The sequence below is a fragment of the Strigops habroptila genome, chromosome 13, assembly GCF_004027225.2.
Source record: "Strigops habroptila isolate Jane chromosome 13, bStrHab1.2.pri, whole genome shotgun sequence".
Classification (NCBI taxonomy): domain Eukaryota; kingdom Metazoa; phylum Chordata; class Aves; order Psittaciformes; family Psittacidae; genus Strigops; species Strigops habroptila.
Genome location: NC_044289.2, coordinates 11,908,454 through 12,191,082, shown reverse-complemented (window position 1 = coordinate 12,191,082; position 282,629 = coordinate 11,908,454). Strand labels below are relative to the sequence as shown.

Sequence of the window (282,629 nt, the reverse complement as noted above, 5' to 3'; positions counted from 1 at the left end):
TGCATCTTGGCGATTAAGAGCTTGATCCTGCCCCTTTAACTCGGTGCTGCCGAGGATTCCAGAGCAGACAGGATAAAGTGACGGTGAGGACTGAAGCTCATTTTGGTCCTCACTTGCCAGGATCTGGCTCCTGCCTCCACCTGCAGGTTTGACCCTGAAGGCTTTGCCCAAGCACTGCCGGAGCCAGTCCTGGCAGAGCTGCTCCAGCTCCCGGGAAGCCTTTGCTCTCCCCACGAGGCCTGTCTGCTGGCATTGTCTGTCCCTCTGCCCAGCTCCTGCTCCGGCCAAGGCACAGTCTGGCCAAGCAGCCCTGGGCAGCTATTCCATGAGGATCACTGTGCAGCACCCTGGCTTTGCCAGCCCTGTCCACGCCGCCACCAACCCATGGTTGCTCTCACAGGTTTTACCAGCAAACTGACCTGTGTAGAATCACAGTGTCCCTTAGGCAGTGGGAGCTTATGGGGTGAGGCAGGCTTGCTTCATCCAAGGGGATGATTCTGCAAGCTCTGCCCTGCCCACCTAGCCCAGTAGAGCATAGACCCCCATGCCTACATTCCCTGGCACGGGGAGGGGGATAGCTGGTGACTTGTTTAAATTCTTTGGGGAATGATCCTTTAAAATGATCCAACTCAACTTTGGCTCTTGGGGAAGCTTTAAGCTCTTCTCTACTGTCCCTGAAGTGATCACAGCTTCCTGGGAGCCCCCTTCCCTTCATCCCAGCCCTCCTGGCACGCTGTGGGTTTGCTCTGGAGCAGGTTGGCCCCTGACAGCCCATTATCATGAGGGGAGTGTGGTTATCCCAGGACCTTTAATTAGAGAGATAAGGAAAATGAAATGAAATATGGGAGATGGGACAATTGAAACTAATAATATCTGCTGTGTCTTATGTCTTCAGGACAGTTGTCTTCAGGTTAGGGTGGGTACCTGTGGAGTCCAGACACTTCAGCTCCAGACATTCCTCTTGATGCACCCTGTGATTGTTGGGGGGACTAGTCTCTAAGCAGGTGGGTGCTGGGGGGATCAGTGCTGCTCCCAGGGGAGCAAAGGGGGAGAACAGCTTTGCTCCTGTCCAGTGAAAGCTGTGTCACATTTTAATGAAATAAAGATGAGAGGTTTTCTGCTCTCCGTTCTGACTGTGTAATTTCTCTTTTGGCTTTGAACTCACTCGAGGATGAACTCCTTGCTGGGGGGTTGCCAAGCCAAGCAGAGTGGAGGGGAGCGCTTGGGTACCATCCGGGCAGGGAGCTTCAGCAGGGCTGTGTGTGCTGAGCCAGCAGAACAGCAGCAAGCTCATTCTGGGCTGGCTTTGCTGAGGCAACAGGAGAAATCTCCACCTAGTTCAGACCTTGGCCTGTAGTAGCTGCTTGGGTGCTTCTCTGAGTGGCATTCCACTTGCAGCCAGGCTGGGGCCACAGCCTCCTCCTGTCCCCTGTGTGCCAGCACAGGGTGCCATGCTGTCCCCAGCGCCCTTCACCCTGGTGTGTCACCCTGAGGAGCTGCATGGTGACACTGGGGTCAGCTTTGGCTCTGCACTTCTGCTGGCCTGGGAATGCTGCAGGCAGAGCTGCTCCAGCTTGGAAAATGCAGGAACCCGCTCCTGGCCTTGCACTGGGACAGGGCCATGGTGGTCTCAGGGGACTGGGGCTCCCCTCTGCCTGCTGTGGGCTGCTGGGTGCTTCCTGCCCCTCTCCCTCCTGCCTGGGGATAAGCAAAGAGCAGGCAGCCCTGAGACATCACCAGCAGGTACCTGGAGCAATGGGGTTTCTGCCACAATTAGATATTTAATAAATGTATTAATATAATATTACATGACAGCTACTAAGTAGGCAACTGCTCCATGCAGATGCCAGATTTCAGACTGCAGGCAGAGAACTGGCAGGTAATGCAGCCTTCAGGGCTGCCCCGGCTGGTCTTTGCCAGCCTGGCCCTGAGGAGGATGGATGTACACATGGATCCCATGGGAGGGAAATCCCTGCTGTGTTCAGCACAGAGCACACAAGAGAGCCCAATGGGCCAGTTTCCATTTGTTGCCCAGCTGAATGTCAGCCCCTCTTCATGTTGTTTCCCTATCTTGTATTAGTACACTTTATTACTCCACGAAAGGGGAGTTCTGGATAATTTCATCCTTGAGTGTGCTGGAGGATAACAGAAAGGCCATGGCTTTGCTACAGATGTGGTGGTGATGGAGGCCAGGAGGTGAGAGCTGCCTTAGCTGAGCCTGCTGCTCCCACTGCATACAGAGGAAATGACTCTGCCACATCTCAGTGCCCACAAACCCTCCACTTGGTGCTTCCAGGGGAAGCCAGGAACCTGCATAGGACACAGAGCAGGGAACCCTCGTTGTGGTGAGGGCTCTGTGAGTTTCAGCCAAGCCCATTTTGAATACAACATCCCAGCAGGACCCAGCTTGGATCTGAGTGCAGGGTGCGAGGAGTGGAAGGATGAACCATGGCAACACGGGGCTGCCATCCCGCAGAGAGTGGGGATCCCTGAGCACTAGGATCTGGAACTGGGCACAGCTGGAGCCATGTGGTCTGCCCTGCACCTCCCTGCACTCTTCCCCTTCCATGTTGCCCAGATCAGTTGGGATTTTACCAGGATCCAGGGCCACTTGCAGGCTCTACACCGCTTTGGTTGACAGAGCCATGACAGGGGTTTTGCCCTCTAAATGCGTCCACAGGGCGTGTGCCAGGCAAGGCAGCACGCAGCTCTGCCCTCTCCCTGCATCTGGCTCTTGATGGCATTTTAATGCCCTTTAATGTGTCTGGAACAAAAAGCATTTTCTCTGCACAAATAACGCTCTGCACCCTGCGGCTGCTGCCTGTCTGCGCCTCCCTGAGAGCTCTGCAGTCACTAATAAAATTAGTGAGTGCAAACCTCCCCCTGAGCTGGGCAGGAATGTGTTTCCCCAGGGATAAACCAGTGATGAGTATAGATGGAGCAGGGCTGGGATAATGCTGTCCTCACCCTGCCCCACAGCGAGGGGTCGGCACGCTTGCTCCTGCACACTCCTGTACGCTCCCTGAGGCACAGCCCATAGCCAAGTGCTTTGTCCCATGGCTCCATCCAAGGTCCTTGTAAAGGAGCAGTGATGACACATGTGGCAGTGTCATCTTTTGGGGCTTACAGGGGGCAGTGAAACACAGATGCATTGGAAGCGCATCCCTGCAGATACACACACACGCACACAGAGCATCAATAACAGTAATGACTTTCAAAATTAAACCAACCTCAGGCAGGTATTGGCACAGACAGGGCTCAAGCAAAATGCTAGCAAAGGCTTCTTGGGACCCAGCTCAAGGAGACCATTGGGGGTTGATGGGGCAGTTTGGGACAGTTCTTGGTGCCTGTCCTCAGGTAGGACAGCAGCATCGCACCCTTTGCCCTGCCCTAACGGCAAAGCTTAGTGCCACCAGCCACACTCAATGCCAGGGGAGGCAGGTCCCAGCCTGACTGTGGGGCAGTGTTTGGCTCTGCCCCTGCCAGCTCCAGCAGATGGGTCCCCTGGGAAGGGGACATGATGTGGGGCTCAGTGTGGGGCGCAGGCACCCACCCCTTCAGCCATCCTCTCCAGCCCATCTGAGCCCACGGGATGCAGCATGGCCACACTGCCAACCACTCCAAATGCATTGTTCCTTTTCCTTTCCCTTTTACAGGCCTTTGCACTGAAGCCAAGTGAAGAACCTCAGAATTGCACTACGCACCGTTTAACTCAGCTACGATTTCAGTAGCAGCAAAGTATCTCTGCCACCACTGAGACCTCGAGTGCTTTTAACCCTCTCTGCCCATTGCTCCCATCTCCACACCTGAGCAGGAGCTCTAACTCACCGTCCATCCTACGGGACCGCTCCCCACCATGTTTCAGCGTCTCACCAGCCTCTTCTTCAGTGACAGCAGCACTCCAGAAGGCCTTGAGGAGCCCAAACCCTTTGTCGAGGAGGAGGAGGAGGAGGATGGCTGGCTCATAATTGACCTTGCAGGTAAGAAAAACAGTGGGGACTGGCTTCCATAGCCTCTGCTGCACCTTGGCTCTCTGGAGCTGGGAAAACCTTTGGAGATGACAGCAGAGGAGCTTCCACCACGTGTGCTCAGCTCTGTTTGTTCATCCCTCTTCCCATGGTCGACCAGCCCCATGGTTGCTGCAGCAGCTCCTGACCTGTTGCTGTGGGCAGCACTTTGCCATGGGGAGCTGGGCTCAGCTTCTCCTTGCAGTGCCTGTGCCAAAATCAAACTGGGACCCTGTTCCCAGAGGAAAACCCTGATCCCTGGGTGCTGGTGGGGGCCATGGGGCCCCAGCTGAGGATGTGCTGTGGCAACCTGGCCGCGTTTGGGTTATTTGAGTCCATCGGAGTAGCAAATCTCAACTCCAAAGGGCTTATCTTCCCAAATCATTCCCAGTGCCCATGCCAACAGTACTCAGACAAGGGATGTCTGGCGCAAGGTCCCGGAGGCTCCCTGTTCCCAGGGATGGCAACAACCACACTGAGTCCCCTTTGACACCAACCAAGCAGATCAAAAACCTCGTGTGCAGAGCTTTTCCAGCTCTATTAAGACCTTGGCATTTCTATTGTAGGGTTGATGACTCAACCAAGTGCAATGATGATTTTATGACCTTTTGCTTGCAAATCAAGCAGCAAATTTAGACAAAGAAGCCTGCCTCTGCAGGAGCTCCTCAATGGCCACAGTCTGCTTTTGCAGCCTCTGGTTAGTTGTGGTGCCCCAGCCCAGGGGACCGCAAATGTGTCCTGAAGGTTTAGGAGAAGGGTTTTGTCCTCCCTCTTGCAGGCATCTGTTCTCCCAGATGCTCCTGTCCCCTGCTCGCTGAGCAGAGCTGGTTTTCATGACATGAGCCATTTGTCAGGGTTTTTCCCCCATTCAGTGAGCTGGAGAGGGGACCGGAGCACGGGCAAGCGTGGGATGGGGGACAGGGACAGCCCTGAGCCTGCTGGGATGGCTGGTGGAGGTGGATGGGTGGTGTGGGCACGGGCAGCCATGGAGGATTCCCTGTCCTCTGGGCTGCCCTGGGGGGGTCACAGCGGTGACACAGGAGAAGGATGGTTGGAATGAGGTCCCTGGAACCACTCACACGCAGCTGCCACATGCCTGGGCCAGCTGGCAATGGCTGCAGCATGCCCAAAGCGTGCCAGAAGGAGCCAGGAGTTTCCCTAGACAGAGAAAGCTGGGCTGTGCCCTGATCCCCAGGGTCCGAGACTGCAGCCAGCCCAGCAGGATGGCTCTGGGACGAAAGGCTCTCTTCTCTTTCCCAACCAAGCTGCCACGCTGTCAGTGCAGAGCCTCCGTTCAGCAGTGTGACTGCCTGGGACGTGCCACCCCACTGCTAATCCCCACCGGCCCTGCCGCTGCCTTTTCCCTGTAGCATTCCCTGGCTGGTGAAGGACTGATTTATTTCAGCCCTATTTCTGAGGCTGGAGTTATGCAAAGCACTTTACAAACCAAACCCGCTGGCTCCAGCCCCCATCCTTCACCTTTGAACCACTGCAGCTGACAAGCATCTCAGCCTGGCTCCCTCCCAGCCTAAGGAGCCTCCAAACTCATTCCTCTCAGCCAGGTCTTTGAGCCACATGTTGCAAAATGCTCCTGAATTAACCAGAGATCCAAGGAGTATTTTGGATGCTCCTCTTGCCTCATCACCCAGCCTGGCTCTGCTTAGCACCCAGAGACACAGCAAAGACCATTTCCCAGTGCTTAGCAGTACGGCTGCAAGTAACCCAGGGATTTCAGGATCCCAAAATATTCCTTGTGACATTGAAACCTGCCTTGGCAAAGGATGGGGATGGGTTGCCAGGGATGGCAGGGGCAGGGTTCAGCTGTGCAGGGTCCCCTGCTCCCCTGTTGCAGGAGCACTGCGGGACCAGGAATGCTATAGCTGGGCTCAATGGCTGTCTCCAGGCTGAAAAATAATCTCCAGCCTGGCATGTCAGCAACTATTAATAGCTTGATATCCACTGACCTGAGGAAAGATGCTCTCGTGTTCGCAAGGCTAATTGTGGCCTGCCCTAAGCTCTGGGCTGGGGCATCATCGTCTGCGGGAGGAGCCGGGGACATGCGGGTGGCGAATGCCAGCCCCGTGCTTCATGTGCTGTGTTTCTCCACTGCAAGAACACATTCATTGCCCAGAGAAGCTGTGGCTGCCCCATCCCTGGCAGGTTGGACAGGACTTGGAGCAACCTGGTCTAGTGGAATGTGTCCCTGCCCATGGAACTGGATGATCTTAAGGTCCTTTCCAAACCAAACCATTCAATGATCCTATGATTGACCTCTGATTTCTCCTGCACCCTCACCTAGCTGCAGGGTCATATGTGTCCATAGATATACTACACCACATCCCCGCCCCACTCCGAGACCATGTTCCTTGAATTCCCCTGTTGAGGCTGGGAACAGGTCTGGATACCCTCATGAGCCCAACATTAGGCGCAGGCTCCCTTCCCATAACGCAACCAGTAATTCCGAGCACAGACAGCCCAGAAAAGAACCAGCTCAAGTGCTTTTGCCAGGCGGAGGTGAGGAAGGGAAGCTCCTGGATCAACCACTTCAAATTTGGCCCCTAATGGACTGAAGCTGAAGGTGTGGCGAGAACCTTTGCTGAAGAATGTATTCCCCTGTTTCCTCCCAGAAAAAAAGGTGTGAACTGTTTTTTCCTGTGTGTGTGCTTGGTTTCCATGTTTGCAAAGTGCTGGGTGGTGTTCCTGAGTGCAGGCAGGCCAGTGTTCCTCCCTGGTGGCACAGCCTGGTTCCAGTGCCATAAGAACAGGCAAAAGCAGCGTTTCTTGCTGGCTGAATTTCTTCCTTCATTTTGAGAAGGGAGAAAAAAATTGCTGCAGGAAACCCTGCTGATTTCCCCCAGTTTTTTGTTAAACTGGCTAAACAGAACCATTTCTCCAAGAAATCTGGAGAGAGAGTTTTTATAAAGGCGTATAGTGACAGGACAAGGGGTAAAGACTTGAAGGTGAAAGAGGGGAGATTTAGACTGGATATTAGTAAGAAGTTCTTCCCTGTGAGGGTGCTGAGGCGCTGGCACAGGGTGCCCAGAGAAGCTGTGGCTGCCCCATCGCTGGCAGTGTTCAAGGCCAGGTTGGACACAGGGGCTTGGAGCAACCTGCTCTAGTGGAAGGTGTCCCTGCCCGTGGCAGGGGGTTGGAACTGGATGAACGTCAAGGTCCTTTCCAACCCAAACCAGTCTGTGATTCCATGATTTCCATTGCAAAGCCGTATCCCACAGCACCAGCAGCTGCCCCGGTGCAGAGGGTGCCGGTTGGGGTGCAATGGGGGCACTACTGGTGTCTCCCTCCCCATGAGTTCCATCAACACCATGCCCGTCCGTAGCGGTGGTGATGGCGGTGGGGTGTCTCTTGCACTAACGATGCCCCTTTCTCTCCCCCCTCCCCTCCCCACTGTACATGGTATGTGTGTGTGTCCCCGCTGTGCCCCGCATGGCTCTGCACCCCCGCCACCCCCAGGCAGCCGTGCCCGCCCCGGCGCAGCCCGGCGAGTGGGTGCTGGCGGCACCGGGTGCTCGGCGCGATCCCGCCCGGCTCCCCCCGGTCCGTCACCACCACCGGCCGCTTCCCCGGCTCCAGCCGGTCCCTGCTTGATGGACGAGAGTTGGTTTGTCACCCCTCCCCCCTGTTTTACTGCAGAGGGGCCCGGCCCCGACGGCGTGGGGAGCAGCCCCATGGAGGACCTGCTCATCGAGCACCCCAGCATGTCTGTCTATGTCACCAGCACCCTCGAGGTGGATGGGGAGGGCCCTGAGGATGATGCTGCTGAGTGAGTATAGCTTGAGGGTGCTCACTGGGGGATGCTGGCCCCAGGGGTGGATGGTCAGTCCTGGCATCCCACATCACTGTGTATGATCAGGAGTGTTTTGCCCACAGATGGAATGGGGCTGTGGGCGACCTCAGTGTCCCTATGTCCCACCTTACGGAACACCCTGCATGCCTATCAGGGTGTCTCTGTGCGAGGATGGCAGCCTCTGTGCCCCGAAATACTCTAAGGGGGCCTCAGTGCCATGGGGAGATGGCTGTGGGTGGTGGATCATGAGCTTATCACTGTGCTCCAGTGGAGAGGGGCTGTGTCCCCCTCCCCTGCCCTGAGCAGGGTCTCCTGGCATGGCCGCCTGTGCTGATGCTGCGTTGGCCGTGATGCTGCCAGTGAGTGTGCGGTTCCACTGTGCTGTGGGGACCCCACTGCTCCCCAAACCTCCAGTATCTCCCCTAGAACCCCCTCACTGGGACATGGGAGGAGGGATAATTTGGGGTGAACCTCCACCAAGCTTGGGGGCACCTTTCCTCCAGGACTTCTCTCTTTGCACAGTCTCTCTGAGGGCCACAGCTTGATCTCAAGAGCTTCTGAGTAACCTCAACGCGGGAGGGTGCAGAAAGGGGGGTAGAAAAGGGCTGGGAGAACCAAATGGGTCACAAGCGGGATGGAAACGGGGACTTAGAAATTGTTTGGCTTAGGGGAATTAGCCACTGTGAGGATAGTGGGGATGGATGGTCCCATTCCTCGTGGTGTCCTGGTGATTTATCCCAAGTATCCTGCCTGGGGCGGGAGGCGGCTGTGTCCATCCTGGTGTGCAATGGGGAGGGGGTTGGAGCATCAATGCCGGGGTGAGCAAGCACCGGGTGCCATTGACCACGTCTCTCTGCACAGGGAGGTGCCGGAGCCGCGGCTGGAGCGGCACGTGCCGCACCACAGCAGGTCCCTCTCGGTGAAGGCTGCCATCCTGGAGAAGGTGGGTCAGGCGCGGCGGGTGCAGCGGGCCAAGCAGCTGGCCGAGAAGCACCGGCTGAGCCAGAAGGCGCTGCAGCGGCAGAACCGCGCCTGCCAGCGCCCGCTGCGCCGCACCAAGCAGCACGTCGGCACCTTCGTCCACCAGCCCTGCCAGCGCCACTGCAACTACTGACCTCGCCGGGACGCCCGCGCCGCCGCTGCCCGGCACCGCCACCGACACACCGCGGTGCGGCCGGGCTGCGGTTCCACTCCGTACCCTCACACACACCCCCCTGCACACCCAGGCCTCCACTCAGCATCTTCCTCATCCTCCTCCCCTCGCCCTTCACCCACAACGCCGGCCAGGCCAGCAGCTCCAGCATGGAGGGCCGGGTTGTCCTCTCCACCTCGCAGCCATGCCAGCCTTCACATGGGAATTGGGTATTCCTGGTGAGATTCCCCCTGGTTGGGAAACGTGCGTCGAAGCCTGTTTGTCCTGATGAACCTGTGACATCAGTGCCTTTCTTCCAGACGTCATGACTCCACGTATAGCCAGACTGGGATGTCACAAGCAGAGACACCATGAAAAGAGCAATGAAGCAAAAAGAATTGGGATTCTTTAGGAAAATCTCATCAATGACACTAAATAATGCTTCCTCCCTGCCAAAACCAGCAAATACCCTGCTCCCTCCTCCACTTCTTACCTATGTTTTTACAGTGATAAGACCCCGCTGCTGGTCCTTGTCGTGGGGAAGAGCTGGTGGAACCCTTGGTGGCAGGGTCATCCGGCAGCTCGTGGTGCCTCATGGTGTTTTTTTAAAGACAACCTTAAAGCAATCTCAGGAACCAAAGCACCGTCCCAGCGCCTCACCTGAGCCCGCTGCGGGGCGGGCATCCAGCCCAGGGCCAGTGGGAGCATCACCATGGCTGGTGGTCCTGCCGAGCTGCTGGGTGCCTCGTCCTAGTGAGCCCCTTCCTCCTGGAGCCGCTCATCTGCCCGAGCCACAGCTCTAAACATACATATGTATGGGTGTATTTCCCTGTATTTCTATATACTTGGAAGAGGAGCCGTTTAAGCCAAGGAGCATCGGCTGCTCAATCCCTGGGAGGGGATCGAGGCAGGGACCTGTGCAGCTTCCCCAAGGTGGCAAAAGCACGTTGAAGCTGGTGGTGAAGGGATGATGAAGAAGAGGCCAGAGGGAAGAGGCTGAAGTAAGGGTGAAGGTGGACCTGGGAGCATCTGCAAAGGGACAGGAAGGAGCAGGCCCTGGCAGTGGGGCCAGGCAAGAGGGTTGCTGCAGTGGAGCTGTGATGGGAACGTCTTTCCCCCTGACTAAAAATTGCATCCTTTCCTGCGAATGGACAAATTCCGTTGTGAGCAGCACTGGTTTGTAATGCAAATCCCTCCCCTCCCCATGATGGACTCATTCTGCCCTTCAAACAACACGGTCCAGACTTTTCACCGGCTCCAGCACCAGCTGAGATGGCTCCAAACCCAGCAGAAATTTGTTGTTTCCTCCCAACTCCCTCCCTTTAGGGACTGGTTTTGTACCCCCATGTGCTGGGGAAGCTCTGGCCATCCGTCCTGCTCACAGCCACCTCACAGCCTGGCTTCCCACCCTCTGAGACAAGAAATACCCCTCACCCCCTTACCCATCCCCAAAAAATGCTGATTTCACACGAGTTTCTTCCATTCACCATGTTATATCCCTCAATATCAGCTTTGGACCGAGGTTGAAGGGATCATGGTGAGCCCAACCTCAGACAGCTGATATTTATTCACTTTTTAATGAGATTAAAACTAAAATGAACCCTTTTAGGAGCACCAGCCCCAGCTCTGTGCCTGGGAGCTTGGGCTGCAGCCACAGCCACCAGCCCTCACCGTTGAGCCTAAGACCACGCTGGAGATCGTCCTGTTTCTGGTGTCTTCCCATCGGACTGATGACTCCTGGACTCGAGGGGAACGTTTACATCCTTTGGCTTCCTGGGCTTCACATTAAAGGCCTTTTTCCCCCCTTGAATTGATGCCTGGTATGAACTGGGGGCGTGGATGCTGGCATAGGTGCTTGTGAAGACATGCAGGGGCTGAGCCCAAGCTGTCAGGATGAGGTGCTGCCTTCCCCTGCTGCTCCTTCCTGCATCACTGGTGATACGCTCTGTGATCATCAGGCAGCAGCTTTAGAGGAAGCATCTTTTCCCTAGCCCAAACGTACATCAAGATGTGGACAAGCCAAGCAGTGACCTGCCTCCCAGCCCGCTCTCCATTGCATCTGAGATGCCACCAGTCCTTCTGAAGCGCTCTGACCCCAGAGACTGGTTGTGACACCATCACCCCCTCTGCAGCTCCAGGGCTGGGGGGCAGCAAGGCTGGCTGGATCCTGCCAGGTCTGTCCTACCAGGCCTTCCCGTGCCCACTGGTACCCCAGTAGAAGAACCCCCTCATGGAAACCCTCCCCTGCATCCTGCTCATCTGTTGTGAGCCAGAACCCCTCGGCCGTGGTCCCGGGGGATCAGCACAGTCGTGGCCCCAGCACCCATTTCAAACGGCCGATGCTGTTATTCCATCCTGGTTTTCAGAAGCAAATGCAAACTGTTTTCTTCCCTTTTCTTCTTCCTGTGCCAGTCTGAGACATCTTCCATCACGCCATGCCCAGCCAGCCCAGGACATGGAGCAGAACTGTTACCACACTTTATATCAAGAGTATGTTTATATAGGATTAATAAATTATTAATAATGTTTTCATGAAGAGGTTAATTCAGCATCCAGGAGGTCAATGGAGTGCACTTACCACAGCATGTCCTGAGACTCCCCCCTGTTGTTGGCACGCTTGCTTGTATATTAACATCTAGTAATCACCTATCAACCCCCTGCAAAGTGACTGTCGATCCACCAGTGACCAACCCTTCTTATGCTGTGGCAAAGGTGTGTTCATCCTGCGCTTTGCAGAAGTTCTGCAATGCTCCTCTCCTGCCCAACAGTGAGCACAAGGCCTGGCCTGATACCAAATCTCCTGCCCAGTGTTGCCAGAGCAAGAAACCCCCTTTACACTGAGGTTACGAGTCTCCTCAAATCTTAAAACAAATGAAAGGTGCTTAAAAACTGAGAACTTCTTCTGTGTGTGCACATGTGTGCATGTGTAGATACTTCACGACACAGTGTGGGTGTTCGGAGGGCTGCTTTGGGGTGTGGGGTTTAGTTTTTTAGGGGTTCGTTGGGGTTTTTTTGCACCCAGTATTTTCAGTTTGTGACTAGCTGTGTGATGCTCCCAACGGGAAGGTGAAGCAAACACGGTGCTGGCTGGCAGGGAAGCCCTTGGGCTGGTGTCCTGCTTGAACAGCTAGGATGAGTCTTGCTTGCTTTTCTTGACTTGCAGAGGGGGAAACTACAGCATGGACTCAGGGACAAACAAATGTGCTGGGGTCTATAACAATGTGTTCTTTATGGGTTTCTCTGTTCGGATGTGGGGTTTGTTTCTGTCTGTGAGGCCTTTGGCTGTGTGGTCCTGAAGGATGCTGCGGGGATGCAGCCGGAGCCTTTGGCAGCACGTGTTGGTGTGAAGCTGCTCAGGGTGCTGTGTGTTGGGAGAGCTGCAGGGTTTGATGTTCTGACATAGTGTCTGTGTGGAAAAGGAGCTGTGGCCACTTGTGGTGGAACTATCCCTGAGCAGCAGCCCATGTCCCAAATATTCACCTTAAAGCTGCTGGAATGTGGCTGGTCCTTCCTTGCATTTGTTTGTGAAAAATCACGTATGGATTTTAAGCAGTAAGCCCCCGAGGATTTGGGAAGCGAAGTGAAGCCGTGCTTTCTGCATCAGCCACAGCTGGCCTGGCTCCACCGTGACCCTGGGATCAGAAGGCAGCTGAGATGGGAGAAGCCGTCTGAGCCATCATGTGGAGAAATGCTGGTGCAGGTCAGAGGCAGATTTGTGGGAGGAAATGTCTGTATTTCTTGCAATGAAAGCATAAAGAAAAAAGGAAGAATTCCCCCCTGGAGAGACCTGGGTGAATCTGTCCTGGGCCTGGCAGCAGCTTCCCAGCCACATGCTGGTATCACAGCGAGCAGCAGCATGGATGGGCAGGCTTTGGGACATGGGGAAACTGCAGGCAGGCTGCGGCAGCACTGCCTGGAGCTTGTGAGGCAGCAGACCCCTATGATGAAAAGATCCTTTCCAGCACTCAAAGTCCCCATGGGGATCTTCTTCAAGCAGGGCACGAGGAATCTGGGTCTCAGTGGTCTTCACTCAGTAGAGGGCAGGGCAGTTTGCCTACATCCCAGTCCAATGGATGAACCCCTCGAAGTGAGTGTTGAGGCTGCCCCAGCCATCAGGACAGGACCAGGAGGAGCAGCTCTCCTGGAGAAGTTCCACCTCTCGAGATGAACACCAGACCACGCCAGGACACATCTGAACACCCGTACCTTATGTGACCCAGCTCCTGGCAGCTCCCTGCGTGGTGCTGATGGGGACACCTCATGGGCAGCCACATCAGCCACAGCAAAGTCCTTCCACCAACCTTTGGCTCTGCAAGGCCGGGGAGAGCTGCCAGGGGCAGTGGGGCAAAAGTCCTGGTCACCTCTGAAACTTGCACCCACAAATGCGCTTTCCAAAAGGCTCTGCTGTAAAAGCTCCATCTGAAGGAAGCAAAGTCTTTCCATGGGAGTCAGCGTTTCTTCTGCATCATGGATAACATAAACATGTGGCCCATCCCAGAGATCACTGCCGTGGGAATCTTCACTCTTCCTTTAGCATGTTTCTAATCAAGAGATTATTTAAATTTACATCTTGCTGATATCTTTTCCTCTTCCATCCAGCCCCACTGGGGAAAAAAACCCTCATTAGTTCTATTATCATACCAGTCAGAATGAAAAAATAGATGAAAAAATACTCCAGTGAGGTTCTAGACTTGAATGACACAGCTTCAAGTCTTCCTGTGTAGGATAAACATCACTTCCAGTGCCCCGCATAAAGCAGAAATTAAATTCCAGGTGAATTTATTGAAAAACAAGCAAGTCCTCAAAGACTAAACCATGTAATAATTAGAAAACGAGCTGTAAAAAGCAATGGGACACGTCAAGCCAAGAAAAATGGTTCTCAGCATCTGCCTGTTGCTGCCTGCCAGAGGCAGCGCCGAGCCCTGCTCCCCTGAGCTGGGGAAGGGGTGATCCATGAGTCTTCCCTCAGTGTCTGGGCTTAAAAGATGCTGGTGCCATGGTGACTCTCTGGCCACTGGGGATTGTCGATACCCAACACACCTGCAGCATCTCCATACCAGGAGACCAGCCAGGAACATTAAAGGGCATTGAGTAGGGTTGGTCACCTCAGGGCTTGTCTTCTTCAAGGAGCTTCCATCTCCTCCCATTTCTCTCAGATCTGCTCAATACAATGTTGATGTCATGAATAATTTCCCGGCATCCTGAAGGGCTCAGTTCTCACCCCCCCAAGATGAGCAGCTCCGATGATTGATAACAGAGATGGCTCTTAGGTGTAGTCTGTTTTAAAGTTCTTGTTTAGAGAGAGGTGACACAGAAGTGTCCCCCCATTACACTCGCTCGGAGCTAATACCTCCAGGGCTGGTTTAGGGGGGTGCTTTTCCAGCCCCAAACCCACAGCAAGTGCAAAGCTCTGTTGGAGGGATGCTACGACATGCCCTGGTGTACGAAAACACTGCACGAAGCGTTGGCTCTGTCACAGCTAACCACAAAAATCCCTCTGCCTTCCACCCCTGTATGTTCTAGCACTTTTGTGAGAAGAAGGTTTCATTCCTTGCAAATAGAGGTGGGAAAGTGGCACAGTGAATTTTAAGTGTAGCTTAAAAATGGGTTGCACAGGGGAGCCCAGAGTTTCTCCACTCTTTCACATTCACCTCACGTATCCACATCAGGGAAGCTGGGAGCAGCTTGTGCCCAAGTCTCATTGAAATCTTATCCTCAGCTTCGTATCAACACAATTATGCTTTGGGAAATGTAGGGATGAGGGAATAGCACAAGGTGTAACAATGAAATAGTCATATTTTCTCTTGTCTCATAAATATACCTGTACAGAGCCACTGAGCACTGCAATATTTTAGTTGTATGTATAAACCCGAGGTATTCTGCTTGTAAAACTCCTCCACGCGCCTCATCCATCCCCATGCTGGACTGACTGTACATGTGCCTTTCACCCTTTGTCATGGTTTCTCATCCTTTTTTTTAACACAACTGCAGAACTTGAATAAACCAGTGAACTATAGTTAAAAGTCCTATGCAAGAGATGACTGGGGAGTCAGTTTTCAGTATTTCTGTGTTTCTACGTTGTTTTAAAGGTAGACACTGGGCTTTTCAGAGAAGCCTGGCAAAATTAATGCCCTAAAAAGCACTGAGCTTCTTTTGTTGTTTTAGCTAAAAAGCATTTCAGATGCTAAATCTCTTAGGCAGCTTTGGAAAGCTCAGCCTAAACCCCAGTCCCCCACTGGTTTGTGCGTGGAGAGTGAGCAGTACGAGCACCAGCACTTGGCCAGGAGAGAGCGTGTTCAACAGCCAGTGTTTCCTTTCAAGAGAAAGAAGAAGAAAGTGCTATTTGGTCAGAAAAGGTGCTATTTGGTTGGAAGAGGTTGCCTTAAGCCCTCCCTAACATGCATTGGAGAATGTGATCGCCCCCGGCCGCAGCCCTGTGCCCCACCGGGCAGAGCAGCCACGCAGCTGACCCTGTTGGGGTGCTGCAGAGGACCCACGCCATCAAGCAGATGCCCACGCAGCAGTTCTGTATCAGCCGTGCTCTGCTGAATGCCTTACAACAGTGGGACAACTTCCACACCGGGATGTTGAAAGAGGAAACAGAAGCCCCACGTTTTTCTACATCACCTCTGCTGCAGGACTGAAACCTCGTCCGAAACTCGAAGCTAACAAAATCTGTCCTTTTTTTTGTGTGTTACGTGTTCAATCGGTGTAAGCAAGGTTAGTAGAGAAAGGGTGTCTACTTCTCGTAGGACGTTGTTTAAACATTTGCTGTGTGTCAACAGACTGAAGGACACGACTGCCTGGAATACGTTATGTAGTGTGCCTGTGTGTATGTAACCTGGTTTTGGTTGTTAGGTTGTAATGCTGTCTTTTGACTGAAAAAAAAAAATCTAATATAAAGAAAAAACCACGAGAAATAAAAAAAATATATATACTTAAACAATTTTGTGTGAATTCCTCTAAAGACCTGTTTGCAAAAAGCTTTGGTTTTTAAAACAAGCTTTTGAAGCTGTAATTATCAGAAACAAGCCAGTAGGAAAAGAGCCTTTTGACATCAAGGGGAGGGGATCATGCGGACTGAGTTGTTTGAGGGGATTTGTTTCCCCTCCTCTTCATTACCAAACCCTGAAGCTCAGCAGATGATTGCAAGAGCTAAAGCAGGTGCTGATGGCCCTGAGCAAGGTGAGTGCCGCATCAGCCAATCTCTACAGCATCAGCATGCCAACAGCGTGGAGCTGTTTCTCTAAGCACACAAACAACAGCCTGATACCACCCACCTTATAACTGAGAGGCAGAGACGCCTCTAAGATGATTAAGGGCTTGGAGTGTCCGACAGACGAGGAGAGGGCTGGAGAAGGCTCAGGGGGAATCCCATCCACATGTGCTGATACCTGATGGGGGGAGTACAAAGACTCTTCTCAGCCCAGGGGCAGGATGAGAGGCACAAAATGAAGTAAAAAAGAAGTTCTGCTTAAACATAAGAAAACACTTTTTCACTGCAAGGGTGTTTGACCAGAGGAGCAGGTTGCCCAATGCGTTTGAGGAGTCTCCACCCTTGCAGATACCCAAACTGAGAGCAGACACAGCCATGAGCAACCTTCTCTCTGGCCAGCCAGCCCCTGGCCACCTTGGTGACCCTCTACTGTGTCCCCTCTATGTTACCAACACCTTTATTGTGTGTGTAGGGGGTGGTGGTGAGAACCAGGTGATAATGTTCCAGATGTGATCTAACCAGTGCCAAGGAAAGGGGAACCATCACCTCCCTCACCCACTGACTACACTTCAGTGCAGCAGCCCCATCCCTGCACCAAGCCAGAGGTAGCTCACTCACCTCGAGGGCTGCAGAGCTGCTCCCCGCCAGTCACTGCCAGTGGGCACAAGAGGCTGCAGCTCCTTCCAAGACTCCTTCCCAGGTGTAGGATCTTGCATTTGTCCTTTCCCAAGGTCCATGTGTCCCTGTAGTGACCCTGCCCTCAAGCCCATCTGCTTCCTCCAATGTGGTGTTTTCCTCAAACAGGAGTACATCCCCTCTCCTCCCCAGTTTATTGGTACATGGACCTTGCCTATGAAAATGACTTTCCAGGTTTGTGGACTTTGTCCCAGCCCCACACTTTCCCCGCTGGCCTGACCGGCAATAGCACAGCACAGGGTGATCACTACGTTACCTGCACACCGGCTCCTCACGTTCCAGACAGCCTTGGTGGGGAGGACATCAAAAAGCAACACCACAACAGGGCCTCTTCTGTCCCACCAAAGCCTTCTGACAGACACAGAGCAATCCTGCCTTGTCCTTAGCACAGACACATGGAATAAAACCAATTCTGTGAGCTGGCCATCTAAAGATGAGGGTTAGCAAATGCAACGTGGAGGATGGAAGTAGTAAAATGGGCCATTTCATTGTCTTCCTGTTGACTGTACTTACGTGTGTGTAAGCACATACAGAATATATACACGGATACAGAAATGTGTGTGCATGGATCCATAATCCTACATGCACATATAAATGTGTATGTATGGATCCATAATCCTAAAGGAGTAGATGCTTTTTGTGGAAACCAACTTCATACTACCCGCTGTAAAGCAGGAGAGGTGTGAACAGCTGAGGGAGAGCTGGGGATTCGGAGCATGGGGGGAGGCAGCATCTCAACAGCATCCGACTTTCCCTTGCAAAAGACACAGCATCTGCACTCTGACAGGGATGACCAGAGATGGGAGCCTCAGTGTCTATTACCTTGTGCACAAATGGGTAATTTCTTCCATTATAAAAGGTGATAATTTACATTTATATCTATCAATATGCTTTTATAATTCCGTAAGAGAAGAAAACAGCTCCAAGTGTCTGTGCACAAAGCAATGAGCAATCTGAAAGGACCAGCGAGAGCTCCCTGGAACAAGGGGCCTGACCTACTTTCCGCAGCCCTGCACACAAACCAGGCACCGCTGGTTATCCGTGGAACAGACTGCAGGCTCCTGCATTTCACAAAGTCTTCAAACCGTTCCATACAGCGTTTCTCTCTGCTGCATTTTCCTGCTGAGCAGCTTTACTCGCGGGGAGCGCTGTCTCCTGGGCCTCCTCACCCTGTATGTGTTCCCTGCGCAGAGCCCAAGGGCAGGAGCGTGGCCTGTGCCGTGTTTTCTTGCTTTGCAAGAACAGCTGCAACAGTTAATTCGTTTGTGGTTAAACAAATTCCTCTCTAAAGCTCCATATAAGGAGCTTGTAGGCCTCGAGCTCTAAATAATCCCTTCAATCTTCCTGTTTGGAATGATGCGGTTGTTGTTGCTAATAATAATTCAACCCAACTTATAGGACAATAACATTTATTTAGAGCATGAGGGATTCCACATTATACAAACCCTTACATTTATTTTGTTTTTGTTTTGTTTCACTGGTCCATTTCTACAACAAATACATCAGATCTACTATATAATAAAATTATTTACATTTCCAAACATGATTGGGTTTGTTTCTAAACCCTCTTACTGCTATTCACATACAGTACTTAAACAACAGCACAATACATTATTTTTAATACCTAAAAATGACAACCCTGTATTCTAATTTATGAAAAGTGGAAACAAATAAATTTACAATTGTCTTCCCCTCCCCTTCCATTTCATACAAACACATTAACCTAATGTGCTAACCCTGGGCTTCGCTTTGTAAGTCCAGGGGGTTTTAGAAGAACCCAGTTTTTATATCTATTTATCTGTTTTTTAGAAAAAAAAAAAAAAAATCATTTCTTGGGAACAGGATAATATTAAAAGGACTTTACTGTACAGAATTTTATTTAAAAAAAGAAAAATCACAGCTCAAAATTGCTATTGGTAAATTCACACTCATTTACAAGTTTCATGTTTCCATGCAGTAATTTACTTGGATTTTCTTCTTTTTGACTGCATTGCACTGGCACTCGTTTCTGAAATTAAGAGAAGAAAAGAAGCATGGATACGAAGTCGATAAGCCATTCACCAGAGGTGCACAGATTGCCCTTCCACAATCACACCAGAGTGGAAACCTCGGAGGACTGGGATTCCCACAGACCCGGGACTGACTCTTCACCAAGTCACAACACAAACACCAACGCTGTGACACAGCTCAGCGTTCCCCAGCTCTGGTAGGGCACGACTTCCAAGCGTTAGGGCTTCAGCAATGCTGAACTCGCAATGTATCAGCCTTAAGATCTGTGTGGTTTTGTATGTTTAAGTGTTTAATGTTAGTTCCCCACACGCACAACGTGCTCAGATGTACCACAGGAGAAAGACTCCGTGAAACGGGCACTAGGCACAAACTGTGGCAATGGGAGTCAGCGTCATGGAGATGGTGCTATAAAAAACACTTAGGAAGGTCATTTGGAGCCTGCCACATGAATTACAAATGTAGTTGTTCGAGTCCTTGGCAAATCAGGTCATTAGAAAACGAGTCTCTTGAGTGTACATTATGATGCACAGAAAAGCAGCTATGCAGAAAGATACAAAACACTGTGAGAAGCAGCGCTCGTGGAAGCTGCAGTGAAAGCAGATGACATGTTCAGTGCACTTACCAAGGCACTAACGTTTCCATTTCAAAACAAAACGAAGAGAGTAAGGACCAAGGGTATTTGCATCTTTAGATCTTTCAAAAATGGGATTTTAAACGTTGGCAATGTATCTTTGGCTCTTGACAGTATTTTCCAAAAGCTATTAGAGCTGTGTGTATTTTAAGAGTCAATAGGGAAAAGATTTCCAAGACACCCAAGACATCTAAAGCTAGAGGAGCAACACTACAACTCCATGGCTGTTATATGTTGTGTTTAAAAACCAAAATAAAGCAACATTACAAAATTTAACAAACTCAAAACTACAGCAAACGCTGCAACAGCCCTTGCTGGAAAAGTACTCCAAGGAGTGACAATACCAACACAGCACCAGGTTTCAGAAGTGGAACACCTCACAACTCCCACTTACCACAGTGCCCTCCAAGCAGCAGCACTACGGAAGCAGCTCAAGCAGCAGCTGCTGCAGCCAGCCCTGCTGCTGTGGTCCTTCTCTTACAGTTACCCTTCTGCCTTCTCCTTCCTGATGCTTAGCAAGGGGATTCCTACACCGACTGGTCAAAGTTTACTTCTCTCTCCCTGCCACATTTCAGTTTTTTCCTAATTGCCATTTCTATAGTGACCTTAATCCACCCTTATCTAAAGGGAGCTTCTCCCAGCCCCAATCCTCGTTAACACAGACTAGAGTTTCTCAGGACGTAGACAAGGTAACTGCAGATGTCTAGGAGGCCAGGAGCATATAAACTAAGCTTTCTTAAGCTATGATTCACTAACAAAAACACAGACCAGAGTAGGCACAAGCCGCAAACCCCCTTATACCAGCTCCCTCACCAACCCTCCAGCCTGTCCTTATCCACAAGAGAGCCTTGCTTGGCTCATTTTCTCTACCACCTGGAAGCAGGCATTGCTCGCATGGAGAGAAGGTAACCACAGTCTAAGGTACCACCTGGTAAGCTGGATCAGTGTTTTCAAGCAAACCCCTTAGATACTGCAGCAGTTTCAGGTGCATGTTTTTAAAGCAATGATTTTACTTACAGAGGTAAACAAATCATACAGTCAGTACAAAACCTCTGAGTTCTGGCATTATTTCAACTTGATGTACTTTCATGTTCCCACATTCTCAGAATTTGACATGCCACTGGTTGTCATCTTTAGGTTTACTCGTTACAGTATGGGGGCAGGCCCATACATTTCAGGTCCCTTCACACTCAGGACAGTATCACCAAATCTAAAGATTTTACATTGGCTTCACATTTTTCAAGCTTATCTTCACAATCATGAAAGAGAATTGATTTTTACAATACAGACTCAGATTCTTCTGCACAATCCAGCCACAAGTAGATTTAATGAAATTCAGCAGCCACAAAAGTGCAGAACATACAGGTCCCTCCATGTCATCTTTGAGATTCATCACACAATTATGTACAGCTGGAAGTCTTCTCTGAAACTCTTAAAATGAAAATATTCTTACCATCCAATTTTAGTATCTTCAGTATGGAAAATGGTTGCTGAATTCAACTTGACTTCCTTTTATAAGAATTTTATACCAATACCTCTTTGTTCTGTATGTTATCTTTAAAATATTGGTTGAATGTTGCCTCTTGACGGGTTCTCTCTACCCTTCTGCACAACTTTTGTCCATCAGAATTTTTCTGACCCTTAAGTATAAGGAGCTGACAGAGTTTAGCTTCAGAAACACAGAATGGCACCATGGACTGTGCATTCTGGCAATGACCACGTGTTTCACACAAATGCTGCATACTTTGTTCGAGATTGAAACCTGGGTAGCAATAAGGCACGTCAGCAACTGCTAATGCCATGGGTTAGTATCTGTAACTTTAGGATTTCACATGTTCTTGGAAAGAACAGCTGAGGCTCTGTGCTAGCACACAGCACTCCTCGGTGCTCCAGGCTGCCATCCAGGCAGCGTTCTGAACATGCCTGAACCACAGCATTTGGCTTCACAAGAGCTGACCGTGCACTTGGGAAGACTTTAGCATCTGTCTTGTGGCTTTCAGGCTTCAGGAAAACAAAAACAAAAGTGACTTTTTAACTTGAGTACAGTCCTTTCAATGGCAACACGTTTCTGCCAAGAGGATTCAACTTGAACTAGGCAAGCTTGCTGAACGCTATGTTGTTGAGCACTGCAGAAAACAAGCTCCACAAATTTAACAACGGGAAATTCATACAAGATTCACTGCCAGTACAGATGTCGGTCAATACTTCAACACCAACCTGTGTCTAAATCTTTGAAACTAGATTTAAAAGCACACTTAGAAGCTGTAAACCATCATTATGAGCCAGCTATTGAAGGGGTTATTACTTGGGGCAGTACATTACTTCCTGCCCTCTCCAGAGAAATGACGGCTGTGGATTTTACCTTTTGCAGTGCTGGATGCAGACGCTGGTCGGGAGGACCTCTTGCGCTGTCCGTTCTCTACAGTTTCCTGTGGAGCGGCAGAATCCTCTGTTCTTGAATTTCTTCTATTTGGAGTTTTAGACTTTTCACAATTCTCTTTTGTCTCATTACTAATAAAGTGGGACAAAATATTTCTGATGAAGTGTAAGAAGAATTATGCTTTTCTATGCAACTCAGACAAGCTGGAGGATGGACCGACACAGGTACCAGTTCCGGACTATTAGCACTGAAGATATGAAATGCTAGAGATACCAGAAGTTTTATCAGATGCAGAATGACCTGAGTAAGCCAGAGTATAGTCCGTTTCTATTAAAAATTATCAGAGGATACAGAATTGAGAAGTCCTCAAAGAGAATATTTTCAACATTAGAAGACCAAGAAATTAGATGCATTATAAATTGTCTGCTCTGTTTTCCACAGGTGCCACCATTACTGAAGTCTAGGAAAAGCAAACAAGTTACATTAGAGACTGCTACGATATGGGAACACAGAGTTGAAATTGCAGATGAACATAAGGAGGCATTACGAACTCTTCAGGGAGTATGCCAGATTTGGCTTTTACTACAAGACTCACTCCATTGATCTTCACATATCAAAAAGCTTAAGGCTTATTTAAAACTTTCTTAAAGCTTTAAAGCTTGAAGTCAAAATGTTTTATTCTCTTTTCATAACAGAAAGCTTTTTCTGCTATAGCAAATAATTTTAGGTAGTGTGGAAATCCGTGTTTCCTGTCCCTGAGACAACAGATGGAGTGCTACATTTTGTAATTAACTCTTTATTTTATCATTCTTAACCCTGTGAATTCCTCCTGAGGTTTGGGTGTTTTCTCCTTAAGGCATTAATGCCAGACAATTTCTGACGACTAAGTGGTTTCTGAAGATTACACTAAACTTATCTCCTGTGAATTCAAAGCTAAGTAATTAATCAAATAAAACACTCTGCTGATACTGGAAAAGGAGAAACACAACTCATTTAATGCCCTTTGGGTGATACTTGCAAGACGTCAAGAAAGGCTGCCTTAATCAGAGAACTGCCTGAAAACACACAGAGCAGACCTGTGTGTTCCAGAGGTTCCACTACACTGTCACTGGTACAGAGAAAGCCCTATTTTGAGAGGAAAACCTACTACAAACATTTGTAATTTTAACTACCAGATACTTGGAATAAAACAGTTTGTCAATGACAGACAAACATCCTCAAGCAAGGAAACACACGGCAGAGGAGAATATGGAAGCACATGGATTGTGTCAGATACAAAATAAACCATAGACAGTATTATGGGCAATCTATAAACTGGATCCTCCAAACAGGTCACAAACTGCTCTTCTGCTCAGCAATGTGGGCAGCTGAAATAGCAGCCACCTGCTTGAGAGGATACTTGCAAAGCAAACAGGCATCATCAGCTGAAGTTCAGTTATTACAGATAAATTTTACAGATCTAGTGACTAATCCATAGCTTGGATGTCTCACAGGAACCAACACATCACTTCTTTTATAGGAGGAAATCAAGTTGGCCCAAGTAAAAATATTTCCAGTGCTTTGTGGGTCGCAAGTTCCTCTAAGGTTTATACCTTACGGTGTTGAACTCTAAGAGCTTGAAGCTGGCCGCTCTATCAGCCATCACTAGGTTCACAGTTTGCCTGAAAACCTCCCTTCTTTTCTGGTCTTGCTCAGAAAAGCGTTAGTCCAGAAAAATACAATCAGAAATGCACTGTATCCTAAAGAAAACTTGTCTTGAAATTTCAGTTCATCTTTGATACAAGTAGAAAGATCCCAATGCATGTGAAGGTAAGTATAGTTAAATATTCAATGTGGAGTCACTCCTCGTCTGAGGAAGTGTATTGTGCTCCCTTCCCTTACAAAAGATGACACTGCCTTCCTTCCTGATGAACCAAACGAATGAACTGCACCTCTGCCCTGGTTTAGGGCATCACTCCAATGATGAGGGAGCATCAAAACCCCAGCCATTCATGCCAGCACTGTTACCCAAAAACTTACAAAGGTTCATCATTACTGCCTAGACTGAGTTTAAGAGCCTGGTGGGTTTAGAATGGAACAGAAACAGATCTTGGAAACCATATTTTCTTCTGACAGAACACAATCTTTTGAAATTTGATCTTTTAATTACTGAGTGTCTTATCTGGGACAAGATGAAGTTTCTACCTGAGTTTCCTAACAGGTTTTGGCAAAGTGTCAACAAGCAAACACAGAGGAAATCTGGAGAAAACAGTCACAAGGGCAGAAAAAACCCCAAACTTTAGAAAGGCTTGTGTGCAGAAAACAAAAACTTACGTAAGAACTAAGCTGTAGGCTTTGGGGCGTTTAGTTTTGATTTGTTTTCAGAAAATATCAAACAGTAGAACCACCAAGACCCTTCCAAGACGTGAAACAGGCCTGAAGGGGTAAGAGGAAACAGCCCGAAGCCAGAAAGCAGACTTGGGGAAAAAAGTTATCTTACATTCTGCATTTCAGCAACGTTTTGAAACACAGTTGAGCCCAATCTCTTAGCAGGACAGAAAGGGTATGGACAAGAAAATGAAAAGCAGTAGCAGAAGGTGTGCAACTGGAGCAAAGAGAAAGGGACTTCCTCCCGTGAAAGCTACATCTATTCTGCATCTACACAAACTATCTCCTTACCTTTGACCAGCAACTACCGGAGCATTTGTTTCAAGTTCTACAAGAGAAAAAGATAATTTTAAAATCCACTGACAAGGCATGACCATCTCACATTATTCTCATTATGCTTTAGGTCTGAAGAATAAACTTCTCTCATCTATTGTTTCTTGCAAAGCAAACTAACATATCAAACAAGTACCAGGTCAGCCAACTGCTCTTTCTGCTTATGGCCTGCACCAGCTAAGCCAAAGGAAGTTTAAAGGAACCCTGCAGAAGAAAGCTGTAGAGAAACTTCCTGACAAGAGCTACAGTCCTCTCCCTTTTTTAGCTCCCATTTTAGACAGTTTATCACTTCTAAAACTTCAAGGGTTTATTCATTTTAAACCTTAAAAATACTAATGTGGATCTATTATGCATGTAAAATTTTGCCTTAACCCAACCACCTCTTACAGCAAGACCTTCTAATGCAAAAGGAGGCAATTTTCTGAAGCCCAATTATACTTCTGCTGAATTGGAAAATCTCTCAGGAGATGATGTAGAGAAGTCTGATCTGCCTTCTTTACCCCTTTCTCTTAGTGATTTTATAAGTACTGATCAGGATTCCTTTTGAGTCTTCAGCACAATCAACTGCTCTTCTTCTTATCATAAAAGATTTCTCCTTTTTTACTGTCCATCTTTTAATTCTCCCCATATCCACCAGACCCTTTGTTGAGAGGGATTGTCTCCACCTAAACCCAGCACCTCTTGTGAGAAACTGCCTTAGGGATCACCATCACAGTGTAAAGTATTAACTCACTGTTCATTTGTCATGCTGCCTATAACATACTCCATCTCTCCCTTAAACACCCTTGAACCTCTAGGACAGTGCTACCCAGAACTGTGGCTTTGCCTTTAGGATCAATTTAGTACCTAAAGTTTGCTAGAGTGTGGACAAGGAATAGAGGTATAAAAAAAAGGTAAAAAAACAGGTAATATCTGTCCCCTTTTGGTAAACACCCCTTACAATATGTATGGTTGAAACATCAGACTCTTCAGTGTAAGTCTATATAGCACTGCCTGGGAAAAAGAGATATCTTGCTAACAAAACCAAGCAACATAAGGAAAGAGTTACTCTTCTTCCTACCCAAAATTTGAACAGGGAGAATATCCAATAGCAAAAAACCCAACCCCCAAATTACCAAGCATGTTATGTTAGTGACCATTAAATATGCATTAAACTAAATGCATTTTCAGTTACCTATATTCTGCTTTTCCAAAGTAAGATTTACCTGTTCTTTGAACAGTACTTTCTGATGTTGGAACTGAACTTTTTTTCTGTGTTAAAGGTTGAGAGGATGCTAGAATAAAAGTGGAGGGAAAAAGCATTATTTTCAAAGGGAGTCACAAGCATATTCTATTGCACAGTCGGGCTGCTTTTACAGAACACTGCATCTTCCAGCTTACTGCAACGTTTTCATTTACAGATGCAATATTGTTAACCTACGCTCTACTCTACCCATCCCCCCCCCCCCCCCCCCCCGGGTTAAAAAGAAAAGTTTGGCAAAATTATCCCAAGTTTTCACAAACTAGAAAAAGTGATGAAATTAAATATCATAAATCACATTTTTAATGGTAACAGTTTTTCACCAGCCTGAGAAATTAAAGAAAGTCCTAAAAATTAAAGAGTTTAGTCTCTCTCAGATTAATGCTCATTTCAACAGAAGTTCTGGGGAAAAAAAGCTTCTTTGTTAATGAATCAATGCCCTCACTCTTTCAATTGCAAGGGTGCAAAATATGCTCCAGCGGCTCCCTTGAAGTCCTTTGGCAACAAGATGACGTGGCTTAACATTTCTTAGGTTGCCAAGTTAAAATGTAAGATGGAAAACCAATTCTTGTCAGGCTACTGCTTTCTAGTCTACTCTTGTATGTGAAAATGAACTTAGGAAGAACATGAAGATGGAAAGTTAAAACATTCCTGTTTAAATGAAGAACATCCACTTCCATTTTTCTCCTAACAAATCAGAATTCCTTCTGTGAAGCTCAAAGGAAATGTTTCCGTTTTCTACTGGCACACAGCTATGACATACATCTAACAGCCACAGGGGAAGTCATGTTCAAGCTGAAGTTCTCAGTTGTGCTGACTTCTGTGGATTTTACTGTCCTGGGTTCAGCTGTAACAGTCATTTTTCTCCTTCTTAGCAGCTGGTGCAGGGCTGTGTTTTCAACTTTAGTCTGAGAACAACGCTGATAACACACCGATGTTTTCAGTTGTTGCTAAGTAATGCTTACTTTGATCAAGGACTTTTCAGTCTCAAGCTCTGCCAGTGAGGTGGGGCATGGGAAGCTGGGTGGAAGCAGAGACAGGACACCTGACCCAAACTGGCCAAAGGGCTATTCCATCCCACAGCACGTCATGCCCAGTATATAAACTGGGAGGAGTTACCCGGAAGGCCCAGATCGCTCCTTGGGTCGGGCTGGGCATCAGTCGGCGGGTGGTGAGCAGTTGTATTCTCTCCCCTTGTTATTTCCCTTATCATTATTGTTATTGGTGGTAGCAGTAGTAGTTTTGTCTTATACCTTAGTTGCTGGACTGTTCTTATCTCAACCCGTGGGATTTACATTCTTTCGATTCTCCATCCCACCCCTCCGGGAGCAGGGCGGGGAAGGAAGGGGGGAGAGAGTGAGCGGCTGCGTGGTTCTGAGTTACCGGCTGGGCTTAAACCACAACACTCAGAAACAAGAAAGTAGTTGTCAGCCTTGGCTATGGGGTCTAATTTTTGTTATGTTCATGGAAAAAAGCACCTAGGAAGTTTACAGAAGCAGCCCTACATTTACAAAGGGTAGCACCGGACTTACCTGCATTCTGTAGCAGTTCCTGATGTGCTCCTGCTTTTTCCTCCACCACACCAGCCCCGGTTTGCTCAGCCGGTACACCACCGTGGTTACTGCCATTAGTGCTTGGTGCTGCGGGTGTGAGGTCTGGGGCTGCGGGAGTGGTTACAACCGGTGGCACGCTGGTAGGAGGAGTGCTTGTTGATGTGCTCGGAGACGTGGAGGCAGGAGCAGCAGCCGTGGTGCTGGCACCCGAACTGCCAGGCCCAGAAGTGCTCTGTTTTAGAAGACTGGGTGCTGGCGGTGTCACAGTTTTATTATCTAGTTCTGCTGGTAACTGCTCTGTTCCCAAACTGTTTGGGGCCAATGTTTCTAGTCCCTGTCCTTCTGTTTCACCATCCAAAGCATATTGCTCGTCCCCTTTCTCAAGGGAGCCAGTGACTTTCTTGCATGCTTTAGTCAACAAGAGTTGGCCAATCTTATCTACTTTTCCCTTCCCCTTACTTGATGAAACAGGGCTGCGTCTGTTCCCAGATCCTGGACTACTCGTCAGAAGAGGTGAAACAACAGGTCCTGACTGTGTTGCTGTAACAGAGCACTGGTCACTTGACCCACCACTTTGAGAAGAAGTCTCCTCTGGGCTGAAGTCTTTGCCTTGTTGAGCAGGGAGATTTGAGGGAGCATTGGAAGAAGTTGTAGCGGGAGAAGGCAGCTGAACAGGAGGTGCCAAGGGATTAAGAACCAGTGGCCTGCTGGTAGGAATACTAGAAACAGGACTGCTGGATGATGTGCTGGGAGGAGCGGGTGCGGAGGAGAACTTTATATTCTGCGGTATATGCAAAGGCCCAACGACCGCGACCGACTGAGGCATCAGACTAGAGTTAGAAGTCATGGGGGCTGCTGGAATCGTACTTGACTGAGAGCCCTTCATAACCTGAATTATTGATGATGAGTTTATAAAAACGGGGGTAATAAACTGTGGCCGAGCATTAGACTGAACTGCTGACTGTCCCTCAGACACCATGACTTTGTTCCCTACATTGGGCATTGTGACAACCGTTGACACCAATGCAGGCTGCAAGTGAGATGGCAACGGTGCTGATGTATTAGCAGAAGACGTAATAGGGTTTGAAGTTACAAAAACTGTTATCTGGTTGGGAGGTAAAGGACCTGAAATAGAAGAGGAGCTGACAGGCCTCTGCATTACTGGAGGAACACTCTGTGCAACGCTTGAGTTTATTTCTCCCAGTTCCTGGTGCCCTGGAGTTGAACAGGGCTCATTATTCTGAGGCAAGCTAAGTGAATTAGATGGCTCTTTGCTCGAGGATGAATCCTGCAGTGGAGGAATGACAGCTATCTTCTTTAGCTCCTCACTAGTGGTAACTATAGGTGCCATTTCAAGACCAGTCAGCCCAGGAGGCTTAATGGTTACGTTAGGGGCTCCAGAATTATCAAGAAGTTGACTTAAAGACGTTGGTGCCTCCCTCATAGCTGGAGATACCATGGGTTTACTTTCCTCCAAGACTGGAAGCTTACTGGTGTCCAAGGCTTGCCCATCTTTTTTTGGCTGTTCTTCTGGAACCAACATTTTCATTTCTGGAGTAGGGATTCCTTTTAGTTCAACACTGGGCTGGTCTTTGTTAGCTTGGACACCCTGTGTACTCTGACACTCGTTATCTTGAGGCACACTAAGGCTCTCTTTATTGTCTTCAGGAATGCCAGTCACAGCAGGTACAGAAACTGTAGGATTCTGATTACTCAGCATGTTGTTATTTTGGAAACTTGAAGTCACAGGTGTTGGCAAAGAAGAGGGACCAGCCATCATATTTCTTTGTAATTCCATGTTCTGCAAGAGAGATGGATTCTGCGGGGTTGTCAATGATAATTTAGCTGCTTTTGAATTCTGTCTGCCAGGACTTGGGGTAGTTTTCCTACTGGATCCAGGACTGGACCTTCGACTATTGCTTGGACTTGCTCTCTTTGTTCCTCCAGTGTTGGTTTGTTTTCCTGAATTAATGACCACGCTTTCCAATTTGTGTGACTGTGGAGAAGCAAAACTAGACTGATTGTTAATGGTGAGATTTGATGGGGCTTGTCCAATGGCCTTCAAAGTAGTGGGATTAAGACCCTGCTGATCAAATCCTCTATTGAGATTAGGCCTGGGAGGTAAAGGAATATTAATCTGGGGAGGGAAGAGACCAGCTATAGAAGCATTGAGTCTCTCTGGAGACAAGCTGATTTCTGATGGTTCCGTGCTAGGTGGACGGTTATTAGGAGTCTGAGGATAGTATGGCCTTGGGCTTGCTCTGTTTGGGGTTTTAGGCCTTGCAGTTTGTGATGGGGTGGCAACGTTTGGAAAATGGTGTGTAAGAGCACTAGGCAGAGAATTCGACTGCTGCTGGGGACTTGCACCTTGGGCAGTTGAAAGTGGGGATGGTCCAGTTTTGGGTCCTGTCATCATTAGTTGGTTTTGTGAAACTACTAAATGAGATGTCAGATTATTCTGAGCTGCTGACGCTGGGGGGCCTTCAGCTCCACCTCCTTCTGGAAGGGAGGAAACTGATGAAACCTCTCCAAGGGGTGAGCTGGAAGGATTCTGGACATTATCTTGATAAACCATTTTTCTTGCATTATTTCCCAGGGGAGGATTGCCTGGCAAGGAAATTCTTTGTTTATCAGGAGATGGAGGCACTGACCCAGGACCCTGGAGGTTAACCATTACTGGCATGTTACCACTCTGCTGCATCGGCATTCGTTGAGCATCTGGATTCAGAGGCCCTCTAGGTGGGTGAACTCCTTGTGGTACAGGGAGCCTGACTGACTTGGGATCCTGCTGCATCATAAGCATCATCATCATCTGCTGCTGCTGCTGCTGCTGCGGTGTTTGTGGTGGTGCCTGGGCTTGCTGTGGTGGTGGCTGTGGCTGCTGCTGTGGCTGCGGCTGTGGCTGCTGCGCATGCGGCATGAGTTGAGGTGGCATCTGCTGAAGTGGTCTTTGTTCCACTGGCTGAGATGGATAACCTAAGACAAGAAGATGATACATTCATTAAAACCAACCAAAGATCAGAGAAAGCAGAATTTCTGGAACAAACAGGATCAGATAAAGTATAGCTGGGAGCCTGTCTGTCTTATGCGAGAGCCACGTGAACGAAACAGGCTTTACAAATAAGGACAAAGATTTTACTAAATTCTTAGAAGTCCTTTTACTTAGTAAAAGGATGCTTGACATACAATTGGAAATCTCTTAGTACATCATACTAGCTAATATTACTCCAGATTCACGCCATCTGGAAAGTCTCTACAACTGTCCATGAGCTCGCTTTCACTTCCAATTGCAGAGTTGGACGTTCACTAATATTCCTCAAAACAGCCTTAAGAGTTTGACATGCCCCGTGGGACAGGGTCTGGCATACCTGCTACAGATCTGGCATCTTCTAGTGTACAAAGTAGAATCTGTCATGTATTACTTGGCTAAAAACAGTGCTAAGAACCATCCATGTGGCTTATAAATTCCTTTGCAGACCTTGGATTTAATTCTCCCTACGTGCAAAGCATAATTCCAACTGTAGCCTCTACTTCTTAAGGCTCAAAAATCAGCTATTGGTTAATACTTTTTAATGCATTAGTCTGTGCTACAGCTAGAAATACAGAATTTTTTATCAATTATGCTATTGCTGAGTAACTACAGTATTCAGTATGATACCTACAGCATGATACATGAGACTGTGTCCACCTCCCTCTTCATTTTGAGCTAACTCAAAGAAAACATTTTAACAATGGTACCAATTAGTTACTAGGAGGGAAAAAAGCTTTGGGCTTGAATGTGTGATGACACAAAATAGAACTGTCATAAAGATCACTTAAAAGCTCTCCTATAGTTATCACATTCAGATAATCCACAGAAAAATCCCACTACCTGGTGGCCTACTTGCAAAATCAGGAAGCTTGGGGCCTGAATTATCTAAGTTCATTCCTTGATCTCCAGACATCGACGACTGATCGCTCTCCTCCAGGCCAGCTGGACGCGGTTCTGAAGAACTGGAAGAAAAATAATAACTGCATTTAAAATCCAGCCTCACGTCAGCGTTTGACTGCTGCTTCCAGAACTCAAGGAATTAATTCCTAGTGCTTTTCACAGACCTGCAAGTAACTCACTGAAGTGCACCACTACCTCTGGTGTAAAAGGACAAACTTGAACACAGAGCCCAGGTCTGCTGACAGTCACTCCTGTGCCTTAAATACTCTTGAAGAGGAAACAAGTTGCCTGGTGCTCTATTTTCCTTTTGTTTCTACCTTGAATATGAGTTTTATAACTAAGAGAATGCCAATGGATATTACAAATGATATAGATAGGTATGTTCAAACTAAACTGATTTCCCTCTAATACTGCTGTAGCATCTGTATAGGTAAGTAAATATCATGGGTAGAAGCACAGAAATGTATTTCAATGGTAGCAACACTTCTTCCAGTATCGTACACAGAAGTGACAAGCTCAGGATAACAAAGACCTCCATAAACATCACAACAAAAATGTGCTGATGTATTGGACATTATGTCACCCACCAGAGCACAAAACTTTGTGGGATACTGAGGCTCTGCAAGTGATTATGGAATCACAGAATGGTTTGTGTTGAAGGGACCTTAAAGCTCATCCAGTTCCAACCCCCTGCCACGAGCAGGGACACCTTCCACTAGAGCAGGTTGCTCCAAGCCCCTGTGTCCAACCTGGCCTTGAACACTGCCAGCGATGGGGCAGCCACAGCTTCTCTGGGCACCCTGTGCCAGCGCCTCAGCACCCTCACAGGGAAGAACTTCTGCCTTATATCTGATCTAAATCTCCCCTCCGTCAGGTTAAAGTCATTCCCCCTTGTCCTGTCACTGAAATCCTTTGGAAAAGTCCCTCTCTAGGTTTCCTGTAGCCCCTTTAGGCACCAGGAGGTGCTCTAAGGTCTCCCCAGAGCCTCCTGTTCTCCAGGCTGGACAAGCCCAGCTCTCCCAGCCTGTCTCCAGAGCAGAGCTGCTCCAGCCCTCAGAGCATCTCTCTCCTCTGGACTCGCTCCAACAGGTCCATGTCCTTCTTATTTTGGGGGCCCCAGAGCTGGATGCAGGACTGCAGCAGGAGTCTCAGAGCAGAGGGAGAGAATCCTCTTCCTCAACCTGGTCACGCTGCTGGTGATGCACCCCAGGATACAGTTGGCTTTCTGGGCTGCAAGTGCACACTGATAGCTCATATTCAGCTTTTTGTCCACCAGTATCCTCAAGTCCTTCTGTAGGACTGTATAATAAAAGCACCGAATTAAAGACATCAAAGTTAGCCCACTTGCCAACAAAGAGAGGCAGAATCATGCAGAAATGGCAAGGACAAAGACATTTTCAGCAAAATAAGAATCTGTAGTAAATAAAGGAGGAAAGAGCTATCTTATTTAATGTTACTTGAGAGCGTCTCTGGCATCTGCACAGCAGACATGGAGAGACCCAGGCCTGTCCTAATGTCCTATTGGGTACCAATATTCAAAAAGCAGCATCTGACTTGGAACTCCCTGAACTTTCACAGGTCAAAACTGGGGAGAACAATCCAAGACAGAAGAAAGGTAAGAAATGGCTCAAACACAGAATGCCCAAGCAGTGCTGCTGAGCAGGCAAGTATTGCCAAGGAAAGTATTTGGAGTTAATCCTTTTGTCTAATCCAGCACACTCCCAATCCTTGTGATGCAGTTATTGTTTTCTTACATGCCTCCACCAATGAATTTGATGAAAGCTAGTAAAATGCAGAAACATGCCCCAGAAGCATTATATTACCAGCCATAAATGAACAAAAATAGTGGCACCAAAAATCACCCAGAGGAGCTGCAGCCTTTGAGGTAGGTGCCAGCAACGTGACCTGGAACAACATCCTAAAATTGTGAATACAATCCTAAGTTTGTAATTTTGCCATTTATGATTTCTTTATAATAGTGGGAGATTGAAAATACTACTGTTAAAGATCAGACAGAAGCCAGTGCAGAGCAGCACTGCACAAACAGGTTTAACCTAGAAAACAATGGTGATGCAAAATGAGTTCTTAGAAAACATCTCCTGCCAGATGGGTCTGATCAGGCATGTACAAACTGTGCAAACAGACCCGAGTGTTGTTTGCTAGTAAAGAACAGCAGTTATTGTAGGAAAGGCTGCTATTGTAATTGCTGGAAAATTTAAACATCACTTGAAGTTTGAATGTAGCTGAATTCACTGGGCATGTTTAGCAACCATCAAAAAAACCCAGATTCTGAATACGAATAATAAGCAAGTTTGTGAGAAGGACAAATATTCTGTATTTGGTCTTCTTTCCCATTGCTCTGCACATAAAAAACCCAAACAACTGCACATCAGGTACAGAACGGACTGTCATAAGTGAACCCTTTGTTCCACCAGCTGCATCCTCAAGCACAACCTTCAGATACAAAAGCCCTTGTCAGAGCGGAGAGAGAACTCCAGAATACAAAAAGAAAAGCCCAAACAAACCAGCAAACCCCAAACAAACAAAAAAGCACACCAAAAAGCACTGCAGATGCTGAGATAAGGTGTGTAAAAATGAAGTTACAGTTCAGATGCGAGCAGAACCAGCCCTGCTGACATGGTAAAATGCTCTGCAACAGCTTTTGCTTTTATACAAGGGCACTTGTCGTCTGATGCTAAATGAGTTCCATTTCCCTGTGTACAGGGGGACTGTCACCTCCAGATCTATGGTTAAAGCTCTCTGTATCTGGTTGAGAACTGCCTCCCTGTCCCACAGCACTGGCACCCCCTGCCCAGCACCCATCACCCAGGGTGCTGCAGACCCCAAAGCCCACAGGGGTTTCACTAAGTGTGTTCTTTCTGTTCTGCCAGAACTCATGATGTTCCTGGTCTGTGCACAGGGGAACATTAAACAACTGCTTGTTTGTGCACGTATTTAACAGAATTAACTAACATGTTTTATCTACAAACACATTCCATCTAGCATCTCTTCCTCAGTTTATATCCCATTATCTACAATCTTTGGGTTCAGAAAACAGAGGCAATCACCTTTGAACATCCTACTTTTCCAAATGTCTTGGTTTTCATTCTAATGCGGAGTTGCTCAATTAAGCAAACTCTTAAAACTATTTTAGACTCAGCTGAATAAACTCCTTCACTATCACTTATCCTATTTACATTCAATATTCACTCCTTTAATATTCACTTATCCTATCTACATTCCGCTATGGCTCAGTCTTCAAACCATATTACTAATGGTACTTTTCTTTCTATATTATTACATCTCAGCAATTATTTCTAAGAAAGAAACAGGATCATTTTTAGTGTGTTTATCAAACATTTCCACAGGAGGTTTGCTGCTCTGAATTCTAAGATTTCAGAGGAAGAACGGCAGGGAAGAAGCTGAGATGAAAGCATCCCATTTTGCTTCTGACGCAAAAGAAAGTGACCCAAAGCAGATTTAAAAGAATCAGCAATTCCAAGACAGGAAAATGCTGAGCTTGCCTAATGATGCTAGAGCAGGCGGGAGCCAATGAGGCAGGGAGGTATTACAGCCAGCTTGAATTGCAGTCGCCCTCTTTTTGCTGGAGAATAATCTCAACAACATTTGCAAGGATAGCTCCCTTCTCAATGCTCCTGCAAGGATAAAATGGCTAAAATACAGCCCATTAAGAAACAAAATGCTCATCACTATCAGGTGCCAACACAGCATTCTGCAGGTAGCAGTGGCAAAGGAATGTTCACTGAAAGTTTAACTCCAGAGTGGCATTTCCTTTGTTAAGTACACTGAAATCTGATTAAAAGCCATATTTAAGAGCTAAGAACTCTTTTGAGTTGTCATAGTTCAATAAGAAAGCTGTACTTTAGGCTTCTTTTATTCTGAAAACTTTTTAACAAGCAAATAGTCTTGTGGGGCTTTGTAAGCTCAGAAGAGAGCTTTATATACCTGCTTATTGACATTCGTAGGCCACAGGGAATGAACCTGGGTGATGACTGGTAAGACCAATGAAACCAAAATCCTAACAAGGCTTCACTTTAACAACAGATCTTCTTTTCACAAGAGAGTCCGACTCGTCCCTCCAAATCCTCTGTCATTTCCATGGCAAGACAGCTCACTACAGTAGTGGCTACTATTATTTTATTGGAACCTATTGAGAATTGAAGCTTTTGATCTTTTACACATAACACCAGATCTTTCCTCCCTGGAAATACCAGGGCTTTTTGTTTTCATCTTTGATTTGGGAAAAAACAAAACCAAATAACAAATCAAACATAAAAAACCCCCACCAAAAAAACCCCCTAAATCCCAAACTTTCCATGAAAGATGCAGATGACTGATAGTGACACGACGTTTGCATATTTTACTGTGCTGCAATTCTCAGCAGTGCCTATTGGTACTATCCAAATTGCTGTTGGGTAGCAGCTATGCAACACGAATGATTTTGATACAAGGAAAAACATGACACTGTTATTGTTTGAAGGACATCTGGATAGCTTTGAGCATCAGGTGAGCAACAGACAGGAAAATAGCTGCTTGCTATTTATTTGAGACTCTCTGCAGGATCTAATGTATCAAAAGCATGAAGATGCACTTCTGCTGTTCTTTACAACTGGACCACACAACACTACCTTGTGCAATGTGCTGGTAGAACCCACTCTTGCCAAATTACTTGCACTTAAAATTTCTGGAATGGCAAATGAAGACACCTTCATGCCCTCAAATACCTCTCTTCCGTGTAGCCACAGACTACCAGAGCTAGAAAGCTTGGCACGTTGTCACCTACAGCCTTCCCCACGCAGCATTTCTGCACCTGTAAATGCACATAACAGCTCCTGCATTTTATTTTAGTACCAGTTCAGCCAATTAACCATTGTCACAAAAGATTTCTTGCTACAGATGATGTGAGTTGCTTCAGTCCACAACTAAAATGAGCGTCCATGAGAAAATTTAATTCCATCTTCAGGAAGGAATCTTGACATTGTGCAGAAAATGCAAGTTGGGGAAAAATTAAACAGTGAACAGTTGCTTAGTACTCGAATGCCATCCACTCCTTGCACTGAGCTGGACATCTGTCTCTGGGAAAGGTGGCATAAACTTAAGGACTTACAATGATTATTCAAAGGAGTGGGACTGGTGGAACCACAACCACACCAATAACTTACTGTGCCATTGCTACCTCATTTAACAATTTAACTTTGAAATTTGGATATTCCTGTGTTCTAATTTTCTGCACAAAGTTTTTCCATTTTTTTCTAAAGCAAAGTGGAAATAATCCCCAGATGTTCCATCAGGTGGATTCCTGTCAATGCCCCTGTGGCTCATCTGCAGCATCAGAACAATTAGACGTAGCAGATCTGCCTTTACCATTTCAGCTGAATAATAGTAGAGCAGCAGCAGCCACCTACCACCCTGTGCTGGTATTGATAGACTCTCGAGAGGAAAAAGCCACAGCACAGCTGGCCAATGGAGAATATGCTGGCCAAAAAGGAACAAATTGATTCAGCAATCCCGAATTTCCACTAAACAGGTACATTCATTCACCATCTCTCAATATTATCCCTTTGCCTCTTCCCTCTTAAGAGTTGTGGTGTTTTTTCCTTCCTAATCTCTCCTACACCAAGAAGATCAGCACTGCCTGGGCTTGTAATCCTCATACTCAGAAAGTACCGTATTCCTCCCTCTGAATTCTAGTTGCAGCTTCAAGAGAGAAGTCCAGCTCAATTCCAGGCATAAAAATGTCAGGATATACATATAATTCAGCAAACAACCCCTCAAAAATCTCTATTGCACATGTTATATGGAGGCTTCTAATTCTTCTGAAAGTACTTCCCAACCTTTTGAGCGTGGCTGTCAGACTGCTTACAAAAGGCAGTCTCCTCTTCCAAGGGCTGTGGCACCATCTGCCACATCCTACACTTCCTTTACCCAGTAAAAGTAAGGAATGGTGCTGTTCTAACCGAGGATGTTGGCTGGGATGTTTGCATGGGGTTTTTAAGTCTTGAACAAGCTTTCCAGTGGCAGACTTGCCAGTGGGTTATCATTTAACTCTTGACAGAAATTGCTAGGATATGAAATAACACCGGTCCTTTCTTACCCCATATTTGCTGAAAAAATATTGAGAAGTTGCCTGTGGAGCTTCCCTATGCCCTTATAAAAACAATGTAATAGTAAACCTACGTTGTTTGCTCTAGTTGTTGATTGTTTTTCTTCTTCCTTGGAGGCTTCTTCTTCTTTGGCTTGTTGGCATTCTGATTATTTTGTTTGTTGTTCACGCCAAAGTGTCCTGCTGATATATCACTTTGCAGAAGGTTAACCAAGAGCGGACTTGTGAGTGTAACATCTTTATTGACAGGAAAAACAGGATTCTGCCCACAGGAAATCTGATTCCCATTTGGCGTTCCACTAAACCCTGTATTGAAAGGCAGCCCATGGCCAGAGAAATGACTCCCTGAAGCATTGTTGTTTCCTTGCATTGCTTGCATATGAGAAGGCACCATGTTTGGCTGCTGCACAGGAACGTCGGGTAACATCTGGGTCAAGTTCACATCATTATTTGTTGTAGTAGCGGTATCCCCAAGTTGCTGAGATATATGAGGACCAGGTCCAGTGGGTCTTAACACCTGCCCTTGAATTCCCATAACCTGAGAAGGATTACCATTCACAGGGCCTTGCTGCGCCATCATCTGCCCAGTGAACTGCACCATGTTTCCTTGCATGTTTGGGGTTGGTCCTCTCATCAGTTGAGCTGGCCCCGTCATAACATTGGACTGGCTTTGAGTATTAAAAGGCTGTTTATTTCCTTGCATTTGAGTGGTCATCATCTGTTCCATCATTGAATTTTGCTGTAACAAGACCTGGCCCTGAGGTCCCATCATTTGATTGTGTGTAGACATCATCTGTTGTCCCTGCTGGGGAATCATCTGTTTGGGTGGGGTCATCCGTTGGGGAGAAGGACCAAGATTTTGGTTTTGTGGTGCCACCATCATTTGGCCTTGCGGCATGAGCTGAGTTCGAGAAAGTATCATCTGGTTTTGAGGGTTCATCGATCCCTGAGCCTGAATGTTTACCATCTGTCCTTGAGAGGACACAATTTGCTGGTGCATTCCCATAAGCTGAGACTGTGGTCCTTGCTGAGGCTGTCCCTGTATGTTGCCCATGTTAACTTGTGGCACCCCACTAGCAGCCGCCTGCTGGTTGTTCATATTTCCATGAAGTCCCATTAGATTGGTCTGCATCATATTTGGTGGGCCATGTGGTGCTTGCATCTGATTTTGAGGAGGTCCAGATCCTTGGCCACCTTAAAACAAAATAAATAATTGCCAGTAAGAAACTGATTGGAGTACTATAACCACAACTCCAACATTGTTTTCCTCCCTTTTCCAAAGAACTGGAATATCTGACATATTTGCAGCCTTCTGATGCAATGTTTGATGCCACATATACCTGTTAGTTGTCAAAACAGAACATCATACTCCTCACAGTAAACACTTAAGACTGGTACTTCCCATGTACCCCACTGCAGAAGATGTAACGGAAATTTATCAGTTGTTATCTGTACTTGACAATCTTCCACAATATCACCTAACACAATACAATAATTCCTAACCAAAATAAGCTCCAAACCTTGAGGTTATTTTATAATGGGTTAAAAAATAAATGCACATGGAGTATTAATGAAATGACATTATCAGGGTATCCATAATCCAGACAAAAGACTAATAACTGAATTGTTAAATGGACACCTTTGGGAACTAAAGATATCATTTGTAAAGGACTGACTGATTTCATTTGTACAGGACTACTACTTTGAAAGTAGACTTCCAAAGGAACTAAGAATCTTTTCAAAGCAGAACAAGATTATGTTGTTCTGCTTCTAAGATAGTAACACTCTCTTTTTTTCTGGACAAGTTCCTTTTGTGTTATATCTTTATTACTCTCATTGAATGGAAGCAGCACTTCCAATTGAATGGAAGTAGCACTCCAAATTTCAGTGCTACTTCCATTCAATTTCTTAACAGGTAATTCTGGATCTTAGTACCACAGTCCTAATCAATAATAGTTGGGTTGTTTGATAAAGTTGAGCAGCCTCCTCCTTTTCTTCTCCTCATTTAGCAATCCAGAATGCCCCTACAGCCCCAAGGAGCTAACTCCCTATCAATGCCAAGAGTTTAATGCTTTGGTATCTGTGTTACACAAGCAAAGGTGCAATTTTCTACATAAAGAACGAACTGAGGAGCCCCCCAGCCCAGCCAGACCTGTGTGCTGCACGTTTTGGCTGGTCTGCAGCTGCGGCGCGCCACTGTTCACCGCTGGGGCTGGAGCTGTGGAAGGCACCTGACCTTGCAGGAAGTTCTGGTTGGCCTGGCCTGCAGGGAACCCCGGCGGGAGGCGCTTGGGCATTCCTGAACACAAGAGGTTTCTTATTAGTAAGTATGGAAAATAAGAAGGAAAAAAAGAGGAAATCTATAATTGGAGTATGATGGAAGAATACCTTCATGTAACTTGTCATGTTACAGGTTTAGGCAGAAAGTGGCTTTTGCCAATACACAAAACCACTGAAGACATTTACAGTTCTTATCTGTGCAATAATTCTGCCTAACAAGCTACTATAACTCAGTTCAAACTGTAATTTAAGTACAAAACTTACCCCGCTAAGAAGGCGGAAAGTCTCCATGGTTGACTTTTTAGAAACTAGAAATTAAAGGAACATAGTTTGCTGTTTTCTTCTCTACTGCATCTCAACTCTAATCAGGCCCTTAACTTACTCCATGTATGCAAACACAAGTAACTGGCATTTCTGTTACAGTGATGTGCTCCCCTCAACAACAACTTTCACCATAATAGATCAGGTACACACTCCTTAGCAGTCCTTTGCACTGCTGCTGTGTGTATGCACCCTCACAGTAACTTCTCAACCCAAAATGGGCTGAGCAACCTCATGAGACAGCAGCAGGTACAGAGTGGCTGCTCATTCAAGCAGCCCTGCTATTCCTACTCGAAAAGGAAGTAATTCTGTCAGGGCCCTACCTGGCACAACGCCCTCACTTTGACATATCAAAATGTCACCACTGCCCTGGGACAGAGAGCAAAACCTTCCCTCTACCTACCAATGTGAGCAGCAGCATAAATGGATTTAACAGAACCCACTTCTTTTTAATTCACTGTTGAATAGATGATGCCACAGACCTAGAAGCAACCCTGTCCTTCCTTATTTTTCTGACCCATGATATGCTGCCAGAATTTGGCTTTGGTTCCTTCTACCGCTACAGCTTTCCTGCACACCTAATTGTATTGCTTGTGTTACTTAATCTGGTCTTAGGTTTGGCATTAATATTTCAAGATAATCAAGTTCACAGGTCAAACAACCAACTGCAAATACACAATATACACTTCTTGAAACATCACATCACTGGGCTCCAGTTTTAGTTCTGCTCAACTTTTAGGAAAGTTTTGTACATAGGAATGCTTGAACTGAGAATAAGGGAGTGTTAACTTGGCCTATTCCAAATCTGGTATAAACTTTGGTTTGCTAAATGAACTAGGTGAAATGGAAAGTGTTTGAATGTATACATTTGCACCAAACCTTTAAAGGCAAGATGGCTTAAAACCTGAAAGAGCCATAATTACATCTTGATTAACATATAAATTGCAGCAAGGAATGAGCATGCACAGAAGCCAGGCAAAAGCCTCAGCAAGTGGAAGCAACACAGCTTTGCTGAAACCAGCAAAATCCTGTCTTTTTAGATCAGCTGAGGACATAGTTCACAACAGGATTACTGCCGTTAGCAACAGGGTCCTACAGTGAGTCTAAGTAATGTACTTTGATAATTTATTTGGGGTATCATTTTTAACTCAAAAAAAGTAGGGTTTTGTTTGTAGTAGGTTTACCTAGAAAGGAAGGAGAAGGCAGAGGTTATACTATCTGGAGCTCATGGCTATGCTACCTAGAGGAAATGATTCCTAATGGGGACATATGGCTGATGAGGCAAAACTGTAGGGAATTGTGACTATAATAAATAATAAATAACTGCTTCCAGACGGAGACAAGGTAAGATACACCAGGTATAGGGCACAGGCAGATCCTAAGAACAGGCTGGAAGAGGAGAACCTTGAAACTAAGACAATTCATCTGAATTCAAATGAAACTCATGGTAAAAGCAGTGAAAACAAGCGGCTTGTCCAGATGAGCAGACCAGGAAACAGGTATTCCTTACAGCTTTTTGGACAGATTTTAGACATACACTGTGAGAATACAAGACAATAGAATATATACATGTGCGTGCGTGTGTAGATGGACAAAGAATATGGCTCCTATTTTATAAGTACAGAAAGAAAATATTTCAAAGGGTCTTCAAAAGCAAGAGCTTGTGTGTGGGTATCTGAGAGCAGCCATTCAAGAGAAAGATGAAGAGTGAGCAGAGAGAAGTGCTACAAGCCTGACACAGAACTGCAAAAGGCTCAAGGGGAAAAAACCACCAAGGACACAAAAGAGATCTTGGGACTGACAAATGAAATTCAGTGTTAGAGAAGAAGTCTAGGAGTGGTAAGGAAAAGATGCGAGTATGGAGGTCCAAAGAGAAAACTAAAGACAACACAGCCAAAGGGGATGTTAAAACATCCCTCAACCTCTTAGTTGTAGAACAGGGAGTACAACATCATGGCAATAATAGCTCTCTCCTTTTTTATATGGGAAGAAAGAGATGACAAATAAAGACAGGGTCAAGAAGAAACATCCACAACTTAGAAAGGAAGATGCAAAATAACGCCTCACTTCTGCAGCAGAAAATGTAAATGGTCACAGAGGAAGCAGAAGAGAGAAAGAAAATGTTCATTTGTCCTTAATACACTCTCATTCTTAAAAATCTTCCTCGCCTCGCCCTCCCCAAAGAAGAACCCCAAACCAAAAACCCCCACACCATCTCTGAACAACCTGAACCTGCTTAAAAGCAACAGAAGGATTGTCAAGGGGATGACTGGCAATCTTAACCAGCAACTGCATTCAGCCATTTCTTTCTGCTGTAGCTGAAAGACGACCCTTAGGTTATCACAGTGACACTGCCAGAGACAGTAGAAATGAAGTGATGCTGATGCCAAGTCACCCATAGCCACTAGATACTCAACCTATGCCTTTATTCTGGTCTTCAAAGGATTTTTCAGAACTAACAGCAACATTACTTCTAGCCATTTTGTGTTTCTTTTCTTTTTAAAATAAAAGAAGGTCTCAGTACTTCTTACCTCCTAAACCAGGGTGTAAACCTTGCGGAGCTTGGTTTTGCTGCTGCATCACCATGAAGTTGGGGGGCACGTTCCCCTGCTGCACCATAGGATTACGACTAGGAGAACTGACAGGCTGCTGAAATCCCTGGGGAAGCGTGCTACTCTGGGGAGGCCTTGGTCCCATCTGCTGCTGTGGCTGGTTAACTGTTGGAGATGAGGCAGGAGATCCCTGCTGGAAGGAGGAGGGAGAGGAAGCAGGAGACTTGTTGGTCAGGTGGGGTTGTTGTAGTGGCGTAGGAACCCGTGAGGGCCCTCCCTGAAGGCTTTTCATTTGAGGAGCAGTAAACTGGCCAGGATTGCTCATTTGGGGAAAGTTTGAGTGAGCCTGGGAAGCTTGTTGGCTTCCGAAAGGATATGGAGGTGGAGGATGAGTAGGAGTTTGTACTGTTGCTAGAGATGGTCTTGCTTGAAGTTGCTGCTGCATTTGTCCAGGCAATGGGGCCTTTTTCCAACCCTGGTTTACTGTCAATGTACCCAATGCTCCCTGGGTTGGAGGAGGCTGAAGCGCTCCAGAAGGAAGCTGGTTCCAGCCAGGAGGAACTGGAACCTGTGCTGGTGAAGTAAATGAAGGTCGAATACCCTGCTGTGGCTGCTGATGTGGCTGGGGAGGACGTGTCTGCAACTGCGTCTGCTGCTGTAGCTGCTGAAAGTTGGCTGAGTTCATCTGCCTGTTTACAGGAACTGACTGCATTGAATGGAGCTGGGGAGCTAAAGATCCAGATGGATGATTTTGCTGCTGGATATTTAGCCCAGATAAGAGTGGGTCCATTGCATCTATTAAAATAGCAAAGAAAAGTAAAACAAAAATAACCTACTGTAGACAAAACCCACCCCAAAACGCAAAAGAGTAAATGGTTTGTTTGCATTTGCTTACTCTGCACAAAAATTCATGCTCCAGTGTTCCAATTTCTCCAACAGACAGAGCAAGCAACGGTCCAAAAGTTTTCAACATGTTTGGGAATCCTGAGAAGCCAGGACTTATCAGTTTATAGCCTCTACAATAAAGCACGATAGCTCCACAGCGCTTCTCACTACAGACTAATGGAAGCCTTCTACGTGCTTAGAATCATAGAATCACAGAATAGTTGGAAAAGACCCTTAAGGATCATCAAGACCAACTCCCTGCTCCCTGCAGGATTTCCTAAAACTGAACCGTTTGCTTCCTACTGGAGACATCCAACTCATCCACCCAATCCTTCTCTTACCTTCATTTAAACATAAAGCTCGGTCACGACAGTTCTACAGCAAAAATACCACACTCCAAGCATTTGAACAAAATACCAAGCAATTTGGGAACGTAACAGGCACCCAAACTGACACATTTTACCAGGTTAATGGGGACAGGGAGGGTTCCACAGAAAGAGTAACACTCAGAAAGGGCAGGGGAAATACTCCAGGACAATTCTGAAGTACTCCCATGAGCACACACTCGTGCCTGTGTGCTGAAAATAAGAATTCAAGAACATTTTCAGATCAGGACTGTGGCTAAATTTTACCACCTGGCTGTGAGGAAGGCCGAGGTGTTCTTGGCTGCAGCTCAGCACTAGCACCACTTGCCACCATAGAGGAGGGCACATTTCCACCCTGGGACATCATGACAGCTGCAGCATTGCTCATTCTTATTAAACCTTAAAAGATAAAAATAAAAATTATCAAGTCTTGTGTTTTTTACATAGAGATTTAGAGGTTATTTTTACAAGAAAAAAATTATATTTGTTAATAAAACATTTCTTGTTTGTCCAAAATAACCTGAGGACACATAATCTCTGTCTGAAAGGTTAGATTCCCTGGTATAAAACAACCAAGGTCATGGTGAAGCTTTTCCTTCAGCAAAAAACCTGTTATAAGGTTATAGAAGGAAACCCTACTGACTCATTAATTATATGAGCCTGACTTGCCACTAAAGTGAGCAAGTGACAAGATTGTGTCAAAGTTATACACATACTAAGGCTTTTGTAAAATCTGATACTAGAAAGTAACTGAGGTGGTGTAAGAGCGAAAAATTACCATGTTTCACTTCCACAGGCTGCTACTTTATAGAATGGTTTATACTGTTGAGCTGTTGGTTATATTGTTGTTATATTTATACTGTTTACATCTGTATTGTTGAGCTGCAGGAAGGACCCGAAGCTCATGACGGTCACAGTGAAAAGCAGCCACTTTAAAGTAAACCTTTCTTTAAATGTTTTACATTCCCTGTTAAGCGCAATGATTTCACTACTGCTTAATGAGGCTTCTACAGAGGCAAAATGTTCTTTCCATTCCTTCTCATCAGCAGCCACACATGCAGATCATAGAATAGTTAGGGTTGGAAAGGACCTTAAGATCATCTAGTTCCAACCCCCTGCCACGGGCAGGGACACCTCACACTAAACCATGTTGCCCAAGGTTCTGTCCAACTTGTCCTTGAACACTGCCAGGGATGGAGCATTCACAACTTCCTTGGGCAACCCATTCCAGTGCCCAAAAGTTCATCAGAAAATAAAGGGAGACTAACAATGACAGTGTCCTCTCCTTCCCATAATTATAATGGATTTAATCTAAAATAGTTTATTATTATACATTGAATAAAGGCTTATGTTTAATTTCATAACAGAAAACTGGGATAATCTGTGCACATTTCAAAGTGTCCTTGCCCATGATAAGAGGGTTGGAACTAGATGATCTTAAGGTCTTTTCCAACCCTAACCATTCTGATTCTATGAATTCACTTACTAGACTCATCTGCTTTAGCAGTCTTTATGCAAAAAAAAAACACCCCACCAAAACCAAGCCCCAAACCAATCTTCCCCACCCAAACCACTCCAATGCCTGTGGGACAAAATGCAGCCAGCTATTTAGTTTGCATAATGCAGGACATGGTTTGACAGCACAGAAAGAAGAACACACGTTCATTAAAATGGCAATTGTAATTCTGCAAACAATAGTTGCTATAATCAATGAAATATTATTAGCTTGGTAACAAATTCCAAAGTGATAAAGCTAAACAAGTAAGAACCAAAGGATTTTACCTTGTCCCCCTTGCATGGGAAACCCCGTTTCCATTCGCACCGAGTTGCTTGCTCCCAGGGGCCCGTTGATTCGGACATCCTGGCTTCTGTTCTGAGCTAAAGCTAAATTGATAGCACCTTCCCCTGAAAGTAATGCACAGTTTGGGTGAACTGAATGATACACAGAGAAGCAGAATACAGAGAACAAACTTTATCTGTAAGGCACACTTTAGAAGGACAGTTATGCATCACATTACACTTATCTTCTGGATTTCAATTGTAAGAAAAAGAAACACCATGATAAGCATTAAATGCCCTTGGTTTTTCATCCTGAGTGTGCTCTTGGACAACTGTCCAGAATGGATATTTTAACTGTGAAATCCACTTAAAACTTGGCTTTGAGAAAGCTTTGTATGAAACAATTGGGGGCTGGAGGTGGGGGAAATACAGCACATTTTGCTAGCTAATACTCAAAGACCATTTTTCAGGGGGTTTCCTGATGCTCAGAGCATGTTCAACTTTCATTTTTATTACTAATCCTATTCTTAAAAGAACAAAAGCCTCGAGCTACCTTTCCACTGAAGCCACTCTCCAAATTACTGAATTACAAGTTTTGCAGGATTAACCAAGGACACAGAATCACTTGTTGAGTACACTGAAATTTTAGCTTAACGCCTCTGCAAGCAGATGAGTTGTGAAATACCTTCAATTTGAACTGAGAGAATTCCCAGGTCGCGAAGCTGTTGGTTATTATTCTGAGCCAGAATTCGCAGCCGCTCGGCAGCTTCCCGGGGTATATTGAAGGTGACACGGACACTGTTCCAAGGCTCGATCTTCTGCAGTTTTAACTTGTTGGATTCTTGAAAGAAGAACGGCCAGAGTCAGTGCAAAGGCAGTTTTCAATGCATATAATGAAATAACTTGGTAAAAAAGCACAACTGAAAACATGGAAACAATTATTTGGCTTTGAAGATGACCACTGGTTAATGTCAGGTACAGGAGACTTCTGCAGCACAGGCAGTGACTGATGCTGCCAAACCACTTCAAAAATTAGCAATATGAAAACTACCCAATTGATACCCAACAGCCAACACAACCACTTGATAACATTACTCAAAAATTGAAATATTCTGTGGATAAACTACTTTGGAAAGCTACGAAAATATCTAATGAAACTGATTTAGTCAATCTGTTAGAGTGATGTAGATGGACGTGTGACAGAACTGACTACGAGAATGAAATCCTCATTCTGGAAATATTTGCTCTAAAAATGCTCGTGAAACCAGGATTTCATTAATTTCTACCACATTATTTACTTTTTCTGAATAAATATGTTTAATCCACTGAAAAAGAAACATATTAAAGTCGTGCAAAATATTTCCTTGCAGGTTTTTCTGCGCACCTATTCTACATCTGAGTGTTTGGATGTAGAATCAGTTGTTTTAAAAGTACCAAGTGAGAAATAGCAAAAAGGCAGGGCACTCACGTTGGATACACTTCTCTGAAGTGGCAGCTAACTAAATCACTGCTACAAAATGCATTTAAGGATAATTAAGAACATACTCCTAACACAGGTTGATAAGCTTCCAGTTTCCAGCTTGCTGAAAAGGAAGTCCTTTTGAAAAGAGTAAGCATTGGCCTAAAGTTTGATCAGCCAGTTCTCCCACTGCAACATCACATTTACTAGATGTTTGCTAACTTTTTCCTTCTGAAGGACATGTCACTTAAGAATGCAAATAACTCTCTCCTGTTTCGGAATCTCTTGTCCTTAACTAATTCACCAAGTCCCTTCTGCTGCTACAGGAATGATATTATTAAATTTAATCCTCTTTCAATCCATAAACACATTTTTGGCTGGAAACATGACAGGAATACTTTTAAAACCTCCAAACCATCACAACTCTGCACCCTTACTAAGGGAAGATATTAGGGAAGATGATACTTGTGCAAGCAAGACCACACACCTAAGTAATCATTGTAAGATCCTTTGCAAAGATGCTCAGGCAGTGGACAGATGTCTTTGTCCAGGTCTAGATGTGCTGGCAGAAGATGTTTTTGTCCCAAAAGCCTGTTATCATTCACTACCTACAACACCCCAGGGCTCGGTGGGCACACAGGGGTATGTGACAGCACTCCACATCCTCCACCAGAAAACAAAAGTCAGGTAGGTATGTCAGTGTAGCAGCAAAGGGGCAGTAATGCCTTGAACTGACACAGTTACTTGAGAGTGGACCTCTTCTCGGATGAAATGCAGTGGTTTAAACTGGATGGTTTTGGTAGTAAAAAACATCTTCTGTGTGGACAAGCCTGGTTTCACTTGAATATAATACAATGTGTAATGAAGGGAAATAAAATAGGAAAAAACCACAACAAATTAAGCATGGGAACGGAACAGGAATACATGAACTCACTAATGAAATCAGTTTTAAACAACAAAACAGCTGCAGAAACTTGTACTCTGTGTCTCTGAGAAGAACAGCTCCCAAACGCACAATAATAACCCCAACAAATCTTATTACAAACTAAGTAACTCGAAAATAATATAATCCATTTCTTTGTGCAAGCACCCTGACTGCGTAAATAAACATTTTGAGAACAGCTGAAGAACAACAAGAAGGTACATTACCCATGTGTAAAAGGCCAGGCACATTCTCCAGTATGATATCTAGTTTCTGCTCAAAGTCTCTGTCACCTATATTTCCTTTAAAAGCTACAAAGATCGTGGAATCCTCAGGAGCAGCCTCCTGTTTTAGTTCATCTTCCTCCAGTCCTGAATCAAAATCCACCTCTAAGTCTTCCATAGCTGAGGAGTACAAGGAGGCATATGTATCCTTTAGGTTAGGTAGATCATCCAAAACCATTGTTTCCAACAAAGGGAGCCTGTCAGACGTTCAGATGATGCTTGGTAGGGAAAAAAAGAATTATAACAGTAAGTGTCTAAAGACATTAACAACTGCTTTCAATGGCTCACCAGATAAACGATGGGAAAACCTACCGGGTGACCTAGTGCTAGGGTCTGCAAGACAAACTGTGTCACTTTGAAGATGAGGGCCATGGCAGTATCCAAGCTGTTTGTCCACTAGAACAAACAGAAGTGGTTTCCTCACAGAATCCTGCTGCACGTGACTTGAGAAGTATTCCAGTTGACCTAAGTGGTAGTCAGGTAGAAAGAAAGGTAGAGGGGGAAGAAAAAACACAATAAAAAAGTCAATTACATTCATCTCCATATGCGCCAGAGGACAAGCAAGCACCTGGTACCAGTTGTGCAGTGCCTGACTGCCAGGAAATTGTAAGACTCGCAACACTACTTCAATTATAGAAAGATAGGAAAACCCACCAAATTTAGTTTTAAGACTGCAGATGCAATAGAACTCCTTTGTCCAGCAGAGCAGTAGGAATGCTATAGTGTGTTTTCACCAGGAGAAATTCAGCATTTGACAAATACTTCACTCACATCCAGGAAAATCTCAGGCACACTATGATTCTTTCTAAAAGACTGTAAAGATGTCGGTGTTTTCGGCTGCTCATGCACATTAGAACCTGAAATTTGCTCCCCCTGTGCTAGCCCATAACTCCCCCCACACCCCTACTGAGCTTGGATATGAATGAATTCAGTAAATCAAGTCACACACCTGATGGTTTTTTACTAAGATGTCTAGATGTATTTTGCAGTACATTTTACTTGGCATGATGATAGTAATCTAAGCTGTTATGTGTACAGAAGCACAACCTATGATAAAAGTTATCCCTACATCTACGGTGAGCAATGTTTAGTTAAGATACATGTTTTCCCACTCCACCACAAGCCGTTACAAGGGCACGAACTCCTCCAGATGACACCTCCACCCTCACACTCAGAGCTACACAAGAATCGCTAAAAGATTAAAACCATGTCCAAACCAAAAAAGGGACCTGTTCCTGACCACCACCGTCAAAAACAAATCATTTCAACAGCCAGGACTGTCAAGACCTCGTAACTCCAAAGCTGTCAGTATTCAGTTCAACCCACCCAAAACGTTCAGCCTGGGACAACATCCCCTTGAAGAGGATACAGGCTGGGGTTTTGGCAGGGGTTCAAGCTCCCAACACAAATCAAAACCACAACTCTGAGATTAAAGGTGAGCTGCAGATATTGGCCAGAAAACAGCCTTTTCTAATAAAAAGAATATAACTACGTTAGACAAGCTTAGCTACAGCTCTACATTGTTTGCACGCTTGCATCAAGTTGCTGAAGGGACAATATTACGACTCGGAAGTTACAAAATACCCTTAGCTTTGGGTTAGGTCTCTATGCACACACTTACTGTGATTTTACAAAATACATCTTTTTGTTCTCCCTGGCAACCCTACACGAGGCAGGCTAAATGGCATTAATGAATAATCACCTATTTTACATATAGTTACTCTCTTCATATTGCAGCACCAGGCCTTCATTGCCAAACATGACCCGGCTTAAAAACAAAGCTAATTTTGTCTCCCAAGGAACAGAAAGTAAGTAAAAATGTTTCACAGCCACTGATCATTTCCATAGTGCTTTCATAAGTTACTTATTATTATCATGGAAATTTTAATGATAGGGAAGAGAGATGAAAATTTAAAACATTCATTACCAGGTGAACGTGGAGACAATTAAATTGTTTTGACCCCAGACTCCTTGATGCTCTGGTCTGTATCTAAATTACAGGTCTGAGTGTTTGGCACCTCCATTAAGTTTCATGTGAGGTGCCCAGAAAATAGGAATGACAATTAATAAGCATCTGTGAAAAGCTGTTTTAATTGATTTTGACACTTATTTTTTGGACAAGGAATTTCCTTACCAAAGCTGGCTTTACACCAGCCAGGAGAGAATTCCTTGTCCTGCATTCTTACCTCATTCATTACACATACACTGACTTCAGGAAGAAAGGAGCTGGGAGTCCTACACAATCTTTTTAATGACCAAAATGACAGCTATTCTGCACGCTGAATGGGGCAAACATCCTGTGAAGCATAAACACTGTATTTTGAAGAAAATTACATAGAAAATTATTTATCTGAAAAATCTGGAGTAAGTTTTTCAGGGAGAGAAATCTCAGCTCCATATACAGGCTCTCAGGTGTTGAAAAAGCACAATTAACTGGAGGGGATGGGGTGTTCCACCTGCAGCAAGAAACACAGTGACTCCTGACAATCCCTGACACCAAAGAAATACAGATTTCTCTGTAAGAACACAAACATTTCAAATCTTTTTATGAACTGAAGTTTCTGAAGCATCCGACTTCTCTGTGAAAGACCAGAAGACACCCTGACTGCTTAAACCATAGTTCTAAAGACTCCATGAAAATACTGCAGCTCAGACCACACTCCACCAACCTCACCTCAACGTGCCAAAAGCTGTCAGGATTTGTTGACGTTATGGCCCTTCATGACCACTATTAAAACAGAGCTTACTAAATCTTGAAGGACCAACAAGCCTTGTTTCACTTGACTCAGAAAATCATAGGACTGCAGAGAAAGCTTGAGTTAAGGAAAAAAAAAAACCCCAAGACTGAGCTTTAAATTCTCCTTTCTAAATAAGAACATGTAGCTACAGCTACCTTTGCATTTCTTCTTCACATGACACTCAAGGAATTCTGCTACATCCATCTTCCCTTCTTTCCCTCTCCAACACACGCAGTTTAGTCTGTTCCTATATTCAGGTGTAATTTATCTCGAGTATGACAGGAGAAAATAATGATTTGTGAAAGCTTCCTCCTCAGGCAGAGCACAGCATGCCGCCCATCTGAAACCAAATGAATCCCAGCTGCATCCCTCGCCCTAACAAATTCTGTAATCTCCTGGTTTTAGGGTTGACTTCCATAAATCACGAGCCAGCACATGACCATAATTAGCGTGTACCTTCGCTCAACACTCTTCCACATAAACACAAAAAGCCTTTAGCAGAAGCACATGCAGGTAAAAGTTTGGTTGCTTAACAATTCCTGTGAACTAGATGCACTCCCAGTGGGATGTAGAGTATTCCTGAAGAGTAAGAACCGTACCTGAATTGATCCGCATAACCACAGCACATTTCATGAACTTGAGCACTCATGCTTATGTGGTAGCACAAAAAGGTCTCTGAACATCATTCTCCATTCAAAGAACACGCGTGGCCTCCTTCCTGTCTCTGCACCCTGTTGTTTTAGAGTTTCCAATTTAGTATTTCCCATTACACAGTTGTTTCTGGGAACATAAGAGCAAGTCCAGTGCTACGACGTGGCCACCATCTGCCCATGAACCTGGTCTGGGACAGGCTACAGCAGCAGAAAAAGTTATGCCTGTTTATTATAAAGTTGGTCTTATTCAGTATAGTCTAATTATTAAAAACATGTAACTGAAGTAAGAGAGGTGGGGATAAAAAGCCAGGTAACAGACTAGTGACCAAAACACACCTGCGCTATCATATAGGGCAGAGAGTGGCAGAGGACAGCTCATGAAGATCAGAGTGTCCAAACCAAAGGATGCAGGACCCACCCTGGGCTTTGGGATGCTGAAGCTCCCAGCTAGGCTTGGCATATGGATAAAACCAGCCAAATTAGTTGGTTTTAGACCAACTAAAACACAGAAGATGAATTCTTGCATGTCTTGCACCATTCAATGATTCTATGAATACTCTCCCAAGGAAGAATTAATGTAGGACACAGCGATGTCACAGTCCAGATCCAGACTGATGGACAGCTGGGTCCCAGCGCACCCCATGGGGAACCCAGAGGCAGTGTGTCATGTCATGTGTTGACTCCACCAACAGCCCTGACAGGAAAAGGAAGTCTGCATGGCACATCCAGTGATCAGCAATGCTTGGAAAATCCTGTCAAGTCCCTGGGAGGGATGGGATTAGGGCGAATTCTGTAACGTCCGGTTGTCACTAGCTGGGCAGCAGCTGAACATGGGAAAGCCAGCAGGCTCTGGAGTGCCAGCACCACCACATGGAAGTGCTGGTCTCTGGGGTTAAAAAAGACAGAGGAAGGGAAAAACCAAACAGGTATCTTGGTATTCCCTTTCCAACATCTGCTGAACTGATCCAAACTTGAGGTTATGTCAATTTGTTTCTTTAAACAGAACTTGAAACCTTTTGTGTTGCTTTCTTCTAACCATTGCACTACACAAAGCGAGTAAAGCAAAACAAGGCTTGGTGTAACAACTCATCCGAGGTTTTCCATGACACAGCCTATTGATTTACAAGCTGTTTATACATTTCGAGCAACTCAGAACAAACACTTTCACAACTGATGTCACACTAAAACATGCACCCTCTCAAAACAAATATGCAGGGAGCCCAATTAAATAAAAAGTACTAAAATCCTGCTCTATGCCTGAAAAAGTACGCTTGAAAATCACACAAAACATTGGAAAGAGTGAGAGCAGAAGGAAGGATGGGCTGATGTCCTTCACTAGAAGATGGCAGGAGTTAGCACTGAGCAGGATCCTCATCCTCACACTGGCCAGTATTTAAAGCTGCAACAGGGAAGAAGAAGACAACCAGTCCAGAAATGAGACTGCAATCAAGTCCCTTGGGGAATCCAGAACTGACAGTGAGGAGAAAAAGCCTTTGATAGCAGTGGCAATGTAATTTCCCAGGTGTATTATCCTCCTACAACTATTTCAACTGTTTTGTTGCCTAGCCTGGTGATCCTAGTTACACCTGACCACTGAATAAACCTATAAACACACAACTGTTTTATGACACAAAGATTAAAATGACATAATTGTTTTGGGCAAAAATACACAAAAAAGACTTCTAAAGAGATTCTAGATTTGTGTCATATTTTTACACAAGGAGATTAAATAAGGTTAAGAATCCCTGTTACAATAAAAAACTCCCTGCCCATGGCTGGGGTTGGAATCAGATGATCTTTAAGGTCCTTTCCAATCCAAACCAGTCTATGGTAACGGATAAAAATAAACATGCAGTAAAATTTCCTCTGAAACAAGTTAGTAATCTGGAACTTCAAACATTGGCATTAAAGAGGGATAACACCATGAAACATAGTTTTAGCTGTGGCAAATGCCCATAACCCCCTAGAGCAAACCGAGAAGTCAGCTCTGGAGCCAGCCCTTCAAACACACACAAACATTAGGGGCCAGGACCTATTAGCAGGACAGTTGGGAGGAGAACAAGAGATATTCAGACACATCATATTCTTATTTTACCTACCAAAAAAAAAATCCACAACTTCAGTACTTTGTGGCATGCAACAGGTCTTCAGGTAATTCCAGACTGGCAAACATGGTTAAACAGCAACTCCCAAAAATGTAATCCTGAAAGAAAACCATCACGTTTCATCAATGACATAAAATAACAAAAATACTGAATATCATTAAATGCCTTGATTTTTAATACGCAGTTTTGCACCAAATCCAACTCTCTCCTTAGTACATGTTACTATATACACATGTTAGCAGCAAAAACTGAGGATCTGGAAAAAACCTCTCATGACAGGCAAAAGATGGAATACTCCCTTTGGCTCGAAATGACATTTTAATCTTCTAAACAGGCCAAGTTTTATCGAATAATGTATTTATTTAAGCCAAGATAAACTCTTCTAGATTAAATTTATCTTCAGAAAAGAGAAACTGGCACAACTAGGATGCGCTTCAGCTCATCCTAAGCGGACGCCTAAACCGCTCTCTCCAGAAACATGTAATGAACACACACGACCACCTCAGATGGCCATTTTTATTGCAGGTGGCCAACAAAATGAGGTGAATCCAGCCCCAGAACCTGCTCCTGTTCACGGTCTCATCAAGTTGCACTCAAACCACTCAGGGTAATGAAAACGCAGCAGTAAAGCTAATGGCTGCAGTGAAAACAAAACACCGCCCCTCAAATCAACATCATTTCTAGTAACATCTCAGGGCTGGTTTTCAAGCAGATTTTCTGCTAACGTGCCAGCCTGCTCCTCAGCGGGGAAGGGAACTACCCAAAATCAAACTGGGGAAGCAGAAGAGAGAAAGACTCAGAAAGACAAAGCAGAAATTTGCTATCTTCTGTTTAAACGACAAAGTAAAATCACTTTAAAAGCCTTTGTACTGTGCCACAGCCTCTGCACTTCCACCAGCCCAGCAACTCGAAGGGAAGGAAGGAGCACTCACAGCAAATCAGATCATACATGGTTTGTAGCTCTTTTAATAGTTACCTAACACTTTTCAATCTCTGGTATCATCTTGTATTTCTAAATAGGCATTTTAATTCAAAAAGCAGTACAGAGTACCAAGTGGAAGACCCGAGTAGCTAAATCATAAGCAGTAACTTTGCTGTTTGCACCTATGGATAAACCTGCCTAAACACCATGACCAGACAGCCAGCAGACAAGCAAAACTAAAACCTGAAATCTGAAATGTTAATATCATTTATTAATTGTAAGCCAATTAGAAGCTGCTTATAAGGCGGCCTCAAAGCTGACAGAAATCAGCCCCATCCAAACTGTCTGGCAAGGCTGGGTTAAGAGTCAACGTTTGGCTGAAGGGTGGTGAACTGGAAGGAAAATCATCTAAACTCTGATGTGAGGAACTGAGGGGCTTTTGTTCCTCCAGCTCTCCCTTCCGAGGGAAGGCTGACCCTCCCTCACCACAGTGGAGGGTACAAGACGCTCTGTGGACACCCAATGGCTCCAGATAAGAGGCAGGTGGCCCCAGCAAGCTCCAGTAAGAAACTGAGGATGGTCAGCCCAGGCTATGGGAAAGAAGAACAACAAACTGCTGCTGTCTCCACCCATGTGACGATACCAAACTTGGTTGAGGAAAATAACTAATCAATGTTAGTACATTCACTCCAACTCTCATTACAATAACTTATCTGATAAAGACTTTCAAAATGCCCTCAAGCACAAAACGCCTGAAGCCAGTGTTTCCAGCAAGGAGAAAATTACAGCTTGTTGTAACGTTTATGACCTTTTGCAGTGATATCTTGCTGCATTTTGACAGCAGGTTTAGTGGAACATCGGTTTGTTGTAACCCCACAACTCCTGCCAAGCTGCAATGGACACGTCTCCGCTAAGCCATTAATTTTATTTCAACAGAATTTGGCTGACAAGATCATCAGGGTTACTTTAAAAAGCAAGATGGTAACTCCAGCATGAGCTTTGGCTGTAGCCAAGTTAGCCATGGAGAAATCCCCACTTGCAGCAGCACAGATACTAACACAAGAAGGCCACCTGTGAACACAAGAACTTCTCCCCCTGTCACAAGTCACCTCAGAATCACCAATTTTTGGAAGATGTAGCCTACACGGTGTAAAATTTGATCAATCATCAGCTGAATTATTAATTTCACGTGTTAAGGATATCTCCATTTGGAAGAAATACACCACAGCTTGTAACAGACAAGTACTACACAGAGCTTCACAGTACGTAACCTTTCACAAAGACCCCTCGATGCAATCAGCAAACAAGTAAAATGAGATGCTACTTGAAATCAGATGCACCTTGACAAGAAACTCTATTTTATTTTCCAAAGGCTGAGAAAACTCCTTTTTGAGAAGCAATCAATTCATTGTTTGTGTTGCAACAAGCTTTTTATTTCAAGCTGAATTTAACCACTACCAAACCCTTCTGGGTTGACGTGCCCCATAGGCACTCCCTCACCAACAAATTCTCTCCCTGAGTTTCAGAAATGCTGATACAACCAGCCGGGGTGTTCTTGTGATTACCAGTCCTGGACTGTGGTTTGCCTGAAAACTGCACCTCTTGGTTACTGCAATATTCTTCCTCTTATTGGTAATAACAGTCTAGGAAACTTCAATACCATTTTAAAAATTCTTAAACATTACAAAGTATGAAGATTTAAGCTAAAACAAACAGCTTAAAAGTAATTCCTTTGATGTAAGACACTCAATAATAAGAAGACTGTTTCCCCTGACCTAAACATCTTCATATAACACAAGCAGGAGCAGCTTTTGCTAAAATCAAGATTGTTCTGAGAGTTTCCTGATTCTATAGAAACTTGCAGCTTATTTTGTGCTGCTCTGGGTTTTTGGAAGAATCCCATTTCAAAAGTGTTACTGATTGTCCCTGCTGCTCTTAAGAATCACATAATCACTGACCAACTTTGCACCTTCTGGTAAAACTAGGATGCAACAGAATTAGACAGCACTGTGTGCTTGCAGGGGTGGGAAGAGCACCCCAAAAACCCCAAGAAGAAACACTTTCCAGTGCTGCAGCCAGAAGATGAGGTGCTGTTTCTTTTCCAGTACTATTCTTAACTAAGCCCCACTAGAAAACCTGGCCATGGTTTTGCCTTGGAAGGTTCTGCTCCTACATCCTCAATAGTCTCAAGACTATTGAGTCTCAAGACTCCAACTGCTTGTTCCTCAACTTGTCTGGGAAGGAGACCTGTCAGAACTGCCAATACAAGCCTTGGATCTCACCTCTCACGTGCTCTCCACTCACTGCCGGGAAAAACGATGTCACTACAGATGTTAAACCTTTGAATTTATCAGGAAGCAAGGCAGAAATAACTCCTCACGTTCTCCTTGTATCATCCAGCAAGGAGGGAGGCTTGTGAGCTTGCGCCTACACACATGTATGTGCAGATGGAGGCTTAATCCAGTCTTTGTCAGTGCTACCCAGAAACCATGATGGGAAACCCAGTCTCACATGGGCTGTGTAGCCCGGTGGGCCAGCTTGACTTTTAAAAGGATAAAAATTATAACATTAAAATGATACGCACAGGACTTGGAAAATTTAATAGCGCGCACCTTTTGGTGGGAATAACTAAATCAATCCCCTTTCATACATCAAACCTAATGCTCAGGCTCCCACATATGCAACTCAGTATAAGCAATTTCTTGTCCCAAATTATCAATTGACATGTAGACAAATTACTTTAGACAAGACACTATACATCATTCCCACTTTTCAAGTTTTGTACAGATCTGATCCCAATCCCTGTGTAGGGCTGCGCTTCAAAAACACTCATTCAAGCTGGAGAAACAGCAACTGTCCTCTTGGTTCCCGAAAGACAATGGCCTTCATGAGCTGTGGTGTCCCCTGCAGGCATCCCTCCATCACCCCAGACCAGACCCACCGTGACACGCACTGGTTGCCTTTCTTTTTCCCCAAGTACATAAGGAAGGGTTCTTTACTATGACACAAGCTCAAGGCTGCGACATATACGTGACAGAATTCACTTCTTGCTTCTATTTTTAAGCTGGACAATAGCCATTTTTGATCAGTTATTCAGAGTGCAGGCAGGATGCTGTTCACAGCACCAATGGCAGAGTACACACCGGGTGAAAAATGACCCCCCAATGGACCGAGAGAAATCCCAGGCTCCAGGGCCTTTGGAAAACTTCCCCTACTATCCTCCTGTGTAATCCAAAGCTCAGATGCGCTTTCAACTGCAACAGCATCACTGGAAAGACTTTTTCCTTCCTTCTGATTAGCCAGGACACTAGACAATCTGAGTTTCAAACACCAGCTTGAGCCAACCCTTAAGCAATCAGTGTATACGAACTAAGGAACACACTGACTACATGGCCAAAATGCTCAGGTCCTGCCCAAGAACATCAGTGATCTGCTCTGGAGGGGACATCATAGCTCATGGCAGTGTCAAGACAAAACACACAATATCCACAGTTTCAGCAAAGCAAAGGCAAGCCGGTCACCTGGCTGACACATGGAAAACATCTCACCTGGAGTTTGAGGATGCATCTTCCCTGCCTCAAGTCCGTGTTATGTAGGATTATTTCTCCTTCCACTTCTGCCCCTTAACTTCTCCCAATACAACACATGCTCTCCCATTACTTCTGCTCTAGCCCAGCATTAGGGAACAAGTTTGTGCTTGAACACAGTGTTTGCAATACATGTGGTTAAGTCTTGCTGGTCAATGGTCTGCACACCACCAGGCGTTCTCACTGCACCCTCCATACAGCACAGCGCTGGCGTTTCTCACAGAGACCCCATGACCCAGCAGGTTGAGGGAAGGGATTCTTCTCCTCTACTCTGCTCTCATGATACTCCACCTGGAGCGCTGCATTCAGCTCTGAGGCTCCCAACACAAAATAGACAACGACCTACTCAAGCAAATCTAGAGGAGGCCAGGGAGATCCTGCGAGGGCTGGAGCAGCTCTGCTCTGGAGCCGGGCTGAGAGAGCTGGGCTGGGTCAGCCTGGAGAAGAGAAGGCTCCTTAAGGGGAGACCTTAGAGCAGCTCCAGTGCCTAAAGGGGCTACAAGAAATCTGTGGAGGGGCTTTGGACAAGGGCCTGTAGGGACAGGACAAGGGGAATGGCTTTAACCTGCCAGAGGGGAGATTGAGATGAGCTCTCAGGCAGCAGTTCTTCCCTGTGAGGGTGCAGAGGCGCTGGCACAGGGTGCCCAGAGAAGCTGTGGCTGCCCCATCCCTGGCAGTGTTCAAGGCCAGGTTGGACACAGGGGCTTGGAGCAACCTGCTCTAGTGGAAGGTGTCCCTGCCCATGGCAAGGGCTTGGAACTGGATGAGCTTTAAGGTCCCTTCCAACCCAGTCTGTGATTCTATGACTTTGAACCAGACACCTCTCATGCCTCCTGCCCACCAGCGGTACACAGGCAACCTATAAAATCTCGCTGTCAGCAATGCAAACTGTCACAGCCACAAAAACTCTTCAACATCTTTAGCAGCAAACCCCCTGCCACTGCAAACCAATTCAGTATGTCTGCGTAACTCGGCTGTAACTACAGCTTCCATCAATATTAAAAAATATGAAATCATTGCCATGGATAAGTGAAAACAAGAACAATTTAGTGGTGCCCAGGGGAAGGCTGCATTTCTCGCGTTTCCCCACACACACAGTTGGTTTTCACTTTAAGGAAACACCTATTTTTTTACTAGAATAATGTAAAATTACTGCATCAGTTGGAAGCCTGTTGTAAACCACTCCTCTCTCTAAGCCCTGTGGAGGAACAGGCTTTCTGGAGACAGTGGCTGGAGAGTGCTGCTGGGAGCTCTCCCAGCCAAAATCTGAGACCTAACGGAATGCCTTTCCGTAGGTCCAAAATACTCAGAAGTGTCATTTCCCGACAGAGGATCAGGTCTGTGAGCAACCTCACCCGGTGTGATTTTATTTCTTCTCAGAGGAGAGTCACGATACAGCATTACTGTGCTAACCTTCCCGGTAAAGGCAGGTAACTCTCACAGGAGGCCACACGGCTCAAGGAATATTTGAGGAGCATATGAATTTCCAGCAAACACCCCAATGGATCACTGTAGAACCACAGAATCAGAGAATGGAAGGGACCTTAAAGCTCATCCAGTTCCAACCCCCTGCCACGGGCAGGGACACCTTCCACTAGAGCAGGTTGCTCCAAGCCCCTGTGTCCAACCTGGCCTTGAACACTGCCAGGGATGGGGCAGCCACAGCTTCTCTGGGCACCCTGTGCCAGCGCCTCAGCACCCTCACAGGGAAGAACTTCTTCCTAGTATCTACTCTAAATCTCCCCTCTTCAGCTTGAAGCCACCCCCCCTTGTCCTGTCCCTACAGGCCCTTGTCAAAATCCCTCTCCAGATTTCTTGTAGGCAGCTCCTTTAATCCTGAGGCTTGTCAACCCAGCCACTCTGGACATGTGCCTTGAGACCTTTGTTTCTCTCCCCACCAGACGCACAGAAAAGCCGGGAATGCTTCCTGCAACTGGAAAAGAGCTGCTAAAGCCAAAAATCGTGGTTATTGTGCTTGGCGACCTATTATGAAAACGCAAAGTGTGTTCTCTTTGAGCTTGTTTTCTCATACGGAAATACTGGAAGATGCATTAGCTAAAGAACCGGCCAGAAAGACTACGACACACGTTAACTCCAAACACCAACAAGAGGCACTGGGTGTCCTCTAATAAAATTCAAATGAGACAGGATTTGGTGTACCTCTCAGCTCGGGGAGCGAGCACAGGCGTGCGTGTGCGGAAGCTGAGGGGTTATGAAGAGACAAAGCTCACCACAACACTACAGCTCGCAGCTTTCAGAACCGCACCAAGGCAGCGACAGAAAAGCTCCCGGCTTCCCACTGCCCGCAGCAGCCTGAAGGAATTGGAACCCCGAGTCCTCCGAGGGGCTCCAGAAGGTAGGTGCAATTCGGAGCAGAAATCAAGCCGAAGGAACGAGGAGAGCAGCCTTCCTCTGGCTGCTTTAGAGCCACCGAGGACCTCAAACAAAAGCCTGGCTTCAGGGAAACGTCAACGCGTTCTCGCTGACATCGTACAAAGACGTCAAACGCCCGCGTGAGGTCAGGGCTCAGAAACTAGGATCAGAAACACCGTCCGAAGCCCAAAGACGCTCCCGCTGCTGACAGGCCCCCGGCGGCTGCCCGCGGCCGGCTCGGCAGCGCTGCCCTCCCCGGGAACCGAGCGCTGCCCTCGGCACGGCGCCCCAGCGCCCCTCTCCTCGGCCGCGGGCCTGTCTCGGGCTCTAACAGGTCGCGGTTGAGGCCGCGATCCGAACGCCGGGGGAACCCGGACCGGCCCCGCAGCCCTCGGCGGGGCAGCGCCAGCCGGCGGGCGGGGGCAGGCTGCAGGCCGCGGCCGGGCGGGCTCACCGGGCGCTGGGGCCCAGGCCGCGGCCCCCCGCCTACCGCTGACAGGCTCCCGCCGAAGCTCCCCGCGGGCCCCGGCAGCCCCCAGCTCCCCGCGGCCTGGCATCCCGGCCCGAGCCCCGGCCAGGCCCCACTGCCCCTTCCCGCCGCGCCGCCCGGCCTGCTCCGTGCCCGGGCCGCCGCCAGCACTGGCTCCGCTGGGGCGCCGCTTCCGCCCCTCCGCCTCTGTCACGCCCGCCGCCGCGGCCGCCGGGTCCCCGCGCCCCCTCGGCCGGCGGAAAGGCCCCGCCGAGAGCCCGCCCCGCCCTCACCTGGAGCTGCCGCTGTTGCTGCTGCTGCTGCTGCCGCCGCCGCCGCCTCCGCCACGGCCGCCGCGAGGAGAGCGGGTCCGCCTCAGCGAGCGGGGCCCGCGGGGCCGGTGTCGCGGGCGGGCGGACGCGGGGCGGGAGGGGAGCGGACGGAGGGGGGGGGGGGTGTCGCGCTCGGCCCGGGGACACCGGGACACCCAGCGCCGCTCCGCCGCCGCCTCCCTCCGCCGCCGCGGCACGTGACCCGCGCCGCCCGCGCGCGCCTGCGTCCGAGCGCGCGGAGCCGGGGAGCCGTGAGGGGCGGGGGGGGGGGGGATGTGTGTGAGCCTTTCCCCGGGCACCGGCTCCCGGTACCGGGGCCGCGCATCTCCCCTTAGCGGGGAGAGCCCCTCGGGGCCCGCCCCGGGAGCGGCCCCGCTGGACCCTCCTTCCTTCACGGGTGGGAGCGCGGTCGGGCCGCTCCTCCCGCCTGAGGAGAGTCCCGGGGGGCCGCGGGGCGAGCGGTCTCTTCCGTAGTGAATAAAGAGCGTTTCCTGGCCGAGGTTCCACACAAAATAGTAATTAAATCCTTTATAGGAAATTGTTGGGGAAAGAGGTTCGTAATTCAGAGGAGTTTTACCAGAGGAACTCTGGAAGAAGGTCTCGGGCTTCATAAGGATCCATGGATTAGACTGTACTTTGTGTTGCACCGGGGAGATGGGAAAGAAGCCGGAGAGGGACCGGACACAGCTTCAGTGCTGGGTTTTAGTTAAAACCCTATTTACCTGGTTACCACACAGGCCCAGTGGGCAATGCTTGCTCCTAGAGACCCCTCAGCACACAGGGGCAGACCTCCCCATAACAGGGCACAGAGCCCTCGGTTCACCTCTTCCCCCAGCCTTTATTCATATAAGAAATGATAAATGAACATACAAAGGCAGTGGCACTGCACAAATGTCTGTTTTCCTCCCTACCAGTCATTGCTTTAAGCACAAAACTGTTACCTGGCAGTGGTAAGGGAAATAAACGCATGGCAATGCCTGTTTCAGGCTCATAAGAGAACCAAAAGTCCTTTGTGGGGAAAATAAAGGCTTTGGTCCTGCAGAAATACGTTATGGGGCAGTTCTGGTGGCTCCAGCCCTCGCAGCCAAAGTGGCTGTTTATCCCAGATCACTGTGGGATGAATGACACAGAAAGAGGAAAATGAGGTTTTATTCTGCAAAACCTTTTCAATACGATGATCCCACACCTCATTTGTCACTATAGCTCACCACACACACACAAAATCTCTTTTTGTAACTTACATATAAATGCATGCCATAAAAAGACCCAAAACAATGAACGTCATGGTTAGTATATGACTTATCTTAATAATTAAATGTTGTTGGTGTGTGGGAAGCTGTGAGCAGATTGCGTGTTTCCTCTGCATTTGCAGCTCTAAAGCTCCCTGCTGGCAGATGAGCACTGAGCAACTCTTCACCAAAGGATCGTTCTCTTGGTGCCTTTTTCTGCTCTTTCCCAGTTTCTGGGGCAGGGACCCCGCTGCCAACACCTCCCCACTGCACTATGGATGGGAGAAAAGCCCTTCCTCAGGCCCCAGGAGACCCTCAGAGGGGTCAGAGGAGGTGACAGGGTGTCAGTCGCAGGAGTGGTAATGATGAACGTTCTCCACACCCCACTGTCTGCTGGGGAGTTTCTGTCTGCATCAGTGTGGATGTTCCCCACTCGGCCTTACCCTGCTCCCGTCTCTTGAGATAGGCTGGAAACACAGGAAGCCCAGAGGATACCTCTTCAGTACCTGAGAATTACCTTTCTCCCCTTCATGCTTTCCTCTATCTCACGAGACATTTCTGTACCTAGCTGCATTTAGCTTCCTCCTCCTCCTGCCTTCCCCACAAGCCTCCTGTGTTTCCCGCTCTGGCACAGTTAGATCCGAGCGTTGCTTCCAGAAAATCCCCGTGTTTCCCACCAGTGCTGCTGTGTGTGTTTTGCAAGGTCATCCTTCGGGGTTTCCCCACACAGCCCTGGGTCCATCCTCTGTAGCTTAAACATTTCCAGGTCTTGCCTGGCCTTTGTACACCGTGATCAAGATGAGATTTCTGGGGGGCTTGATCTGTCCCTTCATTCTGTGTTTGTGGAGCCCCTCCACGACCAAACCCTGATTTGGTTTGGATTCTGACGCTTTGCTGCAAAACAAATGATACCCTAATACAATGTCACCCACAGAGAAGAAGAGCTCTGTGCAGCGCACGGAGAGCTATTTGAGCTGCTTCATCATCCACAAACAGAACAAAGTAAGGCATCTGAGATCACGACAACCAAAATTGTGGTTATATTTATATGCATTTTCATATGACAGTATTTTCAAAGGAAAAGTATCATACAGAAAAAGTTGGTAGAGTCATGACCAGCTTCAGGTTTTTCCAAACTTAAATATTATACAATGACTCGAACAAAATAATTTCTCCTCTAATACCGTTACGATGCTCACATACAGAGAAGGAAAGGAGACCTGTTGCACTGCAGTCGCAATCACTGCTGATCCGGGATTTTGTTGAACTGCATCCGAAAATGTTGTGGCCACTGGAGGGCCCTTCCTGGGCAGCGCGTTGTGGTGCTCGAGTGCTCCGACCCCATGGGCTCTCCTGCCCTCTGCACAGTTTTAGACAGTCCCCTGCCTCTCCAAAACCCAGCTCTGCCTGTTGGAGCTCTCCTTTCCCTGGCTAGTGTGCAGATGTCCATCACTGAAGCATGGAACAGCTTTCCAAAACTGCTGTGAGGAAAATACCCGGGTGCTACAGGAGCTCTTCCTGCTCCACGTGGTTCTTTCCAAAGCCTTACAAAATCTTCAGTGGTTTTGATGTGTTCATGAAAGTGATGCAGGTTTCATCTCACAGTGTTTACTGAGGCCTGACTCCCGTTTCTCTCCAACACGTCAGTGTCTGGGATGAGTCCATGGCAGCCTGCTGGGTTGTGGAAGGAGGTTCCAAGATGGTCCAGCCAGAGGGACCCAGCAGCCACCCAGAGGGTCCAACTCCCCTGGCTGTTGCTGAACAAGTGCTTTGGGACGTGCCACCCCAGCTGAAGGATCCCTTTGAGAGACACTGGCAGAGCTGCAGCAGAGCTGTGGGACACTGGTCGTCATCCCTGGAGACTGGGGACCTGACCCTGAATGGCACAGCCGAGGGGCCAGAGCATCCCTGTCCCCACCGCTGCAGGATGGCAGCGCTTCTGCCTCATCCCTTCTTTAGGCTTTTATACACACAGCGCTCTGTGCTGGATGCACCCAGGCGAGCAGCAGTATCTAAAGCTAGTGAAGCACTGCTGGTTATCTGTGCTCCTGAATGGCACGAGCCTTTATGAGAAATATTGACAAACTGAGCTAACACTTAGTGGCACAGCCTGTCCCCAGCTTATCCCAGTGTAAAAAGCAGTACACATCAATGAGGAGCAATGCAAATGTGAGCAGCGACAAGCTGATCGTGTTCCAGATCATAATGGTCACATTTGGTAAAGGCATCTTAATTTTTTTTTTCTTTCTTTTGTTTGGGTTTGTTTTGTTCCTTTAAAAATTGTCTTTACTGTTTTTCTCAGCCACTTTTCTATTTTGTGTTCTGAGCTTCTCATGGAACTTCCATGTAAAAGCTTCAGGACAAATTCTGCTTCAGATCTGTTAGCGTCTGCAATAGCCAGGCTGAAATCAATAGAGTTACTGTACACACACACATCTCCAGAATATGGCCCTTTATTTCACAATGTCTGGCCCACCTGTACAGAAGGAAACATCGGGTATTTCTTGGTACCTCACACTAAACTCATCAGGTCTCATCACAACAGACGGACTCAAAGTATCAGAGACACTGGGCCAATTAGCAGATTACACGTTTCCATATCAAATACATCTGTGCTATACTGATGCTGTTTTTAAACTGAGAAAATGGGAATTAAGTCAAAATATCTTTACTTCTCTCAGCGATGATCTAGGGGCCTCAGTCCCATCTTCCAATTACTTTTTCTCTTTTTTGCCACACAGACCATGACCCAGCCGAGCACTTTGGAACATGCTTTATTTCAAGGTTCTGAATAATTGCTGTGAAATTGTTCCTTGGGGCGTGTAAGTGCCCTTTTGAATCAAGGCCAGTGTCTTTAACTCCCAAATGAATACACAGTTTTCAGCATCAGAAGTGAGTTGGTGAGTTCAGTTAATACGGAGAAATTTTATCTTTCAAAGTGTTTTGTCATATTCCGTGCAAAGAACTGAAGTGATGATGACGCGACCACCTATTTGTGCACAGCAAACCTCCATGCCCGAGGGATAGCTCACTGCTGTACCAGAAACCCCCAAACTTCCTCCAGTGAGATTCAATGCACAAAACTGCATCCTTCCCTTCCTGTGAAACCTGAAGAGGTCTGCTCCAAGACACGTGAAGTTTTATGAACACTCCAGCTTCAGGCAGCGACCAACTCTAGTGCCGATGACAGAAAACCAAATAGATTTGACGTCCCTATAGCGCAGAAAGTCTGTCTTGCCCCACGGGCAGTATGGTGGTACAGAAGACAACTTCCCAAAGACAACACTGTACTTCCCCATCTCTCAGCTGAGACCACTGATGCATTTGTAACAGACAATACCATTGATCCCATCTGCTAGGTGGCTGCCGTGCTCTTCTCACGGGTGGCTGCGCTTCAGTGGAGCATAAAAGCATCTCTGTCCTCCCTCGGCGCAACGTGCAGGGCTTCACGTAAGATGCTTTGAGATCCTCAGCTGGCAGGTGGCAGGACCAATTAGTCCAATTATCTGCCATAGCGCCCCGACCACCCCGAAGTAACCCACACGCTGCCCATGTCAAATGGCAACGAGTGTCAGGAGGTGTGGAACAAACGGATGGGTGCTATGGGGTCCCTCAGGAGGAGGTGTAATCATCAAATGAGAGACCAAGCCAACCATAAGCAGACATACATACATATATATAGGCATTTGTACTATGAAGGAAATCATCAAATTTTAGACTGCAGAAAATGACCAAATTCCAGAATTTAGTGCCACTTGTCTCTGACTTGCTAGTAAAAAGAAAAGGAAATGTCCAAATGTGGGATGAATGAAGCAGTTCAGCTGTCAGATGTGGTATTATTTCTTCACTCTATTTCAGACAAGAAATGCAGAAGTATTTGTGTGTTTTGCACTACATGCTGTGGACAGAAAATTCTCTCAGTAGTGTTTGGTTTGTACCTTTTCTCTCACTCTCTTTTTTTCACAATAGAGGCACCGGTATCAAAATACAGAGCTGAAGTACAGGCATGAATTTAGTAAGCAGAAAATCCCAAGCCTCTCCATAGGGATTACAGCATCCAGGCTTTCAGGGCAGACTGAGACAAGGCAGTGTAAGGAAAGCCCTGAATCTATCCAAACACTCTCCGTGTGGTTTTCAGTCCATGGCCTTTTGATTTTTACAAGTCTGTGGAGTACTTACTGCTAAAATGTCTCCAAAACATATCTAAGAAAATTATGCCCATTACCACTAATCTTAAATTCACCTTGGAGGAGGCTTGAACCTCTGTAAGAAAAATACAGGGTTCCACAAGTTGTTAGAAGGTGAAAACCATTGCTCTGGTTACAAAATCAGGCTGCAGTGAGTCTGCACAGCGACTTCATTCAAAATATTTACTCCCAAAATTCAAGGTATGCAGGGATGTGAGAAAAGGAACTAACACAGGAGGCTGGTAAAAACCAGCTGGCCCATACGGAGTATTAAAGGACTCCCCAATATTCCAGCTACAGGCAGCAATACAAACACTACATTAGCCTGTGTTAGTTATGGGCTAAAACGCAAGAGGTAAAGAATGAACTTGGGAAAGACAGGGAGATGAAGATGTATCATCATCAGATCTTGTTTTCTTCGCTGATGTTGTTGCTCACTAAAATTAAGATGCTGACTAGAACTGGGCTTTTGAAAAGGCTGATATTATTAGCAAGACTCTGCTGAAAGGAAAGTGTGCTCCTGCACTCCTGTGACAAGGACTGGGCTGTTTGCCATCCAAGGCATTTAAAAAGAAAACAATAAAAATCAGAGTGCTGTATGTTGGTGCTGCTATAACCCCTCTGGTGCCGTCCTGGGTGGGGAATGCAGAAAGTCTACTCAGCTGTGTGTGTGTGGGGCTCCCACCCCAGGGTGGGGAAGGAGCCGTTTCAGAACATGCACATCATGTGGGTTGGTTTGTCTCAGCCTTGTTCAGGGAACACTTTCTCTGGGAGGCGCTACAATATCGTGGCTCCAGCAGCATCCACGCTCCTGGGATCCTTCAGGCCAATGATGAAACTGTTGGTTCTCCTGGCTCCATGAACTAGGGAGAGCACTTTGACTTTATCCACTTGATGGCCCCTGGCTATAAGAAATTCAATATCCTCTTCAGGAAACTCACCTGGAGGGATTTTAAAAGAGGAGTTTGTAACTGAAACCACTGTTGCCTTTGATGCAAAGCTTTGTTCTAACCCTGTTGGGATCTGCAGGATGAATGAAGCTGCCTGCAGCCTCCTCAGGTGTCCCATATGGGTGACCAGCACCCACCATGCTGAGGAACAGCACAGGCTTCTCGGAGCTGGGCAGTGCTCTGTGTGGTGGGGGAAATGAGAGGATCCAGAAGACCCTTAAAAGACATGGAAGATCCTCCTCCTCTTTGGAAAATCAGGAAAATACATTGTTGGCATCTATTGTAGTTATTCTTCTTACAGAGGAGGCAGTCCCTGCTCTTAAAAGCTTAGTTATAAATCATAGTATTAACAGTTATTAGTCAAAATAAGATGCAAGGCAGTTCAAAACAAATAACAGTAAAACACTTCCAAATGACAGAGTGTGATAGACCTTCCAACTTCCCCTTTTCATATCTCTTCATCTTCCAGCCATCTACCTTAGGTTGCTGGAAAAGCTTTTCTGGTTTTATTTTGTTTATTTGATGTTTTGTAGTTTCTGCATGAATAGAAGTGCCCGAGGACATGAAGCTGGGGATGCAGCTGGACAAAGCAGGCACACCACAGTTATTTAAGCTATACACATTGCAGATGTGTTTTAACATATATCTTGTTGATGCCAAATGTCCAAACCCACAAATTAGAACCTTCTGGAGTTTTGGATTTGTTTTAATTACATTCTCGTTTCCAAGTCTGCAGGTTACACTTGACAGACTTTTTTAGATGTTCCTCTGTAATGGGAAAGCCTCAAAAATCTGGCTGTTTTGTGTGAAATGAGAATAGAATTTCACTTATGGTTCCCTCTGGTAGGGTAGTTGAGTTGATATTTGGCTTTTTGAAAAACCCAAATAGACCAAGACTTTTAATAACAAGGCCACAGTCTCCAGAGCGTCAGCTGCATTTCCAGCACTGCCAAGCTACAAGCCTTGCCATAAGCTTTGCCTGCTCCCCAGCTGGTGGAGTTAAGGAACCTGGAGGAGTTAAGGAACATGGACTGGAAAGCAAAAGGATATAAATTATGGCAGGGGTAATAAAGTGCAGGAAGATCTGCTGGCTTCAGTACCTGTCTGGGTGAAGCTGTGCTTGCAATCCTGTTTATTTGAATACCCTCAATGCCACTAGACTGCCAAAAGGTTTTAAGGACAGCACAAGGGTGCTACCAGGAGGTGAGCTGGGACAGAGGGAGGGCTGGGGAGAAGCACCTGAAAGTGTTTGGACAGGAGGTGTTGGAGGAGCCAGGGAGCATTCCCAAGACAAGAGGGAGAGGGCACGGCTCAGCAAGGGCTCCAAGCTTTGAAGAAGCTAGGTGGTTGCTTTTTGTCTTCCCCAAAACCCTCTGCACCTCCTGGGGACCCTGGAACAGGGTGAGCTGTGCGCTGGGCTGTCGCACTTCCACAGCAGCGTGCTAAGAAAATCCTGCTCCTTTCCTAAAGACAACCCAGGTGGTGTCCATACTCACTGTCAACCTGCAAGGTGGTGGACTGAAGCTGGGGGTGAAGTCGACCAAGTGACAAACTTTCACTCAGATTCTTGTTAAATGTTAAAACATTTACCAAAACCTGAAAGAGAATAAAAGACCCTCAATAATAAAACATAGTAATGAGACTAGGAGAAGCCAACAGCTTCCTGAGCATCCCCCTAACTGGCAGCTCCAACATCTGCAGATGCAGCAGGCAAGGAAGATTTTGAACTCTTTACCAAACTGCATGAACTAATGTAGGGTTCTGCACATATGAAGAGGCCCCTGAAATATAGGCTGTATATTGTTGGTGGAAAAGTGGTAGCTTTTGAGGCTTGCATGGGCTTTTTGTCACAGAGTTCCTGCTAAATTAGGAGAGTTGTGTGTCTGGAACATGATGTAATCTCTAAATAAGTGTTTGTTGCAGCCAAAAGCTCAGCACGTGACTTCTCCACACAAAGCATTAGGAAGCGACGGTTGGCTTTAGTTTTGCTCTGAATAATGCCTTCCAAGAGGTAAGGAAAATGGGAGCCATTCTTGTTGTGCCTTTCTTTTTAGCAATCCCTTGTTGCTGTGCACGCAATCAAGCTATTGGCAAGTACTTCACCTCATTACAAATCAGAAATTAGGAGGAGTTGCCCAATTTATAGAAGTGCTGAACAGGGAGGAATTCAGTTGGGAGCGCACTAAAAGGAGCTTTTCATAGGGAAAAGGGCTTAAAGGGCTGCCGGTCTCCTGCAATTCTCTGAATACAAAATGCTCCTTTTTTTCCCTAATGATCCTTAAGACAAGCTTTGAACAGGTATTAGAGTGACACAAAACCATTACAGGTTTTGCCAAGATGCTTTTCCTCTACAACTATGAGCGGTGCCACCAGGAAAGGTGCAAGAGAAGTAGCTCTTAGAGATTTGAAAAACCAACTGTGTGGAACTGGTGGCATCAAAGACTGAACTGGTAATCCTGTGGCCACCAGTCTCAACACAGCCAGGACACTGGGAAGGGAAACCTGCAGTGCAGGAGGGGGCCGTACGCAGCACTGACCTGAACGATGCTGCTCAAGGCTCTGTCCCCGTTGTTGGCTCCCAGACATAGGTATGTCCCACACATCCCCTCAGATGGCCTCACGATGGTGGGCAACAGGAAAGACAGGGGCCGTTTCCGAGGCTGAATGAGATTTTGCTGCAGTTGAAGAAAAGACACACCAAAAAATTTCAACAAACCAACTAAAGCTTTGCTCAAGCTGTGCTGATTCACTCCTTGCTCTTTAGGCTGCAGCCAGCAATTGCACTTGTGTGCTTTTTCAAGGCTGACATCCTCACTGACATCAGCGCTCTCTGATGTTAACAGGATTTGTCCTGTTTCACACCATGGCTCTCTTTTCCAGAAGGTATATGGAACCATTCACCCACTTCTAAAGCACCAACCCAGCAAAGTGGGATGGTTTTATAATACATGGCAAGAAGAAACAACGAGGCAGCACTGGAAGCCACCAGTACTGGTCTGTAGCTGTTTCTTTCCAAGACCTGAAGATTTTTTTCTGCTACCTGCTACTCTTAAATGTGCAGAGAGCCAATTCATTAAGAGAGTCCTTAATCCAAGTCCACTGAAAAGGGTGGTTGCTCTAAATTGCATCTGGACTGCAAGGAAAATAGGTAGCTGAGATGTGCAGCATCGTTTCATACAACTGCATTACATTGACAACTGACACACATGAAGCCTTTCTGGTGTCTCTGTTTCAGGGGCTCATATAAATTAAAATAAGGAGCTTTCTACAGACTGTTGTCTCTCAGTTATTAATAAGGCATTAAATAGCCTCCCTGTTGTGGAGAATAACATTGAAATAAAACCCTGTACAGACAGCTCAAATAAAGAACGTGTCATGCCATTCATTACCGGCCTAGGAATGGAGTGGTTCATTGTTTTATTTTGCCAGGAGAAGTCCAACATCTGGCTGTTCAGGAGGACTCCAGAGGGTGTCATTAGTCCACTGCCAAAGGGACGATTCAAAGAACTGAAAAGAAATATGGAGAAATCTTATCAAAATCCTCACAGAGGTTTTTGTTCATCTCAAGGCTTCAGGGCTCTGATTTTCTGTCCCACCTTGGCTTGATAGAGCCAGGTTCAGATGTTCTTTAGGGCTGGCTAGCTGTGAGGAGTGAGAGTTCAACGTACTTAGGAGCAGGGACCATGTGGGCAATAGCAACTCTGTCCCTCCCTGTGTTTAAGGACTCCCGTCTAGGTGATGGATCTGTCTCCATTCCCTCATCAGCCCTCAAATCTGGCCACCACCTCTTCTCCAGGAGCAGATTCAGGCCAATCCAGACACATTTCACTGTGAGAGGGCTGCAGGATTACACAAGGCAGAGCAGCACCAGCTCACACATCCCCACCCCATGTTCCCCATTTTTGCTGCTGCAGGACTAACTGGGACTGAGCAGCCCAGCAGCTCCAGGTCCGGTCCCATCCTGCCCTGCTGAACCTGCTTTCTTCTCCCTGCTTTCACCCTCTGAGCACATTACAAAGGGAAGAAGTAAATCCTTTACCTTACAACCGCAACAATGAAGTCATCAGGTCCCATGACAAGGACCTGGCTGGCAGCGGGTCCACTCTCCATGGAGAAGTGAGGCACATGGACATCAGATGAGAAGGACTGGGAGTCGTTAATCAGCTGGCGCAGGGAATTAGCTTCTGATTTACTTCAGCAGCGAGGGAGGGAAAGAGAAAAGCAAGGCATGAGCCTATGAAGCTGAGCATCTCTTGTGGTACATCTACCCAGCTACTGGCGGTGTCTTCCTGCAGGAGCTGACACTGAGGGCAGGGAGCTCCTCCAGGTTACCCAATGGAAGGAGACAAGAGGAGTCAGTTTGCACAGATAGGCAATGCCATGGACCTCCCTGCTCTGTTTACAGGGTAAACTCACCCCTGAAAGACAAGGGCTGGCAGCACCCAGCTGAATGCAGTCCCTCAGGAGGAGGGTAAGTCCAGTCCAGCTCTGGCCACCAACTGTGGCTAAACCTGGCTCTGAGGTGGGAGCCTGGGCTGAAGCCCCAAGCCCGCATGTTCTGCAAAGGCACTGAGCCCCATGGTGGGAAGGGAGAGCCAGAAACTGTTTGTGTGGTCACAACCACATGGACGGCTGTTTGTCCGACCTGCTGAGAAGCAGTATTAGAGGGGTGAGAAACTGTGAGGATCACGCTGACTCCAGGAAACCTGTGTGAGGACATCCCACAACCCATCCCCAGAGCACTGCGGCATTAGCTGTGATCCTTGTGGAAGCATGAGCCCTACGAGGACACTCAAGGACTGACCTGTCCTCAGTAAAACAGAGGTAGGAAAAAAACAGGTTTCCCTGTGCACTCAAAAGAATGATATCCAAACCACACACCTTCCCACTGTGACCGTGCCCATCAGCCTCAGACCTACCTCATCATGCTTTCTGCAGCGTGAGTGACGGACACATCATCAGATGGGTCTCCCAGGTTGCTAGCTAGGCTCAGGGCTATTTTTAATGTCTAAATTGAATACAGAAAGAAGGAAAGAAAGAAAAAAGAAAGCAGAAAAGGAAGAAAAACATTTAGGTGGCCCTGGAAATACAACTTTTGATATTCCAAACAGGAAGAGGTATCGCTGTTCCCTCTGGCCAGCAGCTCTGCTGGCACAGCACCACTGTTGAGCAGAAACGAGCTATTCTGCTCACCAGCTGCTACCCACGTTCCTAGTTGTAAGTCATCCAAAGTGTTTGAACAGAAAGCGTTAGTCCCAGCACACTTAAGGGAATGATGGTGTGAGAAGAGGAAGAGGTCTGGTGTCTCATACATGCAGAATCCTGCCTCAGCCAGTCCATTAAAAACAGGAAGATGCAATTTCAAAAGACACAGTTTATCCAGCCTTGGTTTTACAGTGCATAGCCAGAGGACAGCCACGAGAAGAAATGTTCTCTTCAATCTAGCCAGCCTGTGCCTAGCAGAAATGCACTAGACTTTCAGCTTGCACTCATGCCATTTTCATTCAAGATTCAAGACAGCACATTACCCTGCAGGTCACTAGCTAGATGTGACTTCTGTTTTGATATATGCCACGCATCAACAACTTCTCCTGAAGCATCAACATTTATCTTCTGACGTACAATGTAGAACATGATTAACTTCTGGAGAAGGTGGCTTTTCCATGAAACAGCCTCCTGACCACCATATCATGCAGAGGATGTACAAGAGGCTTGGTGGCCAAGGAGGAGCTCCACTGAAACAAGCAGACCACGTTCACCCCTTAGGCACAGGTTAAAGACATCTTGGACTGTCTGAATCTCAGCCACATGTTCCCCAGTAATCAGGGTTACACATCTTCTGAAGTGACTGCCCTTTATCTGGAGGTTGCTGTCCCTCAGCTGGTAACGAGGAGGTGAAACTCTTGGCCTGGTGCAAATGCAGAGCACAAAGATTCATCCAAAGCTTATAGAATACAACTCAAAAATAACTTGCGTGAGTCAACCTTCTCTGCCTCTGCACAGGCAGTTACAGCACGTAACACCTCCAGTTGTTGCATCGTTGCTGAGAGGCAGTAACTTCCAAGCACCTGCCTGCTACAAGGATGTGGTTACATCCTTGCTTAAAATGCCCAACTCGCAAAACCCAGCTCTGGATCAGTTAAGCATCTAAGAACATAACTCTGCTTACAGAGCAGGAAACAGAGCACTTGCTTGACTTCCTGGGAAGCTGTCAGCTGGTAGGGCTGACAGCCCTAAAACCTGGAAAAATCATTATTTGGATCACTGAGATCATGAGGTAGGCTAAAATGTAAAGATTTGAAAGATATATAAAGTGTCGCGTCAGTTTTCCTTGTCATTGCCAAATTGCTGACCCCTGAAGTGCCCTAGCAGTGCTCTGGTATGGCCAGGGCCACTGGAGATAGGAGGTGGAGGAAACAGACGGGACCAGGCTCAGCTGCTGTGGGGTTATTCTGAAGAGATGGCTGCATACAAGAAATGGGCAAAAGCCACAGTTTGTTCTTCTGAAAAAGCTCTGCTCAAGCAAGAAAGAGCTCAGCTGAGCAGGAGGCTCCAGCATCTGCACCTACCTGAGGCAGCAGCACAGCTCAGATTTACACCTTAGCAGTTCTATTTGCTCATTCTCCTCTGGGAATTACCTACAAACATTTTTGTACAACCAAGGAATAAATAAATTACTCTCTAGCAGCACAAGGAATTCAGCCAAATGTTGAACCTCCTCCTACCTCTGCCATCCAGTGCAAGATATTCCCCCGGGGTACTTGACTGGTGATGTTAAAGCCCTCGAGGATGTTCAGTGCTGCAATCAGTGCAGGACCTGCATGTGGAGGTGGGGGACTGAAAACAAGATGACCTGGAAGGGGAAAAGGAGAGGAATGAAGCTGCTTTTGTCAGATACTGTCCAGTTATAACCTTCTCACAAGCTAGTGTCCTTGAGGACAGGGAAACCTTTCCAGATTTGAGGGGAAATGATGGAAAGCAATATGATTTGAAAAGGATTTCCCAAAACATTTCTATTGTATCTTTCTGTTTCTTTATGACGGTTGAAGGAAGACCAAATTGGGATGCTTTTTTTTACATCTGAAATTCAGTTCTGGCTGGTTGGCTGCTTGGTTTCTGAACCATAGTATGGAAGAATGGAGGTAAAATGGGTTTGCAGTGTAAGGAGAGTAAATACAGGGATTTCTAGAAAAGAATGACAACTTTGGGAACTGTCTTCAGATGCAGCTGCTAGCCTTTGGCCCAGCTTCTATCTAGGCACTGCATCAATATGTGATCATGTTGCACCTTTACATTCGAACAGTATCAAAATACCATTGGTCACTATCAAGGAAAACCAGGCTCATTTCAAAGTGCTGAAAACCTTCTGAGCTGCCCATGACCATCAGTGTTACAGCAGGAAACTCCCTGGAGGGCTTTTCTGCAGACACCTCAGTGCCTCTGGTTAAATACTGCCACCACCTCTTGCCAGGAGAAGCAAACTTCTAGCTGGAGTTGCATGGCCAGGGGTCATGGGTTTACCTCGATAGACTGTGTGGATGGGATTCTCCACCGCGACACTGTAATTGCTGAAGTCTTCCTCCACCAAGACTCCTCCGTAGTTGTGGACCTGTGTAGGAGAGCAAAGCAGAGCACACTGAGAAAGCTGGGACCAGGCTTTCTGTGTTCCTCATCCCGGCCCAGGTGAATACTTGTTCTGTCAGCAGAACAATGGGCCAACTCTTTCCTTCCGCCCAGGAGAAGCCACACAACTTGTGAGAGATTCTGCTGGGGCGAGTTGCTGCTATGAGTCCTCTGGATTTCCATCCAAAAATGGGCAAGAACAAGTAACCTGTGCATGCTCTGGTTTCTAAACTAGGCAGCTAACTTGGCAAGAAAATTTCTTCTCTGGCAGAAATGGATGAATCACTGGAGCAGGAAAGCTAATACAGGGGGCTTAGAACTGGATGATCTTTAAGGTCTCTTCCAACCCAAACCATTCTATGATCCTATGTTGTGGGGGACAGCACATCAAACCACCCCAAAGCTGCAAAAGAAGATGTATTCCCTACTTGGGATCCCTGCCTGCTTCCTAAAGCAGTCCCAGAGAACAGGCCAGATTGAACCCAAGGCTTCATGGAGCTCGGACAGTGGAAAAGTGGAAAAGCAGCAGGGAGTGGAGCAGGAAAAGCCTGATGGCACAGAAAGGGAGAAGCCCTGGTCAGCCACACACTGCAGACACCATCTCAAATTCCCCAGAGAGCACATTCTTGAACCTGTGCCTTCCTGCCACAGGATGGAAACAAAGGGCAGGGTGTTTTGGAGCTTTACTTGATTTCACCACATCAATGCCCTCCCTTTCCTGGAGCAATAAACACTGTGGGAAGCCAGCACTTTGCTCCGCTCTGCAACCAAAGCTGGAATTGTGCACCTGATCCCAGAAATGGCCAGGGGCTTTGGTGTTCAACTCTGGGTTTTCCTCCTCCACAGAGAGTTTGTGCTTCCCTGCAGCATCGTTCAGTCAGTGGAATGGGGTGATAAAGCAGGGTTTAGCTGTGGGGGTGCACATTGAGCTTGGTGCATTCCTGGTTTCCGTTCCACTTTTCCCATTCCTGGTTCTCCACCTCTCTTGTGGTCCACGTGAACCACAGGAAATTTCCAAACAGGGAGCTCACAAGGCCTGCACTGAATGAACCCATTCCAGATGACTGATGACATGTTGAATGTGCATCACTTGAAGCACAGTGGGAGGGACAACCGGTGCCACCAACCACCCTGACTGCAGCTCCACAGCTATAAAAGTTGTTTGGGTTTTTTTTACCAGAATAAGTACTTTATTGTCGCTATTTTTTTGAGAGCACCCCTCACAACAGGAGTTAAACTGGGGCAAGCCCAAGTGGGACTAAGCCTGGCTGATGCTCTGCTCACAAGGCTCACAGTTTGCTTTTTAAACCATATTCCTGGAGTCTATATCTTACAGTCCCTCTAACAACAAACATTTGCTTCTCAACCATGGGGCACCTCTCGTTACGGGGAAGAGGCTGGTGACACTAAAACAGCCCAGAGGGGGCTTGAAATGGAGATTTTTTCTTCTTTGAAAAACCAGTCCATCCTGGTTATAGAGGAAATGGAGGTTTCACTTCTGTGGGCTGTGGAAGTGACCCGTGTGTCACTTACACCACTGCAGTGACATGGACAGGACAGGAAAAGGAGGCTCCACATCTTTTTCCCCATCATTGTGCTGACACTTGGCTATGGCTTATCTCCACGTTGTCACCTTAAGCAGGTGCCACCTTGACCCGGGCTGTGCTGTGTGGTCTGGGGCAGAGACAGGGGCAGACATGGCTCACCTCGGAGATCATCTCCTGGGTCAAGTTCCCACTGTAGAAAGCAGACACCCCTTCTGTCCCCACCAGCTCCAAGACGGCAGCAAGGTCCAGGCGCCTGACGAACATCCCGGGCAGCAGGGGCTGCCCATCCGGCAGGAAGATCTCCTGGAACTTGTCAGAGTAGTTCAGGTCCTTCAGTTCACTTATGGCTTTGGCTGCAGGTGAGAAGGGGAAAGACATCCAGAAAAGGCAGGGTGCAGGGGTGCACAGGGGACATGGAATCACTGTGCCTGGTGGGGATGCTGGAGACCTGCTGCTGCTCTTGCCCTGTTCCACAACTAGAGGGAGGCTGGATCATGCATCCGTTAGAAGTGGGAAGGATACCCAAAGAAACCCAGTGCCCTTCCCCGGCTGTTCTCAGGCTCTGCCCAGCACAGGCTGCTCTGACCTGACCCTGACCAGCCCTAGGAAAGGGCTCCAGTTTTGCTGCTGCCATACTCTCCCTTGCAGACCACGGCTCATGCATTGCTCAGCTCCCAACACCATTCATCTCCAGGTCCAAGGAGCCTTGATTTCCCCTTGAATAGCCACCTACATCCCCAGCTGCCTTGCCCCCAAGAGCAGTGGTCAGTGTGCTCCTCTGTGCTGAGCAGCCACCCTTGGGTCCCCATTAGGTACTCACCCAAATCATGTGTGACATTAAATCCATCCTGAGCAACACCAGCCACAAGACCCAGCAACTTGGACCATGGGAGTCTGCCAAAGGAGAAAGGACAAAGAACATGGCCTGATGACAAGGGCTTGTTTGCTTCCAGCTCCCCTACAGGGACCCCAGGGCACAGCCTGTGCAGCATGAGGACAGCCCTCCTGTGCCAGCCTCATGTCTTACCTCCCGTGTAACTGGTGAGCCTGGTGCATTCCTTGTAGCATGCCTGGCACCCCGACGAGCAGACCTGGCTGTTAAATTAGAAGGACAAAAAGGAAGAATAGTGTCCTTCCCATAAGGACATGGGGCATGGGCCCCAGCTGCAAGTCATGTAGGCATTGGAAGTGTCTGCACGGTCTTTAGGAGAGGGGAAGAGGTCTGTAGCAACGCAGCAAATTAGGGAATGAAAGTTTTTAGAAGGAAAGAGGCAAATTCAATCCTGGTCTCAACCCAGGCTGGTCAGGAGAAATAACTCAGCAGAATGACATGGGATTGTGCTCCTTCCCAGGACGCTTTTTCTCCCAGCTCCCCACTGGGACATGCCAAAGAAGCATTTTCCCTGGACTCTCCATGTTTATAGGGGCTGGGATCTCCCAGATGCTTTGCCCAGCATCTCCCCCTTGGCCCAGGAGTAGCGGAGAGAGGAGAGCTGGAGACATCAGCCAGCTACAGCCCTACAGGGTTTGGCCACGGGACACTGGTCCTCACCTTGGTGTCCTTCTGCAGGTCCCCTTCCAGTGGGATGCCCAGAGGAGCCACCTCACGGAAGTCGATCACCCAGCTCCTGTTCTTCCGGATGTCGTGGACCAGCATCACCCCACCCCTGCAGTGAGATGGGGGTCACAGCACTGGCTGTCCTTGCAACAGGACAAAGCCAAAATGAAGAGTAGGGGTGCCGCTGGAGCTGGTGTGATGGAGCCATTGTAGCAGGTCACCAGCCTCAGCAGTGACCCAGGGCTGGGCAGTGGTGCAGGGGAACGCTGCTGCCCTTCCCCAGGGAGCAGTTCAGGACAACCAAGCCAGGGCCAGTGCAGGATGCAGGCAGCCCCCGTGCTGAGCATGCAGCAAAGCTGGATCAGCCCCTGCCAGACTGGCCAGAGGGCCACAGGTCCTGTTCTACTGCCAGGCTGGGACTATCTGCGATTTTCTTTCTTAATCCGAGCAGTTTTGCAACAAACCAGGGTTTTGGCTTGCAACAACAACCCGTGGCACAGCCTGGAGAAGCTATCAGGTGGCAGCGCTTTATGCAATGCTCCTGAGACCTCCTGCAGAGCCGAGAGCACCAGGCTCATGTAGATGCCACCCGGGGAATAAGGGCTAGGATGAGGCCACCCCTTGCCACCATGCCTCCCATGGCTGCTGCTCAGAGCCAGGCTCAGATCCTAGCCTCCTGCTGCAGCAGGGGCAGAGCTGGTGGAGGGAAGCATTCAATCTCTGAGAGCACTGGGACTGAGCCCGGGTGTTGCAAGCTCCTGGCACACTCACAATGGGGCTTGGCAGCCTGTGGTCACTTTTTCAACCCTCTTGAGCCTGATGCTTGTTTTATCTGCCACTATGGCAGATGCAGCTTTTCCCTCCCTGTCCCTTGCTGTCAACCCAGTGCACAGGACAGGTCCCCATCCCTGGGCAGATGTGGACATATCCACCACCTGATGTTAGAGACCTAGTACCACATGTTGGTACTTGGGCCACCATGAAGACATGTCTCAACCGGTGGTGGAACCACTTGCTTGAGGACAACCACAGGCACGAGGGTGAGTGACCAACACTTACCCACCAATCCCTGACGTGTGGGGGTTCACGACTCCCGCGCAGAGGGCTGAGGCGATGGCTGCATCTACGGAGGAGCCCTGAGTGTTGAGCACCTCTATGCCCAGTGCCGTGCAGCGCGCAGCGTCCGTCACCACGGCACCACGGTGGAATATCTGCCAGAAGAGGAGAGCTGTGCCCAGGCAGGGGTGCTGGGACACCCAGACCTTCAGTTCTGTGCGACCTGATGCCTGGGGCCAGCGCCATCGCTGTGGCTGATGTGCATTTCAAGGTGCCTCCAAATGCCAGTGGGAGTAGTATGTCCCTTGGCACATCCCTGCATCAGGACAGCTGTGGCCATCAGCTCTGCCAGCTTTCAACAGCAGACATGCTAAGCTGCTGGGCCACATCTCACCTTGTGCTCCACAACCCCAGAGCAGGGTTGGACTAATCCTCAAGAGCAATGGGTGACAGTGTGCTGTCACTGTGCTGCAGCAGTGTGGTCACTGGGAAAGGGAATACAGCTGCAAAGAATGCAGCGTCCCCCCCATACCACAGCTGCTTCTCATCCTTCTCTGGTGCCTGCACCAGGATTAATGCGATGACAGGTAGGAACCCATGATCATGCTGCCTTTGCTCTGCAATCTAGCGCTGGTCTGTGGGACAGATCAGCAGAAGGTTCAGCACTGGTTTTGGCTATTCCCCTCCTTGATCCTGGATGGATCCTTCCAGAGGTGAGCCTGGGCATGCAGGTCAATAAAACTCTCTCCAAGTGGAGATGTACGAAAGATGCCTACTGCTTAACTTGGGATTGCTTTCAGAAAGCACCCACATCTGGCTCAAACCACAGCTGGAGCCACGGCAGCTGGGCTGCCTGTTTCCCCCTGGCAGCACCCCCAAACCTCCCAGGCACAGCCTGGGGCAGGCACTAAGAGCCCCACTTGCCTCTCCAAGCACACAGCCACAGCAAAAACCTTTCAAGACAGTCTGGGGTGGAATTACAGAGCCAGCACCCAGGGCCTGAGCACCCACTGACACTGGCTGGGGCTCACCTCACTCTGCTAAACTGCTGGCAAGGAGGAAAGTCAGGGAGCTTCTCCTGTTTTCAAAGACAAAGCCTGACCGCAAAGCCACTGTTGTGTCTTACCTGAGGGTCCCCAAAGTAGATCTGCATGATGAGGGCCACCGTGACGCCCGTGGCGAAGGTCAGGCAGGCGGTGATGATGACGGTCAGCCCGTCCTGCCGGCAGCTGCAGTCTCCAGAGAAAGGGTCCTTGCTGGTCTCCTGGAGAGGAGACACGTCCTGGCTTCCCATCTCGGATGAGGACGAGGGCAGGCGCTGGAGCCGCGCAGACTTCAGGAAGGAATCTGGGTCTTTGTGGGCAGCGGGGAGAAAATAAGTGTTAGTTATTGAGCAACACGGAGCTCTTATTGCAGTGTTTACCCAGCACTAACATTACACCGTGCTCCTCACAGCAAGGCTATTACCTTCCCTATTGATCCCAGCTCTCAAGAGACCTTCTGGCTCAGATGCTGCTTTAGGTCATTTTACTGATCCCTTCCTTTAGCTCTAGTTATTCTAAACTGACTTCCCTGGAGATTAAGAGGGACAAACTCCCCCTGAATTTTGTTCCATTTCAGTCCATTCCCCAGTCTTCAGTGACAGGCCGAGTTACTGCTCCGTTTGGAGGGATTCTTAACACATCACTGACTTCCAAACGGGTCTCTGAAATGCAGCAATACTGAAGAAGAGGAAATTAAGGTATTAAAAAGAAAATCCAGCAGCCTTATTTGGAGCTATGCTTGAGCTAAAAGCACCTGAGCAGAACAGAGGTGAAGCAAAACGCATGGCCTGAGCACAGGAAATAAATCCCTCTACTGAAGCATGGCAAGGGGAGAGCAGGGAGGAGCAAACCTGCAAACCGGAGGGCCTCGGGGTGTCCACCCGCTCGGACGGCAGGGAAGGCTCTGCTTTAATTTCATGCTTCCTCCAGCTGATGAGGCCCACTGTGAAATCAAGTCGCTCGCAGCTCCAAGAAGGCAAATGCAATGGGGCAGGGTTTGCTGGGCATCCACCCCACAGCAAACAATGCTCGGCAGGATGGAAAAGTCTCTCTTTTTCTCTGAAAGATGCCTTGAATCTCTCTTGTATCAGCTGCTGCCTTTGTGGCAGTGAAGGTGCTGGCTGAGCGTGCCCTGCCTGTGCACGGAGCTGCTTGGCACATGGGGCAGGGACTTGCCTGTCCCTGCCAGGCACCAAATGGAAGGGAGCAGCTCAGGGCATCACCCAGGGCTCCTGGGTGAATTCTTTGGGGAGCTGCCAAGACCCAGTGGTGGCTGCAGTGCCCTGAACATCTGTGGTGGGAAGAAGAAGAGCAAGAGGAGCACCGAGTGGAAAAGACAGAAAACATCCGCACAGGGGATGTTTCCTGGCTTTGTGTTAAGGGAGTGAGCAGGAAACCCCGCATCCTCCATCACTGCCCAAGCAGCATCTCCATGGCCACTGCCAGCCCTGTCCTTGCCAGGACATTACAAAGACCTTTGGGTGCAGCTCTCCTGGGCCAGGCAGGGAGATAATTTTAATCTCAGTGATGCTGCAAACAGGAGCAAACCCCCTGCAAGCCAGGGGATCCCCTCACAGTGAATTTAGCCTCCTTCACGTTGCAGTGATTTAGGTGCATGACTGGGAAAGGCTCAGCTTTCCCAGACTGCGCCTCTGGGCACACACACAGAGCCCCTCACGAGCACGTCTGGTCCAAGCGAGCTGGGCAGAGTGGGAGGCCTGGCTGGGGGGTGATGGGCTGGGGTGCCACTGGTGGGGACCACGACTGGCCTGGCAGGGGGTGCCACAGGGGAGGGATGTCACGTGCAGCCCCTGGCACCCTCGGTGGGTGCAGAAGCAATGAGGAGTGAGCTGGGCTCCTCCACCCGACCCCTGCAGGACACTGTCTCACTGCTCTGCTCACACAGTGCTGTGATAGACCAGCCCAGCACGACGGGACATGAACACCCAGAGAGCAACCATGGGAGAGGACAGGCCACGGCCTCTCCCACCCACGCGAAAGTCCCTTCGTTCTCTGCCCACATGGCCCTGGGCAAGTCACTTGGTCTCTATGACCACTGGTACTGCATGGGGACAACAGGGCGGTCATTCGGGGACAGGACTGGTGGAGTCAGTCAGGAGCAGGCTCTGGCAGGCACCACAATGTGGGACTGTTCAGTCCTTTGGGGAGGTCTGTCCCCTGCACCGACAGCACAACAGGGGCTTCCTCTGTTTGATGAGATCTTCTGGGCAGTAGAAACCAAAGGTCTTGGTTCCCTCCCTGCTGGTCCGGTAGATACCATGACATGAAGCAGCACTGCCGGCTTTTGCGACGTGCACACAGTGTCAATGAGCACGAGATTCCATGTGGCCGGAGAGCAGCAGCTCCAGCAGACACCCCGCACAGCCCAACCACACCAAACCCTGCTCGTGCTCCACGCAGGAGACGAGAGACCCCATGCTTTCGGAAGAGCTGTTCCCGCAGACCTGCACACGCAGCTTCACCCGGCAGCGCAGGGTGGCACGGGCGAGAACGGGCACTGGGAACGTCACCCAATGCCACAGGGCAGACGACACGGGATGCATGGGGCCGGCTCAGACATGATCCTTGGGGTTTGGGATGGATGGGGCAGAGACCTGCCCGCGGGTCATGGAGCAGGGGGTGATGGGCAACACTGCTTGGAGAAACATGACCTGGAGGAGCAAACCGGTTCCCTGCACTGAGATGGAAGCGATCAACTCAAACCAGGCAGAGGGTTCTCTCCAGGACCACAGCACCACCCGGCTTTATTACAGCCGCGCTCCCGCAGCGGGCATCGCCGCGCCGAACCCCGCTACCTCTGTCTACCTGCCGTGCCCCGCACGGTGACCGCGGGGCCGGGGGGACGCGAGGCCGCGGGAGCCGGGGACAGGGAGCCCCGAGGGCGGCCTGTGGGGCAGGCGGGGGCTGCGGTGCGCGGGGGCCGCGGGCAGAGCGGAGCCCGAGGGGGGCCGGGGGCATGCGGGGCCGCGGGCGGGCTCGGCCTCCGCCCCTCACCCGTGTCCTGCTCGCCCAGGAACGCGTCCTCCTCCTTCCGTGCGCGGAGGCCGCCCTCGGCCGCGCCGCCCGCCTCCTCCTCGGGCAGCCGCGGGAAGCTGGTGATGCTCATGTAGTCCACGGGCGAGCCGGCGGCCAGGGCCCGCTGCCGGCCTCCCCCCGCCTCCGCCGCCGCCGGCACCGCCATCGCCGCCGACACCGCCGCCGGAAGAGGCTGGGCCGGGCCGGGCCCGCGGCTCCTCCCCGCGGAGGAGCGCTGAGGGGCGAGGCCGAGGGCCTGGCGCAGGCGGGAGGCTGAGGGCAGCTCGGTGGGAGCCACTGCCCCACGGCCCGAGCGCCCGGGGCGGAGGAGGCGAGGGGAGCCGGGCTCCAGCCGGGTGAAGCTCCGCGGGTCCGAGCTCCACACGCTGGGACAGAGCCGGGTCGGGGGATCAGCCCTGTCTCCACTAGAACCAGGGGCACCGGCTTCACCGGCCGAGCCTCCGGGGAAGCTGGGCAGGGATTTCTTAGTCCTGACTCCTGGAAGACTTTCCCAAGGGACACCACGTACTTTGTGTCCTCGCTCAAGCCAGCCTCCAGCAGGGAGCATCGCACGCTTCCGTTTCACCAGTTACCACGCAGCAAGTGGGTCCAGCACCCAGTGGGACACCATCAGCAAGAGACATTGTGATGCTGCCACAGAGCTGCATCGGTGTGTCCCCTCTCCCGGCCAGCTTGGCCCTCCAACGTGGACCTCTTATTCATGGCCATCTTTGCCCTTTTAGCAAAGAGTTTTGATTGAAATACATGCAGTGGAAGAGTCCCGGTTTGCATAGGTATTTCTGAAATCAAACTGGCTGAAGCATTTAATTCTTTCCCACTCTATGCTCCTTTCAGAGGTTGACCTAAAAGCCAGCACTAAAATCACTGGAAGATGGAAGAAGTTGTTTCATTTTGGCCTGAACGAATCCTTCACGTTTGTGCAAATTACTTCCCCTGCAATGACATTGGCCTCTCCCTCTCATCTTGGCACACGCGCTTGGCTGCCAGATCTGAAAAATCCATCCTCTGCCCTGCTCTATCCTGGACATCTGTTGTTACAGGAGTTGGAGCATGTTCAGTACTGGGCTTTTTGGCTCTGGTGAAGTCACCTGAGAGGTACACGTCCTACTTTCTTATCCTCCAGTGAGCCAGTTAATGTCCCCTGCTCCTCCTCATTTGAGCAGCATCACCAGCTCACTCAACTCCATGCTCTGCTGGACCATCCAGGTATCAGTCTCTCAAGTTTCTGCAAAACCCCCTTGTTTTTACAGTGTTCATCACTGCAAGATATTCAGCTCCACTCTATGGGCTGCCACATTCCCTTGACCTTCTTAAAATTGACCTCATTTCTTTCAACATAGCTTTAGTTGTCTTGGTGGTCAGCACTGGGGATACGAGCTTCTCCAGCCATGAGGCACCCCGCAAAGCAGAAACCTGAAGAGATTAAAAGCTGGCAGCTATCACTAACTTATCTACCAGGAGCCTTGAGGAGATCCAGGGACCAATGTATGTTCCACATGGTCATGATCCTCCTCAGCAGAGGATCCTCCTCAACTCGGGTTCTGCCTCAGCTTCCAGCCACTAGAACTGTAGAGAACTGACCAAGAAACTCAGCTGCTGGGACTGCAGGCAAGCAAGGAACAAAGCGAAGGGGCAGGCAAGCAAAACTCTCTCTGCACGTTTTATAGCAGTGCTTGAAGCCCTGCTCTGGACCAGGCTTGGGCACTCTGCAGCACAGCAGTAGCTCTGCCATGGTTGCATGTCACAGGGCAGGAAGAGCTGCTGAAGGAGCAGAAGAGCTTACTTAGAGGCAACACTTTGCTTAACCTGCTTAATCACCCACTAAAGCACGGATCTAAGCATTAGCAACTACTCCCACTACAAATGCTTCTGGTCCCTTCTAAAAGTGCACAACTCACGCCTGCAGCGCAGGAGACCTGAGAATCCCAAATTGCTGCTGGCTTATTTACCAAAAATCAAAGTCTTAAAGGAACCCCACACTCCCACCATTATACGCAGCTTTGAAGACCAGAGGATACAGAAGCTGTGCAGTGGATTACCAGGCAACATTTATTAGAGCATTTCAAGTATACAATGATTTTACTGATGGCTGTGAGCAGCTAAGATGCAAACGGATGCCAGTAGGAAAAGGTGACCTAGAACTAGCAGGCAATTAATGTGGGAAATTAATGCTTTCAGCTGAAAGAAGAGGAAAAGAAAGTATCAGATTAAAAGACTGAGCAAATTTGGGGATGGGGAGGAGAAAGTATAGAAGTTCTTATTTGAGATCACTTTAGTTGGCAACTCACAAGTAGCAGAAGCTGTCTGCTATTGCACTCTTCCCTTGGCATCCCAAGGACCTAAAATAGCCAGATGTGGTTTTTCCACTGAGAACAAACAGCATTTTCCCTGGTAAGAATGGAGGCCTCACCAGTGGGTGCTTCTGGACTCCTAGCTCAGCACTTAAGAGATTTAGATCCCTGGCTTTGCATGCTCACATGAGAACCAGGCTGCTGGACTTCCACCAGCAAGGAAGCAATGCAGACTTTCAGCAAGAGCACACTAAAACTATCAACTCCTCACTATAAGGCAGCTGTAGGTCAGGATGCTTTTGGGGTGCCTGAGCTTGTTGTTTAGAAAAGCAAGGACCACATGGCAACAAGACTACAAAGTCCTCTGACAAGAAGAAGGACTGTGCGTGTTTCCCAAGAACTACTTCTGAAAGACACGTCCTTAAAAATATCTTAAAGCAGAGACTCCCCCGTTGATGCACAAAAAGGGCATGACTAGGGAAGGACTGAGCTCTGAGGTGATCAACTCATCAAAAGCACCTCACAAACCACAGGCTATGTACCATGCCCGATTTGCAAGTTAGTAATTCTGCATTTAAGATAATAGCTGCCTCAGTTGTGTCTTAGTCTCCTGCATTTAATCACAAGGAGCAGTTGAATTCAAGAGCTTAAAAAATAAAAGGGAATTTCAATGCTTAACATTTAAAAGGGCATCTCCAGAATGACTGTCCTTCAAGACCACTAAGCTCTGAGGTATGTGATGGCAGCTTAGCAGTCGGGCTAGCAGAATGCAGCAGGTTTTCTAAGCCTCTCGAATACACCTTCGTTAACCAAATGAATCACAATTCTTTCTAACAAAATTGCTTAAAAACTTGTCTTCAGCAAAGACCATTTAAAAATTGTGGTCGACAACCAATTTACAAGTAAACAAAAAAGTATTAGAAACAGCAACAACACCGTCTGTTTAACCAAATCAGATCTGATTACTACAAAACCATGCTAAGGACGGCCACAGGACTCCCATCCTGGATGCTGCCAGGGCCTTCCTCACACATATCCTACAACTGCTTTGTAAAAACTGTTTGTCTAAAGGACAACAATGGAAGACATGGCTGGACTTCATGAGATTTCAAACGGAAGGGCATACATACATTAAATTAACAGACTCAACCTTCAGCACAGAGGAGTTTGATAGAGTTACTGGCTAGAGTCACAGGAAGTTCCAAATTTGAACAGTCTTGAACCACTTCCAAAAATTCCAATGGCTTTATAAGAGTTCCAACGATTAATGGGTATATAAAACGGAGATGGACTTCTCCAGCAGAACAGTTGGGGCTCTTCCAGGCTAATCAGACCGCTGGTACAGAAGGGAGTTGTTTTGACTTCCCCGCCTTCCCACCAGTCCACTAAAGACTATGATTTATTAAAACCTTCTTGATTTACTGACGGCTGATCTAACAGGCTGCAGACTGTGTCAATCATAGTGGATGGCAGTATAGAAGATTATCCAAACAACCTGTGGAGAGAAAAGGAAGTGAAGGTTATTTTGGTGGCTCTGGAGAGGGTTCAGACGCAGAAAGCAAGCCTCATGCTGTGCTCTCAGTAGAGGACTGAGAACTGAATTCCAGCTTTGAGATGGTCTCAGAGAGATGTTAGGATCACCACGCGCCACAAATGGTGGCATTCAGCTTGCTTGCCTTCTAGGGTGACTAGTCTCTCCACATTAAAATCCCACCACAATCCCTCTAGTGATCTAGAAACACCCCCGAATCAAGCACTGACCGTATTCAAACTTGGGGAGGGGGTAAGGGAAAACCAAAGACACCCAAAGCACCAGTTTGGGTGTAACTAACTCTAGACAAAATTCCACCAGGCTGGGGAGACATACAAGTTAAGTGGTAGATGCAGAAGTGTACCTGCCCATTCCTCCATCCTCTCCTACAGAGGAATCCCAACATACTGTATTTCATTGCCAGCAGCCATCAGATTTTGGCATTTTCTTTCCCAATCAACTTCACTTATAAGGTGAGGTGAGCACATCTCTCTTCTATCAGCACCTCACCTGCTTTTCTTCCGGATCTTTTCCCTCAGGAAGTGTACCAACACAATTCACTAATCAACTTAAAGAAATCAAGAGGCATTACCAGAAACAGTGCAAAAGACGTCATGAATCCTTCCTTTGTGAGCTCCCACGTCCCGCCATACTCTTCCTCATCTATCTGCTGGAAGCTGCTGAAGTAGAGGTACAGAACACCAGCATTGATCAGGCAGAATCTGGAAGGAAGAGATTAGGAACCATCATTTTGGTGATACAGGACACAGGTAACCAACATGCCATACAGCAACGTAGCACTGAAGCATCTTTCATCCTCAGCAGAGAGGAAGCAAAGAGGAGCACTGTTCCTGCAACGCTTCCCAGGCAGCTCAGTCCTCTTCCTTAAAAGAGCACCCTGGGAGCAGCTTGTCAGGGTACACCAGGTTTGGATGAAGTTCTCCTCACAGGGCACAACCTACTCTTAGTAATGCTCCATACACAGCAGTTAAAAGCTGGAAGCATCAGCAGATCTGCAAACCCTGCAAGTCTGCCTATCCTGCAGATCAGCAGCAGTCCTGCTCCCAAACAGGATCCTATTTCCTTGTGTGTGCTATTTGATTTTGAGGCTGCTAAGAGGGAAGACCATTAGCCTCTATGCCCAGTGTGTCACCATTAGTGTCCCATGGCCAAAGGCAGTGACAGAGAGCCAGAGAAGGCTCGACAGCGCCCTCAGAGCAAGCACTCGGGTTCAGCGTGAGACAACTCAAAGGTCTCTAGGCTGTGCCAACAGTTACACTGCAATGGAGAGGAAAAAACATGACCTCCTGTTTGTCCTTAGACACATTTGGCTTTACACCACTCCAGCTTAGGGCTGGGGCAACCTGGGGAGTGCGAGGTACATTCCCTGGAAAGCAGGCTGGGTAGGAAGGGCAACACACAAGCTCGGTGAGTGGCAGCAAGCTGTGAGCAGCTGTGTGACTGCACACCGCAGAGAAACTACCCACACAGCTCTGGAAGCTTTTAGCTTTACCGCTTACACCAAATCACTTTTATTTCTCATTAACATTTAGCACAGAATTAGCTTAGGTGCCTTGTGAATTAATGGATGACTAAGTAAGAACAATGCTTCTCAGCTACTCACATCTGCTACTGGGAACACTTCAGAGTTAACTGTTTGCATGTAGCTATCGAGTTCCTGTTGGAGCATCACTGCTTCACAGCCCCTCTTCCCTAAACTTCGAACTCTTTTTTCCCCCTTATTGACACTTGATGCTACTCCCTCCACTTGCCCCAGCCAGGACACTCAGGAGGAGGGACAAGAAGGGACAATTTTGCCTAAGAAAAGCTGTGAGGTCAAAGCAAGCTTGGCCAGGAGACCCTGACTAGGCAGAGACGTTTGCAGAAGGAGACACCCCAGAGCAGGGCTGTGTTTCCCATTGCTGGTGTCCCTCCAGAGGCTTTTGGGCCAAACACATTTTCATTTCATAACTCACTGCAGCCTTTGGACACCAGTGAGGAGGTGACCTGAACCCCTTGTCTCAGTGGGGAGCTTTTGCCTTTCTAAGCACTGCCTAAAAAGGAGCTGCAGGAGCACTGCCAGCGGCACCGCTTCGCCCGCTCACTACCTGCGGTCTTTGGTATTTGAAGAAACCTTTTCTTTCCCAAAGAGAAGCTGCCCCTCTTGTCTACTAACAGAACCCTCTCTCCAAGGAGGGCTCCCAACTCAAAGAGGATGACTACCACACCTTCCCCTCCAGGGGCCTTACTTCTTCGGTGGCCATGGCAGGCACCGTACTCATAGCCCTGGTTCACACATGCAGGAACAGGCCACCCTGTGACTCAGCTGAACCTCTCGTTCCCTTCTTCTAACCCTGCCCCCTTTAATAATAGTAAAATAAGAAAATAAATAATAATTCTAAAAAGCATTAATCAGGCTGTGGAGAGAAAGAGGCTGATGAAGACACGTTATGATCTGTATGAATTTCATGACAAATAAGAGCCTGGAATGCACCGCTGGCTCGCAGGAGCACAGCAGAGACTGTGTTTGGCAGCCTGTTGTTTATAGCACAACTTTAAACCAGACACAAAGTCAAGTCCAAATGTGGGAAAGTACAGGAGACAGAAAAGGAAATAAACCTTACACTGCTATTCCCACGAATCCCTTCAGTGGAACTACTCCCCAGATGATTCCCAAAATAACTGCAATGATCTGCCGGAACCAGTAGATCACATCTAAAAACTCGTCCTGAGGAGATAAAGCACAAGAAAGATTTTGGCATTCACTATGTTTCCTTTTTTTAAAGCGTCATGCAATTAACAGGTGAAAATTTAATGCACTGAACACTTAGTTTTCCATTTAAAGTAGAAGATATTCTACTCGGAGCAGACAAAAGCAGCTTATGGCATCACACACGCCGGATTCCCTGCTTCCAAATTGAGTATACAGCTTTGTCCTCCAATGGGCCAACTGCACAGGCAACGCGTATCCAGTCCCTTGGTTTAGTAAAGATCCAATTCTATAACAATTCACTGGAATAGGAGTTTAAAAGACCTGTTTATGCTTTTGAGAGTTACAGCCACTCTCAGTGCCCCAGGCCCTCCCCTTCCCAGAAGCAAGTGCAAATTCAAACCACGAACCACCTCTCACACGTGCTACCAGCGCTGTCTTTCAGAGCAGCAGTGAAGCCGTCATTCCTGCCTGTCCACAGGGCCGAGACAGCTCTAAGCACCGCGGCTGGGCAGTGCTGACTCATGTGTTAAACAAAGTTCACTTCTGCTCACATCCTTTTTCCTCACCTCCCCAAGGATTGCCCAGCACACCCCCAACACCAACAGCCTTCGTGATTTTACTGTAGGATGCACGCAGTTGTTTGGCTCCACGTGGAAGGCTAAAATCCACGTCAGATACGGCCGTTTCTCTCCGTCACTACATTTCTCAGCCATTTTAGCCTTCAGTTCACATCCTACTGCATCAAATAGTGCCACAGCCTTGCTCACTGTGAAAATCCTGCCCAATTTGTCAGAAGGAGATGAGGTCGGGCACAGCAGAGCCCCACCAGCTCCATGAGCAACTGCAGCTGATGAGAAAAAGCAACACAGATCCACGTCTGTCCCCGAAGGAAAAGCAGGGCAGGGAACGCACCTTCCCCACGCTGAAAGGCACAGCCAGCAAACCAGGGAGTGGATGTCCCTGAGGTGCTGCGGGAGCTCGGAGCACCCTGTGTGGGTGCTGCTGGGGGTGGCAGCAGGAAGAGGCACCGACCAGGAGCATTACAGCATGCAGGAGAGATGCACAGGAAAAAGGCTTCACCAGTGCTATGCTAAAATAGTGCTAACACCCCGGAAAGCCTGTGGCAAACTTGGCAGGTTTGCTGACAAACGCAAGCACAACGTGCAAGCTGAGCACACGCATTAAATTCTGTAGAAACCAAAATGCACACGAGATGGTGAGGCCAAGAGAAGCCAAGCAATGGCAAAACAACTGCCATGAGGTTACTCTTCGGTGAGAGTAGACCCGTGCTGTGACACTGTAACAGTGGAACTCCCGCAAGCCTGTTCTTGCTGCCACCCCTGCCCTTCAGACCTGATGGGTCAGCTGGGTTTGCACGTATCCTTTCCCCTCCACTTCTTAGAGTTGTATTTCTGGTTTTAATTACACAAAGTATATTTTTATCCAATCCTCGAAAAATTTAACCCAAAGGCCAAATTGAGTATCTCGGTACCAACACAGCTTGTGTTCCCTTTGGAACACGGAGCAGAGTAAAGCCAGGGCTGTGTGAGCTACAACACAGCCTCTGCCTTCGGGAAGGGCACGTTCTCCGGTTAGGAAAGGAAACCACCGCACAGCGTGGGCGCACAGCTGGATTCACAGCTGGATTCACAGCAGCAACGCCGTGTTCCCGGGGAACCCTCACCCAGCCCCTCGGTGCGCCGGGAACGAGCCCGCCCCGGCCCAAGCGCGGCCGCACCGAGCACACGGGGCACGGAGCGCCGTCGGGGTGAGGGGGTGTGCTCCGCCGCCGCGGTCCCGCGGAGGTGCCGGGGCCCGCTCCCAGCACCACCCGCACCGAGCCCGGTGCCCGCGGTGTCCCGTCCCGTCCCGTCCCGTCCCGCCGCCGCGGCCCCACCTTGTCGTGCCAGGCGGAGTCGCTGCGCAGCGCTTTGCCCCACACGGAGCCGCGCGCGGCCGCGCCGCCGTTCGCCACCGCGTGCTGCTGCGCGTGCGGCGGCTCCTCCCTGCGCCGCGCGCCGCTCATCCTCCCGCCGGAACCGGACCCGGGCCCGGGCCCGGTCCCTCCCCTCCCACCGCCACCACCACCAACACCACCGCCGCCGCCGCCGGTCCCGGAAGCGGCCACCGAGCAGCGTCACCCGCCCGCGTCCCCCGCTCCGCCAATCGCGGCGGCGGCGGCGTGTCGTGCCACACGTGACAGCGGCGAGCGCCGCGCCCCGCTACGGCAGCGGAGAGGGGTCAGGCGGCGGCGCGGCGCTCGGGGAGAGATCGGTGCCGGGGCCGGTGCCGGTACGAGCGCGGCCGCGGGCGGAGCGGGACCGTGTCGGGCGCCACCGCCTGCCCGAAGGCCCGGACAGCGGGTCCCGGTCCCGCTGCGGAGCGCTGGGGCAGCGGCACAAGAGAGTTGCGGAGCTGTGGGAGCGAGGTCAGAAGTTCTTCCCTGTGAGGGTGCTGAGGCGCTGGCACAGGGTGCCCAGAGAAGCTGTGGCTGCCCCATCCCTGGCAGTGTTCAAGGCCAGGTTGGACACAGGGGCTTGGAGCAACCTGCTCCAGTGGAAGGTGTCCCTGCCTGTGGCAGGGGTTGGAACTGGATGAGCTTTAAGGTCCCTTCAACCCAAATCATCCTGGATTCTGTGATTCCCTGGGCACAGCTTCCCCTCCTCGCTGGGCGTTCTGCCTGCGCGTTTCCATCGCGCTTCGCTGTCTGCTCAGACCCTGTCGCTGTGCTTTTGAGGCTCTCCATAGTTCCTGCTGGAGATGGGCTGCAGGACTGGGGGCGTCTGGAGCAGGACAGCCTTTGAAATAAACCACGGTTCTGCAGGGCACTGCAGCTTGTTGTTATCCGAGACATTCCAGCAGCCAAACATACTGAAATCATGTGCTTGGAAGTGTACGCAAATAAAATGATCACATGTGGAGTCCTAAAGATTTGACTATTTTTGTATACTCTTGCCTCACACGAGCAGTGGTATCCAACCTAAACCAGTTGCTTTCCTCATGAAAAACCATGTCAGGAATTATTTCTCCAGCATGGGGTGGGCAGGGTGTTTGTTGGGACCCCCTCTCCAAAACAGTCCTGGGGTGTCTCCCTCTCCCACTTTCCTGCTCCCTGCAGGCTGAATTCTGGCCCCAGCATCATGGGGTCCTGTGAACCAAAGGTAAAGTTCCCCTGGGATGATGTCTGGGAAGCATCGCTGTCCCAGTGGGCAGCCCACAGGATCAGGAGGTGACTGCAGGGCTGGGATGCGGCACACGGCTGCTGATGGGAAGGAAACATGAGTGAGACCTGAGGAGTCTGGGACCAGTGCCCTTCCTGCCTCAGGTGTGGGGTGTGAGCTCCCCATCCCTGAGCCTCTGGGCTTCAGACCCCAGTTTGGGAATGGGGCAGGTCCTTGACTGTTCTCGTTCAAAACTGCTTTTTAGAGAACCTTTGTGGTGTTTTTTCACCGGGTCATTCTGGGGGCTTGCAGCCTGGGGCAGAGACAGGGCTCAGCACCCGCTGGCTGGTCCTTCGGGCCACCATTCCCTGTGCAGCTTGGTCACCCTGGACCACTGCCCGTGGCCTTTGGCCAGCCTGGGTGCAGCCGCTGGATGTCCTCAGGGCCTCCCCATGCAACGCCGTGCCCGCTGCCAGGGACCTGGCCCATGATGAACCACGACCCCTGGACCCATGGCCAGCGTCACCCACGGGTGCCCCAGCTCCACAGAGCGCGGCATCCCCCCGTGCCACCGGGCTGGGGGCCGCAGAACGCCCTCGGGGACCCCGGGACACGCCGGTTCCCAGCCCCGGGGTGCAGCCCCGAGCTGCGCATCTCCCCGCGGACACGCGTGGGGCGCTCCCGCCGCCCTTTCGTCTATATAAGGCCGGGAGCACCGGCCCGGGGTCCGTCCCGCCGCCCGGCCCCGCCGCATTCTTCTGCCTTGTATGGGCCGGGACGGGCCGGGACGGGGCGGGCGGCACCGCCCCGGGCCCTGCTGCCCGCCCTAGGGCCGCGCCGCGGGCCGGGTCCCGGCAGAGCAGCGCCGGCCGCCCCGCAGCATCCCGCTCCAGCACAGGTGAGGCGGCTCCGCCGCGGCCCGGCTCCGCCGCTCCCCTTCCACCGGGCAGCGGCCAGCGCGGGGGGGAGCGGGGCGGCCCCGGCGGGGCGGGAGGGACCGGGAGGGATGGAACCGGGGCAGACCCGATGGGGCGGGATGGAGCCGTGGGCAGATCGAGGGACCGGGCGGGATGGAGCGGGGTCGGCCTGGAGGGGACGGGAAGGAGGTGGCTGCCCCGGAGGGAGCGGAGGAAGCAGGAGCGGCAGGAGAAGCCCCGGTGCGTCCCCCGCCCTGCAGGGATGTCCCGGCCAAGGGAGGCGAGGATCGGTCCTGAGCAAAGCGCTCCGTGACTGTCTGCAGTGACTTGGAGCTGGGACGTCCCCGGTGCTGCAGCAGCAGATCCTGCCGGCCGGAGCTTCACCCGCCTCCGGTCTGTGAGAGCTGTTCCTGTCTGGAACATCTGCTTTTCCCCCCAGGGCTTTTTTGCTGATGGCCAGAGCCGAGATCCATATGCTTGTGTGATGCTCCATAGATCTCCCCAGTGACCTTTGAGCAACTCCAGGCAATAAACTGTTGGAAGGCAGAAAAGCTTTATTTAGCTCCTTCCCTTGTCTTAAACACAGAGGAACGTTGTGTTTTGTTTAGCCTTGCCCATGAAAACTTGAGGTCCTCTTGGCTTCCCTCACTGCAAACGTTAGGGCTGTGATAAAAGCCAGAGGGGCTCTAAAACATGGATGTGTAAGAGAAGGCGGCGTCGGGAGCAGCATTCTTTGGAGCGGAACATCCCGAGTGTCAACAACCACCGCCGCTGACCAAAGATGGTTGGGTTTCTCCAGTCACTTGATTTTTTTCCCCGTCACTGGCAGGCTCCGTGCGGCTGTAGGAGGAGTTTGTGGTCACCTCCCCCTTTGAGGCGCTGCGGCCAGATTCCCCCCACTGAGGTGAGCCCCGGCAATTCCCCCGGGAATACACCAACAGTGCAGGGCATGTTGTGCTGAAGATCATCTGCTGCAGGGTCCTGTCTCCCAGCCCCGCCGGGCGTCAGAAGGGTGCTGGGTGCTGGGTCTGTTTCATGGTGGTGATGTCTGTGCGTGGTCTTCTTATGGTGGCCCCAGAAGCTGTGCTTTGGAAGGTTTGCTTGTGCCTCACGGGCACGGTGAGGTCCTTGTGCCCCAAACGTGGTGGGAAGGAGTTGGCGCAGAAACCATCAGCAGAACTTGCAGCTGAGCCCCACCGGGTCTCTGGTGTGCGGCAGGAGCTGAGGGAGGACTGGCATGAATCTCTGTCCTGGGGGTTGCTGCACACTTCGCTCTGGCTCCTGGAGCTGCCCTGCTCCTTCCTGTCCACACATGAAACCCACTCACTGGCTTCAGTGCCAGCAGATGCACATCACATCATCTCTGCCAGGATCCTGTGGTGGAGAGGAGCTGGCTGTGAGCAGACGATGTCCCTCTCTGGCTGTGCTGGAGACTGCAGGGCAGCCCCATGCCATGCCAGCACCCTGTCAGCACTTCCAGAGGTGGCTCCTGCCATTGCATGGCCAGTTTTAGAGGAACACCCTTGGGAAACCCTGAGCAGCATCTCCCAGGTGACCACAGCTTCTCTCTGAGGAGAGGCACAAGCCCAGCGGTGCAGGAGGCAGGGAGATCATCTTGGCAGGAGCAGCGCAGGATGAGGGAATAAGGGCAGCTGGTGTTGGGATGAGGGTGGTGATCAGATTGGTGCAGGGCTCTCATGCCAGGCTGGGGTCTCATCCAGCGCTAATGTCCTTGGATCTGCTGCCTGCTGGGTGGGAGCAGTGCTGGGATGGGGCTTTCAGCAGGGGGTGACACAAGCAGGACCAGTCTCTGTGGGTTTCCTTCTTGCCAAGGCTTGGTGGCTGCACCACTCAGCTCAGCTGAGTCCACCCCAGATGCAGGGCATCATGGCCAGGCATTCCCTGAAATGGGCTGGGTGTTGGGTGTTTGGGAACCCCAGATGGGCTTGAAGACCAAGGGAGCGTGGCCATTGAGCCCCTGTGCAGAGCACAGATCACTCCCCTTGAATGAGGCCTCGTTGCAGACCGCTTCTGTCCCATGCAAGAGGCACCTTTCTCCACACTGACCAAAAAGAGGCTCTTCCCAAGTCCCAGCCAGCCCAAGGAGATCTGCTAACAGCAGATACAGAATGATCAGGAGATGACCAGGCCGAGCTGGACCTTGGGACCAAGCGTCTTTCCAGGGCGTGTTTTGGATCAAACAGCAAACTCATGTGCTGTCAAAATCGCACTTAATCCCCGTATCGAGAGCCAGCTCTCTGGAGAGGGTGCCAGGCTGTGCTTCTGCTGCTGGTCACAGCCAGGGCAGGGTAAATATTTGGATAATATGAATCCATGTGGTGAGAGCAAAACTCCTGCTTCTGTCTCCGCTCCTCTGCTAATAACTCTGCTAATAATTCGCTGTGTTTTGAAAGCTGAGCCCGGTGCCATCGGCCAGTGACAGAGCTCCCATTGCTGGCTCTGACCCGGCAGAGCGAAGCTGTGTTCAGCTGAGCGTCCCCACGCCACTGCCTGGGGGTGGTTATGGGTTGACAGGGCACACAGAACCAGGCTGTGCCATTGGGGATGAGGAGGGGACTGTCTCCTGGGGCACATGGAGCACGTCCCCTGCAGCTGAAGGGCCCAGCTCGGGCTCGGTGGGGTCTGCTGGGCTCTCTTACAGCGGTGCTCTGGTCCCATAGTGCGATGGGAGCGAGTGCTGGGGTGGGGGGACAGTCCCCAAGCCCTCTATGAGCTTGGCTGGGCACCGGCGTGCCAGGCAGTGCTGCTGGCACTGACACCAGAGCTGGGATTTGGCACTGACCACGATGTCCTTCCAGCCCAGCCCGGATAGAGGAGCCTGGGGACCAGGCTGGTGGCTGCTCCAGCACCAATGCAGCCCCTTGAAAGAGGGGTAGCAGGAGGGGAGGGAAAGAGCAATGTGTGAGGGGGGGCTGGCAGAGGCTGTGCTGGTGCAGGAGAAGGCTGTTTGTTCTGCCCCACACTGGGGTCCCGCTGGGAGGGATGCTGCCCAAGGCCCTGCGGTCCCCCTGGGTGCATCAGCATTAAGGACCCAGCTGGGAAGTGGATCCTGGATCAGCACACATAGGGCAGCCAGACCTGTTGCTGGCACGCAGCTCACGGGGGGTGTTGATTTGTGCTCTTCATGCAGCGTGATGTGGGTCCCTAACTGCTCCGTGTCCCCTGGCAGAGAAGGCAGGAACCCATGCACAGGGCACACGGCAGAGCAGTAACACCCTGTGCTTGCGCCATGGAATTCATTCATAATCCATTAATTTAACATTGCTCCCCCCCAGCTGCTCCCCAGCCAGATGCTGACCCAGATGGGGAAACTGAGGCACGGGGCTGCATGTGAGGGAGTAGCTGCAGCAGGAACATGAGGGCTCTGAGCAGCATCTCTCCCCTGGGCTGACCCTGCCCCAACTTTCTCTTGGGGCCGTGTGGGAACAGTCAACACCATCCCTCTGCCAGGCAGGATCCAACAGGGAGAGGTCTGAGCATCCTCCTCTCAGGCAACATCAGCGGTCGCTGGGGGTGCTGAGCACCCCATACGGATCCCATTTGGGTCCCCAACACCCATGGCATGGGGTGACTTAAATACTGGCTGCTTCCCTCAGCCTGGCAGTGTGGGGGGATGTCACCAAACCCCACTCGGAGGCTGTGAAGGGACTTGGGACCATCCCAGGGTGGGAATGGGCTCTGCTGGGGCTGGGGGCAGGACCCCTTCCTTTGAGAGACCTGCCATGGTCCTGCCTTGGCGGTGTTTGGGATCTGCATGGTTCCTTTGCCATTCCCATTGGGACCGACATAGCCTCAGCTGTGTCCCAAAGGTCTGTCCATCCCACTGCTGCCCCTCCGAGCTGTTCCCTTCTCCTGTTCATTACCTGTAATGAACAACATCACCAGCCCTCAGCACCCACAGTCCCATTGCTTCCCCCCCGGAGGCACACTGCCCACCCCACTGCCCACCCCACTGCCCACCCCACTGCCCACCCCACTACCCACCCCTTTGCTCACCCCATGGCTCACCCCCCATGTTGGGGCCCTCCCGTGGGTCCCGGGCAGAGCATGGGGCTCACCGGGCACTGCAGCAGGAGGGAGGCAGCGAGTGGCCTTTGGCCGGGCTGGACCCGGCAGTGTCGGGAGGTGGGATGGATGGATGGATGGATGATGGATGGAGGGGGAAGGGAGGCAATGGAATGTGAGGAATGTGCCCGGAGCAGATAACCCTTCCCGCTGGGTGCTGGGTGCTGTGCTGAGCCCAGCTCCGGGGGAGGTGGCTGTGGGTTGCTCTGCGCAGTGAAATGGGGGATGTTGGGGAGACCCGTCACCCCAGGAGCTGGGAGAGCCCTGACAGAGGAGGGGAGGTTGGAGGGGGGGGGCATGGCTGAGCTCTGCCCATCCCCATGGCTCCCCCGGCACTGACGGCAGTGGGGGGATGCTGGATGCTGGGCTTGGAATCCCTCCCTGTGTCTGGGATGCAAAGGGGACAGGCAGGAAGCAGGTTTGGGGGCATGGGGACAGCCCTGGGGAAGGGGTGCCTTGAGCGCTGCTGCCCTTACGGCTTCCCGGGGGACTCATTAGAGCCCGAGTCCTGCCTGTCCCCATGTCTGACCCTGCCACCACTTGTCTCCCTCCTGCCCTGCCCGCAGGTCCCCTCCCAGCCGCCAGGATGTCCAGCAAACGTGCCAAAGCCAAGACCACCAAGAAGCGCCCCCAGCGCGCCACCTCCAATGTCTTCGCCATGTTCGACCAGTCACAGATCCAGGAGTTCAAGGAAGCCTTCAACATGATCGACCAGAACCGCGACGGCTTCATCGACAAGGAGGATCTGCACGACATGCTGGCTTCCATGGGTGAGGACATCCTGCCTCCATGTACCCCTCAGCCCCTCTGGGGGACACAGGGAGAGCTGCTGAGGGACCCAGTGCCTCACACTCCATGTTGAAGGCCGGCTTTGGTGGGATGCAGTGAGGAACAAACCTCCTGCTTTGGGCCAGCCTGATGCTGGCTGCAAAATTGGGGTGGGGGGAAGAAAAGGGATTTCTCTGCTGGCACCAGTTGACTGTAGAAGGTGTGTTTGTGGAGACACCCCAGAGCAGCGGCTTGGTGTGTTGCTCTTACTAGAAGGGAGGAGACCCTCGGGGTTGGAGAAGCTTTGCTATGAGCAACCATCAGCCACAGCTATGGAGTATTTGAGTAGTCTCACCCCCGAGCATCACTTGGGGTCATCCCCTTTGGGACAAAGCCCTCCCGTTGCTCTCAGCAGAAGGTGCTGGTCCCTGCACCAGGGTTTAACTCAGCCGGTTGGGACTTGCAGGTCTGGCCACGCTCCCCATGCCGAGCCCTCCTCCTTGGCTGCAGCCACAGCTCCCACCTCCTGCTCCCTGCGGTACCTCCGCGGCGCTATGGGAGGTCTGTCAATGATTGACCCGGCAGCCAAACCTGTTCTGGGGGTCCTGCCTGGCCCTGCACCCTCCTCCCGCTGGGCAATGGGAGCAGAGAGGGGCCGGGCGCTGGGGGCAGGCAGAGCTCAGCAGAGGAGGTTAAACCATCCCCGGTGCATCCGTGGCAGGCGCAGTGTTAGGGACATCAGCAGCATGAGGCTTGTGTGGGGACATTGCTGCCCCTCTCCTCAGGCGGTGCTGGGTGTCAGCTGCAGGGGGAATGGGACAAAGCAATGGGTTTAGTTCCTGGCAACCCCCGGATAAATTCCTGCAGCTCCATCAAGGTTGAGCCTGGCAGAGCTTGGTTCAGGTGGCAGACTTGATGATCTTAAAGGTCTTTTCCAACCTAGTTGATTCTATGGGGAGAGATGCTGAGTGGGGAGCAGTGGGCACTGCAGAAACCCCTTCCCTCGTCCATGGGGTGGGTGAACATGTACCATTTGCAATGAAAAACACCCCAGCTGGGTGCATGGGCTGGTCTGGGGATGGGTGCTGGGGGAAGAGGGGACCCTGCACCCACACCCCTGCCTGTGTCTGGCAGGGAAGAACCCCACTGACGAGTACCTGGAGGGCATGATGAGCGAGGCGCCAGGGCCCATCAACTTCACCATGTTCCTCACCATGTTCGGGGAGAAGCTGAATGGCACCGACCCGGAGGACGTCATCCGCAACGCCTTCGCCTGCTTCGATGAGGAGGCATCAGGTACGGGCACTCTACCCCTTGGGCATGCAGGCACCATGAGGGTTGGGGCCAAAGCCTTTGGGATGGTCCCCAAGCAGCTCCAGAGTGGGAGATGGGCAGGGGTGTCTTTGGGAGAAGCTGCGGCTCAGCCCTCCCATAGTGCCCCCTTCCAACACCACCCTGTGCCATCCCTGCAGGCTTCATTCACGAGGACCATCTGCGTGAGCTGCTGACCACCATGGGAGACAGGTTCACCGACGAGGAGGTGGATGAGATGTATCGGGAGGCGCCCATCGACAAGAAGGGCAACTTCAACTACGTGGAGTTCACCCGCATCCTGAAGCATGGAGCCAAGGACAAGGACGATTAGACCCTCCCCTCTGCCTCCTCCTGCACATGCTCCCCTGCCCCTCGGCCCCCTCTTGCTGCCCCACAGCAGGCTCCCCCCATGGAAAACACCTCCCAGGACCAGCACCCCACATCAGGTCATGCTTGGAGGGGAAGTGCTCCCATCACTGCACCGCTGTGTGCCCACCCATCAGCTCCAGACCCCCCAGCACCTCTCCCACCCACAGGCTCGCTCCACTGGGACCCCCAGCCTGGCTGTGACCCCCCCCTTGAAGCCACTTTGCTGCCAGACCCCGGGGCTGGGGTGAGCATCCGAGGTGAGCGCTGGCCTGTGGGGATTCTGGCTGGCTTAAGCCTGAGCATTCCCTATCTCAGGACCATAGCACAGAGAGACAGCACCTCTTCCCCTCTCCTCCTGCACTCCCTTTCTTCATGGTTCCTCCACTTTGTTTCCTCCTCCCTGCCTGTTTTATGGCTTTAGAGCCTGTGATCCGAGGGATTCGGGAGGCCGAAGCGGTGTATAAAACCTGATGGGTGTGATATGGAGACGCGCTGTGTGTGGCTTGTGCTGTGCTACCTGGGGCGCTTGGTGGGGTGGGTTTGGGAACTGTACCTGCAGTAACAGCCCCAAACCAGCCCACCTCCAAGCTCCTTCCCTAATTCCCTGCTGTAGCAGGGAAAAACCTACAGTTCTCCCACTTCCAGAGCAATGTCCCAGGCCTGAAGGCTGCTGGAGGACAGGATGCTTTCAAAAGCCCCCTTCACTGCGACACACACCAAAGTGAATGTCTCAGATGGGGTGATGCTGGAGATAAACCCAGTGGTGTGGGAAAAGGCCTCCAGCTTCTGCGAGGTCTCTGCTGTGCTGTGGGCAAACTATCTTCTGCAGGCAGACATCCAGGAGTGATGCTCAGCACAGGACTGACCCCAAAGATCAGTTTGTGTGACCGGATTCTCGTAGTGCTGGGAGTGGGATGGGCTTGGTGGCCACCAAATCCAGATGAAGTATCAGAGGGTGGGCAAAGGGAGGCGGGGGGAGTCCTGCCTGGGACAGGTCAATGCCTTCAGAGGCTGCCTGAGGTTTCCAGCATCCCCCTTCGGGCTCGTGCTGCCTGATGGTTTTTCAAACTGCTGAAGTTTAATATTATTATCACGTCAATGGGCCTGGCCAGACTCTGCAGGGCCCTCCACAAGCGCTTAGAGCAGGCAGGGAGAAGCCCCTGCCCTGGCCCCTCGCTCCACAAGACTCCTCATTCCCTATCAGCTGGGAGCTCCCTGGCTCCTGCTCCAGGCTGGGTTTGCCCAGGGATTCAGGCACCCAACAGGGTTTTCTCAAAGCTGCTTCCACACTACCTGTATCTGCAGGTATTTGCAGCCCTGGGCAGGTATTTGAGCTCAGGGACCATTTCCGTGTTGCCTCCATCAGGCACAAGACTTAATACAGCCTTTTCCAAGGGGTGGGAGCAAAAGCAGGCTGCTGGGAAGGACAGATTTGCATGGCTGGCCCCACACCTCGCCTGGGGTTCACCAGCCCACACCACGCTTGCATTAACAGAGCAATAGCAATTTGCTGGGTACAGTTTCACTCAGGACAGTGAAGGTTTAGCAGCAACTAAACAAATCCGTTAAGGAATTCTCCCTTTTTTTCTTGCTATTTAATCCAGCACACAATCTGCTTTGGATGGGCCAAAAACCTACCATAGAAGGTTTTTAGCAGCCTTTCTCAATGCTCAAAGGGATACCCATCAAAAGGGGAGGGAAGGGAGCTGCAGCATGGCCTGTAAGGACAGAGCCTGGGAGGGGAGAGCTGCCCTAGCGCTCTACCAGCAGATACCTTCTGCCTGGAGAAGAGCAGGACCTGAGGCCACTTGGAGTTGCTGTGCCCCAGGAGGGATGCACATACATGTGCTGTGCTTGGTGAGGATGAGTGTGGAAATCCCTCAAGAGGGGGAATGGACATCCTGAAACGGGGGTCTCCTTGCTGGGATGCTGCATCTTGCTGGGATGCTGCATCTCTATTGCAGAGGCTGGAGGGGACCAGCCTGCGTTGTCCATACAGTCCAGGGGTGCCTGACCCACGGGATCATCACCCTTGCTTTGAAACACCTTCCACTTTGATGGGAGCAGTGATGTGGCGAGCTTCTGATTCCCCATCTAGTACATCAAAAAGGATGTTCCCCTTTAGTACATCCACCAAAGGAAGCACTGGCGGTGCCTCAGTGCTCTGAGGTCCCTGGGGCTGTCGGTGAATCATGGAACCAACTCGGGTAGAAAAGACCTTTCAGATCATCAACCGTTCCCCAGCACTGCCAAGGCCACCGCTAACCCATGGCACTGAGGGCCTCGCGTACACGGTGTGTGACCACTTCCAGGACGGTGACTCCAGCACTGCCCTGGGCAGCCTGTCCCAATGCCTGAGCACCCTCTGGGGAAGGGGGTTCCTCATACCCACACACACCCAGCACCCACCCCACAGCTCCTGTCCCCGCGCCTGGCCCTGCATCCGGTGCCTACCCATGGACACCAGTAACCCCTCGGTGCTCAGGTACTGGGGTCAGCCTTAACATGGCCGGGTGAAGGAAGGAGCTTGTGCGGTGCCTTGTGGAGATGCCCGTGGGTGCGGGTCCCTCTTCAGGTGTCCCCAGTGGGTGTCCTTGTTTGGGTGTCCCCGGGTGGGGGTGTTGTGTGGGTGTCCTAGTGTGGGTGTCCCTTTGTGGGTGTCCCTTTATGGGTGTCCCTGTCCGGGTGTCCCCGTTTTGGTGCCCTGATGTGGGTGTCCCTGTTTGGGTGTCCCCCTGTGAGTGTCCCTGTTCGGGTGTCCCCGTGCGGGTTTCCCTGTTCGGGTGTTCCATGCAGGTGTCCGTGGGTGTCCCGTTCGGGTGTTCCTGTTTGGTTGTTCTGTGCGGGTGTCTCTGTTCGGGTGTCCTACGGGTGTCCTGTGCAGGAGTCCCGGTGCGGGTGTCCCTGTTTGGGTGTCCCCGGGTGGGAGTGTTGTGTGGGTGTCCTGGTTCGGGTGTCCCTTTACAGGCGTCCCCATGCAGGTGTCCCGAAGTGGGTGTCCCTGTTCAGGTGTCCCATGCAGGTGTCCGTGGGTGTCCCGTTTGGGTGTTCCTGTTCGGGTGTTCTGTGCGGGTGTCCCTGCTCCAGTGTTCCCGGTTGGGTGTCCCTGTTCGGGTGTCCTATGGGTGTCCCGTGCAGGTGTCCCGTGTGGGTGTCCTTGTTCGGGTGTCCCCGGGTGGGTGTCCCTGTCCGGGTGCCCCATTCGGCGGGTGCGGGGGGGGTGTCCCTCCTCCCGCCGGGCACCGTGTCCCGCCGCGGAGCTCCCGGCCCGTGTGGCGGCGGGGCGGGGGCGCGGGTGCCGCTGCCCGGTGCGGCGGCGGTGACAGCCGGGGGCGGGCGGGCCGGGGCCGGGGGCGGGGGGCCCGGCCGAGTTCCTGCCTCCTCGGGAACAAAGGGAACTCTGTCTCGGCATCTGTCACCGCCGCCCACCCAAAACTTTTCGCTGCGCCTCAGCCGCCCGCCCCGCCGCCGCGGGAGGGTCCCGCTGCACCCCCGGCACCGGTACCGGCACCGGAGCGGCGGCGGCGGCGCGACCCCGGTGCGGCCCATGCAAGGGCCGAGGCGGCGGCGGCGGCGGCCCGGGGGTAAGAGCGCAGCGGGGCGGGCGGCAAACATGGAGTCCCGGCCGGGCTGCGGCGCGGCGGAGCGCAGCCGAGCGGAGCCGGGACGGGCGGAGCGGACCCGAACCGACCCGAACCGGGCCGAGCCGGGCTGGGGGTGCGGGCACAGCGCGGTCCCGCCGCCTTTGTGCGGGCCGGGCCGGGAGCCGCCCCCAGCGTGAAAAGTTTGCGGCAGCCGCGGCCGGCCGCGCTCGAGGGGGTTTTGTTCCCTCCCCGCGTAGCTTCCAACTTGGCCGACGTTGTTTGCCCAGTTCGGGGCCGGTTCGTGCCCCGGTGCGGGGCCGCGGGCGGGTCTCCGGCTACTCTTTTCTTTCTCCTCCGCTCCCCCTCCGAAGCGGGGCGGGGGGGGGGAGCCGGGGCCGGGCTCGCCGCTCCCCGGCTTTGTGTCGGCGGGGCCTGGCCCGCGGTACCTGTTGCGGGGGGGCCCGGCGGTGACAGCGGCGCGGGGAGGCCGCCCCGCCGCACAATGACCCCGCGTGGTGCCTTCGCCCCGGAGCGGCTCCAGCTGCCCGGGCCGGCCTCTTCCTCCTGCCGAGATTGATTTAGTTGTAGTTTCCCCCCCACCCTCAATGCCCCATTTGTTATCGGCTCCCCCGAGCACCGCAAACCTCGGTAAAGCGCCACGGGGGGGGCTCAGCCGGTGCCTGTAGCTCTTCCCCCCCCTTGGGGGGCTCATCCCCTGCATCACCGCACAAGGCTGGGCAAGGAGCCGCCCCCCATGTTCGAGGTGTGGGGGTCTGTGGCTGTGCCCCCCCCTGCACCCACAGCCTGATGCCCGCTGTTTGGTTTCCCCCTCTGCCAGGCTTTAACCAGGAGAGGTCTGCGGGCAGCTCCACCATGTCGGATAGTGACCTCGGGGAGGACGACAGCGCCACGTCCCCCGACCCCTCGCAGCCCAACAAGAGGAAGAGAAGGGGCAATCTCCCCAAGGAGTCCGTGAAGATCCTCCGGGACTGGCTGTACGAGCACCGCTTCAATGCCTACCCCTCGGAGCAGGAGAAGCTCAGCCTCTCGGGGCAGACCAGCCTCTCTGTGCTGCAGGTAGGAGCCAGTCCCCACGTCTTGGGGATGCTGCTGGGTCCTGTGCCATGGTGCTTGGGAAGGGCCAGACCGGGAGAACCCCATGAAGATCCCAAAGGATTTGGGATGCTGGAACCACTTGCCTCTGAAGGGCAGCGCGGAGGCCAGGGAGGGAACACAGGGGAGCAAAGCCACCGGCACGTGGCAGCATCCTTTTGGGAAGAGGTCTGAGCCCTGGGGACCAGTTTTATGGCAGTGCTGGAGGAGAGCTTTTTGGCCGGCCAGAAGATGGATGGACTGGGATGGGGACCAACTCAGCAATACTCTGTTAGTAACAGCCACTACGGGTGGGAGGGCTTCAGGGGGTGCTGCTTTATCCTCTTCCCCTGGGCACCCCCCAGCAAAGGGACCAGGGCTACTGCCCCCCTGCACACAGCACTGGGCAGGGGACAACCACCCTAGGGTGGGCATTTGCAGCACCAAGTACTGGCTGTCCCAGCTGCCCCCAGTTACACCAGTTGCATTAAGGGGACCCCAGCCCAGCTGAGGGCTCTGGGGCAGGAGTCCCCCTGTCCTGCGCCTGGCTGTGGGTTGATGTTCTCCTTGGGGTGCTGTGATGGATGCCCAGCCAGGAGCAGTGGGAATGAGCAGTGCTTTTCCTTCCAGCTTTGGCTTTCACGCTGCCTGCTGTTAGGGCAGCAGGGAGAGCTGCCTGTCCCTCTGATCCATGGGAACACCAGCAGCCTTCCTGACAGGGAAGGAAGATGCTCTGGTTCTGATAGCAGGGTGGGAAACGGCTCTTGTGTGCAGAGCAGCAGGCAAAGGGCAGCGGGTTTGCAGCTGAGTTCCTCTCCTTGGGCCTTCCCCTACACCTCTGGCTTCTCTCCCTGCAGCTCAGCGTGGCCCTGGCCAGCCAGACACCGGTGTGTGAGCAGTGGCTGTCTCTGTCTGGTTTCCCTTTTCCTGGCCGGCAAGGCTAACTTTCTTTTCATTTTAATGGATTTCTTTAAATCCTGGCTCTGCACCAGGATTGTGTCCGCGCTGCTCCAAGGTGATGGTCCTGGGAGAGCTCGAGTCAGTGCAGTGGGGAGCACAGCGATGGGTTTGGGGCTGTGGGAGTCTAGGTTTGTCCTGGACTGGGGCTGGTGTGGACAGGACGAACCCAGGTCCATGTCCCCTGGCATGCAGGGGTTTGCCCCATGGCTTGTGGCGGTGGGGCTGCAGGTGGTGTCTGTGCCCTGAGCAATTTGGGTCCGAGGATGGTGCTGGAGGCACATGGGCTTATGTCGAGGTGTGGCTTTGCTGTGCACTGGCTGTTTGCCCCATAGGACCCCCTGCAGCCAGCGTGTGCCTGGTGCAGAGGCTGCCCCGGTGCCCCCCAGGCTGGGGGTCCCATCCAGAGGCATTTCCTATGGCTGTCACTGGGGTTTCTGTCAGTCTGAGGGAACACAACAGGTTGCAGCGGGGGCTGCTTCATCTGCTGAGGAGAAGCCTGTTGGGTGGAGGTGTGGGACATGCTTTGGCTGCGGGGTTTGATCCATCGGTGCCGATCCAGCTCCTCCAGGAGCCTCTCGAGTGCAGGGCTCTGCCGCTGCCACGGGCCACGCACCCCTGGTTGTTCAGTTGTGTATCCAGGGAGCTGGAGCCATGTGCTGGCACCAGGGATCAGGAGCGCAGCGCCCACGGCTCTCCAGGGACTCCCCAGCAGAAAGTGGGGAGGCACAAAAGCGGTGCCTGCTCCTGGCGAGGCTTCCCAGACAACAGCAGCTTTCCAAGCCTGAGCCCTCCTGTGGGGATGAGCTTTTCCTCCCTGCAGAGGGGATGCTGCTCTCATCGTGGTGGTGGTGGGGACAGATGCTGCCCAAAGTGACAGTCCAGGGTGTGCTTGTGGTGGGGCCAAGTGATGGCCGTGCTTGGAAAGAAGCAAAAAGCTGCTTGCTTCAAAGCTGAGGCTTATCCCAGCTCCCGGGCGGGTGACACCGTGCGGTGTCCTGCAGTGTCACTGTTGTCTGTACGTGCCCATCTCTGTGCTGCGTTCTCTGGGGGGAGTTGAAAGCTGGAAGGAGATGATGGGGGGGCACAGCAGGATTTTAAGAGCTTCTCGGTGCTGGTTGGGCTTTTTCTTGTGTCCGGAGTCCAGCCCTCTGGTTGGGGATTACAGCGATTGATGGCCATGGGATCACAAGATCCTGTCCAGGGGACCTAGCTAAGACTTGCAAGGGAGGGTTTGGAAGGGAGAAGGGGGTGAGACGGGTGTATTTGAGAGTGTTAAATGACAAATACTGTCTTAAAGACAAAAAAGGACAACTGAGATCTCGCTGCGATCGAAGCTGTGGTGAGTTCTCTCTCCTCGGGGGAAATATTTTCCGTAGCTGTTGATTTAACAAAGATCAGTCATTTCTTCCCCCTGATTTATTCTCTTCTAATTGTTTTCTAGAAAGAAAGCAGTTATTTTAATGTAGCACTTTATAGAAAGATGCTGAAACAATACATGGCCACTGTGTTTCTGAAGGGCTTCCTCTTTGGCGTGCAGATGTTTGGAAGAGCCTTTAAAGTTGGCTGTAACCTTGTTGGCAGGAAGCATGGGAAGGTGTGGATGTACTGCTGCAATCCCTGCCGCCCCCTTAGGGGATGGGGGGCTGCAGCTCTGGGAGCTGATGGGTTTTAGGGTTTTCCATCCATGCTGCTGTGCTGCTGTGTGTCTGCTCTGCACAGGCCCAGTGCTCCCTTCCAGGCTGGCACCAACATCAGTGTGTGAAGCACGACTGGTCACGCTGATGTCTGGGGTGGATCACCTGGAGATGGGAAAACTCCCCCTGGACCAAGGACCTGCTGGAGGCTGTTGGGCTCCACGCTGGCTCCGTGCAATGCCCCAGCCTCTGGCTGGGGGACAGGAGGGACCCTCAGGAGGGTGCTGGAGGCTGCACCCCGCTTCATCTGCACAAGGCTGGGCACTGTCAGCTGCTGGGACTTTGGGGTGTCAGCGCTGAGCCCATTCTTCCCTGGGGAAGCGGGCTGCGCAGCTCCCATGTGCAGCCTTGCTGTGGCTCATGGGGTGGCTCAGCCCCAGAGCTGCCGAGGCTGTGTTTGGTACTGGCATGATGAGGAGGTGCCAGTGGTGCTGTGGGGCACTGGCACCATGCACAGTCCCTGCCGGGGGGGGGCTGGCAGGGCTCAGGGGGAGCGTTGCACCACAGACAACCAGGACAGGGGTGCAGAGAGGAAGGGGCTGCCCCGGGCAAGCGATGCCAGGCAGGAAGCAGCCGGCGTTGGGGTTTCCGTGCATGGGCAACCCCTGCCTGGAGCAGCTCTGCCTCTGCGGAGCCCCACGGGAAGGAGGTGCAGGGCTGGGGGGCAGACCCAGTGTGGGAGCTGCTTGCTGGATCTTGGGGGGGCTTTTGCTACCTTGGCTTTGGGCTCCTGTGCTGACACGCTGTGCCCTTCTCTCCTCCCAGATCTGCAACTGGTTCATCAATGCCCGGCGGCGGCTGCTCCCCGACATGCTGCGCAAGGACGGGAAGGACCCCAACCAGTTCACCATCTCCCGCCGAGGGGGCAAAGCTGGCGACGTGGCCCTGCCGCGGGGGGCTGCTGCCGGCTCCGGGGTGCTGGTGGTGCCTCCCGTGACGGCCGCGGGGGCCTCCAAGGTGCTGTCCATGTCCGTGTGCCCGCAGGTACTGTGCCACCCTGCCCAGGCGCTGGGCAGCAGCCTGACGGTGGTGAGCGCCCACAGCCCCGACTGGGAGAAGCCGCCTGGCCCGCAGCGAGCGGAGCCCGACCCCGTCCCCAAGGCGGCGCTGGGTGCCCCCGGCAGCACCGTGACCCTGCTGGCCCGTGCCGAGGCGGCCAGCCCCACCAGCGGACTCTTCAACACGCCGCCCCCCACGCCCCCCGAGCTCTTTGGGGACGACTTCAGCAGCTTCCAGCTGCTGGTGGAAGTGGCGCTGCAGAAGGCGGCCGAGCTGGAGTCGCAGCGGCAGGGGGGGCAGCTGCCCCTCTCGCCCCAGACTGAGCCCCCCGGAGCCGCCCTCTCCAAATAACCCCATGGCCAGGTCCTTGGGGTGCCTGAACCCCCTCCTTGTGCCACCCGCCTGCCTGCACCCCCCAAACCAGCTCGTCTTGGAAGCGGACTCCTGCCTTCCGGGGGGCTCTGGTCTCTGTGCCAAGGGGGGAGAGGAAGGACTGTCCCATGGCTCCCATCGGCTGCCCTTGGGAGGATGTGGCCGATGTGAAAAGACCTTTGCAGCTTTACTGACCTCTCCCTGCCGCCACTGAGGGTTACTGTGGAGCTCCCCTTGGAAAACCTGCTGACTTCTTTTTCTCTCCCCTGTAAACAAGGGTCCAGCCACGCCGCTTCTTCAGGGAGAGAAAGAGAGAATTTATGTTTGTGTTAAAGTTGGTGTCTGTTTTAAGGACTACGGATGAAAAGCTTTTCCTCCCAAATCTCTCGTCTCTTCCCCCCCCCCCCCCCTTTTTATTTTCCCTTTGTTTGTGGAGGGCCCTCCTGGTACCTTGTTCTGGCAGAGTCCTGCCTTGCCCAGGGAAGGGCAAAGCACAGATGAACTGGAAAGCTGAAGCCTGTGGCATTTTTTCCACATGGAAAACATGGGACCCTCCTTTTCTGTTTAGTTGCTGCCAGTAGAAATCTCGATGGTGCTGTTTAGCAAATTTTTTTTGTTGAAACATTTTCCTTTTAATTGTGATTTATTATATGATTTTTTATTCTGTTTTTTTGTTTCTTAAGCATTTCCACAACCTCCCCCCGTGTTTCTCTCGAGTTCCTGCTCAATGTTTGTGTCCTGGAACGGAGAGCGTGGTGCGGAGCCTGCGCGGTGCTGACTGCAGGCGGCTGCTGGGGGTGGATGTGAAGCTGAGACTGTGAAAACTTTATATCCAACTTCTTGATTTTCTCTTTTTTTTTGGTTAAAAACTAGTGCGGGAAGAGGCATATTGTGGGCAGGAGCACGTGTGGTGACCTGCAAGTGCAGCGCTCACAGCCTGCAGCCCTTGGCTCCTGGCAAACGGAGCTGCCTCATCCACCAACTGCCCTGGGAAGCGGAGGGATGAATCCTGTTGCTCCCTGCGCCCTCCCTCCTGCTCTTGCTCTCCAGGGCTGGTGGCTGCGCGGTGCTGGGGACCTCTAGTGACAAGCTGGTCCCTGCTGGGAGCTGGCTGTGCCCCAGCCTGGGCATTGCTCACTGTCAGCATGGGTGCTGCACTGGTGCTGGCACTGAGATATTGCTGTTTCACTGCAAAATGGAAGTTAAAGAGCGATACACACCTATGTTATCTATCCCCAGAAACACTAATCCTAGGAAATTAGCCTGACTGTTGAGTTGCATGATTAGAGTTAATAACGTCCAGAGGACCTGGTGCTCTGCAGTGGTCAGAGCCAGCGGTGCTGGGGGAGCAGCACCCTGCAGGATGGTGGGGCCTTGAAGGGAGCAGCACTGGTTTTGGCGACTGGTGTTGCCCTTCCCTTTTCTTCAGAGAGAAGGTGATGGAGAGAGGAGCTCCCCAGTGCTGGTGGGGCTGCAGAAGGCTTGTCCCAGCGCTGTGTCATGGGCCGGGTGCCCCTGAGCTGCACAGGGATGGCTCCAGCTCTGGCATGGACAGAGGATGCTCATGGGGTGGCTGTGAACACCCCCTTCCTCCTCTCCCCCAGCTCCATTTTATGTCCAGCCTTTGCTGTCTGCCTCCTTCCTGAATTTTAGGCCTCCCTCCCTTATTTCTAGGTAGCCCCCCCCCGCAGGTCTGTTTTCTCCCCCAGAGAGACTTTTTGGTCTCCTCCCGTTATTTTGCCCCAGTCAAACCAAAGTGGTTTCCTCCCCAAGGGCAGGAGTGCTACAGCTCTGCCTGGGCCGTGGATCTGGAGATGGACCAGGAAGCGTGGGGAGGGCAGGGATTGTTGGAATGAGATTTACGGAGCAAAACAAAACTACTGTAAATACCTTTTTGTTCGTTCTTCTGTTGTCAAATAAAAGTTTTCTAGTTTGTTTTCCGTTTTTTAAATACGAGCTGTGTGTGAGCCTGGACTGTGTCAAGTTGTGGGTGGCTTCGCTTGCTCCTCCCTCACCACCAGCTCCCACCTCCTGACGTTGGCCAAAGCTGCTTCAGAGGCTTGAGGAACGTGCTGGGTGCGGAAGAAGCGGGGCCAGGGCCTGGCACGAGCCATGCACCATCATTTGGTCTGATGGGATGTGACGTACTCGCTTCCCACAGCATCTGATCCCAGCATCACGGAGCCAGGAAGCATTTGGCAGCAGCAGAGGGCTGATGCGATTGTGTCTCCTCTCCTCCTGGCCAGCACTGGCGAAGTGAGACAAGCAGCCCCTTGGAAAGGGAAGAAAGAAGCAATGTCAGTGGGGCTCCTTTACAGTTTGCTGGGTCTGGAGCCTGTGGGGTGAGCAGGGGCATGGATCCAGAGGACACTGGCAGCATGGGCACTGCAGCACGGCTGGGCTCACGGCTGAGCCAGCCCCTTGCACGCAGTAGGAGCGTGAATGCTGGTACTTCACACAGAGCCTTCAGCTCAGGGCTGCAGGCTCTGTGCCAGCTCGGTGCACTGCTTCCCTTGGGATGGAGACCTGCTCTCCACCATAGTGGAGGCTGGCACCAGTTCAAGCCCTTTGCTTGAACCAGCTCTTACCCCTGGCCTCCTGTGGCATAGGGTGACCCCAGGGGCTCTGCACCCCTTCCCCGGCTCCCCTGCCCTATGGAAGGATGGAGGCTTGTGGCCTCAAGGAAATCCCTGGGCAACTCTGGTGACAGCAATAGCAACGGGGCACCCCCCAGCCTGTGCATTGTGCTCATGGTGAGGAATGTGGGCTGGGGCTCTGGGGGGCTGGAGCCAGCACTGTGAACTCAATGGGGGTGATGGTCTGCACAGCAACAGGGAGTCATGGCTGGGGAAAACACCACTGGTGCCCCCAGCTCTGCCTCAGGTGAGCACCTCGGGGTTCCTGAGCACCCATGTGAGGGGTGAGGTGAGTCCCTGTCAGCCGCATCCCCCATCGCTCAGGTGAGGGCACGGTGCAGGGCATCACGCTGCACCCCAAACCAGCGTGACTGGAGGGTAACGTAATGAATAGCAAGGGTGTGAGCCCCCAGGGATGGGTGGTCAGTGCAGCTTAAACCATCCCCCTCCTGCTTCCTGCTGGGCTCCTCATACCTGGCTAATGCAGGGAGACGCTCTCCTGGTTCTGCTTCTCAGGGCACGCACCAGCCCGGCTCCATGGACACTGGGTCTGGTGCGCTCTGGGACGCTGGCCTCCAGCGGCGTGTGCAGGGCTGGTACCGCGGGGTCCCGCAGGCAGGCGGACAACGCATGGGGTGTTCACAGGAAAACTGGTGTGCAGAGAGGAGAGCAGAGTAGGGCAGCACAGAGCAGGCAGGGCAGCACAGAGAAGCACAGGGCAGGCAGCGCAGGGCAGCACAGAGCAGGCAGCACAGAGCAGGCAGCCTCTGTCAGGGACCTGTAGGGGGGCACAGCGCGCAGGGGGGCACAGCGCGCAGGGCTCACGCTCCGCTGGGGACGCGCCGCCTGTGCTGCCCTCGGGCCGAGGCACCAACCCCCGGGGGCTCTGCCCGGGCGGGCTCTGCCCGTCACAGCCCCAAGCGCAGTTGGTGCGAGGCGCTCCCCCCCCGCCCCGCCCGGCACAGCCGGTGCTGGCGCTGCCCACCCCACCGCGGCCCCGCCCTCACACCGCCGGGGCCCGCCCCCGCCTGCAAGCCCCGCCCCCTCCCGGCAGGCACTCGTCCCATTTGCCACAGCAGGCACGCAGCCTGCTGTGATTGGCTGGCAGCACCAGCGGCCCCGCCTACTGGCCTACCCGGAAGTACATTTGACACACAAGGCCCTCCCCTTATATACACTGGGCGCAGCCATTTTGTTCCACCCGCCATTTCATAGCAGGGAGCAGCCATTTTGTTAAACGTCACGCGGCTCTGTGATTGGCTGAGAGCCCTTTCTTGACAACCACGTGCTCCCAGGCTGCCCTGTGATTGGCTGCCTCAGGAGCCAGAGGAATAATAACACGGATTCATATATAATGCGTATATATAGAACTGTGTATATAAAGGAGTGTATGAATATGTATAAACACATAGTTTTGAGACATATACATCTATATTTGTAGATATTTTAATATATATGTACATTTATAAAGCTGTTGAGATTAAATATAGTCTCCCCCCCCAGCCCACTCATTGCAGCCCAGCCCCACACACCCCACTGGGAATAAAGAGGGAGAGAGACCACCAGGCGCTGTAAAGTCAGACTGCATCTGTTTATTTATTGTGGTTTGTATGGTAAGTCAGCCAGCTGCCCTTGCTGCTGCGAGTTCTCCTCCTCCGAGGTGGCAGGAAACAAAATGAGCCCCAGAAAAACCAGCCTTCCAGGCCAGCTCCCCCCACAGCAGCCTCAGACACGGTTGGAGGAGTAAATAAGAACAAACAAACCAACCACCCGTCCCCTCGTGTCCCCCCGTTTCAATGCTAGAGAGCTCTAAAACAGCATCTTTACAACAGTGCAACCCAACAAGTCCGTATCTTTACCCACAACCATCAAAACCAACGCTGGATTTGAGTTACATTATACCCAGTTTCACAGTTGAGAGTATACCGTAGGTGGGCAGAAATCTCTAAGAGCACCCGTGCATGGACAACACTTTACAGCATATAATGGTAACTCAGACATCATTCAGGATTTCACTTTATCTTTTGCCTTCTGGCTCACCAACACCCTTGTTGGGATTCAGAATCCAGCTCTGGGCTTCTACCCCCATGAAAGTAACACACAATCTTCCAACTCATTCAAGCAAGTGAAGGAAAAAAAACCTCCAAATCCCAACAGGATCACTCTGAATGAGGCAAAATGCTCTATTTTTGGGAGGGGGTGGCAAAGAATTTGGTGGTGGCAGATGTGGCTTCAAGAAGCCAGGCTGAAAAGGAGACCTACAAAGGGGAAAAACGGGCTAAAAAATATTTAGCAATCCTTCCTCTACCCAGAGAGCAGGGAGATAAGGAAAAAATAGTCATCTGATTACACACAGGGTATATATTTTTACACACACTTTTACACACATCTAGATATAGTACATGTAAAAATATATGCTATACATATGCCCATTCTCACCAAGGTGCTTTTAAGCACACCGTCTGCACTGTGTGTATGGGCATGTATACGTGTGTATGAATTAAATGTACAGGTACTACTAAGTGTATATGTGCATATGTACACATACATACAGGCAGGCAGCCTACCACCAGCTACCTGTGCCTTCCTCTGTACAAACCCAGTCCTCCCACCCTGAAATACCATCACACTCTCCCAGCCCTCCCCCTGTAAAAGAGGTTCCCCCCCCCCACCCCCGTGTAGCAGCTTCTTTCTCAACAAGCAATTCAAGGAAAATAATCTTGCAAAAAAATAAAAAGAGGAGAAAAATCAAAGTGAAGCATGTGTGGATCGTGCCTGGAGTTGCTCTGTGCTCCTTCAGCTCCCCTCTTGTGCCTGGAGTTAAGGGTAGTGCTGTCTCCCATCAGCCAGCCAAGCACTGTGTCCCCCCCCCCCCCCTTCGCTAGCTTATTGCACATTTGCTTCTGGGCTGCATTTCAACAACTCTGCATTACATTCCACAGACCCTGTCATCCTCTCAACTTCAATAAAACAGAGGAATACAAACCCCACTGCCCTGTCCCTGCCCACCCAGCCTCCCCCCACCCCAATATCCCCCATCAAAAGGAAAACAAACCCCCCACCCCCCCAAAAAAAGGCTGCTTGCTAGCAGAGTGCAACAGTAGTACACACTGAATGGGTGTTCTCTTCGGGAGCTCGGTGGAAGAGAGGTTGTTTCTAACACGGTTAAACAAAGCCATGCAAAGGGGTGGGAGAAAGGAAGCAGGAGGAGGTAAAAAGAAAAGGATGAGAAGGAAGAACAGAACCGAGGAGGAGGAAGAACACAGCATGGCAAGTGCTCAAGGCTTCATGTTTTCTTGTCCTCTTCTTGTAAACAAGCTAATAATTCTCATGAGATAGAACGAGTAAAAAGACTGAAGGTCCAAGTCGAGGGGTTGGAGTTTCCAGGAGTCTGTTCAGTCCCGTTCAGCAACACCACAGCCAGGGAGAAAACGAGGGGGATTTTCTCTTTTTTTGTTGTTTTGTTTGTTTTGTTTTGTTTGTTTTTTTTTTTTTTTTTAAAATCTTCATTACTTAAAGCTGAGAGAAAAAAAAAAAGCGCCAACTCGGGAGCCCTTTGCAAGGATGGCTCGTTGTCTCTAGACTCAAGAAATCACACTAGTTTAAGAGAACCTTTTGTGTTTTGTTTTTTTTTTGTTGCCTTTTTAATGACTTATAAAAACCACGCGGTTCCTTCCTCTGCCCCCTCGGCTCAAAGGCGGGTCTGGGCCTCGGGGACGTAGATCTCGATGCTGTCTGCGCTCTCCGTGGCCGAGTTCTGCCGCACAGAGGCCGCTCGCTTGGCTGCCATGAGACGCTTGCGAGCTTCCTGGCGCTGCTTGTCTGAATCAGAGGCTTTGTCCCGGTTCAGCTGGGATTTGGACTTGGCTGGCTTCTTTGGCACTGGAGGGGGTGGTTTCTTCTCTTCCTTTAGGGAGACAGTAAGGAAAAAGCCAGACAGAAAGTAAAAATGAGCATAAGCCCCTGGCAGAGGGGTTGGAACTAGATGATCTTAAGGTCCTTTCCAACCCTGACTATTCTATGATTCTATACCGAAGCTTGCTCTGATGTGGTGGGGACTCTTATGGCATGAGGGACTAAGCGATGAGGTCGAGTGTCAGGTGAAAGAAGCAGGAGTAGTTCTTGAGCAAAGCACTCAAAATCGGCCTCGCCAATGTCTAGAGATGTGCTCTTTTGCATTACATGGTACACCTGCCTTTGGTGAAGTGGACTCGGGTTTGTAGGGTCAGTCTGGCCCAGCTATAGGTCAGAGCACATGAAAACTGAACTCAATTTTAATATGCCACCCTGCCCAGAGCCATAGTCCTCCTTCCTACCCTCATGTCTAGCCAAGCAGCCTGGCCCCAGGCATAACCTGTGCTGCATTTTCAAAAGGTTCCAATAGGTGTTTTTTATACTACTCAGACAGCAGGAATAGTTAAAACCTCTTCATACAGTGCTTGTAACACTAGAGGCCTCTGCATCACTGCTTTAAGCACACACCAGCACTCATCGCTCTGCTCTCTCTCCATCCTAACACTTTTTTCCCCTTGTATGAAATTGTTTCCACTATTACTCAAGAGGAATGGTCTCGGTACATTGCAAGGCTGTGAGATTACACTGCGCAAGGGCAAGAAGGTAAAAACCCTGGAGATCTTCTGTTTGCAGACAGAAATAGACCTCACATACCCAAATGTCTGTGAGGTGCTCTGGCCAGTCTCAACAGCCCCACGCTCACCTTTCTCTCCGGTGTCTCTGCCAATTGCCAGCTATTTGCTTTCAGGTGGTACAGCTCATCAAACTTCATGCTGATGTCTTCAATGGACAACTGGAGGAGATCCCAAAACCCAGCTAGGTCCTGGGCTGTGGGTCTGGGATTGGCATTAGGATTCTAGAAGGCAAAGCATAAAAAGCACTCTCAGAAATGTCCTCCAACTGAAGGTCCCCAGCATGTGATTCAGAGCTAGAACACTGGTTTCTGACACAGAGATCCTGATTTCAGAGTGGTAATAATGGAAATGAGCACAACATGATGCAAAGCACAGCTCTAATACCCGAGAACTGGCATGTCAGGGTACAGTGGCCCAAAAAAGCCAAAGCTTTCATGAGTGATATTACTTTGCTGCATCCCCCACAAAACAATCTGAAAGTATTTGTATTTCTCACACTAGGTTGAAAAATTTTAAGCAGCTCAAGTTTCTTCCATGAACAGATTTTCCCCAGTTGTGAGACATCTGAACTGCCATCATATGCCTGGATTGTCTCAGGAAACCATGGGATCAGGTCTGAACAACTCAGCACCAAGGGTCAAAGAGTGATCTCAGCCCAAAACTCTGCTGAAAGCCTGGCAACTAGTGGTGCTGCTGCTAATCCCTCAGCTGTGAGCAGCCAGAGATCAGCACACAGATGCTCAGCACTTCACCCCTTCTCCTCCCCCAGCTCCTCTGTGTTTTTTTGGAAGTAAAGAGGAATTCACCTCTGAGGAAGGCTGCAAAAGCTGCGTACCACAATAAAGGCTGAGGTGGAAACACCAAAACAGAGATTCCTATCTACCTCCACATTAGCCCTGTTCAGCTCTCAGCAAGGCAAACCCTTGCATTACATTCAAAGAGACCCAACCCAAACAGTGCTTTGTGACCCAAGAGGGACAGTTTTACTATACATGCAAGCTACATGCAAAACAAGCACATTTGGAGGACAGACTTTTCAAACATCCCCCCCCATCTGGCAAAACCTCAGTGGTTCCCCTCAAAAAAGCCCTTTAGGAGTACCAAGAAAAAGGTAGTTTCCAGGATAAACAGCAGTGTGGCCAGCTGACAATTCAGACCCAGAGATGTGGTGTATTCAAGCATGCCCTGATCAGCAGCTCAAGAGAATTCCCCAGTGCTCACGTAAGCACCAAAAGGAATTGCAAGCACTCCTCCCTGAGCAGAGCACAGCCCAACAATTGTCTGTGCAGAAGAGGGTGAGGTGACCAGCCTCCTACTGCTCAGCTGCTGGTTTAAATCAGCATTCATCCATCACGGCATGGTGGCCAGGTTGTAGGCGACAGATACACTGACCCTATTTTTACAGTGATAGCAGCCTGTTAATACCTGATCACGTTCATGTCTGTTGAAACAGATACATTCCCCTCTCAAAAACTAGGAGAATTAGATCCAGACTCACCAAGTTTTGTTCACAGAGGCCGTGGAATTGCTGGAATTTCTGTGACATTAGTAACTGTGCACTGCCCACTGCACTCAGGACTTTTCCTAAGACTGCAAGGGAGAAAAGGAAACAAGAACAGGCTATTAAATGCAGCAGTGAACTCAAGTGTTTCTGGAGCAAAGAAACACTTTTGATTCATTAGCAAAGGAGTTTCAGAGATCCCCAATGAACTGAGTGCTCTCAGGGAAAGAAGATGTATTGAAACAATCTAAGTCTTTGTCATCTACTATTACTCCTCCTAGAGCAGGTCAAAAGCAGGCCAGTCTGAAAACACTGCATTGGAGCGGGCAGAACATACCTTGACCTGCCCTCAGCCCATCAGACAAGCCATTAGCACAACCCCAGTGAGCAGATCTGCACAGCCTGCTCTTGCACTTATGCACGAGGTCAAAGTAGCAAGAGGCAGGAGAACTGTCCCCATTTACCAGCAGGGATGAAAATACTGGCAGGCTTTGGGCTTTTAATACCCAGGACTTTACACTGCTCTTAGTGGGGTTTCCAAGAAGCCTCTGGGCATGGCAACATTCCTCTGCTCATTAATGGAGAACACTGTATGGGCTTTTCCCTTCCAAGGGCATGGCTGAGAGACCCAACTGCACCACAAACAGGGATGAAGCAACTCTTCCTCCCTGGTCTGCTGTTGCACCTACTGAATCAGTTCTGAATGTTTCTAGGTCTTGGTGGGACAAGTGTAAGCTGGGCTCCCCCCATACCCACCAACTTCTCAGTTACAGAATCTACTCTGAGATTCTCTTAGAGGTCACAGATATAACACAACACTGGTTTTGGTGTCTTTTCTTGCCAGAGCACTCTTGCCACAGGCAAAACAAGGGCATTCCCTGAGGCAGGGAAAGCCCTCGCACTGCCTGTCCAGCTTGGCAGCCAGTTCAGCATCTTAGTGCAATAGGATTAGATTAGTTCCCCAAGCCCTAGCAGTGGGAGGGAGCTATAACTGAGTCTCACCATTATTTCACCTTTCTAAGGTGTTAAGAAAATAAATCAACCAGACTCTAAACAAAGATCCTGCCCTCTGCAGCCTAGTCAGCCCCTTCTGTCACTCTATGCGCCACAGGCATGGTTTTCACTACAAGCAGCACAGGTTTTGCCAACTCATTTGAAAATAGTGTAACAAGCCCAAGTAGGACTGAACCCAATAAAATCCAGTGGCCTTGTGCTCCCTGTACATGTGCTTTGTGTGTATTTGGCACAAAATTAGCAAAGCTTCCCTCCATGAAGAAGCCTCCTCTTTGCTGTGAAGACAAGTCCACCGATTCAACGGATCAAACAAGCTCAGAAGTGACCCTCATTCTGCCCCACTGTCAACTAAGCTTTCACCTGCCCACTGTTGTACAATGGGTTATGCAGGTAGAAAGATCCCACAGCCTCCCTGGAAAGCAATCCATTTAAGCTTTTAGCAGTTGGAATGGTCAGAAGCTGCACCATGCCCTGCACATCTTACATGCTGCATCATGGTACTATTTCTTACCCTGTCTGCTAGAGGAAGTTACCTTATCCTTTCCAAAGATAAAGTATTCCTTGTCCCAAACTCATCTCCATGTTCTCTGTGGGCTATCAGCAATTTAACTGCAGAAAGCTGATCCAATACTCAGTTACAACTCCAGAGGAGGAGCTGCTAGGCTGCTCCCATCTGGTGTCCAGGGGCTGACACCACCTACCTTCTTCAGAGAGATTGTTCTCTTTGGTCTCCTGGTCCATCTGGCGGCACCAGCCTTCTAACCGCTCTGTTTCCGCCTGCAGCAGCTTCAGAAACCAGTATCCATCCCGCCGGCAGGCTCCTGGCTGTGTGGGTTCTGATGGCGAGGTGGAGGACGTCTCGAGCCAGGGGTCAGGAGGAGGGAGAGAGGAAGGCTCCAGGGCTGGGTCATTGTTTTCTCCATAGGAGAGGTTTCTCTTAATCTGTGAGGGCTTGGCTGGTTGCCTGGTAGTGGCATCACCACCAACGGAGTTGTTGTGTTGGGGGCACTCAGCGAGGCTTCTCTCAGATGATTTACAGCTAGAGTTATTAGGTTCCTGTGTGTCAGAGTCTGTGTCCTGTTTGGTGGACATGCTGCGAGAGTGGCTGTTTCTAGAGAGATCAAACCCAAACATTAAAGAGCAGAACTCACCCTGGCTGGCCTCACACACTGACAGTGAAATGCACTTGTTTATTATGCCTGCAGCTGAGCCTCACCCTGCCCGCCCTGCCCCTCCTCACACACAAACACACACCACACATTCAGACAGACAAAATTATAAGGTTGCCTGCTTACTGCAATAGGCCATTCAGCTGAGAGGACTGACGCACATCTGTAATTACATCTTGTACTTTCATTTGAAATTTCAAACTCCCATTGATTTGGCTGTTTACAGAACAAGTGCTTTTTTTTTTTTGCAGCGGGTGTGTGCTGTGGAGGAAGAGCTCTCCATGGGCCCCCATTCAACACCACTCATATTGGAACAAAGAAGGGGAGAAGGTCTAAGCAAAAGTGGGGGAAGAGCACAATTGAAAAGAAAGGAAACTACAAAAGCTTGCGCCTTTCACTTACCGCCACTCGTCCTCTACCTGTACCCCGATGGACTGGAATTTGGTGGCTGGTGGAGGAGGCTCCTCTTTTGCCACTGGCTGAAGGCAGTCAACCTTATTGAACAAGAAAAATACAGACAAAAACAGACACAAGAACTTGCTGCTGGAATTCACATTAGTAGACCAGGAGTGCTGCGCACACACACACACAGCATGCTGACACCACACACCAACTGCAGGGTTGTCTAAGGAGAGGCACGAGGCCACTGCTCAGCTTGGCCTCCACTTGAGCATCAGTCCTGCCAGATACCTGCTGTAGAGCCCTCAGCTCTGCCACCCACCGCTGTCTGCTCAGCTTTGGCACGCTGGAGACGGGCTGCATGTCCCTGAGGGAGCAACTGTATGGGCATCTGAGATGGGCAAAGGCCAGGAAATTCGAGAGGGCAGTGATCTGATTGAGACTGACAGTAAAGCCCAGCTTCCTCTGTCCCAGGGACTGACACCCTCCACAGCTCTGGATAAGAGGGTTAGAAGGGTTTAGGAAGGAAATCCAGGCTGTGGGGCAGGTGGCTGGGGAACCAGCTCAGAAAAGGAAGAGGACAGGAAGGCAGGCAGCCTCTCCAATGCGAGTTCTCTTGCCTTGCTGCCCTTTCAGCATGTATTTTGTCCCACTAGCCCTGCAGAAAAGCCTTCACTAGCACATGTAGCTAACTGGCCAGCTAGCCTTACTGCAAATCAATGGAGAACTTCCTCAGCATAAACACATGTGGTGGCTCAAAGCCCAGAACCTGCATTTGGATTTGCCCAAGTGCTCACAGCAGCCATCTGTAACTGGGAAATCTGTCCACAAGAAGAGTGGACAATTGCAGATGACTGGAGTTTGTCAAGTAAAGCACGGATTTACTCAATGTGTTCTCATTTGACTATATGATCAACAGCTCATTTCCATTGATTTCCACAGAGTTAAATGCTGCCAGCAAGAGAAGCAGCAACCTGCTGGGAATTGAACAGCAAGGAATTGCTCCCTCCTGCCTGCAGTCCTGGGACCATTTTCACTGCAGCAGCCCATGTTACATGGATGTCAAATAGAAGGGCCCACCTCTCAGAAGTTGTCCCTAGAACAGTGATGGGCAAGGAGCAGATTGATTTTAAGTACAGAGCACAGGCATACAAGCAGCAAAAAGCCTCTTTAGAGGGACTCACCCAGTTAACACAGTCCCACTGCTTTACAAAACATCTTATACTAAAAGAACTTAGTTCTTTCTGGTCTGTTATGGAAAGTTTCTGCTGTATTTCACCCCAGGAACACAGGAAGTTAGTTTGACAAGGCAGTTAGTTTCTGTTGCTACTCTGAGTTGAGCTGCACAACTGGTCACACAAAATGCACACGCTAAATGGATGGGTTAAAGGACATTCCTTAGGACAAAGGAGAACAAACTATTCCATACTTGTATTCCTATAGACGACAGCTTTCTTTTGGGGATATTCTCCACTTTAGGCTCTTCGCTGGTCAGAGTCCCTTTGTCACTTTTCAAAGTTGCATTTTTCTGAGGTAACTCCGGAGTGTCTCTTGCTGGAGCCACAACGCTCCCCCTCGTCACGCTGGGTGTCCTGGTGCTGTCCAAGCTGTCTGAGGAATTGCTGAGTCCCGACTGGCTGGTCACCTCGCTCTTGTGGTCCTGGCTGTCCAGGTAGGTGTCCTGCGCCGATTCAGTGCTGCTCTGCACAGTGACAGAGATGAACGGCTTTGATGTGGTCCGCGGTGGGACAGGAGGTGGAGTCTTTTTATATGCCACTAGGCATGATGAACCTGCAGGAATGGAGGTGGGAAGAACAGAGAACGCAAAAGACAGATTGGGGAGAGAGAGAAAAAGATACAGCAAGAGAGAAAGAAAAAGCAGGTCAGTCACAACATCCAAGAGGAGCCTCCAAGCAGAAGCTGGAGGCAGAAATGCAGAAACAGCCTACAGCCAGCAGCTCACACTGGTAACCCAAACCAAAGCATAAGGGGAAGCAGAAGGCAGAGCCAGAGCTAGCTTGCAAAAGAAGTCAAAAGGAATACCATGATGTGTGAAAGGCTGGAAATGGAGGAGAGGAATAGAAAAGCCTCCTAAGAATGCTACAGAGTTTGGCAGGTGTAAGCCTCCACGTTGGGGAAATTTTCTTTGGCTAAACCCTATGTTTTAGTGTCCTAATACAGCCAAGTGTCCCAGCTCTTTGTCCCATCAGTTGACAAGTTTCAGTGTCTGGACCAGGGTGTTGGTGTTTCCTACAAAAATGGAAAGAAGCCATAAAGTTTGTTAGATGCTGATGGTAGGAACAAAAGTTTGTGAAGTACCTTAAATCCCTGATGCTATGCATTAAAGGAAAATACACCATCTGGATGCAACAGCCCAGGAACGACAAGGCTGCTGCTGCTGCTCCATGTCCCCAGATCCTGCCAGTAGTGAGGCTGAGGATGTGTTCCCAGCAGGCACACAGAGCACACACACCCACTACATGTATGTATATACACATGGTTGGGCACACAGATCACGGAAGAGCACTCACATGAACACAGACAGCAGCAGCGGCCTCATCCTGCTCCTGTCTCTGGCTTGACAGGATGGAAGTCCATTAATGAAAATACAGGTACGAGGTGGATCCTGCAGCAGCTGTGCTCAGGCACTCAGTCTGCCCAGTGCCTGGCCCCAGACACAAGCCCCTAAGGCCCAAGTCCTACTCCAACTGCTGTCCAGATAGGACAGACTGTGCTGGGCTCAGCAAGCACACTGACCAGCCACCTACCTACATGCAACTGGCCCCTTTTACCCTCTTACCACTGTATTCCCTGCTCTTGTTCCTCTCCATATCACCAAATCCCACCTTTGGTTCCTCCCCTAGATATCCCATTAAGTCCTGTGCAACCCCAACCTGCTTTTCCCCTGTACCCCATGATGTGTCCCAGCCCTTGGCAGCAACCTCCTTAGTCCAAAAGGCAGTCTGGAGAGATGCTCCCCGAGGCTCATGGTGATGGGTGTCACACTGGGGCTGAGGATCTGCAGGGACAACTCGCTCTCCTTGGTGCCCTGCTCCGGCCCATAGTGCTTGGTCTCCTATAAAGGGGTTCTGTCCTTCAAATTGAAACCCCATGAACCATCCTGCTCCATGCACACATTTCCCCTAGCTGTTGAAAGGTACCCACACATGTCCCAGGTAACCCAACCAACACCACAGATGGGCTGTACAAACACAACCCCAGTTTCTAAGTGTTTTTCCTCGTACAGCTCTGATGACTGTACTAGGAATGATGACTGTAGGGGCTGTCACTCCTTTGGGTTCCTTGCTCCAATCCATATTCCCTGATCTCAATAGTTTTGCACCTCAAATTGCAAGTTCCTACCTCCTAAAGCAACAGCCACTGCACAGTTGCCCCCTCTCCTTCCCAACATTCTCTGCAAACATCCCCAAAAGCCTCCTTAGGTGTAGTGTAGATTGGGTCCATTTAACACTTGTCTTATGCGGTAGTTTACCTACTCTGCTCTTACAGCAGAAATCTGGACATTCCACCTGACACAGAGCACACCATGCTAGGGAGGTAAAGCATTCCTCAGGTGAGCACAGCTACGAGAGCTTTGCCCCATCACAGGACACTCCCCTGGCTGTACAGCCACAGCACCCCATGGATGAGCAGTGCCCACAGTCACTGTGCCAGGGCTCCCCCAATGACCCTCTCTCATTGCCACAGCTATAGCAACTTCTAGGCCAAGTCTTAACGCCTGTCTTGTACAGACAAGTAGGAGCAGCCTGAACAGAGCAACCCTTGATGAGCTGTGGCTACACCACCAAAACACAGGACATTCACACTGCCTTGCCTTACCGTACCAGGGGGCTATTATCTAGGCCAAGCAAGAGCCACCCAAATTGTCAGTGGAGAAAGCATATCCCTACAATTAAATACCTTGTCTCTCACTCCACACAGCCTCACGGAGAGCATTTGGAATGCCAGCTGCCTGGGGTCCCCGCCACCTAACAGTGAGCCTCTGTGACACCATCGCACCCGGCACCCAGGCGATGGAGGGGTGCAGCGGTGGTGCTGGCGTGTTTAACAGGAGCACAGCTCAGATTTCCCAGCTGCTGTTTACATCCACAGCACTGTAATTAGGGAAAGGAAATCAATTGCTGTCTGATATCGAACACTGCAGCCAGGCAAAACAAGGTGAGGGCAGCACATGAGCACAGAAAGTCAGCAGAGTTTCCTGGGGACAGTCAGTGGTGTTCAGGGTCGATAAGCTAGATCCAAATTCATCCTTCCACATACCAACAGACAATATGAATACTGTTTGTGCTGCTCTGTATACAGGGGGAAACTGCAGCATCCCCTCGTCTTGTTCCTGGGGACCCCTTCATGCCATCCAGCTCAACTGAAGAGCATCACACATTTTGCTAGAAGGAAATCACAGAGTACCAAGAAAAAATTACTCCTGTTAAAGTACACGTGGGTCAAAGGGTTGACTATGTAAGCTGTAAAAACAAGTTTATGGCTCCAAGAAACACTGCAAATGAAACAAAAAGATCAGAAGCCTTAAAGAATTGGGGATGCTTTGATTAATGCAATTGCAAATTAACCCCACTGAAGGCCTCTGCAGCCATAAACCAGGGACTTTTGACTGTGCAGCAAACCCAGAAGCCACATCTTGCCTACAATGGGTTTCAAAAGCAAAAGTCAGAGTAAGCTCATCTAGAGCAGCCTGCCCTTCTCCCTCAACACAACTCTGACCTAAGCTTCAGTGTTTCTCACATCTGTAGCAAGAGACAAGATATTGAGGCAGCCAAGAGCATCCCAGTAGGACAGAGATGCTCCAGGACCATCCGATCAGGCAGCATGCCATCATGGCTCAGAGGTCAATCCCACCAGTTTGAAGTGTTCCAATTGCTGACTTACCCCCTCCAAAGGGCTACAGCTCAACAGGGCATGTGTCTGCTCTCGAGCTGCTGCAGGTCATAGCCTATTATATTTTAAAATCAGCTTGTGCTACGATGTGGAACACAACCCACATGGGCACTGGAGCAGGTACACATCTTATTCTGCAGCACCATCAGCCAAGTTCACTTGTGAACATCAGCCACGCTCCAAAAAGGTGCAGAACACGAAAATGTGGAAGTTTCGCTTAAGCTTCCAGCTTGGCAACCCTAGACTTCCTGCTCATAGGATCTTCTAAGGCTTATTTAAGCAAGCTGTCAGAATTCACAACTGTGCTGGGGATGATTGATTTCGGGGGCAGGAATGTCTGTTTATAGTCTTCCTTGCATAATTACTTTTAGAAAGCAGCATGTTTCCACATTAGCATCTTGCACTGCTGCTCTCCGGGGCTTGGGCAATACCCACTGATGCAGCCCCAGCAGAGGAGCTGTGTTTCAGTGTTAGCCTGGAGAAGCCTCCTGACCCCCAAACCAGTTGGGCATGCTGTGATCCTCTCCCTCTGCTTCCCAAGAACCAGGCATTTGCTTCTTCAAAGCCTAAATGTAGGAGTCATAAAAGAATATTAAATCCAGTGTCACCTTAAGAGGCCCCTGTTCAAACACCACCAGACTGTGCTGACCTGCTCACTGCCTGCCAGCACCACCAAGATCAGAGCCAAAGTATTTGGGTTTAGATTTAAGTATCATAATTGCCCTCGAGTGTGTGTCTAACATGAAGTGCCCAGTTATTTAGTTGCTATTGCTGACTCAGTAGAGCCTGGTGATATTTCTAATCATTCCAGTGACTTCAAGGACCTATTTAAGCCATCCTCGTTCTGGTTAAACTACCTCAAAGGCTCCAAGCCACAGTCAGTTGCGAAGGTGAGTCAGGCTGCCCTCAAACACACTAGCAGCGCTCAAGCTGCTGTCACTTCCCTGCATCCCTCCTTTCTCTCTAGGAAGATCTGAAGAAATGACATTTCCTCATGCATAAAGCAAAATGCTCTGAAATAGTCTCTCCTATTACAAGACAACCTCATTTGTCAAGTGAAACAACCCAATAATCTTGCAGCAAATGAGAGCCGCTATCACCACTTATACTATCCCCTCAGAGATTTTGGTCTCATGTCTTCAGGCTTGTGTTTGCCACAGGGGACCATGGAAGAAGTTGCATTTAGAGCAGTTAGCAGTAGCAAAGGGAACTGGAACAGCCACATTCCAAGCAGCCTGACCTCTGATTTTCATCAGCTAGAAGAACACTTCAAGGCTGGAATTATAACAAATTGTGGAATGTTTTATTTGTAGAGCCCACGTGAAAATGATCCACATTACAGTTGCTACTGAAGACAATACAGATACTCACTGATTTTTATGGTTCAAAGCAAACACTTCCAACCTTATTTTTTCTGCTAAAACAAGGTGTTTCTAACCTTCATGGCCATGGCCAAGCAGACAGGCCTCCTCGAACCTGTATTTGGCCTGTTTAGAAGCTGTCTGAGCATTCTGCAGATTGACGGTCAAGATACTTGCATTAGAGGCACAGATGAGAAACCCAAATTTTATTAGCCAAGAGGTAACTATTTCCATCTAGACAAAGATGGGGAATCCCTGTGAAGATGCCATCACCTGCTCTGAAAGAATCAATGTCTTTAGAGTGCTGGAGCAATTTTAGAAGTAGTCTTACACTGGTTAAGCAAAACCACACTCCTGGAAAGCCATGTTACGTGACTGCATTCATTTCAAGAGACTGTTCATGGAAATGCTATAAATATCCACTCCCTCAGTGCTTTCCCTTTGTAAATCTTAGTAGTACTCATCTTTGAAAAAGATGAATCTCACCTTGATACTACCCAGAGACAAAGAGGTGCCCAACAGGGAAATATGTTGCTGACTAAGCTGGGGAGTTGGGGACGGGCTGTGGACTCTCCTGCCACAGTCCTTACTCCACTAAGCTCCAGGCTACACCAGCAGCATCCCAGAGTGAGCAGCTCACGTACCTTACAGCCCAATCTGTGCACTGCCTCCGTAGAGACCTACAGAGTGGCCAGCCCAGCAAAACCTTTCTGAAGCTCTCAGACAACCAAGAGGAACATTTTAGCCCTTCACCAGCTCCCCCCAACCCTCAGCTTTGCTTACTGTACCTGTTGTTTGCTTCTAATCACAGAGCTGAGAAGCATAACCTGGCTTGTGTACAACTCAGACAGAGCATGGTCCAGGTGCTCCTCCCAAGCAGCAGCACCAGGGGAAAAGCACCACCACCATTTGTGTTCTCTGGTCATCCATGACAGAGATGCCTTTAGGGTGAACTGCAGCATTAACTAACAGCGTTGAGTGTGCTGGGCTGACTGCACAAGGCAGGCAAGGACAGCAGCAACTCTGTATGTTGGGTGTGAGCAGAAACCTTTAACCAGTGAAGGAAAAGCTACGAGTGTTGGGATCTCTTCACATGAGGGACTTTGCATTTTTTCAATGTACCAGAAGTTTGAGCTTCTTGGAGATGCTCCGATTTGTAATTCACAGCAATGTTTGAGCCAAGAAATTATAAGCACTTATACACTGAAAACTATCACGCTGGGAAGGCCACTTGTAGAAGGTCACAAATTTAAGAGGCATCAGATGATACCACCCAAGAATGCTGCGGTTTATCTTGCACTGCTGGCATTCTGATTTGGTCATCTCCCCCTTGCAGCACAGACTCAGCCTTACAGTACGGACCCAGCAGCCACGACAGACAACGCCAGCCACAGACACTCCCAAACCCATCTGCAGCAGCTATTACTGGGGCTTCTATTTGTACTAGAAGAGACATTTATTGTCTCCCCACCCTCTCCGAAGTCATTTCCAGCACAGGTTTTAAAGCACATTGGAGCAGCGATAGGCAACTCCACCCCGCCCCGCAGCTGCACATCCAGCAAGCTGTCCATCTGTCCTGTGGGACCCAGGCAGGCCTCCAATCCAGCACAGTGCAGTAGCTGAGGGAGCATTCCTTCTGCCTGTCCACGCTGTTAACACACTTAGCACCAAGATCCCCACGACCAACCATCCCACCTCAAGAAGTCACTGCGAAGAGAAAAGCCATGAGCGAGGTCCCAAGAGAAGCAGAACTGCAGCTCTGAGGGTGGGGGTGCCTGATCCCCAATGACAGGGCCCCAGCCTCTCACCTATGAGCTCAGTGCCCATTAGTGGTGGCACACACAGTTTTCCACAAAGGAGATGAAGCAAAGGGAATGGTCCATCAGTTCAGTGTGCCTTTGCTCCGTACTGGAATCAGGCTGTGCTTATTCCCCCAACACCCTCACTAATGAGGGCTAATACTCAATGAGCTTAATACACCAAGAGATGTGAAGCAGCACAGCTAAAGGGACCCAAGCCCCCAGAGCACTGTGTGTACCATAGTGCCCAGTCTCTGTATTCCTCTCCTAATGCCACTCTCTCTGCAAGTTTTACTTAGGATAATGACAGCATACACATGAATTTAACAACTATCAATTAGATCATAAATAACAGAGAAATAATAAATAATAAATATAAATAATTAATAATAAACAATAATACTACTACTAATAATAAATAAGATGAATATTACTATATAAACAATAATTAAAATTAAACAATAAAATCCTATTTATAACTAATAAATATTAATAAATTATTAATTAAATAATAATAAATGTGACCCAGACATGAATTAACCAGTGCCACTAGGTCACAGGAGGCTTCCCCTCTCTCTGCCCCACCAAGGGACATTAACTAACCTGCTGTCCCTCTGCAAAGTGGCAAACTGCATGGACCAGAGTTAGGTGTTTAGAGGAGACACGAATATAAAGAATGACTGAGAATCCTCCACTCATCCACTTCTACAGCCACCTTTAAGTGCACTGAGGGTATTAGCGTTAATCTTCAAAGTGTTTAGGAAAGCTAGTATAATTAGACAGCTCTTGTTAGTTTTTCTCCAAGCTAGCAGTTTCTAGAATATCCTGCAGAAGTGAGTTCCACCAGCTCATTATGCACTGCATGAAATATCCTTCCCATTCCCATCGCTTTCTGTAACGCCACATCACTCAGAGGATGGCATATGCAGATGCTTGAAACTTGCTTCTCTGCCACTGCAGAAGGCCAGGGAATCTGAACACACCTCCACAAAGTCACACCCAGTCAAAACCATATGGCTAGAAACCATATAGCACCACTTGGAAAACCAAGTCTCTTCTTGTCTATGTCAAAGCTCAGCAGCTCGAGCTTGCTATTTTAGGATATGCTGACCACTAAAGCACAAGATCAAGTCATTCCCAAGCAGTTGCTCATGTATCAAAGGAGATACACTGCAAGCTTTCAATGTACAGGCAGGAAGCTGCATCTTGAGCACAAAGTGCAACAACCCAACTGCTTGCCCTCTCAGAAAGCGGAATTTGTCCATTTGGCATGGTACAAACAGCACAGTTATTCTGCAGTACTTCCCCACATACCTTCCTTTCCTCAGGAACCATCCTCTAAGGCCACCAGAAACCCATCTCATTTTTTGTCCAGGACCTTTCTGCAGTTGCAGGAACACAAAGAGCTCCAATAAAGCAGAATTACACCTAAAGCTTTTGGGCATCCGAGCCCACTGACATGAATTTGGGTCTGTGGTGCTTGGGGAACAGCAGGAAGTTTCTGCAGAAACTGCACGGTTGCTGAGGCAATGTTGGCATGTTCCCACCAACAGACACTCATGGAAGCAGTGTGGATGAGTTACCATTATTTTAAGTGTACCATTTAAACACTGTTCACAGAAGAGCTGGCCAAGAGGGTGCTGAAAACACTGATGGCAGCCAGCAGCTTGTCAACACAGACTGTGATAACAGGAACAGGCCTGCACTGGTGTCAGCAATAGCCTAGTTCCCCCAGTATAAGTGGGGCTCCAAGGCAACTGCTTCATCCCCAAGAACAGAAGCAGCAGCAATTCTTTAGCCTATCTAGATCTAGAAATTGCCACCATTGCTGCTGAAGAACTTCGGCGTAAGAGAAGAATTCATTTCTCCATCACTTCATTCAGCATCAAGATTTTCATCATAGTTTCCAGTTACTGCATCCCAAATTTTACCTGATCCAGACAGCGAATTGATGGCATCTGCTATTCTCACTCGCTCACAGGACGATATTCCAGCTGTTTCAGGAACTCAGAGATGCCACCAGGAGCAGCAGAGGTGGTTTTGCCAGAATATTATGAAAAACCCTCCCCACACCCAGATGACGAGAAATTCTTTGTAAGCTAAAAACAAACCCCACCCTGTACCCACAGGGCCAGAGAAAGCACATGTGTCAGCAGATGAGGAGACAATGCAACACAGCCTTGGTGCAAGGGAGATGGGGAAAGCATCAAGCTGAACAGACATCTTCCCATGCTTACCCAGCCTAGGAAAACCTAACCCTTAGTCAAGACTGTCTTTCCACTTGGACATTTGCTGTCAGGCAGCCAGCACCCAGGATTTACATCTTCAAAGCTACAATCAGGAGGTTTTAATAGTCAGATCCAATTGAAGCCATTTCCTTCCTTAACTATGTACAAACCAAGATGTGGCAACATTATGCTAATGCTGAAGAATCAAAGTCAAAACTGCTGGGAAATGTCTGTTGGCTGAGGCACAAGCTTTGCATGTTAGAGAAAGCTGTTCCATATTCACAATTTAACATGGCATTAGTTACAAGATTAAAAAGGATCACATGGACCAACACAGAAGAGGCTGGAGCAGGCTGCTCCCTCCCTTCATTAGCATTACATTTGAGGCAGTGGTTAGTGCTGCACCAACCAGAACAGGCAGCACTACAAACCTCCCATTGATCTGAAGAGGCAAGGCAAGTCCTTAGAGTTGGAGCAGGCAACTAAGCAAATATCCCAACCTTCTAATTCTTTTGGGCAGGGTACTAGGAAGCTCTTGAAAGCATAGCTGTTATCACTGCTTGGATTTCTGAGGGCTCCCAGATGAACTAACCTATGGGTACCACAAAGCCGAGCTGACTTTCTCACTAGCTAAGCAGGGAGGTATGCAAACAGCAGTGTATGTCCCCAGTGATGCTGAGCACACTGTTCTCCCACAGGCCAAGAGTCCCCAGCTTTGATTGCTTAAGAATTTCAAACATCACAAGCACTTGCAGAACAATAGTCCCTTCTGCCATCCTCCAAAGGGAGGGGGTATCCGGAGTAAACCCAGCACTTTCTGGAATACTTCATTTCAGGAATCAAGCAGGCCAGCTGACAAAGGAGCCACTGTGCAGGCTCCAGCTCTGAAATGAAAGAGCACAACGAATCCCAAGTGTGAACTGAGTCTTCTCCACGCACATCTGAGGCTCTAATATCTGTGACCTAAATAGCTTCAAGCTACCAACAAGTCATCATCTTTACAGCTCGCTTTGCTTTTACTGGAGGCTCCAAAACACCAAGTTCCTGGTTCACAGTCCTGAAGTCTCTGTAATCTTTAAAGTTCAGAGCCCAGACCACCACTTTTCAGCCACAAATATGGGTAGCAGAAGGTCTGGATTCATGTGTGCAGTACCTGTTCACCTGGTCCTCCAGCTTGCAGAACCTGCCATAAAGGTACTCTGAAGATCTAAGGCTATTAACTAGAAAAGGGACACAGGGAGAGGCTGGGGAAGAGCCCCACCACATTCATTTAAGAGACTCAGTTTCTAGGCAACAAAACGAAAGGCACTGTCTCAGTTATTTGGTTCTCATGCCATTTGGTCTGCCACAGCACCCTCAGGACCTGTCCTGCTGTTTGGAATTCTGTATCTGGCATGACGACTCCCTGGCCTTCTAAGGAGGGTTAATAGTAAAACCCAGTCTCCACCAAAAACATTAAACGTCACTGCAGCATCCCCTGCTGCTTTCAGGAACCTGCTCAACTGCAGAACAAACTATTTTCCTGCCTTGAAAGCTTGTGCCAGAAGACTTCCTGGCTTCATTTCCCACCTTGCTTATTTATTCCTGTTTCCAAACAAGTGCTCTCTCCCTCCTTTCAACTTCCCAGAGGTATAGCTACAAAAGAAATATCACCCAAACCAAACTTGGAGATCCTAGAGTTGTTCTGCAGGATATTCCAAAAAGCTTCTTCTCAGGACTCCACCTGGAAACACTAAATCCAACAAGCAGGTGAAGCACTGACACTAATGGAACAGGTTAGTGTGACAGGGTGGGAAGGAGGGAACAACCACTGATTCCGAGTGGCTTGAGGAAAGTGATGAGAATGATCTTGAGTCAGACTGTTTTGAAGTTATTCCAGCAAAAGACAGGTTACCAGAGGTGTTTTTGGAAGGAGCCACTCCTTGCTGAAGCACAGCTATGTGGCCTTCCTGAAAGAGTGTTCCCTTGATCTCCTGGAGCTGGATGGGCGTCCTGGAGAGACTCTAAAGACACACCACCCCAGCTATTCTTTATCCAGAGAGTTGTCAACGTATGGCATGAGCAGGCTTTCCACAGTGCTTGTTCAGCCTTGAAAGCAGCCTATCCACAATGCTGCTTTTTCCTGCTCATCTTCAGCTTCCTCTCCTGGCACATACAGCAGTTTCTCAGGGCATCTGCACTCAAACAGGCAGTGCAAAAACCAGTTGATTGCAAAGCCCCTGCTCCAAACAAGCACAGAACCTTCTGTCAGTTATGGAGTAACCTAAACTGGTGCCATGGAAAAAACACAGGATCTGCTGGACTCAGTTTGGCAGAAAACATCAGGCAAGTTCCAAATCTAATATAACAGCTACAGTGGGAAGGGTCCTGCTCCTCCTATCAGAAGCTTACTAAGTCTGAAGTTCCAGAAAGCAAAGTACAGAGGTTTTTGCTAGAGGTCCCCAGAGTCACAACCTTACCAAACAGTGTGCTACCAGTTCTCTGGAGAATAAGATCAGACATTTCAGCAGGCAGGTGGTGGGACTGTTGCTGATCGTGTCCATACCCACCTCTTCCCTTTTCCCACAACCCCTGCCAACAATCTGAGCATTCAGACAGCAGTTAGAGCACAGAGGTGAAGACAACTCTAAAGCATTCAGGCCCAGAAGTTCTTCCTGCAAGGGCAGGATGGAGCCAACAAGCTCAAACTGTTCCTTGCAAAGACTTCTTCACACGACCAAAGGCAAAATGGTTTTGGAGAGAACCAGCTCAGACCTTCCAAATAGCTCCTGGGAGCAAGGAGTCAACCTCGCAGCAGCGCTTAGAGGTGGCCTGTCCTCACTTCCTCACAGCCACTAAGATGATACATTGCCATCACCTCAGTGATAAATCCCACCTCTATGTTCCTCTGCAAGTCCAAACCAGACACTCTGAAGATCGCCCAAGCCTGGAGTTATTTCTCCTCTTGGCCATCTTCCCACACTTGACCAGGGAACAATTTTAAGCTTGAAATGAAAGTGCATTCAAGCAGCCACTCCTCGTCCTGCCAGTTGTCCAACACCAAGACTGGCTGTAGGATGAAATTCCTAGTAACAGCAGCTTACCCTTCCAAATGAAATGCTGATCTTTGGGTGCAGTGCTCTCCAGGGCAGTCACCAACCCAGCCTTTGCTGTGTTTAGCTCAAAAGGATTGCTGAGGACATAGCTGCACTAGCTACCCAGCACAGACTGGCACCATGTCAGGACCCAGGGGTTAGTCCAGCAAGTGCTTTCACGTTATGTGGCCTTACAAAACCAGAACCACCAGACAAAAACAAAACTGTGATCATGTAGATGCAAACTTAGAGGGGCATTTAATTTGTGGGGCACAGTAAGTTTGGGGTCAAGAAGAGCTTATGCAGCAGCAGGTCTCTAGCTGTCTGCTCCAGGGGTTCATTTCCCAGAAGGATCTTCCATCAGTCAGAGGGAGAGCACAGCAAAGATACACTAGGAAGCAGCACCTCCAAGGGACGGACACAGCTCTGCCCTTGGCACTTCAGTCTGAACCACAGAACTGCCCCAAGCACAGACCCTCAGCACATACACACCTCATGGTCCCAGCATCGCCTGTAAGAGGATGGCTCAGGGTCACTCCTGATGTCTTTGACACCAGACTGGGAAAGGAGCCAATCCAATGCCTTCTATGTTTTCCTGGAAAGCACTTTCAAGAAAACATTCAGGCTGTGTATGTACCAGAGCCACACTTTCAGAGGAAGACATACCCCAGTCAAGTTTCTTAGACCTAGGCCATACCAGAAGAGTTAAGACAGAAGTATTAGATACTGGCTGAAGATACTTGATAGTCACAGTAAGCAACCACACACCACAAAGGTCCATCCCTCAGGAGAAGAAAGCTGCTCTGAAATCTCAGCCAGGGTTGAGATGAAGGTCAGTGGCCAAGGATGACTGTACCAGAAGTCTCCTCTGTGCAGCTGCTGGCAGCCAGGCAGGAGAAACACTGTGAACCTCTGACAGCAAGAGAATGATCCAGCAGGGAAAAGTGCTGTCAAGAAGCTGAAAAAAGGGAGTGTTGAAACTGCTCCCATTGCAGAGGTTAATGGAGACCTGGAGTGCACACTGCAAGAGTTAGTCTTCCTCCTCAACATACCTGAAGAGGCGACTGTGTGCTCAGCTCTGCCACTACATGACAGCAAGAGAAAAATCTCCTTTATCCCCAAACAGCTTTTCAGAGGCCAAAGCCAAGCAGAAGAGCTTCTGAAAATAAATTAACAGTCCTGTGGCAAGTGAAGAGGTGAGACAACACCAAATACGTGCCTTTAATTTTCAAGTGTCCGATTTCTGTTGTCACTGAACTGCACCAACCTGGGGAAGAGCTGGAAGCATTCCTGCTTGCTCCAGCTCCGACCGTGCATTAAGCCCCAGCCAGAGGGGCTGGTGCATTCCAGCCTTGCAGCAATCCACTTAGAGAGCTGCCTTGGGGCCCATTTCTGCCCCCCCCCCCCCCCCAACTATGGGGCTGCTGCTCAACCTGCTCTGGTGAAGATCTGAGCACTAGCTGAACGAGGATCATCTCTTGCTGACTTCCAGGGAGGCAAGCAAAGCCCTTCCTACAGAAGTGACTATTCCCCGTGTGCTAGGGCTAGCATCTTCAGCATGGTCATCACACCAAGAATGAATCCAGTCTTCAGACAGGGATGTAAAGCTGCTCTATTACTGTCCCAGACATCCAGAAGACACAGGATGCCTATGAGATGACAGCAGACAAGCTTTATACCAACCAAAGTCCCGAGATGGTGAAAACAACTTCGCATTAAAGCAACAATAGGAAACAAGTTCAACCCCCCTTTCAGCAACAGACTCAGTTCTTCTATTTTTCTAGCTGTAACCAAGATGCAGATACAGCTGAGGAAACAAAACAGAAACAAGTTATTTTGGATACTGTTTTGTAAACAGATGCACAGCCAGTTACCTAACCATGGGAACATTAGTGTGAGCAGGCTCCGAGAGGGAGCAGAACACTCGCAGGTTATTTAGCTGCAAGCTTTGAGCAGCTTGCATCACCTCCATCAGTAAATTTCCATGAGTCTGCACCATCAGCAGCTTATGCTGCCAGATACCTAGAAGAATTTAAGTGCCATCTCCCTTGGGTACCATGGGATGGTCCCCTCCTACTTCAGCTACTAACAGTCACAACCACGAGGACAGTTAAGAGGAGGTATTGCTACAGCTAACTTAATTACATTAATTGACAAGAGATCTGACTCAACTGCTACAGAGCCTGGTGCAAGCTACTCCCTGTAGCAGGGATGCCTTATCCTTAGGGAAAGGGTGTAACAACACAAGTGAGTCACCTCACACAGAGCAGGCCACCACTTTGACATAATTTACACCAGGACAGCTTACTGATTCAGTATGATCTGTCTACCCTGGCAGGCTTCAAACCAGGGAGACACTACTTTGGGTGGTTTAAAAAGCTGCATACAGCTCACTGAGGCACCAAAAAGCAAGACATGAAAACAGGGAAACTGAGCAACGTGAGAAGTAGGGTCTTCTGCACAAATTAACACGGCAAGTGCCAGCGTGTACGAGATCCATGGACAGAAGATCATGATCAACATCTGTGATATCAAGGGAAACACCGAACATAGAAGCACAGTATTAGATGTGCAGCACAACAGAGAATATTAACTCAGTCACACTGTGGCCACATTACCCAATGTGACACGAGCATTACAGAACAGAGCCAAGGACAGCAGCAGAGTGCAGAGCTGGGGGCAGAGAAAGCAGTGCTACAGAGACAGGCCAGAGGCAAAGCCCTTCCCTGCCACCTTCACCTCACAGTGGTTCACCATTGCCCACCACACTGTGCTGAGCAGCCCAAAACTCCAGTTATTGCCCAAGACCACACACTGGGTGGTCACACAGACACTCAGACATGGACACACAACTTCAGGGAGTTGTCAAGAATGCACTGGGAAGTTCAATACCACCGTCCAAACTAAAACAACCCTTTGGTTTATTGTCTTAAAGACTCCGGCCTGATCTTTCTCTTTGCTCACTTCCGCAGTGATCCTGAAGAAGGAGCATGATTTAATGTTAACGTTAACACAGTTTGATTTTGCACAATCACTGGAAGCCTCTCACTACCACACTGCTGCTTTTTTCACCACGAAGTTACATTCTAGGATGTTCTGTCCTTTTCCTATCCAGCTGGATTGCAGCAGTAGCCCTCCTTGTTACGCATGTAGCACTCTGAACACAGGAAAGCACAAGAGCATTTCAAGCTAGAGATAGGTTCCAGTCAGCAAATAATCTTGAAGTTCCCAAGTCCAGGATATTATCAGAGAATGCACTCGGGAATGTAAGGAAAGAACTGCCTTATGGTTTAATTCAGCAGCGCCTGCCAGAATGAACAACTTTGCCTTAGGCTTTGGTTCTTGCACATTAGATGCAAGAAGCTTCAAAACATTACAGTTTGACACTTTAGATTTCACATATACAACGTATACCCTCTGTGCATTAGTATCAGAGCAGTCATTAGTTTGTTAGTTATGTATGTGTGAGAGCAATATAGTGCAAAGAGCAATGGCATGGAATAATAATTGCTCCTGAAGTTTTAAAGGTAGCAGTGTGGTTGTGGTAGGCGTAAGTCACGCTCCATCCCGTGATGTTCTGCTGTCATTCTGAGTGCTCAGCCCCTTAACAGACAGGGAGGTTGTCCTCAAGGTGCCAGGGAAAAAGCCAACAGGCAGAACCCAAGAGCAAAACAGAAGGCACCACCCAAAACTCTGGAGGGACATTACACCTCAAAAAACCCCAGACCACAACTAAGCGTAAGTTTCCCTACATCCAGACAACCCACTGTCCCCCTTCCATCCCTCTTCCTGCTAGTGAGTGCTGCAGACACCTCTGTGCAGCCTGACAAGGTGAGCAACAAACACTTGCTGCCTCTCAAGGCAAGAAATACAGCCACAAACTCAAGACATGAACAGTTAAGCAATTGCACTCTAAGGCACGTGTGCAGAACCTGCAATCACAACACTTGAACTTGGTCATTTCCAGTATCTCTGAGAATAGTGGTCCTGGCACCTAACAGGTTACCAAGTAGCAATTCAGATGTGGTATTAAGCAGCCTGTTTTCTGGAAGTGTTTATCAATACTAGGAAAATTTCCTAATCAGACACTCCTTTCTAAGCAAATTCACTTGTTTTATCAATGAGACTTTACCATAAAGCCAGCTATGAAATTTATTCATAAATTTCATCTATAATGATCCTATAAGAGGAAATATCAACTCTAGTTTTTAGATACTGGAACATGCAGAAACCATGCAGAGACCAGAGTTCCCATATGCACACAGAACATGCAAAGTTCCCCCTTTGGCAGATACTGCTGGACTATTTCTTTCCTACATCTGTGATTGTAGCTGTGTGAAAACCCCAGCTCTGATCTTTACCACTTAGAGATGCACGAAAACAGCAACCAAAGCATCAGCCCACAGAGCTGAGAGCTGCAGCACTTGCTTCTCAGCGAGAGACACTCCACTAGCAGCCTAGTGATCCTGCTCACTGGACCTTGATGCATTACACAAGACAAACTCCAAGACAACACAGCCAGAAGCAGCCACACTCAATCAAGAGCAGTGCCAAGGCTGGCGTGCATCAGCTGTGGTATAGATGAACAGGCTCAGAAAACCTCAGTACAAGAGGCCAACTGAACAGCATCCACTGCCCTTTCAAGTAAGAAAGACTATTAGTAGCTAGAAGCCAGCTGCATGGAGCAAGCAGACAATATATGACCATAGGTCTGCCCTTGTCACAGCACAGCATGCACAGGTTCTCCTAAACCAGCACAGACCTGCCCATGAAAGCTTAAGCACGAGTGGCGGCTCCTGGGGACACTCACTGCAGGAGCTCACACTGCCTCTGTAGGCAGGCGTACAGGTTTGCAAACCCACTTACTAGCTGTTCACAAGCTGCCTGTAATCCTGCAAACAGGATTAAGCATCAGTTTTAACACTGTTGAACTGACAGTTCGGCTTTCAGCATGAGGAGTTGGTCTGGCAGCATTATCCAGCTATGCTTCCCTTCCATCTTTCAAGTTTCTCACTGTTGGCCAAACCACAGCGCAGCAAGTCTGCCCAAAATATGCAAATACCACTGACACAGCAGTGATTCACATCCTCAGAGTGTGTCACTACTGGCTGCACAAGGAGATCTTTAAGACTGAAAGCAGCCATGTGCCACCCTTGTCCACTTTGTGTTTGCATGTGACAAGGCACCAGTAGTTCTCAGCACGAGCATGAAGAGCCCAAGCAAGCACAGACCTTGGTTCACCAACGTATCTTCCTTCTGCTGAGGTGTTAGAAAAGAACGGACAAAACTTAAAAAGCAACTTTTTCTTTAAAGCAAAGAGAAGGACTCTCATCTTTTGCCACTCACTGACCAGCAGTTATCAAGAGATAAAGACACACCAAGAAGAAAGTCCTACTCTTGTCATTCTGAAGCACAGCAGCTTAGCTCAATGGGAACCTGAGGCTTCCACACATTAAGTAACTTCACTTTTAGCCATCCACTTAAGACCACCTGCTCTGTAACTTTGTTTTGAGTACAAATCTGTACTTTGTTAGCCTCCATCTCCGGGTGATGTCTGCAGGAGCTCTGTTTCCCAAGTGTACGTGGCCGCTGCTGCTACAGGATCAGGCAGCTCTAGTTTCAAACTCTTTATCAGAGATCACACAAACCAACGTGATTTTCCTCTCCAGGTCCTGGCTTGCAGGATGCAGTCTGTTGACTTACAATCTGAACAAGCACTCGGTGTCACAACCAATTGCTGATGAAAGAACGCCTGCAACTCCAGTGCTGGAAAGATGCCCAGGCAAACTTGTAGCACTTTTCCCACCTTATCTTTCAGACAGGAACGCCACTTCCCTTAATATCGCAGATCTATTTTGCAGACTTACACTTAAGTGCCCACTTGCTTTTCCCTGGTAAGCCGGATGCTGCTCACCATCCTGCAGGTGACCATCTTCTACAAAGATACCTTTTAAAACTGGTTTGAATGACAGGTACATACCCTTATCCCTAAATTTCAGAGAACTCGGTAGAAGAGCACATTCATTTGCAGGACATTAGGTTTTATGTTTCTCTTCCCATCCTCAAGCTCTCAGCCTACCTTGGTTAGCACCTCAATGTTTCCTTCTGCAAGTGCATCATTATAGAGGCCAACCAAGGCAGTCTGAGGGACTCAAGAAACCTGCAAGTACTGCAGGAAGGCTTGTTCAGAACCTGGCACTGGAGATTATATGGTGGTCAGATTATCTGATGTACACTTGGCATTCAAGTCTGCCAAAAGTCATCACTGGCAGAAGAACAGAGCAACTGAGAATATCAGACCATGGACTCATCCACAGAATTATCCCCGGTTAACCCCCTGGGGCATAAGCAAGTTTGGGGGATAAGGAATTCCATGCAGAGTCTTATTCGGAAAGAATAAGCCTTTTCACAGCAACTTGCTCATGTAATAAAGGAATGTGTTGGGGTTAACAGTATTTAGACAAGCCCGTAAGTAAGGACAGAAGGACTAGTTCCTTCTAGAAAGCAACCTATTCATAGCCTTTAATGGAAACCCCCAAATACTTTGGAATTAGCCGTTTTGCTGTATTAAGGGAAACTTTATCTTACCCTTTCCATAGATGAGGTAGTTTTCTACACACACTGAAAATTGAAAGCATGCTAAAAATATACCTAAACTTACACACCATGCATTATTTGCAGATGAGCTTTTAACTCTTCCTGAATTAAATCTGCCTCACAACTGCATCCTAAATAATTTCAATCTTAGTCCTTTATGCATTAATTTTTTCCTCTATAGTAACTCTAGCTCTAGAAGTCTTAAGAATCAGGTCCCCTTGGTGTAGGTTGCTTATAGCAATCAGTGACCAGTGTCAGGAGAGAACTAAAACATTTCCTGCCCTCTACAGCTTTTAACCAATGTTGGTTAAAAAGCAAGGTTAGCATCTTTGGCCAGACAGGTAGCTATTTTAAGATCAAGAGCACTACAAATTAACATGATTCAAATGCAATTGGTCTTTCAAGTCACATTTGCTCCCCAAAGAGGACACTTATCAAGGGTTCTAAGGGAATAGACAAAGTGAAACACATTTTGTCTTCATGCTATGAGCTGCTCCAGCCTTTCATCTTAAAAACCCAGCAGTTCATAAGATAAATTAGAAAGAGGAGTCTGTCAGCAGAACTGCTGAAAACCAGTTTTGATCCTTGCAGGAAAACAGCCAGGAATTTCTCTCACCCTGAAAAAGTCAGCTTGTTTCAGCTTCCATATTCCATGAAATTTAATCTCTTTTGTCTGAATACAAGGCTGCCTAAAACAAGGAAGGCACAAGGGAGAAGATGTACTATTGTGCTTGCCAAGCAAATGCCAGCCCTGATAGATTACACTTAGAGCAGCCCAAGCCAAAGCGTGCAGGTGCAGTGCCTGGGGTTCCTGCTGAGCAGGGGGGGCAGCACCCAGCAGGGTGAGAGCTCCAGATACTCCCCACAAACAGGGACAATCCGAGCACCTCCTTCCTAATACCAGACTAATACAGATAGAACAGACTACATGCTTTTCTGTGAGAGCCAAGACAAAGCCCCTTTATCAAAAGTGGCAAATTGAAAGCATTACCTGCTTACCAAGTCAGACACTGCAGAGCATCCTGCCTCCTATTAGTTAGTATTTGAGCAGGCTGTTACAGCTCAAGACACAGCATCAAGCACACTGTGCCATGCTCTCAACAGACCCCTTACAAGAGAATGGATAAAGCTGAGGATTAACGCATGGGAGAGATCCCACAGCGCAAAACACATCCTCACACACAGTCTTCACAGCGATGAGTTTCAGGAAATAAGAAGCAAGTTCCCAGCATTTTGGCAAAGAGCAGACCTAAGCCATGAAAGAAGCCCAGTTCTCTGCTATGTTACCATCTCCGAGCTCATACATGAGGTCATACAACTCAAACGCTGTTGGCTTTCACAATCTCATCTCATAGCTCTCGGCAGCCCAGTTAACCCCATTATCTACTTAAGTATTCCCACAGTGGAAACAGCCGTCTTGCAAGTGTTGGAAAGGCAAAAGACCCCAAAACCCTCCTCAAACTGCCACCCTGGTGACATATCAGCCTCTCTGACTGATGGCAGGGCTAGACAGACAGGCTCAGTACAGCTGGTACCCAGCCACAGGCACTGGAACCTGTCCTGGTGTGACTGGAATGCAGCCGAGTGGGTACTCGGGTTTGTAGCATCACAACTGGTTGTTAACAGGGCTCAAGTGAAGCAGCACAGCAATAACTGGAGACTTTGGGCTTCCTGCCAGGTATTTATTTTAAGTAAGTGAGCTCAACAAGAGACAGGGCAGTGAAGGTAGTTTCAAGAAAGTGGTTATATTACACCTCTTCCATCATCGCTTCTGAAACAACAGCTTTAAAATCACAGCTGTAATTCAGGCTAATTTAAAAGCTCTATATCATCTCTGAAACCTATTGTGCTCCCAGCTGTTGATTACCAGGGTGGATGCGATGAGGGGAATATTAGGAACTGCCTCCCAGCCACCTCTCAGTGATGCTGCAGCTTGTGACATCACGATCATCTCCATGGTGACAGAGTAACACAGATTAATCCAAACAGGAGGAGGCCAATTAGAACAAGAAAGCTCTTTTGTGGTTGGAACCGTAGTAATTGACAGAAATAAGAGAAGCTGTTGTAGAAAGTCCATTGTTCCAACAATAAAAACCTTGCTTTTTAGTTTGCCAGGTGAACCTAAAACCCCCAAAGCATGGCCAAGTATAAAAAAAGCCCTTCTAGCCTGGAAAACCCATGATATCATTTGCTTCTTTCCCAGCACAGCCTGTTCTTTAGAGCTGGGATCTTGCTAGATCATTTTTCCTTCCCCCTCACGACAAGTTCTCCTTTCCATTGTAGCCTGCCCACATGTTTAGGAGGCTTCTCAGCCCACCACACTCAAGCAAAGCTCCCAAGTGCCTTTCAGCTTGCTCCAAATTAGCATCACATGCATGTGTGGGGGGAACAGACAAAAGAAACCAACCCAAGGCCACCGATCCACAGTGACTCATGCCAGCTGAGACTCCACCTTCAAGGATTATTAAGCACACTCAGGATTTGAAATAGGTGATATGAACAAGATCTGGACCCTCTAGTTATCTATGCTATGTTGTTTTCGACTTGCAAATCAATAACAGACATAGAGGAGCAGTCTTTGCTAGTGTAAGTTATATTGTTACCACGCTGCTGGGGACATGCTAAGCCAAATCTGGCTCCCTGACTGATCTCCACTCCCCAGCCTACAGTGCCTGTTAGTCAGGAAGCTCTTGCTGCAGTCCCAGAGCTGTTCTGTTCTCCTGCAATTCAATGGGAAAGAAAGACATGTCACTCTGGCAGGGGAAACAGAAAACAGAGGTCCCTAATACTGGGCATGTGGAGTCTGGGCAGTCATCAGGTTTTGTGATAAGGGACACAGCTGTCTAAAACTCTAACTGAGCCAACTTGAAGTGATGCTGAAACGCATCACACCATGAGAATTAGCATAAACCAGCTGTAACAGGTACCCTCAACACTGTGGCAGCAGCAGTTCTCAGTCATAACCCAGCCCAGTGAGAGTCTTCATACACCACACTTCTACAGGCTCCTACCTCAGTCTGGTAAATTACTTCACACCCAACAGCAGGAGTTAGTTAAGGCATTAACAGTGACCAGGGTTACTGCCAGCATTCACCATTAAAAACAAGCCATCCTGTGGCACACTTATGAGGAAGAGGACAACAGGACTCCCTCAAATCACTGCCACTAGATGCTCACATTCCTGCACACTCCCCTCTGCAGGACAGCACCCAAGCAGCTCTGGTTTTCACAAGCTAGATTTCTACTCTCCAAACAAGCTTTGGCTCACTTCAGTTCATTCTGGCCTGGTGTTCCTGGTGCATGAGCTCATTCACCCAGAACCGCAATCACATCCACCTGCTGTCTGAACATACCATCACCCTTACCCAAAGCATGTTTCCTAACAGAGCAAGAGCACAGAAAACATGATTTGCTGTTTGAGCCAGGCCTTGCAGCACTAAGAAGAGACATCAGCTGCAGAAGGGAAAGCAACCTGAGGGAAGCAGAAATAATAACTCTGGCAATAACCAGCCTCTAACGTTATTTTTAGAGCTGCCTCCTCCAGCACCCAAGATATTCAGAGCCCTGAAACAAATAAATCAAAGGTAAGCGCACAAATAGCAGTGCCAGAAGAAAGCAGACAGTGCTTCAAAGCTTACTGCTGTCACAACACCAGCAGCCCAAACGGCTGGCCCCGTTCTGTCCTTCCATTTGAGGCGGCCCCATTAGTCTGATGTCTTTGCTCCATCACAGCAAGCTCATGGAGCTTCACTGACTGCACTGGAGCTGTGTGCTGGGGAAGCTGTTGTAGAAAGTACAACTGTGCTGGCTCTGCCGTGGGACACCATCCACTGCTATCGGGGACCGGGCACAGCGGTTAGAAGAGGGGAAAAGCCATGGACCTTCATCCCTGCCTTTTGGAGCTTGCTGCATTTAACAGCCAACGTGACAGGCTGGGGAGGGCTCCCCTGCAGGCCTGGCAACCCATTGCCCCTTCAGCCCGGCCACCTCCCCGGGCACACCGGAGGGGCCCGCACCGGTTCCCCCGCCGCCGGTGTCACTCACCGGAGCAACGGCCCCGCTCCGCCGTGACCGAGGCTGGAACGGCCCGTGCGGGGCTCGAAGCGCGGGGCGGGGGGTCCCCCTCACCCGGCTCCGGGCCGGGCCGGCCGCGGGGCCAGCGCAAGCGCCGCCGCTCCGCCCCGCGCCCCGGAGAACCTCCGGCTGAGCGCTGCCGGCCCGGCCCCGCGGCGGCAGCGGGGCCTCGGAGCAGGAGCAGGCCCGGGACCCGGGCCCGGCCGCTTACCTCGCCCTACGGCCTGCTGCAAAGAGCGGCGGCCGCAAAGCGCGGGCGGCGGGAGGGGAGCGGCGCGGGCCGGGGCCTCGGGGGCCGCCGCCGCGCTCTGACCGGGACACGGAGGGGAGGGAGGGCAGCGCCGGGCAGGGCCAGCAGCGCGGCCGGGGCAACCACCGCGGGCACCGCAGGGGCGGGACGCCCTGTGAGCAGTTCATGCAGCCCTGAGAAACCCCCTTCGAGGCCCCTCACGCCGGCCCCGGGCAGCTCGGCACTGGGACGGCTCCTGCTCGCTGCCCTCACGCAACGAGCACTGCTTCCCTTTTCATAGACTCACAGGATGATTTGGGTTGACGGGACCTTAAAGCTCATCCAGCTCCAACCCCCTGCCACGGGCAGGGACACCTTCCACTAGAGCAGGTTGCTCCAAGCCCCTGTGTCCAACCTGGCCTTGAACACTGCCAGGGATAGGGCAGCCACAGCTTCTCAGCCTTGCAGACCAGGCAGTCCTGGTGCCACACAGACTCTGTCCTCTGAAGCACTACAAAAGGGTATTAGAGCATCACACAGATCAACAGCCAAAAGCCGGGGATGTCCCCAGCCGCTGCCCGCAGTGAACAAGCGCATCAGGTGAAACCAGCCTGCCACAGCCAAGCCATCCACCGAAAGCACACACACCAGTGTGCACACCCTGCACAGCTGACAGGGAACAGCGTCTGCACCAGCTGACAAGACAACTGAAGACACATCCATACAAACTTTGTCTTTCCCTTCCACCACAGACCCCATTTCCCCCGTTCAGCCCGATTCAGTGACTTAGGTATGAATGACTCCGGAGCGAGCAGGGCTGCAAGATCCTGCCTTGGCAGCCTCCTCTTAGCAACCCAGAGCATTCTGCAGCACTCATCTCCAGTGAGCATGTTAACAGAGCAGCGATAAAAGCTAATGTGCGGCGTAATATCACTATTAGCAGCAGCAGCCTCCAGAATGCCCTAGAAGATTGCAGGGTGACAGTGAGATGCAGACACTGGACCCTGGTGCCAAGCGCAAAGGCCAGCAGCAGCAGCGCCATGGCTGAGGGAACAGGCTGCACCCAGGGTTCCCCTGCTCAAAGCCTTGCTCTTGTCACACTGCAAGCTTGAGGGTTACTGAAACTCAATGCTTTCAAAGCAAAGTAGCTACTTTGTCCAGGACCGGAGCTCAGGAGGTGCAATCACTGTCTGGCACTCTTATTTCCAAGGGATCAGAATAAGCGCCTGCTCAGGCACTGGGAAAAGCTCTCTAGCTCTATTCTACCAGTATCCACCTTCTCCCTGGAAAGTCCCAGTCCATGTTGTACAAGGCTGGGCACTGCACCAGCTCTGCATCACCAGGGCGCTTGCTTTGCTCAGTAGCAGCACTGAGGCGCCAGAATTCCCAGCCCAGGACTGCTGCTGGAGCAGCAGGTCAGACAAGAACACACTGGTCACCGTTCAACAGAGCACACCAAAACCTGGAAGAGTTCCTGGACAGAAATGTCATGACTCAGGACTCCTTGTTTGGGGCCAAGCTGAGAGGCAGAGAAAAGCCTCAGGGTTCAAACAAGGAAGAGAAGGGCTCCCAACAAAGCCATTGCTCAAGTGACCTTACAAGAGGCAAGGAGACCGGTGCTGCAGCAGTGTGCTGGCTCACGAGCTGCCCCAACAGACACTGCTCTCCAGCAGAGCAGCACTGGCTAATGGGGCAGCAGCACAGCCCCTAACATGGGCCTTTAGGAGAGGGTCCAGGGATCCCCCTGGGGACAGCTCCACAGTAGCCTTTGGGTCACTTTCTAGCTTCAGACACAGATAATTGTCCTACGTAGGAGGCCTAAGTAGGATGCAATATCCATGTATGCTTTAGCTTCCCAATTTTAGCTTTCAATTTAATGCAGCTGTAGATACACCCACCCTGGTAGGAAGTTTTAGGCTTGGAGATCCCTCTTGAGCACAGCAAATGCTCTGCTGGAGCTCTTTCCAGTCAGATCCTCAACCACTCCCAGAATATAAGAAACAAGGAAAATGGATTTTAGAAGTTTGACTACTCTTATGACAAGAACTTGCAATAAAAATTCCCTTTTATCAACACTTAAATACCTTTCAGCTTTCATCACAGAGCACCTCTACACTATGACAGCACCTCTGTAGAAAGGCATATACAACTTCTAATCTTTGCTTTAATTCCAGCTCTGAAAGACTTGCACCACAAGTAAGAATCTGTAAGTAAGAACCTTTGAAACATTCACCACTCAAGTTTCTTGGCCAGCTTCAAACTGGAGAGACAACACAGCAGCTTAAGCTTTGATCTCTTAGAACTAGGTTGAGAAGAAAAGATCATCACAGTGAAACCTGGATGTCTTAATGAAGAGCACCAAATGGGATCCACAAGACTGATGATCAACATGCCCTTGATGTAAATACTAGTGCAAGTGTTTAAAATGTATGCATCTTTACACCGTTCCCCTTTTGAGCACTGCTGTCTGGTGCAGCAAGCTACAGCCTGCCTCAGGTGAGTCCCTTTTAAAGGGACTGCCTTCATTTTCTTGGTGTTGTCAGAGGAGCAACATAACCCGGAAAGCCTGTAGAGCTGTGAGGACAACCAGGTCCTGTGTGCGCTGCCTGCTATGATGAAGCAGCAGTGGGCAGGCTGCAGCACTCACGTAGGTACTGGACATTCTTCTTGCATCCCAGTAGGTGCATCTGCCCCTCCATGCCTTTACTGGCAATTTCACAGCACAGACCAAGCCCACCACCAAGAACCCCAGGGGGAAGTAGGAAAGAATCAGAACTCGGCCATCTGCCTTCAAAGTATTGAAATGCTGCAAGGAAATTGAGGAGGAGGCCTGGCAACACAAAACCCACAGCCCAATCCTCTACAGAAATCAGTCTCTGGTCTGGGGGACCATTGCTTCCCCCAGACTGCTTGTTGCCTATCCTCAATAGCAGATTAGAAGCCCACACTGTGCTATGTAGACATAGGTACTGCCCTACCATCTGCTGCCTATAAAACTGGAGACCAGACTCTCATGGGCAGACGTATCTGAGCAGTCAACTCACTGTTTTCAGTGGACACTGCAAATGCTTTTGAAATGGTGCCTTTTGCATTCACAATCTGCACCCCAGCAGACCAGAGAAGTGAAGCACAGGGCTAAGGCACAGGTCAGGACTTCAGTCACTGTTCCTCTTGCCCACTGCTTCTCCAGGGGACAGAAGGCTGAGTTAATGCACCCATCTGCACAAAGGACCAGCAACTCATTAATTTTGCAAGACAAATTGAAGAGGACAGAATCCCCACTCCCCTCATTAACTAACCCATCTGCAAAGAGTTTAACTTCCACTTGTTTAAAGGCAGCTTATATCAAACACCTCAGTGTCATTTTGTGCCCCCCTTCTCCCTCTCTCCAGGTGGCAGCCTGGCACGGAGACCAGGAGAGAAGGGAAGGATAAACTCATTCTTTTGTGAGCTCTTCTTCCACAAGGACTCAAATTCCCCATTCTCATCTTCAAGCCCAACTACAGCCTTCACAGGACTTTATCCGACAGCTTGAACATTAATCACCTTTCAAAGCCAACAGCAATCATACTTCGTATTTCTCCCTTCACTTCTTAAATCTGCTCTGATAGGAAACACACTGATGACTTTTCACTGCAGAAATTCAAGTGGATTTTTCTTGAGCAGGGCCACATGCCTGTACAGCCTTAATCGTTCCAGCTCACATATGTTACTGTAACTTGCACTGCACTGAATCCAATTATGCCTCCTCAATCCATTAAATATTTGAGGCTGCTTGTACAGGTTATACAGAGCAAAAGCACCAGCTGAGGAGACAAACCATGCCCTGGTGCAGCACAGCTTTGCAGCCTGGCTTCTGTGGGTAGGTGTGTAGTGTGGTGTTAGGGAAATTAAGTGTTAGAGCGACTTTTACAGGGTCCGGTGAATAGTTCAGTCTGGACTCAAACAGAGAAGATCTATACGGGAGACAAGAGCTGACATACAGTTATTTGTAAGCGCCTGGTGGTTATTAGTTATCCATTAAATGCTTTTTAAATTATATTGCTCTGGCAGCATGCACAGCTAAGAATGAGCTCACGGAGCAGCAGGTCTCCCATGCATTACACATCAGGCTGGAGCAGCAGATGAATAACCTTGAGCTAAGTAGTCAGAAGCGTCCACAAATGTAAACTGCATGCACAGATTAAGCAACCGAGTATCCAACTACTGACTCACACACAGCTGCAAAGCGAAATGCAAGCTCTCCCAGCAGCTGACTATGTTTGCCCTGTCAGCTACAGGGCTGGGACACCAGCTACAGCCGATCAAGTTCCACCAAGGTACCTGTTGGCCTCAGAGCCCTTCGTGGTTTATGCAACCCCACCATATTCTTAGTATTCTCCATATAGTAAAGCCACATATAACAGAAATCAAGCCCTGCCATTATCATATTTGCTGACAAGGATCTGGCAGGGACTGCACAGGGTCATCCTGTCCTTTCAGACCTGGCACACAGCATCATAGTTATGCCCCAGCACTTCAAGGGCTAAGTTACAGATCGCAGGGCCCTCGGCTACACCAAGAACTCCTACGCTGCCACTACAGAAGTGGAATAGAAATAGCAAGCTACAGCTGCAAAAATAGCATATAGCAGCTCAGCACTTGCACCTTAAAGATGAGCTTTTAGGTTTTCCATGACTGCAACACATGAAATCCTGCAGATAAGCTTCTTCTGAATACCTGGTACTCCTGCAGAGCACACACATGTAAATTATCTTACTCTGAAAGACAAGCAGGCTAGATCTGATCACTAGTCAGGCTTGCTTTTCTCCACACATTCAGGAATGTGTAACTTCATAGCACCAAATTCCTGTTGGAAGAGCAATTACCAGCTAAGTAATTTGGACCCTTTGGAGTCAAGTCTGCCAACTTACACGACTTGGCAATCTGGCTTGTTATCATCCCACATGATTGGAATTTATTTTCGGATCCAATGCCACATGCTGTGGGGTTTTTTTTTCTTCCCCTTTTCTTCCCTTCCTCCCCCAAGTGGCAATTTACAGCCCAGGATTGAGAGATCCTAATTCCATTCCTACCTCAAACATACATTTTCTGCACAACCCGAGGTCAAGCTCCGTACATTTGCAGAGCAGTATTAGTTCTATCAACAGCATCCTGGAAGTGATCCGCCTTTCTGAACCACTTAATGAGGACTGGAGTAGAAATCAAGAGCCACAGTGACTTACTGCTCAAAACCAACTGCCCAACACAGCACACAACACCTGAGCTACACCTGCAATGAAATTCAGAGCCATTCTACCTGAACTCTTGGGCCAGGGTAAGGCAGCTCCAAGCCTGGGCTACACCACCAGGTACCTTCTGCTATGACCTGTTCTCATAGGCGAAGGAAATGGACTTTTCAGTCCTGCTCTGGCCAGGGGATGCCAGCTTGCAGCGCTGCTAAATGTCAGCTTCCACACTGAAGCTTCGCCGCCTCACCAGACAATAAACGCCCTTTTCTTCTCGAGGGGAGGAAGAGCCCAACCACCTCCTTGACACCAGGGCCGGGGTCCTCGGGGAAGGACACGTTCAGCTCAGCGCTACATCCCTCACCCAGCACACAGGGGCTACCCGAGGGCCTCCCGCAACTGCCCGGGGAGCCCGACCCGCTCCGAAGCGAAGCACCCCCCGACCCGCCGCGCAGGGCCCGGCTCTGCCCGCGGGGGACACAGCGAAGGCGGCTCGAGTGGGAGCACGGGGCATCCCCCCGCCCCAAGCCCCAGCCCCGCAGCGGCCACGCAGCTCCCCCGCGGGGACCGAGCCACGCGTGGGAAGCGGAAGCGCCACCTGCGATCGCGGCGGGGCGGCGGCACCGGCAAGCAGCGGCGGCGGCGGCAGCAGCAGGCAGGGCAGGCAAGGCAAGGCAGGGCGCGGCACCCCCGCCGCGGAGCCATGCAGGGCCCGGCCCCCCGCCCGCCCGCCCGCCGCGCCCCGGGCAGTCACTCACATTGCTTGAGGAGCTCCAGACACAAAGCCATGGGAGACACAAAGAAGGGGCGGAGGGGACCGGAGAAACAGGGAAGGGAAAAAGGGGCGCTCGGTCGAGTCCCGCGGAGGGGAGGACGGGCCGCACCCGGTGAAGGGAAGAACGGGCCGGGGACCGTGGGCCGCGTCCGGCTGCTCCTTGCGGGCAACGGCGAGAGGAGGGAGGAGACGCGCGGAGGCTGCCGCCGCACTCACCGCGCCCGCCCGCCTGCTCCGGCTGCGCCCCGCGGGCGGGGCCGCGCCTTAAACCGGGCCCCGCCCCGCCCCGCGCATCACCGCCCCGCCCCGCGCACGCGCGGCACCGCCCCGGGGGCGCGCCCACCGACGGGCGCGGTTACGCGGCCCTCCTGCTGGGTACCGGGTACCGGGCACGGCCCAGGCGGTACCGGCACCGGCGCAGCGCTGCGCGGGGTCCCGGTAACGGGTGTGCTCGGGATTATGGTTCCGAGCTACGGCCGCGGGAGCTGCCGCCGGGGTTGCTCCCGCCGGAGCGCGGGGCTGGCTGGCTGGCAGGGAAAGGCTCCAGCGCGGAGACAATGGATGGAAAAGCAAACGGGGGGGAAGCGGGTGTTTCCCTGGGCGGGTTGCTTCCCGCTGGCAGCTCCGTCCTGCTGGGCACCGGGAGAAGGACCGGCCTCACTGCACCGGGTGCGGTGGCTGTGCACAGTGGAATGAGGGAGGATGGAGGTGCGGAGGGGAGCACGGTGGGTGCAGCCTGCAGGGTGTGGGGAGACCCTGCTGGGCAGAGCCACGCCGGGTTTGGCACCTTGGGCACAGCCGTGCTGGGTGCTGGAGCAGCATCCAGCTCCATCCATCTGCACACACAGACCTGCAGAGCTGAGCATGAGGCCAGAGCCACGCCGTGCCATGGTCTGACATGGGACAGGGCAGCGGATGCCCACACGCCTAGCATGGTGTGGCCACCACGAGAGTACAGGGCCTGTGCCATTGCAGGCAGTGGTGTTGCCATGCAGCTCCCATCAGGAAGCTCCAACTTCTTGCTCCTACCATCAGTGCTCGGATGCTCTGATTTATCTATGACTTGGCGGGTTCATTGCGCTACGTGTGGAGAAGGGCTGGTCTGCAGCAGGGAGAGATCAAAGCACCTTGGGGAAACACCACACTGAGCTCACACACACACCACAGGCAGGGCTGAGCCTTCAGCGATGGAATCGCTGTGGATGTGCTGCTGCTGCTGCTCTCAGTGCAGCAAAGTGGGGCCAAAGGAGGATATCAGCAGAGAATCAGCTCTGAGACGTGGGACCTGCACCCAGGGCCTCTCCCCATCGCTGCCCACCAAGGGGAATGAGAAAACTTGTTTTCAGTTCTGCTACTTCCAGGCTAGGAGTGGTGAGCAGCTCTGGGCTGAGAGCCCCTCATCCACACGGGCTGTGAGTGGCTCTGTGGAGCTCTGAGCTGATCTCTTCCTGAATCCTCAGGAGTACCCACATTGTGGCTCAATGGATGGAAAAAGTAATGGAAAAGCATGAATGAAAGGAAGAACAACCCAGGACAAAGAGAAATACACACAAAGACATCCCCATTTGCCTGTGCTGCCTGAAATCCTGCAAACGCCCTGGCCTGCGTACATGCATGGTCTCACTACACCTCACCCAGTCCTGCTGTCCTGGCACGTGTGTGTGTCTGAGCTCAGACTGGTGTTGGTCGCTGCTGGGTGATGGCACAAGCCCTGTAGCCCCAGAGAGAGATGCAGGGAGGTGCTGAGCAACACCAACAGCAGGGACACAGGCAACATCTGTGATGATTGCCCAGTGCAGGGCAGCTCTGTGCTCACCTGGTTCTGGGTGCTGGGATGCTCCCAGGCCCCTCAGCCTTGGGTGTCTGCTGTGCCCAGCACATTGCTCTCCAACCAGTGTGGCCTCTTGGGCAGATTACTGCACTGTGCATGGGTTCCCTGCTGCTGCTCCCCCAGAGGCTCTGAGCAAGCTGAGGCACCCCTTGGTGCTTCAGTTTCTCCTCCTCTCCCATGAGCACAGCACTGCTAAATCCCTTTCCTGCCATCAGGGCTGATAAAGACAAGCATCAAGGACTCAGATTTCTGACCATATTACCAAAGGAAAACGCTGGCAGCTGCCTGCCTTTCAACTCCTTTGTAGGAGCAGGCTTGGCCAGGACCTTGGAGCCAGGCTCACTTCCCAGTATTAAGTCTATGGCCAACCGCTTCAATCTCCTCTGCGTCTGCTTGTGTCAGCACAGCATCACGGGAGGGCTGCAGCTCCCCTGTTCCCGGGGATCCAACAAGTGACATTTCCATGGGGTTCAAACCCATTGCAGCCATTCCTGGGTGCCAGAGAGACACGTGCATGCAGCAGAAGAGAGCTTATTGCACTGGGTGCTGCCTGTAGTAGAGCTGAAACCTGGCAGCAGAGAGCACCAAGAGCAGCTTTGATGAGACAGAAGGACAGAGATAGTTTGGCAGTGGAACTGAAGAGCAGGGTTGTGGCCACGGTACAGGCTTCCTGGGGAAAAGGGAGCACTGTCTGGGCACAGGGCTTTGGTAGTGGAATGTCCATCATAAGGAAAAGATGAGAGGTGAAAAATGAACACCTAAGCATGGAGAGAAACAGTTGTTTTACATCTCTTTGTGTCCTACAGACATATGCATAGATTACGGAACATGTTTATGTGCCTGTTTTCCTCCTTACAATCACTGATGGAGCATGTGACACAAATCTTTCCCTGGCATGTGCGTGCACACATACACACACACACACACTAATCCCTTTCATGTTGGTTTGTCAAAGAAAGCTATTTCTGGAACGTGAAATCTAGGTCAAAAAGAAGGAGAAAATCTGAAGGCAATGATAAGTCTCTCTCCTGAAAGGGCGTATGGGGTCAGCTCTGGCTGATTCGATTAGCAATGGGGTTGGGGTGGTTTCTTACTCCTTGGATGTGGCTGCTCGTGCACAGGTTGAACAGCATGTTCCGGCCTGGTTTGGTTTCTCCTTTGCCTTCACACCACTACTTTTTCCCCATAAAGAAGAGAAGGCCATGACAGCCGAGAGAGGAAAGGAGCAGAACTTGCCTTCCTACCCAGGCACCGGGTAATCACTGCACACAGAGGAGGGTGAGGAGGAGGGTGCCTGTACCCATCCCTCACAAGCCAGCGCTACGTGACTTTCCCAGAAGCCATGGAAACCTATCCCACAGTGAACCAGCCCCTGGGGATTTGGTCAGCACGATGCTGCTTTGTGCTGGGAGGTGCACAGAGATGTGCAGGCGCTTGGTCTTTCCTCCACTGAACACAACCATGCTTCCCTTGCAAGAGCATCAGTGCCAGGGGACTGGGCTGGGATCTGCCTCCTCCAGGGGCAGGGTTCCCAGCACAGCGATGGTTCTGGGAGTCATCTCTCTAATTTAAGGATGAAAATAAATAAATAAAGCAAAAAAGCCAGAAAGCAGGTTGTAGGCTGAAGGGTGTCTGTTCTGTTGTGACTTTGGGGAATATCTCTCCTATGTAGTTCTCTCTGCCCAGCCTGGGCTTGGCAAAGCTTTGGCATATGAATGGGCACAAGGAGTCTGAAGCCCTGGCAGTTGTGCTGTGGTTCTCATGCTGCCATAATGGGGTCAGCAGAAAGGGACAACCAGAGGGTCGCTGCCCTCCAGAGCTCACACTCTCAGCAGCATCTTAACCATTGGTAAGATGGGTCAACAGAGACAGCCCAGTCCTGGTGGAGGAGGCAGAGCTGGGTTCCCTGGCCTCCCTGGAGGAGATTTGGGCACCGGATAGGGAACTGGGCTCCTGGGCTTTCGGGGAACAGACTGCTGAATCCCAGAGCAGGATGCTCTGAGCAAGGGTGGAATTACCAGATGGCATTGGAAAGACTGGGAAGAGCTCGAGTAGGAACTGGCTTGGTGTGAGCTTTCCCTGCTGTCACTGGTGCGATGTGGGGAGGCTGGGCTGGGCTCTCTACGCCGGGGATTCTCCCCTCCTTTTGCTGTGCTTTGCTCACCTCTGCTTTCCTGTTTCCCCTGGACATCAAATATTCAGCTCTGTATTACAAGCAGCCTATTAAACAAGCAATTCCCAGTGCTGCTGCTAATAAGAAGGAGCTGGGGCTGGGGAGCCCTTTGTAATGCTCAGGAGACAGCGTGGCTGTCGGCCGAACGCTGGCAATTAGATGAATAGGTTTCACTGGGGCTTTTGAGTCTCTGGCTTCGCAAGGCACAGAGCTTTGTTTAAAGCTGATCAAGGGCAGCTCATCATCTGTCTCGCTGGCTGTCAAATGGGAGCTAATTGCCTTGTAATGCACGAGTGACACAGGCGTTTGTGGGAGGACCTGGCTTGTCAGAGGTGTGACAGCTTGTCAGGGCTCTCCCACCCAGCCCTTCTCCCCACACAGACCCTGAGAGGAGCAGCCCTCCGTGAAATGGAGCTCGCTGCACTTCAGCTGCTGCTGAACCCCTTTGATTTATGATTCAACCCCCATGCTGTCCTCAAAGAAGGAGCAGCAGGTGCCAGCACAGCTGCTGCTGGTGCCTCTTTAGGATGGGTCCCTGCAGAGAAGAAACCCAAACCTGTTGTTTCACCCTGGAGCCCTGCATGGAGCAGGGAGACCATTAGACCTGCAGACGATGGTGCACCACCTCTATCAGCCCAGACTGATGCTGTCAAGCTGAGAATTACCAGTGTGCTGCTTGGGATGCCCCTCTTGCACAACACCAACCAATTAAAGCCTCAGTGATGCACATTTGCAAAGGTCCAAAGCTCTCCTGGACCTCTGCAGGCCACACCAGCTGTGCCAGCTAGATCCCAGCAACCCATATGCCATTTCAATGCCTGCATCCAGAGATCCAGCATCATCCAGAGACCCAGCCATCCAAAATGCCATGCCTGGCTGCTGGCCTCCCATAAGCCCACCAAAGTCTTGAACAATCATGGCTGGAGATAGAGGTATCTCAGCCTAGTGCCTCATGTGCTCAACACGCGGTGGGCAGCAGCATCCCCTGTCCCCTCACACCCCTTCCCCTCCGGCGCCGCTGGCACTCACTGCTGTTGGTGGGCAGGGTCCTGCTGCCGCTGAGGCTGCCCGTCGGTGGGGGGGAGATGGAGCGGACGGAGCCCGTGTCCTCTTCCTGGGAGCAGCCCGCCTGGATGGCTCGGAGGTAGCTGTGGCTCCGGGAGCGGAAATAACTGGGCAGAGGCAGGTCCAGCACCTCCGCGGCGGCCGACTCGGCCTCGCTGTAGGTGGAGTCGCAGACTGCCTCGTACTGCTCCCCCAGCTCCGGCTCCGGTGCCTGCATGGGAAGAGGAGCAGAGCCAGTCACCCCCTGCCTCAGGCAGCCCTTTCCCTTCCCTTCCCCTCCCTGCTGCTGCTCCTGCCTGGTCCCACTTACAGCAGATGGGGAGATGCACCAGTGCTGGTGGGGTGCAGGATGCCCGGGCTGAGAGAAAGGGAAGAGGGGACCCTCCTTGGAGGCAAGAAGGTCCCTGCTCATGGAGTAGGAGAGACTTACCACCACAGTGCCCATGAAACAGCCCCCAGTCTCCAATGGAGAGGCTGAGAGCACGTGAGAGACCTAAAATCCAGCCTCTGACAGGGCCCCCTACCCCACCAGCATGTCTGGGAGACCCCAGCCTCAGCCGCAGGGCTCTGCTGGGGCAGGCATGTTCCTCAGTGTGGGGAGATGGCCTCGGCCCTACAATGGGGTGCAGTGCAGAGGGAGAAGGTGGGGAGGTGTGGGCTGGGAGTACAGCCTCCACGCTTGGCCAGGGACAGGCTGCATGGACTGGTTCTGAGTGGCACCATCTGGAGCACATCCTGGCCCCATCCATGGTGGGGACCAGGAGAAGGCTCGGTGGCTGTGGCAAAGTGTGAGTTGAGCAGGGGCTTCACTCCCTGCTTCTTCTGCTGACTCCACTGCCCTCCCACCTGTGCCCCCAGCCCTGCCCTGCTCTCCAGTAGCAGTGGCTGGTCAAACTTGGGCTCTACAGAGGCTCACCCAGGTTAAACCAGAGGCAGACCATTCTGAAATACAGGCGAGAGATGCTGAGATTGGCCCTGTTGTCCACTTCCGTCTCTCCTGGCCCTTTCTTTGCCTTCAAGGACAGTTCTTCTGCCCAGCATTGGCATCTGAGCTGCACAAGGTTTGGCTCAAAAAGTTCATCTACTTTCCCCCTAAGCCTGTTGGTCCCTAACCCCACAGTGGGGCCAGGGGAACCAAGCTCTCCAGCTGCCCTGCAGGGCCCGGTTGGGAGCACTGCCTCTTTCTCCTCCTCCTTCCTCTTTTTACTCCTCCTCCTTCTCTTCTTTCTACCGCTGGCCCCGGGTATGGGCTGGCCCCACAGCCTGCCTTGCACCCTGCCATGGGTGCCAGGGCTGACCCAAGAAAGCTCCATGAAGAAGGAAGAGGGAAACACCAGTGGGACGGTACCTGCTCTCCATGGGTAAATATCTGAGGGATAAGTGAGGGGGGTCCAAAGATCTGGAAGAAAGAGTTGGAGAAGGTTAAAGGCCAAGAACAGGGGACCCCTCACACAGACAGCCATTGCACAGGGACCAAGGACGAGAGGAGCTGTCAGAGCCACAGCTTCTGACACTTGAGTACAAACTTCAGAGCTCATAAGATGCCAAGCAAGGTGCCGCACAGGCTCCTCAGACAGCGGCACAAACACGGCATGGCAAAGCTCCACGGGACGTCTCCCAGACGGAGAGAAGCTGCTGATGCATCCAGCTTGTTGTATGCACCATAGATCGATGTATATACACAGGGCACACTTGGGACACACAATGCTGGGACACCCCTTGGCACACATGGGTTGCCTGTGGCTGCTGGACAAGGGCTGTTGTGGCTCCCAGTTGGCACCTTTGTGAAGTCCCTGGCGTTGGCCAGCACATCACAGTGTGGTCAGGAGCATTGATGGGCTTCCACAGCCCACAGAGCCAGGGTGGATGGGCAGCCTGTGTGCTTCATGTCAGGGAAACTGTCCTTCACCCCAATGGGGTCAGGCTGGCCACTTTGCTGCTATGGCCTCTGTCCCTGCACCAGGAAGAAGCCACATGGAAGCAGTACTGCCTTCCCTCTATAACAAAGACACGGCACACACTCTGCATAAGGACAGATGCTGAACAGACACTGCCTATGGGAAGGAATGCTTTCTCCTCCTCTCCATCCCTGGTCTGCAGATCACATCCACTCTATGAGCTCTGCCCTGTGCAAGCTGCCCAAGATGACCCATCTTGGGAATAATCCAGGTCCAAAATGTACCCAAAGGAAGAGGCTTGGCTCTGGGAGCTGGGTTCAGTCCTTCTACACAGGGCACAGCTTAGAGTGTGGATAAACAGTGTTGGGGGTCACCAGCTGACTCTCTCTGGCCACTGGTCCCCTCGATGTGTGATAAGTGGATGCTGATGTGCACACCCCGTGAACCCTGGACTTCCAGAGGTTTGCAAGGGACAGACCCAAGCAGAGTGGAGTTGTCTTTCAAATCTGGGATTCTTCTATGTGGGAGGACACTGGCGTCTTGCTGGACACACAAGGAAGGTGTTGGAGGTCACACCAAAGTGAGGGCAAGAGAGGAACTGCCTCTGGCACTGGATGAAGGGCAGGTCAGACCTCCAGGATGAGACCAGCACACATTGGTGGCTGTACCAGCTCCATCCTGGATCAACAGATACACAGTTCCTCGGAGGCCTCTAAATCCCAACCCTACCACATTGTGGGCTGCTCAGATCCTCCATCTCCAAGACCCTTCTGATGTCTTCATGGAGGTGCTGCCCTCAGCTGCTAAATGGCAGTTTTAGAGAGAGACAGAGCACAGACTGAGCCCACCGGTTGTCTTCACAAAGACACCCAGCCTCAGGCATGGATTTACACGCAAAGGACAAGAATGCGACGGTCCTGACCCCTTCTCTGTGCAGTGAGACACCCAGCACATTGCTGTTGATGTACAAGGGACGAGACTGACCACAAGGAACACGTACATCCACGAGCAATGCCCTGTGCCCCAAAACTCTGCACCAAGGGCTCCAACCGCTCGGTGACAGCAGGAGAAACCAGCCATGGGGTGGGAGAGGCTGGGCTGGGACAGAGGAGAGCTCAGAGCCCCACACCACTGGAGGGGAATGCTGGCACACACAGCTCACCCTCCTGCATGCTCCGCTTTGTGATGCCCATCCCGCTGCTTTAACCCCAGCCTCATGCTGCTGCCCTGGATCACTGTGCAGTGGGGCAGCACAGATGGGGCACGTGTGTGCACGTGTTCCCATGCAGACACGTGTGAACAGACATGGGATGTGACAGAGGCCCAGGGTGACAGCGAAAGGGCTGGGTGAAGCTTGTGGAGCCATTGCTGCCCTGGGGACCTCCACTTGTGTACCAAAACCACAGGCCATCCAGGGCTGAGACAAGTACATGGGACCAGTGCAGAGGCCTCATCCTGGCATGGGTTATTTCCTGGCCTGTGAGGCAGCTGGTTTATAGCTGCTCTAGAGTAATCCCAAGGAGGGGGAGTAGTGTGGGATGGGGTTAAACCCAGTTTGCACTGACTGCATCCTGCAGGTCGGGGTCAGGGCATGAGCCCACCCAGTGGCAAAGGGTTTGCCACTCACCATCAGTGCCTCACCAGCATCCTTAACTTTGCTTTTCCCATGGGAAACAAGCATATCTGAGGGAGATGTCCCCAGCTAGCTGCAGGACAGTCTCCTGAACTACAGGCACCTTGTTCCTGGGTCCAGTCTGCTGCAGGAGGGATGAGGTCCTCAGAGCTATGCAGGGTTATTGTCCCTGGTGACTGACTGCAGGGTCCCAGGCTGGATGCATGGGCTCTGTACCCAGCCTGTGGGCACAGGGAGCTTGCAGCAGGAGCAAGCAGTCTTGCAGGTGGCTTCTGGGTGGTGACATGGTGAGACCCTGCTCTCAGAGCAGCCCTAAACTTCACCCATCGCAGTGAAGCATCGCTCTGGGCTACCATACCTGTGGCCATGGCAGAGTAACTTCAGCTGCACCAGCAGTGCTGAGAGGAGGCAAAGCGAGGGGAAGGGGGGGTCTAATATTAATTGTAATTAAGGAGCAGGCCTTGATACTTTGGTAAAGCTGCCAGGGAATTGCATGTGCAATTCCCAGAGTGCAGCCGGTGCCTTATTTTGAAGGGGGAGAAAGGATGTTCCTCTCTGCCCTCAGCTGGCCTCCTTTCTCACTGGGGCGTACTGGTGCAGCAGGGCTCAGCACTCCAGCATCTCACCTGGTTGATGCAACTGGACTCGTTGATGCTGTCAGAGATCTGGTTGTATTCTTCCTCCCAGGTTGGGAACTTCGGAGGTAGGAGGATCTCAACAGAGTCCAGGCGATCCAGGCTCCTGCCAGCAGAGAAAGAGGGTGAGAGGGTGTCCCCAACACCAGAGGCTGTGCTGGAGCTGCTGCTCTGCCAGGAGAGCAGCCACATCACCCCTGCCTGTGGCACCTTCTGTGAGGCATGGGCACATGAGGCAGCATGGAGGTGATGCTGGGCACCCAGTGCACTGCTCTTGGAGTAGAAGGAAGCACTTCTCCTGGCAGGACTGCGGCACCTCCTGAGTCTCCATCCTGGTGGTGTGATGCTCCCACTGGGCTTCACCCTGACTGACCCTCACAGCCTGCCCATGGGGAAACCGAGTCACAAAGCAGGCAACAGACTTTGGAAGGGCAGAGACCTTCTCACAGGGGCTGATTGTGTCTCACTCCTCTGTGCCTTGTCCTGGCTAAGGCTGTGGCTGTCCTCCCTGCAGTCCCTCCTGTCCCAGACCACAGGTCCGCTGCTGGTGCAGCCCCAGCACCGAGAGTCTCATCGAGGGCTGGCATGGGTCTGTGCCAGGGCATGGTGCCCCCGCTGCCATCCCAGGGGTGTCCCAGGCTGGTGGGTCACCCCAGCGAGGCCCTGCAGCAGCCAAAGTGGCCACAGCATCCTAAAAAGCAGCTTGAGGTGTGGGGGGGCGAGGCGGTGGTCGGCAGATGGCAGCCGTGATCATGCTCTGGTGCTGGCTCCGCGGGCGCTGGGCCTGTCCTGTGCCCGGCACAAGACCTCACCAGCCTGGCCGGAGGATGATGGGCTGACCGGGATGCGACATTCCTCATTGGAGCGCAGTACCGAGGGCTATGGGGCCCCCTCCTTCCCTGCAGTGAACCTCCAGCAATGGCCATGTCCAGCCCAGCCCTGCCCGGACCCCTCCTCTCCCATGTAGCTGCGCCCACAGCTCGTCCGGCTCTGCCTCTCCTGCTCTAACACCATACTCCAGCTTCCTAAATGCTGCCCATGGCTTTTGGCTGGACTCCAGCAGCCCCACTGAGGTCACAGCATGATTGACATGACCTGAATGGACAATAAGCCCAAGATAGGAAGAATCTGTCTCTCAACTTAAGTATTTTGCATCAGAACTCCTGGACCCAACTCCTCCTGAAGTGGATGTGAAGGCAGGGAACAGGGATGGATTCAGAACAGGCATTTCCAGGGCTCCCTTCAGTTAATTTTGCCACCATCTCTCAGCAGAAAGCAGCATCTGGTCTGCAATCTGAGGCCACCCTGAGGGGTCCCCACACTGCCTGCTGCATGCTGCACCCTCACTTCTTCTGTGTCTGCCTGCTGAACATCACCAGTTCATCCATGGTGGCTTCTGCCTCCTCCTGCTGCCCTGTGCTGCTCACCCTCCTGAGCCACAGCACCCGAAACACTGACAGCCTGTTGCAGCCCCTCAGTGCCTTGTCCCGGGATGCAGAGCTGCTGGTGAGGACACTGCACAGGATCACCTCTGGTCAGGTTGTCCACACAGACCCCATCCTGCAAGGACCAGCCTCCTACCCAGCAAGCTTTTGCTGTGTTCCCCTTGCTCTGCTGCCTGGCTGGCCCAAGCCACTGTTGGTCTTCCTCCCTCAATACCTGGTTCCAGACCTCTCAGCTCATCTTTCCTGGCCTCAGGATATATCACCTGGTATCAGCTTCAGGGCTGGCCCCTGGGGACCTGAGCAGAGCTCCTGGAGGAGCTCCAGCATTACCTTTGTGTGGTGCTCTGCTCACTCAGGGACTGTTGGGTGGCCTTGAGGTAACTCTGCCTCCGAGCTGCAGTTTTCGGGGATGGTTTAGGGCTGGTTTCTGAGTCTTCACTATCATCATCCCCCATGGCTTTGATGTAGCTCCCGCTCCGCATGCGCCGGCACGGGATCTCGCTGTCTTTGTCCCGAGACAGCGTGTTGTTCCACTCCCCCTGAGGCACCTGCAAGAGCAAAGGGAGCATGAGCAGATGTGAGGGATGGCGCCTCTGGGACCTGCGGGATCATGGGGATTTGGGGGGATTGGTGTCGAGGACAACTGTTGGACCCTCAGCTGGAGTAGTGGGAATGGGCAGTGCGATTCCTTTCCGACCCTCCCTTACCAGTTCATGCCAGGCAGCCCTGTTTGATTGCCTCTGCTTCAGCACATCTACCCACAGCCATTCACCCCACCACCACCACTGCAGGCCACCTTCACACTGGACCATGCTTACACAAGCTGCACAATGCCAGACATAATGGGAGGGAAGAGTCTCACCAGCTTTGCGGTGGGCACTGGGACAGGAGTGGCACACGATCATTCAGTGCAAAGCCCACACTCATTTAATGTAAAGCACACATACTGTTCAGGCCAGGGCAGTCAAGAGCTGTTGTAGACCTGTGGATCAGAGCCCAGACCTTCACAAGGTCCAACACCCTCTATGGTTTCTGAGTTCAGTGTGACTCTGAGTGGATGAAATTCATTTCTGAAGCCGAGCCAGGTCCTCACAAGTCTCTTTATAGCAGAGATGGGGCAATCTGAGCTGCCAGGAGCAAGCCTTGGTTTGGTGGCTAAGTTGGTTTGTAGTCGGCCTTTGACCTGCCCTTAAGATGGGGAGATGTGGTCAAGGAGAAGCAAGCAAAGATACGAGGAATGCAGCAATGTGCAATCCATGCAGCCACCGGGAAGCAGGCTGGCTCGGGAGTGCCATGGGGAGCAGCAAAGGGGCTTGTGCTGAGCACAGCTTGTGCTGCTGAGAACATCCACGTTGACTGCTGGATGGAGCTGTTGGATTTGCCCAGCTCCCCAAGGGCCCATAGGATTAATCAGCTGGTGTTTATGTAGCGCTTTGGGGATGCACAGAGCCGTGTTGCGGCTCACTGTGATGTGCCAGAGCTGTTAAGCGCTGCGTGGTTCCTGTTCTCCTCCTTGTTCAACAGCAGGCATGTTCTGTGGGAGTCAGAGCCAGCTTGAGGGTGCCGTCTGCTGCTGCTGGGGTGCAACATCTCCAGATGAGCTTCAGATCTGCAGGTAGTGGCTTCTGGTTCTCCTGAGAGGGCCTGGAGTGTGCCAAATGCAGGCTCAATCCATGTGCACCAGCTTAGCTCACTCTGAGGGCTTCTGCCCACAGTAGCCAGGGATTCAGCCCATGTCCTGCCAGCCTGCTTGCTCTGTGTGTCTGCGAGAAGGTGAGCCATGATCCCAGCAGTACGTGGAACAGAACCCAAACAGCCTGTGGGACTGCTTTAGTGATGAGGCTCCCATCATGATCTGCACCTGTGAGCCAGGACCCATACTGTTGGGTGACACAGAACAGAGACCTTGTGTTACCTGTGTGTGAGATGCAGGTGGGGGCCGATGTGGAGCGAGTCTCACACATGAGACACAAACCTGGCCCCGCTCGCTGCTGCAGCAGGTTTTCCCAGCTCTTTCCACTCTGCCCCCTGCAAGCTTCCTGCTTGGCAACGGCTTCTGGGCTGGCTGCTGGCAAGGATGCCTGATTAGGGGCTACTGGGTGTTACCCAGCAGGTTCCTACACAGTAAGGGCAGAAAGCCCTTCCTCTCCTGGAGTTATTGCTCCCTCTGCCCCAGCCCAGCTGCCTGCACTGGGTGATCCTGAGGCCAGCGAAGAGGGATCCTGCTGGCTCCAGATGATCCTGCCATGGGAGAGACCCCACCACTCACTGGGGTGTCTGGCTCTAATCTTTCCTAAAGGAGGCAGGAGCTCTGAGAAGCACTTTTATACCCATTGCGTTGGTGTTAGGTCTGACTTGAGACTGCATTTTGCTGCCTGCCTTCTCCTCAGGATGAGTCGCAGCCTCCTGCCCACAAGGGTCTTGGGCAAGAGGCTGGGGTAAGGGGCTGGGGCAAGGCTGGGTCTGCAGCCCCTGGCTAAGCTGAGAGCTTGCCAGCAGCCAGGCATGCCAAGCAGGGGCCAGGGGACTGCACAGCCCTCCCCTATAGAGGTGAAGGCCTCTGGGATTCAGGCACGTCTGTCCCTTGGAGCTGGGCTCCATTGTCACCACCTTGTTGCAATACTGCACGTTGCAAAGAATCAGTGTCTTCTGGCTCTTCTGCTCTCTGAGCGTGGAGGGGAAAGGAAGGAAGGGGCCACACTGAGGTTTCCCCCTACCTTAATTCTGCCTGGGGCATTCCCCAGTCACCAGGAGCATTAACAGAAGGGAGAGAAGAGGGAAGGGGAGAACTCCAGTCCTGGGTGCCAGGCAGGAGCTGCATGCTCCCATTGCTTTGGTGAGGTCTGGGGGAAGAGGGACTTGCGGAGCAGCCCAGGTTCCATTCACACGTGTGCCAGCTCTGCCATGCAGCCCAGCCCCAGCACACACAGCCATGCACCACACAGGAACACACGTGCCGAGGCGCCGCGGGGCCGGGTGCAGCGTGCAGGGATGCACGTGCCATGCAGCCAGGCTCCAACGCCCAATGCGGGTACACCGCTGCTCCCTCCAGGGCCAGATCCCTCGTGGTGTCCCCAGGGCTATGTGTGGTCTCAGGTATGTCCTCAAGAGAAAAAGGTGGAGCCCAGGCTGCCTGTGGGTCCCATCTGTCCTTTAGGCAAGGTAACCTTTGGGAAGGACCTTGGCTGGGTTTCCTGCCCCATGGGAGCTCTGTGGGGCTGGCGTGAGGGCAGCAGCATCTGGATTCTGACTTTATTTTTGGGGTTACTGAGGGTTAAGGGATCTTTGTTGTGGTCCGACTGGGGAGGTTAATCTGGATGATGCATCAGGCTAATGGTGCCCTGAGTACGACTGTCCTCTGGGAGCACCGACGCTGCTTGTCCCTTCAATGTGGTCTTGGTATCCGTGAATGTGAATCTGACTCTGTGCCTGAGACAGAGATGCTGCTCAGCCCTGCCTGCTCCTGTTCACCCCCTGCCTGGGACATCTCTTATTATAAGGAGCTGCTTGGCCATTGGGATCCTGACCTCCTGGGGAGGGGAGAAGAGGGGACAGACGGGGAGCAGAGCCTTCCTCTCTGGGGACTGCTTTAAGGACAGAGCTGTGTTGCCTGATGGGACAGAGCTGGACCTGGAGCTGGGTGGTCACCCACTCTCAGCTCCAATGTCTGAGTCTGGAGATGGGCCTGGAAGCATCACGTGGACCCCCAATAGTCCCTGATGAGCCCTAAGATTACGCAGAGCCTGCAGATGGGGCAGGGAAGGTGAATAGCTTTGGGGGCTTACTCCAGCCATGTGGCTGGAGTGTCCTGCTTGTCCCCATCCCACTCCTCCTGCCCTCCCTCATGCCAGAGGGGCACTTCTCCGCCTCTGTGACCCACCAGCAATTTCTGCCTTGCAGCAGCCCCATCCACAGCAGGGCAGGGACTCCATGTCCCCCAAACACCGGGCTCTGTGTGCAGGCAGATGCCCGCGGTCCCTCACTGTGGCACAAGCAGGGAGTGGGCTCATCCTGCTCCAGGGAGCAGTGGGTGGTGGGGGACACATGGCCTTGCAAAAAGACATTTCTCACACAGTGGCCTCTAGAGGTGACTCCTCCATCACCAGCTTAGTCCCCTTCCCATGCCAAGGAGGGGTCCAGATACACCACCCCATCCTGTCCTGAGGGGCCCAAGCCCTGTGCCCTGCCCTCTGGGGCTTACAGCGGGCACCTGGGGGCAATCTCAGCCTGAGCATCTGTGAGCTGTTGGCTTATGGGGGCACCAAACCTCATGTTTCTGGACTGGATGCCTGGGGTCTTGGCTTTGCAGGCGAGATGCTGGTGGCTGCAGGGGCTGCCCCAGTCACTCGAGATGCTGGTCACACCTCAGCATCTCCCAGCGTCCCTCCATCCATGTCGACAGTGAATGCTGGGTTCTCCCTACCCATGCTGGTCCCGCTCCGAGTCCGGTGGCGCAGGCTGCCGACCCTGTCCGATGGTCCCATGAGGGTCAGGGCAGGGAGGGAGCTGGGCAAAAGCTTCCCCTCAAAACAAGATCCCTACCTGGCCGCTGCCCGCGTCGGTCGGCCCAGGGCTGAGGGGCTGGTCCCAGCTCCGCGGGGGCTCGCTCGGCTGCGGCGGGGTGGCCCCCGTGTCCTCCCAGCCCAGCGGTGGGGCTGCCCAGCTGCTGGCCGGGCTCACGCCACCCAGCTGCGCCCACAGCCCTCCGTCAGGCTGTCGAGAAACGGAGGCTCATTACATGGCTGGGCAATAACCTCATTACATGGCCGGGCAATAACCAGCAAGGCTGTCTCCTACCCCCGGCCATGGCCAAACACCAGAGGTGAGGGGCTGCCGCGGTTGCATTTGGGTTGCCTGCGCTGGGCTCTGCCACTGCACCCGGAGGGGTAACAGTGCCAGCAGATGCTCTGGCTGCAGCTCTTTAACCTCGTAAAAGGAGGGGGGCAAAGAAAAAGAAACCAGGCCAAGAACGTTTTTTCTGATGACGTTCCTGATGGAGTTAAGTCCCTCTGCAATTTGATTTGCAGCCTTGGCCAGCAAGCTGTTGGAAGCAGGGTGTGCTGCAATAATTCATTGCTCTTTAAAGCTTCTAAGCCCGCTGGCCACAGCCAGGGGAGCCCATGACACCTTTGCATTAAAAAGGATGCTGGAGATTTACGTACATAGACTAGCCCCCCCTCCAATTCCCATCCAGGCCTGGCTTATTTATCTTCATTCCTCTCTCTTAGGGCACAACTGGGTTTATGCTCTTCAGGCAGTGCTGTGACCTGGTGCTCTTGGTGTGTGTCAAACCAGCATTAGCCATGCAGGCTTGTGCCATGCAAGCAGGGCGGCGGGCACTGCCCTCCTGGCCCCACAGCCCTGCCCCACGTGCCAAAGGCAGCCATGCCCTGCAGAGCTGCAGGTCCTACCAGCGCTCCGGGGAAGCTCTGTAGAGCAGGGCTTACTGGGCACGCCGGCACATCCTTGTGATGCGTGGATATAAGGGGGTAAGCATTAGTTATTACTGGTCATCTTCAGACCTGGGGATGATGGTGGTGCTTGGAATATGAGCCACAGCCCCTTGGTGTACCCAGATGGATGGGCACTGAGTGGTAATGGCTACATGTGGGCAGCTCCATGCCTGGCTGCCCAAGAGTTCACCCCACCATAGCATCTGCAGGCTCTGGTGGGCAGTGGGGATGTGCTGGGGCCCCACGGCAAACAGGGATCAGGGTGCCAAGGTTGCAGTGTGGCACATCACCACCTCCCCACGCTGCCATGGTCCAGCACAGGGGCTGGGGGTCCTGGGGCAGCACTGGAAGAGCTGGACCCCACCAGCACCAGTGTTCCCACAGGGCTATCCGTGGGGCCACGGTGAATTTAACCCCCCCAGCCCTCTCCTGGCAATGTGACTTGAGGTGGCAGCTGAACCACTGGGAGCTGTTTGGAAATAGGGCACAATAGGGCCCCTATTGAGAGGGTGCTCCCTGTTTTCCTGTATTCTCCCTGCAAGGAGAAGCCATAACCCCCTGCTGCACCCACCTGCAGGTAGTGATAAGCCAAGTCTTGATGGCAGGACTTGGATTTCAGCAAGGCTTTGTCGATCGTGGCGGAGGCCTTCTGGCACATTTCCCGGGCATGGCTGAGTGTCAGCGTGGACCAGGAGCCCCTCTTAATGTAGTTGGAGTCATTGTTGATGGGGATATTGGTGCATGGGGTGACCTTGAGGTCGTTATTGCTCTTGGAGGATTTCAGCATGTGCTCGCTGATGGTGTTGTAAGCGTGCATGAAGTACTTGGGCTGGCTGTGGTCCGGCTGCCGGCCCAGTGTCATGAGGCCCATTGGGTTGCGGTAGCTGCAGGTATCACTGTCTAAGTTGTCGTCTGAGCTCCACCAGCCTGATATGTTGGATCTGGTCCTGCGCTTGGGCTCGGAGGTCTTCGCCCGGTCTTTGCTCTTGCTCCTCCGGTTTTGCTTGGCATCATCCGTCCCCTTCTTGCCGTTCACGTTGCCTTTGGTGGGGCCCTCCAGAGACTGGGACTTGGCGAAGAGCTTCTGGACAGAGTGGACGAGGTGCCGGATGCGCCCAGGGCTCTCGCTCCGGTGCTTTGCATCGCTCCTCTGGAACTGGAGGGTGCTGAAGCCGTCTCTGTGGATGGGCAGCTGCTTCTCAAACTGGTCAAGGAGGTTTGCAGGCAGGCGGTTGATTTTAGTGGCTTGGGCATGGCTTGGAAAAGGGTTGTCGTCTGGGACCTCGAAGTGGGAGTTGTAATGGATGCGCGGGAATGTGCTGCTGTTGGAGATCTGGTTGTTGAGTGGAAGGAGACAGTCGCCGTGGAGGGTATTTTGGGCTGGGAATCGGGGGTCCATGGTGAAGGAGTCGGTAGGGCTGAGGAGATAAGGGTTCCTGTCCTGGGGGGCATAAAGAGAGTCTTGAGGGGAGTCCAGGTTATCGGAGAGGTGGCGGCTTCTGTTATCTCCTAAGCCCTTCATGGTCCCAGTGTTCCCTAGACCATCGCTCAGGGTTGGTGTGGCGGAGCCCTTGCAGGAGCTGGCCCTGCTCTCCTGCAGACTCCCCTGCACCTGAAGGAAGAGGACAGACACTCAGAGCCTGCTAAGAACCTCTTTTGCAGCCTCTCTTCACCACGGCTTCCTTGCCAGGGCTGGTCCAGCTCTGAAAACAACTGCCACCAAGGTTAAGGGATGGAGGAGAGAAGCAGGATGGGAGGAAGATGACATGGCAGAAAGGGAGGAGAAGGGACATGAGACATGGTGCTGGAGGGAACAGGGTACAGGAGAGGAGGAGGGGAAGGATTCATTCTTTCTAGCTGCAGTTTAAGTGCTTGTGTGTCTCAGTGCTCAACCACAGGCTGCTTAAACAACACTGCTGCTATTTTTCTGGTCTCTGCACATGTTTATTTAACAGAATCCCTTCCCCGGGCAGTGTAACACAGGCTAGCAGGGGCACTGCCAGCAAATCACGGCTCCTGTCCCATTTGTTCAGGGGGCTGGAGAAAAACCTGCTGTCAAACTCTGCACACGGGCCTCGCCTGAGCCAGGGGAAGGCTGGAGTCAAGCATCCCGTCTTCCTGCGTTCTGCTTTGTGGTTCCTGGATCTCGGAAGGGGGCTGCCAGCCCTGCTATCTGTGTTGCGTGCAGCTGCGCTAATCCTATATGATGATGTCAAACGTCTCCTCTCCAACAAACAGCAGGGTTTATGGCATGTTTTATCCCAGAGGAAATGGTTTCAGTAGCTACAATGAGAGCAGAGTTGTTCCTGAACACGCAGAGCCTGACCTGAGAAGCCGTTTGCTGCTCAGTTGATCTTTCCTGCCTCGCTGCATCGCTCCTGGGCAGCCGGGACGCAGAGGATCCCCTTAGGGCAAGGGAGCTCCTCACTGAAGGCTTCTCCAGTGCACTTACCTTGTCCTGCTGGGTTCAGAGGGATCCTCGTCTGCACTGAGTTATACACAGGAAAAAGACAAACTCTTTGGGGCTGCTTAAGGGAAATCAGTGAACATATAGATGAGTTGTCAATCAGTGAGTTGATCTTCCATACTGAAAACCTAAATAAACTGACTCTTACTCCCTTTTAGTTTTTAGTTTAGTTTCTTAATTCCTTTTTTAGCTTGAGTGTTGTTTAAAGGCAACTCGTAAACACTGAAGCATCCTACAGGTGTAAAAATCTGGAGGATGAAATCCTAGGCTGCTTGTTCAAAATTCAGGGACCCAAAACATGTACATGAAGCTGAACGGTTGCTCCCTGGCAAGATAAGGGACTGCTCTGGTGGCTGAGATGACAGAAGTGTTTGCATTTTCCAACCCCAGGATGATCCAATATTCCCCAAATGCACCTGGAAGGGAAAATAGTGCCTGAACCTCAGATCCTCCAGGGAGTTTGTGAGAAAGAAAACCCTTAATTTGCTTCTTCCTAGAGAACAAGTAGGATAATGGTGTGTCCCTGTGAGGAGCAGAGCTGGGGCTCCTGGGTTCTCCCTGTTCAGTCACAGATTTGTGTCTGGTTTTCCCCTAGGAGCTCGTCCTCCTGCACGCAGCCTGGTCAGCAAAATCAGCCAGGACCAAACTGGTGCAGGGAGCACCAGTGGAGGACGATAGGACTTGACAGGCTTGCTTTCCTTCCTCACACAGGGAAAAGCACATTAAGAATGAAAAGCAGCTGAGGCTTTAAATAATTTGGAGGCACAAAGGAAAAAGAGAAGTACCATGTATTCCATAGCTTAAAAAGTCTCCATCCAACTCTGTTACTCCCAGCGGACTGGCAAAGCAAAGCTGGTCTTTCTAAAGCAGTGGTTTGCAGACAGCGAGCGCAGAGACTCCTGCTCCTCATCCTTCAAACCCTGCTCCTGGGGTCCCACCTTTCCTGAAACAACCCTGGAGAAGCTGTATGGCCCCATGGAGTGGGTCCTCTTAGGATTCTATGTGTTTTAGGGATGAGGACGTGGCTGTTATCCTGGCCAGAGCTCAGGGATAACAGCAAACCTGCTTTTCTTGCCGAAACGCCCAATGCAACACTAGCCTTGACCGGTGTCCAGCTGCTCATGGTACTTGTGGGTGCTATCCTTTTCCCTTTGTGCTCTTCAGCAGCTTGGTGCATTAGCCTCTCTGGAGTCCCTTGCCCATGGGACAGCACCCATGTGAGCTGGTGGAGCAGCAGTGGGTGCTGGCTGGAGAAGTGCCACAGAAGAGAGACTCATGGATGTGCCAGGCAGCTCCGCTCCTGCTCTGTGCAAGCTGGCATCAACACAGCGGTTAAAGAGAGGTGACAAAAAGCCCCAGGAGAAAGGAAACCCTCTGAACAGAAGAGAAGGATGGGGTGTAGAAGGACAGGCTCCAGACTGAGCTGTCCATCTGGTCCTTGAAATTCCACCTAGCCACAAAGAGGCAAGCTCAGCCCTGCTTGACTTGGAGGGGAAGCCCTGCAGGTAGTAGGGAGCCCAAATCCTCCTTAATATCCCCCTGCTCTGCCCAGGCTCAGCTCTGCTCACTGTGGCCTCTTTCCCCCTTCCTTCCATGCTCCATCTCCAGACTCCTAGCAAGGTCCTTCACTCAGGCTTGTGCACCCGAGGCCACCCAGATCTGATGGATGCTGTGCTTCTCCCGTCACGTTACGCTGCAGGAGTCACACAGTCCCCAAGGAGACAACACGGCACTGATTTGATTATAATGGGATGTCTCTGGATATTGATAGTAAATTCATCTTTTCCTACAAAGGGCAATCAATATTTGAAGCAAAAATCTCCCAGGCACTCCTAGGAGAGACATCAGCTCAGTGACTGCTTTGCCATAGCGCAGATTAGCATCACTGCTTCTGTGTTCGCTGGGCTCCAGAACGAAGTGGAACTGCCTTAGGACCCAAAATAAATAGGAAAATGAAATGAAATCAAATAACAGAAATGAAAAGAAATGAAAAGCAATGAAAGCCTGGCTTGCAAGGGAAGAGTGGGGCTGGGGGCTGGACTGGCTCAGGACAGCTCAAGAAGCAGAGGGTCAGGGAGGAGTGACTGAGGGGCCGTGGGGACAAGCAGGAAGGGAGGAAAAGTGAAGATTCTGGAGGGGTGGAGGGCAGGAGCAGGAGGGATGGGAAGACAGAGAGCAGGGGAGGGCAGGGAGCTCCCTCGGCCCCTGGTGCCCACCATGCTGTGTTTGCTGCATCCTCTGGGAGCTGGTTGTCCTTTAAGATGGATTAAACTGTTCTCATTACATTGCAATTACTCTCCGCAAGCCTTGGCACTTTCCTAAGATGTGGGGTCAGGGAAGGGAAAACCCCAACAAGCCTGTTCCCCACCATCTTTTTAATTTGGAAGGATGAAAAAGCTGGAAATTTAATCTCCCAAATCCATGATCCTGCAGCTCTCACACTGTGAAGGGCTGTCTCCCAGGGCCCCACTGCATCCCTCTGCCCCAAACTGGGTACCATGGCAGGGAGGTGGATGGCCCCCACTGGAATGGGCAGTGGGAGAAGACCCTGGTTAGCAGATGGTCATAACAGGGCCTGGAGAGGATGCAGGGGAAAGGGCTGAGTTTGCTGCATTGCCCTGTTACCTTCCTTCCCCTCAGCTTGTGTTTTTTCAGGGTTGCCCTTCCTCTTCCCAATGGCTTTGCTGATGCTGAGGTCTCTGTGGGTGACCTGGCCTGATTTATGGCAGTTTTGTGTGTCCTAAACCACTCTGAACCCCAGCTGGAGCTGTCTTCTTCTGGAGCTGCCCACGTACAGACTCAGACCTGCTGCACTGAATTCCCTTACAGCACCACCTCCTGCAAAACACATCTGCAGCTCCAGACACTGAGCAGCGTATGAAATCTCCAGTGCAGGAGATGATAGCCTTGCCTGAAGAAGCTTCCTGCTCAGCAGGGGCTCCTCTCCACCCCTGGCTGAGTGCTGCCAATGTTTCCCTCCTATAGGACCCACAGATGCTGTGTTCATCTACTGTGAGTGGGAGATGGGGCCAGCCCCGGGGCTGCTGGAGCTGGTGGGAGCTGGTTCGCTCCACTTCAGGGAGACTGAATCACATCTTCATTGTGAGCTGAAAAGCCTCTGTTGTTGTAACAGATACTTCAATGACTGCAAATGTTTGCATTTCTGTCTCTCTTTTAACAGCAAAGAGATTAGGCTGGCCTGAACTGTGGGCAGAGCAGGAGGTAACTGAAAGGAAGTGGATGGAGGAGACAGCTGCAATGCAGTGTAGATAGGAACAAAGCAATGATTTCCAAGCTATCTATCCTACCCTCACTCTCATGTGCCTGCCCAGCTTATGGCTGTCCACCCAGCCCTGCCAGACAGGGCTTGGTGAGCACTTGAAGAGCTCTTCTTTCTTGCCCAGATCACAGCCAAAAGCATCGTTCCTCCCTTCCTTTGCTTCCCTCTCCTCTCTGCCTCCCCCTCACAGCTTATCCATAGCTTTCCTGCTATTCCCACCAGCAGAGCTTTCCAACACCTTCTAAGTTTGTTCCCTGTGGAAACACCAAAGCTGCTGCCCCCACGCTGCATGCCAGCCCAGGGGCCTGCATCCTTGCTATGTGGAGGGAGGAACCTACCTCCTCCTGGGAGAGCTTGGTTCTCTCATCCTAACCTCTGTCACATCCCATCTAAAGAACATAATACACCACAGAATATCTGTGCCTGTGCAAAACACCAGGCACCAGACATACAGCCAGACCTTCACCCAGGCTTCTTGGCTGGCATTTATATAATAATCACTTGTTTAGGTTGGAAAGCATCTCTTGAGATCATAACTTGGCCTGAACAGGACAGGTTGGGGAGGGATGGGTACTGCTCAGGAGAGGCAGGTAGAATCATGAGGGGAAGCAGCAGCCTGTAAAATGGGACTGCTCAGAGCACAAGTCCTTCAGGAGGAAGAAAGCCCTGTCCTGATGGTGCTTGCATGCACCCTTTGGTGTCAACTACTCCTGCCCTCTGCTCATCAGCTCCTCCAGGGCTCCACATAGCATGATCTCCCACGTAAACCTCAGCCCAGCCATCCAAGCTGGCTGCAAACACATGGGTGGCTTTTATATATAGAAACCTAGCAGCATGCTAATAACTAGCTAGATAAGGAATAAATGATTCGCAACCTGCAGAAGAAAAATGACTTCCCTCACCCTGCCGCAAGAAGCTTAAAAGATTGTATACTGTGGTGTAGGTGACGTTGGTCTGCCTACACGCATGAATTCAAATGTTCCCTGAATTAGCAGGAACACTTCATGTGGCATTCAGCGAGGGGGGCCGCCGGCTTCCAGGGTGTTGCATTAATGATGATTCAGAGTTCAGAATCTAATCGCAGAGGATAAAAATAGCCAGCTTCCACTCAGAACAATTCATTATACAACAGACCTTGCTCCAGCCTCCTTCTGCTGCTCGTTTTGCCCTGGGAAGTTTCCCACTGGGAAACTTGTTGATGGGGAGCTTTGTCCCAGGGGCAGAGTGGGTACCAGGCAGTGCCGCCTGTCCTGGGCTGCTGAGAAGAGCTTAAGCCCGCATCTCCTGAGGAGCACCCATGGGGTTTATGTGGACTTTCCCAGTAAGATGTATGACAACATCACACCCACCCTTTGCCCCTCACTTTCTCTCTGCACAGCAATGGAGGGGTGACGGTGGCTTCCAGCAAGTCATGGGTCTCATCTACCTGCGACACCTCCTTAGGAGATGGGTAAATTGCTTTACAAGGCCCAATCTGCCCATTGCTTGAACTTGTCCCAGTGGGATCACCCAGCCCATTTACAAATCCAGCTTCCAGGCAACTAATGCTACATGAAGCAAATCCCAGCATGGGCTACATTAGCATAGGAGCTCAAGAAAGTGTGCAGCACTGATTTCTCAATGCTACCAAGTCCCATCTCACTGGTGGAAGGATCTCCTCACATCTCACTTCATGTGTGAATAAGTGGTTTGTGCCTTTTTAATGTGGAATCCGTGAACGGCTCCCGAGGCCTCGTGGTAGCTGAATAGCGCCCTGCAGCCCTGGGACCCTCAGTAGCCTCCTGCTTGCTCTTCATGCAAAGGGATATCTTTGCTAGGACTGCCAGCAAAGACAGGGAAGGATGGGATCTGACTGGGGCCATCCCAAAACAAAGGATAATAATTTTTCTTCCTTATATGCTCTAGATACTACCCTTTCTTTCTTTCCTTCTTTCTTTCTTTCTTTGGTAGCAGCACAACCAAATGCTGAGAAAAAATGGCTGCAATATGACAACGATTTTTGGCTGCAGGTTGACTAAGCTGGAGGAGCAGATGAACTCTGCAGAGAGGCAGAGGCCTTATTTTCATGCAAATGTCACTAGTAATATAATCATCTCTCAGGGGAACAAAACCCCAGAAACTTTACAACCTATTTGTCCCTAAATAGAAGTTTCTCAAAGTTCTCCAGAAGATGGGATCTGCTCTGAACAAGGAAATGCAAAGCATTAAGTAGGTCAAATGAGACAAATGAAGGCAAGACAAATAAGAGAGAGTTTCCAGGAAGAAAACAGGAGAGCTGATGAGATGGAGTGGAAGGACCAGTGAGCAAAGGTCACTGTTTTGATACTTACCTGCAGTCTCTGCTCTCTTACAGAGCACTTGGGGCACATGCTGGTGACAACATGGTGCATGTTCCAGCTTGTCTGGAAGAGCAGCTAATGAGGCCATTTGGGACCCAAACTGATTTGTTCTGGTCTGTGCTATTCAAGAGGCGTGGAGGGGTGTGTGTGTGTCTGCAAGGACCTCCATGGAGCAAATAGATGATGAAAAGCATGTAACATGACTGCCCTTGACCTTGCTTATGCTGTGGCTCCTAGAGGTGGAGGCTGTCCACACTAGCACTGGCAACTTTTGGCTCAGAAGGCGGCAGGCCACTCTGCTTGGCCTTCTGTGCTGCCACCCTGCCCCACACCTCCAGCCAGATCATAGAATCGTCATAGAATCCCAGACTGCTTTGGGTTGGAAGGGGCCTTAAATCTCATCCAGTTCCAATCCCCTGCCACGGGTAGGGACATCTTCCACTAGAGCAGGCTACTCCAAGCCCCATCCAACCTGGCCTTGAACACTGCCAGGGATGGGGCAGCCATAGCTTCTCTGGGCAACATCATAACCCTCACAGTGGAGTTATTTCCTCCTAATTTTTAATCTCAATCTCCCCTCTGTCAGGTTAAAGCCATTCCCCCTTGTCCTGTCACTACATGCCCTTGTAAACAGTCCTCGTAAAAAGACAGGATCCTCCCTTCTCGCTGTGTACCAAAGGGAGCAGCAGCCTCAGGACTGGGGGTACCATGAGGTGAGGATAGCTGGGAAGGCAGGGACAGGCCCATGGTGTTTGTGGCACAGTAGCAGCGGGGTGCTCCAAACGGAGATGGTCTCTGCAGCACCACCAGGTCTCTGCAGCTTTGCAAGGACGTTGCTTTGCTCCAGGGCAGATGTTCCCATTGCCTAAACAGCCAGAGGAAGCTAGGTGGAGCCTGTGATTGGGATGCAGGATGGAGAGGCTCTCCCGCAGTGGATTTGCTCAGCGCCTGAGACAAAGGGGTTGCCCTTTGCCTGAGGGTCCTGGGGCAAGGGGAAGCAGGTGGGGAATAACCAGCAGCTCCCTCTGCCATTCTCTTCCCAGAGAACAGACTGAGGCTCGTCTGCAGCCTCCTGTGTGCTCCAAGCTGCGGGAGCACTTCCTTTGTCTCGAAGTAGGTCAGCGCGGAGGCGTGACGTTACTATAGCAATCGGAATTAGATTTCATAACTTTATTTTAGTGATGGGCGCCTTGCAGGATTCACTACAGGATGGAGGGAGGGTTGTCATTGAAACACCCTCTCCAGCTCCCCTTGCTCCCTCCTGCACTGCTGCCCCTTGTACCACAAGCACACAGCTCTGTCTGTCTACCCCATACCCCCCTTGGCTCCCAAAGTCATCCCCGAGTCATACTGTACCTCTCACAGCTTGCTGGGCTTGGGGTCTAGGCCAGGTTCAGCATCCTGTGCACCTTGTGTCCCTCCAGAGCTGTCCCTCATGAAGACCTGCCAGGCAGAGAGAAAGAGGAAAATGTCCTCAGGTCACAAAGAGCAGAGTGGTGTCTTCCTGCCAAATGTCCCAGGCCATAACTCTGATGCTGCAAAGACATGACAGCTCTGACTGACACCCAGGTTGTCTTCATTAAGTCCTAGCAAAGGCACAGGGCAAATGTGAGAAAGCATCCTATGTACAGAGGCAATACCCATGGGAAAGGGGGGAGATGCATAAATGGGCCCCAGGCACCTCCGTGTTGCACATGGACTGAAAGGACAGACTAGAAATCAGCTGGGTGAAGAGCAGAACATGCAAAACACCCAGGCTCCTCACTTGGGGGCACAGGGCTGGGGCGAGCCCCTTTGTGGGAAAGTGCTCTTTGACTTTCCTTCCCTTGTTTCTTTGTCATGAAATAATCCCTCAAGGATCCTCCTTGATGCCCATGCTTGTCCCTTCATTTCTTGGCCATGCCAAGAACTTACTGTCCTGAGCAGGGCTGATTGTGTAACCCTCTGTGCCTCATCTTCTGGGCTGTTCACCTTGCTCTGAGCCATGGCAGAACAGTCTGGTAAGGCAGGAGGGACAATCCTGGGGCTAAACCCCCTGACTGGGGTGGCAGATGGCAGCCAGGTACCTTTGGTGTGTCCTAGCTATTCACCTGCCAAAATCTGCCTCTTGTTCTCACCTACCAATGCTGCTCATTAAACTTGAGCAGCTCACACTGTACATCTCTTCCATCTGGTCACTAGGTGCTACTGTATCGCAGCTAAAGCGCTGTGCTTCGTTCTTAATTGTCATTCACCATCAGCTGCACTGCAAACAACTGACAAAAATGCTCCCTTATGAAAAGCAAAGTAAATAAATACGGGGGGAAAACAACCCCGAGTGTTTCTTGATGTCCTCAGAAATCTAGGCATCACAACAGAGATCACAGCCTGAATTATTTATTACATCATTACTTATTTATCTATTCTATTATTATTTATTTATATTATTATTACAATCAGTGAGATTAAATATTATTTGAGGTTTACATCAATTAATTCCCGTGGTAGGCGTGTTTGCTATTCTGCATTGAGAAGAGGCAGGCACGATGCTGGGACAATCTGGGGAGCTCAGCTTTTCGCTGCTGAGAAGCAAGGGATGGGAATGACACATCCCTTGCTCAGAAATGTGGTAAGACAAGGTGTGATGAGTCTGTGCGCTGCAGAGGGCCACGCAGTGGTAATTGCATTGATACCACCCAACCTTTTCACAGCTCTCTCCACATGAAAAGTGAACTCCAGCTACTAGTTACTTGAGTTATGTTTAAACCAGTAATCCAGACATTGTAGAGCCTGCAATACCCATTATCATGGCCAGTATCCATGGCTAGTGGTACCTACAGCCATCTATAGCATCAGCATCCATCTGCCAGCAGCAAAGCCATTGCTCTTCTGCTCTAATGCCACTGGCATTGCTGTGAAGGGTAACACTATGTATTAGAGCCACTAATGTCCACCATGAAAGTCATGAGCATCTGTTATCAGTGCTGTCAGCATCCCTCCTGGGTGCCCAAGTATCCACCACTAGTGCCCAGCATCCTTTATCACTTCCAGCAGCTGCTTGTGCTGGAAGTACCTGTTCAGTGCTACCATCACCCATCATGTCTGTGTCTGTCACCACCCCTCTCAGTTTATTCCTGAGATCCTCTAGGAATGGTGCTGATCCTGGTACCCCTTGGCACTCTGGTGGATGGGAGGAGCAGTGCCTGGGCTCCAGGCCTCTACTCACCCAGCAGGTTTCTCTAAACAGAAGATGCCACTGAGGCTCGAGAGGAAGGAATGTTTTTGCCTGTAATACTGCTCTCGTCTTTGCATGCTACTGTTGCACCGAGAAAGCTGTGCTATAATTACCTTTAATTAATATCAGCATCAATGCCCCAAGGAAATGCAAATGAACGATTGTGCCACCAGCACAATGACATTAAGCTAACTCCCAGCGATCCACCTCCATCATCCCCCTCTTTCTCCTGCTCTCAGGAGCAGCTTGCTTACGTCACGGCTGCTGCGTGGAGCGGGTGGGATCGAAGACAACAGAGAATCATGGAATCAACCAGGTTGGAAAAGACCTTTAAGATCATCAAGTCCAACCATTCCCCAGCACTGCCAAGACCACCATTACACCATGTCACTGAGGGCCCCATCTACATGCTTCAAAGGACACATATCACTAAGAGAGGTGGTGTAACCTCAGGCAAGTGGATTGCAGACCCAGGGGAGTGGTGGGGAGCAGCGGCCAAGTTGGGGTCCCTGAGGCAATGAAGGCACAGGATGCTGCGAAGAGCATAGACAGGCATGCAGGCTGCCAGTGTTGGCAAGCACTGTTGAATGCAATGTTCCCCTCCTCCTGCTATCATCCCCAACTCGAGTTCCTTCTAATACTTGGATTTACAGACTCTAAGTTCAGGTATAGTCATTACAAACTTCTGACCTGCTTTCCTTTATGAAATAGGCCATAGCATCCTTCTGTGCAAATCCTGCAACAGAAGTGAAGAAAATAAATATATGTGTGTTCTTGTACCTCTAATCTCATGCCCATTTCTCTGGATAAAACAAATACATTTAGGTCATGTGGGTCTCCCAGAAAGAATGAGATTTTGCATGAAGGGTGCTTGGGGTCTGATTCGAGAGTTATCACTGCCTCACATTCAAGACAGACAAAAGAGGTGCTGTGGAGAGCACAGATGAGATGTGGCTGTTACTAAGTGATCTGTAGCTAGTATCATGATTCTTCTGAAGGAGGCATGAATGGAAAAATGTGTGTGAAAGCACCAGAGGAAGCAATCAAGCAAAGGTGGGAAGAGTGGCAAAGTCCTGCTGAACTGTGAGGAACTTGTTCCTCTCTCTGAGAGAGGAACTGGCAGAGGAACACTGGTACGCTGCAAAGGTCCCCACGCAGATGACTTGTCAGCAGAAGAGTTCTATTTGGGTCATGGGAGGAGGGAAACAAGGTTACAGCACATTGCGTGTGCAGTTCCCCTTCCTGCTCTCCCAACAGGAAGGTACCCTGGACACAAAGACAACGCTCATTAATCTTGCCTATGATTTATGATTTAAGCAAGAGGGTGAGGCAAAAGAGCCACCCACGGTGACCGCTGACTCCTGGAGGCTATAAAAGACTGATCCCAACCCCACATCACTGTCAATCAAGAGGAACCTCAGAGACATAGTAAGGACCTGACAGCAGCTCTGAGGTTCCCAGTGGTGGAATGGGGCACGGAGCTGGATGGAGCAGAACTGAGCTGCCCTGGTCCATGCAGTCAGATAACCATGCCCACAGTGACACCCATCAGAGAAGAGAGATGCTCTTACTGAGGGATCCCACTGACCAGTTGGGTGGCACGTTCCCTCTCCAGGACTCAAATACACTCAGTGTGCACAGGCCTGTGATTGCTGAGGAGGGATTCACTAATCCACACTAATGATGAACTCAGAGGCTCCTGGGCATGCAGAAGGTGGTGGTGAGGCTCTGATGGGGAGAAGGTGGCTCTTGTGGTAGTGCCTGGCAGGCAGCATGGGGTGCAGTGGCCCATGAGATGCTGTTCATGATGGGACACCTTCCACTGAGGGCATGGGGAGCAAGGAGGGTATGGGACAGACCCAGTAGGATATGAAACAAAGGAGAAGGGCAAGTAGAAGGGACTGAGGAGCCTTCATTAGCATGACATCACAATGTTGAGAATAAAATTGGTCCAGACAGCAAGGGACTTGAAGAGAAGAAATGCTTTAATTGCCTTCATGCTGATGCCAGGGAGCCTGGATAATGCACTCTGCTCACATATGGACATGAATTCGACCTAGTTGTGCTCCCAAAATCTGGCGAGGAATGTTGCATAATTGGAGTGTTAAAATCAGCAAATGTTAAAATCAACACCTTGAGGGAGGAACGAGGACGCAAAGAGGGACATTGAATGTCATGACCCACAAGGTCAGCTTTTGAGTCATATCTACCTGTAAAGCTTACAAATCTGTGTTCTGGCAGAGAAAATAGAAGAGGAGAATGTATGGGGTCTTCTACAACCCACCAGCTGATCTTGGTGAGCCCGACAAAGCGTCTTTGTGACATGCATGGAAAAGAGATTGCCTTGTTATGAGGAACTTAACTGGAGAGACTTGTGCTGAGAGCTGTGTGCTGAAATGTGACTGCAGAGAAAGAGAAGGCCAGAGGAGCTGCTTGGAGCCACCTCCTCTACTGCCCAGCCTGTTCCCAGCCTGCAGCTCTGCAATGTCTGTTCTCGCTGCTTTCTTCACCTAGGGAATACCAAGGAGCCTGTTCTTGGTTGGGGTTTGCAGGGGTTTCCTGCTGCAAAGTGCTTGTGTCCTGACCATGGAGCCCCATGGGAGGAAGGTCTGCTCTCATGTGGCATAGAATACCTGAACAATCTGTCCGTGCGACTGCTCCTTGTTCTCCCTCCTTGACACTGCTTGTCTGCTCAGTCTAGCAAGAGATGAAGAGCAGCATCTCTCTGGGGCTGGACGACCTGATCCACTCAAAATCTCAGCAAAAAGTCCCTAAAGCAGGTCTGCCACACAACCACTCCTGCCAGGAAGCCTCGTGCTTGTGTGGTTCCCACTGAGAAGCCCTTAGCCTTGTCCCTTCACCAGCTCTGGTGACCCATTGTGCTGTTGAGTGCTCTGGCAAAGCTTCTGGCATGACATCTGGGATAACCTGCATTGCCTAACTGCGTGCCACTGAGGCAGAAACACTTGGACCTTCCTAGGGCAGGTCCCCACTCTGTGCTTCTTGCCTGACGTGGCCACTGGCCGTGTCTTTGCAAGGGATGGGAAAGATGAAGCACATGGAGAAGCCATCTGTGGCAAACCCAAGTAAGAGCAGACCACGCTGGTGCTAAAAGAGAACTGACCTTACTGCCTGTGGTGGATCAATCTGCTGCAGCTCCTTGGGATGTGCCGGGCTGGTGCCTGTGGGTTAATGCTGGATGAGAGGTTGTGCTACACTGATCAGGGCTGCTTTGCGCGCCTGCAGTGGTGTCCTCTCTGTGGTATGGAGGATGCTGTTGCTCTGATGGCAAGAAGAGCTCTGCAGGTGCCTGCCTTTAACAAGATGAGTAATTCCCTTTTAGTCCTTTAATCAGTCACTTCTAATTAGTGTGCCAATTGGTTTTTCCTTAGCAAACAGCTCTTTCAAGAAGGGTGTTTGTTGCATCTGCTCGGCTGGGAAAACAGTGTTCCCAGAAGGGGCCGTGTCTTAGATCTTCAGCAGGAGGCTTCTCCTATGGATGCTGTAGGACTGGACTCCTGTGCAGAGCATGGCATAGGTCCTGCTTGTCCCTGGCCCACACCCAGCAGAGAAGCTACTTGCTGCTCTCAGGCTTTTGGGTGGCTGTAAAATAGGTGGTCACCCCAATCCAGGAGGACTATTTTCCAGGCTCTAGTAGTGTTTAGCCACAACTGGCTGTTGCCTTGCTGAACCTGTGCATCTTCTTGCACATTGGAATTGGAGAAGGTGTGCCCTTCACCAATGGCTCCTGCCTGGCTTTGCATTTCACCTCCCAGGCTGCCTGAACTGGATAGGATGACTTTCACACTGCTCTGAGCAGCATGCAGAGGGAATGGAGATCCTCACAAGCCCAAGGAGGGATTATATGCATGCTGCCAGGACGGAGGTGCCCCATGCTGGTGGTATTCTGGAACTTGTGTTTCCCAAAGGTCCTAAAGACTGGTTTTCCCCTCTTGTAGGCAGAGATGTTCTCATCCACATCCCTTTCAGCCTTTTTTTTTCCTCTTTTGAAACTTCCTTAGCTTCGTGCTTCTGGTATCTCTTACCACTGAGTTCCACAGGTGAATTTTTGTGCATGAAGGATTCCACCTGGATCACTTTATGTGATTCTTTGCCCTCGTGTTAGGGAGAAGAGTAACCAAAGCAGCCATTCCCTGTTCTCTGTTTCCCAGATCTCATCCCCATGAGTCCCTCTTTATTCCAGGCACAGGGCAGCAGCCAGAGGGAGAGAAAACTGCTCTATCAGAGACTGCTTCCCCCACCTCCTCCATGATCCTGCACAGGGGGTGTAACATGGCACAACCAGGCACTTCTCCATGCAAACCTCCATGCCATGGGCTCTACACGCCTGTGCCATGACTGAGGCTCCAGCCCTGGTCTTTCTTCAAAGGCTGAGCAGAGCTGAGCTGGGTTCAAGGTCTACCTTACACACAGCCTCTTTGGAGGAGCATGAGGGACAGGTCCTTCCTCTGCTGACTGCCTCCTGGTCCACAGGACCTTTGGGAAGGGAAGGTCACAGCTCCCAGAGACCAGCCCAGGGAGCTGCATACCCAGGAATTCTTCACTTTCTGGCTAAACTTAGGGAAGGATTGCTTCTTTCAGGCTTCCCTGCAACTAAGCTTTTGTTTGGTTTTCCCAAGGAATTGGAATAAGTGCTTTGGGATCAGCATGATCATTGGGGGGTGTATAATAAAATACCTTTTTGGGTTGGTTTGGGTTTTTTTCAACTGTTAATCTTTCTCTTGTAAGATACTGTTCTTTCTTTAAAAGATATCAAAGCAGCATTTTCAGATTAAAAGCAGAAATGTTTCTGCTTAGCAAGCACCAAAATAGAAATGGAGGCTTCAGAAATTCCCCTCTTGTTCTCCTGAGGTTTTGAGATCCCCAACCACAAAACTGCCCAAAAGATCACATGTCACCATTGTGTGGTGTCCTCAGCTGCAGAGCCTTGTTCACTCCATGCTTCAAGAGCAGGTACTTCCACAGTGCTTTGGGCTGTGGCATTGGTGGCTGCAGGTCATTCAGCCCCAGATTCAATGCAAATATCCAGGTGCTCCTTCCCTACCTCATCTCCATGTCATTGAAATCCTGAGATCATCCTACATCCATATTCAACATCCAGCTATTGGGGCAGCTGCTGCCAGCCCCGAACCAGAAGTTTTGCTTTTGTTTTCATTTGAATAACGAAGATGTGCAAACCTCAGCCTACACTTCCTTCAGGTGGGCTTTTCCCTCTCCCCTTGCAGGACCACTGCCCTTGCTCTCTTCCCCTATGGAGTGAGGGGAAGCTCCATCTCTCCCAAGGGGCCCCAGTTGCTTTCCTTTTCCTGGCCCAGGGTGGGATGTCCAGGCTGGCCCAGCTTCCCGTGAGTCACCAGCAAATCTCAGCTTCCTTCTGCAGGGCCCTGGAACCAGAGCCCTAATTACAGGGCAAGACTAGCGGAAACAAGCTTATTATTTACAAGGCTAATGAAAATTAATCATGCCTCCCCCTCCCTTTCTTGCAGGAACAGTCATCTTAAAGAAAGCAGCTTATAAGGGCATAATGGGCGACTGCTGTGCTGGTTTTGGGCACTAAGCAGGGGATCGTGTGTGGGCTGTGGGCTTTGTTTGCAGGGCAACTGAAACTCAAGGGTTAAAAGCACCTAAAAGGGAAGTGCTGCTTGTTCTTCCCCCTCCCCATGCAGGGCTCCCCTCTGCTGCTGGCCAAAGCTGCTGGCTGAGACAGGGAGCAGATGGAGCCCGTAGCCCCAGTGCTTAATCCAGGCAGGCTGTAAAGCCCTTCGGAGCTTTTCCAGGCAGCTGCTGCTTCTCCCCAAGCCTGGACCCCTTTGGCATCATCTGTCTTCTTGGAACCAGGGAGCGGTTTGGGGTGCAGGGACTCACAGCCCAGCGGAGCCCAGGTAGCTCCATGCAGGCAAGCAGGTCTCATGAGTGCCGTGTCTCCATGCTCCAGCCTGCTGTGTAATGCAGGGATAGAAAGTAAGACTGTGTGCAAAGCCAGGTGGAGGAAAATATGTCAAGGAGTAGTTCGTATAGCTCAGGTGTGGAAAAACAGAGCATCCTGTACTAACTGGAGCCACTGGGTCTGGAGCGAGGGCTGCTGGCCTTTTCTGCAGCAAAAGGATGAGCCCTGTGAAGTGCAAAAACCATCACCCTCAATCAAACCATCACCATCACTCCAGAGAAACTGAGGCATACGATAGGGAAGGTCAGTCATGGAGACCGGGAGGGACCTCCAGTCTTTTGAACTCTGCCCAGTGCCAGCTCCTGGATCAGGATGTGGGATGGAGGGAGATGACAACCAGGCTCCAGAGCCAGGCTGAAGAGATGCTTCCTGCCTGTCTGGGCAGCCCCAAGGGAGTGCTGTGTGGAAGAGCCCACCCCACAGTAATGAACGGTTGTTTGGAGAAGACAGGAAATGAACAGAAGGTCAATTTCTCATTTCCCAAATGTGTATTACCCGTTTCTAGCAGCCAGCCTGGAAATAAATCTCCACAGTCTAGTTACCGCTTAATTAACATCTCTAGTTACAACATGTATTCCCCAGCCCAGACAAAGGCAGAGCTCATCCGCTATTGATGTATAACAAGACAGAGCTGGGGCCAGGGCACAGCTGGTGGGAATTCCATAGCCTGAAATATCATTCCCTGCTCAAGCAGGGAAGCTTTGCCTCAGTTTCCCTTGTGTTGCTCCAGAACGGGGATAGCTGCTGTGATATTCCAGGGAGCTGGCTGCTTTTGGGGCAGTTGGCACGGATAACTGAAAGAAATTGGGTGAAACAAATGGAGTTTGTTTCCCTTTTGCATAGTTTGGAATAAAGAAGATGCCCTGTGGGTGAACCACTTTCCTGCGCTACTGCTCCACACAAGAAAATCTCCTTCTTTCCCTGAGAAAATCATGCCCAGTTTTCCATAAGAAGGTGTGGTTTTGCCTGAGAAATATCAACTGCTCTTCTGGCCTGAGCCATGTGTGGAGGGTTCACCTGTGTCCTAAGGGTGGATGTCTCCACAGAGCTGGCTGGTAGCAGATTTGCTGTGTCAGGGCTCTGTATCAGGGGTCAGTGCTGCAATCCCCATTCCCACCCAAGCCAGAGAGATGCCAGGCACAGTTCAGACCCAGTGAGCTATGGCAACCTCCAGGCTATGGCATGCAGCTGCGTGCCCAGACCCCACTGAGGCTGAACCCTGCTGCTTTCTTCTGCTGGTCACCTTCTCTCTGCTGTTTCATTTACTCCCTGTTAGTGATTTCTGCTCATGGACTATCTCCTCACCCTGCCTTGCAATGAGAGGTAACACTATCCCCACCAGGTGACCTAGTGAAGGAAGAACACATCGGCTCTTTGCATTAGCCCACGTGAAAAAAGGAAGGAGGCGAGATGAGAGAATCCATTTCTACTCCTATCATCATCCCACTTGGCACTTATCTTCAAAGCACTGTAGAAACATTAGCTAATTAATCCTCCCAACACTCCTGGGAGGAAGAGACATATTAACATGACTTATTTTAGACGCCTGATAAACACAAAGGGAAGATGGGCTGGGAGATACCAGACAGGCAAAATGGGCAGGTCATGCCAGTTACTCCGTTCTTCCTGTTGAATGCTGCAGAGTTTGTGAGTCAGTGGATGTGTCCCAGCCGGTGGTGTACTCATGTGCTGGAGAGTGGACAGAAGAGGAGGAGGTGGAGTGGAGGGGAGAACAGGGGGTGTTGCAGAAGTACACAAGAGAGAGTAAAACTAGATCTCTAGATGTAAAACTAGAATGGGAGGAAGATGAGCCCTGTTGTCTGCACAGACAGACAGACAGACTGCCATAAAGGCAAATGCTGCAGGGTGGGGAGCTCATCAGCTCCATTAGAAGAAGAGACGGGCAAGAAGGGGAACTGTGGAAGCACAAGGGACAACCTCTAGAGCTGAGGGACATGGTGGTTGATGCTTTGTCACCAAAAGACCTTCCCTCCTCAGTCTGCACTGCCTGACCTTCAGTTATCTGTCTCCAGTGGCTTCCCTGGACAAATGCACTACCAAAGCAGATAGATGCTGGTGTTTGCTGTAGCACATCTGCACTATACAGCAGTGAGCACAGAGTCTCTTTAGGCTGTTCTCTGGGAAGAACCCCTCACCCGGGGATGTCTATCTATTTATCTACTGATAAATAGATCTAAATTCTTGCTCTGGAAGGCAACTTCTCTCTGCAGGTTTTTAGTATACTGTCTGAAATGTGGAGCCCAGAAACAAATGCAGCTGCTTTAGCAGTGAATTTGAGAGGTCTGGTATGTGCAGGGAGCCATCTCTCCATTTCTGTTACACATTGCAGGGGAGAGATGCAAGGAGCCCCTGAGGTGCTGCTCTCACTGCAGCACCTCCCCACTTGTGTTGATTTGTGCTTTTGTCTGAATTTCCAGCTTGAGCATCTCCAAACACTGCACCATTCCTTGTGTCCTTTAGCTGAACTCCGTCTTTCTTCTCTAATGTTTACCCAGTAACGCATCAATAGAGAGCTGTTGCATCCCGTTCTTTCAACAGTCCAAACAAGCCCAGCATCCTTGGGTTTTGCAGGTTGATTCTACTCCCTTAGGACTGGCCTAGCTGGGATCTTGCATTACATGCTTCCTCTACCTTCATCCCTAAATCCTTTGTGAGATCACTGCATGCCAGCATCCCGCTCCCTGGTCCTGCATTCAGCACTCCTTGCAGCCGGCTGTTAGAGGGGACGTTGGCTGCAATGACACCTCCATTCCAAGAGGTGCAGATCCATCTGCAGATCCATCTGCAGATCCATCTGCAGAACGGTGCCACTGGGGCTGGTGGGGGACCGGGCCATGGGTAGGGATTGATGCCTGTTCTCTGTGTCCTGCCTCCTGGTCTCTTCCAGCCAACTATTCCAGGGGATCCCCAGGGGCCTGGGTTCTCCAACGTCAAGCCAAGGTCCTGCTGTTTTCTTGGGAGTTGAGTTCAGTTGGACCAGTCCAGTCGCTTCATGGAGAGACTTTGCCTGCTGTGCCTGAAATTAGAGCTGCTAAATTCTTAAATACAGTGGCATACGAAGGCCAAAAACAGAGATCACAGGCTCTTCCCACTCGTCTGCCCACAGGTCTGGAAAGACACAGTCCATCTGCTTAAGATCTTACGCAGAGTTTTTCTGGAGATGGCTCAATGAGTTCTGGGAGGCTCAATTCAATAAGGCTGGAGAAAACCTGCCACAGAGAGGCTGTGCTTTTGGGGTAGATCTGCACCCATCTCATACAGATACAGATGCACTTGGTAGAATAATATGTTTTTTTCTGGTCATTCTGCATACAGAGACAGATTCCACTATAATTAGTTCCTGTTCCTCCAAGGGGCCCTGCACCAGTCAAGCACTAATTGAAGGTTTCAGGTCAGCTGCCACAATCCCAGGGATACCTTGCTATTTCTTTTGCTGCCTTTCCTACAACAGCCCCGGAGCTGAGTGCCTGAGAGCTCTGCCCCATCAGGGGCTGTGCAAACGTTCACCTATGGAGAGAAGACCTGTGGGCATGGGACATCAATGCCCCATCTTACTGAGCTGGTGACAAAGGATGGTTCCTTGTCTCTAGTTCAGAGAGGCCAGAGGATGCTGAATTTGTGGGGTAGACTGCATGCTGCAAGCCTGTGCCAGTGCAAGCTGCAGCTCTCCCTCCAGTTCTCTGTACATACTGGCTGCGGTGTGAGATGGAGCAGCCTTTAGGGTACAAAGTCCCCCCGATTTACCTGGCCATGTCCTCACCATGCTGCAACCCAGCCCTGATCCTTGGTCCGATGTTGGTTGGTCCCGGGGAAAGGAATGGCCTCAGCTCAAGGGATGCACCCACCCATGGGCATGGTGTGGAGGGGATGTGTGCGGGGGGTTTTGGAGAGGTAGGGGGGGAACACCAAAAGGCTGAGCTTAAACTACAGCAGCAGAGTGCCCCAGTTTACATTCAACAGGTCAGGCCCTGCTAAGACAAAGGGGAGGCAGGCAGGAATGCAAAGCACAGCAACTTAAAATAGGCCAGCAGTAAAAAAGGAGTAACAGTGGCAGAATGAACATCAAGAGACGTTCACTCTGTGACTCACATGCAACCGAAAACACAAACGGGCCAAGGGGTGAGGAGGATGAACCCTGATGGGAGATGCCTTGGGGAGCAGCAACTGGGGAGTACCCATGCAATGGGAGAGCTGGACTGTGGGCATGGGCTTCCCTTGCCCTAGGGGCAGCTGGAGAACACCCCACTGGAGCTGGGCACTGATGCCACCAGTCAGCACAATGGGTGGTTTGGCCTTGACAAAGCTTAGGGAAGGACGAGGGTCCAGGCTGGGGCATGCCTGGGGACACCAGCCAGAGCCCCCACTGGCCCCACTGCCTGAGTGATGGCCGGGAGCCAGCAGCACCACATATGCTGCTCCTCGCTCCCATGGGACAAGCTGCCACCCAGCCCAGTGGCTGCCCGGGTGCCCCTGAGGCTGGACCAGGATGCCGGATCCAGGATGCCGGCAGGACCTGCCCAGTGTCCGACAACAGACACAGCCTGGCCAGAGCCACACGTACCTGGGGGGTCCGCCAAGGCTCTTCCTCCTCCCTGGTTGCAGCCCTCCCACTCCTGCTCCCCTTGGCAGCTCGGCAGTTGCTACGGGAGGACCGTTGCCAGGAGATGAGGCGCTGGATCTGCTGGATCCCAACGGCGGGCATCACACCCAGCCCTGACAGCCAGTGGGAGCGGGGACAGGGCTGGTGCCAGCTCACAGGCATCAGGGGAGCACGGCAGCACTGCCCCAGGCAGAACACACACCAGCAACACTGAGATGCAGATGGGAGCTCCCTGATGGAGACCTCTGAACCACAGGCCATGCTGGGAAAGACTCTCGTTTTCCTGCATCCCCTTCCAGATGGGACAACACTGGGCTTATGAGCCACCTTGTTGGCTTCCCAGCAGGTCCTGGAGCACTGCGCATGTCTGCAGCCCCATGCTGTCGAGCTGTGGGATGCCCTGGTGGTCCCAGCCTGATGGCACTGGGCCTGGCACGCTGCTCTGGTTTGGAAATCAGGGTGCAGCCACCCACCGGATACAGCTGGAGCAGCTCCCATGGGAAAGGCATCACTCCAGGCTGCAGATGTCATGAGTGCCTCAAAAAGGACCACATCTGACGTGGTTGCCTGTCAGCTTTAAAGATCTCATTCTGGGTCATTTATTTCCCTGTTTCTGAGACATAAAACTGGCCAGGACAGGCGGGCAGCTGTGCTGGGCTCGTGTGCCCTGCAGGCATCCCTGAACAGGGTCAGCGCAGCCACCACCAGCTGGCTCCCTGCATGAACATCGCATCTCCCCGCACCAGCTCCCCAGGGGTTAATGCCCTGCAAGAGCCAACAAGTTGATGGGAACAGCAGCCTGCAGGAGCCAGAGGCAGCTGACACCACGCTGGTGGGACCCAGCAGCTTTAGAGCAGTTCACAAGGACTTTCCTTCATGAGAAGGCAAAGGAGACCTGTCTGAGCTGAAGCTCGGAGAGCAGGGGCGTGGGATGCAGGAGGGACTGCACAGTGCCCATGTATATGGGGCAGCCCCTCTCCAAACCCTGCAGCACTGATAACTGCAGTCCTGGGAACAACTCCTCGCTGCAGCCCACAGAAAGGAGACTGTAAATCAAAGGGAATACACATAACCCCCCATACTCAGGAGTTCAGTAAGATGCTCCCTCTTTGGCTGTTTGGGCATAGTCTCAGCAGAAGGACTCGTGAATGCTGGATTGCAGCTGAGGTTCATCCTTTTGGGGTTGTGGCAGAAGGGCTCCCTGGCAATGCTGTTACCCAGGGCTCTGCCACATCTGTCTTCAAGCATCCTGTGCTATCCCTAGCTTCTGTCTTCAAGCATCCTGTGCTATCCCTAGCTTCTGGCTTCAAGCATCCTGTGCCATCCCTAGCTTTTGGCTTCGAGCATCCTGCACCGTCCCTAGCTTCTGGCTTCAAGCATCCTGTGCCATCCCTAGCTTTTGGCTTCGAGCATCCTGCACCATCCCTAGCTTTTGGCTTCAAGCATCCTGCACCATCCCTAGCTTTTGGCTTCAAGCATCCCACGCCATCCCTAGCTCCCAGGACATCAGGAGCTCATTGTGGAACCATCTCTTCCACCCAGTCAAATCTGCCTCTGGTGTCTGGAGGCTCAGACTCTACCCTACTGAAGAGCACTTCTGACATCCCATTCCTTGAACACAGGACATCTGCTGCTGAGCCTGGTGCCAGTGTGAACAGCATGCCTACAAACCTGGCAATGATCTTTCTGAGCCAGGAGATTGGCCAGGTATTACGTGAGGCCCTCAGCCAAACCACAGAGTAGCTTCAGAAGTATACAGTATGTGATATTAATGGAGAGCCATAGAGACAACATTCACACAGTCCCAAAGAAACCGAGAACAAGACAGAAAGGGATTACTGGAAGCAGTAATCACTACTCACTGTAGTGAGCAGGCTCACTACAAATAGGGCAGGGATAACACACATTTACCAAGACAAACCTGAGACACAAACTCCTTGCAGGAGAAGGAGATTATAAACCACCAAAGCCCTTTCACCCCACATTTATAGCAGATGTGTCTCAAATCCCAGCCCAACACTGCCTGCACAGCTGGGATTCACAGCCACGATTTACATTGCCACCTGCCTACTCTGATAAGCAATTCCTCAAGTCCTCCTTTCACCACTATTGCTAAAACACCTTACATCTTTTCTTCAATAAAAAAAAGAAAAAATAAGAAAACCACCACCAAATACCTTTTTTCCTTGCAAATACTGGTCTGAAAAGCCAATCCTGCTGCTGGAGGTGGTGGGGTAACCGGCCTATGATGCTCCAGCCATAGGGCATTGAGGCCACTGCATCCTGGCCACCCCGGAGGCTGTGGAGAAGGTGTGGGGCTGGTTTTCAGCCCTGCAATCAGTCACACCAGAGCCTGCAGGAGATTAGGGATGTTTCCAAAGCTTTTCCCCCAGCTCAGAGGTCAGCAGCTGATTTATTCACCCAGGAACACACAGAGGACCTGGCCACTTCTCAGCTCACAATATTTAGCGTGGGCTTCACGCGCTGCAGCTCCTGGAGCCACAGGCTTACGTGAAAACCCAGCTTGCTCTCCTGTATTTTAAGTAGCAAAGCTCTGGCCTCCTGATTGCAGCAGTCCCACGGTTATGCCAAACAGCTCGAAAAATCAGAAAGAAGCACATAAATCTCAGCATGTGGTGTTTTCAAAATCCTCAATCTCTGGCTTTTTAGAAAGGCAAATGTGACATCTGAGCATTCAACATTGATTGTCCTGGTCTCCCATGTCTGGAAACACAAGGTGCTCCTGAAACTACTTCAGTTCCTCTCTGCAGACCTCCTCCTTCAGTCTGGCAGAGCACAGGAAACCTGGGGCCATCTGTGTCAGTGGGGATGGAGGAAGCCAGGGCCAACAAGGGTGCCTGTGTGACTGATCCCTGGGGGCTCATAGGCATGCTGGGGGGGGGTCAGGACCCCTGCACTCTTTCCAGTTGTGCCCTAGTCACTACTGAAGATGGAGGGAGCCATGGGCAAGTTTGGAGAGTCAACCCTGACCTGAACATCTTCAGGGATGGATCCTACTGGTGGTGTCTGGGAGCACTGACTTGCTGCGACCATGGGCAGCACTTGCCATCAGCACCCCTCCTTCAGCTCATTCCCCTTGCATGCACCCCAGACACTCCTGCCCATGCAGATGCTCATACCCACGCTCCCCATGGCCTCTTCCACAGCCCAGTCACTCTCCAGAGCAGTGCTGTGAGATATGATGCTCAGTTATCCAGGTTACAGGATTTCATCTCCCTTTCCAAGCACGCACATGCACGCACAGGCGTGCTGACACCCACACATACACATGTGCAGGGCAGGTGCTGACACAGTTCCCCAGGCTGCCACACAACAAGCCAGAGCCACCAGAAGTACCCAAGAGACGAAGAAGCAAAGAAGAGGGGGACAAATCCATTGATAAGACCCCAGGAGTGCTGAGGTGATGGTGACAAGTTGGAACAAACAGGATATTTTTGATGAGGTGGATGCTGGAAGGTCAGGCCATCTTCCAGGGATGCTTCTATGCTTGGGCTCTGGAGATGCTCCTCTCTGAATCCCTGTTAAGTCACTTAAACCTTTTGGTGCCTCGATTCCCCATTTGTAAAGCAAAGCTTATGATATTTCTTCTGTCTGTCTTACAGGAGAGCTCATAAGCCATTTGGGACTGGGAAAGTCTCTGAATATGAATTTGTGCCTGGCTCACACAGTGGTCCCTGGGCTCATTAGGGACTAATGTGATCACTTGTGCTGTGTCTAGAGAGGAGGAACACGATGCTGTGGGTTCTTGTTGCTGTGCTCAGGGATGGGGGTTTAGCAGGGGTGACACAACACATGCTCCCAAGGCTGCCATGTCATTCCAGATTGCACTCGGAGGTAATGAGCGTGGTGGTCTCAGCTCAGGTGTTCACAGACACCAATTTACTGTTACCCGTTATCTGACAACAGACTCTTTGCTAAGGGGCCAGGATGGGTTGCAAACATCCTTCAAAGACAGGGCTGCCGTGGTGCTTGTGTGTTCACACATATTTATGCTGTGCAGAGGCGCAACACCTCAAATGAGAGTTACGGTCACCTAAAGCTGTGATGAACATCCTTTTGCACTTCCCCTGCTGTGTCCCTGTCCCTGTCCTTCAAAGATTGCTGTGAAAGGACAATGAAAACAGAGAGTGACCAGAAGAACAAGCACACAGTCTGTCCTGCTTTCTGATTCTCCTGTGTGGTGCATCCCATGTGTGTGATCCAGGTCTGCTAGTGAGCCAGACTAGCCTGTCAATGCAACAAGAAGTGCTGGAGTCAGATCCCGAAGAGACTGAGGGTCTGGGAGGTGGATACCCAGGAGACTCATGAAGGGATTTTCCCTGCACTGTGAGCCTCAGGGGTAGGATGGGGCTGTTCATGCTACTTATATCACCCCATGGGCATTGACCTCCTGTCTGTTCGCCTGTGACTACAGGGTATGTGCCCAGCAGGGATGTGGCTCAGCCTTGCTGCTGGCAGGACCTGGCAACAGTGGTGGAAAGCCTTCCTTATCTCAACTAGATCCCTGGGAACTTCAGCCCAAAGGACTGAGTTATCCTGAACAGTCCTGGCCAAGGACATGCTTAGAAATAACACCTGGGACAGGACAGGCTGAGAATCCTATTAATTGCTTGGTTGCTCTGTGGTTTGTTTGCATGTGGCACCTGAGCAAGTACATCTCAAGAGCGCCACTGTCAAAGTTGCAGCTGGGGTGCAGGTCTGTCATAACAGCCCTAAAAGCACACACCAGGAAAGCTGCTTTTTGGCACCTGAAGCTATGTGTTAACATTAAGATATATTGAGCCCTACCTAGTCCTGCCTTTGAAACTATTTATCATCAGGGCATCTTGTGCTGCTGGCTGGTGAGTGCAATGTGCTGCCAGGCAGGATGAACACCTGCAGAGACAAGAAACCATCAGGACACCGTGGACCACCAGTCTCAAATGGCTTCCAACCATCTCCCATCCCACCTCTGCACACAGCATATCCCTGTAGGAGCTTACATGGCCATCCCACTGCAGTTGGGTATTGAGGTAGGGTGTCTTTCTCAGCTCTTATGTGGGGCAGGGATGCTCCACCCTTGCTTTACACAGGTTTAGCAGCAAGTGGGTCATCCAAGATTCTGTGAGAGGCATGCGATGGACTTGGGAGGGCAAATCCATGTCCCCATACCCCCCATACCCATACCCCATATCTTGGCTCCTGCTGAAAACTCTCATGCTGCACTTGGGGACTGGAGCTAGTGGGAGACACAGGCCAAGGCAGTGGCACTTATTAATGTAGCTCCTCTGGGGCTACTGATCAGCAAAACCACACAGAACAAACTCATCCTGCATGATGAGTGAGCACCAGAGCCTCCCCACTCATACTGCTTGGGGTTGTGTGTGCTCCGTCTCCGGGACATGGGACAGGCAATGACATGCCCTCTTTGTTCACTCCATGGCTGCATCCCACCATCCTAAAGACATTGCTTGAAGCACGTTTGGAAGCATTTTTTTGCCACCAAGAGGATACAATAGATTTTTGGCAGGGAAGTCACGCGCTCATCAGAGCATCCTGGTCTCCTGCACCTCGGGGAGGGATGGAGAGCAGAACTAGGCAGGGGAAGGAAAAGTGCTAGGCAGACGGGATGTTTGCGCTGTCAGCTGCCTTGGCTTCCCGTCCATCTGTGATTATCTAAGAACAGCTGTTAGTGTCATGCATGGCCAAAAAAGGGAGTCGGAAGCACAAGGAGGAGTGTGGAAGAATGCAAAGGGCAAAGACGCACTGTCGCTCGCTGCCTGCTCGCCTTCTCCCAACTCCCCGAGGGCCCCTGAGGTCTCCCATCAGCTGAAGGGCTTTTTGAAGATGCTCATGTTGGAAGTGGAGACCATAAAGTGACAGGGAGGTTGAGCCCAGTGGAAGCCCATGAGCATCCCTCATGGATGGCGATGCTGATGTGGTCCTGCCACGGGGCTCAGCGCTGGCTGGGAGCCTGTAAAGCCCTTGCTCAGGCTCTTCTCCCCTCCAGAGAGATGCTGATGCCAGCTTTAACTTATCAACCTGGGACCCAGGCAAACTTAGCTCGCCCTAGGCTTGGTATCACCATGACCCAGGAGCTACTAGAACCACAATTAAGCCTTCCTTTGCTTTGAGGTCCCACTGAAAGGCGCAGCAGTGAGGCAGCAGACTGGTGACCCTCTTCATAAGCACCCAGGCTCTGAGCTCTGGTGTTACCAGGTCTCTGCCTTCATGGGGAGCTGAAGGTGCTCAGCATCCATCAGGACATGCCTTGAGGCCTCTCCTGCAGCTGAACGATTGCCCAGACTGGGAGCAATTGGATCTGCAAATCTGCCCCTCGAAAACAGAGGCATCGCTGCCCCTACAGCAGCATCTCAGGGCATCAAGGGTGAAGCTGCCTCTTGTGCCTGTGCTGCATCGGAAGAGGCTGCATGCTCCAGGGACAGGAGAAGTCCAGGTTCATGAGAGTAAACACATTTCCCCCACTTCAAATAATAGCAAAGCCCTGAGCTCCAAGAGCTGTGCTGATTTCCTACCTGCGGAAAACAACACCAGCGGAAAGGCAGCACCCACCCTAAACAGGGTTTAATTTGCTGTTGACAATCCAGATGGTAATTATATTACCAGGTACCTGGCTTTTCATTAAGGCCCCATGCAGATGTTACTTTTCTGGAGCTGACATAAATGTGCTCATTTGTCTCCATCAAAGCAGCAGACACACTCCCGGCCATCTCCCCAGTGACCAGCAGCGGTGCGGAGCCGCGCTCACCAGCACCGCCAGGGTCCCTCATTGCCCCTTAAGGGGACATGGACCCAAGAATGGGGTTCTCTGCGGTCACTGCCATCAGCCTTGTCCCTGTTACGGGTTCAGCTCTGCCATCATCCCTGTCCCTGCTGTCAGATCCAGCCCCCAGCACAAGCAGCGTGGACCAGAGAGGGCATCTCACATCCCTGCAGACAAAGTCTGGCACCTCCAGGCTACTTCTGTGTGTGAACCAGGGAGCTTGGCTGAGGGTGACCACAGTGACCTCCCCAGCACCAGTGATGCCCCCCCTCATCCTGGTACCCAGCCATCCTCACACTGCCTATCCATCCCCTTCTCCCCACCAGGGCTGGTGACATGGCTCCAGTTCAGCGTGGCCCTGGCCACTCACTGCAGACTGAGTGAGCCCAGTCTGAACATAGCTCCTGGCCCAGGCCCTGTGGAGAAAGGCTGGGGCTTGTTCTGCCTCTGGGATGCCATCACTCTTGTGGCACAGGGTGGGCTCCAGCCTGCCAGCAACAGAATCTACCTGGCTAGATGGAAGGTGAGCAATGCAAGTGATCCCTTAGCCTCATTTGAGAAACAAGGGACCAGCATCCCGAAGAGTACAGGCAGCATGAGGGGACAGCAGCAGAGTCTGCGTCTACCTTTACAACATGGGATCCCTCGGTCTGATGGGGAACTGGGAGAGGAGCGGGATGGGAGTGGGCCATCTGGCATGGCAAGGGACGATGGAAAGCCACAGTCTGAGCACCATGAGCCTCCTGGTGTTGTCTGTGCAATTTTCATACAGAAAGATACAGAGCAAGTCCGTGGCGTTGCCAGTGCTAAATAACCCCTCACTCTTAATGTGCTTAAGAAAGCCTTTTCCTGTAGAAAATACTTTTCTGGCAGCAAACATCTCTGGATCCCTGTTGAAATGCCCAACCACTGGAAAAGAGCAGTGCAGACAGGAGTGTGGTGCCCAGGCCAGCTTGCAAGTCAGGAGGCAAGTCAGGCCCTAGATGACAGATCTCTGGCTGAGATACATTGCATGGATGAAGTGGTGTTTCTTCTCTCTGCCATCATCTAATCTACCGCTTGGGGGGGGGGTGTGCAGGGAACAGGGACTTAGTGGCTCGGAAGCCTCTGATGTGTGCAGCACAGCATCTTCTGCCTGCTTGGCAAGAGAGAGAAGAGGGGCAGAGCTCCCCGGACCACGCAGCCTTCATTCAGTCCCACTCAGCCATCATTCATGAGCGCGCAGATGCAATGAGAGTGCATACAGCTCGCTGGCACCCCGCTGTGTCACAGCCCTGCAGCTGTAACCTGCTCCCTTCCATCCCTCCACCCTGCAAGGGCTGGTCCCCACCGACGACCCTCTGGGCTTGCAGGACCTGCCATGGAATCAGTGCAGGGGATGCTATCCCCCATGCTTGCAGTATTGCTGGAGCATTGCACTGGTTCTGCTCACCCTGGAGCAGTGCTCAGCCTGGCCTCTTGCACTGGGATCATCAGCCACATCAGTGTTAGTGCAAAGAACGCTACTGCTGTTGTGCTACCACAGGTACCACAGCTACCAAAGTACCACAACATTGCAGGAATCCCAATCCTGACCCAGTCACTGCTGTACTGCGGTGTCTTGGGAGGCTGGCAGGACATTTCTGCCCTGGATCTGGCATATGTGCTACTGCAGACCAAGACTACAGGTCGTGGATACATCTGATGAAAGCAGGAACTGAGCCTAAAAGTCATTGGCACATCACCATGACCCTCCAGGGCCAGCCTGCCTGTTGGGGCTCCAGCCAGGGAACTGCAGGAGTGTGGGTTAGTGACACTGCTCGGTCAGTAGTGACTTGATTCTACTACTACTAACAGCTTCCTTAATAAAAGGTGTTCTAGCAACTATCGGCTGTGACCTGTATCTCCCCCAGCTCGATCCCCACTGGCAGGATGGGGCAGAGCCAGCGCCTGGCTGGGCTCCTCTGTGCCACAGCAGCTGGTGGAAGTGGGACAGGCTTTGCTCCATGCCTACCGGCACTGCTGTCCTTGGTCTGCTGTTTTATTCTTGAGTCTCAGGGCTCAGGGCAAAGTCAGCTGAAGTCAAGGCTCTCCTGGGGGCAGAACATAGCATTCCATATCTCACTTAGCAGCCAGAAGGCAGGCCCAGGGCACCACTGGTGAATCACTCCCACAGTGTGAGAAAGCTGCTCTGGGAGTCTCCTGGAGCCACAGGGATGATGACAGCTCCCCTGGATGGCCTAGGGACTCCTTCACTGAGGCTCCCCAGCCCCTGCAGGCAGCTGTCAGCTCCAGCTCACTGCATGGCTGCGTTTGGGACTGCATCCAGCTTCATGCTTGAGGGTGCTGAGCTGTCCCCAGGATGCCACATTGCTCCTGCCAGCTCCACGGGTCAAAGTCATGGGTGACTCCAAAGGTTTGAAGTCACCTTCTTGACGTATGCTTGGACCAGACTGAGCTGAGAGGGCATGCACTCTGCAGCTCCAAGGCGAGAGGTGCCGAAGGCTGGCAAGCCTCTGATCCTGTACCAGCAGCAGCTCCAGGGACAGCTGCTGACATTCAGATGCATGAAGTCTAAATTTGCATAGGGTTTGCAGCAGGGAGCTCAGAGACTTCTATTTATTTCTACAAATGGGAAGGAAAACCCCACGTGATTTAGCTGTAGTCTTTCCACATTCACAGGGGTGATGAACTGACTGACTTGCTCCTTGGCTATGAACATGCCTTTTTTTCCAGTGAAAAAGGCCTGGCTGGCCCAAAAATGTACCCTTGGCTGTTTCATTAAGAATTAACCTCCTTCCTCCCCAAAACCTTCAGTTTTGTGTGAGGAGAAGTGATTGTGGCAGGGGCTGCCAGCTCTGTGACATGAGATGGGTGATGGGAAGCAGGCAGTGGCTCGGTGGTGCTGGGGTCGCTGGCTCAGCCCTCTGCCCTCTTTGGCAGAGCTTTATCCTGCCAGACAGGAGGAGGATGCTCTGGGTAGTGGTGCAGCACAGGGGTGCTGCAGAAGCAACTCTACGGACCTAAAAATAACCCCAGCTCCTGTCCTGCAGTGCACACCACAACAACTTTTCCTGGCGCCAGACCTGCTAATTGCTCACACAATTAAAGTGACTGTGAAGAGGAGATGGCAAACAGGTTTAAATACCCAGTAATGAAGATTAAGGAGCTGCGCCTGGAGGCTCTCGCAGAAGGCCTGTGTTGTCTGGCTTGTGAAAAAATGCCGTGGAGCTGTCCCTACAAGGCTCAGTCTCCACAAGCTGCTGCTGTTCAAGATTTGGTGATGCTCATGCCAACAGACAGCAAGACACCCGGGTATCCCTAGACCAGATTGTGAATGCCATTACCCTGCTCTGTTCAACCACGGCCACCCCTCTTGCTCGGCCTCAGGAGCAAGAGATGCTGCAGCTTTTCTTAGTCTCTGGCTTGACTGTCTTTTTAAGAGCCCCAGCTAATGGCACTTGTCCTCGGGCTCTTTGCCATAGCCTCCCTAGGTGAGCCATGGAAAGCCATCATGGAGGAGGGCCATTCGTCAAGCCTTTCCTTATGCTAGCAGCAGTTGTCTCCAGGAGCCAGCTAACCCTATGGCACTGGGCCCCAGACAGGCTCAGTCCCCAGCCCTCAGAGTGGTTGAAAGCTAGGCACAGGGATGTGTTGGGTATCCCAGCACAGCAGCTGAAGGTGGTGCAGATGGTGTGCGCTCTATTGATTGGGTTTGCCATTAGGACAATACTGTGCCATGTTAAAATAAATGGGGTATGGCGTTGTTGTAGATTACTAAATAGTGTTGTATTACACAGCTAATCAACTCCCACTTCAACAGCTTGGAAAACACACTATTTTTGTCTTGCTGTCTATGGGCAGAAATTTCATTCCAGGTGATTTCTCCCAGGGCCTTTGCCTCCTCAGGTTTCCTGCACCAATCCACTTAGCAATCACATCAGCCAGACCCAGAGATCTTTCTGGACACAGATCCTTCAGCAAATGGTCCAATAAACCTTTGCCCTGGACCGCATATACATCAGGTGCAATAAGGGAAATGATTAATGAGAAAGGAACCACTAGAGCTTGTGCTTTCTCACAGTGTTGCACCCCAAAGATGATGAAGGACAAGAACGTCACCTGGAAGCTCTTTGGGAGATAGTAAACCGTAAAGGAAATGGTAGCCTATGACCCTTACACAGACCTTTCCTCAGCATTTTTTTTTTTTTTTTTGACAGACTTCAGCTTATTTTTCCTCTTTGGGCACTGTAAAATGTAAGCACTAACCGCAAAGTGAGAGAAAGAGACCTGGTAACATGGGCAAATTATTGTTCTCTAGCAAACACGTCAATCTGGTTTGCCTAAGAACGCTGAGCATTGCCTGGCAATAGTGAGCTCAGTCAGTGAGCTTGGCCACTTTACTGGTGTGCCCTGGAATGGAAGCACCTTCTGCACCTCACTGGGGGCTCCTGGAGGCACCAGAGCTGCCCACAAGCTGCCTTTTGCCCTCCCAGGGGCTCTGAGCCTTGTGGCTGCTGTGCCTGGGTCTCCATTAGGAGTGAAAATAGCCCTGCTCATGGCAAGAAATGCTCTGTTGGCAATCTCTGCACGGCTTTTGCTGCTGCTGGCAGAGGCACAGAGACATGGGAGGGATGTAGAAAGGCACCGACTGCTCCTGTCTCACAAAGCTCCCTGCCTGCGTGTGGGGTGTTACAGCATTTGGGCCCACGAGTAGGCAGATGTGGACTGAAATCTGGCAGGCAAAGGGGCAATAGCCTAAGCCTGGGTTTAAGGCTGCCTCCTTCATCATATTACAGCTGTACACCCGTCTGACCGAAGGCAGAGATTGGTTTATGGGGCATTGCCAGTTCTGTAGCTTGCACTTTTTGCACTTGCCTTTGCTTCTGTACACAAGATGAATCTCTAACACATGCTTCCTGTGATCTGTTTGCTTGTCCTAGTCGCTGGGAATTTAAATTCAGCCACCTACAGACATCTCCTTAAGAGGTTCTACTTCTGTGCATGCCTCCAGCGGAGCACAGGTTGATGTGCCTTCCTCCCACCTGCTTGCTTTAACATCTTCATAATTTGTCTCTGCAAGAGAACAGCCAGTCCTGGGCTGGGCAGGTCACTTGGGCTTTCAAGCCACGGGGTAGGAGGAATATCAGCTGGTGTGCTCACCATAAAGCTTACCACATCCATTGCGGTTCTGTCTACAGTGCAGAGAGGTGAGCATGAGATGAAAGAGGGACGCAGCCCTTGTCTGATCTCTCTGCAAGGGGGACATTTCATTCTACAGAGAAAAGATGGAGGGGACAGATGCTTGGCCATTTCAGAAATGCTATATACTGTGTCTGCAGCTTAAAACCAAAGTGGTGCTTTACAACGAAAGGCAACAGGACAGTCCTCAGTGCCTCGCATGGCCTAGGCCTTTTCTGGGGGCCTTTTCAGGCTGCTGTTTGATTAGTGTAGTGAGCAGGTCAGCTCCTGGAAGCTGCTGAGTTCCCAAAACTCCCTGCCATCCATTAAGTCAGCAGTGTCTCAGGTGGGCATCTGGCACAGGGAGCGGACTTCAAATGAGCTGCTGGTGGTCAGACACTCCTTTCACCATCCTCCTGTGCTCCCAGAGCACTGTCATGACTCATGATGCTATATATATATATATTTATACATATAAATTTGGAATCAAAGACTCATCAAGTCATTAAAAATCTGCTTTTCCTGCCTTGCCCGAGTTTGCGGATGCTCCTGCTGCTCTCACGTGTGCAGAAGCATTGTCCCAGCACTGGAGGATGAAGAGTGGGATTTCCTCATAGAATCATAGGTTTGGGGTGGAAAGGACCTTAAGATCTTCTAGTTCCAAGGAGAATAATATATTTGTGGAAACCTCAGATACCCTGGGGGACAGCGTGGTACCCAGAGCCCTTCCAGGGGTGACTGATGCAGGTGACTTGCATAGGAAGAAAAGGAGGGTACAGAGGCCCCCTGCCCAAACACAGGCTAGATGCCTTCCACTCCAGTTCTCGCCCTCTGCCACCTCTGGTTCTAGGAGAGAATGGGACTCCTCAGTCCTGCCAAGACACAGTCTTGCAGATGGGTCTCTGGATGAGGTGGCAGTCAGCAATCCCACCTCTGTCCTGGCCTGACCTACCACTTACGACAGCGGGGAGTCCACTGCAGTGCTTGGAAACAAATTTTGTAGCTCAGTGCCACTCCAGGAGGAAAGTGCTCTGAGAGATGCTCTCCTAGCCTCTTTGCTCTGAATTGCGTCTAGGATATATTCACATGTCATCTGCAGTGCAAGCGAGTTAATTGCTTCCATAGCAGCTGCTTTATTTGCGGGTTTAATAGACAGCTGAACTTCTAAGGCCTTGAGAGCAGTCTATGGATCACAGCACTGTCCCCATTAGGTCAGACGAGGCTTTTGGCAACCTCTGGTCACCACTCAATCTGCTAAGCGCATCCCAGGAGGTCCTGAGGTCCACTCACCTTCATGGAGCACAGGGACCCAGCATCTTGCAGGATCATTCTTTCAGAGATGAAGCTTTACTCCTCTGCCTGAGACAAAAAAAATGTAGAAAACCCCCATCTTCTTCCCCTACTAGCTGGGACTCCCATTGCTGCACTGGAGATAACAGCAGCCTCTTTGCTCCTTCCTCTCAGGAAGCCTTTAAGGTGGCAAGTTCACTGCATCTAAAATGACCTCAGTACCTTTGCCTCAGGTGCCAAGCCTCGCAGGCCCTCAGAAACATCCTCCCTACATAAAAGAAGTGCTAAGCATTTGTTTCTCTCTTCATTAGGTCAATACCCTGAGCAGATGATCTGTGCCCACTGAAAGGAGCAAATTATATTCAATTTTATCACCCTGTGTTGAGGTTGTAATCCTTTGGCCAAGTTTCCCCCATTTTACTTGTGAATTGTATTCATGTTTGTAGACCCTTGGATAAATTTTCAGTGAACAGCCCTGCAGCGTCTTGGCCATCTCTGTGGGGTATGAGGTTTTCTGAACATGCAAAAGGAGGAAAAGAAAGAGAAAGATATAAAAAGAAATAAGAAATCTATCAACAATAGGAAGCCCCTGTTCAAGATATACATAATATATTGTTCTGCCACATGCAATTCATCTTCTGACATATGTTACTGTGGCATATGGCATATGTATAAAACAGGGAAATGCAGTATTAGAGAAGGCTGAGTTCCTGCAGGGTGTCACTTCTGAAGGGGCTATTTTGCTTTAAGCAATATTGGGATTTAAGCAGAGACCTAAAGTTAGGCACTTGTTTAAGTGCTTTGCTGAAGATGACCTGCAGAAGAAAGGGACTAAATGTGAAATAGTGGGTAGAGGAGGCATAGGAGAGATGCAGGGCTGTGCTGGGATCGCCATGGAAGTGATGGATCTGTTAGCAGTCTATCCAAACAGAAATTCCCACTAACCTCAAAGAGCAAACCTCAGTAACCCAACTGCTAACACTCTGCAACTCCACAGCCAAATAAATGGAGTTGCTTCTGGCTTGTGACACTTGTGCTTGGCAGACTATGTCCTTGTGGACATCTCCGGTAGACAAAAGAGGGCTGAGTCTCTCTGGGATGACGCTGCATAAACACCCTCAGCTACCCGCTCCGCTCTCCTTAGTCAATGCAACTTACATCATCAGTGTTGTCCTTTCAGGCTTTTTGCTTTCACTTAATCACTTTGCAGAGGCTGCCTTAGCAAGCCCTCTGAGGTGCAATCGCATGCAGTCCTTGATGAGGTGGTCGTGGAGGGACTCCAGCTCTTCCCCAGACAGCTTTTACACGGGGACCTCGGGAGCACTGTTCCCACCACGCAGCTCCTGATGTGCTGGAGACGGGCATCATGGGGCTTGTTTGTTTCCCAGCATGTTATTCACTGGCTTTATTTTCCAGCCAAGAGAGCTTTGCAAATAATAATAAGAAAGGATGAATGGGATGGGATGGCATGGGATGATTAACCAGGATTCTCAAAGATGGGCCAGCAGCCTGGGTTGCCAGCAGCACAACCTCTTCGCAAACAACCGACTGTATCACACATCCTAACCTCTGCTGGGGAGGAAACATCCCCGCAGCTGTTTGCCCTTCACTAGATGAGTTGGCAATGATTATCTACACCACCAAACAGTGCAAGGAAGCTGTGTTTTCACCAGAAGTCTCTCCTTTTTTTGCTGTCATCGCCAGGTTTTTGATCTTCTTACAGTAGAAACTCCTTGATGTATTCCTGCTCTCTGAAGGCATTGCCACAACAGTTGGGATTTGATGCTGTTATAATCTTTCTGGACTATAAAAAACAAGTCATGTCTTCCGATAGCATATGGTTCTCCCCTTACAACAACAGGCACCAGAACTTTCAATTAAGTTTCTGGAAGCAGCGCTGAAACACACATGACTCATTTCAAAAGTGCACTAACAAGTGAAATGATCCCATTTTTTTTGCCAGATCTCCACTCATCAGGAAACAAACAGTATCTGATGCCTCCCTTTCTTTCTTTCTTTCTACACTGACGAAAACAACACCCTTCTCCATCGACACTGAGCTCCGGTAGAAACCGTCCAGCTAAATATTATAATATTTGATAATAGTCCTGCCAGCACGGAGCTGACTCATTTAATGTAATGTGCTGCTCCCTGAAGATTGCTTTTCAACACAGCAAACAATTAGCTAGTTCATTCATCCCAGCTTGAGAGTGGTAGATAGTTACAGGACCACGAATACTCTCCTTATGGGAGCTGATTTATCAACAGTCGTAGTTGTTGCTCCTGTAATTAATCTCATGCTCTTTCCACACACACTTTACCCCTGTGCTGACACTCTGCTCCCACTTCCCAACCACTTTCTTAATGCTCAGAATGGCATAGAAATAATTGTGATTTCTGGTCAGTGACACAGAAATAACCAGGGAAGATCAAGCTGTGATTCAGGGGCTCTGCTCTCCAGCACTCCTCTTTTGATCCCATGGTAAAGAGCAGGGATGCCGCAGTCACCAGCCGCAGCTCCAGTGGCCATGGGCCAGCAGAGCACTGCTGCTGTGATGGTACACATGCCCAAGCTGGTATCCACGTGCATGACCCCACACCAGCCCATGGACCACATCTGCTTTCTCCCACAGCCATCCCAAGGGAGCAGCTGGCTCAGCCCCAGTGTTCCTGCAGGTACTCCTGCTCCTGGGGGGACCAAACCCTGAGTGCATCCACCTCTGGGTCTTGAAAGGGGCAGCATCCTTGTCCCCAATGCAACGGGAAGGAGCTACCACAGGAAAGATGATTTGTCCAAGGTCATGCAGTGAGCAAAAATGTTTTTGGATCTAGCGGGAGCTGGGATTCCCAGCAAGAGGCTTCAGGAGCTGGAGGCGGGAAGCAATTGCTAACCCCTCCGGCACATCCTCCTGCCGCTCCGCTCCAGCTCCTCCATGCCATTACTTTTCTGACTCAGCAATCCTGCAGCGCCCAGGCACAGCCCGAGCTTCCAGAGCCAGTGTGCTGCTATTCCCTGACCCCCACCTCTGGGGCAGGCACAGCATCCCGCCTCCGGGACCTGCTTCCCAGCTGGTTTTGGCAGTGTGAACTCCTGGCTAACTCAAACCCTGTTGCGGCACTCCTGTCAGACACTGATCAGAAGCACATGAGACACTTGTATTCTCCAGATCACAGGGAGAAAATGGCAGATCCCTGGCAGCGAGTGTTTCTTTATCTCACATCCCTGCAAAAGAGACAGCTCCTGGGATTTTTTTCCCTCTAGGCTTGGTTTTCAACTGGAGACTTATTTTATTGTGTGCTCACTACTGTAATTATTGCCAGTGCGAAGACAGTGACCTTGGCACCCAGACAAATGAATATAGCAATGAGTCCACCATCAGCATCCTTATAATTACCACCCAAATATGTGCCATGGAAACCAGGAGAAAGGGGGGATGCCCACGTAGGGATGGGAGGGACCACCACCAGTGCCCTCAGAGGGCAGGAACACATGGGTCTGGATGGCTGTCAGGAGTGGTCCTGCTGCTGCAGAGGCTGTGCCATCCTGCTGTCAGCATGGCTGTCCATCCGCCTGGGAGAGGGCAATATGCTCACACAGTTGCCCTTTTTGCTCTTGGGGTAACCCCTGTCCCCACAGATGGGGTTGTTCAGTCTGGAGAAGAGAAGCTGCATAGAGACCTCAGAGCAGCTTCCAGTGTCTGAAGGGGCTTATAAGGATGCTGGAGAGGGACTCTTCATCAGGGACTGTAGCGACAGGACAAGGGGTGATGGGTTTAAACTGAAACAGGGGAAGTTTAGGTTACATATTAGGCAGAAGTTCTTCCCTGTGAGGGTGCTGAGGTGCTGGCACAGGGTGCCCAGAGAAGCTGTGGCTGCCCCATCCCTGGCAGTGTTCAAGGCCAGGTTGGACACAGGGGCTTGGAGCAACCTGCTCTAGTGGAAGGTGTCCCTGCCCGTGATGGGTGGTTGGAACTAGATGATCTTAAGGTCTTTTCCAACCCAAACCATGCTGTGATTCTATGATTCTATATGCTGCCACAAGGGATAAAGCAGGGACACATCAGTGCCACATCCCCATGGACACTGGGCAGGTAACACAGAGGTGCACCCCTGTGCATCCTCTTTACAGCCCAAGAACCACATGGGATGCCTAAGGGAGACAGCCTGGGCCTAGCCCAGGATGCCCAGCTCCGTCTCATTGCCCATTCCTGCTCTGTTCTCTCTGGATCCCCTCTTTGCACAGGCAAATACCCACATGTCTCCTTGGCCAGCCCATGCTCACAGGTACAAGCAGGTGCCCCAGCAGCCCCCCAACTGTGTGGTCCAACATATTTCTGCAAGAACACCAAGGGAGAGTATCTGGTGCTGAGAGACTAGATCTAGTTGAGTCCGTTAAATACCAGCTGAAGAGCTTTGGCCAGAAACAGAAGGCGGCAGATTCAATTTGAAAAGCATGTTATTGTTTTTAAGTGACCACTTTTGTGGCAGCTGGAACAGATGATCTGTTTTCTTTTCATGTGCTTTTAAAGGCTGGAGTGGAGAAAAACCAGGAGGAGAAGCCCCACCATACCACTGCTCTGACCCAAACACAGGCTGACCGTCAAATACGCCAGCAAACCCCTGCTCACCTAATGCTGCACGCTAGTATTGACCATTAGTGCTGGATAAATGGGAAGGAATTGCTATCAGCTCAGAGACAATCCCCAGAGCGGAGGAGAGACAGAATTAACCAGCTTATTATTATTATTTAATGCCTATATTGTGAGAACAGATGAATAATTCGTTTGCAAGGCTCTGCATGCGAGGCTGTTACAAAGCTTAATTCATTAGTGCTTGTAAAGTGACTTGAACTCGTGAGATGAAAGGTGCCCTCTGAGTGCCAAGTACTATTACGGCTCCAGTACTGCAGATCTTTAATAAGGATATTGAATGGCTCCTCTGAGCCAGCACACTGCTTTTTAACTTCTTTATGGCTGTTTTTACAAGCACAATCCTAGGGAGGCAAAAAACCCCAAAAGTTGCAAGACAAAACAATGCCAGAAAAGTGCACACAGCTTAATACATCTGCAAACTCCCCGCAGGGCAAGGCAGAGGGGAGCAAGGCACCACGGCGATGGATGGAAGGGGTGGATATGAGCTGCAGCAACCTGACTGCACAGCCCATGGACTGGGGTGATGGCTCTGCCGCACTTAGCCTCAGCAGCCTGACACCAGCCCTGCCATGGTGTCCGAGAGCTGTGGCAGCTCTGGAGGCATCACTGGATGGAGGCTGAGAGAGGGCATGTGGGGAGAGAGGAACGTGATGGTGGAAGCTGGGGACTGCTGGCAGGATTTCTGGATCCTAACCAAGCTGCCTTGATTGCTCTCCACGCTGTTGAGTCTGGCTGATGCATGGGGAAGTGACAGCGGGGGCCATCCACCGATCCGTGCCATCCACCCATCCATGACAGCCTGCACTCACCTCCTCTGACAAGCAGCCAGATGATGGGTGAGTGGCAGATGCTTGATTTCCCTCCAATGTGCTCCACAGCCATGCCAGGAGCCGTGTCCCCCTGTGCCTTCCCCACTCTACTCTGCCTGGCCACAGAGGGTGTTGGTGGAGATGGTTTCCCTATGGAGGCGGTGATGGGGCTGGCTCTTCCGATGCTCCCAGGGCCTGGGATGCTGATTCCAGCTGAATGACTTCACAGCAGAAGTGCTCATGTCCCAGCTTGTTTCTTCCAGACCCCTCCTGGCTCACTCTCTGCCAACACAGTCGCTGTCAGCCCTCCTGCTCTCCTTGCTGGTGAGCAGATTTATGCTAGCTGACATGCTTTCCTTCACCATGCAATGAGTGGACTTTCATGGACTCCCTCAATGGAGATTTCATGACAAAATGATTTCTCTGCTCAGTGCAGCCACTTGCTCCATGACAAAGCCATTATAACTTGGGCAGGCTCTGCAAGCTCAGGCACCATAGATTGCACATGCCCTCTTTGGAAAGCCTGCTTCCTTCACATTCATCTTCCTGCAGCTATTGTCACTCATTTATCAGGTAAGAAACTGTGGCCATGAGTCCACAGAAAACTTAGCGACGTGGGAAGAGCTTTCCCTATTTGAAGTTCCACCTATGGCCTCTCTAATTGCTGATACATTTCCCATAAACTGTAATGGGTTTTGGGGAAAAAAAAAAGGAAAGCTTTCTAAAATTTCCCACTCAGAGGAGAGCAGAAAGTGTGGACAAAGCATGTAGAACACAGCACGCCACTGCGCCGTGAGCACTGGCTCCAAATGACCAGGAAAGCAGCAACTTCTTTTCATTGAGGGAGAAATGAACCCTCCAAAGAGAAAGCAGTGACCTTCTCATCTGCTTTCCTCTCTTCCGTCTTCAAATGTTGCTGCATCCAGCAAAACTCCCTCATTATCTACAGAGGCAGCTTTCCCAAATGGCTCACTAAGGCACGCAGAGTGCAGCAAGTGCCTGCCTGGCCTGTGTGTGCTGTGTGGCTTGGCACGATGGGAGGGCGAGAATGAGCCCTGGCTTTGCCTCTGCTAGGGCTCAAGTGGAGCAAAGGACTCGTCATTTGCCTTAACTATTCCAAAGCCTTTTTACTTGAAGGAAAATAAAATATTTATCAGACTCGTGGCTTTGGCAAAGGAGATTAAACCCAGATTAAATTTTTAGATGCCTGTAAAATTTAATTGGCCTTAGTGTCAGACAGTTGCTGTCCCTTAAAACTAAAAGGGCTTTTCTGACGAGCGCTAGCCTGACCTCTGGGGAGCTGTCCCTTTCCAGCACCTCCAGTGATGCCCAGGGACCAAGCTGGGCCAAGTGCCCCTGTGCCACCAGGTTCCCATCTTCATCTGACAGCACCAACCACCTTAAATCTGGCAGTGCTGCTGCAGGCACAACCATTTCACCATGTCCTGGGAGGACTTGGGAGCTGTGATATAGACAGGCACTGGACAGGGATGCTCTGCTTGGGAGAAAGATGGAGCAGGTCATGCCTGTCCTCAGCAGGTTGAGGATTCAGGCCGACATGCAAAGCCCATCTCCAGCTCACCCGATCGAGATGGCAGGTCCTCACAGCTGCTCAACGTGTGCCTTTGAAGGACCCTGGTCCTGGTAAACGTCTCTAACTTCCCTGAATTTTTCGCATGGACGCTGCCTTTGGAGCCTTCATTTTCTGATGGCCACTAAACAGCCCTCTCCCAATCCCCATTATCTACTGAAATTCACTCCTTCCCCAGGTCAGAGCCTGGCTTGGCCCTGCCTTGGCAGTATTCTTCCTGGACAAGGTGCCCAGGACAATGTACACCACCAGTGTGGTCCCTTCACCGCGACGGGACGAGCAAGGCTCACCCATAGCAACCGCACACACCAGGGGAGAAGCTGGGGGGGGGGGGACACACAGATCAGATTATAATGGCTAAACTGCTAATTATCCTTTGCCAGTCTTGCAGAAAATCTGCTCTCTCTCTCACGCACAGCAATCTGTGCTCCTGCTCGCTCGCGTTTCAAGTCATGCTTTATGTCTGAATGAAAGCAAAGATGGTTAAATTGTGCTCTTCAAAAGGATGGAGACCGATTGTCCCGCTCAGGGATTTTCCCTTCAGGCAGCAGTTTAGTCAATGTTGTATTTGCCTGGCTGTGCTCTGCAGACACCCAGGGCTCATTTGCCCTGCCTGTGTGTTTTAACACTCAGCATAGGTGGGAATTGAGCTATCCAGGCTTCTGCTCCTTGCTCTTACGTTGTACTTTTCCCGTTGATGCCAACAGCTTTGCAAAAGCTTGGGGAAAAGATTTCGCTTTGCTCTTATCCCTGGAGCAGGAACTCGCAAGTGCCAGGGAAAGAAATCTTAGAGAGGTTGAACCACAACCTTGAAATCCAGAGAGCTGGATTCAGGTCTGGCATGGCAGGAATAACCCAACAGCTTTACTTCCTAGAAAGATCAGAATCAATCATCTGATGAGTTTTAAAACATGTCATATCTCCTCCTTGCTGTCCTCTGCTCCTGCACCAGCTCTCAGGTTTCCAAACCTACATGTGCTACCCCAATTCTCTGCCTTCCCCAGAGTGGCTGCCTTTCCAGTAATTTAATGGTTTCCTTTTTCAGCCAACCTTGTCAATGCAAAGAGTAGGTTTTTCATTTCAGCATTAATCTCCCCAACTTCACTCTTCCCAAAGGCTTACACAGACATTAAAGAGGTAACTCTTTGCTTTCCAGCAGGCAGAAAGCCTCTCTGGCATCACCTGACTGAATTAAACAGAGACATCAAAAGAACCTGTCAAATTCAATGTGACCAGACGGCGAGTGGAAGTCAGAGAAGCACCGAGGCAAAGCAAAGACTCAGGCTGCTTGCTGTGGCAGATTTGAAAGAGGACAAATCCTGCAGAGATTTTCCCCTTCAAGGGAAAAGAGGATGAAAGCACACGGGTTCAAGCAGCCCCAAATAAGCAGGATGCCACTGTGCAAGAGCGAGGCTGGGCTGGCAGGCATGTGCTGCCCAGACCATGACCAGCATTTCCCACCCGAGGCTCTCAGACCTGCTTCACCATCAAACACAGCAGGTCCCTGCTGGGCCCATGGGTCCGTGCTAGCTCGTGCAGGAGGCACCGACGAGGGATGTGATGTGCTTGGTGTCTTGATGGAGAGCTGAGGCAGCCAGGGGCAGGTCCTGCAGGGCTCCCAGGGACCCACCGTAGGGATTTACTGGCCATGGTGGGCACGTGGCTCCCTCCCACTTCATTTCCAAGCAGCTCAACACAACTCACCGATTATAAACACACTTGCCCTTCCTGAATTGGGGCCACACTCCTATCCAACCCATCAGCCTGCAGGCAGGTTAGATATGCAGCATGAAGCTGCAATGAATCCATAAAGCAAACTGCCTCGATGTGAACTTATGTGAATATAAATCAGGCAGGCTCTGATACAGAAGGTTGCTATGACAGGGACACTTCAGAGTATTTCAGTTAATTAGTACTTAATTAACTTTAATGCCTTGAAAAACCCTACAAGCCATACAAGTTGGTTTGTATGTTGTCACTCATGGGTCCCCACCTGTTTAGGCAGCTCACCCCAGCCAGTTCTTGCTTAAAGGGAAAGCTGCAAAGTGAAATGTATTATTAACTCGACCTCTATAGTCCTCTCATCACGTCTCATGAGATGCTTTTTAGTGTCAAGCCTTCCAAGATGAAACACATGGATGAAAGAGAGACTGTAGCATGGTGGTGTTTCAAGTGACTCTTGAGATCACCAATGGCTGGTGAAGGCTGGAAGGGGCACAGCATGATGGGGAGGGATGGCTCTGAGAGCCCAGGGCATTGCAGGGTGCCCAGTGCTTGCCCCTTCCACTGGGCTGGTGAGTCGTCCATAGACATCCCCACCAGGCTGCAGGCAGGACCATGGGTGTTTGCAGATGGGCAGTATGAGCCTTTTCAGAACACTGGCACTGAAACAGGGATGTGATGGGGACTGAGTGCTGGGTGAGGCATCCCTACCCCATGGGAGCTGTGGGATCCTCAGAAGAGGAGGGTGGCTCCCAACCAGAGCTTGACAGTGCGAGGCTGAGACAGTGTGAGACTCCTTCCACACTTGCTGAAGCTGCCTTTCCAATGCCTCTTGCCTCGCTGTCCCTGGGAGCAACCATAGCTTGCAGCATCCGTACAGAGCCAGGTCCAGCCTCACACAGCCAGAAGTGTTTGATGCTGCATCAACAATCCACCATCCTTCGGAGGGGAGGTTACAATCACCGTCAGGCAACATGGGCAAAGGGAGGCATGAAGGACATTAAAGGACAGAGCGATCCTCCTCAGTCCCTATGCAGATCGCAGGCACCGCCACCCCAGAAGACAACCTGCAGGCAACAGCCAGCAGAGAAGCCCAAGCTGCCACATGGAGGGAGAGGTCAGGAGAACAAGGGAGAGATCAAGGGAGAAGAACAAAGTCCTTCAGGAGGAAGGATTGCAACGTGGTGACTGCAAATCCACCAGCTGGAGGCACACAGCTCATCCTCCTTCTCTCCATAGCAGCACCCTGAGCCCCAAGGCAGCTCAGGAGTAGATCTGAATGAATATACAGCCTAAGAAAAAGTACGGATATAGCCTAAACACAGCAGAAGGAATTACAGAAATGCTTCTTGTTGATGGGAACTCCCAAATTTACAACTGTTTCTCCCAAGAGGTAATTCCCCGACCACACGCAGTGACCACAACAGACTGGGAGAGGTGGTGAGAGCCAGGCTGTCTGTGAGGCAGGCATGAAAACCCCACCAGCATTGCTTCAGGGCACCCCATTAGCACACACTGCTCAGCTGGCTTTATATTGAATGTAAAAAACCAGCAACAGCTGGAGATTAAATCTAATTTTCCAGGGAAAAATATGAATAAAACAGAATATAGCTGCTGTGTGAATGAGTTTATCCTCCGTCAAGCACTTGTTACTGCTCTGGCATGGCCTCTGTCACACCGCAGGGGGTAGGAGATGTTAACATATTTTCCTCCTTTTGTTCTTCTGCCACAGCCAAGTGTCCACAGATGAAAACAGCACCGAGCGCTGCCACCGCGGCTGCGGGCTTGCAGGTGTCCGACACACAGAGCAGAAGTATTTAGTCATGGTCCCTTCCAGTGAGGGCTTCATTGACAGCCTGAGGACAAACCAATGCTCTGTTGGCCTCTCTCAGGCATGTCTCCTGCAAGCAGCCTTCCCCGAGTGCTTGTGAGCAAGCTGCTCATCAGAAGCTGTAGGGCTGAGCACCCCACTGGTGCCCCTAAGCTGGTGACCAAGCCACATGTGTCTGGCAGAATGGAGGAGCCTCCGCTGTGCCCAAGGTGGGATGCTCACGGGGCGCCGGGCACTGCCTGCAGTGGGGTACCAGGCACACAACCTGCGAGTGCTTGCGTAAGTGGCTACCACAAGCCAAGAGGGCATCCGATGAGATCCAGACAGGATTTCCTGATGGTTGCACACCAAGATTAGCACTCAGGGTTTGTGCCAACACCCTTCGAGCTCGGAAGGAGGACAGGCAGTGCGGGGATAAGCAAGCACATGGTTAGCTACAGAGCAGTCATGGACCGGAGAGTTGGAAGCACCCAGCTGGGGACATGGCACTGAGCTGGCAGCCTGCTAGCTTGCAGGTATGAGCCCACAAGGATCCCTCACTGGACAAAACAGGTCCTAATCCTATTTTTACGCTGTGGTAGTAAATGTGCCCTACAATACCCAGTGTGGCTCTTACAGAGAGAGAGAGACATCGCACACAGAAAAGGAAAAAACCATCCTGAGTACAGCAGCCAAATTGATACAAGGACTGGAGAGGATGACTTATGGGCAGAGACTAAGGGAATTTAATTTGTACAGCCTAGAAAGATGATGCCTGAGGGGGAACATGATAACGCTATATAAATATCTAAAGGGCAGTTGTATGAAAAAGGGGGGAAAAAAGTGACGCATGAACCAGCCGTGGGAGTGATGTGATGGACCACAGAAGGGAACAGTTTCCCAAGGGAGCACAGCGGGCTGTTAGAGCCTGGTGGGCAGAGAGCAGAACAGCGTGTCTGGAGCCTGCACGTGGTTTGCCGCCATGGACGGGGCCGGAGCAAGGAGTCTGGGGAAGAAGCAGCCTGGTACGAGCAGCAAGGGAGGCATCCATGGCCCTCACATGGATGGGTACCACCACACGGAGCTCCCGCACAGCTCTTGGTGGCCAGGCAGAGACAGATCTCCCTGTGCCCTTTGCTATCCCAGCTTTCCAAAGGATGCTCGAGGACCAGGGCATCCAAAACCCTAATCCTATCTAGCCCAGCATGCCCAGAGCCATTTCCATTAGGAAACCCACCCAGGCAGCCCCAGGCTGGGGTCTCTTTCTGGGTGTCCCTGGGACACACGATGACGCCAACATCCCTGGCCCTGGGTGTTTGAGATCACAACAACCGCAGTGGCCCCAAAATGGAGACATCAGTGAGGTACATTGATGTCTGTGTTCCTGCCTCTTTCCCTTCTCTTCCTTGCAAATTTGAGTTGTTTTCTACAATTACGCTGCTTCTTCTTCAAAAAAAGATTTTTCTCTCTGCCGTTGCCATGTGAAAAACCCACACAAACAACAGGAAAAACTGGCTACCTCTACGCAGAACCCAGCACAGCAACTGCAGAGCGACTGTCACACAGGCAGCAGCCTAAAAAAACAGGGAGAAAAATAGATTTTTCCCTTCAGCCCTTTCAGACACATGACTTGGAGACTTATTATAGTAATAGCAGGCAAAAGGGTTTTTTTTTTCAGAGGAGAGGCTGGTCTCCATTTGTTTCTTCTTTACGCTGATGAAGTCCCTTCACCTATTTAAATGGGGTAGATTCTGCTTTGTTTAGAGCTGAGCAACTTCCCCAACCTAAGGAATCCCTCAGACTTGGGTCTTTACCATGAGGGAAGCCCATGCCGTGGGGCAGAGCCTCTGTGAGCTGGTGTTGGGTTAAACCTGCTGTTAATTACTCTCTACCTATTACAGCTACTGTGCTTGGCTCAGAGCCTGGAGCATTCTTGGTGAACCACCAGTTTACCAAACAATGTGGTGCTGGCACCGATGCTCTCCTCCTCCAGCCTAGAGAAGAGCCAGACAAGGTCTCACCATTCACATCCACCACCCTCAGCACCCATGGAGTTACACAGCTGGGAGGCAGGAGTTCTAGCTAACGATAAGCCTTTTGGATGATTGTCCTTGTATTTGCTTATCTACAAAGGGCTCAAAACAAGAACACGATTGGACCTCCACACTTTCAAGCGCATCTGTAACTCCCAAGTTACTAGAAGTAGATGAATCTGAGATGCTGACACTCCATTGAAGCACGTTGCCCTTTAATTCCTGCCCAGCCAGCTGTGGGTTGTCATGGAGACTACATCTGTCACCATTTGTTCACAGGTTATTCAAACCCAAGCCAGACAGACCTTTCCTGCTTGGGCTGTGCCCACCCCCGACTTTGCTCTCCTCTTTTATGCCAGGAAGGTGGGTGATTCCCATTGAAGGGGCCAGAGGTGCTGCTGGGCAGCCACCAGCATCTCTCCGAGCCAGCCCTCCTTCCTCCTGACCTATGCTGGAGGGAACATAGGGAGTTTTGTACCTGGAAAGTCCTTCAGCCCTGGTGGGCTTGAAGCAGGGATGGGTATTGTCCCAAGGACAGAGATGCCCCATGCTGAAGTTATCCTGATGCACACCAATGGCTGCTCTGGATTTCCATCACCGAACAGGAACAGACCCATGCCCAGCACTGCTACAGCTGGAAGCAAAGTCATTCTGGGATAGACCAATCCCTTCCCTATCCAAGACGTTATGCGATGGTCTCTATATGGGTTCTCCTTACATCTCTGTATAGAGCCCAACGACTATGAACCACCAGCTCCTTCTCTCCCATGCAGACATCTATCAGGATCCTCAGTTTCCCTGAGGATCTCCCTTCTCTCCTGTGCAGACACTGAACAGGATCCTCAGTTTCCCTTTTGCCCTGCTGAAGCGGCTTGCAGGAGGACTGGCAACCCCACTTCACCCATCCCTGGATGGCCTTTGGAACCCTGGGACAGGAGGTGCTGCTGAGGTAGTGTATTCTGTGTACCACCAAACAGCCGTGGGCTGACTCTATTTCCAGCAGCCAGGGAAGGGGGAAGAGCATTTCTATGCCCGGGCAAGGCAGGCAATTTATAGCCCAATGCTAAAAAGAACAACAGTGACAAAAAAGAGATACCAGGGCAAGCGTCACTCTTCATTTAATCCTGATGGATCTATTCTAGCAAAGCAGTGGATAAAGCGGGCTGCAAACATGTGTACATTTCCCGGGGCCATCCTCAGACACCTTCGGTTCCGTGATTCAGAGCTGTTTCCCTGTGCTGCCCTTGCTCTCCAGCCCCAGCACAGCTCCTCCGGGGACAGAGAGCGCACGAGCTCACGCCCGCTGCTAGAATGAACCCAGACCCATTCAGCACGTCTCTCTGGGGGCTGTTTAAAGGCTCACAGAGCAAAGGATGGAGGTTTTTCAGAGGTTGCTCTGGAGGGTGTAAGCTGGCATGGGAAAATGAGGTACCTTTTGGTCTGGAGCATGATCCACAGGGATCTTCAGTGGCTGAACCAAAAGCTGGACCTACAATGTTTTTCTTGGTAGCCCATAAAGGCTTCACCACCTCATTCTCCAGAGCCACGTCACTTTGCTTTGTTACTTCTCCTGCACTTTGATTTTAGCTCTTTCAGTTAAACTAAAAGAGAGGTGAGCTAGTTATCAGACCTGAAAACCATTTTACTGTCCTGGAGGGTCCTGGGCCATGGGACTTCAGTCAGGGCACTGCTGGGCTGCTTCTGGGCTTTTACCTCCAATGCACATGGTGCTTCATAACACTGTAGAGCAATGGAGAAGCAAATGGGCTTAAAGAGACCCAGGGACAAAAATCCCATGAATATCTGCCCTGGTCAGTGGGAACTGAGCACCGCTGAGGTGCAGGCAGTGGGTGGCATGTCTGAGCTGGACCAGGGTGGCCCAGAAGGACTGTGCTGGTCAGTGGATCTAGATCAAGACCATGGAAGAAGCTCCATCACTTCCCTGCAATAAGGGCTCCTCAACCTCAGGTCCTCCTCAGCCCTAGTGAACGCTCTTACCTGGTGAGCCTGCATGGCTCTGCAGTGGGGAGGAGAGGTGCACCCTGCACCCATTGCTCCCTGCAATGCCCTGCTGCTCAGCCTAGGCAGAGGGACACATCAGGTCCCACCTCCTACTCAGTGCCAAGAGGGATCTGTTAATTTCCTGCCTTTATTTCCCTCCCTCCCTCCATGGCTCCAGGACCCTCTGCCATCTGGGCGCTAATCACAACATATCCTGCCTCTTTCTGTCCCCAAGCCTAGCCCAGCCCTTGCTGTTTACAGAGACTGAGCAAAGTTGGGCACAGAGAAGGGAGTGGTAAACGCGGGCAGGCATTTGCAGAGCCGTGGCCAGGAGGGTCTGTTTGAACATCTAATTAGATGGCAGCCAACCTCCTGAACGGCAAAGCTACAGCCCTGTCACCCCCTCGAGACATCGGGCCATGCCTGGATTGCTGTCTGATTCTGATCTACATAATTCATCATAATCCTTAAAACTGACTCAAGCAATGAGGTTCATTGCACAGCTCACTGGATTTAATCCACCACTCCAGCGGTGCTAACGAAGCTAATGGCATAGGCAGTGAAGGAACACATGTAGAGCTAGGAGGCAGAGATAAAGCACTAATCTGACCATACGCTTTCAACCCTCTTTACTCTTCCACTCTCACCCCAATGCCCTTTTGTTGCAGCACTCGGCGAGACCAAAACCAGTGGGAGGAAGGAGGAAGGGACGGGTGGCTGTAAGCGCTCGCACCTCTGTGCAGCCCGTTGGGTCGGAGCCATGGGCAGGGAAGGGACACCAGGAGGGAACTGGGATTCTGGATGAGGGGACAGACCATCTCCTGCTTGGAGATGTGGCACCTGGTCTCATATCTAGATAAAGTCCATGTATCCCAACCTAACATGCTGGGACAAGCTGACATGGCACCAAACCTTGTGTGTGTGCAGCATCCCAGTAACACTCCCTGCCAAACATCCACCTGCCTGGCACTGCCCCTTGCTGTCACCATCAGTGACGTTCACCAGGGGTGCAGCCCCTGAGCCCCTTGCTCCCCTCCATCTCACCCATGCCCTCAAGCCAAGGGAGTGAGGGGCAGCTGCAGGCAGAGGGCAAAGGATGTAAAAAGCTCACCTATTTGGGGAGAGCAGGATGGAGATGAGCCCATCAGCCTGCCAGAGTACTCAACGCACATTCCCACAAGGGAGGTACAAGCAACACCCACTTTTCTGCCTGTTTTCAGCTGTGGAGCTGGAGATGGGCTTCATTACGCACAGCACAGTGCGGGGCAGTGCTGCCATGCACAGCATTGCTCCCACCCTGCTGGGGCATCACCTCAGACCTTCAGGTGGCTGGTGTGCAATGGGAGAGGGAAGGTAAGGAAGACCCTAAAATGCCCCTCTACAGCCTGTCACCCTTGGCCAGGGCATTGGGTGGGAGGAGAGCAGAGCTTGGAAGCGGATGGGTGTTCTGTTAGTGAGCAAGGGGAAAGGGACTGCCCTATCTCTGCCGGGAGGCTGGCAGGATGAGCCCAGCATTTGCAGCTCCTTCTGCCTCCCTGCTGGGAAGAAAGCAGCTCGGGAGAGCCAGGCACACAGCTACCAGCCCTCTGGGAACAGCCTGCTCCGCTTCAGTGCTGTTGAAAAAGGGCTCGAACCACCAGCCAGGAACCAAATCACTCGAGACCTACAGCCCTCAAAGCCCAGCCGGTGCCTGCGCCAAGCCGGCCACAGGAATCAATCCCTGCCACTGCTGCCTTTGGGATGTGTCAGCAGGGAAAGGTGCTCTGCAGAGGCAAAAGCATTCAGAGCCCAAATTAGCCGCACTGGGCTCAATCTGAGATTTTGACAGTGGATGCCAAATTTATTTCCAAACGCACTCTGGAAATGTCACCGTGCTGGTCGGAAGGAATCGGGTACATGCTCCCTTTTAAATAGAACCAAGCATATGGGAGGAGGATGATTAGATTGCATCCAAGCTGCCAAATCTCTTTGCTGCAGCTAAAAATCTTCCCCAAAATGTCCCAGCCCACAGTGTTTCTGAGCACTGAAGTCTGTGCCGAGACTTTTCCATTGACAGTTGTGCTCCAAGCAAGAAAACACATCCCTCCAGTGTGGTCCCGGTTCTCAAGAGGCTGGGGGTCTCCCGCCTCCCCTCGCAAGCCAGAGCAGCTCCTCCCCTCCTGCGACCCTATGCTGGGGAAAGAGCAGAGTTTCCTTCTCCCTTTTGACGCTGGCAAAAAGCAAAAACCTCAGAGCATCCCCTATCCTCAATGCAGCACCTGCCTGATGAGGGCAGAGCCTCTCAGGGAGGAGCCATCTCCCTGCCAGAGGCTGGGTGGCATCCCCCTTATCGCAGCCATGCAGTCCCCACTGCACTGAGCCACCCCATCCTCAGCTGCCCTCTTCCCAGCACACCCCAATACAGAGCAGCAAAAGCAGCCCAGCAGCCATCTGCAAACCAAGAGGGGAGCAGTGAGAACCCCTTTAACTCCTGTAAGATAAGCCCTGGGCTTTCATGTATGGCTTGCTCCCTTCAATGCCTTCAGCAGCTGGGACTCCAGTGCTCCCAGGCTCTCCAGTGCTGCCCACGCTCTCCAGTGCTGCCCACTGGCAGTGGGTCTTTTCCAAGCCGTGCTCTGACTCTTTAAGGTCCCGGTGCAGTGTGACAGCGCGGGACAGAGAAGTGCTCCCTCTGCTTCCACTGCCCAGGGATGGGATTCATCCCTGCATTCAGCTGGGTCTCGGGGGAATGAGGGTGGGAGGAGAGATGGGGATGTGCTCTAGGGCTTGTTAGTCAGCACTGCAGAAGCATTGAGGGCTCCTGGAGCCAAGTACCACAGCACTTCCCTGCAGATCATCCCCAGGGTCACTCTCGGTTCAGGGGGAAGCAGTGTATGCCACCACAGCCCACTTTTACCAGGCTGGAGGCAAAGCAGTAGCACCATGATGTCCCTCACCACAGCCCCAGTGACAGAATGACCTTGGGATCATCCAAAATTTTCCTGCCCCCCTGAGAGACTGAGAAGGGCATAAACAGAAGGAAGGGGGTTTCCTTCTCTCTGTAGCTGTCACTAAAGAGCACGGTGGCCTTCCCAGGAGAGAACATGTGCTCAGCACCGGTTTCCAAACCTGGATGGTGTCCCCTCCCACTGAACCTGCTTGAATTCCTGCCAGCCCAGTGTGGGTGACAGCCAAGACAAAGCACACACTGTCCCTTCCAAACCAGCCATCCTCGGTTTCCCAGCAAAAAAGCCGAGTATGCCCAGACCTGAGGGGACCAGGCAGTGATCTCCCTCCTGCAGCGGGACTAACCTGTGACACCTCAGTATCCTCCAGGCCCTCTCATTGCCAAAGCATCCACCCGATCTCTCTAGTTACACATGGATCACCAACACAACAATCTCACTGCCTTACATCTGCTTCTACCTCCTCTATAGTGCTTTCCATGCCCAGGACTCCAAGTGAAGCCAGCAGTCCTGTGCCCGCTCAGCGGATAGGGAAAATAAAGCACGTTGCAAGGAGGCAGCAAGCCCCAAAGCAGCTGAGAGCAGAGCATCACCTTCTCCATGGTCCTTGGGCAATGCTCGCCCCTCCAAGTCTCCCTGTCTGAACGGGTCCCAGGGGGAGGTAAGTCCAACTGCCACGCTCAGGGTCCCAGAGCCAGGAGCTGACCCAGAACATGGTGCGAGGTGCTGAGCCCAGAGGGCACAAGCAGGAGGACTGTTGAGCCCAAGCAGTTAAAGCAAAGTGCCACAGCTGCTCCCAGCTCTGCTCTCAGCCCACACGCTACTGAGTGGCGGGTGGGAGGTTTTTCTCTGCATTGCAAATCCCTTCTTATTTGAGTGCTGCAGTGCTGCTTGGAAGGAAAACAACCACTCTGGAAAGCAAAAGGGGTCCAGAGCAGCACTGGCACCTTCTCCTGCCCAAGGCAGGTTCTGGAACTGGCCCTGGGGGAGCTTGGCTCTGTAGATACAGCTAAAGCTTCCCTAGGAGATGCTCTGGCTTGGAGCAGCAACCATCCATTCCCATTCTCCTGTGCTTGTCTCTGGCAAACATAGCCCCAGCTGAGCTCTCTTCAAACCTGGGAAGCGGGAGGCAGAGGGAAGAAGGCTTCCAGGTCTGCGGAGGCTGCCTGGCAGCAGAACAAGAGCTGTGAGAAATGGTGGGAGCAAAGTGCTCCCGGCGCGTGGCTGCAGCCCCTTTGCAGCGTGGGCCAGAGCGTTCCTGGGGGTGTCAGTGCCGTGCAGATGCACAGGCAGCGTGCAGCAGCGTCCCCGTGCTTCCTGTGCAGCCCCTCTGCCACACCAGCACCCAGGATGGGAGAAAACTGTTCCCTTTTTGGCACATGGTGCTGGGAGCTGCTCACTTGTGCCTCTGCTGTGCAGGGGCTGTGCTCTGAGCCCCTGGGAATGTGGCTGCCCCTTTCCCACAGGAGTGATTTCATGCTGTGAGCTGTTTGGGTTATTCACGATCCCAACCTATAGATGCATCTCCGCATATGCATATCTCCAACACCCAGGATCTGCTTCACACCCCCAACAGCCAGTTCTCTTGCCACACACACAGCACTACTGGGCTATGGGGAATCCACAGCAAAACAATCCATGTGTTTCCTGGTGCACAAGTTCCCTCATCACGAAGTTTTTTGGGAGCCAGCTTACTCAATGTTTGCCACCATTATCTAGGGAGAGAGAACTTGGTTTTGTGTTACTTAGCCCAGATGCTCAGGGACTGATGGAGTGTGGAAGTCCAGGGACAGTGTCCACAGGGTCCTTTACAAGCCTTTTTGGGGGTTCAGCCCCTGGGTGATGAAGGGGACAGGAGCACTGTGGAGCTGAGATTCAGTGAATGTGCAGGGGGCTTCCTATAGAGAGCCCTTTTGCACCAGGGAGCCTCTCATGAGGAGTGCATGCTGCCTCTAAAAGCCATGACTCTTCCTCCCTCTATGCCCTTGGAAACCAAGCAAAGAGGGATGCAGGGAGGGAGATGATGCTCTCAGGAGGGCTCCTACCAAGGGACAGAAAACGCTGCACTCCTGGTTCAGTCCGTTTGTTCCTAATGGGACTGTTCATGCTGATGAAAGCTTAGGAGGAGAAAGGAAAGAAACAAAACAGAAACCTCTAAGAATAAGGGACAGCAATGCCCAGCAGCAGTGGCCTGGAGGTGGATTTCATGCACCAAAGCTTCTGATAAGAAGCACCATGGGGATGTGTGGGGTCAGGAGCTGCCAGATTCACCTGGCCTTGGCCAAGCTGGCCCTGCAGGTCTGCCTGTGCAGTCAGCCAGTCCGACCTCCCCACCACAGCATCCTCCTGTTCACCTCTGTGAATTTATTCAAGCTCAACTGTTCAGAACAACCATCCACTCATCCATCCATTTATCCATCCACTTGGCCATCTGCCCCTCCATAGTTTTATCTACACACAGCCCAAATCCATCGGCTGGCTGGATTGCTGTTTATCAACGAAGGTAGCCAGGCACCTATTAGGAACTCCATTTATTAGCTCTGGTGTGCGTCTATGGGTTTCTCTACAGGGAAGAAGGTGTACTCTACTTCTGTGCCAGCCGGAAGGTGGATCTGCAGATCTCTGGGCACTGACACTGCTTTGAGAATGCGTGGCCTGGGGCAACAGACCGCAAGCCTTAAAATCCATCCTCTGCTTTTATCCAGTCTATAAGCTCACAAGCTTCCAGAAGGACTGCAGATGTCTCCACCAGTGGCCTTCAGCATGCAAAAACCAAAGCAATCCCACAAGCATATGGGGGATTGACCTGACTCTGCAAGGAGGCCAGACCTCTTCTCTTTGAAAGAAGTGCTGGAGCCTGCAAGTCAGGTGCTAGGTTTCATGGCTCCATGTTATTCATGTCGCCCTGTGCTAGTAATCTCCAGGTTGAGCATAGCTCAGAGCATCCTTCCCCCACCCCTACAGAAACACTACTGCTCCAGGCTGTGCCAAATGCTTGGTTACAGAAGCGCTCAGGGAATACATTCCTCTCTCAGGAGGAAACCTAGAGGGTATGGGACAGAAGTTGGGCTGAACAGTGTAAATACTTGCCATCCCTCTTTCACCTCCTCCATCTGTACTCAAGGAAGCAAGAGTTTGTAGGGGAGCAGGCCCCTTGTCCTTCCTGAACAGGTTGGATCCTGACTTTGAACCAAGCCCTGGGATAATCCTGCTCCCATTTACTGGCAATTCATTTGAGCTTTTGATTTCTCACAATCTATAGGCAGTAGGAGGATTATCACGATACAGCCAGACTCTGGTGGAAGGGGTTGTTTTGCTTCCAGATTCCCTGGGCAGAAACACAAATGCAGAGTGAGACCAGAGCCCTGATGAGACATGAAAGAGACAAGCAGTCACACCTGCATTTCCTGGTACTTTCAAGAAGGGTTATTAAAGCAGAAGTCCTGACTAGCGATAAGAAGCAAGTCCCCTTCCTGAAGACACGTTTCACTGAGCACCATGCATCCCACCACTGTGTTCTGCTCCTGCAATGTGTCCTTCCCAGTGGCAAGGGCAGCTCTCGCTGCAGAGAGATGCCCACAGCTCCTCCCTCCTGAGCATCACTGAATCATCGCCCTGGATGCCAACCCACTGCCTGGCCGCGCTATAAAGGATGCAGGAAGCCAACCCAGCAGTGCAGCTATGCATCCCCACAGCCAGGCTGTCCTGAGCTCTGCCATCCTGGCACACCGCTGCTCCATGTGGCACCCACACTTATAGACCAACGCAGCATCTCCAAATGCCACCGTGGAGTCCAACACCATAGCAGCACAGCGGGGATCTTCCAGGCAGGGCAGGAGCACATCCTGTGCACACATCCTTAAGCCCTGACCCTTGAGCCTCACAGGAACATGAGAAAACATCTCATATCCAGGTCAGAGAGGAAGAACCTGGCCTGTCTCTGCCCCCACGACACAGTGTCCCCAGTGAGCTAGGCCTGAGGAATGGTTTGTCCCCACCTGCCCCACTGCTGGGCACACAGGGTCAGGCTGCAATTCCCCCCTCTCAAGCATTCCTGCTGTGCCAGAGGACCTGGCGCATGGCTCTCGCCTCCCAGCATTTCCAAGGCAGCAGTGTGGAAGTTGGCATCAGCACTGTGATTCACCTTCCAATTTCCAAGGAGCTACTGCATGCCAACAGACTGCCAGGGGGGACCATTCCTCCCCATCACTTCTCTGCTCAGGAGCTACAGAAGAGGCTGGGAGGCACAGAGGAGAGAGGCTGGGTACACACAGGCTGGAGGTATATGTAGATTTGCATCCTCGCCCTTTCCTTACAAAATAGAGACAGGAAAACAAAAACAAGGGGAAAAACAGCCAAATATAGCAAACCCAACAACTCTGATTTCTATCATAATGAATAAATGAAATGCATCCCAAGAGGTAATTAAGTGCTTCAAACCAAATATGTGTTACCTCCATAAAGTAAAACCCAGAGAGAAATCAAGCAACTGCAGTTAAGGGAGAGGCAGATAGGTGCTTGCAGTGGGGAAGCAGGAAGGGCAGACAGGACTGGTGCTCTCACTGTACCATGCAGGTCCTGTGGCAGAGGGGCAATCCCAGAGTTGGAGGCGTTCCAACACCCAGGAGTGTTCCCAGTGTTCTCCTACCCTAAGGACATCATTCTGCCCTGTGCAACTATTGATCTTCGTGCCCATGGGGACTGTGACCATTTGCTCTCAGGTCTCCCATCCCAAGTTGGACACCAGCTTTGTGTCCCATCCTCCTGGACAGAACATTCAGGAAATGCTCAAGCCCATCTGATTTCATTTCCTTCTGGCCCTTTCCCTGTCCTTGGCAGTGGTGGGAGCTGCCTGGAGCATTGTTGTGTCTCAGTCCTCACCAACCCATGTGCTCAGCTTGCGTTGGTAGGGTTTGCTGTTTGTGCATGTGCTGTTCAGGAAAAGGGCTGGAGAAGGTCTTTTCTGCAGTGCAGAAGGGGATGAGGTTGTGGTTGTGCATTACCTCAATCCAAGACAGTAGTCATCCCAGGTGCACACCACATCTCTCCATGCATGTATGCCCAACCTCCATCCCTGTCCCCATGGGTTTGGCTGAGCTGCTGATGGAGCCAGTGTCACATCCTGGGACATGGCAGGAGATATTTCCTGGCACTGGGAAGGCGTATGGTTTATTCCTCCATAGGTTTGCCTTGTTTATTCACTGTCTCTCAAGTGTCTGCTGCTTTCAGAACAAGTACCTTCCCAATGGACCTTAGCATCTGCAACAACACTGCTTGAATCCAGAGCCTTGCCCTTTGCACAAGCTCATCTCCCTCCTTGGAGGAGAAATACAGGCTTTCCATGTGCTTGAGAGGGCTGCAGCTATTCCCTGCAGAGGCCTCCTTCTCCAGCTTGCTGGAGGCGGGTCAAGCACCTGCATCCTCCTCTTGCCCACCTAGCGCGCAGCAAGTCAGGGACCTTTGAGACCACCACATGTGCTAAGAGTGGAGAGCAGAAAGCAAACCCTGGTGAGGGGCAGCCCCATGGATCCCACTGCGTCTGCAGCTTGCAGGTATAGGTAGGTGCCTCCTGGGTCTGCTTGCCATTCAGCTCATGGCTGGCCTGGTCTCCATGGGCTCTGCCACACCGTCACAGTAGGAACCTGGATGCTGCCATGTTCTGGCATTGCTGCAGCCCTTTCCAGCATCACAGCCATCACCCAGAGCAGACACCGTCACAGCTCTCCCTGACATCAGACACATCTGTAACAGAGTCCTCCAGCCATCCTCTGCCCCAGGCCACCAGGGCCATGCCAGCACCTCGCATCAGCTCTCCTGTCCACCCCAACAGCCCCTACCCTGCCAGCATTACTGCAGGTATTTAGAATCACAGAATGATTTGGGTTGGAAAGGACCTTAAGATCATCCAGTTCCAACCCCCTGCCATGGGCAGGGACACCTCACACTAAACCATGTCACCCAAAGCTCTGTACTTCTCCTCCTTTGCTGCCACTCAATGCTCAGGCTCTCTTTGTCTCTCTCAACATCCCGAGAGAGGAGGAGCCCACATCTTCCCAGCACCCACAGGCTCCTCTGGCCTTTCTCCCCAAGGAAACCCCATGGATCAGGACCAGGATCTGCGGGGCCCTGCCTCAGGCCCTGCTGGAGCACTCACAGTCCGGACGCTGCTCTCCGCGGGGACTCCGCTGCCGTCATTCGCGAGCTGGGGGCCGGTGGTGGTCCATGCGCTGGCTGCAGGGTGCGCAGAGCCAGGCAGCAGCTCTGTGGCCGTGCTCAGCAGGCTCCTTGGGCTGGGGAGGCAAAGACAAGCGTGAGTGCAGGAGGCATGGATTAACCCCAGTCCCTTCCCCGGCACAGAGCAGTCGTCCTCCTCAAGTGTTGGAGGTGCCCAGACTCCAGATGTGTCACCACCTCTCAGGTTCAGAGTACACCCGTACCCAGCATCTCCCACAGGCACCTCTCTGGAGCCAGCCCTCCCTGGCTCCCCATGTGCCCCTGCCTTCCGTAGGAACACACCAAGAGGAGCTGACCCACAGGATGCCCATGAGAAGGACTGGGAGAGCCCTCACAGGGAGCCACCCATGCAGAGAGCAGTGGTCTCAGCTCCCCAATCCCTCAGCAAAGCAAGAAGGAACTCAGCAGGAATGCAAGTCCATCCCTGGCTTCTCCAGCCCTGCTCCAAGCTTCTCCAGCCCTGCTCCAAGCATGGCCATGGACTCATGAGCTCGTCAGGAACAACCAGCCCACTATGAATGCGTGGCAGTCACACTGCTGAGGTCAAATCCCCAGATGTCACCCAAACCTCTGCTAGGGTCCTGTTGAAATGGACAGCACTACTCCCCTGACTCCAAGGTCTCCATGGACCAAAGACTGGGTTCCAGCTTGATGAGGGTGTCCAGGATGCTCAACAGACTCCGGCATGGTGAGGAATTCACCCTGCTCAAAAGCAAACTTTTCCCCTTATGGCTGTTAGTGTACGTGGGACATCACACAGCTGCTCCCAGAGGCTCAGAGGAGAAATGGGGTTCAAGCCAAAACAGTCAGATGTGCCACCAAGCTAAAGAACAGGGCACCTTCCCACTGCTTTCAGTCAGCGTGTCTCACTGTGCCAGTGACATGCACATCTGTCCTCCCCATGCACTTTGAAAAGAGCAGCTTACACTCTGATCAGATTAAAGGAAGAAAACTGCATTGCAAATAAATCCAGGGAGGGAACTGACTGCCTGGGCTTTAATCTGAGGGGAGCCTTTAAGATAAGAGCATTAAGAAGTGAGGATAAAGCAGCCTTGGTGCAAGAATGGTCTGAGCTGGTCCCTAGTCCGGGAAGCAGCACAGCAGAGCTGGCTGTGGTGTGCCCTGGCACCCGAGGGCAGCTCAGCACATCCCTTCAAACATGACCTGTCCTTCCGTGCCTGCAGCCTTCTCAGTGCAGGAGATGGGGGAGCTCTAAGAAGGGGAGAGCACAGGACACAGAGAATTGCTCCAAAAGTCATATTTCATATCAGGAGCCTGAAACCCCACATGAGAAGAAGGATAGCACAGTCCTCATTAGGGAACTTTAGAGTAGGGAAGCATCTCTCTCTATAGTGCTTCCTTCCACTAAGAGGATCTGGTACCTCCCAGCTCCGACTGCACTTCAGCTCCAGGCTGACACTGGATTCCCTCCTCTGGGATGTCCTTCTTCTGCCTCCTGAACACCAGAGATAAGGTGCACTCTGCAGAGCTCTGCTTCTTCAGAGGCATTCACTGAGAGCCATCACACAGGTGATCTCCAATCCCAACCCATGCCCAACAGATGGGAGAGGAGCTCAAGGCACACACAGCCTGGTACAGGTTCTTGTGCACTCAGGTGGTGAAGCCCTGGCTCTGTGCACACCTTCGTTGTGCTCCTGGGATGAATGGAGACAGCCCCGCAGGTTGGTGTAAGTAATTGAGGAAAGAACGTTTGTAAGGCAGGAGACAGCTGGATTAAAAAGGTGAAGCCCAAAAAGCAAATGAAAAGAGAACAATTGATGATGGATGGGAGAAGAGTACCTGAGCCCAGCATTTTCCTGGATATGCTGTTGAACAGCAGCAAGACAAGAAGAGCTGAGATCAAAACACTGAAAGATCCTGAGCAGCCACGAGGGCTTGCAGGACCTATTGCAGTTGCAGAGGCACAGTGAGCTGCTGAGCTCCCAGCTTCTCAGCCTTGGTGGGACACCCTGGTTCTGGTCCCGCAGCCCGTGCCTGCTCTATTGACCAGCACTAGTATCACTGATTGCAGAGGCTCAGCACACGGAGGTCTGCAGAATGACCATTACTGCGGGTCCAGCACAGGCCCTCCTGCACATCTTCTGCTGCACTGTGTCATGTCCTGGCCCTATCTCCGCAGAGCAGAAACCCCCAAACATCTGGTGTATTCTTTTTTGAGGGCATTCACAGAGATCTCACAGAGCACACTATAAAGGTCATTACTGCCATTTGCTGTGTCAATTGCTGCTGGTCAGACAGCGTGCTTGGCAAGGGGGGAAAAGAGATTTGGGTAGAAATAAACCATACTGCGTTCATAAGACAGAAGAGTTCAAAACTCCTGTTTCTGCACTAGATGCCAAGTGGATACTGACCACCCCTGCAAAGACAGGGGCTGTGACCACCAGGCAAGCTCGCTGAGGGCCTCAGGGTAAGTCCCATCCATGGTGCACACCACTCAGCACAGCCCAGGAACCAGTCTCCCCCCACTCTACTTCCTTTTTCCTCAGGACCAAAGCAATCTCCAATAGGTTTCAATTCTTCTTCCCTCAGTCCCAAACACTAACCAGAGCCTTTTATTCCGGCTGCCTCCCAGGTCATTCTCTGCCAGCTCTAAAACTCAGCTAGCACTGAGAGAGCAGGTGTGACTGCCTAATTCTGAGCAGGTCACCTGCTACAAAGCAAAGCACAAAGCCCTGCTTGCTTTTCTTTATAGAAGTTTGCTTCAGTGTCCTGGACAACCCCAGTATTCACAAGACCTTGAGGCAAACCCAGAAGCATTTGCCAGTGGCAGGAGGTTTCCCAGACTGGAAAGTGCAAATGGTAAGGTTCATCCCAGCCCCATCGTTTCCCAGTGGGCTGATGACAGTGGCATGAGGCTTGCACATCGCCAGTAGAAAGACCTTCCCCAGTACTTTATGAGCCCTACATCTGCCTTGCAACTAGGTATTATGAGGTACAGAGGGGCAATGACTTGCCAAAGGTCACAGGGAACCAAGAGAAGATCCAAGGATGGAGCTTTTATCTCCTAAAGCCCAGACTCTCGGCCTCTTCATCCAGCACACAAGCAGACTAGGAGCCAGAGCAGCCAAGAGCATCCACCTTGGAAGGATGGGCACTCTTGGCAAGACAGTACTTGGTCTGTGCAACACCATTCCCTGAGGAAACTCTGGTTTATCATCAGCACACTCTGAGCAGCAAGATGAACACATCAGGCCATAAAGCAGCCTTTGAGGAGAGCTGCCAGGATCACTGAAACCACCCACAGAGGATTTAAAATCCATGCTGGAATAGCAGTGCCAGAGTCCAGTGCACAAATACAGCAGGACCCATGCTTGGGGACACTGGTGCTGGGGTCTGAGCCATCAGATCCTTCCCTCCTTCCCCCAGTCCCAGCTAGCACAGAGGGCATAAGTTCTCCAGAGGAGAGGCACTGCTGCTCCCTTCATGGGCCAGGCTGGATTCGGGTGCTAATAAGTTGGAAAGGACAGGGAAGATGTATTTCAGCAGTCCTTCAACTCCAGAGGTACTTCAGCAAAGTAAATACCCCATAAAATGTTCATCTAGCAGCTATATTGTAGTGCACAGGTTCATTCACCTCTGTTCCCAGCGTTCTCCTTCGAGATGAGCAGTTCACACTGCTGAGGTTTATGATGGAATCACACAGCAAATCCTGGGTCACTGCCAGGGAGGTTCAAGGGATGCAGAGCAATGGGGCAGCAAAAGGGAGAAACCCAACCCTGTGTGATGCTCAGCCAGGAGTGCTGGAGGGAAAAGCTCTGGATCCCATCACCCAGAGCTCCATCCCAAGGCCATGGCCAGCATCCCCACCGTGCAGCACCGCGGGGCAGGAGCACCACGCTCCATGGCATGGGGAAGGTGTGTCCAAGGGCTGCTGCAGAGCAGCTGCTGCGAGCGCTTGCTGTGGGGCACTGCCATTGCCAGGCTGTTCCCTCCATCTGCTGAACCCAGCACGTTTATTTTTGTGTTTCCAAGTTTGATCGGATCGACTCTTCCACTTGAATCTAATGAGCGCGCTGAGCTGAAACAAACACAATCTGTCCGTGGAGGGCTAGGGAAGGATGTCTGGGGGCACTGCAGAGGCACCATGGGGAGCCTGCGGTACCCTCATGCACAACCAAGAGAGGTTTGGTAGCCAGCAGAGCCCACCCCTCGCTCCACACATCTGTGCGTGCTCCAAGGGCTGAATACCTGAGCATGGAGAAGTACCTCCGGAGAGAAGAGCATCCTCCTCAGGCCCTGATCTGGGCACGTCTCTGCTGTTTCCTTCCTCTCCTTGCCTGTTTCCTGTGCTGCTTGACCGTCTTTCCAGCTAATTACCCCTTGGTGCTGCGGGCATCAGCCACGTGGCAGTCAGCATCTGCCCTGGCTCCCAGGAATGACCTTGGCTGCTCAGAGGACAGCGGGAGCCTTTTTGCCTTCCAGGCTTCCCCTGAGCCAGACAAGAAATCTTCAGCACATGCACATCCTTGCGGTTTGCTGCTCTCCAGTTGCAAACTCATCTGCACCAGCTCCACCAGCTCTGGAGGCGCCGAGCAGATCAGGACAGGTCACCTCCACAAGGACCCTCCAGCACCGACTCCCTACAGAATCTCCCCAGTAGGACTTACCACCAGTCTCAGGCTTGGAAGTTTTTTCCAGCCTGTTTTTCATACCCAGTTTCATTGCAGTAAATCCTCGAGGCAGGTTTGTTTGCATTCCCGCGGTGTATGTGCGGTGGAGAGGGGAGCTCGGCTGCACTGCTTTGGTGTGAAAAGCCTCAGGGAAGAGCAAGGGCTGGATCCAGGATCCTTTCGGAAGCAGCCTGGCTGGGTGGTATCACTGCCACTGTCCCATTGTGCTTCTTCCCGCTGTGAGGAGTCAGACGGAGCAGAAAGGAGGCGGCTCAGCAGAAGACACTCCACAGCTCTCCACAGCAGGGAAAACAGCCCTTGGGAGCATCCGACCTTGCACCGATGGAAAGCCCAGGAGCCGGTGGCTGGGACACCATTGGGGTGGGAAGCAAGCTGTCATCTGGCAAACTGTGGGTGCTGCTTAGGCAGCATCTGGCAGGCTGGAGGCAGGACAGGCTCCTCGGGCTGCCCATCTGCCTGTAGGAGCTCGGCCAAGGCTGCCCAGCCCCGTGAGGGCAGCTCCACACAAGGAGAGGGCTCAGTGCATGGGGATGAGCTGGTCATCTGCTCCCATGGGATGGGAGCTGAACTCCGGGAGCTGAGCTGGTGGCACAAGCTGAGGTCCCCACGTCGAGGGTAAGGCAGCTGTGTTGGCTTAACCTTGAGCCTCGCTGCGGTAAAGCTTTGTATGCGGATAGATTTCCTTTAGTCTCCTCCCCAAACAAAATCCCCCAACTCCCTCCAGCCATCACGTTTGCAGATCCTTTTTCCTTAAAATAATACCTAAGGCCATGCTGTGAGAGGCTCGCTCCTGCCCTGCTTTAATAAAGGGGGAAGATTAAAAGACCAGGAGAAGATTTGCTTTTGCATTGCCTCGCTGTTGCTCCCAGTTCTGTGGTCTCTGTCCTTATTTCTCATTCTCCTTTCCAGGAGCTGCCTGTGACCCTCTGATAATAACCTCTTCTCTCCCAAAAGCAGGCAGTGTCCTTTCTTGCCTGCACAGCCAGAGAAATGTCATACTTCCCCTTTGATGTCAAGATAATGTATAGATGTAACATCATGTGTATACGTGGCAAATGCAAACAGCCAGCTCTCTGTCTCAGATTTGGTAACTTAGGGAGAAAAAGGAAAAGCTAGGGAAAAAAAACCACCTTAAAGTGAATTTCCCCCTGTCCATCACATGCACACAGAGCTGCCTCTGCCCTCCCTGGAGGCCTGGGACTCCCAGATGGCCAGGGCTGAGCCAGGGATGTCCAAGGCCCTGCTGATACCAGGGGTCCTGCACATCCAAGCGCTGGGGCCAACGCTGGCAGGTCTCTGTGCCCACAGGACACCTCTCAGTCTGGTAAGATGATGGGACAGCCATGAACTACCCTGTTACAGCAGAACAAGTAGCTCAAACCCTGTGGTGCTGTCAAAAGCAGTTTGGAGGATGGATTTGCAGGAACCGCATCCACAGGCAATGCAGGTGCTGGGGCTGTCCCACTGAACCCCATGTCCATGTGGGGCTGAGCCTGCCAGCAGCAGCCCTTCTCCAGCCCCTGCTCCAGGATTATAGGAGCCTGTGAAGCCCTCAGAAACTCCCACTGTTCCCCCTTTACAGTCCCTCTGACCAAGGAGGAGTTTCTCTGGTTTACATGAACTGGAACGTGCCTGGTTATGACAGAGGATGAGCCCTTTCCCTGCACTACAGGGGTGAGGCATCACCCCTCCAGCTACTGCTGCCCTGGATCCATCCTCCAGACACCCCCCTCAGCCCCAGGGATCAAGCCCTGATCCCTCCAGCCTTCACAGCCACCCCAGGAGGGCTGTGAGCCACCCATGTGTGCTGGCAGCACACAAAGGAAGTGTTCTGATCCAACTGATAGTGTGATTTATATCTACCCCAATGCCAGTGCTGGTGTCAACACTCCCACTTCACAGGGAGTGAAGTGGTGGCTTGTGGTGGGCTTGTGATGGGTTGGCCTCTGGTTTGCCTACACCAGGCAGTGAGTGCTGGGGGCCACCAAACCCTCCCTGGCGAGCGTGACGAGCGTGGCAGGTTGGAGGGTGAAGCCCACGGCAGTGATGACAGGCTTCTTGTGATTACCTGCAAGCACTTGCTCACCCTGGCTTCGTGATTCACTGTTGGTGGCACAGCGTAGTGAGATGGGGTAGAGCTGGGGGAAGCTCATCTGCTGCAGAAGGACCAGGACTAGGCAGATGATGGGCTTCTGTGCCCATCACCGACCTGGCTATGGCCAGGAGGGGACCTCCTGCAATCAGCACACACCAAAGGGGATGTTTCACTTGGTGGATGACCAGGACAGCAAGCTTGGGCATGCTGGTGGGACATGCTCTCTTGCAGAAAGCCCAAACCTGTCCCCCTCTGGATCCAGCCTGTGATGGTGCACAAAGGTCCTGCACGGTGTGGTGACCCTGTTCCCATGCTTTGTTCCTTGCAAGCCACTTATAGCCAGGCCTGGCTCAAACCTTGTCTTCCAGGAACCTCTTGTTCATCCCCGAAGCAGACTCATAACTTTGTGTAAGGCCAGGGACCAAAGTAAGTGCAGCTCCTGAGGCTTCCCAGCTCTCTGTTCCAGCCATGGTGCCCCCTCCACTCCACTGACACCTCCTCCTGCTCCTCAAGAAACTGGATGGTTCTCACCACCCTCTCCATGGACGTGTGGGAAGCTGCCTTGGGGTGCTTCTGTGGGGGTTTGCAAGAATGAGCACCAGAACCAGCATGTGGGGTTTCTGCAGCCTCTACATGTGCAACGCTCCAGCCTTGCTGAGAAATCACTTGCTTTCTCATGTTACCTTTGGCTCTGATGCAGACCCTCAGCACCAGAGGAGCTGTGGGGAGCTGGGACTGGGATAAGCTGATGCCTCCTTGTCTGTGCTGCTCACCTGCCCACTCTGAATGCCCCAGACCACTGTCCTATCTTAACAGAGATCTGGGAGAAAGGTTGAGTTTGTCTCAGTCAGAATCACTAAGAGCCCTGGAACTCTGCTCAGTCATTAACTGGTGAGTAAAGCGCGCTCAGTGAGTCACCAGTGCTATTATAAACACTTGCTTCTAAAGGCTGTAGAAATGCAATAGGAAAGTGGTGTTCCTTGAAGTCACTGCTTGTAGCTGCTTCCTTCCATCAAGATCTCTGCTCTGTGACCAGGGATGGCTCTGACCCCCCTGGCCTGCCCCCTGGGAACTTGCCCCCCCCAAGGCTGTGCCTCCCAGGGCCGGGCTCTTGATGCCAGGGTTGACAACACAACCATGACCCTTCCCATGCTTTGTGGCTGCACCTCTATTAAGCCATTTGTAAAGGTTAATGCATGTGGGACAGAGATGCTTTCCACAGATTAATTGATGCTGAACACACCACAAGAAAGGGGCTGCTCAGTGCCATCTGTAACATGGTGAGGGCTGCATGACCCTCTCCTTGGTCTCATCAGCCTGCACAAACCACTGATCCTGCCTGTCATTGCTGTTTTAATAAATCTATGAGCTTCCTATGGACCTCAACACCCATCATCACCCTGTGCCCACGGGTCTGCCTGCTGCCCTTCTCCCCACTCCACACCACAAATACTTTCTTCTTCACTGCTCTTATGCATGCAGGGAAGCTGCTGTGACCCCGCTGTGAGCCTCCACCTCCATCCCCACCCTCTGCCTTGCTCCCTAGAGCATGGCCTGGTCTGCCCAAGGGCCACATGGAGATGCTGACAGTTGGGATAGGCTGTGGCTGTCACACCAAACTTGTGCCTCACATGCTGCTCTTGACAGCCACCAGCGCAGCCCATCTCCATGCTGGCCTCCTCTCCCTGCCCATCTCTCCTGGGTCCTGCTCACTGCCTTGCCCTCTGTGCACCTCCCTCATTCCCTCTTCCTTTGCATCTTATTTTTCCACTTTTTGGCTTTTTTCCCTCTTCTGCTCCCAGAACTCATTTTGTCCTCAGCCTTGGCAATGCAAACACCAGCACACCTCAGACCAGATCCACACCAGGATGGGTTTGCCCTGGGGAACTTCCCCCATCCCAGCCCATCCCAGCTCCAGCGTGCCCCTGCCCAGCCAGCTCGCCAGTGGTGCAAAGGGCTCCGGCTCCCACTGGCGATGCCACCCTGCCACCTCCACCACCCTGGAGACAAGCAGGAGCTGAGTTGTGGCCAGCCTGCTGCTGGGGCTGCCACACTGATCCTTTTACACTTGGTATCACAAAGAAAAACAAAAACGCCAAAACTCAGAAGAAGGAAGATGGAAGGTGCATTGGACCAAACAGACAGGGGAGAGGACCCTGAAGGAAGCCCTTCTGCTTTACCCCTGCCTGAACACCTTGCTGACTGGGGCATGCTCTGCTCCATGCTGCCATTGCCTGTGTCCTGCCCAGGCTCCAGGGCTAGACACTAAGATCTTCCTATTCAAAAGGATTACAAATTACTGTCTGATCCACTAATTAGGAAGGGAAGATGAGTGTGCTTCTGACAGTGATGTTTAGCAGCCATTTAGAAATTGCTCTGAAGGCAGCAAGGCGCTGTGAGCACACCGCAGCGTGGAGCCGCATCTGCTCCACACCACCATGCCCAGGACCACCCCACTGGCCCTACCGCTAGCCCTGGGATGCTCTGCCTGATGCCATCTCCAGCTCCTGCAGTGAGCCCTGCCCTTGTGCAGAGCTCGCCTGGCTCTCAAGGATGCCCCCAGGCCATTTGGCTCCCAGCCCCGCTGCCATTACTTCATATTTATTTAACAAAATTAAAACCTGCTTAGTGGGGCCGATGGAAGGCAGGGAAACAAATCAGATCTTGGTGGTGCTGCTGCTGCAGAAGGGCAGCCTGGCGCCAGGCTGGAGGCCACCTGCACTGTCTCAGAGGGACAAGGACCCTCCTTCTGTGACTGGCAGGTCACAGTGGGGGTCTGGGCAGCAGCAGGCAGCAGCACAGCAAGCACCCCAGACTATTCATGCCACTTCCTGGGGTACCCCTTGTCTCTTTCCCTGTGTTGCTGGTGGCTGTTTGGGAAAGGACTCCAAGAAGAAAGCCTCGACTGGCACCTTGGTGCTGTGATGGGACTCCCCGAGAGCCACGGGCAATGTGGTCCTTGTGCATGCAGAGAGGCATGGCCATACTGCCAGGGCCACCCCAGCCCCACAGCCAAGGGCAGGGACATGAGGGAAGCAGCCCCGTGCCTGTGCGTTTTGGGTGATGCCCATGACAAGAGACTGAACATCTCCTGCAGGCAGTGACCAGAGACAAGACACTGTTCCCAGCCAGGGAGGAGCAGAAGAGCTGGCCTGAGCCCCTTCTGAACCCTTCCTGTCTCTAGAAGGGCCCCGTGTGGCTACTCACAGGATGAGCTCCTCTCTCCTGAGTGAGAAACTCCAAACCAAACAGAAGATCAGGCAGGTCTAAGGCCATCTCAGGAACTGCTCTGCAGTTTTGGCCTTCCCAAAACTCACCCTCGTGCTGACCCTCATTCCTCAGCATCACACCCCTTCTAAAACCCAACCCACTGACCGGCACAAAGCCAAGCATTTCAGCTACCTCCAGAAGTACTCCATGTTATGTGCAAAGACTTCCCATAGGAGTGAGCAAAGAGCCAGAGCTTGAAAGCATGAGCCACATCCTGAGGGCACAAGGGCAGAACTACCCCTGTCCTCCATCCTCAAGTGAGACTCTACATCTGTGGATCCACGTAGACTCCCACCATGCATGGCCTCGGTGCTGAGCAAGCCCTCTGGCACAACCCTGGTCCAGCACCATCCAACACAGACGTGCAAACACGACGGAGGGCAGAGGGAAAAGAGGGGAAGCCTCAGCAATAGGTACAGGCACCCGCAGAGGAGCAGCTTCATCACAGAGATGAACCCAGCCAGATTAAGGTATTATTAGACTGAGTTACAGTGATATTAATGAGTGCTTTCAACTTTAATGAAGTTAATCTACCTATAAAAGCTCTTTATGCCCATAAACGTATGATCTGAGAGAGAACAGGACTTTCAGCCGCATTTTTACAACATTGGAGTGCGGGTTTTGCAGACACCTCTTTAACAGGCTCATTTTTCTGATGACTCCAGTTACTCTTGGAGCAGGGTGCAGGTGGCCTGGGTTTGATTCCCCATCACTGGGCAAAACAAGAGGGTCAAATCCTGCTTCAGACCTGGGATGACCCCCTCAAATGCACACATCTGGACTTTCTCCTTCCTCCTCCTTGTGAAACTCCCCATTCTGAGCAATGCCAGCTGAGGTCCAGGTACCAGAGGACATAAGGGCTCCCTAGGGAACAGTGCCTTTCCCAGGCTGGTCCTCTTTGCCTGGAGGAGAGAACAAATGGAGCTAAATGCCTGCTATGGCTGGTGGCAGTGGCACTGCTGCTGTCCCAGCGGCTCCTGAGCCAGTGAGTTAATCATTCTGTCCTCAGATGGGAACTGGACCTGTCTCCCTGGGGAGAAGACCCTAGCACTGAGCCCAATGTACAAAAATATCCCTATACACCCTTCTGAGAAAGGGAGATTAAAACATCTTTACCAGCGTAAACTGGTAGATCAGCATAAAGAGGCGTTCGTGGAATCAGAGTTCCTTTTTCCTCTGAAATTTGCCTTGGTTCATAGAAACCTCAGTTGTTTCTGCAGGCACTTCCCATGAGGGATGTTCCCAGAGCAAATTCTGACCCCAGACCTGGATGGGAGCTTGGCAGAGAGACCCTGATGGAGCTGGTGGGTGCTTGGTCTGAGCCCATTCCTGTGGAGGAACTGGAAGTGGCTGGAGGACTGGAGATGCTAAACACATTCCTGGCTGCTGGCAGGGGCGAAAATGGCTGGATTTGATGGCTTTGATGTCAGAACCACAAAGCAGGAGTTCCCAAATAGCTACGGCTCATCTTTGGTAGGACCAGTTCAGGAGGGTCAACAGGAGGATGCGCAGAACACTCTGGGACAGAAATCAATAGCCAGTTACCAGGAGTCTCTGCGCTTCTGGAGCTATGCCAGGATGGTTTCATGGATGTTTTGAGCAACAAGGCTCCTTAGGGGCAGTGCAGATGCAGTTTGCAAGGTCCACTAATGAGGTTAAGAGCCTGATTCGGAGGGACCCCTCCACCTCTTGCTTCACTCTCTTGTAGGTCAGCAGGATCCACCAAAGCCACCAAACCATATGCATCTATAAAGACAACCAGGCTTCTTGGAGCACCATAGGGAAGGAGAGCAAACCAGTCAGTGCCTGGAAGTGGCTCACCTTCGCTGGGACACTGGTGTCACCAAAGTAGGGCTGCCAGGCTCCCCCGGGCCGCGGTGGCACAGAGGCTTTCTCAGGGCACTGCAAAGAACAGGGCGTATTGTCTAATTATATCAGCTCTGTCCCACAAAGAGGAGCTGGGACATGGGGTGCCCTATTTCCACAGCCCTCCTCCGGTCCCCAGCAGCTGCAGCATTGCCCGGGTACTGCGATGGCCGCGTGTCCTTCAGCCTCATCGCTGGAGGAGGGGAGCAGCATCTCCCATCACACACACAGCCAGGCTTGCCTAGCACAACTATTTGGTTCTAGGCGGGGGGAGAAGATGGTTGCCTGGGTCTGAGTGGTCACTGTCTGATGGATCAGTGGCCTCCCTCCATCCCATCCCCAGTCCCTGGACTGGGCTGCTAGCCAAGGTCTCAGCATCATTTTCTACAACTACCTGAAAGGAGGTTGTAGTGAGGTAGGGTTGGTCTCTTCTCCCAAGTAATGAGTGATAGGACAAGAGGTAACGGCCTCAAGCTGCTCCAAGGGGAGGTTTAGACTGGATATTAGGAACAATTCCTTCACCGAGAGGGTGCTCAGGCGTTGGAACAGGCTGCCCAGGGCAGTGGTAGGGTCACCGTCCTTGGAAGTCTTCACACACCATGTAGATGAGGCCCTCAGTGACAGGGGTTAGTGGTGGCCTTGGCAGTGCTGGAGAACAGTTGGACTTGATGATCTTAAAGGTCTTTTCCAACCCAGCTGATTCTATGATTCTATGATCAGATGCAGCACTTGGGGGGAAATAGCCCCTCCTGGGCAGCCCAGCAGTGCAGTCCCACAAGTGCTGGAGCTTGTGGCCTGGGCAGATGTGTCCTCACCACCTCACACATGCACCCATGCCAGGAGCCACGAAGGGGTCTGCTGCAAAGGAACTCCAGCTGGCTCCGAATGGGTGATATGAACACCCCAAGACCAACAGTGTCCTCACAGCTCCAAGTCCTGCCAGGCCAGGCTGGGGCAGTCCTCTCCCTGCCCAAGCACTTGCTTTCCTTCCCAGCTCAGACGCTGCTCCAGAAGGTCTCATCACCTGCAGGGTGGGCTGCAGTGAACACGTCCTGCAGGGCTGTGTGTAGGAGCCCATTGCAAAGAGCAACTGGAGCCATCAGGAGGTAATTGCCATCTCAGGAAGCACAGGACTGACAGCATCAGGGCTATGCCATGAGGATATGCAGAGCAGGAGAACCTGTCCGTGCTAGGAGAACTGGAATGAACACACCAACAAGAGGGTTATTCTCCCACTTTGAAGGTGACAGGCAAGGGAACTGCGCAGGAGCTAAGGGCGCTCAGAGCTGGTGTTGTAGTGATGCACGAAGAGGAGAGAGTGCCAAGGGGTTGGTGGATGGTAGAGGGTGGGAACGAGATGATCTTAAGGTCCTTTCCATCCCTAACTATTCTATGATTCTACGATCCCATTCAAAGTCCTCCAGGTTCACCTCCCAGAAATTTCCCTGTGCTCTGGAGGTCCTGGCCACAAGCCTCACTCTCCTCATACGGCACTTCTGGATGCTCCAGACAGCCAGCAACATGCCCAAATGATGCTAGAGACTTGGCCCCTCTATCTGTTCTTGGAGATGCCCGTTAGGCCTTGCTGGGACCTGGCCTTGGGGGACACCCTCATCCCTTGCATGGCGCTGTGCACCCCACCTCATCCATGGCTCTGGGACCGCTTCTGCTGGGCTGCTGATGGCAGACCTGACACAGAGCACAGCCCTGCACCCCGCTCTCATCCCGGGCATGCCAGCCTCATCCCAGGCACGCCAGTCTTATCCTAGGCATGCCAGCCTCATCCCAGGGAAGCCCAAGGGCTGCAGGGAGGCCAGGGGCTGCTTGTCCCCTGCCACCAGCCTGGCGGCGGGGCTGTGGGCCAGGCGCGGATGGGGAAGCGCTCCTCACCTGACGTTATTTTGGTTGCTAGGTGATTAAATCATCCATCTGCTTATGACAGCACGGGAGAGCAGTGAGTCAGTCCCGTTCCTACAAGACAACAAAGGGGTTTTCAACTCCAGCCCACCTCCAGCCTGTCCCCGAGTCCGTCTGTGCCTGCAGGATGCTCAGGCAGCAGAGTTGTCCATATGCAGGGAGAGCAGGGCTCCTGCCCAGTGCCATAGCCCAGCACCCTGGGGCAGGGCAGGCTGCCATGGGGCTGTGGGCATCTTCCAGCATGTTCCTGGTGAGCAGGACTTCCATGGCATCCTGGAGAGCATAGCTGGGCAGATGTAGCCTCACAGCATCACCTCTAAGGAGGGTTTTGCTTTATTGCATCTAAAGCAACTTTGATGGATCAGATGAGCCCCACTAGAAGCAAAGGGAGGTTTGCTGTTAGCCCCCCCCCGGGACAGCCCAGCACCCCCAGCACAGCCACCCAAGCACCTTCTGCAGGCTCGGCAGGGCTGTCACTAACACTGCACACGTGGAGCGGCTGTAACCATGCACTCTGGGAGCAGAGCCCAGGCAAAGGCAGCAGGCTGCTCACAGACAGCCAGACAGAAAGGCAACAGTTTGGGAGAAAATAACATTTTCATGAAGCTTTTGAAGTCTTTTGGAGGAGGAAAGTGGGAAGGAAGAGAAAGAAGAGCCTCGGCGTGTGTGTGTGTGCATGCGTGCATATGTGAGAGAGCGACAACGGGAGCCTCTCCCTGCCGAGAAGAAACCATCTCAGTTTCTCAGGTTTTGGAGAGTGTTAAGGCACTGGGAAAGTAAAGCAGTGCCCACAGAATGTGTTTGGGAAGTCCAGTTTTCACTAACAAGGGTCTGAACCACCCATAGATACCACATACACCTTCCTGCTGCCAACTGGCACACGCTGAGCTGGGGGACTGGCACCAGTGGCCCAGCACCTGCATCCCTCATCCACTCACTGGGATCTGAAGCCTACCAGGGCCAGTGGCAACCTGCCATGAGATGCATGGGCCTTTGCAGGAGCTTCGGTGGCCATGCGGAGCTTTGCTGCAGGGATGGAGCTGAGTGTCCGCCCAGGCCCATGAGAGCCATGAAGGAGAAGCCCACAGCAGGGTGAGGAGCACCATGCATGGCAGAAATGGGGCAAAACCACAGCAGAGCAACCGGGAGCTGCCCAAACCTGGCTTCCCCGCCTCCTGCCACTGCAAAACACTCATTGCCTATCACATCCCTTCCACCCCACGGGCCCTGAGCCAGGGCTCAGCCAGCACCAAGGCAACCACAGCAGCATCCCAAACCCTGGAAGCTGGACTGGTGGCCTCCCCACAGCTCTCCCCACTCCTTCCAGGTCCCCCGGCAGCTATCATGACTTCTTAGAGCAAAGAGACTCATTAACAAAGTGGAAAAGGAGGAGGAGAAGCAAGTTGAATGGTCTATCCTAAGGGACAGCACAGCAAGGAGGAGGAGGAGAGCACTCAGCATTGATCTCAGGATATGCAGCCAGCAAAGGGAGATGAACAACTGTCTGGAAAATAACTGGGGGTGAAAAGGATGAGGGGTCCAGCTGGCAGCGCAGCCAGACATGGTAGAAGCCAAATTGCTGTGGTCAGGGATGCTGCCTCCAGAGCCACACAGCCTCCATCAGCACCCCATCCACAGCAACCTCCACCAAAAGGTAGCTTGCTGAGCAGGGAGGAGGCAAAGGGAGGCCTGCAGAGCCATAGGCAGGAGGGCCGGATCCTGGGAGATACCCATGGCATCACAGAAGAAGCTTCCCCATGGCAATCTGCTCCATCTGCACTCTCTGCCCTGGAGCACAGGTCTCTCCATCCTTGCACGGTACCATCCCTTTGCGGCGGCGAGCCTGCAGCTCGCCAGCAGCAGCACTGGTGGAGGGAGGAGGACAGGCTGGGCTGTGTGGGAAGGACATTTTTCTTTAGCATGTCGGTTCCCAGTTTCCAAGCTGTCTCTGCAAGGGCCTGGCTGCTACGCTTGTGAGCAGCACTGCAGGGGATTGAGAGGAGCGGGCGCTGGGTTCCTCCTGGCCACCAGCCCCTGCCAGAGGGCATGGAGGCTCCAGGAGAGGGTCTCTGCATGACACGTGGGCAGCACAGAGGCTGCCAGCGAGCAATGAGAGCAGAAGGTTTCTCTCCCCAACTCGCAACTCAGCACAGAGTGGAGACATCAGGGAAGCAGGGGCTGCATGGTCAGCAGCTCCACAGCAGTGGGTCCTCCAGCTCTGAAGCCTCACATTGTTCTTGGCTCCCCAGCAGCAACTGTTTGCAAGCCTAGGGAGACCTGGTCTGCAGCAGCCTTCCATCCCCCTGTGGACTTTTGGCTCTCTGTGGCTCAGAGCCCATGCCCTTGGTCTCTACTGCTCCTGGGCAGCGGGAGGGCAGCTCTCCTCTGTTCTGCCCCTTCACGGCTCAAATCCCACAGGCAGACACATCCGATCCGCTGGGGCCAGGACTCCCACTCCAAGCCAGGCCAAGGAAATGACTGAAGAGCTCATTGAGAGCTTAGGTGCCCCAGTTCCTGCCCAGCCCTCACGCTCCACATCCCATCGCAGAGGGCACATAACCTCCAGTGAGCATCACCCTCCCACGCTGAGGCCATTGAGCTGTGGTGGATCTGTCCATCCGCGCACCTCCAGCCCCCAGGACATTCAGCATGCCGCCCAGAAATTACAACCCAAACCTATGCCTAGCACAAAATTGGTTTTCCCACCCCAGACTTTCCCCCCCAGCAAGAAGGCACTAGGCAGGGAACCCCACCAGTGTTTATGAACTGACAGGCTGAGAAATCTTTTGCTCTTCAGCCAGCTGAAATGTTTCAAGACATTGCTAAAACGATTCACTGGACGTTGACCTCTTCCCCAACCAGCAGCAGTGTCCAGATGAGTCTAAATGAGGGTGGGTTATTTAGAAAATGACAAACTGACCTTTTCTGATCATTCAGAAAATTGTCTGACTGTTCAGAATGAAAAAACCACTGCGAAAGGGACCTTGCCCCTTAAACTGTGTCTGCTCAATCCCAGCACCAGCCCTGAGTCCTGTCTGCCTTGGCACATCTGCCCCAGGAGGGCCCCCAGGGTCCGGGTTACTCCCACCAGGTTCAGTGCTCCCTTGCAGTTAAGGTCCAGCCAAGTGTGGGTGCAAGGCAGCAGGTCCCTGTGGGCACAGGCCTGGCTGAGGTGTCCATCTAAAGGACCTGCCCGAGTCCACAAATCCCCAGCCAAGCTGCTGGAGCAGCCATTCCCTCATGCCTCTCCACTGTGGGAATGATTAATCGGACGAGGGAAATGGTGAGAGAGCATCAACTTCATTCCCGCAGCAAAGAAACTGTGCCATTAAAATCCTCTCTCCTATGACACACACCGAGCCTATTTCAGTAATAGTTTGACAGGGGAATAACATCACTGAGCCTATAAATACCTCATGGGGTCTGCTCTGCTGATGGAGCAGTAGGACGTGGCCCTTGCCCACCCCAGTGCTGGCCCCGACAGCATCCCAGGGAAGGCACGACCATCACCATCACTGGAGCCAGCAGCTGCCTGAGGGTGAAGGACAGAAGGACATGTTACAGCAAGGCTGTCCCAGAGAAGAGCTAAGGGCTAGGGGGGAACCATAGTCAGTGGGAATGGGGTAAGAGTTGCATAAACCCTGGAGACACCAGAAGGGATGACACTGAACCAGGGGGAGGATGGAGGTAAGAAGAAGGTGGGAAGCATTCGCATGCAGAGGATATTTCCAAAGCAAACTGTGAGGCTCCCTGCAGCTGCAGCTGAGGACTTCGTTCTGACTCAAACCAGCCTGACACAGTCAGCCCGTCTCTGTCCTCCTCATGGGGCACCCCGGGTGCAGAGGGGTGTCTCACATGAGAGGAGGTACCAACCTGCTCCTCAGGGCACAAGGTGATGCAGTGAAACATTCCAGGGACATTTGCTGCACCTCCTTCCCAGCACACTCAGCACCTTTCCGAAGCCCTGGCCATCATCCTAAGCACCAAATGTAAGAAATCAATCACCCGCCTCCAGCCTTTGCTCCTCTACCAAGGCCCTGACACAATGTGGATGAAGAAAATACCCTGCCACATCTAAGGGGGATGGCAATTGGAGAGGAAGAGGCAGGGAGAGGCTTCCAGCATCCAAGCCATGCCACCAGCCATCGCAGTGCTGTGCAGCGAGGGCATGTCTGGAGCCACGGTGCTGCCACACATTTGTCATCTTGTGAAGGAAATCATGTGGGTGGCCCCCGTCCTGCAAAGACACATTGAGACAAATGGCTGAGGGATTTGGATATTAAATACTTGACGTAAGAGGACTTTCATGATACTCGTCATGGATCTTGGACTGCTCCTCCTTAAGCACAGAGTTAAGCCACTGCTGAGTAGGTTTAATACTCCTGCCTTGTACATATTTCATGCACACACCAAGCTGCCACCTAACGTCCCTGCTCACAGGCCACAGCTCTGCCCACCTGCAAGTGTCAACACTGTTCTTTAAAGCGCCTGCGTCTCTCCTGCAGAGAGACTCCTCCAAGTCCTCACCAGCTGGGCAGCACGGGAGATAAAAGCGGACACCAAACCCAAAGGCAGTTGAAGGAACAGGATCCCTCAATGTGAGAGTCACCCGAGAGATGTGCAGAAGGCTCCACGCTCCCCGGGGGATGCAGGAGCCAGACCCAGGGGACATCTAGACCATCCTGCAGCCGGCAGACTGCAGGTTTGTGGCTGCTTGTCACAACCCATCCCCAGAGGGCATACAACCATGACAGCTCTGGAAGTTGTGCAGTGCTTCCTTCAAACAGCTGGAAAGCTTTGCAGAGAGCTGCAGTGAGCCAGGCCTCATTCAGGGAAAGCTCTTAGGAAAGGCAATTTTCCTGACAGCCCATGGTCCAAACCCACCAGCCAGCTATCGACACCCGCAAGAGCCTGCTCGAGCAAAACCAGAGTTAGCATGCCAGAGTTCATAGGTTTTCCCTATGCAACGTCTCTGCAAGCAAGAAGGGGCTCAGGAATCCCTTTCTTTTGTGCACAGAAAACCATAACACAAGGTCACGCAAGGAGCCCACTGGAAACTCTACTAATAGTCACACGGTTCTTGTAGCCAAAGACACTACCCACAGGGGAAGCCAGCTAAGCTCCCAAACAAGACATGTAAGCAGAAACAAAGTGTGAAATACAGATATCTTCTGCAAAGCATCATCATTTTTATGCCATAAACAGCAGGACACACCAAGTCCAAGATGAAAGAGGTTGGTGCAAACCTCAACAAAGCTTTGCTGTCACATAGCCAGCTTTCGGCAAGGACAGACAACGGCTCCTGCCCAGGGCTTCCCCCACATTCCCAAGCAGAGGAGCTGAATTTTCACTTCCATTTATTCCATCACAAGCCTAAAAACACCCCTCCAAACTGAAGAATAAACAAGAAGGCTCCATGCTCAAAACAACTCCCTCCCATCATCCCAGCTACGTCTGCGATCCGCCCGCAACCCCTTTGCTTTCAGTAAGCACGACGAGTCCTCTCCTCAAACACATCCTCCTCATGGGAAGGGTAGGTGATGGCTTGGCCTGACTTAGGGTGACTCAGCACACCTCACCATGGTCCAGGAGACCAAAACCAGGCTGCTCGGGGCTGTGGAGCTGCAGCAAGGGGCTGCCCGCTGCCTCCAGCCCCAGGCACGGCTGGCCAGAGCGCTCGGCCAGCTGCGGCTCCAGCCCTGGGCGTGACGGATCCAGGCTGCAAGACGACGAGAAGTGAATCCATGCTGAGCTCCGAGCTCCAAATCAGCACCTTGAACCCTGTCCAGAAGCAAATGGGAGCTCAGAGCAGCTTCTGGCAACCAGGAGCTGCCTCGCCTGTGGCTGACGGGCACAAGCTGATGACTTTGGCCCGAGCCATGGGCAGCAAACCCGGGGACGCAGGTGGCTGCGGTGGCACAGGGGTCTTCCCAGGGACGCTTTCTCACTGGCTGCTCCCCTCCTCTGCGGATGGCGAAGGGACGTTGTGGGCACTGAGGGAAGCAGGAAAGCAGGCTGCCATCTGGATCCAGGACTATTCATCTCTGACAACGGCGGTAGTGGCTCAGTGCTTGGGAGAAGCCTGATTGTGGACAGATTAGAGGGGACACAGCGTGTTTATTTCTACCCATGCTGCGCTGCTATTACCCAGGCTGAAAATAAAGCCTCATTTTTCATGCAAAGATGCACAATGGTTAACATCAGAAAAGCTTGCCTGGGAGGCATGCAGGTATCAAACCAATTTCAAAACGGGTCCCCAATTACTACTGATGTTTACTCGATTTACATCTCTTTCTGGTTTGCCACATGTTTATGCTCCAAGGGTAAAATCCAGCCTGGCACCATTGGACTGGCGTGAGGGTGTAAGAAGGCGCAAAAGTCCCCTGCTGCAGCGTGGCAGCTTCCCTTGAGCTGCTCTATTCCTCCACCACTCGCAGCCGTGCTTCAAACTGTACCGGTACATCATGTACACCGAGAGGAGTGAGAAAACAGAGCTGCTGCAGAGATCAGAACTGGGCTTGCACACACCAGCTGCTGAGCCTGGATTTGGAAAAGCCCCATTTTCCTGCCAGCGTAAGAAGCAGCCCCATGTCTCAAGAGCAGGAGTGGTGGCTCTGACCAGGCATTAGCTTCCTGCAGGAAGCCTCAGGGCTGGCTCTGCTTTGCGCTTCCTCAGAGGAGAAGCCGTCAGAGGCGGATTCACGAGGCTCCAAGAGTCCATTTTGCAGGAAGCACTCCAAGATGTCCAGGTCCTGTGGGCTGCCAGCCCCGTGCATCTGCATGGGCACGTCTGCTCCTGGTGCAGCAGGTGCCGGCCCTACACCAGAATGGTGGCACGGTGTCAGGATGGTCACCAAGGCTCAGATCCTCAAAGGCATGTCGGTCCAATCGCAATGATGGCAACAAGGGTCTAAATCCTGCTCCTGCCTGGGCCTCATCCTGGACTGGAGCTTCCTCACCACGTCATGGCAGAGGCCCGTAGGAGAGTTTGTTATGTTGCATCTCTGTCCTGGAGGGGGACCAGCACGTGGGGGGGACACTTGTCTGCCCCTCCGAAAGTCTAATATAAGTATAATGACCTGACCACCACCTCGGGGCTGATCCACACCATTGCCACAGCCTGAGGGGTATGTGGGAACCCCCCACAGCCCGAGGGGCACACAGGGATCCGCCTGGGGTCATCCACAGGGGAGCACAAGGCCCTGCCCTGCCAGGCGCTGCTGGCTGAGCCCCTCTGGCTCTGCGGGATCCGGAGCAAGCAGGAGCATCTTTACACAGGCAAAGCCAAAACCTAGCGGGGGTGAGGTTCTGGCCGGCCACCCTGCCTCAGGGCAGGGGCGCAGCCCCAGGGAGAGGCGAGGGGACATGCGGGGCCCGCGAGGAGGGACGGGGCAGACAGAGCGGGACGGGGCGGGCAGGCAGAGGCAGGCGGGGTGAGCCGCAGCCCCTCTCCCCCGGGGGGCCAGGATCCCGCGGAGGGAGCGGCAGCCCCGGCACGCTTGTGCTCACAGACTCCACGCACCTCCCCACACGTGCCCGCTCGCTCCGCACACCCCCATAGACCCCAACACCCCCCCGCAGCGCGCACACATCACCTACCGGTACACACGCGTGGACGCGCAGCGCGCACCCGCACGCTCGGGCTGGGGCTGCTCCCGCACACGGGCTCAATGCGGCTGCAACGGACACGCTCAGCCCCGCACACGGGCAGCCCGCACACACAGCGGCGGCTCCGCAGTGGATCCCGCACACCGCACACACGCTCAGCCGCGGGCTCTGGCACACGCCACGCACACGGAGCGCAGTATCGCTCCCCGAGGGACGAGGCTCCGCTGTGGTGCCCGCACCCACCCTGCGCGGCCGGGGAGACCCAGACCGCTGCGACCGATACCGGCACCGGCCGCCCACCGCGCACGGACACCCGTGGGGTGCCATGGGCCACGCCCCCCGGTGGGTGCGGGATCACACACACGGTCTGAGCCCGGTTGCTCCGCAGCCGCTTAACTCCTTGGTGCCCAGCCCCAGCACCATCCAGACCGGCTCTGCACCATCCACCCCATTCCCCGCACCGTCCGCCCCGGCCCCGCATCGTTCATCCAGGCCCCGCACCATCCGGCCCGACCCGGCTCCACGCCGCCCCCCGCACTCTCCCGCAGCCCCCCGCTCACCTCGGTCCGCGGCGGCACGAGGCGGCGCCCGGGCCGGAGCGGTCCCGCGTCGGGGCAGCGCCCGCTCCTCGCAGCGCCCCGGCGGCGGCTCGGCGGGGGGCCCGGCTCGGCTCGGCCCGGCCCGGCCCCGGCCGCTGGCCGGCCGCCGCTGCCCCCCTGCCCGCGGCGCGGTCCGGCCGCCTCGCCCCTATGCGGAGGCTCCAGCAGCACCGAGGCGATGCCCATTCATTCAGCTTGTCCCCCGCAGCCCTCCCCTTCCGCCCCGCGCTCCCAGCCTCCTGGATGGAGGTGGCTAGTGATGCTGCAGCGGTACCCAGAGCCCCCGGAGAGTACAGTGCGGAGAGGAGGGAGGGAGAGGAGGAGGTAGGAGAGCAGAAGGAGGGAAGAGGAAAGAGAAGGAGAGGGAGATGGCTGCCCCCAAAACCAGAGCTGGATCTGGAGCAGACTCTGGGATTTCCACAAGGAAATCAGGGCAGGGAGCGGAGCGGGGCCGGCACAGCACCCTCCCTCCAGCCGGGCACCCAGGGGTGCTGTGAGGGCGGCAGAGGCAAGCAGAAGCCAGGGGAAGGCAGGCGGTGGGCACGGCCCCACGCAGGGCCCAGAGCAGTATCAGGGCTCCCCTGTGAAAGTGAAATGTTCTCCTCCTCCAAGTCAGGGCTGACACCAGCCCGGGGATCATCAGCCACCCCACCAGGAGCTTGACTTTAAGGACATGTAAAGCTCTGGGGGGACCTTTTGCTGATATAGCCAACCCAATGCACAGTCTGCATGCTCTGCCCCACATCTGCCCTTGCTGCCTCCCATCTTTGCCATCATCAGGCATGGCTCCTCCACAACCTCTGCACAGCCAGGACCCCCCCAAAAGGCACTAGCTCCACGTGTCCCAAGCCTCAGGACAATGTCCTGCACACCACATCAAAATTTCTCAGCTTTTCCTAATCTGGGTCTTGCTTAACCCTCTGGAAAATAATCCACTGGCCATCTGCCACAGTGATTTACAACCTTGCACAAATTAGGCTCAACTGTTCACTTCTCTTTTACCCATGGCTTTTGGTCATTCCATTGCATGTGTGCATTCCTAGGAACCAGCTTGCCATGGGTTGGGGTGAACTTGCCAGGCCTGGCAGCCAGCACTGGGCTGCAAGCAAGTGTGCTTGCTCCTCACAGTTCCTCTGATCTTCTTAGGATGCTTTGGTCCTAATGGGTAGAAGACATCCCCCTGCTCAGCCTGCCTAACCCATATCCTCCTCTCCTGGGGAGAGCCGGGGAACCTGTGTGGGGAAACAGCCCCTCTATTCAGATGCCCCTTCAAGGTATTACATACGCTGAGCAGATGGGTCCATGCAGGACGTTGAGCAAGACCTCTTGGACTTCCTCCTACCATGGATTCACAGCCTGGCCTTGGACAGTTCTGCGATTCCAGAGATGATTGATTGCTAATTCATGGACCTCGCTGCTCTGGGAGGCCTGAGCAGGGCTGACCCATGAGAAAGTGGGGTGCTCGGAGAGCCAAGCACTGCTCATTGCTATAGAAATAAGGCTGCAGCCTCTGTGCCCTCTGATAGAGGCTTCAGGGTCAGGCCTGAGGGATGAGGGCAAGATGCTATGAGCAGCTATCCTGGTTATTTTCCCATCACTTTGCCCTAGTGCTTTTGCAAATGGAGAGCTTGGCTTTCTGGGGAAGAGGCTTCATTCTCTACAGAAAATGGAAATATAGAGATTTTTTTTTTTTCCCTTCCTGTAGCAGATTCAGCAAAAGTGCAGCTGCCTTCACAGCCTTGAATACAGAATTGACCATTCAGTTCATCCCTAAGGGGAAATGACCAAGTAGGGAAGAACAACGAGCCCCACAGTGTTCTCTGCACCCTCTAAAGTCTTTCTCAACCCAGGCATTTTCCTGTCCCAAGTTTCAGGGGTGCCTGGCTCCCTTCACAGGGTGATGAAGGCTGCCCACATGATTCGAAACCCTCCCTCTAAATGCCTGTCAGCTTCAAAATGGTTTTTCTTCTTAAATTGAAATTTGGCAGGTTATTTGTAGTGATGGAGACTGAGGCCCAGAGGCGTGGGGACAAAAGAAAGCAGAAGCTGGGTGAATGGCTTACTTCAAAAGGCACCATGGTGCTGCAGAGGAGAAGTGCATTTCATCTCTGTCTAAGGCAAGGTGGCTTCTGGATCCCCGTGGCAAGACCAGTCAGTCTTTAATCTTTAGGCTTTGAGGGGCAATGCCTTTTCTATCATCCTGCCTATTCTACAGCCCTCCCAGGCCTTACATCAGCCCCAGCTGAAAGGAAATGAAGATGAAGGCATGAATAATGTTATTTATTGCTGATTTTCCCATGAGTGTATGTGTGCTCCTCAGAAAAGCCACTTGGTGTCCTAAGAAGTCTACAGCCAGGTGCAGTGCCCAGGGCAATGGAAAGGAGCCCTGGCAAGCTGGCATGCTCCCCTGTTGTGCTTTTAGTTAGCAAGCCAGCAAAGCCCATGTGGAGGAACGTGATGGTGGGATAAGGAGGGATATTAGGAATGAAGGGCAACTGGGGAAGTATGTCTGCAAAACAGCCCCAAACCTCACTCCTCAGGTGTACAGGAGGCAAAAGGGGACTTGGACGCTAGCAGGAAAGCCACAGATAGCCGTAGAGGCTTTTCCAAGTGAAGACAAATGGCTTCCATTCCTGGTGATAAAAGAAGGAGAGTCAGAGGGACATGGGAAGAGGTGGCGTGTTCAAGGCAAAGGGGAAACAATCTTTCCAGGAACCAGTGTGCTGGGTATTCATCAACATGGCTGCTGTTGTCAGCCAGAGGGAAGAATGTAGCAGTAATCAAAAGGCAACGTACTTGAGCCCAGACAAGTATTTTAGCTGAAGGAATTAATATAAAAGGCTTTACCTGGAAGCAGGGGATGGAGAGGATGTGTGGGACTCAGGCATAGCTGGAACAAGGAAGGTAAGCTCAAGGTGGTGCAGAGCAGTGTGCCACAGAGGTCTTGTCTGCTTGAGAGAGATGTGGGAAGCTTTGGTGGGAGGGGATGAACTCTGCTGTCATGGTGCTGAAATTGGGCTGATGGGCTAGACCTCCGCCAGGAACCGTCAGCCAGGCTGGCTGATTTCTCCTGAAAGAAAGAGAGGAGTCTGGCACAGCACAGTGGATCCGAGAGTCACCATAGAGATAGCGGTTGGAGTCAGTGGGTGGTGGAGATTACCCAGAGATAATGTGTGAAAGGAGAACGGAAAGGGCTGAAGGACAGGATGTTGTGGGCATCCAGCAGAAGAGGGAGGCGGGCGTAAAGAAGAGGCAGAGAAGAAAAGATGACAAAGGCAGGCAGGAAACCAGGGAAGGGCATCAGAGAAGCTCAGAAGGACCAGCTTTCTAAGCCAGTGCAGATGGATATGTGGAGACCAGGGGAAAGATCAAAGATGAAGCTTGAGCATGGCTTTGAAACCATCATGGAAACCTGGACACAGGACACTGCTGAACAAGAGGGACGGAAGGCAGTGAGTGTGAGTGTAGAGGTGGAGGAGGAAAAGGCAGCGGCCTGGGGGATTTGGGGCAGCAATCTAGGGGGATTTTTCCATGCTCAGAGATGTTTGAGGTGCTCTAGCCCCACACGTTAGGGAGAGAGCAGAGCAGAGCAAAGGTGTGAGGGGGCTGTCTCCATGGGAGGAACATGGGTTGCCAGGAGAAACAGGGATGCACGAGTCTCCCACCAAGGTGGTAGGGGAGATTTGTCTCCACAGCGCAGCAGCAGAGGACAAGTGTTGACAAGTCAGCATCTCTTACATCCCTGATGAAGATGGTGGCAGGATGCTGTGTGGGAGGTCAATTTGCTGAGAGGAACAGAGTCATTTAGGGAGGAGAAAGCAGAACCAAATCCGAAAGGCACTGTTTTGACTCAAGGAGTTGGCTTGAGTTTGGAACTTGCACTGTGGCACTGTATGAGCAATGGGCACTTGGAGTGTATCAGAACAAAAGCCATCCTGGTCACACAAAGGCCCTGCTATTTCAAGTTCTATCCTCCTGGAGGTTTAGCAGCCCACAGGACAGTCTTTGAATGTAGCCTGCAACTCTCTGCTGTTTAGCAGAAACAATTTCTCTGGCACTGGATTGCTTCAGTCTCCAAGGGTGACATTATTTGTCAAAGATGCCACTGAACATTTCAGTCATACTGGACCAAATGTTCACTGCCAACAGGAGAAATGACCCCGCTTGGCTCTGCATGGGAAGCAAAAAAAGCTGGGGAGGGAGTGGAGGACAACATATGGAGAGGGGAATCAGAGGAGAAGGAGAAAGTGAGGTGGCAGTGTAGAGCGATGGATGCAGTGCTGAGCATGAGCAAGGCAGTATTGGGGCTGTTGAGTCTATAGGACCTAGAGACAAACAAGGAACTGACCTAGGACCTGGGGGAATAAGGAAGAGACACAGTGAACACAGATGAGGGTAATGCGGGGAAGCAGCCACTCGTGTGTGGGGTCCAGTCCCCAGTGCTCTCAGACACACAGAGGACAGAAAAGGGGAGATGCACTGAACACAGGATGGGTCAGCATCCCCCAAGCTTTGAGCTGATGTGGTTGTCCCAGTGAGATCCTACAACCCCCTGCACATTCAGGGGGCTGCAGATACCTCTGGAGACCACCGAGGGGTGAAAGGCCAGTGAGCTGTAAAAGAACAGAGGTACATCACAGCACGGTGCAGACCTCCAGCACCTCCCAGGTAGGCAGAGGGCAGACCTTGTGCATTTTGATGTTCTCTCAATGAATCACTCTCAAGTCAACTCTTCTCCTCTCTGTTCCTTGCTGAAATCAAACACTGGTGAGTAATGGGCTGTTAACTCAGCCACATGCTTGAAACCTCAGCCCTGGTCTCCTGTGCTCTCTGTGTGCTGCTCACAGAAAATGTTTCCCTCTGCCTGTGTCCAAGGTGGCAACTCCTACAAAGCCCATTCACCGAGAAGGAATGGTCTGTCAGACCAGCCTCTGCTACCCTTTGTCATGAAATCCCTCCTAACCAGGTAGTTGTTCGTTCCAAGCAATGTGGCTTTGCTGGAGGCTTGAAGTCCACATTCTCCCTGAGGACAGATGGGCACCTACAGGCAGATTATGGGTCTCTTACCATGCCTGAACAAGCTGGAGACCATCAGCATGTCTGAGAAAATACACAGCCCACACAGACAAGATTCATAGCTTATAGTTGACGATATCCTGGAATAAAAAACATCCTGTGCCCTACCTCAGGAGCATGCAAAATAGGGAACACCAAGAAGTGAATATTTAGAAGGGTGAAGTAAGCAGACTGAACTCAGTCAGACTCTTACTCTCATGTTTGCAACACACCAAATTCAACTGAATGCATGATAAGCCAAGCAATGAGCACAGCAGGCCTGAGAGCCTAAAGCCATATCTAGTTATCTGAAGAGATATCAGGTGGGAGGGCTAAGGAGTAATGGGATAAAACTGAAGGAAAGACTTTAGTAAGATTCAGAAAGAAGCTTAGGCACTTAGGGAGAAGAGGAGCTTCTGCAGTCACATTAGACCAGATAGGGAAGCAAACAAGGGACAGCAGATCTCCTGCTACAGACCCACAGGACAGGACTGCACAGATAAGCGCATTAGGAACATATATGGCTTTCTTGGGAGTATTTGCCATGACCCACTGTTGGACACGTAGTGTTGGACCAGGCAGGCCATCAGTTTGCTCCAGTGTGCCTGCCTGCACATTTTTACTGCAGGAAACCGTGGCCTGGGCACTAGGAAACAGTTTACGACACTGTCCAGCTGTTTCTCAAGAGATGCTGGTTTATTTAGTACCTGCAAAGCTCTGGCTAATATTGTATGAGCAATGAGTCTGTACCAAGAAAGGAAGAGGAACATGAATAAGGCAGCTTCAACCTTCCACCCCCTGCTCAGGAGCTCACCTTGCTGCCATTCTCTGACCACAGCCCACAGGCAGTTCAACCTTCAACCTACAACCCCTTCTCCTGCCAGACCAGGGCAGGGGAGGCCAGAGGTACAAGGGCTGTGCAGAGGGAGTGTGCTGCATCCATCAGCATCTCTGACCTACAGGGTGGCCCAGAGATGCCAAAGCTTTGCAGGGCTTTGCTCCTGGACACTGTCTCTTGCTGCTTTCCTCTGCTGCCAGCCTGGCTGAAGAGCTCTAGGGGAGGTGCTGCAAGCAAGAAAGGACACAACACTGTTTTGCAAAGAGTGCAGTGAGTCAGTCAGCTAATTCGAGGCAAGAATCTCACCCAGAAAAGAAAGATAAGGAGGAAGCTGCTTGTTCTGTAAGGATGAGGCCAGGGAGGCTGTATGGCGGTGTCTGCAGAGAGGCACAAGTGTCCCATGCTCCCTGCCTCCTGTTCATTTTGTTCACATGGGCCCCATGCTGCACGCTCCTCTTTGCCCACTGAACAATGGGCCAGGTCCTCAGGCTGTGGGAAGTCCTGGGCTTGGCCCACGGAGAGTGGCCAGGGCTCCATTCAGAGCAGCTTCAGAGCATGCTACTGGTTCTGATACCAGATTCCATTCCCTCATCATTTCACGTTCAGCTTCTGCAACTCCAGCAGTGCTGGAGGGTGATGGGGTCCTGGATCAGCCACTCTGCCTTGGTTTCCATCTACCTTAACTGCTAACTTAACCACCGATGAGTGTCGTGCAATGAATGGTGTGGTGGCCCTTTCTGAGGCTTTAAATACAGCAGCAAGGATGGACGCTGGGTACCTACATATCACAACTGAGATCATTTTCTAGATGCTTGTTGCTTGGCAGCCAAAGGCTTAGAAATGTCAATTTCTAATTAAAACCATGCACCCAAAATCTACACACCCTCCCCAAAACCCAGTATTTTTATACACTGCTCTCAGCTGCAGTGGGCATGGTAATAGCTCTCAGCATGCAAACATCCATGCACGAGCCACGTTGCTGCCGAGGAGGATGCAGGTGAGATATATACACCAGCCAAGCAGAAATGCATTCAAATCAAAGAGATAGATGCAACCTGATAAGAAGGGAGATTGAGAATGTGACCCAGAAATAGAAGTGAAGGAGGCTTCACAACAAAGCCGGTGTGCTGCCCACAAGGATGATGGCAACATAAGGTCCCTTTCCCATGTGAGACATAAATGCTGGGGTCTTGACCTGGGGACAGGTTGCATGATGGAGCTGCCAGCCTCACTTTGCCAGGGCAGCACCTGTACTGGTGCCAGGCAGCATCCCTCTCCACTGGGTACCTGTGTCTTCTCCCAGGATCCTGCTCTGGTGACTGGTCAGTGCTTGCTGAAAATGGGATTTCCTTATAGGTTTGCACCACCAGGAAGCCAGGTCTAAGGGTGAGCTGATATATCTGAGGTAGTGTGGCTCTGAGTTCCTGGTTCTGCTTGGGCACGAGGCACAATAAACCCATTCCCCTGTGGCACCAGTCCTCTGGCAGAAGCAGGAAGTAACGCCACAGTCAAGGCTACACATGAAAAAATCAACCTTACTGAAAAATACAATAAGATAAATTACTATTTTTTAAATCCATGTCATTGGATTACAGATTTGGAGAGGTTCAAAATGAGAATTGTTGACAATTGTATTGGCTTTCTGGTATATAAACCTTTAGAGTTTGTGTATCTAAGCTGTTACTACATGAGAATAATGGCAAGGGCATGAAGGAAGAAAAGCAGGGGAAAAGGTGGTGAGACCCCCCCCACAGCAGTGCACTGGGCAATAGGGTTGTGGGAGGTTACAAATACTTGTGGTGACCATGGAATGCCCATGAAGTGAAGTCCTGATCTGATGTGTTGTGAGCAGCAGCACAGACCTGCCCTGGGCAGAGCCGACCCCACCGCCAGGCTGTGGAGAGCATGGAGCAAACTGCCTCACTGGAAAATGGGTTTTATTTTTGGACAAAACTTTGAAGAACCTCTTTTTAGCATTTTCTCGCAGAATAATTCCGGGTTTCTGCTTCGAAGTGACATTCAATTTCAACATCTGAGCTAGGGATAAAATGAATATTTTTACAGCCTGACTGAATTCAAACCAAAATGCTTAGGAATGACGAAACTGTCATCCACGGAGCAAAGCAGAGGTGGGCATCATCTACAGCCATGTTCAGGGCTGTGGAGTTGGATTTGCTGGGTTCAGGCCTCAGAAACCTCTCCTAGCCCAGTGCTGGCTGCCTGGCAGCCCAGCCGCTAACACCCCTGCATACCCTGGGCAGGGGATCTTACTATTCTGGGGGAGTTTCACCATGGCAAATAGGCTTTGGTACTTGGGTAATCTTTTCCGTCATGTTACCTGCCTCCCTTCACTCTACATTCAGTTGATCTCAGAAGACATTTGATTGGCAGGTCATACCTAACACATGTTCTTTTAACTTTTCCAGTTACCTTGTAAAAGACATTCTTATAAAGAAGGACTTTGATACCTTGTTTTCCTCAGATGGAGCACACAACCCTGACATGGGAGGTGTTGCTGCTTCATGCCTCCGAGCATGCTCATGGGGCCACGTCATGGGCTTGCTCCACTCTCATCTCTCAGCATCTTTTGGCTTTTCTAGAATCTCCAGATCCCATCTCCAGACAGCATTCCTGGACAAAGCAAAGACAAAAGAAATCAGGGTTTGCTTCGCCTTTCACAGGGTTCTTCGTTGGGAAAATGCAGCTGGGGAAAGAACCACTGCTAGCTGGAGAGAAGAGAAATAGAGTCCGGGAAAGCGCCAGATTTGAGTTCCCTCAAGAGAAGTAGGATTTCCAGGGACTGAGAAAGCAGCAAACACACCATGTGGGATCACTGAGCTATCACAGAACAATTAGCTTAATGTCAGGGTGGGGGGAAATCAGAAACGTTTTGTTTCATGGATGGAGAGTTGTCCCCTGACTAGAGGTACTTGGTGCAGGGTGGGAGACTATGGCCGCTTTGGAGGTGCAACATCAGCATCCCTTAGGCTAGGACCTGCAGTTAATTATCTAAAAAAGCCAACTCTAAGCTTCATAAAAGCCTATAAAAGCATTATAAATGCCTAATAAAAATAGAAATAGCTGTGCTTTGTTTTTAAAATCACTTACAACACGGATCATTATTAGTCTTAATTATCTCTCTGCAGTGTGGAGACACCACGGTTAGCTGTGGGGTTGTATGTTTCAGACACAGCACACAAGGCACATTTTGGAGATGCAATAGAAAGGCCATTGTAACATGCAGGGAAGGTTGTGATGTCTCAGGAGCTGAAGGCTCCTTCAGATGACACACAGCCAGGGCGCAGAGCTCGATGCTACCCTTCTGACTTCAGCATCCTGGGCACCGAAACGCCTTTGGGTGCTCATGCCCTGGAGCTGTGCCCTTTCCAGCAACACAGCCAGGCCCCTGCAACACAAGAAGAAAGGAGGTGGCAGAGCCACCGTGCAAGTCAAAACCCACCTCCTGAACACTGGCTGCAGCTCTGTTCCCCTCAGTGCACACGGGAATTAGACCTGGGAAAAGCTCGCAGTGCCTTACTCCAGATGAAGCTGACAGCAACAAGGCTCAAACCAACACAAAATGCAGTGCTGAACTGGAGGCAGAGCCGTGACACTCCTTGCCACAGGATGCTGGAGATGCCAAGAGCGTACCAGAGTACATGGAGACCAGAAACTGCTTAAAAGAGAAATTTGTGAGGATTCAACAATAACAAAATAATAAATAAATGGAAATAAATGAAATCCAGAGGTAGGGAGATCTTCGGGAGCTCCCTGCCTTGTGCTAGGCAGAGCTGGGTGCTCTGGTCTGACATCTCTTTGGGGTTGGTCTGCTGGGTACAGCTGTGGTGCCTACCTGTGTGCATAATCCTGTGTGCATTGGTGCTGTCCCCCTGACAGATCTGCAGCATCTTGGCACTTTCTAACACCAGGTACCACCAGCAAGTTCTGGCACAACCCTGCAGAACACGAGAAGAAAATGGATGGATCCCAGCCATCTTAAGATGAATGGGTAATGTTCACCAGCAAGGACTACCTGCTTAGCATATATATGAAAAACCCAGTGGGATAGAAAACAGCAGGCTTGCCTCCTGGCCAGGGAGGCTGGGCAGCAGGACACATTGCCTGCCATGGGGAGCAAACTGAGGTCAGCTTGGAGCAAAGCTCACCAGTGAGACTTCTGTCCTGATTGTGCTGCAGATGCTTGGACAGGCACCAGTGCCCACAACATGTCTCTGAATGGGAAGAGTAACGAAGCTGCTGCTTGGGGCTGGGAGGAAACAAGGGCATGGTGATGCTGGGATGTTGCACCCCAGGAAGGAGGATCTCTGGATCTTCATGAGCTGCCAGAGCAGCCAGGACTGAATTAATGGCACGCAGCTCATCCCAGGCTGCCTGCTGCTCCTCCACAGTGTGTGGAGTAGGAAACGGGTCCTCACCAACAGTGTGAGGAGTGATGGACCACACAGTTCAGTTCTGCTCTTGGAGAGCTCAGGGTGCACTTGGGATCCGTAGCCTCCCAATGGAGCTGGGCTTGGTGTCTGCGAGTGAGGAACAGAATCAGGACCCAGAGGGAAAGTCAGAGGCTGATAGTGACTCCCTGAAATGCTGTTTTCTTCAATAATGCCGTTGGTCCATGGAGAATCCCAGCACTGGGACAGGCACCCAGGGAGGGATGCCAGCAGCATCTACTCCAGCCCCATGTTCCTGCCACCCTTGCAAACAGCATCAGCCTCCAGGGAGAGGAGGAAGCAGAGTCTTCAGCCCCTCTGCAGCAGCTGATGGCAAGGTGGTCACAGCCCAGGCACAGACCCTAGGGTTTATGAGCACAATGGGGAAGCTCCGACCACAGTGTTACACGTCCATGGGCAGGAGGGTCTCTCTCTGCCTCATCCAGACAAGTGACAGTGGGATGGGTGGCAACAAGCCCTACTACCAGTGGTGGAAACTTGGAGACTGCGTTTAATAAGAAACTGTCACGTCTTGAAGCCTGCGTTAATTCTAGCTGAGGGGGAAAAAAAAAGTCCGGTAAAATGAGCAATTCCAGAACAAATACGGTTCAGAAAACAAAAGTGCAAATGTGTTTTCGAATAAAATACACAAATTTAGAATAAATAATTAATTTCATCATTTCCTCAGGGATACAAATTGCATTGCTTTACATTTCTACCACTCAAGACATGTCAGCAGCAGTACTGTGTAACATGCACCAGGCATGCAATGGGGCAGAGGATTCCAGCTCTTCCGCTACTTTATTCCCATTACTGTGTTTTACATCATTCTGAACAGCTTTTACTTAGCATTGATTGAAACATCTTATTTTCTAGATCAAAGTGTTGCTTTGTGTTTTAATGAACTACTTTGACACAATAGCTTTGTGTTAGTTTAAAATCATTATTTAATATATTGAAAACTGCTGGTCCTCTCATTAGTATGCTGTGTGCTTCCCTTCCTGTCTTGTTCAAAGTGTCAAAACATTTCACTACAAAATAATTCTATTAGGATGTATCAGCGGTGGTTGTACACACCGTGATGTGTCTTTTGATATGATGTGTACACTGGACCACTCTACCTACATACCAACAACACTGACGCAAACCTCTGCCCAAATTCCACCCTATTTATCCCTTGTTCTGTCCTTCATCTGTCCATTCAGACTGTAGCGATAAGACAAGGGGTAATGGGTTCAAACTAAAACAGGGGAAGTTCAGTATAGATACAAGGAAGAAATTCTTTACTGTGAGGGTGGTGAGGCGCTGGTACAGGTTGCTCAGAGAAGTGATAAATGCTCCATCCCTGGCAGTGTTCAAGGCCAGGCTGGACCGGCCTTAGGTGACATGGTCTAGTGTGAGGTGTCCCTGCCCATGGCAGGGGGTTGGAACTAGGTAATCTTAGGTCCTTTCCAACCCAAACCATTCTATGATTCACAAAGTGCTCTTTTACTATAGATTTATTTCTCTGCTTGCCTTTACATCTGTATACGTCCCTTTATTTCCACTCAAAGAGTGACTAATACATGCAATGAAACAGGGAAATGCTCTTTGCCAGTCTCCTCACTCTTCATCATGAATGCGAGAATCATCCTGTTTTCACAACAAACTTGCAGAACATTGCAAATATTTTCATTAAAAATGGCCCATTTCTCTAATCACTGGGGAAAGTATAAAAAACATATCAAATCCTAAAGGGTGATTCGGGTTGTTCTCAGCCTGGAAATATCGATTTTGTGAATCTCAGAGAAAAAGCTCAATTTTAAGAACAAAAATCTCAGAAGTGGAAAAACAATGGAAACCCAGAAATTCTGGCTCTGCAGAGCTGAGATCCTCCCTTTTTCTGCACATCTCAGCTCACATTTCGCTATGACCTGCTTTGGAAGCACAGGAGACAAAAGTCTTTGGCTGTATTAATCAGGGACTGTATTGTCCCTCCATATAGATCATGCCAAAGACCCATTATTCACCCTCCTGCAGCCTGCAGCGAGATGTGCTCTCCACTCTTGGTGCGAGTCTTATTTATTGTGCTACAAGTGAACCATGAAAGGATCTTTAATGCTTTTCCACCTACTGATCAGCTCCTGTACCTCTGTTTATCCAGCCATGTGCTCGCCTGGCAGTTGTCTGCCTGAATCCGTCTAGCTCGTGATTCACCTTCTTGTCAGCATCCCTGGAGATTTGCTACTCTTGCAGCCTCTTGCCTGTCACGTAACGTGAGGTGGTTGTACTCTGTATATGAGCACATGCCTGAGAGACAGAGCTAATGGATAAAACCAGTCTTATTCATCATCTTTTTGGCTACTATCATATTGCAGGGCAAGACTGCAGCAGGAAGACATCTGTAAATGTCTCTGACAATATATACATTAGCTGCTGGGAAAGGACAGAGCCATTTCGTCCCTCATAGAGCCAGTTCGGAAGGGTTTTGTCTAGCCAGCTTCCATTCAATCCAGGGCTGGACTTGCCAGAGCCAAAGTGGGAGCAGACCAGGAGAGAAAGGGTCTGTCAGCTTGGGGAGGTGGGCAGGGAAGGGTAGGACACCTCCGGGCACAACCCTGGTGCCCTATGTGGAAAACCACGGTGCTGCTTGCCTGGTGTGAGCTTGATACAGGAGTACAGCCCCCACTGCTCAGCACAATGTGGGGTTCCTGATGATCTGGATGGCAACAGGCAACTTCCCACAGCTGCCCATTGGGCCAGATCTCCCTCACACTGGAATAATTGGTGTTTTCCAGTGACTGCTCAGAGCCAAAGCTGGCACCTCACTGTGTCCATCACTGCCCCAGACACGTTATTTACCAAGCACATCCTTTTCATTACTTTAGCTCATCAGACCTTCCCCAAAATCCCTAGAGGCTGGTCATGGTCTTTGACGGTTTCTCTTAGATCAAAAGGTCATCAGCAGAAAGCCTGGGCCCTGCCATACTCTCCTGAATGGACCATTTTCTCTGGAGCACCTCAGAGCTGAACACAATGTCAGCGGACACCAAGAAAACCACCTCTTGCTGGAGATTCTGAATCCTCAAAAACATGTGCCTGTTTTCCCTAAGGGCATCTCCCAGATGCTGCAGATACAACATGGGCAGCAATTTATTTGGCACGGAGAGGAGCTGGCAGAGGCAGCAGAACATGTTTTCTTGTAGGCAGAGTTACAGTGGTCTTTCAGCTCTCCTTGACCTGAGCAGTGACCAGGAGAGTGGCTTTATCTCATCCCTGTTTGCAAAAACTCCTTGAGGAGGGACGTCACCTCCTCAAGTCACCTCCTTCACAGCCATTTCCCATCCATCACTTTGACTAGAGACCTGTGTGCTGCTGTTTATAAACTCTGAGCTAGGGCATTAGCTCAGAGTTTGCAACAGTTCTAACAACTGGGTCCTCTCTCAGGTCAAGAGTACCAGGGCAGCTCACGCTCCACAAGCCAGCTTGCATGTCTTCCTTTGGTGAGTGAATCCTAATTGGTTTGCAGTTAATTTTGTGTCCTTCTGGTGGCTTTCTGAGCTTTTTTCCTCTATTTATGAACTGCTAAAAGATCTCATCTTGTACCCAAGGATCCATCAGCCCTGTGAATATTGCCTCTTTACACGTACAAGAGCCACAACCTCCTCTGTGCGCACCGCTGATTTCTGCTCTTCTTTCAAAGGCACTGCTCAGCTGCTCAGGTTTTGTGCAGCATGTGGAACTCCTCAATTCTCTGTAATACCCTGTGACAGTTTGCTTCCTCTGCCTGCCTTAATTGAAAGTATTAAAAACATCATGTGCTTCAGAGCAGGCTGTTGTAAGAAATTAAGCCGCGTTCTCACAGTCTTCCCCTCTCCAGTCCATCCGCTACTTGAAGAGAAATGGGAAAGCACCATTTAAGCCACGTCTCACACCCTGCCACCTTCCCAAGAAGCTGTGCCTTGTGCAGGGCTTTTAGCAGCTCTGTGCTTGCCTTCAGGGTCTCTCTCTAGTCCATATTTCAGCTGCCTAGCCCTGGCTCCCCCAGTCATACTCATAGTGAGGGCATCACAGCACGAGAGCTGACTCCAAGCTGCCACAGCTGGGGCTGAACCTGGCACCCCTCCTCTGGCCATGGGTTTCCCAAATCCTCCCAATCTGTAGCAAGGAGTGTTCCCCACCTTTTGCTCATGCAAGTTCATAAAAATCACTAAAATTCACTAACTATTGTAAATTATGGTGACTGGTTGTCCCACAATGCATCAAACACCCAAGTGTTACCATGCCACAAGCTCTCTTCCACTCTTCCTTGCCCCCAGAAAAACAAGGGATGATGCAAAGCCTGGAGCATACCTCCTTCTCTTCCTCCTCTTCTCATCACTGCTGAGGAAGGAAGGTGAGGTCCTGCCAAGGCACAGCACTTGCCTCATTCTGCCATTAAACATCAAGTCAGCCCAGTGATGAGCTGTTATCAACGCTGAATGCTGGTGCGCTGGGACGGTGCTTGAGAGCAGAGCTCGCTGCACAGGGCACTGCATGTGTGTCCACAGAAATGAAGCAAGAGAAGAGGGAAAGCACAGCAGCCTGTAAGAGATGTAAAGGTCCCAGGTGGCCTGGGGTTTTGGAGCTGTGCTCCTTTGCCATACTTTGTTTGCTAAAGAAGAGAATCGTGGGTTCCAGTTCTGTCAGCCCCATTTTCAGGCTTCACTGGAGAGAGATGGAGCAGCACTGGCAGAAGGATCATCATCATTTTGCAGGGGGTGGTGGTCTCCAGACAGGGAGGATGCCCAGCTCAAAGCACAAACCCTCAGAGCAGCCACTCTCTCAATGTATTTTAGTGTCACAATGCCTGGAAATAAAAGCCAGGCTAACACTCCCCTCTGCTGCATCTGTTATTGCAACTGATGCTGAGGAGCAGCTGAGGTGCCACACTCACAGCTGGGTCTGGATGTGAGCTGTGTCAGTTGTACATCTGGGAGGAGAAATGCTTTCAGGACATCACCAGAAATTACTCCCCATCTGACCTTTACCTTCCTAGCAAGAAAAAGCTGATCTGGACCTAAATTGGAGCCTTGAGGACTTCAGCAACCTTCAACCTGCCTCTGAAAGCTTCAGAGGTTTTCTTTTCCTTTTAAAAAACCCCAAGAAAGTGGCTGTCCCTGTAGAACACATGCCCAATCTCACTTGATTCCAGCAAGCGATTTGTTCTTGCCTAGCAAGCAGCTTGGGAAATCACAAAGCCAGCACCAGCCACAGACAGGAATTGATAGGAGCAAGCCCAGTAATCAGAAAGGCCAGGGAGCCATAACGCTGGTTGCAGGGGGCCAAGAGTGTCTCTGGAGTAAGATGCTCCAGCAGATACATGACTGCACATCTTGCAGTGCTGCTGGTCACAGACACAGCCTGTCCTTGGCAAGCAGCAGGCAGAAAATTAATCTGCTCATTTCTACTAAGGCACCCTCTTGCTCCTTGATGATGGGAGCGAGATGGAAGTTCAGGGGCTACATTGCCCTCCATCCCCATGCTCCTTGGGAGGGAGAATGCTTTGAGTTGTGCTTACCTTTTACATGTTTCTGCCCAGTCTTGTCTCAGTCTTGGCTTTGGGCAGCGTTGCTCCTGCCTTGTACTGGAGTGATGGTGGCAGGGTTCATCTGTGGTCATGCTGCCACTCTTCACCCTGTAGATGTGAGCTGGTGACTTGCAGGAGCATCGCACCATGCTGTGCTCAGCTGATGCCTATGGAGGGGCCTCAGCTGAGCTTTATGGCCCTAAATGAGCCCTTGCCCACCTGCCCTTCATCCCAGATTTCTGCACCTGGAAGAGCAATGTGAGGTCCTGGCAGGGCTGGATGTTTGTGCTCCAGGGCTGTGAGCACTAGTGGTTGTGTTACACCACCAGCGCAGTGGCAGAAAGGATTTGAGAGGCAGGAACAGTCCTGCTGAAGTCAAATGAAGGATGCATGAGCTGTATTACACATACCAGTGTCTCCAGCCACCCTCAGTGGCCATGACCCTGTTCATCCCTTCCTTTTTCCCTGTCCCACTGACTGTGCCAGAGCACAGTAATAGCTGCCCCTGCAGCACTCCCAGCTCCTGCCTTTGAAGCCTTGCCAGTCTGGATGCGGCTGCAGAGAAGGGAATGGATCAGTCCAGGGACTCATCCTGCCACTCCCATTGGTGCAACAACCAAAGGGGCAGGGGAGGTGATGTGAGTCTGCGAAGGGCACAGAGGAGATGGGGAAAGGTGCATTTTACCATGCCCAGCAGCCCAGCACTGGCACTCCACAGTGAGCTCCCAGCAGCTTGGCAGTGGAGCCAGCCAGCTCAGAATGGCACTGAGCCTCCGAGGCAGCCCGTCTGTGCAGAGCTCCTGAATGATTCCAGAACAGACTTGTACACCCTGCAAAACCCAGCCAGATCCAATTCGCAGATTGGGTTAGTGGAGGAGAGCTAAGCCAATCCACTTAGTGGTTTTGTTGAGCTGTATGCAGCTAAACCAGATTAGGGACAGATGCTCAGCTGGTGTAAGGTGGCACAGTGCTGCGGGAGCCCAGGACAGAACACCAGCATGCTCCCTTCCCAGTAATCTCTCTAGTCTCTAGGGGCAGCACAAGAGCTGTAAAGTGACATTAATGCAGAGGGATGGATTAAATAGGAGATTTGGAGGTAGCATTATGCATGAATTTCTGCTTTGTCTCACTCTAGGCCTCTCACATTAGCCCATCTGCAGAGAAAGGTGATGCACAAAGTGCTCAGCCCCTTTTACAAACTCTGCCTCTGATGATGCTGAGTCCCTTTGACCATGATGTTTGCTTGGGGCTGCTCACGCACAGACCCGGGTACAGCTCTGCAGCCGAGGGGTTCTTGCTCTGTACAACAAAGGGATAAGGGAAACCAGTGAGATCCCTGAGAACTTGCAAACACATTCCCTCTCCCTCTTCCCAAGCCTACAGAGCAAACAGCCCAAACTTAGTCACACTGAAAAGCAAGCTGAACTGCTGTGTCCCTCACCCAGCTGGCTCTTCAGCCACAGCACTGCCACAGCTTCCGATCTCTCTCATGAAGCACTTCTCAAACTTCATTTATCTATGAATTCACTGATTTCATTTCTCCCAGGAAGAGAACAAGACATCACAAGCACTGCACTCTGACTGACAAAGGTGCTGAGCACTGCCTGGGAGATGCCCACCATCCATCCAGCTCTCTATGAAGAGCTCATGGGCACCTCAGATACGTTTTCCAGCTGAATATAGCAAGAGGGCCAGTTTGATCCATTATGCAAGTCTCGTTAGATTTCATCTTATGGATGAAAAAAGGAGGCTGAAGGCATATTTTATCCAGGACCTGTCACGGTCTGGTAGAACAGCATCACATAACAGACCCTGAATCTAACATTGCTTTGCAGTAGGGTTATAGGAGCATCAGTTCCCCACACATGTTCATGCCTTGATCTGCAAACCAGCAGTAGGGTCATTGCACTGGGGACAGGGCAGTGTCCTCTTGGTGCAGTGCAGGAATGTGGCTCTGTAAGGTGCCACAGCCTTGCCCTTGGCTGCTCCTCAGCCCTTGGAACCTGCGAGGCTGAGCTGCAAGAGAGGGAAGAGGCACTTGCTCATCAAAACAAGCCGCCTCTCCAATTCTTATGGGGTTTTCCACAAATATTTAGTGAACAGAGCTGTTTCATCCCAGTTTTCAAACCTTTTCACCTCTTTAAGACACTGCTGATTCACAGAGGCAAAGGTGAAGCAGGGAATGGGACAATCCCATGCCTTTTCAGTTCGATCTGTACAAAAACTCCATTGAAGACCTCAACATCAGCACAGATGGGGCTTGCTCCCCCCAGCACTACCTCTCACAGCCGTGTTCACTGGATGGGACTTGCCAAAATGCGTGCAATGTCTCCCTAAAAAGAACAAGTCACTGAGTTTTCAGCAAAGAGGACGTGTAACTTCTCACACCACCAGCAATCTCATTCATTGTTGATACATGGCTGAGATCAAGGACTTTGTGCAGACGTCAACTCACGGGCAAGACAGGCACCTTCCCAGCTTGTGCTCCAGTGCTAGCTGGGGGCTATCGGGAAACACAGACTATACCTCAGACTATACCATGTTTCCCTGAAGGTCCTGTGACTTTTCCTCTGGGGTCTGGGTTGCAGGTACTTCACCTCCTGTTCCCCCCATTGCATTCATACACTCCCAGGAGGATGGAGGCTGAAACAAGACAGTTTGGGATAAAGAAGGGGCCAACTAGGTCACAAGGAGAGATCAGAAAGGTCCTTGGCTAAACAGATACGGAGGGCAGGGAGGTGGAGATATCCTCTACCACCTGCAGATCTCCGAGGTGAAGATGGCAAGGGCATCCATCCCTCCTCTTCTCAACTCCTTATGATTCTCCCAGCCTCCTTACCTCTATCTTCAGACAGGTCCAAAGAGGACGGTGCTGGGGAGCCCGTACCCACCAAGCACCCATCGGTCCCTCGCTCCAGGCAGCACCAATGCAGCAGGTAAGGGCAAGTAGAAAGGCAGCACCCCGAGCAAAACACGCGGCCAGCAGCACCCAGCACTCTGAGCAGGGTTTGCTCCAGTGAATGAATGAGGCAGCTGATGAATATTCAGAATTGGCAAAAGCAGATTGCTTTCAGCTAAATTTGATCACAATACGGGATAAATTAAGCCACGGGATGAATGCATTTGAAATGAAGATTAAAAGAACGCACTGTACAAAGTCAGGAAAGTAGGTTTAGCCAAAATCTGACAATGTACACAAACAGACGAAAATAAAGTTCCTTTCACTGAGCAAATAACGAGGTCGGGATCAGCCTCTCACCAAGTTCCTATGGAAACATCTCTTTTTTTCCCTTTTTTAATTTAAAAATAAAAGGAGGGGTGGGGGGAGAATGCCTTGGAAATGAAAGATCCTCAAAAGGTCCACAAATGGAGGGAGGTGCTCACCACAAGTAATATCTAGTGAGAAGAATAACCTCTTGTCAGGGGAGGCTGCCTAGGGCTGGCACAGCACCGGCCCCAGCACTGTGGGATGCTGATGCCCGGCACCCTTCCAGCCTGCTGCAGGTCCTGCATCAGGGCATTGGGCTCTTTTGGCAGCTGGGAGAAGGGTGAGGAGGAGCGAAGCGTTTGGGTTTGCCACAGGAGCACAGAACTGGAGAGCTTGCGGGTGACTGAGGCAAGGAATGGAGGCTTATGCCACATCTGGTCCTGGTTTTGGAAAGATCCAGATTATTGCGGGCCCCTAAAGCAAAGCCAGGAATAGCACAACTGCTTTGGGTGAGAGGTAAGTGGAAACAAAGGCATTGAGGCAAAACAGGGCTGTGGCTTTGCCCTGGGGAAACTGAGGCAGGGAGCTGGCACCGGCAGCCCTTGCCAAGCTTGCTGCGGCCTGTACCTGGCTTTCTCTGCCTCCAGCTCCTGGGGGCAGGCTGGGCACAGCAGCACAGGGCAGAGGATTTCTGTCCCAAACCTCTTAGAGCTCGAATCCAGACACTCAGGGATCCCAGCTGATGGGAAACCCATGGGACCACCATGCCTCCTTCTCCTGCAGCCACACAGTTTGCAGGAGGAGAAAATGCAAGGGCTGTCTATCAGGCTGACATGAACAAGTCTATTAGCAGCCCCTGGCAGGTGAGAGGGAAGCATTAGCATATGGAAAACGGGGGAGGAAAGGCAGCGTGTCTGGGACTGTTATGACTGAGCAGACAGGTGAAACTGGGGAGGTTATAAATAAATCCCCAGCCATACTTCTGCGAAATCTCTAGTGGCATCAGAAACCCGGTGCCCGTCCCTGGGGCTGAGAGGACAATGGGTCCTGCATGGGGTGGCAGGCAGACAAAGGTTGGAGGAGCAACCTGCATCCACTACTGCAGCATCAGCAGCAGAGGAGGTGATCTCAGCTGAGGAGGGCAACAGGAGCCTCATCCACAGCACTGGGATTCGGACTAGGACCAGCAGTGGCGCATGAGCTATGGCAATGGCTTTTCTCTCCCACCCTTTCTATCATCAGCTGAGGAGCTTGATGGCATGGGGCTCGATTCCCTCTGAACTCTTCCCACAGCCACCCCAGAGGGTGTTTATTGCAGCAACTCTGGCCTATGACATGGTTGAGTGGTGGACTTCTCAGTCCTGGGGACTTGATGATCTTAAAGGTCTTTTCCAACCGAGTTGATTCTATGATTCTATGTTATGCAAAAGCCATCAGTGCTGGAGCCAGCCTGAGCCACACCAGGAGAGACCCCTTGGAAGAGGCAGCAGTGAGCATAAAGGCCTGCACATTCAAGCCAGGATTTTGAGAAAGGGACTTCCAAAATGAGATGACCACCTGCATGCCAACTGGAGTGAGGCCTTGGTGATCACACTGTGCTCAGCAGGACTCTCATGCTTCTTATGCCCTGAAGGAGAGCTTGTCTCTGCACTTGAAATGCTAAATCTCTTGCAGAATCCCCCCACCATGAGAGCACTGAGGGAGCAGCCCAGTGAGCTGTGACATTTAATACAGTGTCAGGGCCAGAGAATGGTTACGGGTAAGGGACAGCGCAAGTTCATGTGGTCCAGAGGTCAGATCATAGAATCATAGAATAGTTAAGGTTGGAAAGGACTTTAAGATCATCTAGTTCCAACCCCCTGCCATGGGCAGGGACACCTCACACTGGATCGTGTTACCCAAGGCTCTGTCCAACCTGGCCTTGAACACTCCCAGGGATGGAGCATTCACCCCTTCTTTGGGCAACCTGTGCCAGCACCTCACCACCTTCACAGTAAATAACTTCTTCCTTATATTTAACCTGAACTTCTCCTGTTTCAGTTTAAACCCACAACCCCTTGTCCTATTGCTACAGCCCCTGTTGAAGAGTCCCTCTCCAGCATCCAAGATGTGCTTGGAGAGATTGCTGTCAGGCTGCCCTCCACAAGTGCAACTGCCCTACAGGGTACAACGACTTTGCCATGGCATCTGAAGAGCAGGACTAGAGAGAAGTAGAACCTGCAGGGCTGCAGCCACACGCAGCTGCTGAGCTGTCTGCTTTGCAATTAGTGGCAGTCATTAAAATAAGTGCTACATTAACAATTGCTGGCTTGCAGCTCAACCTCCAGGTCTGTCACTTGGCAAAACTCACACTTGAGTTGGCTCCCACTTCTGGGAACTTCCCAAAGCCTTTGCGTTCCATTGGGAAAAACTACGTAGATGCTTAAGAAGTAAATGTGGTTTTGACAGAGCCAAAGCCTCACAAGTGGTCCAGTACAGGTCACCTCACAACCTGAAATCATACTGCTATAGTTTCAATATACTTCTTCCTGACTGCTTGGCCTGGCACAGATTTCTTCCCGCATCTGTCTCAAGATGTAGATATTTAAAAAGCTCCACCTAGCCTTACTAAAAGCCACATAAAATTTTCATGTTGCCAGTCTGCTGGGACAAGATTAATGATGGTTAATAAAAGCTGATGGTGCCTGAATTTCACAGCAGAGTTCTTTCACTGAGCATGGAAGAGCCCATCTCCACCGGGTCTTACTCATTTGACTTGTCCACATGAAGAACAAGCTATTGTAAGCAATGTGGCATTTGTGCTTATGAGGCAGCAGGGAAAGCATGCTGTTGTGGACAGTTTGTGTAAATGAGTCAGCATGGTCAAAATATACTTTCTATGTATTAAAACCAAATACCATTGGGTTTTGTTTTGAACCAAGATAGTCTGGGTTAGAGAGCTCAGCCAGCAAAATGCTCTTGCTATCACTCAGACAAGACGTCTGGAGGTGGATGGTCCAAGCAGATGTGGACCAGGCCAATATAACTGCACCGGACATGGCCCAGTGTGATCTTGCAACAGCCTCTGTCAGAGCATCCCTGAAAGACCACAGAATTGCACCTACTTTAGAGATGTGTTCAGCACCCTTAGGATTGAAGGACTGGATTGCTTTTCTGACTACTGCATGGAAGACTCGTGGTTTGAATGGCTCCAAGGAGACAAGCCTTTCTGGGCATCACAAGTTTGAGATCTGGGAGCCAAATTGGACCTCAGACCTTGAGTGTTCAGGAGGTTGGAAGCTGCTGGGATAACAAATACCCAGCGATCTTGTATGACACCAAGCTCGTTATTTTCAAATTCACATGGATCAAGCCAGACAGTAGGAGGGTGGGGAAGAGCCAAGGCAATAATTCCCCTTCCACAGCTGGAATCCCAGCCCAAGCTGGGAGACAAACCCAGGACGACTGCTTCTCTTGTCAGTACCCATCGGGATGCAAATAAATGAACAGGAGTCAGCTTTGTGCACAGAGAGAACAAAGTAGCAGTTAATCATGGGCACATTCTCTAGTGGGCTTATCTCCCCAGAGAAAAGGTGGAAGGATGCCTGTCACACCTCAGTATAATACAATAAGTGAATAAACAAAATATCCTTGAATCCAGAGTTCTTGGCTTCAAAAGGTATAAACAGTGAGTTCCTCTGGGCCATAGGACCAAAAGGCATCCTTGAGAAATGCACAAAGCAAAGAACCAGCTAGACACCCCTAGACTGTGGACCCGAGTGTCTCTCGTGGTCCTTTGGATCCTTGCTTGGGGCAGGAGCCAGTAGTACCAGTCCGAGCCTTGCACTTGTATTCAGAGACCTGAAAGGAGACCTTCAGACACTCTTCAAGACCACTGGGACCTACAGGTCCACCTTGTCCTACATTCAGAGGCACAGCACCATCTGGTTATTTTGGGTCGACCACCTGCCTCCTCTCTCCAGTAAGAGCATCCCTTTGCCAAGAGATTGCAACGAAAGGGCTGCAGGTAGAAGGCACCCAGCCAGCACCTCAGTGGAGAAGTGTGCTCTGTGCCCAGACCAGTGCTGCCCTTGGCCTCCTGTCGCTCCACCTCTGGCTCAGCACCCCTGCACACCATGGCACCCCTGGGAGCAGGATGGTCCCCAGGCCTGGGGACACTAGGAACGCCAGCCAGAGCTCTAGATCCTGTCAGCAAACAGCAGCACAGAGAAACAGAACAGTCAGCAGCAGCTTGGACAGCCCTGGGCACTGCACAGACACAGTGCTGGCCAGGACATCAGGATTATCTTTCTCCATTAACTAAAAGCACTATGGGAATGCTGGCATCCACCTGGAAAGCCACCAGGGTCAGGCACAAGGAAACTTCTCATCAAGAAGCGCTACTGCTGCTGAGTGTTTGCTTCTGGGGCGCTTTGTCTTAGACCCTTGTTTCCTCTTGAAATAACAAGGCTGTTTATATTCAATATCTTTATGCTTGGAAGGAGGGCAGAGGACTTTCAGGCTTGGACTGCTCCCAAGGAATTTCATCTGTACACTTTGCCTTGGCTCTGTCAGGCTGGAATGGTGACAATCCGGACCACAGAGGGCTTAGGCATGCAGACAACAATGTCTAGCAGCAATGAAAGTAGCAGAAAGGTGCAATAAAATGGACCTGACACTGGTTTGCAAGGCATCAGCTCTACAAACACTCACTGGGCTGTGTGTTAGTTCCCCCCCAGCTCACACCACAGAGGAGTAAAGCTGTCAGTAGCACTGGCAGTGCCAGGAGGAGCAAATAAGCCTGGTGAGGAGCAAGAGGAACATTTCCTGCTCATGTGGAAATAAACTTCTACCCACAGTGGTTGACACTGGACCAGGAATTACTGCAAACCCAACCACCGAGTCCCATTACCCTGGAGACACTCAGGCAGGACTTGGACTTCTCTCCTGCAAGGTGAGTAGCAGGGCTTCAGCAGGGCACCATGGGCAGCCCGCCCAGAAGAGAGGGTGTAAGAGACACAAGAAGCAAAGCAGCCTGGTACAGAGCAGCAGCAGTGGCACTGCTGGATGCCAGCTCCAGCCAGCAGCCCATCCAAGGGGCACACGTGTCCCCGTGGGGCAGCCCTCAGCACCCGCAGGCAGTGCCTCTGCAAAGCCGCTGTCACCAAGCACCACAGCACAGTGCTGTGCGTGCTGCGTGGGGAGGGAAGGGTGACCTTGTCCTATATTTTAAAGGCCACTCTTCATCTACAAAAAGCAGCCAAATGAGGGCAGCAGCAGGGAGGAGGAGAGATGAGCAATGATGAGATGATGCACTGTGACCATGAGGCACTGGCAATGCCTCTGTGCTCAGCAGCGCGCCCTCCCCTCTCTGGCACAAGGCATGGTTAGAAAGGGGGTGGCCTCCTGACCCCCTCTCTGCTCCCCTCCTGGCCTGCCCTGTGACAGTGAGGGATGTGTGGGGAACGGGAGCTGTGGGGTGCAGATATAAGGGATGTGCCCAAACGGGCAGAGCAGGACAGGATGTCCTGCATTCCCCTGGTCTTGTGCCAGCCTGCAAGCCCTGTGCTGTGTCTCTGACACCATTAGAAAGGTGAGCCAGGACCCCAGCACACCCCACACACATCCTGCATGTGGCAGTCCTTATTTCCTCAGTGAAAGGTAAGAATTCTCTGCCAATCACAAAGATGGACCATCACCATCACAGTCCAAACATATCCCCTACCCTGGTTCAAAACTTTGGGAGATAAATGAAGAAACTCAAGTGCATGGTCATCTTTGCCAGGGAAACACAAACCTCACTTCCCAAGGGTCCTCCAGGGACCCGTCCTGTCCCTGTGAGGCCCGGAGAGGTATCCCACTGTCCCATCTGCTGACACAGAGCTGGAGAAGGAGAGCTCCTACAAGCATCTGGTGGGGCTCAGCCTTGCACTGCAGCTGTGAAATTTCACTCCAGGCTCTGGAAAGCACTTCAAAGATATTAAGCATTTTGTTGCTTCAGAGCTTTAATGATAGTGCATCACTTGGTTGGCAGGAGCTGAGAGCTTCCCTCCTCACCAGTGACTGAGCATTAGCAGAAGAAAGGAAGGCTGCATTATGGGTTGATGCTCTCCATTCGGTCTCCCATTTTCTGGGAGGAAAGATTGCTTGAGTGCAGCCGTTCAGGAAGGCAGCAGTTCCTGTATCCCAACCCCACAACTGGAAGTCTCATTCAGGTTTAAACAATTCAAGATGTTCCAGAACAAAAGGCCAAGGTGTCTGCAGAGAGGAAAGGACAGGGAAGGTCAGAGCAGGAGTGCCCAGGGGACACAACTGCTTCACCATTAATCCCCCTGACAGAGGCAAAACCTTGCTCTGCGCACAGGGACCTGCTAACTCCCAGCCTCATGCACTGCAGAGCCCTCTCCATGCTTTCCTACCAGCTTATGTGCAGGGACATAAATACGTTGGAAGAGACATCAGTCTGGGTTGGCCTCCTGCCTCCCTGGTGTGAGGGCAGGCTGGAAAGAAGCTGGTGCATTATCCTTCACTGAATCCCTCTCACCCATCTCCTTCCACACTGCTGACCTCTCCTAAACTTTGATGGTGCCACAACTTGAAATGTCTTCTCCCAAGCTGCTGGGAACCCACATCACTGGGCATGAGGGAGCCAGAACTGTGGGAAGGTTTCCAAAACACCAGGGTGCTGCTCAACAGGGAGGTCATCCCATGACTCTGTGTGTTTAGTGGACCAGGCTCCCTGGAGATGCTCTGAGGAGTTCTCAGATGCTTTTGCCTCAAGAACTGGCTGCAATTTGAAGCAACTTGGCATTTGTCGTGGTTTAACCTCAGATATCAACCGAGTACCACTCAGCCGCTTGCTCACTCTTCATCCCCTGGTGGGATGAGGAGGAGAACTGTAAGAAGGGAAAACTCACAGGTCAAGATAAGCACAGCTTAATCATTGAAATAAAGCAGAATATATAATAATGATAAAGAGAAGAATAAAACACAAGTGATGCACAGTACAATTGTTCACCATCCTCTGGCGGATGCCAGCCCATTCCCGAGCAGTGGGGGGTGGATTCCAGCCAACTGACCCCAGTTTCTATACTTCTTATACTACAGCCAAACCCAGGACAGCAACACAGCCACTGTCTCTGGGGTCAGACCTGGGCTCCACTTCCTTGGAACCAGCTCCTTTGGGGTGGACTCAGGGCAGCCACCCATGAAGGTCTAAATGGAGCTGAACATGGGAATGGAGGTTCGTTACAGGGGATGTCAGCCTGCTCTTAGTGCTACAGCATTGACTCATACACTGTGTTGTGCCAGCTGAGACAATCTGTACAGTGACTATAAAGTAATATACAGCAGCAGGGTGGGAAAAGAGGCGTCAGGATAAGCTGGGCCCAAGATGGAGAAAAAAACCCCAAACTAAACAAAAATACCTTGGTCACAGAGACACTTCTATGAAAATCTACTCTGTGCCTGGCAGGGAAGGTAGGGCAAGGAGTCCTGAGGCTGCACTGAGCCTCAGAGGTCCAGGCCAAGCTCCTGTGTGGCCCTGGAGAGCAGCAAGGAGCTGGTAAAAGCTGCCTTTCATCGCCTCACCCGGCACCGAGGGAGGAGCTGGGATCCAGGGAGAGGGAGATGCGGAAGCAGGAAGAAAGCCCCGCTGCTGATGATGGGAAAACGAGACCTCCCCACAGCTGCAGGAGCAGTTTTGTTGCTGGTTGTTTTTACAAGGGGTTAGGTTGGGCTGATCGTTAATATTTATGTCTGGTAAATTATGCATATTGTGCATTTGCATGAAGCATCCCCCAGTGATGCTTCATGCATTGTTAGCCAGCCTCCCCCTGAGCACCAGCAGCCTGCTCACGGAATCTGTGGCTACATCTCAAAATGCTTTATTCTATTAAGAAAATGAAACTCAAAGCAAAAATGAAACCAGGCTGGCACTGGGAGCTGAGCCCGTCCTGCCAAGAGAGAGCAGACTTCAGACAAGAGGGGCAAACCAACACCACCACCTTCCCGCATATGCGACGGAGCAGCCAACCCCCCATTACCAAGTGGAGGGTGAAGAGCCACCTTCTGACCACCGTCCTCTCCCCAGGAGGGATGGATCCATAACCCTAAGCTAGAGGCAACAATCTCGTCGCAGCCTAGATCTAGTCTTCGCTATCTCCTTCCCACATCTCTCTCTAGTTCTTTTCTCATGAGGTGCTTGGCTCCTTGAATTCTGCTCTTGTCTCTTGAGAGCTACTGCTTGTATGAGCCCAAATTGTACCATCATATCGCTATCAAGCCATGCACCTGATTTTCTGGTACGCTGTGTCCTCATCAGGACGCAGCTCCCTGCAGCTTAATGCTTCGCTCAGTACAAGCCAGACAAATTGTGTTGTAATGAGCAAAGCAACACTAACTCTTACCTGTCATCTGCCACATGCTCGCCAGCACCAGCACAGCACCACGCACGTGTGCGGATGGGTGTCTGGATTGACCACTTCCAGCCTTCACTCCCAAGCCACAGACATGGGTTTACTGCAGTTAGTGGTGCTGCTGAGCTTGATAAGCTGCTGGCAGCAGTGAAGGGAACTCAGCTCCTTCCCCTTCATCACCACTGTGATTGTGTCCCTGAGCAGCACCTGCAAGGGACCAGAACCAGGATATGCTACATAGAGAGCACAGCACCAGCTCCCATGAGCACACCTCGTAGGGAGGGAGAAGGACTCATCACCATCACCTGCAAATCCCACAGACTCCGCTCCACCAGGGCCCACATAGGAATGAGACGTTACACTCCCCCTGACCAGCCACATTTGAGGTGTTCCCTCATCCAGAAGTTGCAGATGTTTGCTTAATGCTCTTTCAAATATCTTTGCATAGTTCTAGTCTTTACAGCACACTGTGAGATGCTGCTTCACAAGCAGATCAGGTGCTGAGTGGGAAGATGCTTTCAAGGTCACCAGGCAGTTCTCAACAGCTTTATGGAAGCTGCCCCAGGCCCCATCTCTCCTCTGCTCCTCTCTGGGTTCTCAGAGACACAGGCACACCGTCCTACCACCCCCAAACATCATCCCATCACCACCCACAGCCTCCTCACAGCATGAACACTGAGACCCAGTGGGTCCCCCTGGATCCAGCACAAGGACGTGCTGGCTGATTAGGAGACGACAGACTGACAGCGCAGAGCAAGGGGGAAGCGTTGACATGGGTTGTGTGGCCCTGTGCAGCCCCCTAGAGCTGAAACCCTTCCAACACCAAGGTCCCTTGAAGGACAGGTTTTGAGCCCTGGCAGCCCTGTACAAGAGTAAGAGGGGCAGGGAGCCCTGGTCCTGCCCCACAGCAGAAAGGCAAGCGAAGCACTCCCAGCTCAGACAGCCCTGCCTGCAGGAAAGGAAGGGATGAGTCAATCCATGAAGGCCACTCATGCATGGTGTGGGTGGAGCAGAGCAGCAATTTCTTCCCCAGGAGACTATATTCTTTGCAGAAGTCCTTTTTATTCATTTCTTCTTCTGGAGCACAGCAATTAGCTGCTCCTCAACTCCTCCGCACTGAGGGCTGCTACTTGTGGGAAGGGGACACTCACCCATCCTTCCTCTGCGCCAGGCAGGTAGGGACAACAGCACAACACGCAGCCAGGGCTGGGAGCTCCTCCTGGGACCGATGTGATACTGAGGGATCAGGGCTCAATCACCCAGCCTCACCCCTTGGCCACAAGCTGCTCTCATCTGCAGCCCCAGTGCCATCGCAGTCCTGAAGTGCACATGGGTGCTCTCACCATGCCTGTGCTGCAATCTCAGCTCCACCAACCTGTGGCAGACAGCCGGGTACCAGTGTTGCCCAGCAGCCAGATGCAGAGGAGCAGAAGCTGAGAGGATGCATGAAGAAGCCTTGGGTTTCCTCCTGGCTCTGTCACACTCTTGCTGTGGAATCTGAGATCACACCATGCAGTTTCCCCAGGTGAAATCCAAGTATAACTCTGCCAGCTACAGACAAATAGTACTTGCAGTACAAAAGGGAGAGAGGTTTTGAGAGGCATTGGCAATAACCAGGGCCCAAACCCACCCAGCTGCTCAGTAACTTCAGCTGCATGATGCAGATGCTGGTAGCTCAGCTCTGTGTGTACCCACACGCCTGCAACTGCACATATATAGGCTAAACAGCCAGCTCTGAGGGACCTTGCCTGGTGGCACTGGTAAAACCAGCCAAAAGATGCTTTTACTGAGTGGCTTACTGCTGGCACAAGACAAAAACTTCCCATTTCCTTTCATTACTGAAGCATGGGACGAGTGATGGAGTTTTTGAGCCACATCAGATTGGATTAGGATGCCTGACACAATAAGTTGTTTGGTCTTTTGAAGTAGCGATAAATGTTTTGTCTGAAGAAGCAAAGGAAGAAGGAGGGGAAAAAGGTAAATCAAAGGTAACACTTTCTTTGGGAGTTTAAAAGAATCTTTGCAGGGAATGGTAGATAACAAGGAAGGTGGAACATCTTGCTAATGCAGGAGAGCTCTTGACCTGCCTGCTTCTGCTGGGGAATAAAGTGAATGAGAGCCCCAGAAGGAACATTAGATCATGCTGGTTATTGGTCTTGTTAAGAAAACCAGTCCATTAAATGAACATACTTGAGCAGTGTGAACTTCCAGCAACGATGGACATGCACAGCCCTCCCCAGTGAGCTCTTGCTAATGAAATAAAGGCATTAGAGGGCCCTGAGTGACCACACACCACAGCTGGGTGATGTGTTTAACAGGTCCCTGCTGGATTGCACATGGAAGGTCTCTCAGAAGCCTGTAAAGCTCACAGCAACCATCAGCAGACTCTCAAGTGATGCTTTTTAAAGACTGAAGTGGCTGCTTGAAAAACAGCACAAAAATACCACCAGACAAGAGGCTGTGCTTAGCACAAATGGAAGAATTGAGTCCAAGGGACCACCCTGCACTTCTCCTGCCCGAATTGCCTCCTCTTCCCAGTTGTTGTGAAGTTTCCCAGCTCGTCCCTGCTCCATCACCTCCTGCCCAGAATTCACTTCAGCAGCATTTGTGACTCTCACAGATGCATTCAGGTGTGCATGGTGTGCGCAGGCAGTCCTGTGGCAGGAGCTGGGCTGTACCCATGTCACTGCTCTGCTCTGCACTTACTCACCACAGGTATTCCTGGAGAGAACCATCCCAATCAGCCTGTGGCCAGGCTCAAGGTCCCCTTGGCGCATCCATGATTTTGGGTTACCCACCATTTAACATGTTTGAGCAGCTCACAGCAATCTGAAGGGGATAAGAACTTACACAGAGGAGGGACAAGCAGTGCTGAGGGAACACTTAGGAATGTAGCTCCGTAAAATCCTCCAGCAAACCTTATTAAAAGAACAATTCACGTTACTGGAAACAGCCATCCCCGAAATGCAGGTTATTGCAGAACTACATGATGCAAAGCCTGCTTTGTTGCTCCGTGGAGTAGGCAATACTGAGTGCTGAAGCAGCCAGCCTGTTTCCAGACCAACTTGTGACTACAGGGCCTCAGCATGCGTGTGAATCATCACTTCTAGCTGGGATGTCCAGTACAGACTCAGGATACATCACCAGCATTCAATGATGAGGCAGTGCTCCCCTGCTATAAGCAATTCCTGCCTGGAGTAAGACTATCTCCAGCTAGCTGTATTGGCCAGGCATGAATATCCACTGCTGCCGAGTACTTAAACCAGAAGGATGGCTCATGGAAATAAAGCTGTTCCTGTAGCACGCCTGCAGGAATGACAACATCCAATGCCAGACCTGTGAAGGTGGAGCCACCCAGAGGTCCTTCTCCTTCACTGAAAATCCCTTCTCCGCAAAGGAGAAGCTTTCTCCATCCAAATTCTACCGGTAACGTTTGTTTTAAATCACATGAAGCCGCTGCTCCTGTCAGTGATGCTCTCACAGGAACCTCCACAGAAAAGGCAGAGCAAGTGTCCTCTCGCTATCCCACAAAAGATACTTTCGAGGGGGAAGCTGTGAAAACTCCCATAATTAACCACACTGCTCCTGGGACTTTACCTCACAAGCTTCTTACCAGTCAGTGAAGCTATGAGCAACTTTCACAGTAAAGGAAGAGTCCCACAGGTAACTCTTGTCATTTCCTTCTCCCCCTCACTTCTTGCCTGCCCAAATGTGAGACCCAGCAGGTGCTTCCTCATCTTGCGACCATGCTACAACAAACATGAGTGCAGTCTTTTCGGTTCCAATATGCAGAGCCCCTCAAGCTGAGGGGAGAAGAGCTGCTGGAGCCAGAGCTCAGCGGGCACAGGGCAGACCTGGCCAGACTGCAGCTGCACAGCCCATTTCTGCAGCACCCTGATGGCAGCTTATTCTTCATGAAAACACAAAGCTGAAACCCACCAAGGCAGGCAGGACAACGTACCCAGAGCAGCCGCTCCGACAGACTGCATGTATGGATTTTTCCTCCTATTGATTAACCCATTTGGAGTTGTTTATTTGCATTAAGGCTGCCTCGCAGCTCATTTATGTTCTCTTAATGAGGCCCCCGCAGAGGCAATGCCTCCTGCGCATTAATTACAGGCTCCAGCACAGTCCATGCTTTATGGAGCATCCTCCCACCCATGCTCCAGCTCCACACTGTGGTTTGTACAACACTTGCCTCTGTGGGACAGGCTCCGGCACTGCCAAATCCCAGCCCTGGTCTGCTCAGCCCCGCAGCAGGATAAGAGGTGCACGTTCTCGGAGGGGGAGCATAAACAGCTCCGGAATAGCTGAGCACATTGGGAAGGAATGACCATTCACAACACATCCCTTTTATAGTAACAGGGCTGCAGAATAAACCACTGTCGTAGCTGCATTCGACAATGAACAGCAGTATCAGAGGCCGATGATTTCCTTTTTCAGGGAAAGGAATGAAGATGTTCCATTTCATCTTTTTCCATATTCCAGGAGCTCGGTGCCAGCCGCTCCATCTGCAGCAGCTGGCACAGTCTATGTCCAGCTGTCAAAGCAGCAGCAGAAATAAACATTGCTCCAAACAAAAATGGTGTACCCCTAAGAGACCCTGAAAAATCACTCCTGGTAGTTCTTAGACACACAAATGCCAAATGGAGATCTATCATTTGTTATTTCTGGATTAGAAAAATCAGGGTATGATACTAACAAACAGTAGAAAAGCTTAATGAAAATAGAAAAAGAACTGAAAGAAGATGCACACAGAAAGGCTGGGGTTACCACAAGCAAATAACCAAAAATTCAACTTACCATTAAGCAGTAGAAGCACCAAGGAAGAGCTGCTAGTTCAGTAATTAACCCTGAGGTCACTTCAGATTTAAAACCACAGCACTATCAAGCTACAGAAAGTCACTGATTGCTTTCCACAGCTTCCCCACCTGCTCCCTTTCATCCTTAGTTTGCATTTAAAGGACAAGAGCAGTGGGACAAGTGAACACCACCTCTACATCTCTGGGTAACATCTAACATTAGATGACCTTGGTGGTGTTCAAGGTCTGCAAGCACTGATGTCACAGGAGTTAAAGCATCGCTGAGACAGCTGCCACACAAAACTCATTTGAGCTGCAAAGCTACACTGTGGATGTTCATCAGTGATGTGATGAAGTCACCAGCAGCAATCCACCTGAAAGAAGACAGAAGTGGTCTGTCTGCTTGTTTGGCAGCTGAGAGGAGGTGATGGAAATCACATACAAAGCTACATGAATTGGCAGAGCAAGATGTGCCATTTCTCTTTCCAATAAAAAAAGGTTGTATCCCAATACAGGGATAGGAAGGCAGCTTCCTACGGCCTCAGGTGGCACATTCCACATCTATGAACTCGCAGGGTCAACAAAACAAGAAACAACTCTCTTTGGTGTGATGCAGGACAACAAAGGGACCCCACAGAGGATAAAGATCAGCCTCAAACCTCTGTTTTGGCTAACGTTACTGAGCCTATGTGGGAAGTGAAAAGATGGAGTAGCAGCTCTCGGGGTTGAACATACTTACCTAGGCTTTGCATTGTAAATGTAGTGTTCAGTGCATCTCTGGGGCTGTCCAGTGGTCAGGTCATGCCACTGCTCATTCACACATGATTAACCTCACCCAGGGCTAAGCAGGGCCCATGCTCCAACACAGTTTGCAGTGAAAGCACATGTCACAGGACAGGAATGATGCCAGTTTGCCTCACTTGCACAACTCTGGCAGCTGGACAACACTCCACATAAGCAGGAGGCCAATGTACCTCATGCTTCAGTGCCACTTCACAACACACCAAAAGCTGCTTGTCCTGACCCGAATTCATTGCTGAATCAGTGTTGCAAACACATCACATATTACACTTCATTAGCTTGCAGTAATGTGGATTTACACACACACAGAGTCTCTTTTGCTTTCAAATCACTGTATTCATCTTAGCTGGAAGAAGGGGCAGTGTCATCATAACCATAGCTGGCCTGAGGCTATGTAAGGGCAAGAAAACATTCCTTCTATTACATGTTACCACTTTCCTTTTATACCCTCCTTCCTGATGACTTCAACAGGAATAATGGCACTCTTCTTCCTCCCAAATTTATACCCTCCCTTGCAAACATCCAACACAGATTGTTTCACATGTGCCAGCTTCCCTTTTCCCTCAAAGTGTGCAATTGAGTCATATAACGGAGTTGAATTCTGAACACCTCAACCAGTGTTTAGCTGAAAGTTCACTGCTTGTTTCTTATCTAACCAAGGGACTGTGCCCCCAAAGGCACCTATTTTGTGGGTTTAATAAGAGGTACTACTTCTCCCTATTAAAAACTTGCAAAAAGGAAAAAAGCACAAGGGAAGTACAATTATATTCTCTCAGTTGCTAAAAGTGTAGTTCATTATGGGAACCCAACTATTATATGCTTTGGAAGTTAGTTTTCAGTTACTGTTTTTGAGATTTAACAAAGACACTCTCAAATTAACCTTTCCATCAAACAAGTGCCAGGACAGCCTGCAAAGCACTTGTACTGCCTGGTCTGCAACCACGGAACGCTGCTCCTCTCTCCCTTCCAGCCAGACAGGTCCCAGGCTCCATGTGCCTTCACTGCTTGCTACTTACATCAGCAACTGGTGTTCTGCTTCAAAGCAACAGAACCAGTCATCAGACTGGTGCAAAGGGCTTTCCTCAAAACTGGGACCATCCATTACAAATGATTTGCCCAGTTGGCAACTGGAAAGACAGCACTGCCTGTGGATACAAAGCAAGAGGCAGAAGACATGAGGAGAGCACAGTCAAACTACCATACAAAAGTTCTCAGGGGTGGTACAGACAAGAAAACACATGGGAATAAAGATTTAAAAGCACAACCCTTGCCAA

General features: G+C 51.2%; 7 protein-coding genes and 1 long non-coding RNA gene across 31 annotated transcripts in view; 3 read left to right on the top strand and 5 right to left on the bottom strand.

Moving 5' to 3' along the window:
• Positions 1 to 15,881, top strand: part of TP53INP2 (tumor protein p53 inducible nuclear protein 2) — a 19,262-nt gene extending 3,381 nt beyond the window's left edge. For 2 of the 3 annotated variants that reach the window (XM_030503321.1, XM_030503322.1), the window contains exons 2-4: positions 3,657 to 3,980; positions 7,479 to 7,788; positions 8,674 to 15,881. In XM_030503321.1, coding sequence (XP_030359181.1) covers positions 3,857 to 3,980; positions 7,479 to 7,788; positions 8,674 to 8,926 — 687 coding nt within the window. In that variant the 5' untranslated portion in view covers positions 3,657 to 3,856 and the 3' untranslated portion in view covers positions 8,927 to 15,881. The remainder of the gene's footprint in view (positions 1 to 3,656; positions 3,981 to 7,478; positions 7,789 to 8,673) is intronic. The other variant, XM_030503323.1, reaches the window with a different exon arrangement.
• A 2,367-nt stretch (positions 15,882 to 18,248) lies between these two features.
• NCOA6 (nuclear receptor coactivator 6) lies at positions 18,249 to 61,660 on the bottom strand. 7 transcript variants are annotated; one of them, XR_003993948.1, is made up of 16 exons: positions 61,413 to 61,657; positions 53,763 to 53,866; positions 48,585 to 48,737; positions 48,216 to 48,490; positions 46,293 to 46,448; positions 45,611 to 45,733; positions 44,099 to 44,227; positions 42,558 to 43,373; positions 39,578 to 39,724; positions 37,500 to 38,619; positions 31,242 to 31,363; positions 27,350 to 30,346; positions 25,783 to 25,851; positions 24,536 to 24,572; positions 21,860 to 22,337; positions 18,249 to 18,864 (listed from the first exon to the last, which is right to left on the bottom strand). XR_003993948.1 is itself a non-coding variant. In XM_030502826.1 (16 exons), exons 4-16 carry the CDS (start codon positions 48,448 to 48,450, stop codon positions 18,818 to 18,820), a joined length of 6,147 nt encoding a protein of 2,048 aa, XP_030358686.1. In that variant the 5' UTR covers positions 48,451 to 48,490; positions 48,585 to 48,737; positions 53,763 to 53,866; positions 61,413 to 61,660; the 3' UTR covers positions 18,249 to 18,817. The 7 variants fall into 7 exon arrangements, 6 of the variants coding, with proteins under 6 accessions (XP_030358686.1, XP_030358688.1, XP_030358690.1 ...); XM_030502826.1 differs by having other exon boundaries at positions 21,860 to 22,008; positions 61,413 to 61,660; XM_030502828.1 differs by lacking the exon at positions 61,413 to 61,657 and adding an exon at positions 60,509 to 60,980 and having other exon boundaries at positions 21,860 to 22,008.
• A 2,037-nt stretch (positions 61,661 to 63,697) lies between these two features.
• Positions 63,698 to 83,871, bottom strand: GGT7 (gamma-glutamyltransferase 7). 4 transcript variants are annotated; one of them, XM_030503332.1, is made up of 16 exons: positions 83,660 to 83,728; positions 81,496 to 81,935; positions 80,728 to 80,954; positions 79,605 to 79,756; positions 78,540 to 78,654; positions 78,015 to 78,082; positions 77,808 to 77,881; positions 77,147 to 77,340; positions 75,339 to 75,426; positions 74,543 to 74,670; positions 72,737 to 72,825; positions 71,857 to 72,009; positions 71,207 to 71,324; positions 70,355 to 70,492; positions 69,314 to 69,413; positions 65,118 to 67,808 (listed from the first exon to the last, which is right to left on the bottom strand). In XM_030503332.1, exons 3-16 carry the CDS (start codon positions 80,893 to 80,895, stop codon positions 67,645 to 67,647), a joined length of 1,749 nt encoding a protein of 582 aa, XP_030359192.1. In that variant the 5' UTR covers positions 80,896 to 80,954; positions 81,496 to 81,935; positions 83,660 to 83,728; the 3' UTR covers positions 65,118 to 67,644. The 4 variants fall into 4 exon arrangements, with proteins under 4 accessions (XP_030359190.1, XP_030359192.1, XP_030359191.1 ...); XM_030503330.1 differs by lacking the exon at positions 81,496 to 81,935 and having other exon boundaries at positions 63,698 to 67,808; positions 83,660 to 83,871; XM_030503331.1 differs by having other exon boundaries at positions 81,496 to 83,865.
• Positions 83,872 to 85,727: 1,856 nt separating this feature from the next.
• On the bottom strand, positions 85,728 to 92,430 carry RAB5IF (RAB5 interacting factor). The gene is made up of 4 exons (XM_030503156.1): positions 92,134 to 92,430; positions 90,148 to 90,251; positions 88,116 to 88,245; positions 85,728 to 87,487 (listed from the first exon to the last, which is right to left on the bottom strand). Exons 1-4 carry the CDS (start codon positions 92,260 to 92,262, stop codon positions 87,446 to 87,448), a joined length of 405 nt encoding a protein of 134 aa, XP_030359016.1. The 5' UTR covers positions 92,263 to 92,430; the 3' UTR covers positions 85,728 to 87,445.
• A 1,767-nt stretch (positions 92,431 to 94,197) lies between these two features.
• Positions 94,198 to 101,337, top strand: MYL9 (myosin light chain 9). Of its 3 annotated transcripts, XM_030503153.1 has the most exons (5): positions 94,208 to 94,295; positions 95,144 to 95,218; positions 98,967 to 99,170; positions 100,303 to 100,464; positions 100,641 to 101,337. In XM_030503153.1, the coding sequence occupies exons 3-5, from the start codon at positions 98,987 to 98,989 to the stop codon at positions 100,811 to 100,813; spliced, it is 519 nt and encodes a 172-aa protein (XP_030359013.1). In that variant the 5' UTR covers positions 94,208 to 94,295; positions 95,144 to 95,218; positions 98,967 to 98,986; the 3' UTR covers positions 100,814 to 101,337. The 3 variants fall into 3 exon arrangements, with proteins under 3 accessions (XP_030359015.1, XP_030359013.1, XP_030359014.1); XM_030503155.2 differs by lacking the exon at positions 95,144 to 95,218 and having other exon boundaries at positions 94,198 to 94,295; XM_030503154.1 differs by lacking the exon at positions 94,208 to 94,295 and having other exon boundaries at positions 94,599 to 95,218.
• A 3,061-nt stretch (positions 101,338 to 104,398) lies between these two features.
• TGIF2 (TGFB induced factor homeobox 2) lies at positions 104,399 to 110,388 on the top strand. The gene is made up of 3 exons (XM_030502818.1): positions 104,399 to 104,435; positions 105,274 to 105,512; positions 108,947 to 110,388. The coding sequence occupies exons 1-3, from the start codon at positions 104,399 to 104,401 to the stop codon at positions 109,529 to 109,531; spliced, it is 861 nt and encodes a 286-aa protein (XP_030358678.1). The 3' UTR covers positions 109,532 to 110,388.
• Positions 110,195 to 113,134, bottom strand: LOC115615093. Its single transcript, XR_003993945.1, has 2 exons — positions 112,663 to 113,134; positions 110,195 to 111,824 (listed from the first exon to the last, which is right to left on the bottom strand). It is a non-coding gene; the product is annotated as an uncharacterized LOC115615093 (long non-coding RNA).
• Positions 113,135 to 113,757: 623 nt separating this feature from the next.
• DLGAP4 (DLG associated protein 4) lies at positions 113,758 to 248,580 on the bottom strand. 11 transcript variants are annotated; one of them, XM_030502805.1, is made up of 14 exons: positions 248,221 to 248,580; positions 226,173 to 226,308; positions 176,775 to 176,861; positions 167,904 to 168,944; positions 166,422 to 166,592; positions 162,210 to 162,427; positions 160,426 to 160,540; positions 156,233 to 156,479; positions 122,350 to 122,711; positions 120,924 to 121,015; positions 120,054 to 120,463; positions 118,336 to 118,427; positions 116,906 to 117,058; positions 113,758 to 116,095 (listed from the first exon to the last, which is right to left on the bottom strand). In XM_030502805.1, the coding sequence occupies exons 4-14, from the start codon at positions 168,852 to 168,854 to the stop codon at positions 115,880 to 115,882; spliced, it is 3,027 nt and encodes a 1,008-aa protein (XP_030358665.1). In that variant the 5' UTR covers positions 168,855 to 168,944; positions 176,775 to 176,861; positions 226,173 to 226,308; positions 248,221 to 248,580; the 3' UTR covers positions 113,758 to 115,879. The 11 variants fall into 11 exon arrangements, with proteins under 11 accessions (XP_030358665.1, XP_030358667.1, XP_030358672.1 ...); XM_030502807.1 differs by lacking the exon at positions 166,422 to 166,592; XM_030502812.1 differs by lacking the exons at positions 156,233 to 156,479; positions 160,426 to 160,540; positions 162,210 to 162,427; ... (3 more) ...; positions 226,173 to 226,308; positions 248,221 to 248,580 and adding an exon at positions 151,416 to 151,500.
• Between the last annotated feature and the right edge of the window lie 34,049 nt (positions 248,581 to 282,629).

Coding starts and splice junctions, on each gene's coding strand:
- DLGAP4 (XM_030502805.1), bottom strand. CDS start 168,854: ATGAAGGGCTTAGGAGATAACAGAAGCCGCCACCTCTCCGATAACCTG. Junction 166,593..167,903: donor TGGCTTATCACTACCTGCAG/GTGGGTGCAGCA, acceptor GTTTCTCGACAG/CCTGACGGAGGGCTGTGGGC. Junction 160,541..162,209: donor GAGCAGAGCACCACACAAAG/GTAATGCTGGAG, acceptor CTCTGCTGGCAG/GAGCCTGGATCGCCTGGACT.
- MYL9 (XM_030503155.2), top strand. CDS start 98,987: ATGTCCAGCAAACGTGCCAAAGCCAAGACCACCAAGAAGCGCCCCCAG. Junction 99,171..100,302: donor CGACATGCTGGCTTCCATGG/GTGAGGACATCC, acceptor TGTGTCTGGCAG/GGAAGAACCCCACTGACGAG. Junction 100,465..100,640: donor CTTCGATGAGGAGGCATCAG/GTACGGGCACTC, acceptor CCATCCCTGCAG/GCTTCATTCACGAGGACCAT.
- RAB5IF (XM_030503156.1), bottom strand. CDS start 92,262: ATGAGCGGCGCGCGGCGCAGGGAGGAGCCGCCGCACGCGCAGCAGCAC. Junction 88,246..90,147: donor GGATTCGTGGGAATAGCAGT/GTAAGGTTTATT, acceptor TCTTCCTTCCAG/ATTCTGCCTGATCAATGCTG. Junction 87,488..88,115: donor CGTCTTTTGCACTGTTTCTG/GTAATGCCTCTT, acceptor TTCTCTCCACAG/GTTGTTTGGATAATCTTCTA.
- GGT7 (XM_030503330.1), bottom strand. CDS start 83,846: ATGGCGGTGCCGGCGGCGGCGGAGGCGGGGGGAGGCCGGCAGCGGGCC. Junction 78,655..79,604: donor CACACGTCAGGGATTGGTGG/GTAAGTGTTGGT, acceptor ATCTCACTGCAG/GGGTGGGGTGATGCTGGTCC. Junction 77,341..77,807: donor TAATGTCACACATGATTTGG/GTGAGTACCTAA, acceptor TCTCACCTGCAG/CCAAAGCCATAAGTGAACTG.
- TGIF2 (XM_030502818.1), top strand. CDS start 104,399: ATGCAAGGGCCGAGGCGGCGGCGGCGGCGGCCCGGGG. Junction 104,436..105,273: donor GCGGCGGCGGCGGCCCGGGG/GTAAGAGCGCAG, acceptor CCCCTCTGCCAG/GCTTTAACCAGGAGAGGTCT. Junction 105,513..108,946: donor CCAGCCTCTCTGTGCTGCAG/GTAGGAGCCAGT, acceptor CTCTCCTCCCAG/ATCTGCAACTGGTTCATCAA.
- NCOA6 (XM_030502826.1), bottom strand. CDS start 48,450: ATGGTTTTGGATGATCTACCTAACCTAAAGGATACATATGCCTCCTTG. Junction 44,228..45,610: donor TCCCATGCAAGGGGGACAAG/GTAAAATCCTTT, acceptor TTATCTTTTAAG/GTTTAATAAGAATGAGCAAT. Junction 43,374..44,098: donor TCGGCCTTCCTCACAGCCAG/GTGGTAAAATTT, acceptor CTATTTTAATAG/ATGCAATGGACCCACTCTTA.